At 37.4% G+C, this 228,742-nt stretch overlaps 6 protein-coding genes across 11 annotated transcripts; 4 read left to right on the top strand and 2 right to left on the bottom strand.

The window, feature by feature from the left end:
* Window positions 1-5,636: 5,636 nt before the first annotated feature.
* PYGO1 (pygopus family PHD finger 1) lies at window positions 5,637-31,024 on the top strand. Its single transcript, XM_058541636.1, has 3 exons — window positions 5,637-6,301; window positions 23,210-23,295; window positions 24,617-31,024. Exons 1-3 carry the CDS (start codon window positions 6,253-6,255, stop codon window positions 25,739-25,741), a joined length of 1,260 nt encoding a protein of 419 aa, XP_058397619.1. The 5' UTR covers window positions 5,637-6,252; the 3' UTR covers window positions 25,742-31,024.
* Window positions 31,025-53,639: 22,615 nt separating this feature from the next.
* On the top strand, window positions 53,640-134,440 carry DNAAF4 (dynein axonemal assembly factor 4). 3 transcript variants are annotated; one of them, XM_058541634.1, is made up of 10 exons: window positions 53,645-53,967; window positions 54,399-54,546; window positions 64,759-64,892; window positions 104,898-105,129; window positions 114,770-114,915; window positions 116,509-116,618; window positions 128,591-128,744; window positions 130,838-130,943; window positions 132,745-132,874; window positions 134,108-134,440. In XM_058541634.1, exons 1-9 carry the CDS (start codon window positions 53,845-53,847, stop codon window positions 132,852-132,854), a joined length of 1,263 nt encoding a protein of 420 aa, XP_058397617.1. In that variant the 5' UTR covers window positions 53,645-53,844; the 3' UTR covers window positions 132,855-132,874; window positions 134,108-134,440. The 3 variants fall into 3 exon arrangements, with proteins under 3 accessions (XP_058397618.1, XP_058397617.1, XP_058397616.1); XM_058541633.1 differs by lacking the exon at window positions 134,108-134,440 and having other exon boundaries at window positions 132,745-133,077; XM_058541635.1 differs by lacking the exons at window positions 130,838-130,943; window positions 134,108-134,440 and having other exon boundaries at window positions 53,640-53,967; window positions 132,745-132,828.
* A 5,047-nt stretch (window positions 134,441-139,487) lies between these two features.
* Window positions 139,488-155,015, bottom strand: PIERCE2 (piercer of microtubule wall 2). Its single transcript, XM_058540546.1, has 3 exons — window positions 154,681-155,015; window positions 154,058-154,529; window positions 139,488-139,975 (listed from the first exon to the last, which is right to left on the bottom strand). The coding sequence occupies exons 1-3, from the start codon at window positions 155,013-155,015 to the stop codon at window positions 139,628-139,630; spliced, it is 1,155 nt and encodes a 384-aa protein (XP_058396529.1). The 3' UTR covers window positions 139,488-139,627.
* On the top strand, window positions 154,558-192,873 carry CCPG1 (cell cycle progression 1). 2 transcript variants are annotated; one of them, XM_058541626.1, is made up of 9 exons: window positions 154,558-154,632; window positions 169,962-170,030; window positions 172,240-172,360; window positions 174,277-174,353; window positions 175,190-175,394; window positions 179,790-180,041; window positions 185,715-185,836; window positions 188,174-189,582; window positions 191,902-192,873. In XM_058541626.1, the coding sequence occupies exons 2-9, from the start codon at window positions 169,971-169,973 to the stop codon at window positions 192,089-192,091; spliced, it is 2,436 nt and encodes an 811-aa protein (XP_058397609.1). In that variant the 5' UTR covers window positions 154,558-154,632; window positions 169,962-169,970; the 3' UTR covers window positions 192,092-192,873. The 2 variants fall into 2 exon arrangements, with proteins under 2 accessions (XP_058397609.1, XP_058397610.1); XM_058541627.1 differs by lacking the exon at window positions 154,558-154,632 and adding an exon at window positions 154,941-155,018.
* Window positions 192,670-221,820, bottom strand: PIGB (phosphatidylinositol glycan anchor biosynthesis class B). The gene is made up of 12 exons (XM_058541632.1): window positions 221,606-221,820; window positions 219,587-219,719; window positions 219,046-219,166; window positions 212,271-212,375; window positions 209,971-210,101; window positions 206,622-206,762; window positions 204,955-205,006; window positions 203,654-203,865; window positions 202,711-202,775; window positions 195,779-195,992; window positions 193,355-193,535; window positions 192,670-193,042 (listed from the first exon to the last, which is right to left on the bottom strand). Exons 1-12 carry the CDS (start codon window positions 221,736-221,738, stop codon window positions 192,905-192,907), a joined length of 1,626 nt encoding a protein of 541 aa, XP_058397615.1. The 5' UTR covers window positions 221,739-221,820; the 3' UTR covers window positions 192,670-192,904.
* Window positions 221,793-224,631, top strand: PIGBOS1 (PIGB opposite strand 1). Of its 3 annotated transcripts, none has more exons than XM_058541629.1 (2): window positions 221,793-221,874; window positions 223,621-224,631. In XM_058541629.1, exon 2 carries the CDS (start codon window positions 223,640-223,642, stop codon window positions 223,856-223,858), a length of 219 nt encoding a protein of 72 aa, XP_058397612.1. In that variant the 5' UTR covers window positions 221,793-221,874; window positions 223,621-223,639; the 3' UTR covers window positions 223,859-224,631. The 3 variants fall into 3 exon arrangements, with proteins under 3 accessions (XP_058397612.1, XP_058397614.1, XP_058397611.1); XM_058541631.1 differs by lacking the exon at window positions 221,793-221,874 and adding an exon at window positions 221,932-222,170; XM_058541628.1 differs by lacking the exon at window positions 221,793-221,874 and adding an exon at window positions 221,933-222,188.
* The last annotated feature ends 4,111 nt before the right edge of the window (window positions 224,632-228,742 follow it).

Genomic DNA, 228,742 nt, shown 5'->3' with positions numbered 1-228,742 from the left:
GTTTATTGAGCACCTGATATGTGTCAGAAACAATAAGCAAAAATAAACACAACACTTGCTCTCATGAATTTTAGAGTCTGGAGGTGAAGACGAAATTTTATCAGCTATTCACAGAAATTATATGTCATTTCAAACTGAGAGAAATGATGAAAGAAAGGAACATGAAAAACAGAATCTGAGGTAGACCAGAGGAAGGCTTCCCTGAGGAGATAAATACTTGAATCAATAATGGAAGGTATATTTTGAGCAAACTGGACTAGGAATATGGAGAAGCGCATTCCTGGAAGAGGAGCAAGCCCCACGGCAGGAGAATATTGGAGGAAATTTTTAAAAGGCCAGTGGGCAGAAAGAGCAAGGGGAACGCTACAGGATGAGGTTGGAGAAATCAGTGGAAATCGTATTATACAAGCCTTATAGTCCATGTCAAAAACAAAAATCTAGTCTTAATTATAATAGCAGTGGGAAACCATTGAGGAGGTTTTTGTAAAGTGATGACAGGATGAGATTTGTGTTTTCAAAAGAGCACTCTGCACTCTGGAAAATAGTTTGGCAGTTCATTTCAAACTAAAAATGGATTTACCATATGACCCAGCAATTGCATTCTTGGGCATTTATCCCAGAAAAATGATGACTTATTTTCATGCAGGAACTTTGTACATGAATGTTCATAATGGCTTTATTCATAATAGTTAAGAAGTAGAAACTACCCACATAGTCCTTCCATGGGTGAATGGTTTAACTAACTGTGGTACATCCATACTGTGGAACACTACTAAGTAGTAAAAAGGAGCAAAATATTGACACACACAATAATTGGGATGAAATTCAAGGAAATTATGCTGTGTGAAAAAAAAATCTCAAAAGGATACATACTGCATGATTTCATTTGTGTAACCATCATAAAATAACATAATTATAAAAATGCAGAATAGATTAGCAGCTGCCGCTTATGGGTTGGAGATCAGGGGAGTGGATGGGTGTGGCTATGAAGGGACAACACAAGGGAGCCTTGTGGTTATGGCACAGATGAGTATCTTGATTGTGGTGGTGGTTAGGCAAGGCTACACATGTGATAAAATTGCACAAGGCTATACACACATACACACACACACATTCATGCATGTATAACTGGTAAAACCTGAATAAGCTCTATGGATTGTACTAATGTCAGTTTCTTTGTTTTGATATTTTACTACAGTTGTTCATGATGTTAACTTTGGGAAAGGCTGGGGGAAGAATGCACAGGACTTCTCTGTATGTTTCTTTGCGACCTCTTGTGAATCTGTAATTATTTAAAAAAAAAAAAAAGAGTGTTCTAGCTACAGAGTGGGAAATAGATCGAATAGAGGTTAAGGTGGATGTGGGGGAAACTATTGGGTGATTATTGTATTAGTTCAGAAAAGAGATCAATTATCATGGCTGGACTTGGGTGGTGGCAGTGGGGATAGAGAAGAATGGACACATCTGAGATATATTTAGGAGATAAAATTTATGGCATCTGGTGATGGATGGGATATAAGAGGTTAAAGAGAATGAGTTCAAGAGTATTTTGAAGTAAAACTTGGCCCTCTATTTCATAGCCTAGAAAATATACATTTAGGACAAGACAACAAAAAATTGGAAGGTACCATTTTATGACAGAGCATATTCCAGAACCAAAGATGTTGCTGATAGGAGGTCACTTAGGGAGTTTTGTTAGGCTAAAGTACACACTATCATGTCAGTAATCAATTTGTTGCCTCTCAATCCCAGTTTACACTTCATTGCCTGCTCAGCAAAAATAGAGATGGACCCTTAAAGTATTTTTCCTTTGCCAACTGGCATGATGTTATACTCTGTCAGTAGGGGGTGCTGGAGAGAGACTGCAGGAGGAAGGGGCTTTTCTTCTAGTTCCAGTTGCTCCTTTTGGTCGGCTCCTGCAGCATGTGTGGCTTCTCCAGTGTCCAGCTCCTGCAGTGCTGGCAACTTGTCCAGTGCCAGGATCCTCCAATGCCAGCAGCATCCAGGGGACAGCAGCTTCCTCTGGCACTCCCCTCAAACTGCAAGGCTGTGCACTCTCCATTAAGGTCAGGATCTCAGCCTGGAGAGGGAGGGGCCTCTTCTTTGCGCTCTTTCTCGACTTTAAGAGTAGTAGCTCCTCCTTATATCTGCTTTTCTCATATTCCTTAGCATTCTCTTTACTTGTTACTATCCAATCCCTGCTTATTGCAATCTCCTACTGTAGTTAACAATGCTTTGTATTAAATTTACCGTTTAAATTGTGTGGTTTTTTGTGTCCTGATTGAATCCTGACTCATACAAACCATCCCCCAAAGTTTGCTGTTGTGATTCCCTTAACTTTGAGCTTTTGATAGCCCATATTGGTCAACAAAGGGCTCTTGGATGTGGTTTAACAATGTATAGAGGTTGCTGAACTGACCACAGTTTCAACTATATCATGAAAGGATTCAAACCAATGTGGTGAAAGTTCCAAACACCTAGAAGCAGGTTTGATTTTTATTTCTATTCAACTTAAATCTATAATTTTAAATGTTTGAAAATAGAACTTTTAGCAATATTTTCTCTTTTTTTCTGAAAAAAGTTTACGTGTTAATCTAAACCAACTCATATTAGAGTCTTTATGCTTAAATGCTCCCACAATATAAGCAGGTAAAATATGAGATGTAAAATATTAAAAGCAAAGATTATAAAATATTTCAAAATATAAGAAAACACAGAGGTTAAGTAGATTCCAGGCCGAGGATGTCTGATGATAGAAAGGAGCACTTCTTTCTGCAGCATGTAATAATGTTGATTATTTCTCGTTTTTCTTGATTGCCCTAACACTTCTGTTTTGTGGTGTTTTTTTTTTTCTTCATTCCTTCTTAATTTCCTTTACAGACTCTATCTCTGTCCACCTTTTAAAATGTCAGTGTTTCTCTAGGTTCTATTCGTGGCTCTTAGTTCTCATTGGTCCTGGGTGAGTTTATCCATTCTTAGGTAATGTCTCCTTAATTTGTATCTGCAGTCTAGGCCTGTCCCCTGAGCTCCAAAGTCCTTTATGTGATCCAAGTTCTAGTCTAGGGGTCAGCAGACTACAGCCTGTGGGCCAAATTTAGCACACTGCCTATTTTTAGAAATAAAGTTTTATTAGAACATAGCCACACTCACTTGTTTACATATTGTCTATGGCTGCTTTCCTACTGCAATGGCGAAGTTGAGTAGTTGTGACAGAAAATGTATGGCTCACAAAACCTATAATATTTATCTGGTCCTCCACGGAAAGAGTTTGCTGACTTGCTCTAGCCTAAGCTCTGCCTTCTATTGAGTTTTAGGCATGACTGAGCATGTATTTTTAAATAGTGGGGTAGGCCCACCAACAATAGATTTACCTGCATCTCTCTGTATCAGACTCTGGAACTCATAACCAAGTCCCATGGATAAAGACTATAAGAGCAAGCTGCAGGGATATTTTTGTTAGGAATTCTGTCATACTGGGGACATAAAGAGTATAATGCACAAGGCTCATTGCTGTAGAATCCTCTAGAGAACATTTAAAAACAGATTTCCAGACCTCATTCCCAGAGATTCTGATTCAGTAAATCTGGGGAGGGGCTTGGGAATCTGAAATTTTAGAATGCTCTTCAGGTAATTCTGATATGTAGCAAGTAAGTAGTTAGGATTTGGAAGTCAAATTGATCTAAAAATCCATGGCCAAGTAAGACGGTCTTTTTATTCTTGATGAATCATTAATAAGAGGACAATTCATTTCTCTTGATTTACATATTTCTTAGTCTGTAGCTTTAGGGAATTACAATAGAAAATTCAAATCTTTTAGCAATGATTTTTCAACCACTTCCCTTGCACTAAGGATTATATAATAAAAACTCTACATTTCCATATTGACTGGTGTTTTCAAAGTGCTTTCACATCTTCTCTCAACAACCCTGTGAGGTAGTGTGTAAGATCCAATTTGCTTTATCATACTTAGCATTTGCTTGCACTTTATCACACTTTCTAAAACCCTGTCAATCCAGTCGTCCTGGGGCCACTTTCAGATGTTTATCCATGCATTCATTCAACATAATTTCTTTTTTAACACTTTGCCAGTCATTGCTAGGCACCAGAGGATACTGGATAAAATTTCTGCCTGCATGGAGCTTACATTCTAGCTGCCGGGAGCCTTCTCCTTAGATGTGCCTCCTGTAGGAAAATTTTCCCCAGCCTATCCTAGTCTGAATCTTCTTTTTTTATTATTTATTTTGTGAGGAAGATCAGCCCTGAGCTAACATCCATGCTAATCCTCCTCTTTTTGCTGAGGAAGACCGGCTCTGAGCTAACATCTATTGCCAATCCTCCTCCTTTTTTTCCCCAAAGCCTCAGTAGATAGTTGTATGTCATAGTTGCACATCCTTCTAGTTGCTGTATGTGGGACGCCGCCTCAGCATGGCCAGAGAAGCAGTGCGTCGGTGCACACCCGAGATCCGAACCTGGGCCGCCAGTAGTGGAGCGCCTGTACTTAACTGCTAAGCCGCCGGCCGGCCCATCTGAATCTTCTAATCAGGAATTTCCCCCAAACTTACTAGAGAAGGGGTTAACAGTCGTCCCCTGACCACGCCATATCCTGTCTTTTAAAGCCATTCCACTGCTGTGGTGCTTGTGTGTTAAAACTATACATGGCTTCATGTTCACATCTGTTCTCTGATATCCTATGTGCAGTTAAATGAGATCTATGGGTCTTGTCTCCAGAAGGATAAGACTCCTGTTTGTGGTTACTTCTAAGTCCTCATATGATTAATGAGTGCTTTTCAGTGATTCTGACATTAAAATAAACCCAGTGTCTCACCTGATTGAAGATTAGGGTCTGCACCTACAGATTCTCTTTAGTAGGACAACTGGAAAACCTAACAAACAGAACCATTTCACAGAAGTTAAGCCAAAGAATGTCAGATCTAGAAGAGACCTCAGAGAGGTAGCTGCACTGCCCTTTAAAAGATCCGAAATCTGAGACTCAGAGAGGTTACCTAAATTGCCTCAGGTCACACAGCCCAAGTGATGGACATGGAATCAGTGACCAAATTCAATCTACAAGCACATGGGGGTCCTTCTCCTAAAATTTAACGTCTAAATCTGGTCCAGACAGATTAAATCTGTCTCATCGCTTCTACCCACTCTCCTTTCTTGTATTAATTCCGCATCGCTCTTTCTTGAACAGTCAAGTCGTCCAAACTCGAAGTTGGGGCATTTCACAAACAGGTGTCCAGACCACGGACACGGAGTCGGGGACTCCGGCTCTCCACATGCCAGCCGAGAACTCTCCAGCTCCCGCTTACAAAGTTTTCTCGGGTCATACGTTCTCTTTCAGATGCCTGGCTGCGAGGCCCAGATGCCCGCCGTGGCCTCCGACGAAGTTCGGAGATGCCATTTCCTCGCAGAAGCCCGGCGGGGGCGCGGGGGCCGCAGAGCCGGGCGTCCCCGGGCCTGGCGGGCGGGGGGGGGGGGGCGGCGGGCGCGGGCTGGGCGGGGCGGCCCCTCGGCGCGCTGCCCGCCCGGCTGCGAGGGCCGCGGGCCCGCGAGCCCCGGCGCGGAGCAAGAGGCGCGCGGGCCGTGGGGGCTGGGCCGAGGCGGAGCGCGAGGCGGCGGCGGCGGCGGCGGCGGCGGCGGGAGGCGCGGCGGGACGAGGCAGCGGCCCCCGCCCCCCGAAGTGCGTCCCCGCGCGGGGCTGGGGAGCTCAGGGCGGAGAAGCCGCGGGGCCGCGCCACGTCCCTCGCCCGCCCCAGAGCGGGTTTTGCAGGCGGCTCCAGGCTGGGGGCTTTTGTGTCTGCGACTCGGGAGCGGCGAGAGCGCAGACCTCCTCCTCAGAGGGCGCTGTGAGTGCGCCGCCGGGGCCGGCCGCCCGCCTCCTGCCTCCCCTGTCAGCGGCTCCTGAGGCGGCGGCGGCGGCGAGGAAGAAGGAGTGGGAGGAGGCGGCGGCGGCGGCGCACTCGTCCTCCGCACATGCCGGCCCCAGGCGGGGGGCCGCCCCCAGGCCGCGCTCCCCGCCGCCGCCGCTGAGCCCGGCCGGCCCCCGCACGCGGCCCGGCCGGCCCGAGGCCTCGTCCTCCTCCCAAACTTTGCAAAGTCGGCCCGCGTCCCCGCCGCCCTCGGCCGCGCCTCGGCTCGGAGGCTCGCCTCGCAGCCGCAGCGGCCCCGCGAGGAGGAGGAGCCGCCGCCGCAGCATCAAAGACACTGAATTCCCGCGGCCTGGGGGGGAGTCATGCTTTGCGGTCTGTAATGTCAGCAGAACAGGAGAAGGATCCCATTGCGCTGAAGAGAGTTCGAGGTAACGGCGAAGGGCGCCGGATTGAGGGGATCGGGCGGAGTGGGGTGCGCGGGGGCCGCGTGCCCGGCCGCCGGGAGGCCACGGGGCTCTGTCCGGGCCTAACTCCGCGCAGCCCGCGTCCCGCCTGCGCCCCGGGGCCGAGGCTGCGGTGGGGGGCGCGCGGCCCCGGCGCCCGCTCGCCCCAGACACCGGCGCGGAGCCCTCGCCTCCCCGACTTTGTGTGGGGAGGCACTTGAAGCCGCGCTCAGCATCCCTTCGTTCCCCGCTCCTCTCCCACCTTCCCTCATTCGCAAGACACAGCACAATAGGCAACTCAAAGGGTGAGAAAGAAACCCCCCCTGGCAGAGACCACGAACCATGCCCACCCCCCAAAAAAGTAAGTTGGACTGCACTAGAGTTGACGTTCTTGAGGAAGGTGTGCGGGGCCTTCGCGTCTCTCTCGGCCCCCCTTCCCATCCTACAAAAGGCAACAGACACACAGCTTATTTTCTTTAGGTTAAGAGGAGAAACTGTATAAATTCAAAAGGCATTTTCTCTGTTGGCTTATGGATAAGAATCAAATCACCCACAATCAGTTTTATACGTGATTAGTTTGCTTCTTCGTTGCACGCTAGTTAGGAATTTTCCTGCTGCCTTACTATCTAAGAAAAATAAGAGGGAACCATGTACCAGACAAAAGATAATGCATGTAAATTCACAGGCGCCAAATAACCATCTTGAAATTTGATGGGTATTCGCCAGCTCTTATTTCCAGCTCTTAATAGGGTTAAGGCTGAAAGTCCCAAAGTTTAAGTAATACTGTTTGTTCATTAAGCAAATATTTATTGAACATCTACTGTGTGCTAGGCACTATTCTTGGCACTGGGATACAACAGTGAACAAAGCAAAAGAGAGTCTTCACTCAGGAGTTCAGACTCCTCTAAGGTAAACAAATGATAAACAAACAAAAAAAGGTATAGAATGTCAAATGGTAAGTGCTATGGAGAAAAACAAAGCCGGAAAAGTGGTTGAGAAATATGTATGGGAGTGGGGAGGTAGCTACTATATATGTAAGAGGGCTTACCTGGAAGATGATGTTTGAGGGAAGACCCAAAGGAAGTGATAGAGCAGAGCCATATGGATATGTGTAGGAAGAGCAGTCTCAGCAAAAAGAACAGCAAGTGCAAAGGCCCTGGGTCTGGAATTTCCCTAGTGTGTTCAAGCAACAGCAAAGAAGCTATTGTAACTGGTGTGTGAGCAAAGGGAGAGTGGTATGAGCTGAAGGACAGGGTGATTGTGTATTGGGAGTCTTGTGGGCTGTTTAAAAGACTTTGGCTTTTACTCTGAGATGGGGACTGGATGATCTTGAGCATAAGAGTGACATATTTTTAACAGAGTTTCTCTGGCTGCTGTGTGGAGAATAGACTGTAGAGAACAGGGGCTGAAGCAGAGAGGCTAGTTAGGAGACTATTGCAATAATCCTCTCATTCAAACAGGATAAAGTGCTTTATAAATCAGTAAGTAATAAGATAAATTTCCAATTGACTTAAGTGATGTAGCGATCAAGGATCATAATCATTCATCTATGTTTTTGTTCCACATGACTAGAAATTAAACACATAGAACTGGCTTGTGACACAGTGACAACGTGGTATCCAAAAAAATCCACTCAGGTAGTTAGATAGAGATTGATTTTCTTAGCTATTATGCAAAAACGTGATTTAGAGCAGAACATTGTTTTTAAAGGCTTAATATCAGCACAATCTTTCATTTGGTGAAGGTTTTCTATTTCAACTTTCTTTTCTGTTTGTGGTTATGAGTTACCAAGGCCTTTAAGGAATATCTCTTTCTGAGATACAATTATTCCTCTGATATTTTTGCCATATTATTTTGCCTATTATTATAAATTACTCTGAGGTTGAAGGAAAAGAAAGAGAGCTATCGAGTTTATACCTTTGAACTCAATTATCAGACTGAATAAAATACTCATCCATTTTATTTAAAATTGCATTTGATTATGGGTCCAAAGCACAGATCTATCTTCATCTTGTTCCGACTGCTGCTTTTATGTTTGATGCCTTAGCCAGTGGGAGTTGGTTCAGATGTCAGCTCAAGAATATTCTGAGAGTTAAGTACTAGAATTAAAAAGAAAGCACTTTTTAAAATGAAAAGTCAATATGAGGAGAGGTTTTTATAGTAAGTTGTTTTGTAATAATTAGAACATTAATTTTAAAAACATTTATAGACTATTTTATAATCCATAAAAGATTCCAGAACATATACATGAGCTCTTTTGAAGCACAATTCTGCTGAACTTCACTTCCGTGGAACTTTTTGCTATAATTTATATCATCAGACTGTGTGCAGGATATGGTGTTTGCAGATCATAAACTCTTGAGCAGTGCTTCTCAAACTGTTTCCCATCCACTGATGTATAGGGACAGACTTTTTAATGTTTATGTATTTATTTCATGTGTGTTATAAAAAATATAAGTCATCAAACCTCTTGCTTAGGATAAGACTAAGATGTGTATAGATATGTATATATATATAAGATATTTATATATATAGTTTTAATTTAAAGAAATTATTAAGATAGTATTATAAGTGGAACTCGGATATGGCAAAATTATGACAATATGAATGACTAAGGACGTTACAGTAGTATAATCTGTAGACCAAAAGCATCATAATCCCCTGGGATGCTTATTAAAAATGTAGGTAACTGGACCCAGAGAATCAGGATTTCTGGGAGATTTCTCTGCATCTTTAACAAGATCTCCAGGTGTTTCTTATATACATTAAAGTTTGAGAGCTGCTGCTGCTAGACCTAGATTGCAAAGGTGAGTGGACCAGAGGAAGCTGATTTGTGGTCTTCCAAACTTGTCCTGATATTTCAGTATTAGATTCAGAATTGCTATTTAGTGGCAAAGTATCTTACTCCTATTTCCTACCATTTCTTAACTACCCCCAGACCCTCAGCCCTTGATTATAAGACAGACCCATGAGGATTGGTACAATATCTTGATTATCTTTCTGTTTCTCCTCTAATTGCCTTGCCTACAGTAAATACCAAATGAATGAATGAGTAAATATGTGAAGTAACTCATTCATATCTTTATGCTGCTTTCTGATTGTCCATAGCCCCTCATACTAATTTTACTTGCCCTTTTCCCTTAGAATGTTACTTGTCATCCTTATTTTAACCAACACTCTCATTCTCCAGTATTCTTAGAACTCTTAGGTGTTGATCTGATGACAATATTCATTCATTTATTCAACAAATATTTATTGAACAGTCATAGTGCCAGACATGGGAATACATGGATTAAGAAGACATAACGCCTGTCTGCAAGAAATTTTTAGTCTAGTCCAGGATACTGACAAATAAGTAGTCAGTTACAAACAGCATAGTAAGTGCTATGATTGTCTGCACAAAATAAAGGAACATATAACTATCTTGAAGCGAATCAAGAAAGGCCTCCTGGAGAAGAGTCCTAAGAAGCACTGGGTGTTCCTTTGTGTTAAATGATGTAGAAAGAGCAGCAAGGAGGATGAGGGATGAGAAAAAGGTCTGGGAAGTCAGTGTTGATTTTCAGAGGGCACTTTTGGAAATAAACCATAAATGTGGTTTACTTTGAAGTGTTACTGAAGATTAAGTGGTGAAGATGTGCCTTAGAAGAAGCTCGGTGGTAGACAGAAAGACATAGCCAGTAGCTTGAAAAGATAGAGTCGAGAGAAAGTTTGTATGGATATCTTTTTATTTATTTTTTTATCCCTTGAAAAAAGACTTAAACATATTTGTAGACTTATGGAAGGACCCAATGTAGAGGGAAAGGAGGGAAACTGAAAAGGCAAAAGAAAGAAAGGATAATTCATTAATAAAGCAGTCAATACATGTTTTCTAATATCTACCATGTGCTAGGCACTCACTGTTCCAGAAGCTGGGGGTGAGACAGACAAGACTCCTGTTCTCATAAATCAGGTCTCTGCAGATGAGAAAAGAGGAATAGCGTCAAGGATTCAAATGAAGAGTTAGTCTTGGAGAAAGAAAGAGAGAATGGAGGAAGAAAGACAGAAATTTAGAGATGAAGAGGAAGGAACAGAAGGAATTTAGAGAAGGAAGAAGAAGATGAAATGCTTTTAACCAGAGTTAGAAATGACATTGGAGAGGTAAGAATGTATTTTAGCATGGGATAATAACACAGAAATGTCATAAAAGTGCTAAAAGTAGACTTTTCTGAAAAATATAGATCATCTTGATCAAATGAGTGTATGGAGGATTTGGATTAAGACTGGAGAGGAAGCGGGGCCGGCCCCATGGCTTGGCAGTTGAGTGCGCGCGCTCTGCTGCTGGCGCGGCCTGGGTTCGGATCCCGGGCGCACAGCAATGCACAGCTTGTCAGGCCATGCTGAGGCCGCGTCCCACATACAGCAACTAGAAAGACGTGCAACTATGACGTAAAACTATCTACTGGGGCTTTGGGGAGAAAAAGGGAAGGGAAAAAAAAAAGGAGGAGGATTGGCAATAGATGTTAGCTCAGGGCTGGTCTTCCTCAGCCAAAAAAATAAAAAGATTGGAAAGGAAGCATAATTTATGTAGTCACAGACTCGAGGGGAAGAGCCAGTGAGAGAAAGTCTAAAGAAAAGATTTTTTGGAATTTTTGTTTTGTTTTTTAGTTGGTATATGTAAGGGCTAGGCAGATTATCAGGAAAGTGAGTTTGGTTTTTGACACATTGAATGAATATCCCCCTGGGATGTTCCAGTGTACGCAATGGATATATTGTGGTTTGGAACTGAGGTGAGTGGTCTGATCCAGAAATAGAGATCTGGAAGTTATCAGTAAACAGGTGAATACTAATTGATGCCTTGGGGATAGATGAGCTCACCCAAGAGAGATTGAAAAGTGAGAAGGGAAAAGCAACTTTAGGAACACTAATATTTAGGAGACAAAAGGGAATAAAGGACCCTGAAAAGCAGAATGTGAAGGAGTAGCCAGAGAAGCAGAGGAGAAAAACCATAAGAGAATGGTGTCGCAGACATATAAAAGGAAGAGGGGATTTATGAGGGGGAGATGAATGAATTTTGTTTTTAATGTGTTGAATGAAAGGTATCTATCTGTGAGATGTCCGGTGTGCTCTTTCTCCCATATTCCCTGTCTTGGTGAACCTCGTTTATCCAGTGACCCAAACCCATCCCTAACTCCCAACCAACACAGTCCCAAAGTCCTAGAATATCTGTCTCCTTAATATGATTTAAACCCATCATCTTGACCTTTCCACAGCCACTTATTTAGTTCAGATTTTGCTTATCTCTTTGATTAGTATAATAGCCGTCTCGCTGGTTTCCTGGACTCCCATTTTGTCCCTCTTAATTCATTTTCCACATTGCGGCTGCTGGTGATAAATAACTACCATCTATTGAGTACTTACCAAGCAGTTTGCTAAGTGGTTTAAGTGGATCATCTTGCTTAATCCTCTCAATAACCCTGTGAGTTAGATGTAAATCATTCTAGGTTTACAGTTGAGGAATTGATGCTCAGAGAGGTTAAGTAATATGTAGTTAAGTAACACATTCAAGTTTACCCAGCTAATCATTGGCAAAGCTAGTACTTAAACTCTAGGGCCCAAAGTCTTAGCCACTATGTTCTACTGCCATCGTGCTCCCAAAACACAATTCAGTCATGTTACTCTTTTTTGTAAAATTCTTTAGTGGTTCCCTATTGCCTTTAGGATAAAAATCTAACCTTCTTATATTGGCCCTTTTTAATTTGGCTCAGGCTTACCTTAGTCCTCCATCCTTCATATTCCATGAAATATTCTCCCTTGTCTCCTTTGCTCCAGTTCTGAAATCTTCACATTTCCTCTCTAGGCGTTGTCATGGTCTCTCTTGCCTTTAAATCTCTCTTTGCACATTCTGTTCCTTCTGCTAGGCATGTCCTGTTTTTTCCCACCTTTGGTAAGATACTCATCCTCAAAGCATCAGCTCAGTTGAAACCTCCCAGGGTGTCTTTCCTGACACTCCTCCCTCAGTCAGGATTAGATGAGAGTTCCTACTGTTCCCTCAATATCTTGTGCTTGTCTCTATCATAGTATTTATAACATTAAATTTAAGCATTTCAAAAAAAGAAAGAAAAGAGGCCAGCCTGGTAGCGTAGCAATTAAGTTCACACACTCCACTTCAGCGCAGCCCGGGGTTCGCAGATTCGGATCCCGGGCACGCACCGACGCACCACTTGGCAAGCCATGCTGTGGCGGCATCCCATATAAAGTAGAGGAAGATGGGCACGGATGTTAGCCCAGGGCCAGTCTTCCTCAGCAAAAAGAGGAGGATTGGCAACGGATGTTAGCTCAGGGGTAATCTTCCTCACAAAAAAAAAAAAGAAAAAGAAAAAATTGTTTTTTCTAGATTATGAGATCCTTAGGGGGAGGAATTATTACTTTTCTTTCCATGCTTACAGAAGCTCAACAAATGTTTCTGAAATCTAATTTGATGAATGGTACCAAAGAGGTTTCAGTAACTTCAGGTAATCTAGTCTTCCTTGTTTGTTTTCCTCAGAGGTGTGAGAGAGTTACCTCTTGGGAAGATTATACAATTCTCTCTTCTAACACTCTTGTTCCAGGAAACTCAAGAGGTCTAAGTCATCTTTACCTTCAAGGCTAGCCGTAAAGTATGATCAAGGGTGATTTCAGGTCTCCTTTCCTATTCCCAGTCTCTACAGATGTGCTAATAGCAGTAGTGAGAAACAGTACAGCATTTTGACGCTGGAGCACAACTGCCGGGGATCTTATTCAGGCTCTATTATTTACTAGCTGGGTGGTCCTTGGCAAGTTACTTAATCTCTCTGTGCATCAGTTTCCTCAGCTGCAAAATGAGAATAATGGTAGTACTTATAGAGTTGTTTGAAGGATTCAATGGGTTAGTATATATAAAGCAGTTAGAACAGTGTCTGGTACATTGTAACTTATCTATAAGTGTTTACTTTTAAAATCAGCAATAGAAGGTCTAAAATGTACGTTCTAAAATATAGTAAGTAATGTGATCAACGTTTACTTTTCAGTATATTTAATCTACTAATCAATAAATAAATGACCTACAGCATGCTCTTTCTTGTTTTGATTGGGAGTGGGTATGAAGTGAACAGAAATGAAAGTTATCTCCCTCTAGGGAGAAAACAATGAACAAAAAAAAATTATAAAAGCAGAAACCTCTCAGATTTCACAATTTTGCTGAAAAAGACAAATAAATAGAAGTTATATGATTTTTGTGATTATCTGCAGCTTTATTCTTCATGATTTCTTAAGTTTTTGTTTAAAAATTTGGCTGTTAATAAAATAAGTTTATTATTAGAAGTATTATTGTATAGAGTCAGCTTCACACATGGATACCATCCACCCACCTTCCTAAGCTTTTACCTTTTTGAGCAACCTTAAACCTCATGCTCCTCAGTAATACAAAGATCATTAGTTTGGGGAGAACAGCTGACACAGGAACCACAAAAATTTGAAAGCTTAAATCGCTGATGTTGAGGGCTTTCTGAATTTAATATTTATTACATGTCCAGATTGATCTAGTTTCTGGGCATCACACACTGGGCACTTTCTGCCTTGCATTCTAAAAGGAAATAAAGGCACCTTCATTTCAATCATGTAAGGCCATTACACCAAATGCTTGATGTAATTCATATAATACTATGTTCACATAGTCATAATATTTCCATTCCATGGTAGAGACCAGTATTACAGAAGGATGTGTTTCAGGTGAAGACAAAGCTGTTAGCTAAGATGTTCACATTCATAGTAAACGTTCATAGTAAGCGATAGAGTAAACTGACATTATATCCCAGACTTCTGTGCTATTATGAAAAACTGATATTTGAGTGTCCCCTGAGTGTGTTGACACTGCTAGATATTAGATATCTTGACAAGATGTTAAATACTATAGAAACTGAAGTGAAGTTTAGTCTAAAAGAAAGCAAAATGAGAACTAGTATTTGAGTGCCCACTATGTGCCAAGCATTGTGTTGGCACTGTCTCAGTTCATTCAGGCTGCTATAACAGAATACCATAGACTGGGTGGCTTATAAACAACAGAAATTTCATTTCTCACAATTTTGGAAGCTTAGTCCAAGATCCAGGTGCCAGCAGATTCGGTGTCTGGTGAGGACTCACTTCCTGATTCATAGGTGGCTGTCTTCTCTCTCTGTCCTAACCTGCGGAAGGGGCAAGGGAGCTCTCCCAGGTCTGTTTTGTAAGGGCACTAATCTCATTCACAGGGCTCTGCCTTCATGACCTAATCGCCTACCAAAGGCCCCACCTTGTAATATCATCACATTATGGGTTAGGATTTCAACATACGAATCTTGGGGGAACACAAACCTGGTTTGTGTCATTTAATCAGCATAGAATACATAAATACATACTTATTTAGAATAATGATGAAGCAAGTCTGTTTAAAGGAAAATATTAATTATAAAATATTTTTAAATAATATAGTCATATTACTTATGATACCAGTCATTATCACAAACCAAACCATTATTATAAATGAAATGAGGTTAAAAAATGAAAATTTAAAATACATAAAAGGCACACTGCTATCTAGTGTACAAAATAATGCCCTCACTCCCTTTTAAGGACTTGGGGGCCAAAATAGATTGAGTCTTTAATATGAGGAATAAAGAGGTTATAATTAAACCTAAAAAATAAATAAATAAAAAGCCTAAAATAAATAGTCCACACTTTACAAAAAGTACTTATGATTAGAAAAAATAATTTTATACTTATAAATGGATTTCATATCAAAAAATCTTTAATTTGTGGAATCTTTAGATGGGAAAAAATTGCTTCTTTAATAGAATGGATGCTCCTATAAGACTATAAGGAGAGATATAATTTCAACTTCCAGCTCTGGATAAAGGTTAAAGGGTGAAAAGAGAGGTAAGAGTATTATTTTTCTTAATTGGGATTGACTGGTATAATATAAGGTGATAATATGTAGATAGATAAAATTCCTTTGCTTTCTTGAGATGAGAGAGGCTTCTTGTTCCATTCTTGACATCATCCTTTTTCACTTCTGTTCCCCTCATGGATTCAGTGGGCACTGGGCAGGTAGGAGTGAAGAGATGAGATGAAGAAATTCAAGTATTAACAAACAGAAGGATCAGAGTGGCCAGTGTTACCGTAAGCTTTGGCAGCTCCTCTTTTCTTGGTTCTCTGCCCCACAACTCTCAACTTCTGGCTGAAAGTCATGGTTTCCCTTGCAGAGTTAGCAGCAGTAGGTATGTAGAGTAGATTAGAGAGAAGCTTTGGTACCAAAAGTTATTAGGGTAATCTAAATAACTAGCTCTGTAACCACTACTTTCCCCTTCCCTGGATGCTCACCTTTCACTTAATTTTTAAAGAGTGAGAATCATAGAAATTCTTGGTAGCTTATGTTCTAATTAGCCCTTATGACCATGAATCTGATCTAACATTACTGATTACCTGATGGAGAGGAACCACCAGTATTACACACAGCAGCAGGAAGGACCTAGGTAAGGCCAAAAGTCAGAGCCATTGAAAGTGTTAGTTAACTCTTTAGAGGAACAGTAAGTGGGCAACAGAGACCAGTGGGAACTTGAAGATTTGTTTTACGGAGGGGTTAGACTCTTAAATAAAAATTAATACCATAAAACTCAATTTTAAAATAAGAATTTTAGGTGGTTTTGCTCACAGATTACTTGAAAATAATAAGTTTGTTTAAATGATTCCAAAGGTCAGAGTTTTGCTTAGAGTAAATACAAGTAATTGTTATTAAATTTTTGGAAAGTGAACAGCGATGGTAGAAACTAACTATTAAGAGTACATTTTGTCCATCTTAAATTACATTGCATTTTAATTGTAAAATTACAATTATTCAATAGTCTTATGCTATGAATGGTAATTTATATATTCTAGATTAGAGACTAATTTATTAATAATTGTTTTCATTTTTAAGAATTATCTTTTTCTATTTATACTTTTGTTAAAATGAAACACCCATGACAGGTGTTAGGAAAGACAGGGCTTTAACATTTGGCTCCTTTGTTTATTGATATAACCACTTTATTATTTGATCTCTAAGACCATTGCTAATTCTTTTTCCACGGCAAACTTGTCAGAATTTCTAAGTGTTCAGATTCAAGAACAACACATTTTTCTGTTGTATTTGAGTATATACTATTATAGAAAACTGCATACAAATTGCTAATATGAAATCATTGGTTCATTTCATATAGGCTACTGAATAGTTATAAATTGGTAATAGTTTTAGTCATTCCTGAACCATCAGATTTTGAACAGCTGACCTTGAGGGGTGGAGTGGATCTCACTATCAGTTCTTTACTTACCGTCTACTAAAATGGAATTACCACATCATATTAGAATTAAAAGATAGGGGTTCCTTTAGTTTGAACCAGAAGTTTTCAATTTTACCTTTTGTGGGCCACTGAGGAAGACAGTATATGCATAAGATTTTAGGGAGGCAGACTAGTATCTTAGAAGTAGATAAACCTAGTTTTACCCCAGCAACCAAAGGAAAAATAGATAAATTGGACTTCCTCAAAATTAAAAACTTATTTGTGTCAAAGGACACTGTCAAATTGAAAAGACAACCCACAGAATGGAAGAAAATATTTGCAATCATATATCTGATAAGAGTCTAGTACCCAGAAATCATAAAGAATTCTTACAATTTAACAACAAAAAAAGACAAAAAACCTAACTAAAGAATAGGCAAAGGACTTGAATAGGCATTTCTTCAAAGAAGATATACAAATGGTCAATAAGTACATGAAAAGATGCTCAAAATCATTAGTAATTATGGAAATGCAAATTAAAACCACAAAGAGATACCACTTTATACTCACTAGGATGGCTATATTTTAAAAAAACAAACAGAAAATAAATATTGGGGTGGATGTGAAGAAATTAGAACCTTCAAACTTTGCAGGTGGGAATGTAAAATGATACAGCCAGTATGGAAAACAGTTGGGCAGTTCCTCAAAAAGTTAGACATAGAGTTACCGTATGACCGAGCAGTTCCACTCCCAGGTATATACCCAAGAGAATTGAAAACATATGTTCAAACAAAAACTTGTACATAACTGGTCATAGCAGCATTATTCATGATAGCCAAAAAGTGGAAACAACCCAAATGTTCACCAGCTGATGAATGGATAAACATAATGTGGTATATCCATACAATGGACCATTATTTAGCCATAAAAAGGAAGGAAATACTAATACATAATATAACATGGATGAACCTTGAAAATGTTATGCTAAGTGAAAGAAGCCAGACACAAAAAGCCATATATTATATTCCATTTATATGAAATGTCCAGAATAGGCAAATCCATATAGATAGACAGTAGATTAGCAATTGCCTGGGACCGGGGGTCTGGGGAATGATTACTAACAGGTACAGGGTTTCTTTTTGGGGTAATGATGGTGTTCTGTAATTAAATAGTGGTGATGGTTATACAACCTTGTGAATATGCTCAAAAACCACTGAATTGTACACTTAAAAGCAAAGGAAAACAAAACTTTAGTTTTAGATTTCTGAGCTGCTCTTGACCAGTGGTATGACCCCTTTACAGTCCATTTCTTTTTTGAAAATGAGGATGACTTACCTACCTTATAGGTTCGTTATACAGATTGAGTGAAAAAACATTGATATAGTTAGATATAGACTTCTAAGTTAAGACGGTAGAACAGAACTACTTTACAGAATCTCTTTTTTAATTTCAAGTGAAATGGACCAAAACAGTTTTAAAAGAAACAGCACAAATGTTTGGCAACAGCAACAAACAAGGGAAATGGCACAGCCCAATACCATAAATCTAGAACAGGGTGAAATTCACTCTCCTAGGCTTCTCAGACAACCCCTGCCCCTTGGAAGCTGATAGTTATTTACAAAATTTTGAGAATTCTTACTAATAACCCTAAGTCTGGAGAGAAGCAGATTAAATGAGGATTCTTATCTTCTCACTCTGTTGAGTAAGAAAAAAATGAGTGAAACAGGGAAAGTTTTTTTGTTTTTTTTTTTAAAAGGGCAGACTGTCTCTGACAGAAAAGAAAGCTCTAGAGATACAAATTGAATCAGGGGACACAAGGGAATCCTTTCATGTGAATGGGTTACTGCACCCCCAACTACGTAGATGTGCATATAACAAAACCTGAGAATTAAGAGCCTGGATATTCCAAAGAAACACAACAGGTTAATCTTACTAATATAAGTAAGCATTCTAAAAAGAATATTAGCATATCCAGTCATATAAAAATAGTAACATTCATATAAAAATGAGTAAGTTGGATTTATTTTGGGAATGTCAGGCTGAGTTCAACGTTAAAATAATTTAAAGGAAAAAAATCATATGATTATCTCAGTGGATGTAGCATACTGCCTAAGCCAAGCAAACAATCTTTGATGTGAATACAAGGGAGTCAAAAAGTCACTCGTGTTAAAGCAGAGCAAATAAGAGGTCTTGGCAGAGTTGCAAGATAAAATAAAAGCATGATAACTATGCCAACATACCATAGCAAACTAATGAATTAACAAAAACAAGAAAAAAAACAGCATGCAGAAGATGAAAAACCCATAAACTCCAGGACAGAAGTATCTCACATGTACCTCAAGTGGTACAACTTAATAAAATAAAACAAGAGCTAAAAGACAAGATTATGTTACAACAAAATGAGATAAAAGGTAAATTGCAGAACAAAGGGAACAAATTGAGGACTAAAACAGCATAATTACAGAACAAATAAATAAATTAGAAATAAAGAACAGAATAGAGATGGTTAACAATTAAGTTACATAATAGCAAAGCTTCAGATAATCAGATTAAGTGTAGATGAAAAAGATAGAGTCAAGTCAGAAGACCTAACTAATAGATATGGAGCTAAAAGTCTCTGTAGCATAATGATAATTATTAGTGCCCTTGAAATGGAGCGCTCAATAAATAGAGCAGAAAAAGTATTCAAAGATATGATAAAAGAAAATTTGGGCCAGCCCCATGGCTTAGCGGTTAAGTGCTCGCGCTCTGCTGCTGGCGGCCCAGGTTCAGATCCCGGGTGTGCACCGACGCACTGCTTCTCCAACCATGCTGGGGCCGCGTCCCACGTACAGCAACTAGAAGGCTGTGCAACTATGACATACAACTATCTACTGGGGCTTTGGGGGGAAAAAATAAATAGAGAGAGAGAAAGAAAGAAAAAATTTACCTGAAATAAAGAATTGAATCTAGAGATAAAAAATGCTGCCCTGCTAAAAGGGGGAAAAAGTAGAATAAGATGTGATACTATATTCCCAACTTTCAAAGCAGGGAGTCAGTCAGTGCTATCTAAAATTAAAAAAAGAAAAACTATAATTTCTCCAATGTAATGTTTTTCTTGATGTCTTGTCTTAGCCATAGAGGATTCGTTTCAAAAATTTCTCTCTTTTTGGGGCTGGCCCGGTGGCACAAGCGGTTAAGTGCGCGCTCTGCTGCGGCGGCCTGGGGTTCGCAGGTTTGGATCCCGGGCGTGCACCGACACACCGCTTGGTAAGCCACGCTGTGGTGGCGTCCCATATAAAGTAGAGGAATATGGGCAGGAATGTTAGCTCAGGGCCACTCTTCCTCAAGAAAAAAAAGGGGAGGATTGGCATCGGATGTTAGCTCAGGGCTAGTCCTCCTCACAAAAAAAAAAAAAAAAAATTCTCTCTTTTTTTCCCCAAACATTTCTCTTTTGGTGAAGAAACATTTAGCATATTCTTCAGTTTAACTTATTTCTTTTTCCTTTATTAAATTCTAATAAAGTTATACTTTAATGTTTTTATTTTAAAAATAGTATCATATTTTTGTAGAAGTATTTCTATTGCACTATGTACGTAGAAGGAAAAGTAGGTAGGTAGATAGTAACCTAGATGTCTGGAATGATGTTAACCTAGTAGTAAAGATAGTTTCTGGCTGGTGGGATTTGAGAAATATATCAGTCAGTGTCTGGTCAGGAGACAGAAACCATACCAGTAATTTTTAACAGAAAGAATTTAATATAAAATATTGTTAACAGATATTAAACTGAAGTGGAAAAATAGGATACCAAAGTTTTCACAGAAGTATCAACTGTGGGAAGCAGCTACCATTCCTAAGGCTGTGGGTCAAAGGAGAGAGGTTGGAATTATTAAAATATATAAACTCGCCGGAGGGGCTCTGTGAGTGTCAGATCTCTGAGAAGGGGGTGCTGCTTAGGTTGGTATTAATACCTTTGGGCTTGGAGGATGGGCCCCGTGAGCCTGGGACTCAGACATCTGGTGCTGATATCTCTGAAGAGGGTCCAACAAGGCTGTTTGGGATAATAAGTGAGGTAAAAAAATGATGTTATTTTGTTCTAGATGGCTAACCAGAACAGGCAATACCTTTCCACTTGTTAGAAGTCTTCCTTTGTGTCTCTCAGTAGGACTTTTAAAAAGTTTTTATTCATACTTACCTTGTGCATTTCTTAAATTTCTTAAAAATGCTAGCTATTTTATTTTAGTTTAGTTGTGTACCTGTAAATGAAAACTTTTCTTCTACTTTATCTTTTAACTGGTTGTAGTTTGTATATAAGAAAACTTTTGATGTTTAAGTATTAATTTAACATCCAGAATCCTTATTAAATTTTGTTATAGTTTGTCATAGTTTTTCACCTCCACAGTATTTAAACTTCTCTAAAGGGCTCTTACAGAAATCTGCTTTGCATTTTGTTATGTGGGGGACTGTCTTCAACATACTGATTTCTCTTTATTGCCAAGTACCATTTCCTTTCCTGAACTACTATTGTAAAGATATCATTACTGGTCTCCTTGCTGCTACCCCTGTCCCATCACCAATTTATTCTCAACACAGCTACTAATATAATCTTTTAAAAACGTAAATCATGTCACTTTCCTGCTCGAAACCCTTAAATGATCATCCACTGTTCTTTAAATAAAATCCAAATTCCTTACCATAAATTCCAAGGCTCTATGTTTTAGCCAGCTTGGGCTAGCATAACAAAATGCCATAGACCGGGTTGCTTAAACAACAGAAATTTATTTTCTCACAGTCTGGAGGCTGGGAAGTCCAAGTTTAAGGTGCCAGCCAATTCAGTTCCTGGTGAGGGCTCTCTTCCTGGCTTGCAGATGCCCGCCTTCTTGCCATGTCCTCACATGGCCTTTCCTCTGTGATGCAGGTAGGGAGAGAGTGAGAGCGATTGCTCTCTCTTTCTTTCTCTCTCTTCTTAGAAGGCCTCTAATCCCATCATAAAGACCCCACCATCGGGACCTAACGTAATCCTGATTACCTCCCAAAGACCCCATCTCCAAATATCATCACATTGAGGGTTAGAGCTTCAACATATGAATTTTGGGGGGAACACAAACATTCAGTCCATAACACTCTAAAATGATCTGGTCCCCACCTATCTCCAGCCTCTTCCAAAGGCATTCTCCAGAGTCCCTTAACACTGGCCTCTTTTACGTTTCTTAAACACATCAAGCTCTTTTTTACTTAAGAATCTTTATACATGCTCTTCTCTCTGCCTAGAGGCTCTTCCTTCTCCTCTTCACATGAGAGATTTGTTATCATCCTTTAGGTCTTGGGGTTAAATATCCCTTTCTCGGAATCCACATATATAAGCAGATCTCCTCTAATTCTCTGTCAACTCGTTGGATTTATTTGTTTATTAATCTATTACAAGTGTGTATCTGTATGTTACTACAAATGTGTATCTATAAATGTGTGTGCATAATTTTATTCTTCTATCTACTTTTGTATATGTTTAGAATTCTCCATAATAAAAAGTTTTTTTTTTAATTGAGGTCATAATAGTTTATAACATTGTGAAATTTCAGTTGTACCTTATTATTTGTCAGTCACCATATAAATGTGTCCCTTCACCCCATGTGCCCACCCCTCAACCCCCTTCCCCTCTGGTAACCACTAAACTGTTCTCGTTATCCGTGTGTTAGTTTATCTTCCACATATGAGTGAAATTGTATGGTGTTGATCTTTGTCTGGCTTATTTCGCTTAACGTAATACTCTCCAGGTCCATCCACGTTGTTGTTAATGGGATGATTTTGTCTTTAAAAGGTTTTTTTAGTGGAAAAAAAATTCCATTGATAAACTTTTTTTTTAACCTCTTAGATTCATAGTCACACTTTTGCTTTTGCTTGCTCATACACTGTTAAGAAAATAATACTCACATACATTGTTGTATTTTGATAATACCTTTAAAAATTAAAAGGCACATACCTTTGATGCCACAGTTCCAGTTCTAGGAATGACTTGTACCATTATGTAAAGACATTTATACGTGATTTTCATTGAGGAACAGCAAAGGTTTAGAAACAACCTAAATATCCATCAATTGGGGAGGGGCGCAGTTTAATGAATTATGGTATAATCATACTATGAAATACTACTCAGGTATTAGAGAATGGAGCAGTTCTATATGTAATGACATGGAATGATTTCCAACTAAGAAAACAAGGTGCAAACCACTGTGTATAATATGCATGCCATCATTTGTGTTCTCCTCCAAAAGATATTATACTGGAATTTATCTAGATTATCTTTGGAAAGGTAGACCAGAAACTAGTAACAGTGGTTGCCTCAGGGACAGGGAACCAGATGACTGAAGGTTCGAGGGCGGGATGGAGACTTTCTTTTTCACTGAAAGCATAATAAAAAATACTATGGGAGTAGAGATGAATGACTGTTTCGGTCTGAAATTATGGGGAAGACTTTTTGAAAAACAAAGGTAGTAAGAGCTTAGTATTGCTTTTTATCTAACAAAAATAGAAAACATTAACAGATAATTATAATAGATATTGCTATGAGAGTTGTAAAATGATTTCACTTACAAGTGGAAATATTATCTGAATTTTATTTATTTATTTTTAGGTGGTGATAGTGGACTGGATGGGTTAGGAGCACCAGGTGTACAACTAGGAAGCCCAGATAAGAAAAAACGGAAGACAAATACACAGGTAAATTGACATTTTCTTTGATACCAGTTTTTCTTCACTGATACCATCAGGCCAATGAGGTCAATTTAAATTTGGTCGTGGGTTTTGTTTCGTATCCTCATTCAGAACCTAATAGTGAATTCTGCAATGATCGTGTTTTTTTATTCTGCAACTAATGGCTATGGTTGCACTATAGGCCTAGAATAGGTATTGCAAGGAAGTGTGGGCAGACAAATTAAAATGCTTATTCTTAAATCTAATTTAAAAGGGATAGATACCTGTAGTTCTATTAAAAGATTTCAAAATATATGGACACAAGTTTAACCTGAAGTAACGTTCAGCTGTTATAGTACTTCAGTCGTGTGTGCATTTCATGAAGCAGTCATGGTGGAGGCATCTTTTGTCTATGACCTGTAGTTGTAATAAACAGTTAGAAATACAGGCTTTCATGGTTTTATTCTCTATAAATTTAAGCACTCTTTTTATGATAAAGACTGCAAATAAGTATGATGTGTGTACAGATTACTTTTTTCCATTTTGGCCACCATCTGTTAAACTTGCAGTGGGACTAAAACCAGAAGTTTATTTTTCCAGTCTGAGGCCTAGAGCTTAGTACTTTGGGGATACTTTAATAGCTACTCCCTGAAGTTAAGCTAGGAAAAAAATTTAGATCCTGTTTATTGTTATTTAATTTTATGGCTATTTGGAGGGTATAAAAGGTATTTTTAGTTAGAATTTTAAGTGAAAGATTCTAGAGTTATAGAGACAATCATATTAAATGAAAATTATGGTAATGAGGCTTCTTTTGGAAGTTACCTTTGGAGTTTGAAGTACCAATGGATTTGAACTCAGAAAAGCATACCTTATTTCCTTTCCTAAATGAAAGAAACCTACACATTCTTTTTTTTTTTTTGTGAGGAAGATCAGCCCTGAGCTAACATCTGCCAATCCTCCTCTTTTTGCTGAGGAAGACTGGCTCTGGGCTAACATCCATGCCCATCTTCCTCCACTTTATATGGCACGCCGCCACAGCATGGCTTGACAAGCGGTGCGTCACTGCGTGGGCGGGATCCCAACCGGCGAACCCCGGGCCGCCGCAGCGGAGCGCACACACTCAACCACTTGCGCCACCCGGCCGGCCCCTAAACCTACACATTCTTATCATTAAATATAATTAAATATAAACATGACTTGGAATTGAAAGATCAAGTGAAGAATTAAATTTTTGTAACACTGCAATGAAATTTGACTAAAATTAGGTTCATAAGTGTTAAGATAACAGGACAATTTTAATGACTTCTTTGATCAAAAACATGCATTTTACTCTACATTCTCATTTCAGGGGACTTCTTTTCCTCCATTGTCTGAGTATGCTCCACCACCGAATCCAAACTCTGACCATCTAGTGGCTGCTAATCCATTTGATGACAACTATAATACTATTTCCTATAAACCACTACCTTCATCAAATCCATATCTTGGCCCTGGTTATCCTGGCTTTGGAGGTTATAGCACATTCAGAATGCCACCTCACGTTCCTCCAAGAATGTCTTCCCCATACTGTGGTCCTTACTCGCTCAGGAATCAGCCACACCCATTTCCTCAGAATCCTTTGGGCATGGGTTTTAATCGACCTCATGCTTTTAACTTTGGACCACATGATAATTCAAGTTTTGGAAATCCATCTTATAATAATGCACTAACTCAGAATGTTAACATGCCTAATCAACATTTTAGACAAAATCCTGCTGAAAACTTCAATCAGATTCCTCCACAGAATGCTAGCCAGGTATCTAACCCTGACTTGGCATCTAACTTTGTCCCTGGAAATAATTCAAATTTTACTTCTCCATTAGAATCTAATCATTCTTTTATTCCTCCCCCAAACACTTTTGGTCAAGCAAAAGCACCACCCCAAAAACAAGACTTTAGTCAAGGAGCAACCAAAAACACGAATCAAAATTCCTCTGCTCATCCACCTCACTTAAATATGGAGGACACAGTGAATCAGAGCAATATTGAATTAAAAAATGTTAATCGAAACAATGCAGTAAATCAAGAGAATAGCCGTTCGAGTAGCACTGAAGCTACAAACAACAGCCATGCAAATGGGACACAGAATAAGCCACGACAAGCTAGAGGTGCAGCCGATACGTGCACCACTGAGAAAAGCAATAAATCCTCCCTCCACCCAAGCCGTCATGGCCATTCTTCCTCTGACCCAGTGTATCCTTGTGGAATTTGTACAAATGAAGTGAATGATGATCAGGATGCCATCTTATGTGAAGCCTCTTGTCAGAAGTGGTTTCACCGGATCTGCACTGGAATGACTGAAACAGCTTATGGCCTCCTAACTGCGGAAGCCTCAGCAGTGTGGGGCTGTGACACCTGTATGGCTGACAAAGACGTCCAGCTAATGCGCACTAGAGAAACGTTTGGTCCACCCGCAGTGGGCAGTGATGCTTAATCACAGGCAGTAACAAAAGTGGTTTTTTTTTGTCCTGTGTATTACAGAGGTTCAGTGACACAGGATTTTAATGTTTTACATTATTTTTTTAAGTTCACACACAAGATTATTTACCTTTTAGTTTTTATTAATATTCCACTTCATTACTAGTACAAATTTTGTATCGTCGTTTGCTATCTTAAATGAGAATAATGTATATGAGGTGCTTCAGGAAGTACTATACAAATAAATGTTACTTGTTGTTAATCATAAACATAAAAGCCTCTTGAAGCTTCAAAATAATATGTAGCAAGTGTAGGCAAGTTTTGACTTTTAAAAGAATCATTGAAAAAATGTATATTTCAGTGCTGAACTTTGGCGATATCACGTTAAACATTTAGTTCAAAAGTTTTTTCAAGGATCCATTTAACATGTTTTCAGGAAAAATTTATGTAGCTGTAACATGGAAGGAAGCATACATTTTAGTGGGTGTTTTTAAAAAATAATAGGGTATGACACCAGATTCCTCCTGACTAGGGTCGTTGAAATTAGTGACTTTGATATTTTCAAGTCAGTCTTTCCAGGATATCTGTACAGATATGAGACAGATGTTAGCATATAGTAGATGCTCAGTATTTGTTGATTAATTTGTGGATTGTACCACATGAAATTGCTAATATTAGATCAGTTGAAAATTGACTGCAGTTAGTAGAGTTGACATAAAGTATGTTTCTAGTTGTGCTATTTAAAACTAAAACAAAATCATGCTCTTCAATCTTCAATTTTCTTTGATTGTTGAGTTGTTTTGTATTGTTTTCCAGAGAAATAAATAATATAGTATCCTCAGAAGAATTGTGAATACTTTTTCTAATGTGATTTCAAACTGCGACATATTGCAAATGAGATAGGTAGAAATATCAATTAGTGTTAGCAGGCTCTGCTAGCAAAAGAACTACGCAGTGGTGGTTTGAAAATCTTGTTCTGGGGATCTGAATTCAAAAATGAGCCTCAGGGGAGATCAAAATCCATTTCAAGCAAAGACCAATTAAGCGCCAAGGTGAAAGCTAACTCACAAACAGCAGTTTGAGCCCTTGCAGCAGACAGGAGTTTCTGCTGTGACTGGGAAAAGTGTAAAAATGGACCTGAGAGTATCCTCTTGAGAGATGATAAAGAATGGAGACAGTTGAAGGTGAACTCATTAAGATTCAAAACAGCAGAAACCCATTTTTGGAGCAGATCATAACATGTGACCAAAAAAGCCAGATACTGTATTACAATTGATAGCAATTCATACGATGGTTGGATGTTGGTGAAGCTCCCAAACTTGCGCCATTATCATCATTGCAACCAAAAAAGTTCTGAAGACTGTATGGTGATCTGCAAAAGGGATAATTAATTACTACTATTTAAACCCTGGTGAAACAGCAGCAGCAGCATATTGCCAAGCAATTAAAATTATGCATGAAAAATTTGATTAAAAAACAAAGTCCTTTGATTAATAAACATGAACCCGCACTTTTGCATGACAGCACTTGGCTTCTCATGTCACAAGCCACTAAAGCAAAGTTAATTGAATTGGGCTATTAAATTCGGTCATGTCCATCGTAGTCACCAGACCTTTATCCAATGAACCACCGTCTATCTCATCATTTAGAACTTTCTCTAAGAAACAACATACTCTCCAATTGAGAAGCAGTAATTGGAGGATTTGAACAATTTATGCAGCCTAACAAATGACAAATTTTATAAAAATGAAATATTTAATTATCTATTAGAAGGAAATTATTAATGCTCATGATGCATATTTTGATTGAATAAAACTTATTTTTTTAATAACGTGCTTTAATTTTAACCTACAAAAACAGCAATTTCATATGGTACAAGGTAATATAAGGTTTTTTCCATTTACTGGTGACTAGTTAGAGGTGAGTACAAAATATTTTCGATAGCTGTAACATATGTATCTTTACAATTTTAGGAAATGAAATGATATAAACTCTAAAACTAGGTACTCCCTTGTGTGAAAGCTTGACCAGTTAAAGCAGGGTAAAATGCGGTATTTTGGGCTGACTCTGACATTTGATGTGTTCAGTAGCATACTCGAAGATCCCATTTTGCTTACATTGTAGGTTTTGTTAGAGATACATAATTTTCTAAATGTTTAAGGACCTAGTTATGTTTTTCTTGAAATCCTAATGAGTGCTGATTTTTAAGAAATGATGCACTGCGTATATGCCCAGTCCTAGTATCAGATCATGATTTTTTATGACACTGAATACAGTTAGATACTGAGTTGAACCTTCCAGTGTCTGCAGGAGTTAACTCTTTACACGGTGGTACTTGAGTTGTGCTCATTGCTAAGATTGATTATGCAGTTTCTTAAGCCCTCTATTGCTTACAGTTTCAGTAGTTAGTTGTTTCGTGAAAATGAAATAACCTCTCCCAAGCTAAAGATACTTGATTTGTAATGTGATTCTTACATTTTCCATTTCCAAGTAGTTGTTTTTTAAAACTTACAAACAAGTGAATTTTTATTCAAGTATTTAGGTCTTCAGAGTACCTTACTTAAATAGGAATCTGTAAATATTCAAAAGAAAAACCCATAGTTGATTCTGACTGTGAATCAAAGGCAAAGTATAATCATAGCTGATGAATGTTCTCATGTATTTGAATTAATTTTCTTACTAGTTCCACATTTGTCTCTTCATAACACTAAGTCAGAAGTTGTCTAGATGCTTTTTAGTAGGGAAAGTGATGGGCTATAAGAATGGCCAGATACTAATTTGACCAAAGAAGGATATTATACGAATTGATATCGCTTTCTTAGGACAAGTGATGAGCTGCCCCAAACATTTAAAAATATTCAGTGATGGAAAGAAATGCACACAGGTGGAATAATCTTCCAGTAGCATTGCACCTTTTTGATGTAATCCTTTTCCTTCACTGAAAGTCCTCATCTCACACACACACACACACACACACACAACTGAGCAGGAAATCTTGGAGTTTCTCCTACAGTCTCAAGTTTTGCCAAAGTTCGACCTGTCTAACTGTCTGCAGCTAGGCTCTCTCACCAAGGCTAGATTACTGATAGAAAGTCTTGAAGCATCGATTCCTTTCTCAGAACTTGCTTTGCTCATTTCACTAGAGAATTCCTGCCACTTGCTTCTAGATGCTACTGGAGTCACTAATACTGAAACAGCTTAGCTTGTAAAAGACAAATCAATCACTCTTCAGATAGACTGCTTAGAATTTAGATTGGTGATCAGTGTTTTCCTTTTGTGTGAAATACTTTAGAGTACTGCTATTATAATTCTTGTTATCCAAATTAGAAGATGATGTACATAAAACTGAAAATTTTCTTGTACTTGTGCTTATTCTTCATAGATTAACACAATATAAAGAAATGCAATTTTTTTATGTTTTTTTTTTTAGACTCCCAACTCTGCCTAGTGGTAGGAAAAAAAACTCAATAGTATGGGTCACCATGATGTCTGCTGACTTGAATCATCCAAATAAAATAAGTATCAGGAGTCTTCATCTAATATTCTTTCAAACTTGTTCATCCTGAACAAATTAAGAGTGCTAGTACTTACTGTCCAACATACTGTAGTAATTGTATTTAATAGTAAAAATATATATAAGCAATGGGTTTTTTAAGGGAGCTCTAAAGAGTTTTTGGATTTCTTTTTTGCAGTGTATAGAGGTATTCATATGCATGAACATTTGTGCTATTTTAGTTTTTTTTAATTAAAGTTTATTAAAAGCGTCTAGGCTCCCAAAGTTCATTTGTAAATAGTGGTTTGGAACTCTATATAAGGTTGTTAGATTCTTAGAGAAGTTCATAAAGACTTATTTAAACCATAATGTAGTTAACCAATAGTATCATGCTGAGCGCTCTTTAGCCTGAGTTTTCTTTAGGGAAACAATCAATGTAGGAGGGAGAAAGAAGCAGAGGTCTTTCCTTTTTCCTGACGTGATTCAGGAAGGTTAAGTTCTTTGGTCTGAATGTTTCCCAGTTGCCCTTATGCCATCCTAAACTCTCCAGTGGAATGCTGTATAAGCCGACTTGCCTTTTCTCTTCCTGGATGCTCTGTGCTTCAAAATTTCATCTCTTTCCTCCAGTCAGAATTCCTATTTCTTTATGTGGCTGTGGTTGGCTAGATTTTAAGGGAAAAGTGTTTTCCATCAAGATATGAATGAAGAAAGTGAGATTAAATTTCTCTTTTTAAAAAGATTGTTTATTAGTTCAGAATGAATCTTTATCTAAGATATCAGACTATATGACTACATTTCAGGCACTGTGGGAAGCAGTATTTTTATTGAGTTGGCTGTTACTGTCTTGAGAATACTCAGTTTCCTTTAGATTGTTGGGCCTTTTCAGAGTTTCCCTTCCTCTACTTCTGAACTCATAGGTTTTCTTCTATTCCTAAATTTTAGTAATTTCTCCTTTTTCTCTATTCTGTGTATCCAGTAGAGCAGTATAGAAGTGCTTGGTACAGTTATGGGAGTTTAGAGGCATACCTGGAATTATGAGGTTGGGGATGGCGTTAACATCTCCCAAGACAAGTGGTCTGGGGGAAGTGAAGGGAAGAAAGTAGCTATGTGTAAGCCAGACATTAGTACATCAGAGGCTGCCTGTATTTTATTGAAAACTTTTAATGAAACCCAATGGATAAGCTTCATCTTTGTCATATTTTGTCACAATACATTAACTTGCAACTACATTAAAACTTATTCTAAATACTTGTACTTTTCTTGTTCTGTAGATGATGTAGATGATGTTGCTTGTTAGTTAAAATATCTTTTATAAAAGAAAGTCCTGCTTCTTATCATGATGTATGTGACTTAAATGACTGTTTCATATTAAAACTATTTCTTCCTTATGTACTGTTTACATATACCTCTTTTTGGGATATTAGTTCAGTACTTTTATACAAATCTGAGTGTGTTCCACATTGGTGACATGTATTTTTGCAGTAATTTTTTCTTTTGTTCTTAGAGCATGTCTAAAGTAACACATGCACTAGTGCTGTGGTCTGTGGCAAAATTTCTGTAATTCAAATTGGAAAATAAAATGTTTCCAGACTTTGTCCAACATTTATTCCTATGGCAAAGGAAATTACTATGTAATACTAATTATTTCTTATGCTGGTATGTTTAAGCTACTCTATGAAGTATGTGAAACATCAATATTTATGGATTAGTAGATGGCCTAATGTCTTTGAAAGTGGAGCAAGGGGTAAATTTTGGTGTTAGTAATTCATAACACTCATAAGACAATAAATACTTCTTAAAAATTTTGTCTTCCTCTTGCAGTTATAATTTACTAAGGAATTGTTTTCTTAATTGACAGTGGATATTAGGATTGTTTTAGCCCATACCATTAAAATTATATACTATACTTTGAACTTATTCTATCTTCTGACCAAAAAAGATACCATTAATTCACCATAACCAAAATAAGTAGTAATACTATTCTTCATTTATAAAGAAACTATTTCAATACCATAAAACTCCTCTAATTTACTTAAAATTTGTATCCATCGTTACAAGGACTTGAATGGTGTTTACTTTGTACTATCTGATGAAAAGATTTGTTAATATAATCAAGATTTTAAAGAAAAATGTTTAATCCTGGAAAATTTTTAAGCTTTTTAGAGGAATTTATTTAAGAATACAGTACTATTTTAAAAACATTCTTTTGTCATTAAAATGAGCACCCAAAAGAATTGTAATAGGTAATACTTGGCCAATGCAAATTTGTATATTTGAAACTATATGCTTGAAAGAAAAAAGAAATGCTTGTGAGTGCTTAAACTGCATATCTTGTTAAAATATTCAAATTTTTAGACTTAATCTATCCAAACTATCCTGAATTAATAAGGTTTTACTATATCAGTGATGTATATTACAAGATAAGTGTCTACTTATGTTAATGATATCTCTATACAGCAGCATTTTTGGCATGGTTGTGGTATATTTTGTACATTTGATTGTTGACTATTGATAGGATTGACATAGCAATAAATCTCATTTAGTTCTTAATATTTAAAAAAATGCCAGATACCATACTGTGTCATAATCCCAGTATATTTTACTTGAATGCCCAGTGTTTTCATGGGTTTATTTTTTGTGTTAAAAATTTAGTATTACATGTTAGAGATTTATTTTCTTCTGGTATTTTCACATAGAATCTTTTAGAACTGGGTCTATTTCTATTTAAATCATAGAGGTTTAAAGATGTGTTAGTATTAAGTGATTCATGAATTGCTTTGTGGAAAAATTTAAATAAAAAAAGTATGAAATGACTAGGTTACCCCCAAATTGTTTATTTCCTTTATATGGTTAATGTACATGTTTCAGTTTTCAGAGAAGTAAAACTGGCTTGGTAACTGATTGACTGTAGTAGGTAATGGATAGTTTGACTGTCCAAGAGCTTCCAAGTTTTAAACCAAATAATTCTCAATTCTGAATTACTTTTTAGTAATTGCTATAAATACTGGTAAGCCAGTTCTCCTTTTTGTTTTTAAGATATTTAACTCTTATAATTTCCTCCTTCTGATCCCTTTTCCTTCTTCCTTAAACACCATGCTAGAATTTAAAATTGGGGGAGTTTAACTTACCTTCCACATTTTAGTTTTTTATTCTATAGATAAGCAGTAAGACAGGTAGAGGTTCTACTATCAAAACAGTCCATGTTATTGTTGGCCATTCTTTTCAGGGATCATGCCAGATGTCATTTGTGCATTGTATAAAGAATGTTATCTATCAGTATATAGACTTACCATTAGTAGAAATTATGTATGCAGGCTTTCTTGAACAATATGTATTGTAAGTTTGTTTCCTATAGTGTTATGCTTCAGATTCTTTTAAATAAAGCTAGTTTTTAAAGAGAAAAATAACTGTTTTTTAAGTACTTGACTTACATCGGGACAAGTAGGTGTGACAATCTTGGCTTTGGGTAGGAGATGTCCCAGGAAACATTAAGCAAGGCAATAGCCTACAATTTACCAGGAATTTAATTTTATACTGAGGAGCAAACCAATATTTTTAAACAGGCCTTGCTACATACTTTTTTTCCCTGTGAAGTTTATACATAACACTGAGTCCCGAATTTCCTTGAGGAAATGTGAACATAATGTATCTCTATTTTGATTTTAACAAATTAGGATTTCAGTTCTGTTAATAAAAAATTAATTGAAGAGGAGTTCTACAACCTCAGCAGCTTAATCCCTGAAGCAGAGACACCACTGTAGCAATAATAAAAACAAAGTAGCTTAAATGATAAGATTATGCTTAAAAAAGACCTCTAAAATTTGTCTGAAACAACCATCAGATGCCTTGAGTCTCACATAAAAAAAGGCTGTATAAAATGTGAATGTGTCAGTTGATGCAACTTGGCATTAGAGGTAGTAATAAAAGTGACAACAAGATAAAATTACATCAAGATAAAATTTGAATGCACGAAAGTTCTATTTAAACGTATGGAAGGAAAAAAAGTGTGTATCTTAACCTGCTGTAGGAGAGAGAAAAAGGTACACAGAGACTTCTGATCAAATGACATTATGAGTTGATGCTCTATGGCATCGCCTTCGCCCCAAACATATAGCAATGATAAATATATAATGGGTTCAAAACCAACATAAATATATCCAAGGACAAGAAATACAGAAAGAAAGCATAAACAATGCTGGAGAAGCAGCCTGCCTGGCTCTGGGTTCAGAGCAGAAATTTGCAGTCGGAGGTTCTAATATGGCAGGGTAATGAGGTCTAAAAGTGCTACTACATTTCAGAGCTTATGAGGTCCATTAACACAGTAGTAAAAGGGATGTGTATAGCTGTAGATAATTTTTAAGCCCCAAATATAATGAGCTAAGTATTGATCTCAAGAGGATAAGAAAAGAATAAAAAATCCTAAGGAAAGTACTTGGAAGGAAATAAAGAAAAGAATAGGAAATAAAATAGAAAACAAACACAAGAGAGGAATAATAAAGCCACAAGTAGGTTATTTAAAAGATTGATAAAATTAATGAGCCCCTGGTGAAACTGATTTTTTCAAATGGTAGACAGAAATAACAGGAATGAAAAAGTGGGCGAAAAACAGCACTTCTCTAAGCCAGGTTCTGAGCTGGGATTCCTCCCCACTTCTGCACCACTTGTGAAAGGAGCCTAAAAAGCAAAACCTACTTCCAACCGATACCTGGGGCTCTAGCTGATAGGAAGATGCAGGCCTAAAATGGCAGAAGTACACAATTTTGCAATTTGCTTAATTGGTAACTGGTGTACAGTATCATCAAAGAATTGAAACAGTGAGTTAGCATATAACACTTGGCTGAATTGGGGTCCCTGGGACACAAGTTGGAGGCAACTGAAAACTGCTATAAGTGAAGGTATGAACCCAAAGGAAAGAAATCAAAATGAAACAAAAGGAAAGAAAACCCACTATAAATAAAAATTTCAAAACATGAAAAAACCTGATGATTCAAAAAACAGCCAACAAACACCTTGTGAAATTTCAATCCACTCAAGATGAAAATAACAAAATAGCTTGAAAAAGGCATTAAGATAAGTATGTTTCAGGATCCTGAAAGGTAAGCTAAAGAATAAAATAAAAATTATATGGGCCGGCTCCGTGGCATAGTGGTTAAGTTCACACACTTGCTTCAGTGGCCCAGGATTTGCAGGTTTGGATCCCAGGCTAATCAAGCCATGCTGTGGCGGTGTCCCGCATACAAAATAGAGGAAGATTGGCACAGAAGTTAGCTCAGGGACAATCTTCCTCAAGCCAAAAGAAGAAGATTGGTAACAGATGTTAGATCAGAGCCAATCTTCCTCACCAAAAAAGAAAAAAAATTTATAAAGCCCAGTAAGTAGACATTAATTCATTCATTCAACATTTTTTTTTAAATTTATTGCAGTAACATTGGTTTATAACACCATATAAATTTCAGGTGTACATCATTATATTTCTATTTCTGCGTAGATTACATCATGTTCACCACCCAAATACTAATTACAACCCATCACCACACACATGTGCCGAATTATCCCTTTCGCCCTCCTCCCTCCTACCTTCCCCTCTGGTAACCACCAGTCCAATCTCTGTCTCTATGTGTTTGTTTATTGTTGTTATTATCTACTACTTAATGAAGGAAATCATACGGTATTTGACCTTCTCCCTCTGACTTATTTCACTTTGCATAATACCCTCAATGTCCATCCATGTTGTCACAAATGCCTGGATTTCATCGTTTCTTATGGCTGACTAGTATTCCATTGTGTATATATGCCACATCTTCTTTATCCATTCGTCCCTTGATGGGCACTTAGGTTGCTTCCAAGTCTTGGCTATTGTGAATAACGCTGCAATGAACACAGGGGTGCATGTATCTTTATGCATTGGTGTTTTCAAGTTCTTTGGATAAATACCCAGCAGTGGAATAGCTGGATCATATGGTAGTTCTATGCTTGATTTTTTGAGGAATCGCCATACTGTTTTCCATAGTTGCTGCACCAGTTTGCACTCCCACCAGCAGTGTATGAGAGTTCCCTCCTCTCCACACCCTCTCCAAAATCATTCAACATTTATTGAGTGTTTTTTATGTGTTGGGCACTGTTCTAGATGCTAAGAATATAGCAGTAAATCAAACAGACAAAAATCACTACTTATGAGGTTTTTATTCTAAAGAGACAGAAAGTAAACTGTAAAGTATGTTAGAGAATAAATGTTATCAAAAAATAAAAAAGGAAAGGTAATAGAGAATGCTGGGGCTGGTAAGGCAAGAGGTGCAAAGATGTTCATATTTTTTAATATCTCAATGAAAAGATATTTAAATAATGGCTTGAAGGAATAAGAGAAACGGTCCTGCAGATAACTGGGGAAGAGAATTCCAGACAAAGGTAACAACAGGTATAATGACCCTGTGGCAGGAGCATGCTTGGCACATTTCAGGATTTCAAGGAGGTCAGTGTGTCTGGAATGGAGTGAACAGAGGAAGAGTAAAAGGAGATAAGATTAGAAAATTAGCAGGGAGACAGATTATATAGGACTTTGTAGGTCATATAGAGGTTTTTGGCTTTTGCTCTGAGATAAGAAGTGTTTGGAGGGTTTTCAGGGGAGAAGGATCATTCTGACTGCAGTGTTGAAAATAAATTAGAGATGTAGAGAGTTTAAAGAAGACGACTAGTTAGGAAGCTATTACGGTAATCCACTTGAGAGATGATGTGACTGAACCACAAAGATAGCAGGAGAAGGAGTGAAAAGTGGATCTTGTTTGGTCTTGATTCAAACAAAATAACAGTAAAAACACAACTGAGGAAATATGACTATGAACTGAGATTATGTGACACTAATTATTTTAGTTTTCTTACAACAATGACATTGTGTTTATGTAAGAAAATGCCTATTTTTTAAAAGATGCATACTGAAATACTTATGATTCTTCAATTAGCTTAAAAATATCTGGGGGGTGGTGGGGGAAGAAGCCAAAACAAATCAGTAAGGATACATAAGATTTAAACAACATGATTTTCAAACATGACCTAGCAATGGTATATAGAAGAACATTCAAGTGGTAGTTAAAGCATGCTAGTACCTTGTTTCATTGAGGACATATGTAAATATACAGAATAATTTCAGATTTTGTTAGAAAAAGAATTTAGTGAATTACATATTTAAACAGTCACAACTTTTAAAAAAATTTGTCACAACTAAAAGAATATAAATACAATACAGTTTCTAAACTAGCAGAGGGCAAAGTAGAATATAGAGAACTTTATCAAGCCAATAAAAGACAGGAAAAACAATTACAAAAAATGCAAATAAAACCAAATCTATCGGTAGTTACAATAACTGTAAATGGATTAAATTCACCTGACACTGTCAGATCAAACCAAGAAAATTTTTTTCCCCAAATGCTGCTTACAAGAGATACACATAGAAAGTTCAAAAGCAAAGGGATAGTTTATGTGCAATGATATTTATTAAGAAGTGGAAAAGCCAAATTCTAAATGATTGCGTACTTTAAAAAAAATTTAAGGCCATCTATATAATGGAAAACTATGAAGAATTAAAACTTCATGTTGTATGAAAAATGAAATGGAAAAAATGACCACAATTGTTAAGTTAAAAAAAGTTTACAAAAACAGTAGGTTGTATACAGAATCATCACAGTTAATTTTTTAAATAAATATTTTATATATCTGTATATACCTACCTAGAGATAAATGTCTAGAATGATTGTGTACCAAAATGTTAATTGTAGTTATCCCTGGATAATGAAAGTGTGGGTGACTTTTCTCCTTAGTATTGTCAACAATAAACATGTATTCCCTTGGTCATCAGAAAACATAATTTAAAAAGAAAAAAGTAAAGAGATAGGAAAAGGTATACCAGAAAAACTAATCAAAGATAGCTAATATAACAATGTTAATGTCAGACAAAATAGAATTTAAGGCTAGTATCAAAAAAGCAAGACATATCTGTTGGTAAGAATGTGGAGAAAAGGGAACCATTGTGCACTATTGATGAGAATGTTAATTGGTGCAGCCACTATAGAAAACAGTATAGAATTTCCTCAAAAAAATAAAAATAATTTTAAGAGGGTCAAAATGTAAAAAGAAAAAGAGTAAAATAAAAATAGAACTACTATATAATCCAGCAACTCCGCTTCTGGTTATACAATCATGCATCATTTAGCAACAGGGATATGGTCTAAGAAATGTGTCATTAGGTGATTTTTTCATTGTGCAAACACCATAGAATGTACTTACATAAACCTAGATGGTATAGCCTACTATACATCTAGGCTATATAGTACTAATCTTATGGGACCACCATTAATATATGTAGTCCCTCGCTGACTGAAATGTCATTATGGGGTGCATGACTGTGTAGCCAAAGGAAATGAAATCACTATCTCAAAAAGATATCTGCACCTCCATGTTCACTGTAGCATTATTTACAATAGCTAAGACATGAAAACAACCTAAGTGTCTATCGATGGAAGAATGGATAAAGAAAATGTGAGATATATATCTCTCACATTTTATATATATAAATATAAATATATATGATGGAATATCATTTAGTCATAGCAAAGAAGTAACAGTTCTTTGCAACAACATGGATGGAATTTGAGAGCATTACTCTAAGTGAAATAAGTCAGATAGAGAAAGACAAATGCCATATGATCTCACTTACAAGTGAAATCTAAGAAAACTGAACTCATAGATACAGAGAATAGATTGGGGCTTGCCAGAGGTGGGGGGTGGTAGGTGCGTGAAATGGGTAAAGGTGGTCGAAAGGTACAAACCTCCAGTTAAAAGATAAATAAGTTCTGGGAATGTAATGTATGCCTGGTAACTAAAGTTAACAGTATTATATCATATACTTAAAAGTTGCTAAGAGTGTAGATCTTAAAAGATCTCATCACGAGAAAAAAATGTAACTGTGAAGTGACGGATGTTAAGTAAACTTATTGTGGTGATCATTTCACAATATATACGTATATCAAATCATCACGTTGTACATCTAAAACTAAAATACAATGTTATATGTCAATTATATCTCAATGATACTGAAAAAAAGAAAATATTTCTGGTTACATATTTAAAAAATAATATAAGGATAAACTAACACACGGACAGAGAGAACAGTTTGGTGGTTACCAGGGGGAAGGGAGTTGGGGGGTGGGCACAAGGGGTGAAGGGACACATTTATATGGTGACTGACAAACAATAATATACAACTGGAATCTCACAATGTTATAAACTATTATGATATCAATAAAAAAATAATATAAAGACAAAAAGAATTAATATGAAGGAGAACATTTTAAAATTATAAAAGGAATAAACCTTCAAAATGATAAAATAATCATGAACATGTATGCTTACAACAGAGCCTCAACATACATAAAGCAAAAGACAGAATTACAGAAAGAAAAGAGCAGCAATTGTGTGAGATTTTTAAACAAATTTCTATCAGAAAATGATAGCTCAAATATATATATATATTTGACAATAAACCTGTATCAAGATACATTTAGAAGATTCAACCAAAGGTAGCTAAAACAATAGTTTTATTATTTCACATAAGATGAAGTTTGAAGATAGATGGTTCCAGGGCTGGTTAACTCATCAGCTCAGTGCCAGGAAACTGTGTTGGTTTCTCTATGGTTCTCTTGGTTTTCCTCTCATGGTTGCAAGATGACTACTACTGCTTCATATATCATTTTCTCACAGAACATCATCCAAAAGCAAGCAGGAAAGGAGACTCATGTTGCTCTATTTTTCAATAAAAAATATCTTTCAGAAGCCCCCAGCAGACCTTCCCTTTGAGAAATAGGAATGATTAGTTTAGACCAAACATGATTCATCCTTTGAGACTAGACCCATCTTTTCTGAAAATATTGCTATCTAATTGCAAACAAAATAGAGTTTCTGATAGCAAGAAAAAGGGGAGAATAGTTTTTCGATAAGCAGCCAATAGTATCTGCCACAAAAATTAACAAGCTTGATGTAATAAAGAACCTAGTACCAAATAAATAAGAAATATATATTCTTTTCAAGCACTCAAGGAACATTTGCAAAATTTTACCATGTCCTAAGTCAACATATTTCAAAGAACTTTTATCACATAGACTGTATTGCCTGACCAAAAGATAATGAAAAGAAACTCATATATTTAGAAAATAAAAATAAACTCTTTTTTTTTTTTTTGTGAGGAAGATCAGCCCTGAGCTAACATCCATGCTAATCCTCCTCTTTTTGCTGAGGAAGACTGGCTCTGAGCTAACATCTATTGCCAATCCTCCTCCTTTTTTGTCCCCCAAAGCCCCAGTAGATAGTTGTATGTCATAGTTGCACATCCTTCTAGTTCTGTATGTGGGACGAGGCCTCAGCATGGCCGGAGAAGTGGTGCGTCAGTGCGCACCTGGGATCTGAACCTAGGCCGCCAGTAGCGGAGCACGCGCACTTAACCGGTAAGCCACGGGGCCGGCCCAAAATAAACTCTTAAGTAACTAACTTATTAAAATGAAAATTATGTTTAAACCTAAAGACACCTGAAATACTACATATCAAGGCTGAAGGCATAGGTTTAGGAGACAGAAAGTTGCCAAGAACCTCGCTCACACCCTAACAATAAGAGAAATATGGATAATCTACAAAACTGTAACTTTGCCTAAGATTATCAGAGAGCTGATTTCAAAGGCAATGAAGTAATCTGAAGGGACAGGCCCTTGGAAGGGACAGGTCCTTCCAAGGAGAAATAGAGCCCATGATCTGTTTCCTGTGCTGGTAGACCGTGCTACCAGAGATGTTAAAGGAAGTTCTTGAGGCGGGATTAAACCAGACGGAAACTTGTATCTACACCAAGAATTGAAGAGTGTTGGAAATGGAAAGATGAAGGTAAATATGAAAGACATTCTTTCTTATTTTTAATTGCTTTGACCCACGCATATATAGTTGAATGGCTTTTGAAAAAGTCACCAAGATAATTCAATGGAGAAATGATTCTTTAATAAATGATGCTGAAACAATTGGACAACCATATGCAAAAAAAAAATTGAGCCTGGACTATGCATGGCTCCATATTTTAAAAAAATTAACTCAAAATGGAACTCAAATCTAAAATGGAACTCAAATCTAAATTTAAGACCTAAAACTATTAAACTTCTAGCAGAAAACAGAAACACTTTGCGAATTTAGGTTAGGGAACTATTTCTTAGATAAGACTCAAAAGCACAAATATTTTAAAAGCTGGTAAATTAAGCTTTATCCAAACCATGGAATGTGAGTAAATATTTGAAAAACATGTCTGATAAAGGACTTGTATCCGGATATATAAAACAAACTCACAATTCAATAATAAGAACATAGACAATTTTTAAAAAATTATTAGGACAAAGAGTGAAATGCAAATAAGCACATGAAAAGATGCTCAGCATCATTAGTCACTAGGGAAATGCAAATCAAAACCATAATGAGATACCAATAGGCAACTATTAAATTTGCTAAAATTAAAAAAAAAAACAACCTGCTAATACCAAGTGCTGATGAATATGCAGAGCAACTGAAACTTGCATACATTGTTGGTAGGAATGCAAAATTTGTACGTTTGAAATTGATTTGCCAATTGAACGTTGGCAGTTTCTTATAAAATTGAACACCTACTATACGACTCACCACTTGAGTTTTTGTGTTGTTTACTTTCAACCCCTTGCGAACCTGCTAGGCTGAAGGTGCAAGATTCTTGTGCTTTTGTGCGTCTTCAAGTGAGAAAAGCCTACCTCGGCTTGTATGAATGTGAGATATAATCCCGCCTCTGTAAGGTATTAGTAAATTAAATTATAAGGCTCTTAAAATAAGGGAGCACTATTCTGATTGGTTTGGAGCAATTTTGCCCCTCTCCCTTTGGGGACATTTGAAATGTCTAGAGATGTTTTTCATCGTCACAACTTGGGAGTGCTTCTGGCATCTGGTGGGTGGAGGCCTGGATGCTGCCAAACATCTTACAATAACACCCAGGATGGTCCTGAACAACAAAGAATTATCCGACCTACATGTCAACGGTGCTGAGGCTGAGAAACCTTAGTTTACAGAGATTAAAAAGCACTTACAAAAATCTAATATTCTTAAAATTTCCCCCAAATAAGGAAGCTGAACATCTAATGCTTTAAATGTGGTAACATTTTAAAGAAAAACAAAATTCTTCTCACAGAAGCTGCTAGCTCAGAAGCATTTTTTTAAAAACAAGAAATCAAGTTCATGCAATCAAATCAGACTTATTTCATAATTTAGGTTTAAAAAACAGCTATATCTTCTTTCTGATTGTATCAGTGTGGAGTAAAATACAGTATATGTTTTATTCTTTTTAAAGATTTGAATTTGTTTCTCATGAAGAGAATAATTAATCTGAACTTCCTACATTTCTTATATGCAGTTGATCTGAGAAACTAACATGACTCCTACATATTTAGGATAAAGAACAGTGAAAAATTTTGTTTAACCAAATCGATTTATAATTCTAACAAATTTTTAAATATTGAGTATATTATGTTCTATAGTGTGTCGGTTTAAATAACTTTAAAACCCTGATCTATATTGAATTAATTAATGAATAATCTTTGGATGCTTTGATAATTTCTAAGTAATATAGAACCTATTATTAGTTTCTGTGCATAGCTTACATGTATACACTTTTGGATTTTATTATTATAGGTTATAGAGTGGTTCTATCTTTGGGTCCTGTTAATGAATATGCTTATTTGCCACTTTAAGGCATGAAAGGGATAAGTGTGTAGCTGTAGGAGGTTGTATCATATGTCCTTCTGAGCTGCACTGATCTACTAAAGGCTTGTTGTATATGACAGACAGATCATTTTCAATGGCCTCTTCCCAGTAGTTTCTGTGAAGTGTAAGTAGTTTCCTTGGTTAACTATGGGTGATCGAGACTATCCTAGGTGCAATAGTGGCAAAGAAGTATGAAGACAGTAGTTTTATTCTGAAGTAAAGTATTTGATGCAGAACACTTAGATAGTGAAGGATGAAACATGAATGGATGAGGAAAATTGTGGAAGTTATGCAGAAAGTGAACTTTGCCTTGATTCATAATATATACAGATAATAAGTCTAAAAAGAAGCAATTAAATGTGTTAAAATTTTTGGCAAATTTTGCTCAGGTTGTATGGTTTTATTTAATAAGATAATTTTTTAAAATTTAAGATAAGGTAAACTTGAAAAATTTTATTGCTAGCTATTATATTAATGCAAAACTAGAATTTATTTTTTCTCTTATGTTAAAATGATAAATTGGTCTTGGAGCCTTTAGTCTGTTGTTAATGAAAAGTAGTAAAAGGTTATTCTTTACATTCTGTGTCTGCCCAGATAACTAAAATTTTATATCTCATCAGAAAAGTTTTCCTTACTTTGTGCTGATTTTGTCATGCTCTTGATTACTAAAAAACAAAACAAAAACAAAAGTCCTCATGTCTGAAAAAGCTCAAGTTCCTTACAATTGTGTTACCTTCTATGGTTTTTTGTCATCTCTGTGTAATTTTGACTTATAGATAGCCAAGTTAGAGTCCTTCATTGTTCTCAGACTTCTATGGTCCTTTCTTAATCAAGTAATAAAATCTCCTATGACAACTTTTTTGATTATGCTTTCCAAGATCAAACATATATTTTTAAAAAGCCATTTCCAAAATGTCTTTTAGACCTATACCATCTTTGGATTTTTCTAAGAGGCTCCGGGGAAGTCACAAATACTTATTCTTTTACCTTACAAAAGAAGAAATGGTAAAAATAATTGGGATTGTCTGATATGTTTCATATTTCCTAATTAGCTCAACATTATCATAGGAACTGCGTGGGAAGAGGTGTCAAATCTAAAGAAAATTTTAATCTTTTCTAGGTTAATTTTTAGGTAATACTACTAACATAAACAAGTTTCAGAGATTATGCACTGAACATAAATTGTCAGTGCCCTCACTGTCCGTAGTATGTTCTTTCCCTTGGGGGAAACATTGATCAAATCTTTATTAAATAGCTATGTATTGCATCCTAATAGAGAATTTTGCTTTCCTCCATTCTCGTTTAGCCTCAGCCATTCAGTCTTATCATCAGTAGGTTATTTTTGCTTTTCTCTCGTGCTTGCCTGAAGCCTCTGCTATAAACTGCAGGTTAGAAACTGGGTCTTCAATCAAGAAGGAGAGTCTAAGAGCCTTGCAGAAAAGACTCTACTAGGTACTCTCAACTATTGATATCTCAAGAAACTGAGACAGTGGCAGTAAAAAGTGGATGGATCTGAGAGAGATTTAAGACTTGGAAATTGATTGGATTTGTGGTCTCTATCATAGGTATAGTTGTCAAAGTCAAAAGCACTCCGTTCATGAATACTAAAAGTTTCACTTTTATTCTCACCCAAATAGAAAGCCATTTCATGTCTTCCAGGATGTGGATCAGAAAAATGCTCATGGTGAAGTTCAAGAGAAAAGCATCGGAACTGCTCAAATGTCTAAACAAAGTAGCAAAAATAATGAGCACTTTACACAAAATCATATTTAATCCCCTCAACACCGTACAAATGGATATTATTGCCTTTATTTTTACAGGCGAGGAAACGAAAGCTTAGGGGGTGAGAAACTTTCTCCGGGTCATACAGTTAATAAAAGTAGAGTTGGGATTCTAACCCAATTAGCCTGACTTCAAACACTAGATTGGAAGACCAACTTTTAACACCAAAGAGTTAAAAAAAAAAAAAGCCTGAAAAGATGTTAACATTCCCTAAATTCCTGATCTTAGATCCTGAACCTCTGGCTTTCGAGAACCCCTCTCTGACCCTCTTCTAGCTGCACTTTCTCCAAAGGGCAAGGAAGATGTGGGTCAAGAGGATGTGCCATCTGGACCCATGCTCCCTCTTCTAGACCATGGTTTGGCTGTCCCAAATCTGGAATTCTCTGCCCAATAGCCCCAAGCTGCTTCAAGGAATACCATAAGCCTTTTATCTGGCTAGTCCTCCTGAGAGTGGCCTGTTCTTCTTGTGTGTATATCCCTATGCCCAAGAATAGGCTGTTCCCTCTGCTATGTTCTTGCATGAAACTCCTAGGAGACTGAGATTCTAAATTTGAATTTGGCCTTCCAGGTCATTATGAAGATATATCTAGTCAAGATAAGAAAATAGAGCATATTTTATCAAATATTTTGTTAGCTTTATTTATAACTACTGTGCAATATTTCATATATATATAGGGTAATGGTTTACTATTTCACTAATAATATTAATTGTATTTATTTAGATATTAATGTGGTCATATTTACTGATATTCTTTAATAAATGTTGGAACTTTTTTTTGTGTGTGTGAGGAAGACTAGCCCTGAGCTAACATCCGATGCCAATCCTCCCCTTTTTTTTTTCCTTGAGGAAGATTGGCCCTGGGCTAACATTCGAGCCCGTCTTCCTCTACTTTTTATATGGGACACCACTGTAGTATGGCTTAACAAGTGGTGCAATTGTGAGTGCCCGGGATCCGAACCTGCGACCCCCAGGCCACCGAAGCGGAGCGTGCGCACTTAACCGCTTGCACCACCAGGCCTTTTAACAGTTTAATGTTATGGTAAGAAACATCTGTATTTATCTAAATATAAATTCTAAAATTTTAAACTCAACTCACTTATAAAACGTTTAAAAAATTGCTGACAAAACAAAAAATTTATATTTGTTTATATTCTTCTCCTATTAATCCTCTTTATTAAGCATACAAAATTCTACTTTAATAATAGTTATTCTCCTTAATGGTAAATTAAGATTTTTTTCTTTCTTTTCTTTTTTTTTTTTTTGGTGAGGAAGATTGGCCCTAAGCTAATATCTGTTGCCAATCTTCCCCTTTTTGCCAAGGAAGATTAGCCCTGAGCTAACATCTGTGCCCATCTTCCTCTATTTTGTATTTGGGATGCTGCTGCAGCATGGCTCGACGAGCGTTGCGTAGGTCCTCGTCCAGGATCCGAACCTGCTTACCCCAGGCCGCCAAAGTGGAGCACATGAACTTAACCACTATGCCACTGGGCTGGCCTCTTTTCTTTTTTTTAATACACTTTATTTTTTAGAGCAGTTTTAGGTTCACAGAAAAACTGAGCAGAAAGTGCAGAGATTTCCCATATACTACCTGTCCCCACATATGCATAACCTCTCCCATTATCAACATCTCCCACCGGAATGGTACACTTGTTACAACTGATGAACCTACATTGACACATCATTATCACCCAAAGTCCATAGTTTACTTTAGGTGTCGCACATTCTACGGGTTTGGACAAATGCATACTGACATGTATCCACCATTATAGTATCATACAGAGTAATTTCAATCCCCTAAAAATCCTCTGTGCTCCACCTATTCATCACTTCCTCTCCCCTAACTTCCAGCAACTGCTAATCTTTTTACTGCCTCCATAGTTGTGCCTTTTCAGGATGTCATATAGTCGGAATCATACAGTATGTACCACTTCAGATTGGCTTCTTTCGCTTTGTAATATGCATTTAAGTTTCCTCCATGTCTTTTCATGGCTTGAGAGCTCATTTCTTTTTAGCAATTAATAATATTCCATTGTCTGGATGTACTATAATTTATTTATCCATTCGCCTTACTGAAGTACATCTTGGTTGCATTTAGGTTTTGGCAATTATGAATAAAGCTGTGATAAACATCTGTGTGCTGTTTTTGTGTGGACCTAAGTTTTCAGCTCTTCTGGGCAAATACCAAGGAGCATGATTGCTGGATTGTATGGTAAGAGTATGTTTTGTTTTGTAAGAAACCACTAAACTGTCTTCCAAGTGGCTTTACCATTTTGCACTGCCACGAACAATGAATGAGAGTTCCTGTTGCTCAATATCCTCACAAACATTTTGTGTTGTCAGTGTTCTGGATTTTGGTCATTCTAATACATGTGTAGTGGTATTTAATTATTGTTTTAATTTGTATTTCCCTAATGACATATGATATAGAGCATCTTTTCATATGCTATTTATCATCTGTCTATCATCTTTGGTGAGGTGTCGGTTTTTGGCTCCTCTTGTAATCAAGATGTTTGAGTTTTAAGAGTTCTTATAAATTTTGGATAAAAGTCTTGTATCAGATATGCCTTCTGCAAATATTTTCTCCCAGTCTGTGGCTTGTCTTTTCATGTTCTTGACAGTGTCACTCACAGAGCAAAATTTTTTTTTTTTTTTTTTTTTGTGAGGAGATCAGCCCTGAGCTAACATCCGCCAATCCTCCTCTTTTTTTTTTGCTGAGGAAGACGGCCCTGGGCTAACATCTGTGCCCATCTTCCTCCACTTTATATGGGACGCCGCCACAGCATGGCTTACCAAGCAGTGCGTCGGTGCGCGCCCGGGATCCGAACCAGCGAACCCCGGGCCGCCGCAGCGGAGCGCGCGCACTTAACCGCTTGCGCCACCGGGCCGGCCCCCACAGAGCAAAATTTTTTTGTGTGTGTGAGGAAGATCGGCCCTGAGCTAACATCTGCTAATCCTCCTCTTTTTGCTGAGGAAGACTGGCCCTGGGCTAACATCCATGCCCATCTTCCTCCACTTTATATGGGATGCCTGCAACAGCATGGCCTGACAAGTGGTGCATCGGTGAGTGCCCCGGATCCGAACCGGCGAACCCCAGGCCACCGCAGCGGAGTGCGTGCACTTAACCGCTTGTGCCACTGGGCTGGCCCCCAGAATTTTTTAATTTTAATGAAGTCCAGCTTATCAGTTCTTTCTTTCACGGATAATGCCTTTGGTGTGTATCTAAAAAGTCATCATCAAACCCAAGGTAATCTAGATTTTCTCCTCTGTTATCTACTAAGAGTTTTATAGTTTTGCATTTTACATTTAGGTCTGTGATCCATTTTGAGTTCATTTTTGTGAACAATGTAATAGTTATGTCTAGATTCACTTTTTTGCATGTGTATGTCCAGTTGTCCAGCACCATTGGTTGCAAAGACTGTCTTTTCTCCATTATATTGCCTTTGCTCCTTTGCCCTTGATCTATTTGTCTATTCTTTCACCAATACCACACTGCATTGATTATTGTTCTTCCCAACTTGATCTATAGACTCAATACGATCCCAATCAAAATCCTAGCAAGTTATTTTGTGGATATCGAAAAACTGATTCTACAGTTTATATGGAGAGGGAAAAGACCCAGAATAACCAACACAATATTGAAGTAGAAGAACAAAATTAGAAGACTGACATTACCTGACTTCCACACTTGGCACAAGGCTGGCTAAGGCTCCTTTGAGGTGTCTAGGGATCTGGTATGTCTGGCTTCCTAGAATGAGTTAGGAAGTAGACACCCTGCCTCTAACTTCTGAAAGAGATTGTAGAGAATTGATATAATTTCTTCCTTAAATGTTTGGTAGAATTCACCAGTGAGCCGCATCTGGGCCTGGTGCTTTCTGTTTCAGAAAGTTATTGATTATTGATTCGGTTTCTTTACTAGATATAGGCCTATTCAGATTGTCTATTTCTTATTGTGTGAGTTTTGGCAGATTGTGTCTTTCAGGGAATTTGTCCGTTTCATCTAGGTTATCAAATTTATGGGCATAGAGTTGTTCATAGTATTCTTTTATTATCCTTTTAACATCCATGGGATCTGTAGTGATGTCCCCTCTTTCATTTCTGATATTAGTAATTTTTGTCCTCTCTCTTTTTTTCTTAGTTAGCCTGCCTAGAGGCTTGTCGATTTTATTGATGTTTTCAAAGAACCAGCTTTGTTTTGTTGATTTTCTCTATTGGTTTCCTGTTTTCAATTTCATTGATTTCTGCTCTAATTTTTATTATTTTCCTTTTTTACCTTGCTTACTTTGGATTTAATTTGTTCTTCTTTTTCTAGTTGCCTAAGGTGGAAGCTTAAATGATTGATTTTAGATCTTTCTTCTCTAATATATACGTTCAATGCTGTAAATTTCCCTGTAGTCAGTTAAACTTTGATAAAACCCCAGCAGGTTAGGCTCTGGTTAAAGGGTTTCTCCTGAGGGCAGATCTTGCTAAGAAGAACAGAATGCTGTGGCATATTCCAAAATGGTTCCTTTTCCCCACCTGCTCTTGGGAGCACAAGAGGATTTTTCTCTGCTATTGACTGTGAGAACCCAGTAGAGCTTTAGGAAGCAAAACTCACAAAAATGTGGGGGGTCCCTGATGACTGGGTCTCCCTGGAGTTTTTGTCTCTCAGACTTGCCCATAGTGAGCCTCTAGCAATTGGTCAACTACAGTTCAGGTTTTCCTACCTTGACATTGGTTCCCATGGAGGTTTATGCTCCTATTGGTTGTGATTCTCTGCATTCACCTGTCGACCTCTCCAATTTCGTGGGCAGTGGTTTGCCCTATGACCTCACTTTTCTTACAGATCTAAGAAGAGTTGTTGACTTTTCATTTTGTTCTGCTTTTTACTTGTTAGGAAGGAAAAGTGACTTCCAAGCTCCTTACCTGCCAGATCAGAAACTAGAAGCACTTTGAAAAAAAATTAAATAATGATATTGTGCTAAAACAAGGTTAACAGGAAAAATCAAGATCTACACTCTATAAATGTAAATCTAAGATATTTGAACCAAAAATAAAAGGAAAAAGATAAAGGGTCACTTCATACTCTCTACATGAGCTCTACCTATATAGTCTTGTCTAATTGTAAATCACATTGTCTTTTCCTAAAGCCCAAATTTAAAATAACTAATGCATTTAAAACCTGGTAACTAGATTTTGGTCTTGAAAAGAACTAAGAATTAAAAGAACTAAGGGTTTAAAAACAACTAAGAGGGGCCGGCCCGGTGGCGCAAGCGGTTGGGTGCGCGCGCTCCGCTGCGGCGGCCCGGGGTTCGCTGGTTCGGATCCCGGGTGCGCACCGACGCACTGCTTGGTAAGCCATGCTGTGGCGGCGTCCCATATAAAGTGGAGGAAGACAGGCACAGATGTTAGCCCAGGGCCGTCTTCCTCAGCAAAAAAAGAGGAGGATTGGTGGATGTTAGCTCAGGGCTGATCTCCTCACAAAAAAAAAAAAAAAACAACTAAGAACTCTTGGAGAATGATGGATTCCATTTCCTAGAGATAAAAAAGAAAGAAAAAAAATTCAAAGTGAGTCTCAATCATCCTGTTCCAAGAATAAAGGATTTTTAAAAGGCTTTAAAGAGTTCTGGAGGGCCTGCCCCGGTGGCCTAGTGGTTAAGTTTGGCACGTTCCACTTCAACGGCCTGGTTCGGTTCCTGGGCAAGGACCTACACCACTCGCCAGTGGCCATGCTGTAGTGGCGGCTCACATACAAAAAGAGGAAGATTGGCAACTGACGTTAGCTCAGGGAAAATCTTCCTCAGCAAAAAAAAAAGTTCTGGAAGGGTATTAAAAAATTGTAAATCGGAGCTGGCCCCGTGGCTTAGCGGTTAAGTGTGTGTGCTCTGCTACTGGCGGCCTGGGGTTCGGATCCTGGGCGCGCACTGACGCACTGCTTCTCCGGCCATGCTGAGGCGGCGTCCCACATACAGCAACTAGAAGGGTGTGCAACTATGACATACAACTATCTACTGGGACTTTGGGGAGAAAAAGGGGGAAAAAAAAAGGAGGATTGGCAATAGATGTTAGCTCAGGGCTGATCTTCCTCACACACACACGCACACACACACAAATTTTAAAAAAAATCATAAATCAACGTTTCCCAATGGCCAAACGTGACCATGAAAAATAAACAAAATTGCACTTAGTTAATTTTAGGTTAAGAATAATGGATCAGATTTAATTTTTGTTTCATAATGTACATTTTCACTCCCTAAGAACCTCACACTATGTAAGGAGAAAATAAGGACCCTCCTCTACTCTAGAGCTTGTTTTTAAAGTTTTACTTTAATTTTGTAGTATTTGTTACATACAAAATAATACAGATATTTGTATATGTAAGTTATGAACCATAAGATGAATAAGTATAAACCCATCATCCAAAATTAGACACAGAAAAAAATAACTTGGAAATTCCTTTGATGCTCTCTGATAGCGTGCTTTGATGTAATGGACTGAATCAAACACAAGTGACTTGGGATGTTCTGGGTTATCCTAGAGAACCAGCCAATAAGACCTGGACCTCCTGTCTCCCAGCGGAAGGGGCTACACCTGAACGCAGTTTGCCATGGTACTGATAGTTTCTTTCTTCCAATTAAAACTTTCCATGTGAGTTAAGGTCTTTAGAAACCAGGTAGCTGGCTTTCTCAGACAAGTCTTATAAATAGTTTGCACCTAAACCGAGACTGCCTGGTGCCCCGGTAGTTTCCCTACTGACAAAGGTTCTTTCATGTTTGCCCTAGAAGAAGTTGAGAGCAACAAGGGGATGAAATTCTTCTCCTGTAATGCAAACCCAACACTGCAGATCCAGCATAGTGCTCTGGGCCCAGTGCGATTCTCCTTGGGATGATGGGAGAATGGGGAAATCTGTGTTTTTTCTTGGCTTTGTAAACTTCTCCTTTCCCCAGTAAAACTTATCCCATAACCTAGTGGTTCTCAAACTTTGGTGTGTATCGGAATTAGCTAGTGGGCTTGTTAAAACACAGATTTCTAGGCCCTACTTCCAGAATTTCTGGTTCAGTAGGTCTGGAGTGTGGTCTGGGAATTTGCATTTCTACCACGTCCCAGATGATGCTGATGTTGTGGTCAGGGGGTCACACGCTGAGAATCTCTGTCTTAACTCACGCAGTGTGTCTGTAGAAATCAGCTCTGTCGGCTACCACAAAGGGTCCCACTTGCATGACCTTCACCTAGGAGTTAGCCATTATCCTTTCTTATGTCTTATTTTCCTTTTTAGTTTCAGCACATATGTAGGAATCCTTAACCAATAGATTTAGTTTTCATTGTTTTAAAGTTTTATAAAAATGGCATTATTCCTTAAAGGTCTTAGATGACTTGCTTTTTTTTCACTCATCCATTCAGTGTATAGCTATAATTAATTCACTTTTACTGTTGTATGATATTCCTTTGTGTGAATTCACCTGTTGATAGACATTTGGTTTGTTTTCAGGTTTTTGCTAGGAAGCTGCTATGAACAGCTACTTTTTTACCCCATCATAGAATTACCCTCTCTTTATGAAAGGACCCCATCTAGAGGCAACTCTCCCTCCCTTAGACCTTCCTCCAAATTCTAACACCCTCTTACTGAGACACCCAATGGTGTGTATTCTCCTTTGCTCAATGAGTAATGAACTCAACTTGTTCAACTACAAGTGTCCCTGTGGTCTTTGGTTGAAGGGCACTGACTATATATATATATACACACATACATATATCTTAATATCTTTTATTGTGCCTTTTGGTTGACACCCGTTCTTAATTTTAGTTCAGGTTTTCAATCTTTTACCTTTATGGTTAGTGCTTTTTATGTCATATTTAATAAATCCTTTCTTATTTATCCTATTTCATATTTAATATCCTATCTCATATTTAATAAATCCAAGATCATACATATATATTTTTTGCTTCAAACTTTTATGTCTTCAGTTCATCTGAAATTCATTTCTGTGTGTGACACCATACACATGTACAGATCCAATCTCATTTTTTCCCATATAACCATTTCTATTAGCACCAATGTATTCAATAGTCATTCCTTTCTTTGCTTTTCCCCACTTATGTGCCAGGGCCACCTTTGCCATCAAATTCTGTCTATATCCATGGCTTAGATTAGAGCTTTTTTGTTTTTTAAATATAGATTAAGAAATACAGATTAAGACTTGATTGAATTAGTTTCAAGGCTTGTAAAACGGTTTATATAAGTACACAAATCATGAGACAATGCAAAAAAATTAATGATGTTTTAAATTGGTATCAGTTGATGTAATGATTCAGTAATAAAACCAAGTATTTTTTAAAGATATAATTCATTCAGGCTGCAAAAAGTTTAGTAAGACTATGTAGTCAGGAGAACATTTTCACTGCAGAGGTGTGTATGCACTTAACCAAGTGATTACTAACAGATTTTCCTGAAACTCCAAAACACAAAGTATCCTTTTTATTATCTTCCATACATACATTATATCGCTTGTGTTTTTATGGTAGATCTAGACTTTAAAATTTTATATAAAAGGAATGCATAAACCCTGTCTTTTGAAGACACAGGAGAGTTTGAAACAAAACAGTAATAGAAACAAAGTAGTAATGGAACCAAAGGGGGTTAAATGCCAAAAGCAATTAGGAGGAGAAGGAAAAGTCCAAGATGGCTTCCAGTATGCAAAGTTACAAAACCTTGAGATAGATGATGAACTGCTAACAAAATTGGGTAAGGTAGTGAGCAGTGGCCTATTTGGGGGAAAAGATGATTTTTTTTCCCTCCTGTCTACAGGTCCTATTATTTCCTCAAGGAAGTTTTCAGGAGCTTTGAAATTGGTGTTAATGGCCTCCAAAAGTAAAAAGTTCAAAATCCAAATCCCTAGATGGCAAGTAGTTTGTAGATGCTTAATTTTCGTGTAGACTCATTGTGGTGGTTTATTTATTTATTTATGTATGTATGTATTTATTTATTTATTTATTTTTTGTGAGGAAGATTGGCCCTGAGCTAACATCTGCCAATCCTCCTCTTTTTGCTGAGGAAGACTGGCCCTAGGCTAACATCCCTGCCCATCATCCTCCACTTTACATGGGACACGGCCACAGCATGGCTTGCCAAGCAGTGTGTCAGTGCACGCCTGGGATCCGAACCAGGGAACCCCGGGCCGCCACAGCGGAGCGCCACCGCTTGTGCCACCCCTCCGGCCCCTGGTGGTTTATTTTTTAACATCAAATTCCGGTAAACTGCGTCTACAGAAAGCGGCCCTGGGAAAGAACATCCGAACGGGAGTTAAGAGATCAGGATTTTAATCACAGTTCTGCCACTAATTTATGTGACAATGGGCTTAAGTGTCTGGGTCTCAGATTCCTTAAATATGTAGGATGAGACTACGTGATCTTCACATCTCCTTACAGCGCTAAAGTTCTAAGTCTCCATCAGCAGTTGTAAAACGTATCCGTGTAAATCCACCTGATCCTACAGTTGACTTGCAGCCAAACATTTGTCAGCTGAGTCAAAGCGTCGTTTCTCTCCAATTCTCAAAGCACAGAGCGAACGTTAGGGTTGATAGGATTTGAAGGACTACTACGGTACAGACAGGTTTCCAGGCAAGGATGTCTGCATGACTAGCATATTTCCAAAACAGGAACACCAAAGGGTGCTAACTTTCACAGCCTCTATCAGAACAAAAGGCCAGGGCTTGCAATGGCGCGGGGACGTCGCACCTGCTTCTCACGGGTCACGCTTTTCTACCCGGTAAGCCACGTCCCTTTTTTGCATTCTCACACGTGAAGCTCTTTTCTTGCTTAAGCAGATGTGGGCCAACTTCTTCGGAGATTCGCTCAGACCGCAGGAAAAGGACAAGACCCTCGACAGCGGTCTACCTGTTGCCCAGGGGGCCCAGGCAGTTGCGAGAGGAGCCCGCGGGGCGGTCCCAGGGGCGCCGCAGCCCGGCCTGACCCGGAAGGGCTGACGCGTGGTAACCCCGGCTTCCCTAGCAACCGAGCGGGCGCCGGGCCTCGCCCGCCGCGCCGTGCGCTCCCGCCGACTCCCGGGATGCCCCTGCAGGTTAGCGACTACAGCTGGCAGCAGACGAAGGTTGCGGTCTTTATCTCCGTGCCTCTCCGAGGCGTCTGCGTCAGAGACGCGGACGTGTTCTGCACGGAAAACTATCTGAAGGTAGGAACGCCAGTCGTGCCTGCCGGGTCCCGGGGATGTGCTCCGAAGCGAAGGCGAGCGCGCTGCTCTGGGCACGCGACAGGCGCGTCCTTGCAGATAGGCGTCCTAAGATTGTCTTACTTAAGAAGCAAACAACAACAAAAAACCGAATCCTATACAGGTGACACCTCATCTATAGACAGATATCATCAAATCAGAGAATATTTTTATATAATTATATATAATATAATATAAATTATATAATATATACTATAATAATTATTTTTATAGTCTCAGGTCGTCCTCATATGCCTTGCTAATCTTTCGCGACCTGGAATAAATTTATAGCAGGCATTTAAGAAAATGATTTTTGCCTCTATCACTTATTTCTTAACAGCTTTGCCTTTAATTTGTGTAACTAAATTAACTTCCGTTTCCCCCCTTCTGAATAGGTCAACTGTCCTCCATTTTTATTTGAAGTGTTTCTCTATGCTCCCATAGACGATGAGAGCAGCAAAGCCAAGATTGGGAATGACGCTATTGTTTTCACTTTATATAAAAAAGAAGCGGCCATGTGGGAGACCCTTTCTATGTCAGGTGGTAAGTTCTTTATTAAAAGATGTTCATCTGGTTGTGCTTTTTATATTTTATACCTTTTTAAAAGTTCTCTTTTGAAACAATTATGTTGCTCTTTTAGGAAAAAAAATAGGCACATGAGCATGATCTACATTAGTGCTTCAGCTGCCACTTAACCTAAAGATTGAATTGTTTGAAAGTTAGAGCACATTGATAATAGCTCTTAAGCTGAAGATGTGGGCTTGTATCTTCAGGGGTCCTCTGGACATAGCTTTTATTTATGGCCTAATGCTTATTTTGTATTAGGCATTAACACATCTGTTAATCCTCGACACAACCTATCACTTAGGGGCCCCCCACACACACACCTAAAGGCTACTGAGGCACAGAAGAGTTGAGTAATTGACAAGGTCACACAACTACTAAGTGGCAGGCTGGACCTGGAGCCTTCGCAGTTTGACTCTGGAGTGGTGGTTCTCGACCCTGGCTAGGTGTTTGAATCACCTACAGAACTTTTAAATAATACAGATGTCTGAAAGTCCCTCTAGATCAATCAATCAGTTTCTGGGAGTGGGATCCAAGTATTGGTATTTTTTAAAGAAGCTTTCCAGGGATTATAATGTGCAAAGTTGGGATTTCCTATTCTCTGTACTCTTAATCAGTACTCTGTTCCTCTGCCAAGATTAGCTTTGTGGGTCAGTAATTGTCCTCTGCTGCTATAGTTTTATTTTCTTCCTCCTTGTTCTAGTTGTCAACTTTTCTCGTGCCGTATATCTACTGCCTGAAATTTCTCTTTGGCCTCGAGCATCTTGCCTTGAGTAGGAACTGTTGATAATGGAGATACTGCAGTCATTCTTTATATTAATGCTCTCTTGGTATTTTGCGGTGGAATTTCATGTTTTAATTCCCAGGACCAAGTAGAATTTTTCTTTAAGATCTGTATTCAGCTCAGAAAATACTTGTTAAGGTAGTTACCATAGCCAGGTTACTTTAGTTCTTTAGTGAGTCCCAGATTAACTGAGGAGTTTTTTTTTTTTTTTTTTTTTTTTTTTTAATTGATATTTTAATGGTTTCTAACATTGTGAAATTTTGGGTTGTACATTTTTGTTTGTCCATCACCCCATATATGACTCCCTTCACCCCTTGTGCCCACCCCCCACCCCCACTTCCCGGGTAACCACAGTCCAGTTTTCTCTGTCCAAGTGTTGGTTTATATTCCACATATGAGTGAGATCATACAGTGTTTGTCTTTCTCTTTCTGGCTTATTTCACTTAACATAATACGCTCCAGGCCCATCCATGTTGTTGCAAATGGGACGATTTTGTCTTTTTTTATGGCTGAGTAGTATTCCATTGTATATATATACCACATTTTCTTAATCCAATCGTCAGTCGAGGGACACTTAGGTTGCTTCCACTTCTTGGCTATGGTGAATAATGCTGCAATGAACATAGGGGTGCATAAGCCTCTTTGGATTGTTGATTTCAGGTGCGTTGGATAGATTCCCAGTAGTGGGATGGCTGGATCATAGGGCATCTCTATTTTTAATTCTTTGAGGAATCTCCATACCGTTTTCCATAGAGGCTGCACCAATTTGCATTCCCACCAGCTGTGTATGAGGGTTCCTGTTTCTCCACATCCTCTCCAACATTTGTTGTTTTTTGTCTTGGTGATTATAGCCATTCTAACGGGCGTGAGGTGGTATCTTAGTGTTGTTTTGATTTGCATTTCCCTGATGATTAGTGATGTTGAGCATCTTTTCATGTGCCTATTGGCCATCTGTATATCTTCCTTGGAGAAGTGTCTGTTCATTTCCTCTGCCCATTTTTTGATCGGGTTGTTTGTTTTTTTGTTGTTCAATTGTGTGAGTTCTTTATATATTATGGAGATCAACCCCTTGTCAGATGTATGTTTTGCAAATATTCTCTCCCAGCTGGTTGGTTGTTTGTTCATCTTGATTCTGATTTCATTTGTCTTATAAAAGCTCTTTAGTCTGATAAAGTCCCACTTGTTTATTTTTTCTTTAGTTTCCCTAGTCTGGGTAGGCATGTCGTCCGAAAAGATTCCTTTAAACCCAATGTCAAATAGTGTGTTGCCTATATTTTCTTCTATGAGTTTTATAGTTTCAGGTCTCACCTTCAGGTCTTTGATCCATTTTGAGTTAATTTTTGTGTATGGCGATAGCACATGGTCCACTTTCATTCTTTTGCATGTGGATGTCCAGTTTTCCCAACACCATTTATTGAAGAGACTTTCCTTTCTCCATTGCATGTCCTTAGCACCTTTGTCGAAAATTAGCTGTCCGTATATGTGTGGTTTTATTTCTGGGCTTTCAATTCTGTTCCATTGATCTGTGTGTCTGTTTTTGTACCAGTACCATGCTGTTTTGATTATTATTGCTTTGTAGTATGTTTTGAAGTCAGGAATTGTGATGCCTCCTGCTTTGTTCTTTTTCTTTAGGATTTCTTTAGCTATTCGGGGTCTTTTGTTGCCCCATATAAATTTTAGTATTCTTTTTTCTATTTCTGTGAAGAATGTCATTGGGATTCTGATTGGGATTGCATTGAATCTGTAGATTGCTTTAGGTAATATAGACATTTTAACTATGTTTATTCTTCCAATCCACGTGCATGGGATATCTTTCCATTTCTTTATGTCATCGTAGATTTCCCTCAATAATGTCTTGTAGTTCTCATTGTATAGGTCCTTCACCTCCTTGGTAAGATTTATTCCTAGGTATTTTATTCTTTTTGATGCAATTGTAAATGGTATTATCTTTTTGAGCTCTCTTTCTGTTAGTTCATTATTAGCATATAGAAATGCAACTGATTTTTGTAGATTGATTTTGTACCCTGCAACTTTGCTGTAGTTGTTGATTGTTTCTAACAGTTTTCCAACAGATTCTTTAGGGTTTTCTATATATACAATCATGTCATCTGCAAATAGTGAGAGTTTCACTTCTTCGTTACCTATTTGGATTCCTTTTATTCCTTTTTCTTGCCTAATTGCTCTGGCCAAAACCTCCAGTACTATGTTGAACAGGAGTGGTGAGAGTGGGCAGCCCTGCCTCGTTCCTGTTCTCAGAGGAATGGCTTTCAGTCTTTCCCCGTTGAGTATGATGTTAGCTGTGGGTTTGTCATATATGGCCTTTATTATGTTGAGGTACTTTCCTTCTATTCCCAATTTATTGAGAGTTTTTATCATAAATGGATGTTGTATCTTGTCAAATGCCTTCTCTGCGTCTATTGAGACGATCATGTGGTTTTTATTCTTTGTTTTGTTGATGTGATGTATCACGTTGATTGATTTGCGGATGTTGAACCATCCCTGCGTCTCTGGTATAAATCCCACTTGATCATGGTGTATGATCTTTTTAATATATTGTTGTATTCGGTTTGCCAATATTTTGTTGAGGATTTTTGCATCAATGTTCATCAGCGATATTGGCCTGTAATTTTCTTTCTTTGTATTGTCTTTGTCTGGTTTCGGTATCAGGGTGATGTTGGCCTCATAGAATGATTCAGGAAGTGTTCCATCTTCCTCTATTTTTTGGAATAGTTTGAGGAGGATGGGTATTAAATCTTCTTTGAATGTTTGGTAAAATTCACTGGAGAAGCCATCTGGTCCTGGACTTTTATTTTTTGGGAGGTTTTTGATTACTATTTCAATCTCTTTACTTGTGATTGGTCTATTCAGATTCTCCATTTCTTCTTGGTTCAATTTTGGGAGGTTGTATAAGTCTAAGAATTTATCCATTTCTTCTAGATTGTCCAATTTGTTGGCATATAATTTCTCATAGTATTCTCTTATAATCCTCTGTATTTCCATGGTATCCGTTGTAATTTCTCCTCTTTCATTTCTAATTTTGTTTATTTGAGCCTTTTCTCTTTTTTTCTTAGTTAGCCTGGCTAAGGGTTTGTCTATTTTGTTTATCTTCTCGAAGAACCAACTCTTTGTTTCATTAATCCTTTCTACTGTTTTTTTGGTCTCAATATCATTTATTTCTGCTCTGATTTTTATTATTTCTCTCCTTCTGCTGGCTTTGGGCTTTGTTTGTTCTTCTTTTTCTAGTTCTGTTAGGTGTAATTTAAGGTTGCCTATTAGGGCTTTTTCTTGTTTGTTAAGGTGGGCTTGTATCGCTATGAGTTTCCCTCTCAGGACCGCTTTTGCTGCGTCCCATATGGTTTGATATGGCATGTTATCATTTTCGTTTGTTTCCAGATAGTTTTTGATTTCTCCTTTAATTTCATCAATGATCCATTGGTTGTTCAGTAGCATGTTGTTTAATCTCCACATTTTTGTCACTTTCCCAGTTTTTTTTTCCTGGTTCATTTCCAGTTTCATAGCCTTATGGTCTGAAAAGATGCTTGTTATGATTTCAATCCTCTTAAATTTATTGAGGCTTGCTTTGTTTCCCAACATATGGTCTATCCTAGAGAATGTTCCATGCGCGCTTGAGAAGAATGTGTAGTCAGCTGTTTTTGGGTGGAGTGCTCTGTATATGTCTACTAGGTCCATCTCGTCCAGTTTTTCATTTAAGTCTAATATTTCTTTATTAACTTTTTGTCTGGATGATCTATCCATTGCTGTAAGTGGGGTGTTAAGATCCCCTACTATTATTGTGTTGTTGTTGATTTCTCCTTTTAGGTTTGTTAATAGTTGTTTTATGTACATTGGTGCTCCTATGTTGGGTGCATATATATTTATAAGTGATATGTCTTCTTGATGGAGTGTCCCTTTTATCATTATATATTTCCCTTCTTTGTCTTTCTTAACCTGTTTTATCTTGAAGTCTACTTTGTCTGATATGAGTATGGCAACACCTGCTTTCTTTTGTTTGCCATTAGCTTGGAGTATTGTCTTCCATCCTTTCACTCTGAGCCTGTGCTTGTCTTTAGTGCTAAGATGTGTTTCCTGAAGGCAGCATATTGTTGGGTCTTGCTTTTTAATCCATCCTGCCACTCTGTATCTTTTGATTGGAGAGTTCAATCCATTTACATTTAGGGTAATTATTGAAATATGAGGGTTGAATGTTGCTGTTTTGTCACTTATTTTCTGGTTCTTTTGCATTTCCTTTGTTTCTTGTCCCATTTGTTTTGGACTGCCAATTCAGTTTGGTTGTTCTGTCTTATGATTCTTCTAGTTTTCTCTTTGTTTATCATATGTGGTTTTAATTTGATTATTTGTTTAGTGGTTACCTTGAGGTTTGGGCGAAAAATCTTCTGTATGAGATAGTCCATTATCTGATAGCCTCCTATTTCCTTATACTAAGTCAATTCAGTCACTTTCCTCTTCCCCTTCTAAGTTGCTCTTGTTATACCTTATTCTATCTTGTGTTGTGGCTGTGTGTTTACAGTGATGAGGTTAAATTTATTTTTGGTGAATTTCTTCCTTTGATCTTTGAGTTTAGTATTTAAGTGGTTGCTAACCTATTCCGGTAAAGATCTACTATTTCTCTGATTTTGTCTACCTACTTTTCTCCTTACTCCAAGCTTTGTGTTCCCTTTCTCTTCTTGTTTTCAGGCCTGAGGGCCTTCTTGAGTATTTCTTGTAGTGGCGGTCTCGTGGCCATGAACTCCCTTAGCTTTTGTTTATCTGGGAGAGTTACTATTTCTCCATCATATTTGAAGGATATTTTTGCTGGATAGAGTATTCTTGGCTGAAAGTTTTTGTCTTTTAGTATTTTGAATATATCATTCCAGTCTCTTCTAGCCTGAAAAGTTTCTGTTGAGAAATCCGCTGAGAGCCTGATGGGAGTTCCTTTGTACGTTATTTTTTGTTTTTGTCTAGCTGCCCTTAATATTGTTTCTTTGTCGTTGACCCTGGCTAGCCTTACCACTAGGTGTCGTGGTGAAGGCCTTTGTCTGTTAATATATATAGGAGTCCTGTTGGCTTCGCTTACTGGTATTTCCTGCTCCTTCCCCAGATTTGGGAAATTTTCAGCTATTATTTCCTTGAATAGGCTCTCTGTTCCTCTTTCCCTCTCCTCTCCCTCAGGAATACCTATAATTCTTATGTTACATTTTCTAATAGAGTCCGATATTTCTCGGAGTCTTTCTTCATTTCTTTTTAGTCTTAGTTCTCTCTCTTCTTCCATCTGGAGTATATCTGTATTCCTATCCTCTAAAGTACTAATTCTTTCCTCCATATTGTCAGCTCTGTTCTTTAAAGATTCCAGATTCTCCTTTATCTCCTCCATTGTGTTCTTCATCTCCATCAGCCCTGATAGGTTTTTCTTTATGATTTCAATCTCTTTTGTGAAGAAACTCCTAATCTCATTTAATTGTTTGTCTGTGTTGTCTCGTATTTCGTTGAGTGTTTTTATGATAGCTATTTTGAAATCTCTGTCATTTAGTTTATGGATTTCTGTGTCTTCGGGGTTGATTTCTGGGTGCTTGTCATTTTGTTTCTGGTCTGGTGATTTCATATATTTTTGCATTGTGGTTCCTGTGTTGGTTTTGATTTTCCTCATCCTGGAAGTCTCTGGTTGCACTTTCCACCTGCCGCCACTGTCTGGTGGTAAAGGGCTGTGTAGTCTAAGCCCCCTGCGCTCTGCCCCAGTTTTTCTGCTGCGATCCGCAGTTTTGTTTTGTTTTGTTTTGTTTCTTTTCCCCACTGCGATCCACGGGTCCAGTCCAGTTTATTCAGGTCTGCCTCGGACCGCTAGATCTGGTCGAGCTGCAGACTCCGGGTTGTGGGGAGGGGGGAGCTCTCTCTTTTGCCCTCTGGGTCCCTGACGTGGGAGGCTTCTCGTTTGCCCCTCTTTATCCGCTCTCTGGGTTGCTCAGATGTTGATGGTAGCCCTGTGGCTCCTCTGAGCCCTCTGTGCGGGAGTTTCCCACTGGCTGAGAGCGCCCGAAGAGCTACAGTTTCCCGCCGAGGGCCGCCCCTCCCCCCTCTCTGGGAGCCGCGCGGACCGGATCGCTGATCTGATGGGGAGGGAGCGGAGTTCTCCTTACCTCTCCCCACTTCCTCCGGGGGCCCAGCACGTTCCGCTCTCAGATGTGCGGCAGTGTGGATCCCTCCGCTCCAGCTTTTGACTGTCTGGGATTCCGTTGTTGGTCTGTGGCTGTTACTTTTGTTGTATTTTGTGGGGGAAGAATTCACGGGAAAGCTCACTCCGCCATGATGCTGACGTCACTCTAACTGAGGAGTTTTTAAAAACCAGATTCGTGCTCTCCTACCCTTGCCTTCCTTTGTGATTCATTAAGTCTGAGATGGGGGCCCCGGTCCGGTGGCATGGTGGTTAAGTTCACACACTCAGCTTCGGAGGCCCAGCGTTCGCAGGTTCGGATCCTGGACTTGGACCTACACACCGCTCCTCAAGCCATGCTACGGCGGCATCCCATATACAAATGGAGAAAGATGGGCACAGATGTTAGCTCAGGGCTAATCTTCCTTGGCCAAAAAAAAAAATTCTGAGATGGGGCCTGGGACTATAAAACACACCTAGGGTGTTCTGACTTCTTACCTAGGATTAATTGTAAACTTGCATTTATTTCAACTCTTGTTGATAATCTTAATTTTGAAGTTGGATGGGACCAGAACCATCATCTATTATAATGGCTTATTTAAAAATAAACAGGTTGGAGGTGGGGGACTCCCTAGATGATTCTGATGACTGGCCAGGTTTAAGAATCACTGACTTAAATGTGCGTGTGTGTGTATCTGTCTGCCTCTCTCTCGGTGGCCAACATATTTCCCCAGGAAACATTTTGTCTACCGACTTTTTAGGATATAAGGAAGGGTTATATCAGAAAACCTGTTACTTTCCCCTATTTCTGAGATGAAACACTTTCTTCTACGTCAGATTCCTCAAATTCCCTTCTTGACCTGGTCGGCCGCCTTATTGAGGAGTGGAAAGGGAATTTTCTTTCCTAATCGTGATGTTCCTCTCTGTCTTACACATCTACTTTCACTGCACATCTACTCAGTTTTTGTCTTTCATGGTTGTATGGTCAACTATTCCAAGTTTTGACCATTTAAACCAAGGTTTGGCAAACTTTTTCTGTAAAGGACCAGATAATATTTTAGATTTTGCAGAGCCATATGGTCTCTGTCACAGTCAGCTCTGCTATTGTAGCACAAAAGCAGCTATAGACAATACGTATTTATTGAAACTGAAATTTGAATTTAATCTAATATTTATGTGTCACAAACTATTATTATTCTTTTGATTTTTTCAACTATTTAAAAATGTAAAAATTATTCTTAGCTTGTGTGCTAAAGGAAAACAGGCAGCAGCTTGGGTTTGGCTGTAGTTTGCCAACTTCTGATTTAGACTAATCAAAATGGTCTTAAAACTAACTTGTAGAGCCAGCCCGGATGGCCTGGTGGTTAAAGTTTGGCGCTCTTACTGCTTTGGTGGCCTGGGTTCATTTCCCGGTGGCAGAACCACACCACCCATCTGTCGGTTGCCATGCTGTGGCAGCGGGTCACGTGAAAGAACTGGAAAGACTTACAACTAGGATATACAACCGTGCACTGGGGTTTTGGGGAGTGAAAAAAAAAAAAAAGATTTGAGATTCCTTTAGAAATCAAACTCGGTTTTACATGCAATTCAGTGAAATTATTTGTTTAACAATCTTTTTTCACGTAAAGTATTGTGGAACTCTGGTCTGTACTCCCAGCCTGTCTGCCTCCTTATTCAAAACATATTTGCTCCATTTTTTTCCTGAAGTTCCTTCTTGATACACTTTTCATTTCTTTTAGATGTGGAGCATTTCATTTGGAAAGTTGATGTTCTTGTAATTATTTTTGCCCCTGAAGCTGAAGCTGGTTCCACTCTCTGCCACCCTGTTACTGAATAGGAGAGGGTTGGGGAGAGGCTTCAGACCTAATGCCAGTCCTAATTCCCAGCCAGGATCTTGGATGAGTAAAAATTCCATACTTTTTACTTACCTCTAACTGAAACTTAACTTCTCTTCAGTTATGAATGTAGGCAACAAACAACAGTAGTATCAACAAAAATCACAAATGTGTTCATATCACAGGTGCCTCTATCTTTTATACTTGCTACTTTGAAATTATAGTAATTATTAAACTTATTGCTATAATTTAATGCATTAATAAAGAAGCATGTATTAGTATATCACAAATTAATTTTTTAATAATTTGTACTTTAACTAATTTTCTTTGTAATCCTGTGTATTTTATTTCATACATTTTAAAACATGAAGGAGTCTGTAAGGCTTTACTGTTGTGCCAAGGGGCCTGCTGCACAGGAAAGGTTAAGAACCCCTGCCTGGGGCCTGGTTTGTCCCCTACCCCTCCCTCCACTTTATTCTCCCCCACTTCACCCTCTCCCCACAAGTGTTCTCTCCCCTCCTGTTTTTTTTTTTCCCTCAAAGTCTTGATCTCTTCCCGATCCCTCTTCCCCTAAGATAATTTACCGCCTAATGGATCATAGCATGTAGTTTGTAGAATATTGAGTCACTGAATTTAAAAATAATTGTGAATGGTAGAGTTCTATATATAACATATCGTGTTACTTTATAATTTCTCCTAGGGCTGGCCCTGTACTCTTCATATGTATAAATGACCATTTATGTTTGTGAAGGTGACTCATCATATCAGATGGTGTCAACCCATCTTCTCTTCTAGTACACCCCATAGTGATGATGTATTGTGATCAGGTTTATAAGCAAATAGCCCCGGTTTTTCAGCAGAGAGGGAGAAGGATAAATGTGTTTTCTTTCCCCTGATCTTGTCCCCTCCCTTTCCTCTGTCCGCCTCACTCCACTCTCTCTCCCTCTTGTGTAACTCTCCCTCTTCTCTCCTCCTCCCCCTTCTTATTCCCCCTTGTTCCCCCTCTGTTGTTCCTCCTCTTCCTTCCCTCTCTCTCTCTCTTTTATAATTTTATTTATTTATTTATTTTTCCCCCCAAAGCCCCAGTAGATAGTTGTATGTCATAGTTGCACATCCTTCTAGTTGCTGTATGTGGGATGTGGCCTCAGCATGGCCGGAGAAGCGGTGTGTCGGTGCGTGCCCAGGATCCGAACCCGGGCCGCCAGCAGCGGAGCGCGCGCACTTAACCACTAAGCCACGGGGCCAGCCCTCTCTCTCTCTCTTTTAATGTTAGCTTCTTGGACAGTTTAATACTGAGAAATGTTTTCACTTCTCCATGTGAAGTTAGGTCCAAAAAATCTCATCCTGCATCAGTATGTCAAGCAGTTTTCCCCTAAGTAAAAAAAATTCATCATCATCCTAATTTAGTGATATTCCTTATGTTTTAGTTGACAAAGAGACGATGCAAAGAATAAGGGAGAAATCTATTTTACAAGCACAAGAAAGAGCAAAAGAAGCTACAGAAGCAAAAGCTGCAGCAAGACGGGAGGATCAAAAATATGCACTGAATGTCATGATGAAGGTAAGTTGTGGACTGATAGGAAAGTGCTCTAATTAAAGAGAGAATAGTAAACTGTCTAAGGATAATTAGTTCCAACCACTGTAGTTCCTCACCTTTTTGTTCACACTTTGGTTATAGGGCTTACTTCGTAATATAGGCTCTCTGCTACTTGCATGTGTTCCTGAAAATGTGTATGAAAGTCGAGGGTATAAAGGTTGAACAATAGATTTACTTGTTTCAAGGAGAATGTTCTATTTTCAGGGGAGTAGAAAAATTATAAGGTTCTATGGTATAAGTGTTTCACTTTTTTAATCTTAGAATAATGGACACAATTATTTAAAACAAAAAAAGCATAGATTAAACACTAAATATTGACAAATTAATATCTTTTTAACTGTTGAGGCTTTCAAATCAGAGCTTTAATCAGCAATATATATATATATATATATATATTTTTGTGTGTGTGTGAGGAAGATTAGCCCTGAGCTAGCATCCGTTGCCAATATTCTTCTTTTTCTTGAGGAAGATTGGCCCTGAGCTAACATCTGTGCCCATCTTCCTCTATTTTATATGTGGGACTCCTGTCACAGCATGGCTTGATAAGCGGTGAGTAGGTCCGCGCCTAGGATCCGAACCTGTGAACCCCGGGCTGCTGAAGTGGAGCATGCGAACTTAACCACTATGCTACTGGGCTGGCCCTAATCAGCAATATATTTTTTGAGATGTAATTCACACACCATGTAATTCACCCATTTAAAGCATACAATTCAGTGATTTTTTACGTACATTTAGAATTGTGCAGCCATCACCACAATCAATTTTAGAACATTTTCATCACTCGAAAAGAAAACCCCATACCTGTTACTCCCAACCCCTAGCCCTGGGCAACCACTAATCTACTTTCTCTCTGTTTAGATTTACCTATTCTGACTAATTTTAACAAGTAATTTCTTACCTCACATTCTCATTTTTGACATCTTGAAATAATTAAGGAACCTATAACAAGATTATTTCAAGATTGTCTCTCTGTGGACCCACAACTGTTCTTTTTTATTTGGATCACTAGTGTTGTTTTTATAATCAACAGTTCATAATTCCAAAGATTTCTGTGCTTCTTCTATCACTTCTACTTGACTTTTAAATATAGCCTATGGTTATATAGTTTATCTTTTACTTAATAATTGAACATGTGGTCAGCTGAACAGAGATTCCTGCTTTCAGTATACTTGATGAGTTCCATCTTTTATTGATTGTATTATCACTGCTGTCAGCCTTTTGATTTTATCATTTTCCTGAATTTTAAAAAATAAAAGCAAAATAATGTAAAATTTGTGGCAACCTATAAGTATTAGTAAACTAGTAAAATAGTTAAACAATGGCATATTTACTGCTGTATTGGTAAATATGACAGAACTGAACAATTGGTGGGCAGGCAGTACGACCACACTATACTTTGAAGTTATTGATCTACTGGTATATGAAAGCCTGACTTTGGTATTTGGAAAGGTGGTTTAAGGGCATTAATGTATAAAATTTGAAGCTGCAGATTACATTAAAGTGATAAAACCTATGAAAGTCTATCGCCGGTACTACAAACTATCCATTTTGTCACTTTCCCTCAGTGGTGTTGAGAGTTGGGAGTATATTTTCTTTCATCCTTGTTATAGTCATTGCCAAGTAAGTAGTAGGTGCTCAAAATATTTGAGTGAGTTAATGTGAATACATTGCTCTAGTACCCTGTAACTATAGCAAAATTGTTTTAGTGGGTAGGTGAAGCTATTTTCACTCTGTCCAGTCTTAGGTACCCCACAGAAAAGAACTTTGATGGTCCAATAAGAGCAGATGAAGAGATATGACAACAAAAGGCAACCTGTTATTAGCTTAAACCATAAATTAGCTTAAAACTTAAATTATGTCTACCAAAAAATAATAGTTTTTTAGTAGTAACCTTTTAAAAATAATTAGCAGGGCTAGTGCTAAAACTCACTGTATCACTTCACTATGCTGTATGTATTAGTCTGCTCAGGCTGCCATAAGGAAATAGCACAGACTGGACAGCTTAAACAACTGACATTTATTTTCTCACAGTGCTAGAGTCTAGAAGTCTCAGATCAAGGTCCAGCATGGTTGGTTTCTGATGAGGAGTCTATTCCTGGCTTGCAGATGGCATAGAGAGAGAGAGAGAGAGAGAGAGATGATCCCTGGTGTCTCTTCTTATTAGGACATTAATCCTGTTGTATCAGGGCCCCATCCTTCTGACCTCATTTAACCTTAATTACTTCCTCAGAGGCCCCTTTCCAAATACAGCCACACTAGGGGTTAAGGCTTCAACATATGAATTTTGGGGGGACACAGAAATCCAGTCAATAACAGTGTGTAGTAACCTATCCCAAATTTACTGGCTTAAAACCACAAACATTTATTTCTCAAGAGTCTGTGTATTGGTCAGGCAGTTCTTGTGGTCTGGGGCTGGCTTGATTGTGGCTGGATGTTCTAGGATAGCCTCACTCGTGAGTCTAGAGCCTTGCCTGGGAGATCTGGAGCCTGTCTCCTTGTGGTATTTCATCCTCTAGGAGGCTAGCTCACGCTTCTTTACTTTATAGTCTGGGTTACTGGTAGCTTCTTCAGAGTCAAGGTTCGTGGTAGTCAAGAAAGGGAAAGCCCTAATGCACAAGCACCTTTAAAGCCTCTGCTGTGTTGTATTTGCTAATGTCCCATTAGCCAACGCAAGTCATACAGCCAAGCCCGGATTCAAGGGCTGGAGAAATAGACCGCACCTTTTCTAGGTAAAAGGAATTAAGTCACATTGCAAGGGGGCATGCATACAGTTATGGGAGGAATTTGTGGCCATTTTACAATTTATTTTACTCACTTAGTTTGAATGGAAAAGGTTAGGGTTTAAACAATAAGTAAAATTTGACTCATCCAGCAGGAAAAGTTAGAAGGTAGAGCAGTGATCTGGTGTAGTTAAGGCTCTGGCTCCAGCTCTCTGCAGCGTCCTTAGCACTGCCTTTTCTTTGTGTCTGCTTCATCCTTAGGCTGAAAAGATGATCCAAGTCTGCATATCACAGGGCCCAGTAGAAGACAGGCTATCTTTTCTGTTGGCTCCCTTTTAAACCACATAAAACAATTGCTTTAGATATTGTAGAATGCTATTAAAAATGATAATCAGTTTTACACATGTTAAAATGAATCTTCAAGTCTTTGTTGCTTCAACTTTGCTTTACTGCATCAACTTCTCAGTATCTTTGCTGCTGATCTATCATTCATTCGTTTAATAGACATTTATTGAATACTGGCAAAGGTGCTGACACAGAGCTGAACAAGTCAGTCTTCACTTTCAGTCTACTCATAGTCTAGAGAGGGTGACAGACAAGAAAAAGCAAAGATTACGCCATAGAATGCATGTATGTGTAAGATGTCATGGGAAGATAGAGAACACTGGCAAAAGATTGATATCTCAGCCTGAGATTATGGTCAGGAAATATGAGGCAGTGTTGTTTGTGCTGAATACTGATGAATGAGTCACAGTTACCTGGGGAATAAATGGGAAAATGACATTACGGACAGCTTGGATAAGTGCATGGCAGAATATGGCCCAATGAGGGAACATTTGTTGGTCAGAAATAAAATCTTAATATTTTGAAAAATTTCCTGAAGGTAACAGGGAACTCTCCAGGGGTTTTCAGCAAGAATATCAAAGTAATTGGCTTTGTATTTTGGAAAGCTCATTTTGACTAATGAGTTTGAAAAGATTGCAGGGTGGAGGCAAAGCTTTTGTATTTTTAAGATGGAAGGACTTTGACCGTATTTAGATGTTGAGGAAGGAAGCCAGTAAAGAGGGAAAGGTTGATCATACAACCAAGAGAGGAGATGGATGATGGAGCAGTTTTCTTATGGTGGGATGAAGGTTGGAACAGGTGAAAAAATTAGTCTTAGGTAATAGAGGGATATTTTATCTTTTGACACTAGAGGGCAGGAATATGGAATAACTAAGGATCTGGAAAATTCTTAGGGACACAGATAGTTAAAGTAATCCTTTGTTTTCATGGTGAAGGAGGCAAGGTCATCTACCCAGAGGGAGAGGGAATGAGGTGGAGGGCTAGGGGTTTGAGGTGATTAGTGAAAGCTTGGAATACTGATGCCAGACCAATCTTCTGAACCGTGCTGTTTTCCCCTCTTTATTTTTGACTTCGATTGCTTATTTTTCCTATCTTCTTCACAGTTTTGTTTTGTAGGTTGTCTTCTATTTTGCATTTTTTGTTTGTGTTTTGTTTTGTTTTCTACTTCAGGGGACGCCTTTTTCCCCCTGATCTTTTAACCGAGATAGGTCGGATTTGAAGTGCTTTCTTCTGTCCTTTTCTTAAAGTTGAAACCCGGAAACCTTAAACTGTGAAACAACTTTGCCTGGTCACACAGATGAGTATGGATTGCTTTCTGGAGTCGTCTAGGTTGTACTATAGGGCCTAAAAAGGTCCTTATCAGCGAAATCACTTGCCCTGTTTATTAGAGGCATATATAATGTACAAAAAGACCACGAGGAATGCTTGGCCATTTTTTAATTCTATTTTTTAATAATAATTTTCATGTTCCTGGCATTTTTTCATACTCTCCCCCCTTTTTCTGCATCTTCTTCCCCTTTAATGTATGTCACACTTTCTCAGCGCCCTGTTTTCCACTTTTACATGTTTAACATTTTCTCTGTAAACCCATTCTTAGGGCTCTGTGCTTTTGGAATCTCTCGTTCTAAGTTCGTTGGCCTACTCTTTATATACGAAATCTTCATTCTCATATCTTATTTATTATTATAAACAGTTATTACCATCATAAGACACTCAATTATGCTGTTAGTATACTTGGTCTTTGTGTCACTATTCCTTTTGAATTTTATTTTTCACCTTTTTTGTCTTTAATATTTCTTATGAGAAGTTCTGCAGACCAGATACACTTTTTTGTTTGCTTGTTATTTGTTTTTTTCTTTCTCGTTCAGACTGCTGCCATGATGGCTTTTATTTTGCATATTTTATTTTAAGCTATTTTTTCAAGTTTTATTGAGGTATAATTGACAAATAGAAGTAATATACTTAAAGTGTACAACATGAAGATTTGATATACATATACATTGTGAAAGGGATCCCACAGTCAAGTTAATTAACGTATCTATCACTACATATAGTTAGTTACCCTTTTTTTTTTTTTTTGGTGAGAACACTTAAGATCTACTCTCTTAATAAATTTCCATTATGCAGTACAGTTTTTTCAACTATAGTCACCATGCTATACACTAGTTCCTCAACACTTATCTTCTAGCTGAAAGTTTGTATCCTTTTACCAACCTTTACCCGTTTCCCCCACCCCCTAGTCCCTGGCAGCCACCATTCTACTCTCTGTTTCTATGAATTCAACTCTTTTTTTAAAAATTCCACATATAAATGATGCCACGCAGTGTTTGTCTTTGTCTAGCTTATGTCATTTAGCATACTGCCCTCTAGGTTCATCGATATTATTGCAATTGGCAGGATTTCCTTCTTTTTTAAGGCTGAATAATATTCCTGTGTGTGTGTGTGTGTGTGTGCGCGCGTGTGTGCGCGCGCGCCATATTTTATCAATTCATCCATTGATGGACACTTAGATTGTTTCCATATCTTGGCTATCATGAATAATGCCACAATGAACATGAGAGCACAGATATCTCTTTGAGTTAGTGATTTTGTTTCCTTTGAATATATAACCAGAAGTGGGATTGCTGGGTCATATGGTAATTCTATTTTAAATTTCTTGAAGAACCTCTATACTATTTCCTATAGTGGCTGTGCCAATTTACATTCCTACCAACAGTATACAAAGGGTCCTTTTTTCTCCACATTCTTGCCAGCATTTGTTATCTCTTGTCTTTTTGATAATAGCCATCCTAACAGGTGTGAGAGAATATCTCATTGTGGTTTTTCTTTGCATTTTCCTGATGATTAGTGATGGTGAGCACCTTTTCGTGTATGTGTTGGCCATTTGTATGTCTTCTTTGGAAAAATGTCTAGTCAGATCCTTGCCCATTTTTTAATTGTTATTAATTTTTTTGCTATTGACTTGTATGAGTTCCTTGTATGTTAGATAGTAACCCCTATTGGATATGTGGTTTGCACATATTTTCTCCCTTCCTATAGGTTGCTTTTTCATTTTGTTGATGATTTCCATTGCTGTGCAGCTTTTAATATGTAGTCCCACTTGTTTATTTTTGCTTTTGTTGCCTGATTCAAAAAATCATTGCCAAACCAATGTCAAACAGCTTATCCCCTGTGTTTTCTTCTAGGAGTTTTAGTTTCAGATCTTTTATGTTCAAATGCTTAATCCATTTTAAATTGATTTTTGTGTATGATATAAGGTAGGGGTCCAATTTCATTCTTTTGCGTGTGACTGTCCAGTTTTCCCAACACCATTTATTAAAGAGACTATCCTTTCCCCACTGTATATTCTTAGCACCTGTTGTTGAAAATAGACTGTATATGCGTGGGTTTATTCCTGCACTCTCTGTTCTGTTCTATTGATCTCTGTGTCTGTTTTTATAGCAATACCATACTGTTTTGACAACTATAGCTTTGTAATATAGTTTGAAATCAGTAAGTGTGATACCTCCAGCTTTGCTCTTGCTTAAGATTGCTTTAGCTATTCAGAGTCTTTTTTGGTTCCATACAAATTTTAGGATTGTTTGTTCTATTTCTGTGGAAATGCCACTGAAATTTTTATAGGGATAGCATTGAATCTGCATATTGCTTTGGATACTATAGACATTTTAACATTAATATTTAATGTTATAAAATTAACATTTAATATTAATTCTTCTGATCCATGAACATGGAATATCTTTCCATTTATTTGTGTCTTCATCAATTTCTGTCATTACTGTTTTATAGTTTTCAGTATATAGATCTTTTACCTCCTTGGTTAAACTTATTTCTAAGTATTTTATTCTTTTTGATGCTATTGTAATTTCTTTTTCTGATAGTTCATTGTTAGTGTAGAAACATAACTGATTTTTGTGTATTGTATTTTAAATTGATTTTGTATCCTGCAACTTTACTGAATTCATTTATTAGTTCTAATAGTTTTTTGGTGGACTCTTTAGGGTTTTCTATGTATACTATGTCATCTGCAAACAGAGACAATTTTATATCTTCCTTTCTGATTTGGATGCCTTTTATTTCTTTTTCTTGCCTAATTGCTCTGACTAGGACTTCTAGTACTATGTGGAATAGAAGTGGCAAGAGTGGGCATCCTTGGTCTTTTTCTGATCTTAAAGGAAAAGCCTTCAGCTTTTCACCATTGAGTATGATGTTAGCTGTGGGCTTGTCATATATGGCCTTCATTATGTTGTGGTAGGTGCTGTCTATACCTAATTTTTTGAGAGTTTTTATCATGAAAGGATGTTAAATTCTGTCAAATGCTTTTTCTGCATCTATTGAGATGATCATATCATTATTATTCTTCATTTTGTTAATGTGGTGTATGATGTTGATTGATTTGTGTATATTGAACCATCTAGCATCCCAGGAATAAATCACACTTGATTATGGTGTATGACCCTTTTAATGTACCGTTGAATTTGGTTTGCAAATATTTTTTTGAGAATTTTTGCGTCTATATTCATCAGGGATATTGGCCTGTAGTATTCCTTTCTTGTAGTGTCCTTATCTGCCTTTGGTACCAGCGTAGTGCTGGCCTCATAAGATGAGTTTGGGAATATTCCCTCCTCTTCAATTTTTTGAAAGAGTTTAAGAACAGGTGGTATTAATTCTTCTATAAATGTTTGCCAGAATTCACCAGTAAAACCATCTGGTCCTGGACTTTTCTTTGTTGGGAGGTTTTTGATTACTAATTCAATCTCCTTACTTGTAATTGGTTGGTTTAGATTTTCTGTTTCTTGATGATTCAGTCTTGGTAGGTTGTATATTTATAGGAATTTATCCATTTCTTCTAGGTTGTCCAATTTGTTGGCATGTAATTGTTCATAGTAGTTTCTTATGATACTTAGTATTTCGGTATTATCAGTAGTAATGTCTCCTCTTTCATCCCATAAGTTTTGGTATGTTGTGTTTCCATTTTCATTTGTCTCAAGATATTTTTAAAATTATTTTATCTTATTTTTTTTTGTTGAGGTCACATTGGTTTATAACATTATATAAATTTCAGGTGTACATCCTTTTATTTTGACTGTTCACCACCAAAAGTCTAGTTGCTGTTTATCACCATACACGTGTGCCCTTTTACCTCTTTTGCCCTCCCCCCACCTCCTTCCCCTCTGGTAACCACCAGCCTGTTCTCCATATCTGTGTGTTTGTTTGTTTATCTTTTTCGTATGAGTGAAGTCATACAGTAATTATCTTTCTCCATCTGACTTATTTCACTTAGCGTAATACCCTCGAGGTCCACTCATGTTGTTGCAAATGGCAAGATTTCATCCTTTTTTATGGCTGAGTAGTATTATATTGTGTATATATATATACCATATCTTCTTTATTCATTCATCTGTTGATGGGCACTTAGGTTGCTTCCAAGTCTTGGCTGTTGTGAATAATGCTGCAGTGAACATAGGAGTGCATATGTCTTTCGAATTAGTATTTTTGTGTTATTCGAATGAATACCTAGAAGTGGAATAATTGGATCATATGGTATTTCTATTTTTGATTTTTTGAGGACTCTCCATACTGTTTTACATAGTGGCTGCACCAGTTTACATTCCCATTAGCAGTGTATAAGCGTTCTTTTTCTCCACATCCTCTCCAACACTTGTTATTTCTTGTCTTTTTAATAATAGCCATTCTGACAGGCTTGAGATGATATCTCATTGTAGTTTTGATTGCATTTCCCTAATAATTATTGATGTTGAACATCTTTTCATGTGTCTATTGGCCATCTGTATATCTTCTTTGGAAAAATCTGTTCATATCCTCTGCCCATTTTTTGATCAGGTTGTTTGTTTTTTTGTTGTTGTGTTGTACAAGTTCTTTATATATTTTGAATATTAACCCCTTATTGGAGATATGATTTGCAAATATCTTCTCCTAATTGGTAGGTTGTCTTTTCATTTTGTTGATGGTTTCCTTTGCCATGCAGAAGATTTTTAGTTTGATGTAGTCCCATTTGGTTGTTTTTACTTTTGTTTCCCTTGCCTGAGGAGACATGGTATTCAAAAAGATACGGCTAAGACCAATGTCAAAGAGCATACTGCCTTTGTTTTCTTGTAGAGTTTTATGGTTTCAGGTCTTACATTCAAGTCTTTGATCTATTTTGAATCAATTTTTGTATATAGTGTAAGATAATGGTCTACTTTCATTCTTTTGCATGTGGCTGTCTAGTTTTCTCGTCATCATTTATTGAAGAGACTTTCCTTTCTTCATTCTATTTTCTTGGCTCCTTTGTTGAAACTAAGCTGTCCATAGAGGTGTGGTTTTATTTCTGGGCTCTCAATTCTGCTCTGTTGATCTGTGTGACTGTTTTTCTGCCAGTACCATGCTGTTTTGATTACCGTAGCTTTGTAGTATATTTTGAATTCAGGGAATGTGATACTTCCAGCTTTGTTCATTTTCCTCAGGATTGCTTTGGCTATTTCAGGTCTTTTGTTGTTCCATATAAATTTTAGGATTCTTTGTTCTATTTCCATGAAAAATATCAATAGGATTCTGATTGGGATTGCAGTGAATCTGTAGATTGCTTTAGGTATTGTGGACATTTTAACTATATTAATTCTCCCAATCCATGAACATGAATTATCTTTCCATTTCTATCTTTCCATTTCTTTATGTCTTCTTCAGTTTCTTTCAACAATGTCTTATAGTTTTCAATGTATAGGTCTTTCACCTCCTTGGTTAAATTTATTCTTAGATGTTTTATTCTTTTTGTTGCAATTGTAAATGGGATTGTATTCTTGATTTCTCTTTTTCCGGCTTTGTTGTTACTGTATAGAAACGCAGCTGATTTTTGTGTGTTGATTTTGTACCTTGCATCTTTACTGTATTTGTTACTTCTAAATGTTTTTTGGTGGATTCTTTATGGTTTTCTATATTAGCATCATGTCCTCCACGAATAGTGACAGTTTTACTTCTTCCTTTCTGATTTGGATGCTTTTTATTTCTTTTTCTTGCCTAATTGCTCTGGTTAGGACTTCCAGTACTGTGTTGAATAAGAGGGGTGAGAGTGGGCATCCTTGTCTTGTTCCTTTTCTTAGAGGAATAGCTTTCAGTTTCTCACTGTTGAGTATGATGTTGACTTTGGTTTGCCTAACGTGGTCTTTATTATGTTGAGGTACTTTCTTTCTATACCCATTTTATTTAGAGTTTTTATCATAAATGGAGGTTGAATCTTGCCAAATCACTGAGATGATCCTGTGATTTTTATTCTTCATTTTGTTAATGTGGTGTATCATGTTTATTGATTTGTAGATGTAGAACCATCCTGCACCTGTGGAATAAATCTCACTTGATTGTGGTGTATGATCCTCTTAATGTATTGTTGTATTTGGTTTGCTAATATTTTCTTGAGGATTTTTGCATCTACATTCATCAGCAATATTGGCCTGTAATTTCCCTTTTTTGTGTTGTTCTTGTCTGGTTTTGGTATCAGGGTAATTTTGGCCTCGTAAAATGAGTTAGGAAGCATCCCATCCTCTTCACTTTTTTGGAAGAGTTTGAGGATAGCTATTAAATATTTTTTGATGTTTGGTAGAAATCACCAGAGAAGCCGTCTGGTCCTGGGCTTTTGTATTTTGCGGAGGTTTTTGATTACTGTTTCAATCTTTTTACTTGTGATTGGTCTGTTCAGATTTTCTGTTTCTTCTTGATTCAGTTTTGGGAGGTTGTATGATTCTAAGAATTTATCCATTTCTTCTAGGTTATCCAGTTTGTTGGTGTATATCTTTTCATAGTATTCTCTTATAATCCTTTGTATTTCTGTGGTGTCCATTGTAATTTCTTCTCATCATTTCTGATTTTATTTATTTGAGCCTTCTCTCTTTTTTTCTTGGTTAGTCTAGCTAAAGTTTTGTCAATTTTATCTTTTCAAAGAACCAGCTGTTAGTTTCATTGGTCTTCTCTATGGTCTTTTTAGTCTCTATTTCTTTATTTCTGCTCTTATTTTTATTATTTCCTTGCTTCTGCTGATTTTGGACTTCATTTGTTTTTCTTTTACTAGTTTTTAGGTGTACTGTAAGATTGTTTATTTGAGATTTTTTTCTTTCTTGAGGTAGGCCTGTATTGCCGTAAAGTGCCCTCTTAGTACCGCTTTTGCTGCATCCCATAGGTTTTGGTATGTTGTGTTTTCATTTTCATTTGTCTCCAAGTATTTTTTGATTTCTTCATTGACCCAATAGTTGTTCAGTAGCAAGTTTTTTAGTTTCCACATATTTCTGACTTTTCCAGCTTTCTTCTTGTACTTGATTTCTAGTTTCATAGCATTGTGGTTGGAAAAGATACTTGATATGATTTCAGTCGTTTAAAATGTATTGAGACTTGTTTTGTTTTCCAACATATGGTATATCTTTGGGAGTGTTCTATGTGCACTTGAGAAGAATGTGTATTCTGCTGTTTTTGGATGGAATGTTCTATATCTATTAAGTCCATCTGGTCTGATGTTTCATTTAAGGTCAATTTTTCCCTGTTGACTCTCTGTCGACTTTCTGTCTGGATGCTCTATCCAGTGATATTAGTGGGGTAGTAAAGTCCTGTATTATTATTGTGTTGCTGTCAATTTTTCTCTTTACATCTCTTAATAGTTGCTTTATATACTTTCGTTTTCTTATGTTAGGTGCATATATATTAATAAATGTTATGTTTTCTTGGTGTATTGTCTTCTTTATCATTATGTAATGTCCATCTTTGTCTTTTGTCTTCTTTTTTGGCTTGAAGTCTATTTTGTCTCATATAAGTAGGGCTACACCTGCTTTCTCTTGGTTGCTATTTGCTTAGAGTATCACCTTCCATCCCTTGTCCCTTCGTTCTGAGCCTATGTTTGTTTTTAGAGCTGCCTTGGGTCCTGGAATCAGCATATTGTTGGGTCTTGTTTTTTAATCCATCCAGCCACACTGTGTCTTTTGATTGGTGAATTCAGTCCTTTCACATTTAGGGTGATTATTGATATATGAGGGCTTAATACTGCCATTTTATCTTTTTTTTCTGGTTTTCCCATATTTCTATTGTTTCCTTGTGTTTCTGTCTGCTATTTCAGTTTGGTTTTCTGTGATGTGTTTCTCAGATTCCTCTTTTTTTATGTGTTGTGACTCTGCTCTGATTTTTTGTTTTGTGGTTACCATGAGGTTTGTATACAAGATCTCAAAGAAGAGATTGTCCTTTTTTGGCCGATAGCATCTTATCTCCATGTGCCTGTGCAGGTTCTTTCCTTTTCCTCTTCTCCTTCTATGTTTTTGTTCTCACAAATTATCCCTTTTTGTGTTTTGAGTTTGCTACCAAATTAAAGTGGTTATAGTTATTTTTAATGCTTTCTTTCCCTTTTGCCTTTATGTTATAATTTTTTACTACTGATGTAGAGTTGCAATTTTCTGATTCTGTCTGTTTATCACTTTTCTCAAAGCTTTATTTACCTTTGCCTTTTTGTTTCCGGTAGGAGGGCTTCTTTCAACATTTCTTCTAAGGAAGATCTAGTGGCAGTGAACTCCCTCAGCTTTTGTTTGTCTGGAAAAGCCTTTATTTCTTCATATTTGAAGGATCACTTTCCTGGATAGAGTATTCTTGGCTGACAGTTTTTATCTTTCAATATGTTGAATATATCCTTCCACTCTCTCCTGGCCTGTAGAGTTTCTGCTGAGGAATCTGCTGATAGCCTAGTGGGGGTTCCTTTGTAAGTTATTATTTTCTTCTCTCTGGTTGCCCTTAATATTCTTTCTTTGTCATTGACTTTTGGCAGTTTTAATATAATGTGCCTTGGAAAAGGTCTTTTTGGATTGACATAATTAGGTGTTCTGTTAGCTTCGTGCACTTGTATATCCAGTTCTTTCTCCAGGTTTGGGAAGTTCTCAGCTATGATTTCTTTAAAGGAGCTCTCTGTTGCTTTCTCCCTCTCTTCTCCTTCTGGGATACTCATTATCCTTATGTTGCTTTTTCTAATTGAATGGGATATTTCTTGTAAAATTTCCCCATTTTTAAAAAATCTTAGTTCTCTCTCCTCTTCCACCTGAATCATTTCTAGATTTCTATCTTCAGACTTGCTAATTCTCTTTTCCATATGGTCTGCTGTATTTCCAATGCTTTCTGGTTTATTCTTAGTCTCATTTATTGTGTTCTTCAGCTCTAGAATTTCTGTTTGGTTCTTTTTTAGAGTTCCAATCTCTTTGGTGAAGTACTCCTTCTGTTCATTAATTTTATTCATTGAACTGTCTTTCTAGGTTTTCTTGTAACTCGTTGAGTTTCTTCATGACAGCTGTTTTAAAGTCTCTGTCAGTTAGGTTGCAATCTTCTGTGACTTCAAGTTTGATTTCCTGAGAGTTGTCATTTTCTTTTTGTGATATTGTGTTACTGTAGTTTTTCATGGTACATGATGAGTTGTTTCTCTGCCAGTGCGTTTGTGGTAGCAAGCACCTTTCTTATTTGGGTAAGACTTTGTTTACTTTGATTCTGAGCTGCTTCTCATTGTATTTAAGAGCTGGCACTTTCTACCCTCCATTGCTTGTACCAGAGGTGGCATCAGTGCCCTCGTTGTGCTACTTGTGCCTGTTAGGTTTCTAGGTCCTTGCTGCTTATGATGTCACTGCAGTCATGGATGTCACCACTGGGATTACTGGGCTGGCGAGCACTTCTGCTGCTTTCAGGGATGCCTGGGTCATGGGTTCCCCCACTGTGGTGGGGGGTAGGGGGTGAGTGGGGCAGGAGCCAGGGTCACGGGCTTCTTTGCCACATCTAGGTTTGTTGGGTCTGCAGGAGCTGCTGCTATAGGTGGGAGTGCTGAAGTTGTGGGCACCTCTGCAGCTGGGGGGACTGGGATCGTGGACTCCGCTGTTACCTTGCTCTCCGCAGGCTCTCCTTGAGCTCTCCACAGGCTCAAGTGCTGCTGCTGTGTGCACTGCCTATGCTGCTGCTCCTGGGTTATCGGGAGGTGCTAGTAGGACCACTCCTGGGAGCCCTGGGTTCACAGGTGTCATTGCCGCTGCCAGCTGAGCCGGGATCATAGGTAACACCACCATTGCCATGGGGGAGATATACCTGGGTCAGAAACACCGCCAGGGTTCCTGAAGCTTCTGTTCTCTGGCTCCTCTGCAGTTCCTAGACTGCCGGGGTCCCTGGGTCTTGTATACAGCCCCCACTGCTCGCAGGGCTGGTGTCAGGGATGCCTCCCCCAGAGCCTGGGTCTTGTGCACCAGTGTGGTCCTGAAGCTTCAGGTTGCAGGTGCCACCCACCATCGCTGGGGGCGGGGGGGGGGAACTGAGTCATGAGTGCGGCTGTAGTTCTTGCAGCCTCTGGTCTTGGGCGCCGGTGCAATTCCTGGAACCTCAGGTCATGGCACCACCACCAGGGGAGGGGGAGGGAGCTGGGTCACAGGTATCATTGCTGTTCCTGGAGCCTCTGCTTGCAGGCCTGCAGTAGTTCCTGGCACCTCCAGGACTGTAGGCTGCCTGAATTCCTGAGGCCTCTGTTCATGGGCATAAGCTCAGTTCCTGGGGCCTTTGGTCGCACGCACAGCTGCAGTTGTTAGAACCTCTGGTTCAGGAGCTGCTGCTGCTGCTTCTCTGATTCCACCACCTCCAGGAGTTCTAGGCCACCTACCTTCAGACGTATAGATGTATGTATCTCTCAGACATTCGGGTGTGCAGTGCAGAGAGTCTTTTCTTGGCCTATGGCTGTCCTACTGGTTGTAACTTAGAGGGGAGAGACAAAGGAAACAACTCACGCTACCGTGATACTGATGTCATACTGTCTCAAGATATTTTTTGATTTCTCTTTTCATTTCTTCTCTCACCCATTGGTTGTTCAGGAGCATGTTATTTAATCTCCAAATATTTGTGAATTTTTCAGTTTTCCTCATTATTAGTTTCTAGTTTCGTACCATTGTGGTCAGAAAAGATGCTTGATATGATTTCGGTATTTTTAAATTTTTTAAGACTTGTTTTGTGGCCTAACATATGATCTATCTTGGAATAAATACTCTGTGGACCAGCTTGTTCAGTTTCTTTGTCACTTTGTTTTTTAATTACCTAGCCGTTAAGTATTAGGATGCTGGTTATTTTATTATATGTTTTCCTTATAAGTTTTTATGTTTATATACCTTAAAAGATATTTTCTTATCTAAAGATAATATCCTATACACATAGAAAATGTATTGACATATGAAAGGGCACAGACTTTGGAATAAGTGAACTCTATCATTTTGTGATCCAAAACAATTATTTAAACTTCTCTGACCCTCTTTTTATCTCATCTATAAAAATAGAAGTAAAAATACCAAATTTACAGAAGTATGAGATTTGTGTTTATTTATGTCCAGCTTTATTCCAGGAAGAAAATGAAAGAAAGAAAAGAAAATTGAAGTAGAGTTGTAAAGCTCACATGAAATAGTATATGCAGGAATTTCTAGAATACTACCTGACTTACAGAGGACTTGACATATTTGTAATTTGTTTAAGTGATTTTTGGCTGTTGTATTCTACGTCTCTGTTATCAGTTTATCCTATCTTTTATATGTCCTGCTTTCTGTTATTTTTCTTGTCTCTGAAACAATGTTTCTATAACATTTAGTATTTAATAAAAGTTAATTATCTTCAGCATTTTCTCTCTTTTTAAAGACATAGTTCTTAATTATTTTACTGATCTTTCTTCCTTATGCTATTTTACATAAATTCAGAATTTGATTTCCAGAATCATAGATCCTGATACTGAAACCAGCTGACACAAGAATCATTTCCATTTTTCAATAAATTAGGTATAGATAGAACACACCTCACATTAATTCCTTTCTTTATGTACTTTTTATTGCTTTTGAAACAGCTTCATAAAAAGCTTTTTGTTTGTTTTACTCCTCCATGCATTTTTAAAAATTGTGGTAAAATAAACAGAACACAAAATTTACCATCATAATCATTTTTAAGTGGCATTAAATACATTAACATTGTTGTGCAACCATTACTATCACCCATTTCCAGAACTTTTTCATCTTCCCAAACTGAAACTCTGTATCCACTAAGCAATAACTCCCTATTCTGTATCCATTAAACAATAACTCCCCATTCCAGCAGCCAACATTCTGCTTTCTGTGGCTCTAAATTTTACTACTCTATGTACCTCATATAAGTGGAATCATACAGTATTTGTCTTTTTGTGATTGTGCTTATTTCACTTAACATAATAATGTCCTCAAGGTTCATCCATATTTTAGCATGTGTCAGAATTTTCTTCCTTTTTAAGGCTGAAAAATATACCATTGTATATATGTATACCACATTTTGTTTATTCATTCATGTTAATGGACTTGGGTTGCTTCCACCTTTTGGCTATTGTGAATAATGCTGCTATGAACATGGGTGTACAAATATGTCTTCCAGACCTTGCTTTCAATTCTTTTGGGTATGTATGTACCCAGAAGTGGAATTGCTGAATCATATGGTAATGATAATTCTATTTTTAATTTTTTGAGGAACTGCCGTATTTTTCTCCATAGCAGCTGCACATTTCACCTTCCCACTAAGAGTGTACAAGGGTTCCAGTTTCTCTACATCCTTGCCAACACTTGTTATTTTCTCTTTTTTTGATAGTAGTCATGGTAATGGGTATGAGATGGTAACTCATTGTGGTTTTGATTTGCTCCTCAATTTCATTTTAATTTGAAATGTATCTTTGACACCCACCCCTTCCCCTTCCCTTTAAAAAAATTCTTTGAGGGGCTAGCCCGGTGGTGCAAGCGGTTAAGTGCGTACACTCCGCTGTGGGGGCCCGGGGTTCGCTGGTTCGAATCCCGGTTGCGAACCGATGCACCACGTGTCAAGCCATGCTGTGGCAGCGTCCCATATAAAGTGGAGGAAGATGGGCACGGAGCCTAGCCCAGGTCCAGTCTTCCTCAGCAAAAAAAGAGGAGGATTGGCAGATGTTAGCACAGGGCTGATCTTCCTCACACACAAAAAAAATTCTTTGTGATATTGGTAAGTACAACTTTTATTTTTGCTTGATCTTTTTGTCTCTTCTCTCATCATTTGGCCTATGCTTACTCTTTTTCTTAAATAACAGCTTTATTGAGATATAGTTCATATACCATAAAATTAACTCTTTTATACTGTACAATTCTGTGGTTTTTAGTTTATTCACAGGTTAACCATCATGACCGTAATTCCAAAATATTTTCATCACCTCAGAAAGGAACCCCATACCCATTAACAGTCACTCTCCACTGTTTCCTCCCCTGAGGTCCCTGGAAATCCCTAATCTACTTTCTGTCTCTATGAATTTGCCTATTCTGGACATTTCACATACAGTATATAGCCTTTGGTGTCCGCTTTCACTTAGCATAATGTTTTTAGGGTTTATCCATGTTGTAATATGTGTGAGACCTTCATTCCTTTTTATGGCTGAACAATATTCCATCGTATGGATATATGACAATTTGTTGATCCATTCATTAGTTGATGGAAATTTAGGTTCTTTTCACATTTTGTTTATTGTGAATAGTGCTACTATGAACATTCACTTACACGTATTTGTTTGAATACCTGTTTTCAATTCTTTTGTGTGTAAACCTAGGAGTAAAATTGCTAGGTCATTTATAATTCCATGTTTACCTTTTAGAGGGACCACCAAACAATTTTCCGTAGTGTCTGCACCATTTTACATTGCCTCCAGCAATATACAATAGTTACAATTTCTTTAGATCCTTGCCAACGCTTATTTTCCATTTTGTTGATTATAGCTATCCTCATGGGTGCGAAGTGGTATCTCAATGTGGTGTTGATTTGCATTTTCCTAACACAAGTGATGTTGAGCATCTTTTCATGTCGTCTTGGCCATTTGTGTGTCTTATTTGGAGAAATGTTTATTCAAGTCTTTGCCTATTTTTAAATTGGATTATTTGTCTTTTTGTTGTGGAGTTGTAACAGTTTATATATTCCGGATACTAGACCCTTATCAGATAAATGATTTGCAAATATTTTCTCCTATTTTGAAATTGTTTTTTCACTTTGATAATATTCTTTGACACACAAAAATTTCAAATTTTCATGAAGTCCAATTTGTCTATTTTTTTCTTTTGTTGCTCATGCTTTTGGTGTCACTCATATCTAAAAATCTGTTGCCAAATCCAAGGTCTTGGAGATTTGCCCTATGTGTTATTCGAAGTTTTATGGCTTTACCTCTTAGATTTAGGTTGTTGATCCATTTTTAGTTAATTTTTGTATATGATGTGAGGTGTGGGTTCGTCCTCATTCTTGGCATGTGGATATTCAGTTGTCCCGGCACTGTTTGTTGAAGCGACTATTCTTTCCTCATTGAATGGTCTTGGCAACCTTGTGAAAAATCAGTTAGCTCATAGATGCTTGGGTTTATTTCTAGGCTCTCAATTTTATTCCATTAGTCTCTATGTTTATCCTTCTGCCAGTACCACACTTTCTTATTCATTCATTCATTCATTCATTCGGTGAGGAAGATCAGCCCTGAGGTAACATCCATGCCAATCCTCCTCTTTTGGCTGAGGAAGACTGGCTCTGAGCTAACATCCGTGCCGATCTTCCTCCACTTTATGTGGGACACTGACACAGCATGGCCTGACAAGCTGTGTGTCAGTGCGCGCCCGGGATCCGGGCCCGGGTCGCCAGCAGCGGAGCGCAAGCACTCAACCGCTGCGCCACAGGGCTGGCCACCCACTACCACACTTTCTTGATTATTTGTAGCTTTGTAGTGAGTTTTGAAATCAGGAAGTCTGAGCCCTCCGACTTTGTTCTTTTTCAACATTATTTTGACTATTCTGGATCCCTTACATTTCCATTTGAATTTGAACATTGGCTTTTCCATTTCAGTTAACATTGTAGCATATCTATGTGTTTTCTGACAGTTTGAAAAAGGTTATTTTATAAAATCTTATTTTTATAATTAAAAAAATCAATAGAAAAGGAATGGGTGGTAAGATCACTAATAATTTTTTTCTTTTATTTTTTGTATTTTCTATGTTTTCCCAGTAATAAACATATATTTTTTCTAATAAGAAAACATTTATTTTTGAAAAAAGGGACAGTACTTACCTTCCTCTGGTTATTTTTCAGACTTCTAATTTCTTCTTGCTCTACCAAGAATTTGCTAATTTTCATTTAGGGTAATTATTGAAATATGAGGGTTGAATGTTGCTGTTTTGTCACTTATTTTCTGGTTCTTTTGCATTTCCTTTGTTTCTTGTCCCATTTGTTTTGGACTGCCAATTCAGTTTGGTTGTTCTGTCTTATGATTCTTCTAGTTTTCTCTTTGTTTATCATATGTGGTTTTAATTTGATTATTTGTTTAGTGGTTACCTTGAGGTTTGGGCGAAAAATCTTCTGTATGAGATAGTCCATTATCTGATAGCCTCCTATTTCCTTATACTAAGTCAATTCAGTCACTTTCCTCTTCCCCTTCTAAGTTGCTCTTGTTATACCTTATTCTATCTTGTGTTGTGGCTGTGTGTTTACAGTGATGAGGTTAAATTTATTTTTGGTGAATTTCTTCCTTTGATCTTTGAGTTTAGTATTTAAGTGGTTGCTAACCTATTCCGGTAAAGATCTACTATTTCTCTGATTTTGTCTACCTACTTTTCTCCTTACTCCAAGCTTTGTGTTCCCTTTCTCTTCTTGTTTTCAGGCCTGAGGGCCTTCTTGAGTATTTCTTGTAGTGGCGGTCTCGTGGCCATGAACTCCCTTAGCTTTTGTTTATCTGGGAGAGTTACTATTTCTCCATCATATTTGAAGGATATTTTTGCTGGATAGAGTATTCTTGGCTGAAAGTTTTTGTCTTTTAGTATTTTGAATATATCATTCCAGTCTCTTCTAGCCTGAAAAGTTTCTGTTGAGAAATCCGCTGAGAGCCTGATGGGAGTTCCTTTGTACGTTATTTTTTGTTTTTGTCTAGCTGCCCTTAATATGGTTTCTTTGTCGTTGACCCTGGCTAGCCTTACCACTAGGTGTCGTGGTGAAGGCCTTTGTCTGTTAATATATATAGGAGTCCTGTTGGCTTCGCTTACTGGTATTTCCTGCTCCTTCCCCAGATTTGGGAAATTTTCAGCTATTATTTCCTTGAATAGGCTCTCTGTTCCTCTTTCCCTCTCCTCTCCCTCAGGAATACCTATAATTCTTATGTTACATTTTCTAATAGAGTCCGATATTTCTCGGAGTCTTTCTTCATTTCTTTTTAGTCTTAGTTCTCTCTCTTCTTCCATCTGGAGTATATCTGTATTCCTATCCTCTAAAGTACTAATTCTTTCCTCCATATTGTCAGCTCTGTTCTTTAAAGATTCCAGATTCTCCTTTATCTCCTCCATTGTGTTCTTCATCTCCATCAGCCCTGATAGGTTTTTCTTTATGATTTCAATCTCTTTTGTGAAGAAACTCCTAATCTCATTTAATTGTTTGTCTGTGTTGTCTCGTATTTCGTTGAGTGTTTTTATGATAGCTATTTTGAAATCTCTGTCATTTAGTTTATGGATTTCTGTGTCTTCGGGGTTGATTTCTGGGTGCTTGTCATTTTGTTTCTGGTCTGGTGATTTCATATATTTTTGCATTGTGGTTCCTGTGTTGGTTTTGATTTTCCTCATCCTGGAAGTCTCTGGTTGCACTTTCCACCTGCCGCCACTGTCTGGTGGTAAAGGGCTGTGTAGTCTAAGCCCCCTGCGCTCTGCCCCAGTTTTTCTGCTGCGATCCGCAGTTTTGTTTTGTTTTGTTTTGTTTCTTTTCCCCACTGCGATCCACGGGTCCAGTCCAGTTTATTCAGGTCTGCCTCGGACCGCTAGATCTGGTCGAGCTGCAGACTCCAGGTTGTGGGGAGGGGGGAGCTCTCTCTTTTGCCCTCTGGGTCCCTGACGTGGGAGGCTTCTCGTTTGCCCCTCTTTATCCGCTCTCTGGGTTGCTCAGATGTTGACGGTAGCCCTGTGGCTCCTCTGAGCCCTCTGTGCGGGAGTTTCCCACTGGCTGAGAGCGCCCGAAGAGCTACAGTTTCCCGCCGAGGGCCGCCCCTCCCCCCTCTCTGGGAGCCGCGTGGACCGGATCGCTGATCTGATGGGGAGGGAGCGGAGTTCTCCTTACCTCTCCCCACTTCCTCCGGGAGCCCAGCACGTTCCGCTCTCAGATGTGTGGCAGTGTGGATCCCTCCGCTCCAGCTTTTCACTGTCTGGGATTCCGTTGTTGGTTTGTGGCTGTTACTTTTGTTGTATTTTGTGGGGGAAGAATTCACGGGAAAGCTCACTCCGCCATGATGCTGACGTCACTCCTCAAGAATTTGCTAATTTTCTATGTAAATCTACCAAATTTCAAAGCATATAAGAAATTAACTTTACCCTTTTAACATGGTTCATCAGAAAAGGCAGTATCTTTGATGCTGTCTTTCTTATAAAGGCATACCTTGGGGATATCACGGGTTTGGTTCCAGACTACGGCAATAAAGTGAACATTGCAATAAAGCAAGTCACATGAATCTTTTGGTTTCCCAGTGCATATAAAAGTTATGTTTACATTATACTATAGTCTAAGTGTACAATAGCATTATGTCTAAAAAAACAATGTACATATTTTAATTAAAAAATACTTTATTGCTAAAAAATGCTAACCATCATCTGAGCCTTCAGCGAGTCCTAATCTTTTTGCTGGTGGAGGGTCTTGTAAAAAAAAAAATGCAGTATCTGCGAAGTGTGATAAAGTGAAATGTGATAAAACAAGGTATGCCTGCACTTACATTTTGTTGTCTACCGACCAACTTCATTTTTGTGTGAGTATATCCCAGATTGACAACATATGTGTAGAAATAAACTTTCAACAATCATACATATGCCCACTTTTTGTTTACTTCAAGTTTTTTCATCTTTTCCAGAGGTGTGGTTAAAATCCTTTTTTATATCCTACGTCCTCTTGTCTTACAGGGCTCCAGAGGTAGGGTCTATGGAGGATTTCTCAGAGCTCTTACAACTTGAGCACAGGACAGTCTTCTCTTTCACCTTTCCCCGGGTCCTTGAATCTAGACCCTAATGAGTTTCTTGGGAAGTTACTGAAGGTTTGTAAGAAAATAATTTTAGGGTAATACTGTTTTTTTTTAAAACACTCTGTATATGGAAGTAGGTGGCCCACTCTTTGTGGAGTTGAGTTTGAGTACCAGTTGAGTAAGTGGCAAAAAATAAGATTACAGAAAAGAGGTGGATGGTATAGGGTCACACATTCATAATATAGATTGGGGTGTTTATTAGCCTTGGAAAGAACAGAGTGTAGGAGAAGAAATACTTCTGTTTCAGAGGGAACTTGAAAGGACTTAAATCATTGATGGTTCCTGTTTTCTCGACAGCAAGGTCTTCTGAGATGGAAGTAGCAGAGTGCAATTAGGCATCTCCAAAAAGGAAATTGTTTACAGAAGTGTGTTATCAGAGATGAATAAGATTATTACTGAGCAGCAAAGATAATGTGAAGAGTAGGGTACAAAGTATGATATTAGCTCAGTTCTGTTAGTCCAAATCTGGTTTAAAAAAACAATATTTTTTCTTCTGTTCCTCCGTTCTGTCAGTTTTGTTCCTTGAATTTGAAGGCTAGTCGAATAGTAGCTTTTTAACATAGCATAACGTTAAATATGTCAGTACTGTCTCTCTCTGTGTATTAAACGTGGGTACTGGCTTAAGAAAGATTTCTTCATCAGTCAGCTGAAGCTGAATCTTTAAAAGGTACCAAGCAGGGCTGGCCCCGTGGCTTAGTGGTTAAGTGCTCGCGCTCTGCTGCTGGCGGCCCGGGTTCGGATCCTGGGCGCGCACCGACGCGCGGCTTCTCCGGCCATGCTGAGGCCGCGTCCAACATGCGGCAACTAGAAGGCTGTGCAACTATGGCATACAACTATCTACTGGGGCTTTGGGGGAAAAAAATAAATAAATAAAAATTAAAAAAAAAATTTAAAAGATACCAAGCAAATCATGACAGGGTTGTGAAATCATATATTATTAAAAAAAGAATCTTCTACTGTGTAATAAGTTTTGTTCAAGGAGAGTGGAGTATAAGCCCTGACAGTTGGCTTTTGTTTTTGTAGTGTGAGTGCTTGACTTAAATGGATGTCTCTGCAATCAAAGCTTAAAGGAGGCATCCCCTTCAAGGAAGGCTATCTGGAATAAACACATTTCCAGCCACAGGAATAGATAAAGAGCCAAGACTTGCACCTCCACCCCCCACCATGAGGCTCCTTTGTTTTAGAAATCCTGGTTGATTTAGATAACTGGCCATTTGGGCCACTTTTTTTTTTCTTTCTTTTTCTCTCTTCTCGAGCTTTAAATTTCCACTCTTAGGTTTTAAATTCACCAATAAAGAGTAAGGCCCACAGAACCCTAGACCCCACCCTCTGACCCCAATAAAAGCAGAACTCCAGGCCAGTGCACTCGCTTGCTCTCTCTCTCTCTCTCTCTTTCTACCTGTGACCTCACTGTGTGGCCCTAGCTGTGCCTTGTATGCTCCACTGCCTGTAAGTAATATACTCTCTTTTTTCTTCGGAGTTTCCTAATGTTTATTGCTGAAGGGCTTCTTGCAATCATAAGAACCAAAAGGGTGGATCTAGTAGTAGCATTGGTTTGGAAAGGATAGATGTCTGTGGGAAGCTCGTCCGGGCCCAGGTGAGTGCCCCCAGGCATTTCTAGCTGAGAGCGTTACTATCCATAGGCTGAGACGGGCATAAAACAGAGAGAGCTAACTAGTGTGATAAGAGTTTGCTCTCATTCTTGTCTACACATGTAGTTTCCAAGTCACTTACAAATTCTTATGCTTTATATAGTAAGTCCAGATATCAATTTAATTAAGTAAACTGAAAGGCAGAATAGCCTATGTCCAAATTTGCTGGGAAGTTGAATAAGTTCCTCTCAATTATTCATGAATGTGATTTTTTTTTTTTAATTTGTGGGTTGATTAGCCATTGGCTCTCCTTATAGCTCTCATTGCTGTCTTTGGGTTACTTTTCACCTGTTTGAAAATCTGCCAAAGGGAAAAGAAAAGTATCTTAGTCTGCTTGGGCTGCCATAACAAAAAACTACAGAGTACATGGCTTAAACAACAGAAGTTTATTTTCTCACAGTTCTAGAGGCTGGCAAGTCCAAGATCTAGGTGCGGGCCAGTTCAGTTTCCAGTGAGGACTTTCTTCCTGGCTTGCAGATGGCTGCCTTCTTGCTGTGTCCTTGCATGGTGGACAGAGAGAGAGAGGGCAAGCTCTCTGGTGTCAGTTCTTATAAGAACACCAATTCTTTTGTATCAGGGCCCCACCCTTATGACCTCATTTAAGCTTAATTACTTCCTTGTAGGCCTTATCTCCAAATATTGTCACATTGAGGGTTAAGGCTTCAGCAGATGAATTTTGGGGATATGATTCATTTCACAGCAAGAAAAGAAGGGAATTTAAATGAAAATCAGGTTTTGTTTTGTTTTGTTTTGTTTTCCATGGCAGTTAATCAAGCTGGATTTAAAATCCTGGACTTTCCAGCTCATTCCATTTATACCACATCAAGATGCCTCCTTCAAAGACTAGAAAAATAATTGTATAGTGAAGTACCGTGGGTAATGCTACTCTCTCTTTACCTCTTTGTTCTCTAATTAAGGCTTGATCACTGGCCTTCAAGAAAATAATGTCTTTTATTCAATTGTGCCTAATAAATTTCTGTTTAAATAAATATTTCAGCTACATCGTGGGTTATACAGGCTTTCCTGAACTAGTCTGAAAATCTATTCACCATTTAAATTTCTTTTCCCTATGATAAGTCCACCAAATTCCTTAGGAAACTGACTTATAAATATACATTTAGAATAATATTCAATTACGTATTAAGGATTTCCAATGTTAATGTGTAAATATTGCCAGATTGTTACATAAAGTATTAAAACTTCTCCGTTACATTTATATCTATTCATTTTTGTTATACTTTTTTTTTAATAAATTTTTTTTCACCAATTTTTCCCATATCCCCACCCAGTACCTCTGGCAACCACAATCTGTTCTCTGTATCTATAAGCTTAAGGTTTTTTAATTAAAAAACATTTTTTTTAATTCCACATATAAGAAAGATCATATAATATTTGTCTTTCTCTGTCTATTTCACTTACCATAGTGCTCTCAAGGTCCATCCATTTTGCAAATGGCAAGATTTCATTCTTTTTTATAGCTGAATAATATTCCATTTTATATGTATACCACAATTCCTTTATCCATTCATCCATTGATGGACACTTAGGTTGTTTCCATGTCCTGGATATTGTAAATAATGCTGCAGTGAACATGTGGGGACATATATCTTTTCAAATTACTGTTTTCGTTTTCTTTAGATAACTACCCAGAAGTGGAATTGCTGAATCATATGATAGTTCTATTTTAATTTTTTGAGGAACCTCCATGCTATTTTCCATAGTGGCTGCATCAGTATACATTCCCACCAACAGCGCACAAAGTTCCCTTTTCTCCACATCCTTGCCAACATTTGTTATTTGTAGTCTTTTTGATAGTAGCCATTCTAACAAGTGTGAGGTGATATCTCATTGTGGTTTTGCTTTGTATTTCCTTGATGGTTAGTTATGTTGAGCACCTTTTCATGTATGTGTTGGCCATTTGTATGACTTCTTTGGAAAAATGTCTATTCAGATCTGCCCATTTTTTAATCAGATTTTTTTTTTGATATTGAGTTTTATGAGTTCTTTATGTATTTTGAATATTAGCCCCTTATCAGATATATGATTTGCAAATATTTTTTTCCATTAAATAGGTTGCCTTTTCATTTTGTAGGTGGTTTCTTTTGCTGTGCAAAAACTTTTTAGTTTGATATAGTCGCACTTATTTTTCCTTTTGTTGCTTTTGCTTTTGGTGTCAGACTCAAAAAATCAACAGCAAGACCTATGTCAAGGAGCTTACTTCCTATGTTTTGTTCTAGGAGTTTTATGGTTTCAGGTCTTACGTTCAACTCTTGAATCTATTTTGAGTTAATTTTTGTGCATGGTGTAGAATAGTGGTCCAGTTTCATTCTTTTGAATGTGGCTATCCAATATTTCCAATACCATTTATTGAAGACTGTCCTTTCCCCATTGTATATGCTTGGCTTCTTTGTCATAAGTTAATTGACCATATATGCATGGGTTTAATTCTGGGCTCTCTATTCTGTTCCATTGATCTATGTGTCTGTTTTTATGCCAGTTCCATAGTGTTTTAATTACTATAGCTTTGTAATATAGTTTGAAATTAGGGAGCATGATGCCTCCAGCTTTGTTCTTCTTTCTCAAGATTGCTTTGGCTATTCAGGGTCTTTTATGGTTCCATACAAATTTTAGGATTTTTTTGTCCTATTTCTGTGAAAAATGCCATTGGAATTTTGATAGAAATTGCATTGAATCCGAATATTGCTTTGGGTAGTATGGACATTTTAACAGTATTAATTCTTCTAATCCATGAGCACAAAATATCTTTTCATTTATTTGTGTCTTCTTCAGTTTCTTTTATTAATGTCTTATGGGTTCAAATATAGATCTTTCACTTCCTTGGTTAAATTTATTCCTAGGTATTTTATTCTTTTTGATGCAATTGTAAATGAGATTGTTTTCTTAACTTCTCTTTCTGATAATTCATTATTAGTGTATAAAAATGCAACAGAATTTTGTGTGTTGATTTCCTATCCTGCAACTTTACTGAATTCATTGATTAGTTCTAACAGTTTTTTTATGGAGTCTTTAGGGTTTTCTATATATAATATCATGTCATCTGCAAATAGTGACAGTTTTACTTCTTCCTTTCCAATTTGGGTGCCTTTTATTTATTTTTCTTGCCTAATTGCTCTGGCTAGGCTCCAATACTATTTTGGATAAAAGTGGCAAGACTGAGCATCCTTGTTTTGTTCCTGATCTTAGAGGAAAAGCTTTCAGCTTTTCACTGTTGAGTATGATAGCTGTGGGCTTGTCCTATATAGCCTTTATTATGTTGAGTTACATTCCCCCTATATCCATTTTATTGAGTGTTTTTATCATGAAAGGATTTTGAATTTTTTCAAATGCTTTTGCTGCACCTACTGAGATGATCATATGATTTTTATCCTTCATTTTGTTAATGTGGTTTATCACACTGACTGATTTGCAGATGTTGAACCATCTTTGCACCCCTGGAATAAATCCCACTTGATCATGGTGTATGATCCTTTTAATGTTGAATTTGGTTTGCTAATATTTTTTTAAGGATTTTTACCTCTATGTTCATCAGGGATATTGGCCTGTAATTTTCTTTTTTTTTTTTTTTTTTGTGAGGAGATCAGCCCTGAGCTAACATCCGCCAATCCTCCTCTTTTTTTTTTTTTTTTTTTGCTGAGGAAGACGGCCCTGGGCTAACATCGGTGCCCATCTTCCTCCACTTTATATGGGACGCCGCCACAGCATGGCTTACCAAGCAGTGCGTCGGTGCGCGCCCGGGATCCGAACCAGCGAACCCCGGGCCGCCGCAGCGGAGCGCGCGCACTTAACCGCTCGCGCCACCGGGCCGGCCCCTAATTTTCTTTTTTTGTAGCATTTTTTGTCTGGTTTTGTATCAGGGTAATGCTGGTCTCGTAAGATGAATTTGGAAGAGTTCTCTCCTCATCTACTTGTGGGAAGAGTTTGAGAAGGATTGATATTAATTCTTCTTTGAATGTTTAACAGAATTCACCAGTGAAGCTGTCTGGTCCGTACTTTTGTTTTTTCGGATTCAGTCTTGGTAGGTTGTATGTTTCTAGGAAGTTATCCATTTCTTCTAAGTTTTCCAGCTTCTTAGCGTACGGTTATTCATAGTAATCTCTTATGATCCTTTGTATTTCTGTGATAGCGGTTGTAACATCTCCTCTTTCATTTCTGATTTTATTTATTAAGGACGTGTATTTGAGAGATGAGCCCACAAAACATCTGGCTTTGAAAATCACCGGAACTCATGTCCTGAGACCCACAAGACTTTAGTCATCTGTGAAGCTGCTCTTAAAGGGCTTATGCACTCAGACTCACTCGCCCCAAGGGCCCAGCTTATAGGCAGCCAATTGTGCCCAGACTTAAAGTAAACAAGGCTCACCTGCTTATATTCAAGAGTTGGCCTGAGGGGCAGGCATCTAATGTAACACACTATCTAGAAATCTGCTGGAACACCCTCTGGGTATGGAGACTGCCATCTGGCAAGTGCCATCTTCACAGTCTCCCTTTGCCATGCTCCAGAGCACCAGTGTCTCCTGGATAGGAGCTTTTGCACACATCTGGTGCCCTGATTTCTGTGGCTGCTGCCTAGGGGATGCCTCTTGATCACCTGGCTTTGGAGGCCAGGGGGGGCTTGTGTTCCTGGTCCCATGAGACTGTAGTAATCAGCACCACCCAGAAAGGAGCTTATACCCCTGTCTGATGCCCTGATTTTTCCAACTGCTACCAGGGGACACCTCTACATCGCCTGGTTCTGGTGGCCAGTGGGACTTATGCTCATGAGTCCCACAGGACTATAACAAATGGAGAAATAGTTTTTAAGCAGCTACCACCCCCAGAACACAACAAGAAGCAATAGGCCAGGAGCTTGGTCTTTCTGTGAAGATGTATTAAGCTGATCATCATGACTGTGGACTGAGGGTCAGGCTTCTGATTAGGTACACATCTTGAGACTGGCTGTAATCCTTTCCAGAGACCTTGGAGGGCAGGTGCTGTCTTTGCATTCACCCTCTGCGGTGCTCCAGAGCGCCAGTGTCTCCTGGAGGGGAGCTTTACATGTGTCTGGTACCTTGTTTTTTGTATCTGGATCCCTGGTTTTTGTGTTTGCCACCCAGAGTGCTCCCCTTGATTGCTTGGCCCTGGTGGCCAGGGAGACTTTCATTCCTGGGTCCCACAGGACTGTGGCAATTGGAGAGACAGTTCTTGGCTGGCTACCATCCCCAGGGCACTGCATAGACAGTGGACTGGGGCACACTTCCCAGTCTTTATGTGAGGGAGGCCTCTTTTCTTGTCCTAGAGCTTCAACCTGGGGGGCAGACTTCAGGTTTGGCACAAAATTAGTGGCCTGTGGAGCTGTTCTCAAGGAACATAGCCTGTGGACACCATCTTGGCACTCCCCCTCTGCCCTGCTCCAGCTTGCCTGTATCACCCAGAAAAGAGCTTATATACTTGGCTGGAGCCCCAGTTTCTGTGACTGCCACTCAGAGGATGCCTCCAGATCTCCTGTCTTTGGTGGCCAGTGGGCCTTACACTTGTGGTCCCACAGGACTGTATATATTTGCATACTTTAGAAGTGATGCCTGAAGTTCTGGTTTCCAGGCAGCCTGAATCAAGGTGCTGAGATCCTCCCCTTTGGGACACTGACAGGTCTTGGCACATCCTCAACTACTGGAAGCTATTAAAAAATATAATAGGCTGCTTGGACAAGCACAGAAGTTTGAGAGACAACCAGGAGCTGAGGCAGAGTTGAATGACAAGGTTCATCTCTTACACAAGACCACTCCTTGAAGACTAGGAGAGGTGGTTGTTTCATCTACTGTATAGAAACTAACACAGAGAGTGAAGTAAAATGAAGAAACAAAAGAATATGTTCCAAATGAAAGAAGAAAATAAAAAAAGCTTAATGAAACCAAGGTAAGTAATTTACCTGATAAAGAGTTAAAAGTAATGGTAATAAAGATGCTTATCGAACTGAGTAGAAAAATGAATGAACACAATGAGAACATCAACAAAGAGATGGAAAATATAAGAAAGTACCAAATGTAAGTCACAGAGCTGAAGAATACAATAACTGAACTAAAAAATACACTAGAAGGATTCAACAGCAGGCTGGATGAAGCAGAAGAAAGAATCATTCAACTCAAAGAAAAGGCAGTGGAACTCAACCAATCAGAGCAGCAAAAGGAAAAAAAAAATGAAAAAAAGTAAAGAAAGCTTAAGGGACTTATGGGACAACATCCAACAGATGTATCATTTGCATCATAGGGCTCCCAGAAGGAGAAGAGAGAGAGAAAGTGGCATAAATCTTATTTGAAGAAATGATGCCTGAAAACTTCCCTAACTTGGAGAAGGAAGCAGACATCCAGATCCAGGAAGCCCAGAGAGTTCCAAATAAGAGGAACCCAAAGAGACCCACACCAAGACACATTATAATTAAAATGTCAAAAGTTAAAAACATGGAGAGACTGTTAAAAGCAGCAAGAGAAAAACAATGTGTTATGTACAAAAGAATCTCCATAAGACTAGTAGCAGATTTTTCAGCAGAAACTTTGCAGGCCAGAGGGAGGTGTGATATATTCAAAGTGCTGAAAGAAAAAAAACTTCCAACTGGGAATACTCTAGCTGGCAAACTTATCACTCAGAAATGAAGGAGAGATAAAGAATTTTCCAGATAAGCAAAAGCTAAAGATCACCACTAAACTGGCCTTACAAGAACTGTTAAAGGGACTTCTTAAAGCTGAAAAGAAAGGGCACTAGTTAGTAACAAGAACACATATGAAAGAATAAATCTCACTGGAAAGGTAAATATATAGTAAAGATGTAGTAGATTATTCGCTTAAAAAGCTAGTATGAAGGTTAAGAGACAAAAGTAGGGGCCAGCCCCATGGTGCAAGCGGTTAAGTGTGCACGCTCCGCTGCAGCGGCCTGGGGTTCACCGGTTCGGATCCTAGGTGCGCACCGATGCACTGCTTGGCAAGCAGCACAGCAGTGCTGTGGTGGCTTGTGGAGGAAGATGGGCACGGATGTTAGCCCAGGGCCAGTCTTCCTCAGCAAAAAAACAGGAGGATTGGCAGATGTTAGCACAGGGCTGATCTCCTCACACACACACAAAAAAAGACAAAAAAGTAGTAAAACTAACTATGATTACGATAATTAGTTAAGGGATACACAAGATAAAAAGATGTAAAATGTGACATCAAAAACATAAAATGTAGGGGGGGTAGTAATAACGTTGCGCTTTACAATGGGATCAAACTTTAGTTGTCAACTTAAAATAGACTGTTATAGATAGAAATTATTATATGTAATCCTTATAGTAACCACAAAGCAAAAACCTATAGTAAATAGATAAAAAATAAAAAGAAAGGAATATAAGCATACCACTAAAGAAAGTCATCAAACCACAAAGGAAGAGAGCAAAAGAAAAAAGGAGCAGAGAGGAATTACAAAAACATCTAGAAAACAATTAACAAAATGGCAAAATAAGCACATACCTATCAATAATTACTTTAAATGAAATAGACTAAATTCTCCAATCAAAAGACATAAAGTGCTGAATGGATAAAAAAATAAGACCCATCTATATGCTGCCTGTAAGAGACTCACTTTAGATGTAAGGATGTACACAGACTGAAAAGTAAAGATAGAAAGAAAAAGATATTCCATGCAAATGGAAATCATTAGGAAATTGGAGTAGCTATACTTATATCAGACAAAGTAGACTTGAAGTCAAAGACTGGAATAAGAGTCAAAGAAGGACGTTACATAATGATAAAGGGGTCAATCTAACAAGAAGATATAACATTTGTAAATATTTATGCACCCAGCATAAGAGTGCCTGAATATATAAAGCAAATATTAACAGACTTAAAGGGAGAAATGGAAAGCAATACAGTGATTGTAGGGGACTTTTAATATACCACTTACATCAATGGATAGATCTTCCAGGCAGAAAATCAATAAGGAAACATCGACCTTAAACAACACATTAGACCAGATGGACTTAGATATTTACAGAACATTTCATCCAAAAGCAACAGAATACACTTTCTTCTCAAGTGCGCATGGAGCATTTTCCAAAATCAGTTTTGTTAAATTTTCACTTTGGCTATAACAGATACCTATATCATTCTAAACACTAGATTCTTATTTCTTATACACAAACCACTAAATAAATTTCAGAAGTTAATAGCTTTCCAAGAGAAATTTTAAAACACTATGTTAAACTTTAGACTGAATTAATACTTTAATTTTCTTAGTTTAAGAGAACTCATTGTTAGAATGATATATATAGCTCCATGTGGAAGATAAAACTTTAAGATACTCTTACCTGGCATTTTTGCATGTTGTCTACTTTTTCCATTAAAGCCCTTAACATATTAACAGTTATTTAAAATTCCATGCCTGATAATTCTTACATTTGTGTGTATCTGAGTCTGGCTCTGATAATTGCTTTGTCTCTTTACAGTGTGTTTTTTCTTGCCTTTTGGCATGCCTTGCAATTTTTTGTTGACAGCTAGGCACGTTGTATCAGATAATAGAAACTGAGGTTATCAAGCCTTTAGCGTGTAGATTTATTTTAATCTAGCTGGGATTTGGGCCATGTTTAATTTAGTTGTAGCTACGGGTACCAGAGACTTCAAATTCCTCTAGTGTCCCTTTTTTTTTTTAACTCCTTTTTTGATTTGGGGCTTCTCTATCTACTTGTCCTTAGAGGCAGTCTTTGTCATACAACTCTTTCTTCTGTAATCCACTGTCATTATCCTGGAAGCCTGTTGGTGTGGTAGTAAATTGTAAGGGAGAGGAAGCATTCTGTAATCGTTCAGTTATATCTCAGTGTTTTTATAGGTCTGTATCTCGGGGCTGTGATCTTCACAAGTGTTCTTCTAGTGATACAGCTTTTCTCCCGTGCCTCCTACTCCCTTCCCTGGCTGCAGTGTTCCTGGTCTCTTTTCTTTTCTTTTTTTTAAACATTTTTTTTTTTAATTTATTTTTTTGTGAGGAAGATCAGCCCTGAGCTAACATCCATGCTAATCCTCCTCTTTTTGCTGAGGAAGACCGGCTCTGAGCTAACATCTATTGCCAATCCTCCTCCTTTTTTTCCCCAAAGCCCCAGTAGATAGCTGTATGTCGTAGCTGCACATCCTTCTAGTTGCTGTATGTGGGACGCGGCCTCAGCATGGCCAGAGAAGCGGTGCGTTGGTGCGCGCCCGGGATCCGAACCCGGGCCCCAGTAGCTGAGCGCACGCACTCAACCGCTAAGCCACGGGTCCGGCCCCCGGTCTATTTTCTTAAAGCCCTGACTATTTACTATGTTTTTTTCTCCCCTTAGATGGAAGAGAAAGGCTGGAGAGGACTGGAGTAGGAGGAATTCCCTTTCCCCAGCTGACATAAAGGACTTGAGCTCTGGCAAGGTCCCTTCCCCTGGAGAGTAGATCTTTGTTATGGAGAATGCTCTAGGCATTTCTGTATTTCACGATGATTATTCTTCCCCTCCCTCTTCCAGAGACACAGGGTTATCTTATTCAGATCTTCTTCATGATAACCTGGTGGGGTTTCTGGAGGTAAAGCCCACAAAAATATGGGGGACTCCCCAAGACTGTGGTCCCCAGGAGTTTTTTGATCTCATGCTAGTCCACACTCAACCTCCAGCATTTTGTCAAAATTACCATTTATGGGGTTGGCCTAGTGGTTATATATATATATATATATATATATATATATATATAAAGTAAAATTATATTATAATTTTACTTTAAAAAATACTGCTTTTTAAAAAGATCTTAAGTTTTTAAGGAAATTAAGAGAAGAAAAGCAATAAAAGTATGTATTGTCTTTTAAATTTATTTTTTTAATTGTGGTAAAACACACATAGCATAAAATTTACAATTTTAACCATTTCTAAGTGTACGGTTTAGTGGCCTTAAGTACATTCTCGTTGTTGTGCAATCATCACCATCATCTATCTCTAGAACTTTTTTATTCTTGTTTTGTGAGGAAGATCAGCCCTGTGCTAACATCTGCCAATCCTCCTCTTTCTTTTTTTGCTGAGCAAGACTGGCCCTAGGCTAAGATCCATGCCCATCTTCCTCCACTTTATATGGGACGCTGCCACAGCATGGCTTGTCAAGCGGTGCGTCGGTGTGCTCCCAGGATCCGAACTGGCGAACCCTGGGCCGCCGCAGTGGAGTGCGCGCACTTAACCGCTTGTGCCACCGGGCTGGCCCCTACCTCTAGAACTTTTTTCATCTTCCCAAACTGACTCTGTACCCATTAAACAATAATTCCCCATTCCCCCTTTCCCTTAGCCCCTGGCAACCACCATTTTATTTTCTGTTTCTATCAGTTTGACTTCTCTAGGTGTCTAGAGAAGTGGAATCATACCATATTTGTCCTTTTGTGCCTAGCTTATTTCACTCAGTATAATGTCTTCAAGATTCATCCATGTTTTAGTACGTGTTAGAATTTTCTTCCTTTTTAAGGCTGAATAATCTGTTGTTATGTATATACCACATTTTGTTTATCCATTTGTATCGTCTTTTATACTTACCTACACATTTCCCATTTCCCATACTCTTTATTCCCCCTTATAGATCTGACTTAATGTCTGGTGCCAATTCCTTCCAGCCTGAAGAACTTCCTTTAGTATATCTTGTAGGGCAGGTCTGCTAGCAACAGATTCTCTCAGTTTTCATTTATCTTGGAGTGTGTTTATTTCATCTTCATTTATGAAAAATGGTTTTAAGGGCAGGCCCCATGGCATAGCGGTTAAGTGCACGCACTCCGCTTTGGTGGCCCTGGGTTCACAGGGTCGGATCCCGGGCTCACAATGACGCACCACTTGGCAAGCCATGCTGTGGCGGTGTCCCATGTAAAGTGGAGGAAGATGGGCATAGATGTTAGCCCAGGGCCAATCTTCCTTGGCAAAAAGAGGAGGATTGGCGTCGGTTGTTAGCTTAGGGCTGATCTTCCTCACACACACAAAAAGGAAAAATGGTTTTGCTGGATATAGAATTGGTGGCTTATAGTTTTTTTCTGTCAGTGCTTTGAACATGTCATTGCACTGCCTTCTGTCCTCCATTGTTTCTAATGAGGAATCAGCTTTTAAGTGTATTGTTGTTCCGCTGTACGTGATGAGTGCTTTTTTTCTTGCTGCTTTCAAGATTTTCCTCTTTGTGTTTAGCTTTTGTATTAACTTAGCAGTTTGACTAAGTTGTATCTAGGTGTATCTCTTTGTGTTTATTTTATTTTATTTTTTTAATTTTATTTATTTATTTTTTTCCCCCAAGGCCCCAGTAGATAGTTGTACGTCATAGATGCACATCCTTCTAGTTGCTGTACGTGGGATGTGGCCTCAGCATGGCCAGAGAAGCAGTGCGTTGGTGCATGCCCGGGATCCGAACCCGGGTCGCCAGCAGCAGAGCGTATGTACTTAACTGCTAAGCCACAGGGCCGGCCCCTCTGTGTTTATTTTACTTTGGGTTGAACTTCTTTGAGTATAGATTGTTTTCATCAAATTTGAGAAGATTTTACCGGTTATTTTTTGAAATATTTTTGGTTGAAAACTAGACATTTTAGTTAATAGATTATAGCAATTCTGGATTCTGTTTTATTTGTTTGTTTGTTTATTGAGGGTTGTTTATTTTCTAGTAACTTGCCTGGACTTTAATTGTCTAGTCTAGTCTCTCTTGTGGTATATAGCAGCTGACAGCTCTGCTGTTTTTAAATCTTATTGTTTAGACTGGCTTCCTTAAAGATCTTCCCTGTATCTGCATAACATAATTGTTAGCTATTGATTTGGGGAGAGGAGGTAAATACCTTGAGCCTGAAAGGCTTCCACCCTTTGCTGATTGGTCTGTGTGTGGGTTTGAGAACACATTCAAAGTTGGAGCTAGTTGTCAAGCCTCCCTTGGCTTCATTTTGTGCCATGCTTCCTCAGGTCTCCCCCAGAAATGCATGGCTTTCTGTTTAGCCAGGGTTGTATGGTGAGCTTATCACAGACTTTCTATGGCTTTGTCATTTATATGATCTTTCTGTTAATTTTCTGACTAGTTGGGCACTTACCCTAACCAGGACCTCAACCTCAGACCTCAACTGCAGATTTTCTCTCTTCATTCCCAACCAAGTTTACCACTTTTATCCACTGAAGCCACAAGTTTTTGCTGCCCTACCCTGAAATGAATCCACTTTTTTTTGCCAGCAAAGCTGCTGGGTTCTTTTTGCTAGCTTCATGTTGGTAAAAATGCCAGTGTTGTCATTCTAGCTGGAAGTGGGTGGTTGGGAGTAACCTCAGGCAGAAGGGCAGAGCCTCCCACTGTTCTGTAACTTGAGCAGTTTTTCTGGAATAAACAGTTCTCAATTTGCAGGCTGCCTTTGGTTAATTTCCACTGCCCTGAAACAGTTATTTTTGATAAATTTGTCTAGTTTTATATTTGGTATTTGTGGATGACAATTGCCAACCTCTTCATGCCTCCATAAAACCTGCACATTTTCTTTTGTAGATGAATTTTACGTTTACTTATCAAGCTCCCTAAGAAGTTCTCTTGGTATTTTGATTAGATTTACATTGACTTTATAAATTAATTTGCAGAATATTGACATATTTACAATATTGAGATTTTCTTCTAGAAAGATGACATTTATCTCCATTTATTCAGACTTACTTTATATCTCAGCAAAATTATTTAGCGTACGTATAGGACTTGCTCATATTTTGTAAAACTTACTCTTAGCATTTAAAAAATTTTTATGGCAATTACTAATGAAATGATATTTTCCATTGTATTTCCTAATCATTTATTGCCAGTTCATAGGAAAGTTTTTTTATGAGTTTATATAAGTTGATCTTATATGTGACTGCCTTGCTGAACTTACTTTTTCATTCTTTTTTTTTTTAAGTGCAAACGCCAATTCTTTTTTTTTTTTTTTTTGTGAGGAAGATCAGCCCTGGGCTAACATCCGTGCTAATCCTCCTCTTTTTTTGGTGAGGAAGACTGGCTCTGAGCTAACATCTATTGCCAATCCTCGTCCTTTTTCTTTTCTTTCTTTTTTTCTTCCCCCAAAGCCCAAGTAGATAGTTGTATGTCATAGTTGCACATCCTTCTAGTTGCTGTATGTGGGATGCGACCCCAGCATGGCTGGAGAAGCAGTGTGTCGGTGCGCACCTGGGATCTGAACCCTGGGCCGCCAGTATCGGAGCGTGCACTTAACCGCTAAGCCATAGGGCCGGCCCCCTACTTTTTCATTCTAATAGTTTGTCAGTTTATTATTTTGGTTCTTTTGGGTAGTCTACCATATTATTTGCAAATAATAACAGTTTTATCTCCTTATAATCTATGTTTATTTTTATTTTTAACATTTAAAATTTCTTTATTTTTAAAATTCAATTTTATAGGTTATGCCCTCTAGGAAAATAGTAAAACAGTAGGCATACTCGCCTTAGTGACTTTGCTAGAAATATTTCTGATGCTTCACCTTGAAGTATGATATTGAATAGGTCCTTTTATCAAGCTAAAATTTTTCTTTTATTCCTAGTACCAACTGGTATTTTGGCGCGTACTGAGATTATATTGTTTTTCTCTTTTGGTTTCCTAATATCATAAATAAGAAACACTCTATTTGATCAAGATGTATTATAATTTTAATATTTTCCTTGCTTTAGTTTGCTAATTAATTTTATTTATGATTTTTGCATGTAATTCGTAAGTGAGATTGGCTTATAAAGAACAATAACTTTTGATAAACTAGACATTCATTCCAGATTAAAGGAAATATAGATTTCCTCTTCCTCAGGAATTTGGTTCAGGAGCTGCTCTGTATTCTCTTATTACTTACATTGCGTGTGTGTTAAACTAATATCCCCTACCACATGGCATCCGTTTTTGAGCAGTACAGAGCAGTTAAAATCCAGTTCCTTCATGTGTGATGAATATTTTTGTAACCTCTGAGTTATTCTGTTGCTACACAGCACCTCCTTTAAGTAGTATGTTCCCCATGTTACTTTTTTTGTTTGTTTTTAATAAAAGCCTTTCAAAGATTGTTTAACATTTGTCTGTCTCTATTTCTCTTTGCTATATGTAGTCTCTTTTCAGTATTACCGTCTTCATGTTTTTCTCTTCGTTGTAGTTCCTTCTGTCATCTGCTCTGTGAAGCCTTTCTTAGTCCTTCCTCTTCCTCATTACTCTGAAGTGTTAGACTATTTTTGTGTCTCTAATATAGCTTATTATAAATTAAAATATATATATATATATATATATATAGTTCTCTTAACTACATCTTGGCTATAATATCAGAACTTTCCTGTTACTTTTGGTTATAAGAACAGTCTCATTTTTGGTAATTAAGACTTAGTCTTATGCATTTTTAAAACTTGTCAAAATTCACTCCACTTGCAGGGATTATGAGGGGTGAGGGTGTTCTGACCCTTCATGTACTTTTCCCTTCTTCCATGTGTTGGGGCAGAGAGGAAGGAGAGGAAAAAAGGAAAACATATTATTAAACTGGGTGACGTTGTCATCTTCTCCTTTTAGGTTGTGGCTGCCTCTGCTAACGCTGAGTGTTCATCATGCCCTGTTGTCAGGCATTTAAATGGTGGTTCATTGCCATGTGCAGATTCTTCCTGTGCCAACATGTTGGCGGCTCACTGGCAGCTCTCTGAACTTAGAACACATAGTAATTAGCGTCTTTTGTGCCTAGTTTAGGCCTTAGGTGCAATTCTGGGACTACGGAAACCTGCTGCTCAATAATCTGTGAAATTTATTTTAAAGTCAGTGTTTCACAGTTCAAAAGGAAGATAAACAGTCTTCCAGAAGAGGGTATTAAGTCATGCAGATGTTATAGAGCATGTCTGCAGTGCACAGTTTTCATACCTATAATGTTAATTCTATATCCTAAAATAATTTAGCCTCTAGGAAACTTTGTCCCAGCTTGTCCTTCTAGAGCTGTGCCAGATGTACTATTTAAATGTAAATTAATTTAAATTTACATTACTGAAACAAATAAAAATAAAAATTCAGTTCCTCAGTCACACTAGCCACATTTTAAGTGCTTAATTAGTCACATGTGGCTAGTGGCTACCGTATTGGATACCACAGGACTTGACCATCATCAAAAAAAGTTCATTTAGACACTCCTTCTCTAGAGGATAGAGATGAGAAATTTTTGTTACCATAGGAAAGTCAGATACGTAGAGTCAATCTTATATACCTAGTTACTCTGTTGCACAGGGTTTTTTTTCTTGCCCATATGAGGGAAGTTTGTGAAAGGGAGAAAAGTTGGCACACTCCTGAGCAATATACTGCTTTCAAATTCATCTGACATTTAGCTTTTCATGTGGAAATTTCAAATAACTGTTATTGCAGACATAGTTGGCAGCAGGATTCAAAGGTCAAATGTTTCCACCCACCAGAGACAAACTCCCTAGTTCATTCTTCCTGTTTCCTGTCTTACTGTTCCCTCATTCCTCAGGTGAAGGTTGGCACAACTTCAGTCCTAGGGCAAGGTAAGACTGGCATAAGTAGAACGAAATGTTTGTATATATGTGTTTTTGTGTGTGTGTATAGATTTTGGGAGAAGTGACTTAGAATAATAAATTCTTCTTCTTATTATTTTTTTTACCAAGCTCTTAGATATCTAATTGAATGCCTGCCCACATTTTAAGTATGAGTAAACTGAGGCTAGAGAAAGTGATTGCCCAAGATTGTATCAATAGTTAATGGTAGGGCCGGCCTGGTTAAGCGTGTGAGCTCCACTGGAGCGGCCCGGGGTTCGCTGGTTCGGATCCTGGGCACGCACCGACGCACTGCTTGGCAAGCCATGCTGTGGTGGCATCCCATATAAAGTGGAGCAAGATGGGCACGCATGTTAGCCCAGGGCCAGTCTTCCTCAGCAAAAAAAGAGGAGGATTGGCAGATGTTAGCTCAGGGCCGATCTTCCTCACACACACACAAAAAAAGTTAATGGTAAATCTGGAACTAAAACCTGTGTTCCATGACACCCAAATCGTTGGACATTCTGCTAAATCATTTACCATTCCCATTTTAATTCTTTTATTCACTAGTAACTATTGCTGCAGATACAGTGACAAGAGTTTAGAGGCAAAAGTAATTAATTATTATAATGAATTTCTTATTTTAAAAATGTTGCTTTATACATGTTTTAAAAGATTTGGTAATTGTAATTTTTACAGATTGAAGAAGAAGAGAGGAAAAAAATAGAAGATATGAAAGAAAATGAACGGATAAAAGCAACTAAAGAATTGGAAGCCTGGAAAGAACATCAGAGAAAAGCTGAAGAACAAAAAAGAATTCAGAGAGAAGAGAAATTACATCAGCAAGAAAAACAAATTGAAGAAGAGAGAAAAAAATTAAAACATAAAAGTCTTACTAGAAATTCAGCTCCTAGAAATCTTGCTACAAAAGGTACAATGATTGCTTTAATATTTTCTGGCAAAGTGAGTCCTGTTGGTGAAGTACATATGCCATTATTTGTGTGTGTGTGTGAAGTGTGTATCTGTTTACAATATTAGGTCATTATTTTGGTATATCGAGAATAAGTACTACAATACAAAGACTAAGGTGAAAGACTTATTTCTTCTTCTAGGAAGTAGTGAAGTTTTCATAATAAAATGAACAAGGATTCAGTGTTGTTTTGCTTGTGTGCTTCCTTTTGAAATTTATGTAGGTGTCATTAAATATGTGTTTAACTCAGGTCCAAAAAGACTTGGAGTGGACTGGCTGTGCCAGGAGCATTCATTTATTTCTTTAGAGATAAACAACTAGGAATTTCATTAAAAGACTTTCTCCTCATATCACTCAGGAAAATGACTACTACTAAGCAAACTTAGTCTTAAGCAAAGAAAGGCTCTTCTGGACTTTGATCCTGATGTGTTCTAAAATGGTAAAAGAATATATTTCTTTATTGAAAGCTGAGTTTGGTTTTATCTGATTTTAGAATATTAAACTTTGTTTTGGGTATATTTAGTATAGTTAGTAAATGGAACATTTTGTAGTAAAATCACTTATGTAATAATAATAATTAACAGTTATTGGGCGATCAGTACATGCCAGGTGATTTTATTGGTTCTATCACTCAATCCTTCAAACAACAGTTTGGGATAAGTGCTGCTAGTCTTATTTTAGAGGAAATACATGTTCAGAAATGATAAACAACTACCCAGTAAGTAAATCTGTGGGATTTGAACCCAGATCTGTCTGCATCTGAAACCTGTGTTCTTTCCACTAGGCTATGTGTCTTTACTTCTTTAATAATGAGGTCTGGCATGTTGAAAAGTCATTTAGAGTGAATATTAATAAGCAGTAATCATTATTTATATATTTTATTGTGGTTTAATATTGACATGCGGGGCCAGCCTGTTTGGCGTAGTGGTTAAGTGCACGTGCTCCGCTTTGGCGGCCCTGGGTTCGCAGAGTCGGATCCCGGGCTCGCACTGACTCACCACTTCGCAAGCCATGCTCTGGCGGTGTCCCATATAAAGTAGAGGAAGATGGGCATGGATGTTAGCCCAGGGCCAATCTTCCTCAGCAAAAAAAAGAGGAGGATTGGTGGATGTTAGCTCAGGGCTGATCTTCCTCACACACACACACAATAATAATAATAATAAAATAAAATCCTTAAAAAAAAAATCTAGTACCCTTTAAAAAAAAATTGACATGCAAGTTAACTACCATACTACCTCCTCCTTTAATGACATTTCAGTAAAATATTTATACCAGCTAGGGTATGTGAAAATATTTCCTTCCAGATTTCAAATACTACAAAACAAATTGGATGTTTTCAAATACTATTGGAACCCAAACACACTTTTGTAGATAAGAAGTATCCTGAAGATGTTAAAACAAAAATAATTCATCCATGGATATAAGGGAAATTAAACCTGGTGGTGGGAAAAAATGTGTAAATTAGGTTTTTTGGATTTTTACTTCAGAAGTCCTTTTTTTCTTATTTCATTAGTGTCATTACAGATGCCTTATAAGTTTGGTTCCTTTCTTTCATTTCATCTATCCATTTAGTGTTTACTCAGCGTCTGCTCTGTACTAGGAGTTATGGAATATACAAATATGACTTAAGATGTGGCCAGGGCCTTCAAGAAACTTAAAGTGTTGTAGATGCAAATATCTTCAGTTAGCTGAGATTTGTAAATAACTGCTTTAAAAAATTCACAATTGTTTTGTGGGTCAATAAAGTTAGACCTCTTGAAGAGGAAAACTTGGCTGCTCCTACAAAATCATTTATTCTAATACTACTATTTTAATGTCACTATTAACTGAAAATGCTCATTTGATAACCTTTTTAACAATAGAAAGAATGTTGTATTATTTGCCCCAGAAACATTCTTTAGACAAGCCACTTTTATATACAGAATACAAATGGTGTGGCAGGATGTGCAGATTGCGTACTCATTATATATTCTCCTCTTCTTTTTTACTGGCAGAATCATGAATTCAGGGTTGGGGGACAGAAGTGTGTCCAGCTAAAAAACTTGGAAATTTGAGTATTGATTGGATATTTGAAGAAATTGAGGAATAATTACATTTTTTTCTCTAGATGTGATAATGGTATTGTAGTTAGGTTTAAAAATTCCTCATCTTGTAGAGATGCCTACTGAAATATTTATGGATGAAAAATTATGGTGTCTGAGATTTGGTTCACAATAATATAGAATGTGAAAGTGGATAGAGGTAAAAGATGAAATGGTATTGGCCATGAGTTGATAGTTGAAGTCAGGTTGTGAATGCATGATGGTTAATTATTCTATTCTTTCTACTTTTGTATATGTTTGAAATTTTTTATTATGAAATGATAAAAAATAAGGTAAGGATCAAAGCCTATTGAATCATTTTTACAAACAAAGTAATTTTAAATTACAAAAAAAAGAAAACAAAACTTACTGAGACTCTCTTATAACTAGATGTAGCCAAGTGACACAGTTTGGGCTGATGAAATGCAAGAAGAAATCTGCTAAGGTTTCATAGAAAAGTATTACTTTTCTGAGATGTGTCCCCATTCTTTTCTGCTTGCGTCTCCTTTCCTTTTCCTACCTGAGATAAAGATCTATGCCAGGAAGTGCATTAGCTATCTTGAGATCATGAAGAGGTAAGTCATACGCTAAGAATGATAGGACAGGGAAGAAGAAGGAGCTTGGGACAGTAATTACATTGGAAAGCTGATAAATACATGCTGGACTACCTTCCTTCAAGCTTGTTAAGTGAGAAAAATAAACCCGTGTTTGGTTAAACCACTGTAGTCATGTTTTCTGTTTATGCAGTCTAGAGAATTTGTAACTGATAGAAATGGGTAATGGAATGCAAGGTTGGTATAGCATTTGAAAATCATGCAATGTAATTAACCATATTAACAGAATAAAGGAAAAAACATGATGATTTCAATATTGCAGAAAGGTATTTGACACAATCCAACACCCATTTATGATAAAAATTTCTCAGCAAATTAGGAATAGAAAGAAATGTTCCCAATCTTGTAGAAGGACCTTCTACAAAAAAATCTATAGCAAACATCATATTTGCTGGTGAATTAATGAATACTTTGCCCCTTAGGTCCAAGAGCAAGGCTCTCATGTCCACTTTCACTACTTCTATTCAACATTATACTGGAGGTCCTAACTGTTGCATTAAGACAAGAAGAAGAAATAAAAGGCATAAAGATTAGATAGGAAGAAGTTAAAATCTCTATTTGTAGATGACATTATTTTCTATGTAGAAATTCCTAAGGAATCTATAGAATAACTATTAGAGCTAATAAGTGGATTTAGCAAAGTCTCAGGATAAAAGCTTGCAAATGTCATTTATAATTTTCTTTACCAACAGCAAACAATTGGAAAGTTAAATTTTAATCCGTTTATAATAGGACTAAAACAAATATTTAGGAATAAATTTAACAAAAGAAGTGCAAGATCTCATCACTGAAAACTATAGAACAATTACTGAGAGATACTTAAAAAGGCCTAAATGGAGAGATTATAACATGTTCATGAATTGGAAAACTCAGTGTTGTTAAGATGTCAGTTCTTCTTAAATTGATCTGTAGATTCAATGCAATTCCAATAGAAATCGCTGTGAGCTTTTTGTAGAAATTGACGTACTCATTCTAAAATTTATAAGAGAATGCAAATAACCTAGAAAAGCCAAAGAAATTTTTAAAAATAAGACAAAGATGCAGGACTTATACTACCTTATACTACCTGATTTGAAGACTTAGCATCAAGCTACAGTAATCAAGACAGGGTGGAATTGGCGAAAGGATGAACGTATAGTTCAAAAGAACAGAGTACAGACACTAGAAACAGATCCACACATGTATGGTCCAATGATTTTCGTCAAGGATAACAATGCAATTCGATGAGGAAAGGAAAGTCTGGAACAATTGGATATCTTTGTGGAAACGAATGTTGATTTTTGCCTCACTGTGTACATATTACATACAGTTGTCCCTGGGTATCTGCAGGGTATTGGTTCCAGGACCCCCTGTGGATACCAAAATCTGTGGATGCGTAAGTCCCTTATATAAAATGGCACAGTATTTGCATGTAACCTACACAATCCTCCCGTATACTGTAAATCATCTCTAGATTACTTATAATACCAATACAATGCAAATGCTATGTAAATAGTTGTTGTATTGTTTAGGGAATAATGACAAGAAAAAAAAAGTCTGTACATGTTCAGTACAGTTGCAGTCATCATAGGCCTTTTGATCTGTGGTTCGTTGAAATCTGCTGATGCTGGACCTGCCCATATGAATGGCTGGCTATACCTAAGAAGACAAACAACCCAGTAAACAATTAGACAAAAGATTTGAATGGACTTTTCACAAAAGAAGACATATGACTGGCCAATATGCACATGAAATGATGTTCAATGTCATTAGTCTGAGAGGAAATGCAAATTAAAACTACAGTGAGATACAGTACACAGTACCCATACACTAAAATGGCTAATATTAAAAATTAAAGAGTCCATCAACACAAAGTGTTGTTGAGAATGTGCTGCAACTGGAACTCTCGTATAGTGATGGTAGGAATGTAAAATGATACGTATAGTGATGGTAGGAATGTAAAATGATACGTATAGTGATGGTAGGAATGTAAAATGATACAACCACTGTGGAAGAGTGTTTGGCAGTCTCCTTAAAAGTTCAGTACACACCTATCATATAATTCAGCCATTCTAGTTTTAGGTATTTACACAAGAGAAACATGTCCACCTTAAAACTTGTATTCAAATATTTATAGCAGCTTTATTCCCAATAGTGAATAACTGGAAACAGTGCCCATCAACAGGTGAATGGATAAGCAAATTCTCATATATTCCTAAAATGGAATATTACTCTGCAATAAAAAGGAGAGAACTACTGATCACACAACATGAATGAGTCACAAAATGACATGCTGAATGAAAAAAGCCAGACGCCAAAACAGTCCACAATGCATGAAATTCTAGAAAATATTAACTAGTTTATAAGGCCTAGGAGCACATCAGTGGTTGCCTGGAACCAGGGGGAAAGGGAAGGGATGAACTTCAAGGGGCTATAGGGGATCTTAGAAGTGATGGAAATTTTCTGTCTTGACTGATTTCATGGGTGGTTCATCTGTCGGAACTCATTGAATTAATACACTTTAAAATTAATACACTTTAAAATGTTTTCTTAATTACGGCCTTTTCTTTCTACTGATTTGAAAGGTACGCATTCTCTTTTTGTTCTTTGAATGATCAATATTAAATTTTTTGTAACTATTTTGATATATAGATATAATTCCAATGATTATATTTTTAACATGCATACTAAACAAAGTTTAAAGTTAATCTCTACCATACTTGTAAATATTACAAGTAAATTACAAGGAAATTTAATACAGGAACTCCAGTCATACTCACTTTCAATGGTATTATCTAAACATTTTATTCCACTTTTTTTGGAGGAGTCAATTGACTTCACCTTATTTTTAAACCCCCTAAATTTAGTCATTGTTAGTATGGGTTTTTTCCCGCTATATAGTTATTAGTATTTCAGTTGACCCATATTTACTGATTTTTTTATTTATCTTTATTTCTTCTTGCTTCTTGCCTCTTGTGTGTCTTTCTGGGTCCAATTGCCTTCCCTTTAAGTAAATTCTTTAGTAGTTCTTTAATGAAGATCTGTGAGTGTTACATTCAGTTATTTTTATTTCACGCTTGTTATTGAAGGATGGTTTAGCTGGTTGTATAATTCAAGGTTGACAGTTATTTCCATCAGTAATTTGAAGATATATTTCTGTTGCCTTCTACCCTCTGATATTGCTGCTGAGAATTATACTCTTCTAACTATTGATCCTTTATAAGGTAATCTATCCTTTGTCTCTGGTAGCTTTAATATTCTTCACTTTTGTGTACTTTGATTTTATTAGTTTAAGTGCAGTTTTATATTTATTTGTCTTGTAATATCTGAACTTGGAGTATATGTTCAATCAAAGAACTTATGTTTTCCATCAGTTCTGGGAAGTTCTAAGCTTTTGTCTTCAAATATTACCTTCCTCTATTCTCTTTATCTTTCTTGGCTGCATCCTGTATGATATCCTCAGATTTGCAAATTCTAGTTTGCAAATTTTTTTCAACTATGCTTAATGTGTTGTTAAACTTGTCCTAGAGGTTTTAAATTTCAGTGACAATATTTTTCATTTTGGAAGTGCTATTTGTTTTTTTCCACACCCGTTTGTTGTTTTGTCATTAGCTTCTTAGTTTTTCATGGTGAATTTTAGCCTGTCTTTGCTCTTTAAGGAAGCATGTTTAAAATTATTATAGTTGCTTTCAAATTGTTCTGTTTCAAATTCTTAGGAGACCAGTCCTCCTGTTTCTTGTGTCTGCTGACTGTTCTTCCTACTGGATTGTGTCCTCATGTGACTTGTACTTTTTGTTTGTGTGCTCATCTTCAGCAAGGATTTTTGTATGTGTACATATGAGGAAATCTCATGCGTTCTGGTTTATAGAAGTAAGAATTGCTCCCAAGGGATACTTGAATTTTTGGTTTCTCACAAGAGACATTTTTCTCTTCCCATCCAGAGCCCCAGAAAGAGACAGGCTTCACTTTCCTGGACTATTGGACAGAGGTTTTATAAATGTCCTTTTCACTGAGAGTGCAGCCCTTCTAAGGTTCTAGTTGGATTTCCAACTCCCCACCTTTGTACCTCTATCAGCATTAAATTTCCAGCCTTTGGCCCTTATATATAGCCTCTAGCCTATATATATATATTTCAGATTCAGATGTTTGTCAGCCTTTGGGATTACCCTGGCTGTAAGTCGCTGATAAGGCTTTTTCTTTGCTTACTTTAGAACTAAATTACATACTTGAATCTTTTGTTTATTATATTTTTATCAAGCATTTTATGTGTTCATGGCATTTTATCTGTTTGTAAAGTTATTTGTTACAGTTTGTAAAAACTTTAACCTATGCCGCTAGAAGCAGAAAGCTAATTTCTTTTTATGTTTTATTTGTCTTAATTTACTATAAGAGTTTGAAAACTAGATATCCTATTTTTAATGTAACTATTGGTCACTTTAATGTTTTTTCATAAGCATTTTAAAATGTTTATTTACTTTTCTTTAGCAAAATAACTTTTTTATTTTTCATTATAGAAAAGTCATGCTTATTCCCTCCATGTTCTGTATCCTAATAATCATTAGTATAATAATTTGAAGTTATATACTTTATTTTTACTATTTATTCTATTTTCCTTCTCTTGTACTAACATTTAAAAATCTTATTCACGACATTTTTTTTGTTTTTGTTTTTGTTTTTGGTTTTTTTTTTTTTTTTTTTTTTGTGAGGAAGATCAGCCCTGAGCTAACATCTGCCAATCCTCCTCTTTTTTTGCTGAGGAAGACTGGCCCTGGGCTAACATCCATACCCATCTTCCTCTACTTTATATGGGACGCTGCCACAGCATGGCTTGACAAGCGGTGCATCGGTGCGTGCCAGGGATCCGAACCGGCGAACCCTGGGCTGCCACAGTGGAGCGCATGCACTTAACCGCTTGTGCCACCGGGCCAGCCCCTCACGACATTTTTTAGTATGTTCTTTACTGTTTTAGAAAACCCATCCTTTTTCATTTTTACCCTCAACTTTCCCACTCCTGCATTCTTAATTTTATTTTTCCATATTCTGTAACATTTTTTTGAGTAATTTATTCAGCCAAGATGGCTAGGTGGTGTATTTACTTAGTTCTTACATATCTAGGAATGTCTTTTGCCTTCACAAGTGAGCAACAGTTTATGTGGATATAAAATTCTTGGGACGTTATATTAGGTGGGTTCAAGCTGTTATAATAAAGAGATCCAAAGTTATAGATCAAATAAGATGGAAATTTAGTTCTCTGTAATTAACACTTGTTATATAACAGTCATCAATCTAGGCCTAATAGATGACTTTGTTCCACAAGGCCATCCAGGCTAGTGGGGCCACCTCTGTCATCACGTCATTTGGCTTCTATCTTTGGATCTAAGGTGGATGCTACAGTTGGTATTTTTAGCCAGTTGGAAGGGGAAAAGAGGAAGTCTGCAGCAAGTAGATTTATCTGTAAGATGATGATCTGTATGTTGTATATATCACTTTTATTCACTTTCTGGTATCTCAGCTTTGGCACATAACCACACCTAATCTTAAGGGAGGCTAGGTTATGTAGATTTTAGGCTGGTACAGTTATATGCCTAGTTTAGACCTCAAATTCTATTACTAAAAAAAAGAGGGGAGAATGGATAGAATAGCAATCTCAACCACAAGGATCTGTAGAAAATTTTTACTCAAATTTTTGTTAGTATTGCTTTCTTGTTTGTTTAAGGCCTTGTTCTTTCCTCTCTGCCCCCATCCTCCCTCCCTTTGAAATGTCAATTCAGGCAATTTTCAAATTTTTTAAATTGAAAGTTTTTTTCTTATCTTAATTATATGTGTTCATTTTATTATTTTTATTTATTTATTTTTTATAATTTTATTTATTTTTTTCCCCCAAAGCCCCAGTAGATAGTTGTACGTCATAGTTGCACATCCTTCTAGTTGCTGTATGTGGGACACGGCCTCAGCATGGCCAGAGAAGCGGTGTGTCGGTGGGCGCCCAGGATCTGAACCCGGGCCGCCAGCAGCGGAGCGCGTGCACTTAACCGCCAAGCCACAGGGCCGGCCCTGTGTTCATTTTATATCAAGGATGTTAACTCTGTCATATTTGTGGAAAATCTTTTTTTATACCAATTTTAAATTTTTTTTTTTTTTTTTATTTCCCCCAAAGCCCCAGTAGATAGTTGTATGTCATAGTTGCACAGCCTTCTAGTTGCTATATGTGGGACACGGCCTCAGCATGGCCAGAGAAGTGGTGCGTCGGTGCACGCCCGGGATCCGAACCCAGGCCGCCAGCAGCGGAGCGTACGCACTTAACCACTAAGCCGCGGGGCCGGCCCTATACCAATTTTAATATTTACCTTTTAAATCTGTGTATCGTATTTTTGGTATCTTTCTTTCCATTTATTCATATAGTTTATATTCTAACACCTAGATTAGTTTCTCCTCTTATATTGGCTTAACAATGATGGCATCTAACTGCCTTTATAAAAATGTATAGCTATTCATTATTACTCTTTGCCTGTTCTCATTAGCTCTCTCCGATGGCTGAAAAACTTTTATACCATCACAAAAAGTTATCGCTATAGGAGCTTAACGAAATAGAGGTGATGTTGGCAGTGATGGCTTTGCCCAGGTACCCTCCTCTAGAGTTGACGTAGGGTTGCCTAGAGTACCCTTCCCTAGAGTGAATGTAAATTAGACCCTGTGTGATTTAACAAAGAGAATCCCAGAAAAGTAGCTGGGGTCATTGTTTAAAGAACAAATAATTAGCTGCCATACTTTCAATGATGGATTTTACATTCCTTCTTGCAGAAAGTATCTTTGGTTTATTTGTATAGGATTTTAGAAGTAGCTTTGATGTGTAATTGCTTTAAAAATCGTTCTGATTATTAACTAGAAAATGAGACATAAATAACTTACTTGCTAATGTTTTTAAAGGGAGAAGTTCGGAAAATATATTTTTTGACAAGTTAAAGGAAGACAGTATTCCTGCTCCTCGCTCTGTTGGCAGTATTAAAGTCAACTTCACCCCTCGAGTATTCCCAACTGCTCTCCGGGAATCACAAGTAGCAGAAGAAGAAGAGGTAGGTGTACTTGCTGTTAGATACAATGACCACAAAGGAAAATACTTCATTTTTTATTTCATCTATTGAAACTAGTACTGGGTCTGAATTTCTTAAGTATTCGTTAGAGATATTACTAGAGATATTGCTAGATATTACTCCATGGATATATTTTAGTATTTCCTTATGAGAAAAATATATTTTGCAGGATTTTTTTTTGGTTCCAGAATGCTGAGAGAGCACTGATTTAATATACAGTATTGTTGCTTATTCCTGGAAATAAACTGTTGCACTTGCCATTTATTTTATCAAATACATCATTTTCTGTAATAGATTTGTAAAATTTGGATCAGTATGTGTTGTGGTAAGAAGAGATTTGGAAATTTATTATTAATATATTATTATAATTAATTATTATTAATATCAAGTGTTTCTAATGTGACATTTTGGAATTAATATCTTTCATTCATTTATAAATTCCTGAACTCTGGAATTTCAAATATTGTATCTTTAGTTATATAAGCACTAAGAATTGCATTTTTTTACTGTAAGGTATGAACTGATACCACTCTCAATTGAAAAGTTGTGGAAATAATTGAAGATCCTTAAGACATAAGGACATTTATAAATATTAACTTTTTTCTTATTATTAAACAATATATTATATCTTTCTTTTCTTTGTTTTTTTTCCTGAGGAAATTCGCCCTGAGCTAACATCTGTTGCCAATCTTCCTTTTTTTGCCGAGGAAGATTTGCCCTGAACTAACAATAACTGTTGCCAATCTTCCTCTTTTTGTATGTGAGCCGCCACCACAACGTGGCCACCGACAGACGAGTGGTGTAGGTCCGAGCCTGGAACCAAACCCAGGCTGCCAAATTGGAGCACACTGAACTTAACCACTAGGCCATGGGGGCTGGCCCTATTATTTCTATATTTTATTATTTGTAAAAGTATTTTTGTAATTATAAAATTATAATTATTTAAAAATCATTTATATGTTTTTCAATATATAAAAATAAAAATATATTATAAACAAGATAATTAAAATAATACTGACATGAACTCCCAGAAATTTGGATGAAATTTGGACTGGAAATTTTTATACATTTGATCTTAACCAGCTAGTAAAGTTTAAAAAAAACAGTGTAAAAATGTATAAAAACTGTAAGTTTAAAATCACCATCATCAAATAGTGTATTAGTCTGCTTGGGCTGCTATAACAAAATACCATAGACTGGGTGGCTTAAACAATAGACATTTATTTCTCATTGTTCTGGAGGCTGGGAAGTCCAAGATCAGCGTGCTGGGGTGGAGGGGACGTGGAGGGAAGAGCGTGTGCTCTGGTCTCTTCCTCTTCCTCTAAGGACACTAATCCTATCATCGGGGCACCACCCTCATGACCTCATCTAAACCTAATTACCTCTCAAAGGCCCCACCTCCAAATACCATCACATTATCGCATAGGGCTTCAACATATGAATTTTGGTGGACACAAACATTCGGTCCAGAACAAATAGTATTTCCATCTTACATGGGAAGATGGAAAATCTAAAAGTAACTGTTAATCAAAGTAAGACCTTTGTGTCCTTCAGTAGACTTCATTCTCATTTCAGTGGCTACGAAAACAGGCAGAGGCACGAAGAGCAATGAATACCGATATCCCTGAACTTTCTGATTTAAAAGAAGAAGAAAAGAACCCAGAATGGTTGAAGGACAAAGGAAAGTAAGTTGTTTGAACTCTGGCCCTGAGATTTATAGTAAGTTTATGTAGACATTAGCACTTATCACATTTGGTAGATATCTTGACATACGTGTTTGTATGTATGGTTGTTGGGGAAAGATAATGCAAGTAAGCAAATTAGGTAGGTAGGGCTCTGTATTAAAAAAGTCAGATCTTATAACAATTAAATAAGGCTCTTTTTTAAATTTGTTTTTGTATTTAAGTGTCATAGAAGTGAAAAAATCACATCTTTTGAATTGCTTATTAAAATCCATTTTTAAATCACTTACATTTAACATGAGTCCTTCCTAATACCTCCCTTAAAAACATGTTTCTTAAAAACTAGAGCTTCTTCGATTATTCATATCCATTTTAAAAGATTACCAAATTATTTTATAAGTTATAATTTTATATTTAGGCAATCTTTTTATTTATTTATATATGAATTCTGGTACATTCCGAATGGCAATTTGAGTTATTTTGAGGCAATTGTAGGTATTTATTATATCTCATATATATACTTTTGTATTATTTTCCTATTGCTGCCATAACAAACTACCACAGACTTAGTGGCTTAAAACAATACGTATTTATTATCTTACAGTTCTGGAGGTCAGAAGTCCAAAATGGGTTTCACTGGGCTGGGATCAAGGTATCAGTTGCAATCCTTCTAGAGGCTATAGGAGAGAATCTATTTCCTTGCATTTTCCAGCTTGGAGGCTGCCTACATCCTGGATTTATTGCTCCCAGCCAGCAATTATATCACTCTGACCTCTGCTTCCATAGTCACATCTCCTTCTCTGACTCTCCTGCCTCCGTCTTTGTTTTATAAGGATCCTTGTGATTACATTAGTCCCACTTGCATAATCCAGAATAACATCCTACCTCCAGATCCTTAATTTAGTCACATCTACAAAGTCCTTTCTGCCATGTTAACATATTCACAGGTTATGGGGATTAAGACATCTTTTGGGGGGAAGCATTGTCTGTCTACCACAATGTCTCTATTTTTCTTTCTCATCTTCACTCTGTTCTTTCTTGGTTGTTTCTCCTGTATGTTACAATAACAGAGATTGGTTTGTGGAGTTGAGCTGGAGTTGGCAGTTTTTCTGAAGGTCAGAAGCCTGGGGCCGACAGGTTGGTTCCTCTTACGCCAAACAGTAAAAGCCAACGTGATCCGTCCTCCTGTTTCTCCCCTTCACTCCCTCCTAGCCCCCCTCTCCATTTATTGAACCATTAAATAAACATCTATTGATTGCTTGCGGTTTGCCAGACTGTAGGCTAGGCTCTGAGCTACGGAGATGGTGGAAGAGAGAGACATACACAAATACTTATAACATTGCATGGGAAGTACAATACATAGACAAGAATGAGGTAAAATGAGAGTAGAGAAGAGGGGCACCTAACATTAAAGGGAGGAAGGTAGGCTCAGGAAAATCTTCCTAGACCAGTGTAGCACCTGAGCTCCTCTTAATGATAAGCAGGAGTTTCAAGAGGAACGGAGAGAAAGGCATTCATTTCAGGCAGAAGAGGCAGTATGAGCAAAAGCTCAGAGACAAGAAATACTGTGATGTCTAGGTCAGGAACTATGGGTAGTTTATTTTTTGCTAAAACATAAGATTTGAAGCTGGGAGTAATGACACATGAACCTAGAAAAGTAGGCAGGGGCCACATGAACGTGGTTAAGATTCTTAGATTTTATTCTGTACAGTGAGGGAAAAAATGTGTTGCCAAAACCAAGGCAAAGGTCCTGAACTGTGGCACTGTTGTAGGGGTGGAGGGGAGGGCAATTTGAGAAATATTTAGGAGGTAAAACAGGTAAAAAACTTCGACGGATTGTTAGGGAGTTAGAGAGGAGTAGTAGTTGTGGATGACTTCTGAGTTTCTAGTTTGAATGATTGATCTCATAATGCCACCAACTGAATTAGAGAATACTAAAAGAGGGGCCAGTTAGGAGGGAACGCAGGTAAGTTCAGTTTTGAATATGTTGAGTTTGAGATGTCTCTGGGTCAGTCTGGATGACAGGGTCTAGCAAGTTTGAAACTCAGGGGGGAAGCCAGCACTGTAGATATAGATTTGGAGGTTATCAGCTTTTGTATAGTAGAGTAATTCATAGGAGTAGGTGAGATATCCAAAAAGAGTGTGTAGATCAGGAGAGTAGTGACCTGAGGATAAAACTCTGTCACCTACCAACATTTGAAGGTCTGGGAAAAGAAAGGAGTACACAGAAGTACTCCTGGAAGCCAGTGGAATAGAAACTTTAAGGAAAGAGTTTTAGTTTAGTTTTGTTTTTCTTCTTCTTCTTTTTTTTTTTTTTTTGCTGAGGAAGATTTGCCCTGAGCTAACATCTGTGTCAATCTTCCTCTATTTTGTATGTGGGTTGCCGCTACAGCGATGGCCGCTGATAAGTGGTGTAGGTCTGCACCCAGGAACCGAACCGGTCCACCGAAGCAGAGCATGCTGAACTTAACCACTAGGCCACGGGGCCGGCCCTGTTTTGTTCTTCTTTAATAATAGAAAAGGTTTGAATAGATTTGGAGACGAGACAGAAGAGATGGTTGAAGTGTCTCTGAGGAGAGTGGAAAAAATTGGATCAAGGCCAAGGGTGGATGGATTATCTTGATTTCTTGTTTTTCCTCTTGTTAAAAGTTGCATTCATTTTTTATTTTTATAATAAAAATATTTCTTTGAAAAAAACTTATACAGTGCATATTAAGTGAAAGTCCCCCTTAGTTTTCAGGCAGTGTACTGGCCTCCTGCCTGCCCTGCCCCCAACTGTATCTTCTCTAAATCCTTTCTTTAATTGCATTTGCTTGTCTTTAAGCTGCCATTGTCATGATCACAGTTAATATGTTCATAGCTTGTGACACTTTACAAGGGCTTTCACCTATACTATCTCATTAAATCCTCACAACTGTAGTTGGGTAGGACCCACTGCTTTTGTACTCATTTAACAAATATTTATTGAGAAACTAGCTTTACACAATATAGCTCATTTAATTCCTGTAACAATCTGACTAGTTAGATATTATTATGTTTATCCCCATTTCACAAATGTGGAAATAGGGCTAGAGAGCTTAAGAAACTTGGCTAAGGTGGTAGTTAATAAGTAGAACTAGGATTCAATCCTTTGTCGATGTGATTTCGAAGCTTGTGTTCCAAACACCGCTGTACCCCTCTCACAGATGAATAAATTCCTCCTCCTGTCCTTTTGTTCCAATTGATTAGCCTTAGTGAAGGCAGCCTAAGTGGTGTGGCTGCGAATTGTTCCTCCTTGCAGCCTGAGAGTGTAAAGTGTACATGGCTGAATGGACTGGTCTGTTGGAATGGTTACTTTGCTCTAGAAAATGTTGACAGGTTGACTTGAAATAGATAGAGATACTTTATTTCCCGAGATTGGAGGAAAGAAAGTGAAGACAGGTGTGAATCTAGATAAGTTTCTAACAAGGAAAATTGCTTAGTGGGTACTGTTGAGGGCTCTGCTAGGTTAGAGAACATGAATTCTTAGAGATGCCAGTCAGTACAGCTGTGTGATTTGTCTCCTATAGTGTTTAGTCTTTTGGATTTAAGAGTAGATCATTGAGCCAGGGTTGGAGTTTTGACTGACAGTACAGCAAAAGACTAGTAGTGGAAGGCACCAGACTGCTCGTGGAAAAATAGCTCAGATATTTAGCTATGAAGTCTAGGCTGGCTTAGAAAGGAAGAGATGCCGGGAGGGGCCCAGTGGACTAAGAGAAAATGGAGCAATTTAGAAATTAGAGGGCACTGTAAGGTTGAAGATGGAGTATAAAGGGAAAGTTAGCAGAGTAGTGGCTGCCAGTGGTCAGTGGCTGGGATTCCAGAGTTTGATATTTCTCAGGTAGTGCAGTTCAGGTGATGGCAGAGTCCAAGGTGTGTCCCTGGGAGTGGGTAGCAAAAGTAGACTTGAGGACAAGATAATTTGAATTAAGGAGTTCCAGGTATTTCAAGGCTAAATTGATAAATGGGTCATACATAAACCTTAGAATCTTCTGGAATTATGGCAGAAGTGGGGATGGAGACAGATGCTGGGAGCCAGGTTTCACAACCCTCAACGAATAAAAGAAGAGTGATTTTTAAAAAGCCAGTAGATGACAGTGACTAGAAGACTATAGGATAAAGATGTCAGGAGTCCCAAATGATGATGACGTTTACATAAAGAAAGAATTACAGCTTGGAACTAGCAGAAGAGGGTCTGAAGAATGCCAATTCCTGTGGTCCTAGCCCCCTTTGTGGGGGTACGGGGCCTAAGTAGAGGGAGTGGTAGAGGTAACAGTAGCACTGCCCTCAGGGAAGAGCTTTAGAAAGCATTTTGTGGAAAATTTGAGAGTACAGGAAAGGATTGGGATGGGAGGTGGAGGCAGTTATGGCAGAACCAGGAGTAAGCAAGTACAAAGGAGTAGAGAGGGGTGAGAGCAGGAAAGGCCAGCAAATTGGGACTTTAACATGAGGACAAGGGAGAAGCATGCTTTTTGATCAGTGCCCAAAGATAACAGGGTTGATGGACATGGTTGGAAAGTCCTGTGGCACAAGGTGTTAGGGTGCTGGGACTGGCTAAAGGTCCTAGGCAGTGTTTGGTCTGGTCTTATTTCTGATATGCCAGTGACATGATTAGGATTTAAGAGCGTGGAAAGGGCATTGAGCTAGGGTTGAAATTTTGACTGACAAGTACAGTGGAAGACTAGTGTACTATATATATGAGTGTGTATGTGTGTCTGTACACATATAATTGACACATTCCTATATATTCATTGCTGGCAAAAGCAATGAATTGGCAGCGACCTAGTGCAAAAGTGTACTTTGTGGCAGTCAGGCGTGACGGGTAGATTGTAATTACTTTAATCTCTGTAGTTTTTGTACCATTTTACCTTACTGCCTCCAATTAGGTAGAAAAAGAAAGAGAAGCAAAATAAGAGGAGAGGAAGACAGTTAAAAATGAGGAGAGATGGAAGAACACTTAGTAACTAATGACACTCAGAGAAACAGAGCAATGCACAGTTAATCACAGTGCCAAGTACAAACAGATAAAAGGAAAGATAAGACTTGTTAAGAGAAATGTGTCCTCTCTAGCAATGCAGGGCGGTACAAAAGATACAAACAGACTTAAGAGAACTGATTCAGAAGCAAGGTGTTGAATTTAAGTCAAAGGGTGAAATACTTTCATCTCCAGAGGCTTTGTTTCCCAGTAGCCTGCAATATTTACACAGGCAGAAACAGTCCCACTGTCCTTGTTGTGCTTAAACCTAGGGGACACTTGTTTCACAGAAGGGTAGAGGTGGGCAAGCCTTTCAAAAGAGCAGTAACTTGAGAAAACTAGGGGATTATGTCTATTCAAAAAGAGGCTCTTAGAAAAAGCCACAGAATGTTTTCATTTTTCTTTACCAACCTCCTACTGCTGTGTCTTAGTTTTAAATGCCAAATCTGTCTTTCAGGAAAATACTTAAGCTTAGTTCATTTTATTTGCTCATGAAGGCATTTCACCTTTTCCAATTAACATTGTATCAGCTAACTTTTTACTGAGAACATCTCACATAAAACAGAGACGAGGGGCTCTAATTTAGATATATGCAGGGTATGTTATTTACCAGCCATACATGACTCAGAATATGTAAATAACTTGAATAGCTACCCTTCCAGACACGTGTAATCATCTAAGATGGACCATTGTCCTGCCCCACTGACGTTACTCTGTGCTTGATTTTTAGCATAAGTTTTTTTTGGACCTTGTCTTAATCCCAGACTTAAAAATCCCTTCTTCCCCACACTAGGACCACTTGAATTCCATCTACATACCTCACTCTCTACAGCAAATTCTAATGTTAGATAGGAGGGAATTAAGGATATATAATTCTACCATCTTGCACCCAGCATCATATCACTGTTGTTACATAAAATCACCTACCCTAGTACTAGTGTCTGAATTTTCTTTTTATTCTCTTGCCTAAGTGCCAGATTTTGTAGCCTGCCTAATGCCCCAGTCCTTTTAAGATTGAGGCTCTGCTTTGCTTTTGCTTTTTCTCTTGCCACCCAAGTTATTTCTGCTTCTGAACCCCAGCTTTGTATGTAGGAGCCTGCTATTTGCTTACAGACTAACCTAGTACCAACTTGTGCCAATCTGAATTTCTGTATGCTTGTTGTTTCTGAGTTTTCTGTAGCTGGATTCTGCCTGTCTGATTGTTCTTTTACTTCACGTTGAACTTTTTGATGCTGATTGTTGTCCACCTGTTACCATCTTCTCCCAACATAGCATATAGTTCTACTTGCCAAATTGAATTTCTTTCTAATACTTTGGTTTGGGTCCGTGCCCTGGCAGGAACTATGAAGAGTTAGCCAACCACAGTTTCATAGATGCTGGCAAAAGACAGGAGACTCACGGGTCAGAGATGAAGGACTTGATTATTCAAGGCACAGCAAGCAGCATGAGTTTTCATGTGGGTTCCCTTTGCCCTTCAAGTCCCATGGGGCCAATGCAGAGGCGGGTCCAGGTGGATACTATACACACAGTAGGTTTGTACCACAGCTGAGAAGGCCAGGTTTAAGGAACACAGTTTTTTATAGAAGGATTGTAAGCAAACCCGTGCAACCTTTGCCTTGCAAGGAGATATTGTCTTTATTATACTGAGCAGCAAACAGATCTGCTCTTTGCCCCAGAGGGAGACACTGTCTCTATCTTCCAAAGTTGTGTGCTATGCAAAAATCTTTGAAAAGATAGTCCTACAAAAGCTATCGGTACATCTGACATAAGACACACAGGAACATAAGAGACCCATGGAGAATTGTCTCCCAACAGCCCCTTGTACCTGCCTACTTTCAGAACAGATCTGCCAAATCTGCCTTGCTCTGCTGCACTTTTTAGAATTCTGTTTGTTTATGAAGGTAAGACAGTTTTCTTATGCTGCTTCCTTTTGCCTGACTTAAAGAAGTTTAGATCCTTATTCTAAGATGACTTCTTTAATGTAATTATAATTTTGTTCAGTTGCTTGTTTGTATGCATTTTATAGCCCATAATATTCTGTTGCAGTACAGCACCTATTATGGCCTAACTTGTAATTTTATTTAGTGTGCAATATCCTTTTCCTTCTTCCGTCCTGTGTACTAAATAGTACTGGTTGATGTGCCTTTACCAAGGCACACTGATATTCAGCTTTAGAAGCTCTCGAGATACCCAAGAATGTTTTCTACCTACACAAGATGCTGAAAGAAACAAGGACTTTCCAAGTCCTTTGAGGGGCAGGTGGCTGTTACAGTTCCTATTGCCCACAAAACGGAACTGTTCTGTCTTCTGTTGGAATATGTGTTGCTCTCTGCCCCCATTGCTGTTTCTAAGCCCCACTGCTTCTGATTTCTCACAACTCTTTTTTGTCCCTTTCTTTACTTCTTTCCACGTTGCTTCTTTCTTATCACTCCTGCCTCTTCTTGCTTCTCCCACACTCAACTCTTGTACAGAATGTTTGGCCCTTTTGGCCATTGCCAGTCAGAATGTTTGTTTCTTTATAAAGGCAAACCAATCAGTTATCATAAAAATGACAGGAGTGTTTGCGATTGTCCCTGTCTCTTTTGTTCTCACTGTACATTTGGTACAAAAGCACTCAACATGTGTTGAATGAGTGAGTGCTTTTGTATAATTCTTTTCACTGGCATTGCCTTATTTGGAGCATCAGGGTTGACTTAATGGCTGTTAGCTGGTCTGTTTAAATTTGGTGTTCAAAGGCTACTGCCCTTTAGACAGAGGTTTAATATTTTTCCCTTTCCTTTTGAAATTCAGCTATTTCTGAGTTCAGAACCATAATGAAAGTCATAAAGCAAATTTTTGGGTGTTTGTCGTGGTATTGAACTTTAAAGAATGTAATGTTCATTTGGATTTATATTTTAATATATATAAATATCATTAAAAATGTAATACTTCATATTTCTTGCTGTTATGCCTCCTACAGTGGTTCTTTTAATACTGCTCATTGTAAGCTCTTCTTCCCTTAGAATCTGGGAGTATTTTTCTGATAAAACTATTACATTATAAAACTGTAAAGTTATATTATAAGATGAAAAATGGGGGCCGGCCCAGTGGCGCAAGCGGTTAACCCCAGTGCACATGCTCTGCTGCGGCGGCCCAGGGTTCACCGGTTCGGATCCCGGGCGTGCACCGACACACTGCTTGTTGAGCCATGCTGTGGCGGCATCCCATATAAAGTAGAGGAAGATGGGCACAGATGTTAGCTCAGGGCCAGTCTTCCTCAGAAAAAAGAGGAGGATTGGCATCAGATGTTAGCTCAGGGCTGATCTTCCTCACCAAAAAAAAAAAAAAGATGAAAAATGGATTTTTTCTTCAAATGTATATATTAATATAAGGTTTGTACAGACATATAGACAAATAGAATAGATAGCCCAGAAATAATCCTCATATATATGGTCAAATGATTTTCAACAAAGTTGCTAAGACTATTCAATGGAGAAAAGACATTCAACAAATGGTTTTAGAAAAACTGGATAGCCACACGCAAAAGAATGAAATTGGACACTTACCTAACTTACCATATACCAAAATTAACTCAAAATGGATCAAAGGCCTAAACATAAGAGCTAAAACTATAAAAGTCTTCGAAGAAAACATAGGGTGCTGCGTGACATTGGATTTGGCAATATTTCTTGGATATGACATCAAAAGCACAGGCAGCAAAAGAAAAAATAGGTAATTGGAATGCATCAAAACTAAAAACTTTTGTGCATCAAGGACACTATCAACAGAGTGAAAAGACAACCCATGGAATAGAGAAAATATTTGCAAATCATATGTCTGATAAAGGGTTAATACCCAGAATGTATATAAAGAACTTCTACAACTCAACAGCAAAAAAACAACTCAATTTAAAAGTGGGCAAAGGGGGGCTGGCCCGGTGGTACAGCGGTTAAGTGCGCACGCTCCACTTCAGTGGCCTGGGGTTCGCAGGTTCAGATCCCGGGTGCACACCTACACACTGCTTGTCAGGCCATGCTGTGACGGCATCCCATATAAAGTAGAGGAAGATGGGCACGGATGTTAGCCCAGGGCCAGTCTTCTTCAGCAAAAAGGGGAGGATTGGCATTCGATGTTAGCTCAGGGCTGATCTTCCTCACAAAAAAATAAAAAACGGGCAAAGCACTTAAGTAGACATTTCTTCAAAGAAGATATACAAATGGCCAATAAGCACATGAAAAGGTGCTGAACATACTAATCATTCAGAAAATGCAAATCAAAACCATGAGATACTACTTCACACACGTGAGGATGGCTATCAAAAAACAGAAAATAACACTTGTTGGTGAGGATGTGGAGAAATTAGAACTGTTGAACACTGTTGGTGGGAATGTAAAATGGTGCACAGTAGGAAAACACTATGGAGGCTTCTCAAAAAATTAAAAATAGAACTACCATGTGATCCAGGACTTCCACTTCTAGATATATATACAAAAGAATTGAAAGCAGGGACACAAACAGAGGTACACCTATGATCATAGTAGTGTTATTCATGATAGCCAAAAAGTAGAAGCAACCAGGTGTCCATTGACGGATAAATGGATAAACAAAGTGTGGTATATCCATACAATAAAATATTCAGCCTTAAAAAGTAAGACAATCTTGTCACATGCTACAACATGGATGAACCTTGAAGACAGTATGCAAAGTGTTATAAGCCAGTTATAAAAGGACAAATACTGTATGATTTGTTATATGAGGTACCTAGAGTAGTCAAATTCAGAGAGACAGAAAGTAGAATGGTGGTTGTCAAAGGTAGGGGGGAATGGGAAGTTATTGTTTAATGGGTACAGAGTTTCAGTTTGGGAAGCTGTAAAAGTTCTGGAGATGGATGGTGGTGATGGTTGCACAACAATGTGAATGTACTTAGTGCCACTAAACTGTACACTTAAAAATAGTTAAAATGGTAAGTTTTATGTTATGTATATTTTGCCACAATTAAAAAAAAAGATTTGTAGTAGATACTATAGGTTATCTAGCCAACATTTATTGTCTCCCTTTATCCTTATTGGCTCAGTCCCTATTTTGTTTAGGTGTATAAACCTTGCCCATGTGACTTAGGATGGGGAACCTATCCCAAGTCCAGGGATAAATTCTGATTGACGTCAACAAATCTGGGTTGTTTGCATTACATTGCTGGTGTTTTTTGTTTGTTTCTTTGCTTTAGATATATGTACAAAAATGTTTATTATACTGTTGTTTATAAAAGCAAAGTGTTGGGAAACAAAAACCCTAAATGTCCATTAGGAGGAAGAGACTGGTTTCAGAAATCCTGACACAAATGAGAGAATGCTCTGTAAAAAAATTGCTGCGAAAGTAGTATATCTCTATATTTATTAACATGGAAAGATGGTCATATTGTTGAATTTTAAAAAATATTCCAAAACAGCGATATATAGTACTGAGGAGTAAAAGTGGATAGAGAGAGAGAGAGAGAGAAGGAGGGAGATTGAGGGAGAGAGAGAGAGAGACTGGTAGGCTTTTTAAGACAAAAAAGTTTTTTAAGAGTAGGTGCTTTTGGTCAATGAGGTAGGAAAGGACGTGAAGTGGGAGGTTTCTGGGAAAAATTTTCTTGCTCTTAAAGAGCATGTACCAGAAGATGCTATCCCATTTTCTTCTAATGAATATTGTGCCTGAATGTGGCACCTTGAACCATGCAGCCATCTCACACCCATGAGGAAAATCTGCCCTAGGATGAGGTAGCTGCTGAGTACAGTAGAATGAAGAAACGGAAGAAACCTGAGGCCTTGATAACATGCGTGAACTGATTGTGTTGGGCATGGTATATTGGAGCCTTTCCCTCTGGACTTCTTTAATGTGAGATGATTTATTTCTGTACTTGTTTAAGCCAGTTTGAGTTGGGGATCTATTACTTGTGGTCAGAAACATCCTAGCTGATAGGAGGCATTCCAGAAATGTAAACTGTTCCCACCTAATTAGCTTTTCTGCTAGTTATTTTAAACTTGAGTCAGGCTTAGGTTAGATGTCACAGTGGTGTCATTTTACCTTTTACTCATGGTTTACTGGCTGCTTTCATGGGTCTACTTTTGATGTCATTGTGTTTAATAGTCTAGATCTGTAAAGTATGCAGCACAATCAACTGGACATGACTGCAGTGTTATTTATATGGTACTTTTATATTTGGCAAAGTGTTTTCTATTATGTTTATCATTTTTTGAAATTCTGGGAATTATACATAAAAAAAGAAACTTTACATTTTAAATAAATCCTTTAAGTATGTACATCTCTTTATTTGAAGAGAATTTTGGAAGATTTGAACTGCAAGAGTGTATCTATTAGGATGCTTTTCTTTGCAAGTAACCAAAAAACTCAATTTAAACTGGCTTTATGTTCAAAGGAATTTATTGGCTTATATAACTAAAAAGCTAAATGGGTGCTGCATTTCAGGTAAAGCTTGATCCGTCAGCTTAACTCTATCACCAGGGGCTCAGTTTCCTTCTGCCTTTTTATTCTTTTCATAATTCCATTGTATCAGCTTTATTCTAATGCTAGCTCCTCCCATGGTGTTAAAAATGGTCAGCAACAATTTGGGCTGTGTGCTTTCATCATTTGTATCCAGCAAGGGGAGTTTCCCCAATTTTTCATCCTGCAACTTTGGAAATAGTCACAGGCTTCATTTTGAATAGACAACTTTAGGTTATAAGCCCATCCCTAAGTCAATCATTGTAGCAAGGAGGATGGAAATATGCCTCCTGACTTGAACTACTGATGGCAACCCTTGGAGGAGGGGGTGAGGTCAGTCCCATTCAGATTACATGCTGATGTATGTGGAGGGGAGGTGGAGTCTAGTGCAGCCTACGATGTCCGTTGTACAGGGAATAGAAAAGGAGGTAAGCCATCCCCTCTGCCAAATACCATTAGGTATTTTTTCTGTGTTTCTGTTTCAATGTTATATTGTTTTCCTTTTCTGTTTTTGTCTCATTAGCAAATTATTTGCAACAGAAAACTATTTGGCAGCTATTAATGCATACAACTTAGCCATCAGACTAAATAATAAGATTCCAGTATTGTATTTGAATCGGGCTGCTTGCCACCTAAAACTAAAAAACTTGCACAAAGCCATCGAAGATTCTTCTAAGGTATGTATATCTATTTATTTATATATGTTGCTTTAAAATTGTTATCCTCCTATTTATTGGTTTAAATGATACCCTTTTGTCTGTTAAATTTAAATAATTGAGATGCAAGGATTTTAAGAATCATCTTGCTTATTACATCTTTTTACTGAAAAAAAGATTTTTTTGAATGGACAAGGAACTGGTGTTTCTTGAGACTTCAAGTTAGATTAGAAATCCCCTATCAATTGCTACTGTAGTGTATCAGTTGAAGTTCATAAGGAAATTAGTAAATGGTTGTCAGTTTGTACTCGCTCTTTTACTTATTCAAGTTTTGCAGACTTAATGCAAGGTAGAAGAAGAACACTTGGTACCACTATCACTTGCACAGTTAAAGGATGTCGCCATAATCATTTTCCCATTTTTAGAATGTTACTGCACAAAATTGGGGTTTTCTTTCCCAGTGCACATAAAAAGCCAATTAATTATGGCATCAGCCTTTGGGAAAGACATCAGCTTTATTCTGCAGGATTGATCTGCAGGGAGACAGGGGGTGTGTGCCCTCAGATCTGTCTCTCTGATTCAGGATTTGGGGCAAAATTTAAGAGGTTAGGGAGAACAGGCTGGCACATGGAAATGCTGGCAGGACAGGTTTTGATTGGTGGGCTTCAAGCATTTATGGTAAGGTTCTAAATATTTATGGTGAGGTTTTAAACTTGTATAGTAAGGTGAGGAAGGAATTTTAACACCAGATCTTCCTGAATGACAGACCTTCACTTTTGAAAAGAGTTTGACTTTTAAGTTCTAATGTCATGGTCCATTGGTTCTTTGGGGAGGAGAAGCTTTGGTTCCAAGGTCATTTCAGGTCAAGATTTCTTCTTCTGCGTATGCCCTGGCTACATGACTTGGCAAATTTTCTGAAAGGCAATTCTTATCACTCTGTTGATAAGATATGGCAGTTGAACTGGTCCTGGAGGGCCTGCAGTTACGAGAGTAACTTAGTATATGCTAATTTCCATTACTAATATTGTGTCATTGTCTTAAACTTCTAGTTTTTTCTCTTGTTTCCATATCAGAGTAACTTGATTTAAGGGAAAATCACATGCAAAATCTCTTAAGTGGCTCCTTGAGATTGAGGATATGGAGGAAACAACCAGTCCTCATACTTTGATCTCATTAAGCTACTGAAGATCTGACAATATTTTTATGATCCACTTTTCTTTTTACTAGCACAATTTCGTGTACAAATATTTGTTGAATGAATGAATGAACTGAATTAACCAATTTGAGTATAAAAGGCCACAAATGCTATTTAATCATTCCTGCTAGTAAAGGTAAAGCTATGTAGGTTTCAAATGACAAACCAAATCATAACTTTGAGGGAGAGGGTATGAATCTCATATAGGAACAATTGAACAATTCTTTAAATAGTTCAATATAAGTATATGTATTTGATAAATTGCTGTACCAGCTAAGCCAAAAATTTAGGTGGGTGAGGGCTTGAGGCTTATTTTAATTAATTAATTTTTTTGCTGAGGAAGGTTGGCCCTGAGCTAACATCTGTGCCCATCTTCCTCCACCCTGTATATGGGATGCCACCACAGCATGGCTTGATGAGTGGTGCATAAGTCCAAGCCTGGGATCCGAACCTGTGAACCCCGAGCTGTCGAAGCAGAGTGTGAAAACTTACCCACTATTGCCACTGGGCTGGCCCCATTGAGGCTTATTTTTTTTTTTTTTTGTGAGGAAGATCAGCCCTGAGCTAACATCCATGCCAATCCTCCTCTTTTTTAGCTGAGGAAGACGGGCTCTGAGCTAACATCTATTGCCAATCCTCCTCCTTTTTTTTCCCCAAAGCCCCAGTAGATAGTTGTACATCATAGTTGCACATCCTTCTAGTTGCTGTATGTGGGACACGGCCTCAGCATGGCCGGAGAAGCGGTGCGTCAGTGCGTGCCCAGGATCTGAACCCCGGGCTGCCAGTAGCGGAGCACGCGCACTTTACCGCTAAGCCACAGGGCTGGCCTGAGGCTTATTTTGAAGTTAATATTTTTACCGTGTTTTTGCTCGAGTTTAAATTAGGAGGTTATGTCTTTCTCTTCTTATTTTTTTGTAAGGCACTAGAATTATTAACACCACCTGTTGCAGACAATGCTAATGCAAGAATGAAGGCACATGTACGACGTGGAACAGCATTCTGTCAACTAGAATTGTATATAGAAGGTAAGAAATTGATAGAAATGTTTTAAGTTCCAAGTTATACTTTGAAAAAACTGTCATTGGGATTATTTAAGATCATGACTTTTTAGGACTCCATTATTTTATATTTATAGGATTTAATTTATTCTTTGCAACTTACCTGACAAAAAATGATTTTGACATGTTTTAAAAATTCATTGTTAATTCATTGTTGTAGAAGGGAGTTAAAACAAGATGTGAACAAAACTAAGAAAGTGCTGTAGTATCAGACAACTTTTCTATGGAACGATGTATGATGAAGGATATAAATGAGTCACTGAAGATATAATGGAAATTTTAAAATGAGCTTTTTTGGTCGTACACACACACATACACACAAGCTCAGAAATAACTGTCTACCACAATGTATGATTATTACTTATATTTGTGAGACTGTACTAAGGTTTGTAATTCAGCCCCATGTGTATAGAAGCCATAGCATTTATTTAGTTTTTATTGTTTTTCATTTTTAATGTATTTAGGGACTATTCGCAGTTACTCATGTTGTCCCAAAGGGCAAAATTTTGTAGTAGCCAGAGTTATATCTTCAGTGCTCCTCTTCTCATACCTTCCTACCCAGATGCCCATTCAGCTCCCTTCATTCAGTGCCTAAAGGCCTACTCCTTTATGATGCCTTGCAAAGGAGTGGGCTCTAGCCTATGAAGTTTTATTATTTCTGACTTTGTTTTTAAACTTGTTCCTGCAACTTTCAGATTTTTCTAACCAAAGCATCCAAATTAGGTTTATATGCCCCATCCTTTTCTTAGTATCTTATCCAGTTTCATGAGGATAAAAATTAGCCAGACAGGAATGAAACATTTTAAAGTATTCTTTAGAAATTATAGTATCATAGACTTTTTTGGACCCTTCATGTTAAAGATGAGAAAATCGAGACTTGGAGAAGTTAAGTGATTTGCCTGAAGTGGCAAATCAGTAGCACTCAGAACTCAAGTTTCCTGGGGCCGGCCGGGTGGTGCAAGCGGTTAAGTGCGTGCGCTCTGCTGCGGAGGCCCGGGGTTCGCTGGTTTGGATCCTGGGTGCGCACTGATGCACCACTTGTCAAGCCATGCTGTGGCGGTGTCCCATATAAAGTGGAAGAAGATGGGCATGGATGTTAGCCCAGGGCCAGTCTTCCTCAGCAAAAAAAGAGGAGGATTGGCAGATGTTAGCACAGGGCTTATCTCCTCACACACACACACAAAAAAACTCAAGTTTCCTTACTCCCAAAGAAGTTCTTCCCACTGCTTTTTTTTTTGGGTAAAGATTTAGATTCAGTTATATATTTTTAACAACTAGTCCACAATGCTTTCCTTTTTAACCAGTTTTCCTCAAAGGAATTCTGTAGACATGATAACTGTAGAAAAAGCACAAACTGTAGTCTATGAATTATATAAAATTAGTTTTTAAAATCTAGAATTTCTAAATAAGATGCCATTTATTTTTCATTGAGGTGATAAAAATGTCCTTTTGATATATGAGTTTTGAGTCTGTTCATGCTATAATGAGTTTAAGCTGTTGGCTTATTTGTACTTGAATCTAAAATAACTGCTTCTTACTAAATCTTGAATGAAATCATTATAATTATTCCCAAAATTACTGAAAAATTTCTGCAATCTCTTAGAGATACCACCATGTGTATGAAGATGGGCATTTGACTTAAAACCTACTACTTGTCCTGAACCATGGTCTTAGTGGTTTTTTTATTATTTTTAAAAAATATTGTCTAGATAACACAAGTATTTATAAAATATTTATTTTATTGATCATCATTGCTATATAAATATAGGCCTACAGGATTATGAAGCTGCACTTAAGATTGATCCATCCAACAAAATTGTACAAAATGATGCTGAGAAGATTCGGAATATAATTCAAGGAACAGAATTAAAATCCTAATGACTACTAGAAGCAACTAGGTATTGTACTAGGTGTTGTTTTAAGTTTTTCAAAAATAACTGGAGACATTCAGAATCTGTACATATTATGGCTGATTGTGCAGAATCACTTTCTCTTCAGTCCTCTAGTTCTGTAGAGGGCAAAATATAAATCTGTAGAAAATGAAGTGTTTGACTTGAATGGTTTCTGAATAAGTAAATCAAAATAAGAATAATCTATTTAATTCTTCTTCATATCGACACATAATTTAATTATATATTTTTTGTTACTGAATTCAGGTTGCCCTTATAACTAACAAAATATTTGTTGTTGTGATGATTATGAGGACACTTACTAATTCATTTTTAACAAGGTAGAAGTTTAAAGTAAAAGATAGTGTTTATAAAGTATTTTTATTTGTATTAAATATACTATTTAATTGTCTAAATGGTTGACCTTGACCTTGGTAAAATCAATACTGATGTTTTCACTTACTTCCCAAATGCACAGAACCTTTTTTTTTTTACTTTAATACTTCTCCACCACCTGTTGTTTGAGATTAGCTTGGTTCACCCTAGTAAAACAACTGTTTGGAAAACCGTATCTTTAACTTTAGTTATAGGCAGTGTTCCCCCAAAAATCGATCGTATTTCATAACATTATCTGGTGAAGATAAGTTTTCTAGTGAGATTGTTTTCTAGTACCTTCAAGTACACTAGGAAAAAAAAAAAGACAGCAAATGGTGAAATGTTCACTTCGAATATTATGATACTGGCATCGGATCGCACCACCATTTGTGTTGTATCACTGTGATGATGCAAGCATTAAGCAAAAACACTACAGCTTCTCTTGTGTATATAATAGTTGTCACAATTCTCTGATTATATTTAGAGGATTTTTAGGAAAACAAAACAAAATTGTTAGGAGTAAGTCTTTACAGTATTTGGTCATCTGATGTCAATTCAAATGGATCATAAAACAGTCTTGTGTTTTGTGTTTGTTTTAACGCAATACTTTTTTTAAGGTGTAAGAGTATCCTAGTTCAGCAGCCTTGAAAGTTTTACCTCCATAAAGCAACTTCTGATAACTTGTATAGCAGTCCTGTCCAGTTATCAGAGCTTTTGATGAGACAGGATTGCTATTTCTTGTAATCAACCCTGGTTTGTTTGGTTTTATTTTTAAAAATAAATGTAACCAAAATAAAGATCGGTCTTCTATGTGTCAAATACCAATTTGACATTCAAAATATATTAACCAACATAGTCTTTCCTCAGGCTCTTCTACTTACCATCCCAATCAGAAAACAAGACTGGGCCCAACAGCTGCCCTAAGGGCAAAAGATATATCCTGGAAGGAGGTAGAAGAAGAGAAAGGCTTAAGTCGTTATTATTAATGTTTTTGACCCTATCCTCTAAATAAAGTCTTGGTTTAAATGCAACAGACACTCATTTATATCCATGAAATACTTGACCTCTTTTGAGCAATCGCCTATGGTTTGCTAGGAACTTCTGTCTTAGATTGAAGTGGTGATAGAGTGAAAATATTGATACAGACATTCCCATTTCCTTCCCCTATAATAGTGTTGTCATTAAAGCGTATGAATAAAAGAAAAGAAAAAATTGTTATGGTAGTCCTTTGATTTTTTTTTCATAATGGCAATTATTTGATTGAAATTAATTTCAAGATACCAAGTGAATAATAAACTAAATGTAGCCATTACAGAAATGTGAACTGGAGAGATCTTTATTCCCCCACTACTGTGTGATTCCATACATAAATACACAGTCTATAAGTTTATTAAAGAAAATTTTTTGACAGATTTGGTTATGAACAAATATCAAAGCTATATCAAAATATTGCATGCAAAGAAAAGATCATTAGTTAGCCCATTTTTCCAGTTTCATTTGAAGCTGAGAGCCCATGCTGTATTTCCAGTAATGATGAGTCAAGAAACAGAAGTAAAATTTCAAATATTCTGATAATTGTGCTGTCATGCAAAATAACCAATACCTGTTCTATAGATGAGAGAGAAGGTGAGTTTTACTTGAGCCAGGGTGAGGATTATAACCCAGGAAGGCAGTTCCCACAAAGGAAGACAGCATTCTGGAGAAGCATGGTTTTCAGTAGTCTTATATCTTTTTAGAACAAAGAACATATATTAAACACACCCAGGATACATATTCATCAAAGTTTCAGAGGTATTCAGTTGCAAATTAGCAGGTCTACATGGCCCTGATGTTGGGAAAGGGACTAATACCAGCATTACCAATAGAGCTTACTGATAGGGCATTACCGATAGGGCGTAGGAGGGGAAGTATGCATTCTTATCTGAGAGAGTGCATTCTTTAATGGTTAAAGCAGATGTACAATGTATGTTTCATAGGCCATAGGCAGGCTTCTTTAGTTCAAGCCGAATCATTTTTGAACTGGAAGTTACCGTATATACCTCAGTATGTGAAAATCTCTGTCAGTGTAAAGATAGGAAAGTTTGCCCAAAGTGTGTGAGTTTTTTAATGCAATGTGCTTTAAATCTTTTCTAGAAGAATTGATTGTTCAAACTGTTATCTGAAATGCAGTCTTCTTTTTTGGAAAAATTTCAGAGTATATTTATTTTTTTACATTTTAGGGTGGCATATTCCAAAAATATACTGCTTTATTTAGTGTATTTCACAAAGTAGTGAATTTAATACTTTACAGTCCATGCTCTAATGCTTCTTTTAGGTGGTTCTTACGTATCCTAGTTCTAAATATACTATAAGTTGGTGAATAATTCTGTGTTTGGCCTATCCATGCCTTTGATTTTATGCACTTTAGCTTTTTTAGTCCATATTAAAGAAACATTATTCTGTTTTCATCAGCTACATTTTCTGTGTAGAACTTATTATGGTAGGTTGGCGGTTCTCAAAATGTGATCCCATCAAAATACAAATATACTATATTATAATCCTATCATAAAAAAGTAACCTTTGTCCCTACATCTAGACTTCCAACTATTGCCCCATTTCTTTGTTCAGTGTATAGCAAAACTACTAAAAAGTAGTTTTTACTTCTTTCATTCTTTCTTAAACCTATTCCAGTAAAGTTTTCCTCTCTGTGACCTCACTGAAACACTTCTTGCTGAGCTCCCCAATGACTTCCGCATTGTGTAATCAAACCCTCAGTTCTCAGTCCATGTGTTATCTCCCAAGATAATTTCAGCTGGGTCATTCCCTCTTCTTAAAACAGGTTCTTTGCTTGGCTTCTGGGTATCACAGTCTTCCTAATTTCTTCCTGCTTCACCATAGCATCAGTTATTCTTGGTCTCATTTGTTTATTTCTCATCATTCCCCTCACTTCTAGATCTTGGAGTTCCCTAGAGCTTCGTCCTTGGGTCTCTTTTCTACCTACACTTTATAGTGTTAAAAAAGAAATAACAGGCCCAAAATGGAGTCATTGGTCCCCACAACAGCCAACCAAGACTCAGTTGCAGTTTCACAATTCCTCCCAGAAATGTGACTTTTAAACAGTCAATCTGAAATTTCCTGATTAGCATTAGTGAGGTAATCTGCATGATAAAACCCCTGCTGTTCCCTTCCCCCCAAAAGAAGATGCCCTGGCCTGAAACAATTCTTTCTTTTCTTTTGCTGATAACTTCTTTGCTGCACCTTCCTTCTGCCTATAAAAACTGTCCATTTTGTACAACTACTCAGAGTATCTCTACTTGTTAGATGGGATGCTGATTCATGAATTGCTTTATAACGCCAGTTAGATCTTTAAATTTACTTGGTTGAATTTTTTTTTTTTCAGTGGCAGACCAATTATATCCCTTCTTTATTTGACATTAGCCTAAGTTCAGGCTTTAACCTCTAAGTTGGTTTTTTTTTTTGTGAGGAAGATCAGCCCTGAGCTAACATCCATGCCAATCCTCCTCTTTTTCCTGAGGAAGACTGGCCCTGGGCTAACATCTGTGCCCGTCTTCCTCCACTTTATGTGGGACGCCGCCACAGCATGGCCTGACAAGCGGTGCGTCGGTGCGCACCCGGGATCCGAACCCGGGCTGCCAGCAGCGGAGCGCATGCACTTACCCGCTACGCCAGGGGGCCAGACCGTTTTGGTTGAATTTTTGTTCTTTAACAGTAGTCTTATCTGGTCTTATGATTATAAATGATATCGTTGTGTGGATGTTATTTCAATTGATTATATTCAACTTTGGCTTCTCCCATGAACTCCAGATTTGATATTCAGTTGCCTCACAACAGCTTGACTTTCCCCAGATTATTCCCTTCACTTCCTTCAGGGGTGTGGTCAAACATCAACTTATCAGAGCCCTTCCCTACCTAAATAACTCCTTGCCCAAGCCTCCCTCTCCCCCCAACCCTATTTTATTTTTTTCCCATAACCACCATCACCCGGGGGCTGGCCTGGTGGCGTAGCGGTTAAGTTCACGTGCTCCGCTTCAGCGGCCCGGGGTTCGCAGGTTCAGATCCCAGGCACACATGGACACACCGCTTGTCAAGCCATGCTGTGGCAGCGTCCCAAATAAAGTAGAGGAGGATGGGCATGGATGTTAGCCCAGGGCCAGTCTTCCACAGCAAAAAAAAAAAGAGGAGGATTGGCATTGGATGTTAGCTCAGGGCTAATCTTCCTCACACGAAAAAAACAAACCACCATCACTTGGCGTGTTTTATACATATAGACATATAATATAAATATTTACTTTATAGTATTAAGTCTGTAGAATATGGACTTTAATAGGCACTGAATGACTACATAATGGCATTCCAGACAATATGCTTGATTCTGAGATATTCATCCTATCTAAGAATTTTAGCAACAACAACAAAACAAAAAAGAGCTTAACTACCTGCCATAGTAAGGAACTTTAGGTTAATATCTAGATCCTACAAATTAAAAAGTTGACTTCACTTGCCACAAAGTGAGCAGCTATAGTGTAGGGGGAAAATGGTTTGCATAGTTTATGCAGAGAAAAGTCTGGTAAACTCAAATTCTGTTGCATTATTTACCTGAAAATCTTGTGCAGTGCCTTGACTTTTGATGTTTTAGAGGAAGTGAACAAAAGTAATTTTTCTTCTTGCTTGTGCCATTACCAAATAGCAAATTTTGGAGTATTTGGAAAAATTTCATGAGACTGTAGAGTTTGAGCTATTTTCTCACATTAAGCCATTTTGTGACTAGAAGACCCAACTTTTCTGATCCCCTAGTGACTCACAAGATTATTCTTTCTAATTAATGTTAATATCTTGAACATGAAACCAATCGGGAAAGATAAGAACAGTGATTTTTTTTTTCAGTAAGATACTCAGACCCAATTGGATGGGTGGTTTCAACAGATGGCAGCTGAAATAAATTTCTATATACAGTGGAATTACAGACTTTGAAGAATTGTATAGCTCATCATCCACCACTGCTCACATTCTATGTTAAAGATATATCAAGTTAATTGCATTTATAAAAATATGCCACATTCTCTCACATCTTTGCACTTTTTTTTTTTTTTGGTGAGGAACATCAGCCCCGTGCTAACATCTGCCAATCCCTCTTTTTTGCTGAGGAAGACTGGCCCTGGGCTAACATCTGTGCCCATCGTCCTCCACTTTATATGGGATGCCGCCACAGTGTGGCTTGCCAAGCAGTGTGTCAGTGCGTGCCCGGGATCCGAACCTGCGAACCCCGGGCCGCCGCAGTGGAGTGTGCGCTCTTAACTGCTTGCGCCACTGGGCCGGCCCCACATCTTTGCACTTTTAAACTTATCATTTCTTTTTTTGTTTGTTTGTTTGTTTGTTTGTGAGGAAGACCAGCCCTGAGCTAACATCTATTGCCAATCCTCCTCTTTTTTTTTTTTTTCCCTTTTTCTCCCCAAAGCCCCAGTAGATAGTTGTATGTCATAGTTGCACATCCTTCTAGTTGCTGTATGTGGGACGCGGCCTTAGCATGGCTGGAGAAGTGGTGCATCGGTGCGCACCCGGGATCCGAACCTGCGAACCCCAGGCCGCCAGCAGCAGAGCGTGCACTTAATCGCTAAGACACGGGCCTGGCCCCAACCTTATCATTTCTTCTCCCTGGACTGAGCTTTCCTTTGATTTGGCTTTACCTTCTCTAGGATATGTCGTCTCCTGATCTCCTTGGTTTCAATTTGAGCGATTCTGTCTCTGTGTCTGAAAGACTTTTTGCGTACTTTACATTACGTGAATTATCACTTGTTATTAATTTGCTAATTTCATTCCCCCAAAATATTGTTCATTGAAACAATGAAAGACACTGTCTTTTATTTCTGTGTTCCATTCGCACAGTGTAGTCCCTGCCATAATTAGGTGTTCAATAACTATTTGCTAAATGAATGAATGAATAACAACTCCTCTCTCCCACCAGCCTAGCACTGGGAACTAACATTCCCCCAGGTTCTAAGCCACTAGTTGAAATACAGAAACGTGGGAAATTACTGGTCAGAATCTTCCTTAATTCATTTTTTTTCCTTAGATCTCCTGTGTTCCTTTGTCTGATAAATCTACTCAGTAGACAACTGAGACCCTGAAAGCCTTTTGAACCTTTGGGAGTACATGTACTATAGAAAGATAAAATGTACTAACATGCTTTCTAGCTTTTATTTTGCTATTTTGAACACATTTTTATTTAAGTCACTGTCATTCAGTCATTAGTTGAAATGCTTTATTTCTTAAAGGTATTTTTTAAAATTAATTCAAGTCTTTTTATATTCCAAATCAGGTATTCTAGCCTTAGATTTAAAACTCATTTTTCCCAAGTATATTTTCTCTTAAATATAAAAAGGAATACATTCATAGAGTGTGCTGAAAATTAGGAAAATCAAGGGTTCTGGTTCTGTCAGGTGCAGTATTTAGAGTGTTATTTTGATATAATCCAGTAGCTCTGATATGGCTTGAAAATACTTGCTCCTTTGGAGTATAATTGCAAGGAAAAAACTGTGCCATTGGTAAAAATTCACCATAATTACTTGAATTGGTTTTATACATAATCATCTTAGGTTTTGATAGTGACGTAGCCGTATGGAGTGTCTTTGGGTCCAACATACATGAAAATACAGGATTGCCGGGGTTCACACAAGGAGGCAGTTGTTCAGGTTTCATTTCTGTGTCTGAATTTGAAGCTGAATTACTTTTCTTATCCTAAAATATAAACACATAAAATCATTCTCAATTATAAAGTTCTGAAAAAAAATAATTATTTAAACTAAGCCCCAACCCTATCTTACACTACTCACAAAAATTAACTCGAAATGGATTAAAGACGTAAATATAAGACCTGAAACCATAAAACTCCTAGAAGAAAACATAGGGAAAAAGCTCCTTGACTTTGGTCTTGGTAATGATTTTTTTGGATATGACATCAAAAATATAAGCAACGAAAGCAAAAATCAACAAGTGTGACTATATCAAATTAAAAAGCTTCTGCACAGCATAAGAAACAGGATGAAGAGGCAACCTATGGAATGGGAGAAAATATTTGCAAACCATACATCAGATAAGATGTTAATATCAAAAATATCTGAATGGGGCCAGCCCAGTGGCACAAGCAGTTAAGTGCGTGTGCTCCGCTGTGGCGGCCCGGGGTCTGCCGGTTTGCATCCCAGGCACGCACTGACACACCGCTTGTCAAGCCATGCTGTGGCGGCGTCCCATATAAAGTAGAGGAAGATGGGCACGGATGTTAGCCCAGGGCCAGTCTTCCTCAGCAAAAAAAGAGGAGGATTGGCATCAGATGTTAGCTCAGGGCTGCTCGTCCTCACAAAAAAAAAAAAAAAAGAAAAAAAAATCTGAAGAACTCATACAACTCAATAGCAAAAAAACCCCAAAAAACAAAAGACAATCCAATTAATTAATGGGCAGAAGATCTGAATAGACATTTTCCCAAAGAAGACATACAAATGGCCAACAGGTACATGAAAAGGTGTTCAGCAACACTAACCATCAGGGAAATGCAAATCTTTAAATCACAGTGAGATATCACCTCACACCTGTAGAATGGTTATTATCAAAAAGTCAAGAGATAAGTGTTGGGGAGGCTGTGGAGAAAAGGGAATCTTAAGGACTGTTTGGGAATGTAAATTGGTACAGTATGGAAGTTCCTCAAAAAGTTAAAAATAGCACTACCATATGATGCAGCAATCCCACTTCTGGCTATATATCCAAAGGAAATAAAATCACTATCTTGAAGAGATGTCTGCACTGCTATGTTCATTGCAGCATTATTCACAATAGCTAAGATATGGAAACAACCTAAGTGTTCATCAGTGGATGAATGGATAAAGATGTGGTATATATATACCACATATATATATACACACAATGGAATATATTCAGCCATAAAAAAGAAGGAAATCCTGCCATTTGTGACAACATGGATGGACCCTGAGGGCCATACTAAGTGAAATAAGTCAGACAGAGAAAGACAAATACTGTATGATCTCATATATACGTGGAATCTAAAAAAAAAAAGCCAAACTCAGAGAGTAGAATGGTGGTTGCCAGGACCTGGGGGTTGGGGGAAATGGAGAGATGTTGGTCAAAGGGTACAAATTTCCGATTATAAGAAGAATAAGTTTTGGGGATCTGTTGTACAGCATGGTGACGATAGTTAACAATATGGTATACTTGAAAGTTGCTAAAGGAGTAGATCTTAAATGTTCTCACCACATACACAAAAATTGTCATTATGTGAGGTAATGTATGTGTTAACTAACCTTTTTGTGGTAATCATTTCACAATATATACTTACATCAAATCACGTTGTACACCTTAGATTTACATAATGTTATATGTCAATTATTTCTCAATAAACAATAAAGCTGGAAAAACAAAACAAAAAATATAGCCCCATCCAGCACCCTTTTTCAGGAATCCTATTCTCTTGAGATAAATGACATATATCTGTACAGAGCAAACTTGTCAAAAGTATGTATAAGATAGCTTTTTTTGTGTGTATGTGAGGAGGACTACCCCTGAGCTAACATCTGATGCCGATCCGCCCCTTTTTTTTTCCTTGAGGAAGATTGGCCCTGAGCTAACATCTTCCTCTACTTTATATGGGATGCTGCCACAGCATGACTTAACAAGCAGTGCATTGGTGCATGCCCGGGATATGAACCTGCGAACCCCGGGCCGCCAAAGCGGAGTGCGCGCACTTAACCGCTTGAGCCAGCAGGCCAGCCCCTAAGATAGCTTTTTTTTTTTTTTTTTAATTTTTTGTTTATTGCAGTAACATTGGTTTATAACATTGTATAAATTTCAGGTGTACATCATTATACTTCTATTTCTGCATAGATTACATCATGTTCACCACCCAAATACTAATTACAACCCATCACCACACACGTACTGAATTATCCCTTTCGCCCTCCTCCCTCCCCCCTCCCCCCTTCCCCTCTGGTAACCACCAATCCAATCTCTGTCCCTATGTGTTTGTTTATTGTTGTTATTATCTACTACTTAATGAAGGAAATCATATGGTATTTGACTTTCTCCCTCTGACTTATTTCACTTTGCATAATACCCTCAATGTCCATCCATGTCACAAATGGCTGGATTTCATCGTTTCTTATGGCTGAGTAGTATTCCATTGTGTATATATATCACATCTTCTTTATCCATTCGTCCCTTGATGGGCACTTAGGTTGCTTCCAAGTCTTGGCTATTGTGAATAATGCTGCAATGAACACAGGGGTGCATGTATCTTTACGCATTGATGTTTTCAAGTTCTTTGGATAAATACCCAGCAGTGGAATAGCTGGATCATATGGTAGTTCTATCCTTGATTTTTTGAGGAATCTCCATACTGTTTTCCATAGTGGCTGCACCAGTTTGCACTCCCACCAGCAGTGTATGAGAGTTCCCTTCTCTCCACATCCTCTCCAACACATGTTGTTTCCTGTCTTGTTAATTATAGCCATTCTGACGGGCGTCAGGTGATATCTCATTGCAGTTTTGATTTGCATTTCCCTGATAGTGATTTTGAACATCTTTTCATGTGTCTGTTGGCCATCTGTTATGTCTTCTTTGGAGAAATGTCTGTTCAGGTCTTTTGCCCATTTTTTAATTGGGTTGTTAGTTTTTTGTTGTTGAGATGCATGAGTTCTTTATATATTTTGGAGATTAAGCCCTTATCAGATGTATGGTTTGCAAATATCTTCTCCCAATTGTTAGGTTGTCTTTTCGTTTTGTTGATGGTTTCCTTTGCTGTGCAGAAGCTTTTTAGTTTGATGTAGTCCCATTTGTTTATTTTTTCTATTGTTTCTCTTGCCCGGTCAGACATGGTGCTTGAAAATATGTTGCTAAGACTGATGTCGAAGAGCATACTGCCTATGTTTTCTTCTAGAAGTTTCATAGTTTCAGGTCTTACATTCAAGTCTTTAATCCATTTGGAGTTACTTTTTGTGTATGGTGTAAGGTAAGGGTCTACTTTCATTTTCTTGCATGTGGCTGTCCAGTTTTCCCAACACCATTTGTTGAAGAGACTTTCTTTTCTCCATTGTATGTTCTTGGCTCCTTTGTCAAAGATTAGCTGTCCATAGATGTGTGGGTTTATTTCTGGGCTTTCGATTCTGTTCCATTGATCTGTGTGTCTGTTTTTGTGCCAGTACCATGCTGTTTTGGTTACTATAGCTTTGTAGTATATTTTGAAATCAGGGAGTGTGATACCTCCAGCTTTATTCTTTTTTCTCAGGATTCCTTTAGCTATTCGGGGTCTTTTGTTGTTCCATATAAATTTTAGGATTCTTTGTTCTATTTCTGTGAAAAATGTTGTTGGAACTTTGATAGGGATTGCATTGAATCTATAGATTGCTTTAGGAAGTATGGACATCTTAACTATGTTAATTCTTCCAATCCAAGAGCTCGGAATATCTTTCCATTTCTTTGTGCCTTCTTCAATTTCTTTCAGCAATGTTTTATAGTTTTCGGTGTACAGATCTTTCACCTCTTTGGTTAAGTTTATTCCTAGGTATTTTATTCTTTTTGTTGCAATTGTAAATGGGATGGTATTCTTAATTTCTCTTTCTGCTACTTCGTTGTTAGTGTATAGAAATGCAACTGATTTTTGTATGTTGATTTTGTATCCTGCAACTTTACCATATTCGTTTATTACTTCTAAAAGTTTTCTGGTGGATTCTTTAGGGTTTTCTATATATAAAATCATGTCATCTGCAAATAGTGACAGTTTCACTTCTTCCTTTCCAATTTGGATCCCTTTTATTTCTTTCTCTTGCCTGATTGCTCTGGCTAGGACTTCCAGTACTATGTTAAATAGGAGTGGTGACAGTGGGCATCCTTGTCTGGTTCCTGTTCTTAGAGGGATGGCTTTCAGTTTTTCACCATTGAGGATGATATTAGCTGTGGGTTTGTCATTATGGCCTTTATTATGTTGAGGTACTTTCCTTCTATACCCATTTTTTTCAGAGTTTTTATCATAAATGGATGCTGTATCTTGTCAAATGCTTTCTCTGCATCTATTGAGATGATCATGTGATTTTTATTCTTCATTTTATTAATGTGCTGTATCACGTTGATTGATTTGCCAATGTTGAACCATCCCTGCATACCTGGAATAAATCCCACTTGATCATGGTGTATAATATTTTTAACGTATTGTTGTATGCGATTTGCTAGTATTTTGTTGAGGATTTTTGCATCGATGTTCATCAGTGATATTGGCCTGTAATTTTCTTTTTTTGTGTTGTCCTTGTCTGGTTTTGGTATCAGGGTAATGTTGGCTTCGTAGAATGAGTTAGGGAACTTCCCCCCCTCCTCAATTTTTTGGAAGAGTTTGAGAAGGACAGGTATTAAGTCTTCTTTGAATGTTTGGTATAATTCACCAGGGAAGCCCTTAAGATAGCTTTTTAAAATCATATACTAGAACTATGAGAATTTATAAAAACATTTGTAAGTCATAGAGAAAATCTGCAATAAGTCATAGCAGAGGAAGTACAGCTGAATTTTAGAGTGACAAGGAAACAAGATAAACATTCAGGGATCTTAGCCTTGTGAGGGAAAGCCTTTAAGCAAATAATTACACAACTAACTGAACAATTACAATTGTGGTAAGTGCTATGAAGAAGAAAATACAAGATATTTATGAAGACGTATGGGGGGTTCTGACCTAGTGTTGGGGTTAAGGAAGGCCATTCTGGTGAAGTGTCATTGAATCTAAGACTGGAAGACATGAAAGGAAAAGATAGAATTGGGAACAAAGAAAAAGTCAGTGTGGCCAAAGTCAACTTAGAGCGAAAATAGCTTGAGATGAGAATAGAGGGGCAGGGGCCAGATCCTGCAGGGTCTTGTTGACTATGTGAAAAATTTGGATCTTTATAGTAAAAGCAATGGAAAGCTATTCAAGGGTGTTAAGGAGAAGCATGTCGTGATGTAACATAATTTTTAGTAAGATTACTTTGGCCGCTGTCAGGGCCTTGAATGGATGTGGAGAGGAGCTACAGTAGTCCATGTGACAGATGATGATGATGTTTAGTAGGCTGATGGTACAGAGAAACAAGTAAACAAATTTGAAACATATTTTGGAAGTAGAATTCACAGGACCTGGTGATTGATTGGATGTGAGTGGTGAGAAAAAGGGACAGATCAAGGAAGACCCCGTGTTTCTGGACAAACATATGGGTAGATGGTGGTGCCATCTACTACATTTTAACATGTAAATTAAATTTATATATATATATATACATATAATAAATTTAATAAATATTTAAAATATAAATAATTTAGCTACTTGGGGAGAGAGGGAGCAAGATATTAAAAAGAATGAATACAAAAGTGCATTTGGCTTTCTAGCACATGCATATAACGTGCTTTGTCCTTAGTAAAGTCAAGTCTATAAAGAACATCAAGCTTCAATAATGAAGATGAAAGAATTCAAATGGATCAGACTATGTAGACCTTATTTATCAATCATTCCACTCATTCAACAAATACTGAGTACCTACTGTGTGCCAGGCATTGTTAGATACTGAGAATTTAGTCATGAACAATATAAAGTTCCTAGAGCTTACACTTTATTATATAGAAGATAAAAACATAGGAAACCAGCTCAGTAATTTGGGGAAATTGGCTAGTTATTTTAAAAAATGTAGGTCATCACCTTCAAATATTATGAAAATAAATTTCAGATGATAAATACTGATAAAATAACATTTTAGAAAAACTAGAAACTAGGAGGAAAGTCTTTTGACCCTCGAGAAAGGAAGACATTATAAATTTAAAAGTGACAAAAGAAATGATAAAGGAAAGGATTGATGCATTTAACTGTCTAATCTATACATGAAAATACAGTTAGCCAAAATTAAAAGGTAAACCACAGACTCGGAACTACCTAGAAAGAATGACAAAGGATTAATATATTTACCTAATAAAGTCTTTTTTATTCCTACATAAAAAACAAGCAAAATACTGCAACTCTGATAAAGCAAAGATTATGAACATACTATTCTCAAAGATAAAATATATCTAGGTAGGAAACATACAGTATTTTAAAAAATGTAAATGCAAACCACAGGGAGTGTTTTTTTTTTTTAAGTTTGATAGCCAATTTTGGCAGTGAAACAGCACTTTGCATTGATAATTACCAGGTAAATTAATATAACCCCATTTTAGAAAATTAACAAAATGCATTAAAAACTAAAAAATGTTCATGATTTTGAATCCTCAAATTTTAGTTTTGAAATCTATCCTAAGTAAATTAGGGCTGGCCCACTGGCATAATGGTTTGTGTGCTCTGCTTTGGCAGCCCGGAGTTCGCTGGTTTGGATCCTGGGCGCAGTCCTATGCACAGCTCATCAAGCCATGCTGAGTTGGCATCTCACATAGAGCAACTAGAAGGATGTACGACTATGACATGGGGGTTTGGGGAGAAAAAAGGAAAAAAGGAGGAAGATTGGCAACAGATGTTAGCTCAGGGCCAATCTTCCTCAAAAAAAAAAATTAATTGCAGAAAAAATTTAATGTACAGCATTACTTACAGAAGAACTGAAAGGTCTACTGATGAGATGGACGTTAATTTTAATTATATTGTTTATGCCAAAAATACTAATAAAGTACTTGAAAATAGTTTCTTAAATAGTTGTGTTTTCCCTCAACCTTACATTGGTGAAGATAAATATTAACCCAGTTTTGGTTTAATTATCTCAGAATAATTACAACCTGATGGGGGTCCCTAAAGTTCTGTTACTATGAATAGAATTTTTGTGTAATAACTTCACCTGGAGATTGTATTATATCACCTAATTTTTTCTGAAAGACTTGCAATGATTAATTCCTTATAAGCTGGTCCATGCAAAATAACCAGTAACCATTCTATAGACAAGAGAGATAAGGTGAGTTTTACTTGAGTCAAACTGAGGATTATAACCCAGGAAGGACTTTTCCATAAAGGAAGAAAGCATTCAGGAGAAGCATGGTTTTCAGTACCATCTTAAATCTTTTTAGCACAAAGAACATACATTAAACATGCCCAAGATACATATTCATCAAAGTTTCAAAGAGGTATTCAGTTGCAATTTAGCAGGTCAACATGACCGTGATGTCATGAAAAGGAAAGGGACTAATACAGGTGTTACCAATAGGGCATAGGAGGGGAAGTATGCATTCTTATCTTAAGAGAGTGAATTCTTTAATGTTAAAGCAGATGTACAGGGGCCGGCCCTGTGGCATAGCAGTTAAGTGAGCACGCTCTGCTGCTGGCGGCCCGGGTTCAGATCCTGGGCGAGCACTGACGCACCGATTGTCAGGCCATGCTGTGGCGGCATCCCACATAAAGTGGAGGAAAATGGGCACAGATGTTAGCTCAGTGCCGGTCTTCCTCAGGAAAAAGATGAGGATTGGCATAGATGTTAGCTCAGGGCTGATCTTACTCACAAAAAAATAAGTAAATAAATAAAGCAGATGTATAATGTATGTTTCATAGGCCAATGTCAGGCTTCTTTAGTTCAAGCCAAGTCAGTTTTGAACCTGAATAGTTACCCCATATACTTCAATATGTGAAAATCTCTTGTCAAACTCAATTTCAGGGGCCGGCCCCGTGGCTTAGCAGTTGGATGCGCACGCTCCGCTACTGGCGGCCCGGGGTTCGGATCTTGGGCGTGCACCGACGCACCGCTTCTCCGGCCATGCTGAGGCTGCGTCCCACATACAGCAACTAGAAGGCTGTGCAACTATGACATACAACTATCTACTGGGGCTTTGGGGAAAAAAAAAGGAGGAGGATTGGCAATAAATGTTAGCTCAGAGCCGGTCTTCCTCAGCAAAAAGAGGAGGATTAGCATGGATGTTAGCTCAGGGCTGATCTTCCTCACAAAAAAAAAAAAAAAAAAAAAAAAAAACCTCAATTTCATTTGTGTTTCTAGTTGGGAAAATCATAAATATAAATATAAATAAGAACCTTTATACATATAAACTATTTCCTTATATCTACTCGTATTTTAAATGTACTTGTGGCTGGTTATAATCTTGAAAAATAAAAAGGTGCTATGAGTTGAAATGAACCTTAGCTAAAATGTTTTCCCCATAAAAACATTCCTAAAGTCTAGTTTTTTATTTAAAAGTACTGTTAAACCATATTCAATCAACTCTTTGGTCAACAATTAATGTTCTACTTGAACAATGCTTTTAATAAACTTTTTGAAAATTTTTTAAAGAAGTATTTTTCTGTGAATAAGGGCTTTAAAAATATGATACAAGTATAGTGAAAAGAGCTTGGAGTTAGGAGATCCAGGTTCTGGTCCTAGACTTGCTGAGAATGTGAACTTGGGTAAGTCAGATTCTCTGTGCCCCAGTTGTCTGTCTGTAAAACAAGGGAACCAGATCTCGTCTACTCACTCCACTTATTCCATAGAATTTATAAAGTTTCCAAACTTACATAGTATAATTGTATAGTACATAAAATGAGGTAGTATTGATACGAACCTCTTAATCTCAAATTTGTCTGCCTGATGTGCAGTACGCCAATCACTGACACATCGGTGCTTGGAGATGGAGAAAGGTTTATTCAAATTGGCCAAAAGGAGAAGGTAGGAGGATAGGTTCTCTCAAATCTGCGTTCACAAGAGAAGGAAGCAGGGGGTTTTATAGCGCTAAGGGCTTGGCAGGAGGAGTTTCAGAGAAACAAAGGGGTAATCCATGTTTCTTTCACTCCAGATAAACCCTTGTGCAATCTAAGTTCTGGGCGTCAGCAGCAGCTGAGGCTGGTTATCTGCTGATTTTAACTTCCTTGAAGGCATTCTTTTTCTTATGTAAAATAAGCTCGTAAATCCTTGTGATCCTTGAGTCCTCTCTCAAGTTAAACAAGAAAACAGCAAATTAACAAGATTAACTTCTTTTCATCTATGTCTGTGTTGGGAACAAGGTCAAAAGTTAATCTTGGGGCTGGCCCAGTGGCGCGGTGGTTAAGTGCGCGTGCTCTGTTTTGGCAGCCTGGGGTTTGTAGGTTCGGATCCTGGGCATGCACTGATGCACTGCTTGTCAAGCCATGCTGTGGTGGCATCCCATATAAAGTAGAGGAAGATGGGCACGGATGTTAGCTCAGGGCCAATCTTCCTCAGCAAAAAGAGGAGGACTGGCATTAGATGTTAGCTCAGGGTCAATCTTCCTCACCAAAAAAAAAAAAAGTTAATCTGATTGAATATTTACAGTAACCCTCAGGTACCTAGCTTCAGTATCATACTGTATATTCTATGTTCTCATGTTTTGCCTTAGTTTAATGACAATCATAAGGTAAAAAAACTTTTGGAGGGCTTCTTTAAATGGTTTTGAGAAATCTTTTGGATCACTTGGTGGCTTTTTGAAAATCCAATCCAAGAATACTTGTTTTGCTGCTGTTTTTCCACAAGAGGAAAAAGACTTTCTTATTGTAAATGTCCCTATTGCAAACACAGGTGTTAGAGATGAAATCGCTGGTCTTTTTTTTTTTTTCCTGCTGCTCTCCAAGTAACTATCCATTTCTTCAAAAACTGACATTGTTATTTACAAAGGCTTTAAGTGTTTAGTTCTTGTTCTCTTGTCTTCATATCTTGAGCTGAGAGCCTTTAATCTTTTGCCTCAGAAGAATCTCATTGGTCAGTTCTTGGGAATAAGACCATTATTTTATGAATATCAGTCTTGTTAGAAACTCCAGCTATTAACTGACCCTAGTACCTTTAAGGCCCACTTCTTTCCTTTGATCTTGCTAAGCAGTAACAAAATCTTTAGTACTTCACTACCTACTAATAATACTGAGAGCTTATCTGAAACTAGACGTCCTTTCTCCACAGTACTGTTGTTCTCTAGTGCAGCATTTCTCATACTTTTATGTGCATATGAAATACCCAGGAATCCAGTTAAAGTGTAGATTTCTGACTTAGGTCTGGGGTGAAGCCAAGATTCTGCATTTCTAACAAAGTCCCAGGTGATGCTCATGCTGCTGATTCCTGGATGAGACTGAGTACTAGGCTACCCACTTGTTATGAAAGAAGTGGCTAAGCTGTGGTCAGGAGCTAAAGAGGCCTTTGGGAGACAGGAGTGTGGCTTTGGGAGGCTAAGCATTGTGGAAATATGAGAGAAGGAGGGCCATAGGGCCAGGTAATAATGACACCTGCATGCATTATATAAGAACATGTCAAGCAGACTAATTGGGAAATTTGTTTGTATTTGTATACCTCCTACTGTAAGAGTTATAAAAAGCACATAGGTGTCATTAGTTCTGGGCTCTTTTTACACTGCCACAGCATGGCTTGATAAGTGGTGCGCTGGTCCGCACCCGCGATTCGAACCTGTGAACCCCAGGCCGCCAAAGCAGAGTGTGCAAACTTAACCACTATTCCACCAGGCCAGTCCCAGTTCTGGGTTCTGATGTTGGCAGTGATAATAGCTGTGACTTTGATGAAATTATTTTACAAGGATTCAAGTGCCTTGTTCTATAAATATAAAACAAAGGAGGTGGATTAGATGGTTTTGTTTCCTAATCTGAGGACTCGGATATCAGGGCTCTCCAAATGTAGCAATAGGAAACTGATTTTCAGTTATTTGAAAAGCATAAAAGAAAATGTATATTAACTTGTGATAAGGCCCTTAATAAATGCACTCTGCGATGTCCATGTATGCCTAAAATTTTGGTAGTTAAAAAATAACCCACCAAATTTGGCAACTTCTGGAATACTTAAGATCTAAGTCCTTCCAGATCATAAATTGTATCATAGAGGTTGGCAGGGTACTGTAACTCTGACTTTTTCATGGTGAATCAAATAGAAGATTGTTTATATGCATTAAAGTTTTCTTCTTTCAAGACTCTACAGCAGATTCTTGTGATTCATGGGGCTGAGACCCTTTAAGAATGCTAAATCCGGGGTTGGCCCGGTGGTGTAGTGGTTAAGTTAGCGTGCTCTGTTTTGGCGGCCCAGGGTTCATGGGTTCAGATCCCTGGCACAGACCTACACATTGCTCATCAAGCTATGCTGTGGTGGCATCCTGCATACAAAGTAGAGGAAAACTGGCATACATGTTAGCTCCGGGACAATCTACCTCAAGCAAAAAGAGGAAGATTGGCAACAGATGTTAGCTCAATCTTCCTCACACACACAAATTATTAAAAAAAAAAAAAAAGAATTCTAAATCCTTAAAACTAGCAAGCATATAACCTCAGTTTCTCCAACTCTAAAATGGAGATAAGAATGTTTATCTGAGTTGTTGTGTCAGGTTTAAGTTAGGACAAAGCCTTTTTGAGTTTCAAATTTGGGTCAGATTAGTTAGGTTCCTCTTTAGCATAATCCACCTCACTCTGAATTCTGGGGTTATTCTACTTAACATCTCAGCAAAGTTAAGTTTCCCACTGTCAAGAACCTATTTTTTTTTGCTGAGGAAGATTGGCCCTGAGCTAACATCTGTGCCCATCCTTCTCTATGTTGTATATGGGATGCTGCCACAGCATGACTTGATGAGCAGTGTGTAGGTTCGTGCCCAGGATTCGAACCTGTGAACCCCTGGCTGCTGAAGCGGAGTGCGAGAACTTAACCACTACGCTACTAGGCCGGCCCCTTAAGAACCTATTTGAGTTCAAATTTGCAAATGAGAAGTATTTAGTCCTCTTTCTTTTTGCCTTGTTCAGATTTGAATGATTACCAATAGTGTTGGAGGAGTAGCGCAAGGCAGGAACTATGACCTAGGTTCCAATCCTTTAACATAATTTCATCTTTGTTTGTATATCATTTGTAAAATTTGTAAAAAAAAAAAAAAAAAATCTGCCATAGTTTCTGTGGTTGTGGAGATAAAATGAAAGAAAATCTGATGTAAACAATAAATTGCTATATAAATGGAATCAATTTTTACCATTTTCTTTTTTGCAGGTTTACCTCAGTGCATATGTATGATCTCTCAGAATTCAGTTCTGAAATTTACAGGTTAATAACACTTTACATTAGTATACTACAGTTTACTAATACTCATTTAATACTCATAATCTTGTAGGAAGCTGGCAAAGATGGAAGTAGAACTCATCAGATTTTGCTATTTATTCTTTTTGACACTGCCTATTAATTTGTTTTAAATATCAAGAGCACAGACATTGGATAATAGTAAGTCACCAGAATCCTATGGTATCCCAATGGGTCAGCTTTTCTCAAAACGTCTAGGTTTCCTCAGCACAGGGAAGGCTTCTTAGGTGGAAAGTGGCTGCCCTGTGACTTGTGGGGAAAAGTACCAACCCTAATTTACTATATGGACACCCAGTCAAGTGAGCAGGGCAATCTCACTCACAGAGAACTCTCATCAAATCACCCTCTACAACTGGCCCTAAAATTCTGATCAGCTTTGGCTCAAAATGTAATACAGAAAACCAAATCTAGTCAAAATAGAAGACAAATTAGCTGGTAAATTTTGTTAGCATAATTTGTACCACACAATCTGGAAAAGTTAGTGTCTACCTAAATCTTTTAGACCTCCAGGATAATTCACAAACGTTTATAGACTTAGAAACAAAATACCCATTGCTTTTACTTTATGTCATGGGCCCTCACTGCCGCTTTCTTATTTGGGTTTCACCCTCTTCAAATCTGATATTCTTAAAATGTGGAGTTCAAACTGGATACAATTCAAAACAAAACAAAACAGCCTAATACAAAGACTAATAAAAGGATTATTTTAAATTTTCCGCCAGGTTACACATGGGTTAAGCAACTGTTATTTACTTAAGGATAAAAAGGTTAATTAAAATTGTAAATGATTCTTTTAGAATTAAGTCTTAAAATTACTCTGTGAAGGGCCGGCCCCGTGGCTTAGCGCCCGCTGCGCTGCTGGTGGCCCCGGGTTCGGATCCCCGGCGCGCACCGACGCACCGCTTCTCCAGCCATGCTGAGGCCACGTCCCACATGCAGCAACTAGAAGGATGTGCAGCTATGACATACAACTATCTACTGGGGCTTTGGGGAGAAAAAATAAATAAATAAATAAAATTAAAAAAAAAAAATTAGTCTGTGAAAGTGCCTTGAAAGGCATAAAAATCTACGAATAGATGGTGTTAGCTTTCTTACTAATTTAATTTTCAGGCTCTCCTAGAATTAGAGAAATCCAAGCTACTTTGACTTTTCAAAATTCTGCGTTATAAACACACATATTTTTAAAAAGATAAATAAGCCATTGAAATAATAAAAATGCCCATTACGGAAGCTGTCACTATCAAATTAAAAATCGTTTTTTCTTTTTTGGTGTTGTGTCACAGTTGATCTTAACTATAGTAACACCAAAAGCAAAAACAACCTGAAAGTCTAATTTTGAGGCACCCTTTTGTTTCTGCTCAGGCCCACCATCGTCCTTGTTAATGTCTGTCTTTTTTTTTGCCACAATTAGAGGACAGAGAATTAAACCTTAACTTTTACTGTTTCCACCAAGTGAGTGTAAGTGCACCATAACTTTTTTTTTCCCTCATATCCTTTTTTGAACAAGGCACAATGTAAAAAAAATCTAAAATTAACAGGGCACGTTTTTCTTGTTCAAAGCCATCACGGGACAGTTTGCAATGGGGTACAAGTTGCATACCATCCCAATCATCTTTATACCTTCGGAGGCAATTCTGGCTTAATACAATGCATATTTACATATGTGTAGCCTAGCGGTTGCCTAGAAAGAGGTTTTTTTTGGGGGGGGGGGTAGGTGGGAGTGCGGGTTGGCCCAAACTTATAGCAAAGAGTACCAACAGTCAAAAACATGCAGCCCTCTGCCCAAACCCACCCAGTCGTACTCGCTCGTTGTCGATATCTTCTTTATTTTTTCCCCAAACGCAGCCTTTTCTGTAGCGGATGGCAAGAACGCCAGCGAGCGCCCAGGAGACGCGGCCTTTTTACTACACCCAATTAAAGCAGCAAAAAGAAGCTGACCCGCGGGCTGGATCAGTATGTATAAACCAATCCGCCTAATCCAGGGAGTAGTCCTCCAGGGTGAACCGCGAATCCTTTCGAGTGGTTGTAGCAGCCCGTCTCCGTAGCAACCGGCCGCCGCACCTCTCCAGCGCCGGAGCCCGGATGTTGTGGGGATCGAGGCCGCCAGGCCGGGCTTCCCGCAGCCTGCCCACGGCGGGCTGCGCTCCTCTTCGGGAGTCGTAGTTCTTCTCTCCGCCGCCGCCGGCCCTGAGGCGCGGGCCGGACTACGAGTTCCGGCATGCGCTGCGGCACCCCGCCGGCCGCCGCCTCCTGGCTGCGGACGCCTGCGAGCAGGTTGTTTTTATGAGGCGTCACTGCGCTTGGAGCTGTGACCGCCGCCACCGTGACAGCCGGCGCAGTCGGGCGGAGGTGGCGCTGCCCCTTCAGGTACGGCCCCGGACGCGTCTGGATCCCCAGAGAGGAGTCGGGGCCGACTGTCGGGGCCCTGGCCGGTACCCGCGGCTTAGCCGCCTGGCGGAGGCAGCCGCTGAGTCTCCTCTAAGGCGGGGGCTGCTCGGACGGTGGCTTGACCCCTGGCGCCTGGCATTTGCGGCCGCGCGGGTGGCCTCTTCGGAACGCGAGTCTGCAGCTCCGGCGGCTCGAGCCGGCCCCTGAGGCGTCCGGTCGGGTGATTCGGCTGCCTCCGACCCACGCGTACAGACCGAGCGGTGCTCCAGGGGTGCGGGGTTCTGACGGCCGGGGGGACGGACCCTCCTTCCTTCACTGGGCTGGCTTGGGGCGCTTCTCCGTTCTGATTGCTGAGAATCCATATGGTAAGATGTTATGTGCGTCACTCTGCCGGGTTTTCAGCCGGCCCATCTTTTTTGGTGACGTTGGAGCCCTGTGATGCCAGGAATAGAAAGATTAAATATTCAATAATGAAGCTGCGATTTCTGCTCGCACGCCAGGCTAACAATGATGAAATCCTTCTCCTTCCTCCCCTCTACTGGGCCCTTTAGCGTCGGTCTTCCTAATCGATAAGTCCTCCGTAGCAGCTGTCCTCACAGTGCCTTGTACGCGTTACATGTTTCTTTTTGTTTAATGAATCCAACTCTTTGCCACTGGGAGCGCCAATTTTAACGAACTCGGCCAATTGAGGTACTTGGTTGAGTGGGTGAAATTTGCACTGCTTCACTCCAGCTTTGTTAAAAAACGGAGTGGAACTTTCTTTCAGCTCGAAGAGGTAACTACTTCAGTACTGCGAATTTGAAGAGATTGCCTCCTCCAGTAAGGTCGCATCCACTGGATAGAACTTGAAATGTCACTCTCAGCGCATCATGTCTTTGGCTTAAAGTTTGACTCTTTTTAGGCCCCGCATTCCTCAGGGGGATATTTTTCAAACTTTGGACGCTAGTGTGAATGGTTTACTATTCTTTCCTCGGCTCTGATCGTAAAGGGGAAGGGACGGAGAAATTGAGGGTATTATTGTAATACGTAATGTTTAACGCTTTACCCTAAGAATGGGATTCTAATGAAAGAAGCTACTAAAAATCATTCTCAAATAATATTTAAGGATGTAGGAAATACTAATTTTTAAATGAAAACAGGTTAGAAAATGGTGTAATTCTTGTTTTGTATACTAAACTATAAAAGTAGAAGCGATTATGTATCTATTAGAAATAAGACTCAAAGGACAGTCATAAAAGTATGGGGTGGTATAAGTACAAATGGTTTTTTCATTATATTTGCTGGTATTTTCCAAATTTTCTGCAGAAGAAATTTAATTTAAAAAAAGGATACAGGTGCAGCAATTCCAGTTATATAGACTCTTTAAACTTTAAAAAGCAAATAAGCAACAACAACAAAAAACATAGGCAAGAACCCCTCATACTGCAACCATAGACTATATGAATAACAAATATAAATATAATTATTTGTCGAGGAAGGACAAGAAATGCATGAGTTGGACTGGAAAGGAAAAAAAACCCCCAGATATGACAATAATTCTTAGCATTTATACATCTCATCTTATTTTGATCTGTTGTCACTTTATACAGTAAAATCAAAGACAGTTAAGGCAGTGTAATCTTGATTATTTCTGTAACTCCACCAAGTCACAAAAGATGGGCATATTAATTTTAAAAGATCTGGATATAGCAGAATTTTTTATTAATTGTAAGCATTCGCCAGTGGAAATAAAGAAGTTAAGCAATTATTATAAAATGAGGCATTTTAAGCTTTTTTTCATTGAGTCATTTTGAGTACTGTGTTTGTATGTCTGATATTTTGGACTGTGTTTATCTTTATTTTCTATTATGGATATGTTGGATATGAATGGGTAAGTAGCATATTATTTAGCCCACATTTTATTTTCTCTGGCAAAGAAAGAGCCACGTAGTTCTTTGATAGGAATATTCTGTGTATTTTTGCAACTATCAATCTTGGAAAATTGAGGTTTACTTCAACTCCAAGTGTCCATTAACCTTTAATAAAATATCCATTCTGAAGCTTTTTTTGTTTTTCAAGCTGTAGTACTCATACTTTGTTTTCTTAGGTTGTCTTCTTTGGAGCTTTGCTTCTCTCCTCAAATTTCAATTTCTTTTCAATGTTTTCTACCTTTTACTTTTGTATATTTTGTGTACTGTGTTGGCTCAATATCTGATTGGATATTTGGATCCATTTAGGAGGACATAAGGAACATTGATAATTGATTAACATGTCTGATTTACTAACTGGGTTCCACAGTATTATTGTCTAGGTTGTGTAATTGTATTCTTATGTAAGTTAAATAAAGATTTTTAAAAATTAGGTATGAACTGCTAAGATTGTAGAATTAGTTTCTGACATGTAAAGAATATGGACACAGCGTCAGGGCCTCTTAAGCCCAGGGTATATTAAAACAGAAAATGCAGACTCATCTAACAATGCAGAACTACTAGAGGCTGAATTGTTTTTGTGCTTGTGTGTGGTTAAGTTGAGGAAGTTACTATATTGTAAGTGATAACTTACATTTTCAAGAATTTTCTTCCTGGCATTTCTGTGGTTTTGACTAAATTAAAACAGTTAAAATATATGGGTCAGTTTCAAAGGTCATGTCCAAAGTATTGCACCAGATAAACTAGAAAAAAACTCTCAATTTGAGTTCTAAGATGAAATTTAGCCCTAATGTGAGGAGGATTGCAACTAACTGGTAAATATAGGGATTTTTTTTTTTTTTTTTGAAAGGGTTTTGAATGTGTGGAAATCTGTTTAAGGGTCTTTGGGGTTTTCTGAAGGAAGTATTAGGAAATGAGTAAGGTGAGTTAAAGATTTTCCTCTGTCATCACAGGAAGTCAGAAATCTAATTTTTCTGTAGTATTTGTCCATAAATCACTATCCTGAAACCTTACTTCTGGTTTATATTGCCAGCATGATGAAATGTAAAAAGAGCATTGGATTGGGAGTCAGGATGTTTAATGATGTTGAGCAAGTAATTTAACTTCTCAATCTCTATTGTTGCTGTTTGTACGTTGTAGTAAAGTAATAGCCAGTTGCCTTACTTCATGGGATATTTATGAAGATCAAATCAGATATGAAAATTATATCACTTTTTAAGTAGCAGAGTGACCTACCCATGCAAAGCATTATTGGCCTGCATAAGTAACATTTACATAAAGCATATTACATATTTTGAAGTGTGATGACAATATCATATATACTTTTGGACTGGGAAGTTTGATGGAAAAAAGTCAAATGGGATCCTCATTTGACTTTTTGGTAGAACTTTTTGACTTCTAGGTTGAAAAAAACCTAGCCCCTCTGCTGACTGTGACTTTATACTCTGCTGCATTAAAAGTCCTGAAACGGCAGTGTGATTTTATGGTTGGGCTTTTAATTTTGGTTTTGATTTGTTTTAATCACACATTTAAAGTATAAGGAAGATGAGCAGTCTAACTTAACACTAGGAAGTGGATGTTGTTTTTAATGTTCTAAAATGGTACTTTAAGTTGATTTCATGAACAGTGTGCTGACATTGAATATGAAATCCCAAGTCCTCAGAGAGATGTGTTGCATGTGTAAGCATTGGTCTTTCAGGGCAAGAAATAGCTTAGAGCTTAGACGCCTCCTTCTGGGGAAGTCAACTCTGCCTATTACAACATCTGACCCTTGAGATTAACCTCGTTAGGTTGACATGTAGAACATTCAAGTAGAAAAGTCATTTAGAAACTTGTAAATCAATTCTGAGGACTTTATGAGAGTAAATATAAGTGAAAGTAAAAGGCAAAGAAATATATAATGTATCATGGATTGGTAATGACTGCTTATGTGATTAGTTTATAACTCAAATAACATCTTTACTAACATTTTTTCTGATATTACTACTAAAAATTAACAATGGATGTATATTTAATTATCCTGTACTTTAAGAAATGGAAAACTGAATAAAAATGTATGAAATCCCTTTGTTTTCCTTCTTTCCAGCTTTTTTACCAAAATGAAAAGTAGAAGATAGTTGTAAAAAAATTAGCGTGGATTATCCTTTTGTGAAAAGTATGTTTAAAATAAAAAATATAGATATATGATGAATATAGATTTTTTAACAAGTAAAAACAAATTTTTTTTTTTAAATTTTGAGAATAGAAGAAAGCATCAAGCCAGAACCCAGTAGTTTTACTTTTTTATTTATCCAAAAAAGGGAAAAAGGGGCCACCAGGGGCTTACAGTGTGCAAATGAGGGCAGTATGGAGCCTAGTCAAGGTCATATATTTGTTGGCTCTTGCAGGCTTTTCCAAAATTAAGATATAACAATCTTGGAAAGTCAGAATTTTTCTCAGAATGAAATACCTGGTGAAAGGAATATTTCCATTCTAATGGGAATCTTAATTTCCCTCCAGCGTTTTGCATTCATATTGTTTACTCTGTTTATTTCAAACTTTTTATCAAAGGAGTGGCTTCTTTTAGATTGAGGCAAAAAGGGATGTTTTTATCTTCACATATGACAGTAGTTGCTTTTGTTTCCCAATTTGAAGGATGTTACCTCATAGAAGGAAACTTGTGAAAAATTGTGTATTGACTCACTTCTTGCAGAATTTATTTTCTAGATCAAAAAGTTAATCTGCTGTAATTTACTACTCCTGTTTGAGATTTTTTTCTAGATACTTATCTTTAGTGATAGATTTCAGAGTTTTAAGTGAAATTCTACTCCGTTAGAACTAGGCGAGCCTGCTTACAGTAGATAGGTTATCTTTGTACCCACTTACATGATGAATATAATCAAGAGGCAGGACAGCTGTAGGACCCACTCTTGATGCCACAGTTGCTGCACCATGGACTCATCAAAGCCTTGGGTTATGCTGTCTTTTCTCTAGGGCCAGTTTTCTAAATAGACTTCTGATACCTCAAATAGTAAACATTTTAACGGGACTCCCTTACGTCCTGTAACTTGTCTTGAAACTGGTCATCCAGAAGATGATTGGATTTGTATCAGTCATTCACTATACTTAAAATTGGGTTTGTCTTTTTATTTTAAAAAATATTTATTTTTTTCTGCTAATTATAAAGATAAATGCTCGTTGAAAATTTAGGTGACACATGTAATTTTAGTATTTTTAGATGGGAAAGACTCTAAAATTTTAATATATTGCATATAGATTAATATAAGTAGGGTTTTATTATACATATTCTGACATCCTTTTTTCACTTAATATGTAATTAATATCTTTCCATGTCAAGGCATGTTGTTACTTTATTTTTTATTTATTTTTTTATACAAAGAACTTTTTTTTTTTTTTTGTGAGGAAGATCAGCCCTGAGCTAACATCCATGCTAATCCTCCTCTTTTTGCTGAGGAAGACCGGCTCTGAGCTAACATCTACTGCCAATCCTCCTCCTTTTTTTTTTCCCCAAAGCCGCAGTAGATAGTTGTACATAGTTGCACATCCTTCTAGTTGCTGTATGTGGGACGCAGCCTCAGCATGGCCGGAGAAGCGGTGCTTCGGTGCGCGCCTGGGATCCGAACCCCGGTCGCCAGTAGCAGAGCGCGCGCACTTAACCGCTAAGCCATGGGGCCTGTCCTACTTTATTTTTTTAATGGCTGCATTAATTATAGATATTATAAATTTTAATTTCAATAAATTCACGCTTGGTAGACATTTTACTTTCTAATTTTATATTATAAAAATTGTTCCATCAACCATTTTTAAACGTGTGTATATTTTCATACTCATCTGAGTATTTCTGTCAGATAAATTCCTAGAAATGAAATAGGTAGAAAATGAAATGGAATTGGTAGGTCACAGAGTATCGGTCTGTAAAATTTTATGACCAAGTTACTCAAAAGATAATAATAATATCATTTCCACTGTTTACAGTACCTATTTTCCTATATCTTTTCTACCTATGTTTCTAACCTACTAACCTGTTATACTTTGTGAATCGGTTGGGCATTAAAATAATCTTGTTTCTCTTTGTGTATCTTTGGTAGTAAGGGTGAGCATTTTTTTCTTATTTATAAGCCATTTTTATGTCTTCTATAAATTGCTTACTCATGTTACTTGCTAAATTTTCTATTCAATTTTTAACCGTTTTCTTGATGATTTATTGGTGTACTTTAAGTGTTTTGAAAACTCTTGTCATATATGTCACAGGTATTTTCCCAGTATATCATTCATATTTATTTATAGTGACTTTTAGCAAACAAGTTTATGATTTTTATATAATATCTTTTCCTGACGATTTCTGGGTTTTGTGTAAAGCATAGAAAAAGATCATCTTTACCCCAACATTGTAAAACTATTTTCCATTTTCTCTGAGTTCTTTTGTGGTTTCATTTTGTACATCTAAATCTTTGAGCCATGTTTTTACCAGGTAGTCTTAAAGTTTTGTGAAGCCTTATGTTAATAATGCTGATCTTTCACAAGGCAAACGAGATGACAGCAGTCTGCAAGTCTTCTGTAACATCACATTTACGAAGTTTAATGGAGGCTGTGATTCTGGAGTGATGCAACTTGGCAAAAAACTGCTTTTTTTTTCCCTTTGGGAGGCAGGAGAGGGAGAAGGATGAAATTTGCTTTCTTTTTTAATTCAAAAGCATTTTATGTGAAAGTAGCTCTTACCTTTCTGCATCTCTTTCATCCTCTAGCTTTCACACCAACCACAGGAAGCTTTTGTGCTGTTTTGAGCATCTAAAATGGTAGCCAGCACTTAGTTCCATATTCAGAATTGCCTGTCAAATCTTTTGTCCCTTGATGCTGTTTGGAAAGCAACTTAGTTTGGTCTTTGCTTGGTGAAAATATGTTGCAGGATTTATCTGCTGTAACAGTTTAAAAGCCCTACAAAAACTTATTCTTTTTCAAATAAAGGGTTTACCTGACCATTCTAGCCAATAAGCCTTGGAATCAACTTCCCTGGGGTAGTATTTTTGTTTCCAACAGCACAAAGGCCTGGTGGGTACTAGGCACTCCTAAGCTAGGCTTATTTGTTGCTAGAGTTTGGGGATTGAAATAAGGTCAACATTGTAGATGGAAAAATAAGTATAAATGGACCCTTTGCTTAATATCAGACTATTTTGAAAAGAGAAAGCAACGCAGTGGAAGATTCTTCCTTCCCACAATGCACAGGGTTGAAGACCCCAAAATTCCCAAAAGAGACACATTACTCATGATTTAGCTCCAGAAGTATTTATGTCAAAATACTTTTTAAAATGTGAATTTGTGCCAAATTACCATAAAGCATAGTGACAATAACAGTCTTAGATGCTTAGACAGTAAAAGTCTTAGATGACTTTTTTCCTGCATCACTAGTTTTCATTTTGATAAAAACCCATCAACAACCTAAACTTCCATTAATAGGGAAATGAACTATGATAAATATAGTTTTATGATGTAGTCATTAAAGTTATTTTTGAATAATTTTTGAAACGTTATAAAATTTGTTAAACACCTAAGTGGAAAAAGTAAGGTAGAAACTTGTTGACCGCAATGCTTATATAAAATGTATGGATGGATATATCCCAGGTGCATTTAAATCAAATTTGCAGCGAATTTAAACTGTACTCCTGCTATTGAGGAAGACTTTCTTTGCCCATGCTTTCTGTTGCCTTTGTACACGCTCTTTGTTTTGCCTGAAATGCCCTCACCACTCATCTGCAAGTTTTACTTCTATTTGTACTCACCTTGTATGTTGCCTGCCTAATCCTCGAAATCTATTTTGAGCCCTAAAGGATAATAATTAAAATAAAAGGGTTTACAACAGTGCTATATATAGTCGGTGCTCAAAAAATATTTGTTGAATGAATGAATGAATTTATCTTATTGCCAGAAGGGTGGAAGCAACTTATAGAGTTAGATAAAACGCAGCAAGGTAACAAAAGTAGGAGAGGATAATGAGACAAAGGCAACATACAGGTGGGAATTATAAAATGGAACCAAGAATGAAGATAGTACTCTACACAAAATATATGCTGTGACGTCCTATATTCTTATTAAGGCTAGCTATTAAGAGAGAAAACTCTTAAGTTACCTAAGCCAACTACTCAGGATAAGCTCAGTTATTCTGACACTAAAATCAGAAAGAAAGAAATTTCTACTGATGGTCCTTCTAAAGAAGATGCTTCAAGATGTGGTGAACTGTGTGTTTACTCACAGTTTCAAGCTACAAGGTAATGAGTCCAGTAGCGCTCTTTTTTGGTGGCTTGTTAATGTAGATCAGTGGCATCACAACAAAGCAAAGTGTAGGTTGGTGTAAGGTTAAGGCATGGCACTTTTGTGGGGCTGTCTGCTACACAACTGAAGAGAGTAAAATGCCTTTGGAGAGGGGCCAGCCCCATGGCATAGCGGTTAAGCGCGGGCTCCGCTGCTGGCAGCCCGGGTTTGGATCCTGGGCGTGCACCGACACACCGCTTGTCAGGCTATGCTGTGGCGGCGTCCCATATAAAGTAGGGGAAGATAGGCACAGATGTTAGCCCAGGGCCAGCCTTCCTCAGCAAAAAGAGGAGGATTGGCATGGATGTTAGCTCAGGGCTGATCTTCCTCCCAAAAAAAAAAAAAAATTTGCCTTTGGAGAGATCTGAAATAGACTTCACTGTCTTTAATAGTATATTGAGATCATCTTCAATATTACGTCAGGAAGCGTGGTCTCCTAATAGACACAAAACAGTATCACTGGGGCTGGCCTGATGGTGTAGTGGTTAAGTTTGGTGCGCTCCGCTTTGGCGGCCAGGGTTCGTGGGTTCAGATCCCAGGTGCGGACCTACACCACGTGTTAGCCATGCTGTGGTGGCGACCCACATACAAAAGAGAGGAGGATTGGCACGGCTGTTAGCTCAGGGTGAATCTTCCTCAGCAAAAAACACAAAAAAAGCAAAAAACAAACAGTATCACTATCTCTGACTGCTGAAAGTAAGATGAAGTGATGCAGAGGCCAGCTCCAGCTGGAGACTTTAATCTTTTTGCTTAATAGATTCTGTTAGGCTTTGGTAAGAGGTCCTTTTAGAGCTGAGGCGTAGAGTAATGGGTCAAACCACTGGAGTAATGTGGCATTAGGCATCATCAAATTTTCCTTCCTTGCTAAGGGAGATTTTTTAATAGGAAGCTAGCTGTGGGTAAAATTGTTAGATAATGGTAGCTTTCTTAAGCTTTTCTACTTTGACTGCTTCATGATGGTGGTTAGTGATTGTATTGGCCCTAAATCCCTTTTGAAAATAGGCAGGATTTAAAAATATTTGTAATTATGGTAAGTTTAACAGAGGCAAGTTTAGAGGTGGGGCTAGATCTGAAATTAGACCTGGAGCTCATTACTATTTCTGATCCTTTAGTTTCTGATCTGAGTTAATGCTTGCATGTCCTTTACTGTAGATAAGATAGAATGATAGATTAGAGATGAGAGAGTAATAAGTATATATTGTATGACTTATTTCTGACTAGTAGAGACCAATTAAAATTTTTATGCTATGATAAAGACATTAAAATTGGAGCTCTGTATCAAAGCTATGAACTTAATACTAATTAGTAAAGTAACTCAAGGAAAAAAGTAATATAAGCTACCATTAAGCAAGTTATGCTAAGAAATACAAAAGTTATGCTAAGAAGTAAGAAGTAAATGCTGTAGATTCAGGGAAATGAGAGATCAGTGTATCAGAAATAGTGATCTAGGAAAACTTCATGGAAGAGGGCTGAGCCTTAAATATAGAAATCAGAAGAAAGGAAGGAGGAAAGCATTCCAGGATGTGTGACTTAAGTAAGTGAAGACATAGAGGTAGGGCTGTGCATTCTGTGTTCAAAAGATGGAAAGTAAGTAGATTACTTTGACCAGGTGAGATAGTTCAGGAGGAGAGCTAGTAGATGGCAAGGTAGGTTAGAGCCAGATAGTGGAAGCTTTTGGATGTCATCCTAAGAAGTTTGGCTCTATTGTACAGAATACTTATTCTCAAGATCCGGGGGAAACTTTTGAATGGGAAGAAAAAAAAGTCCTAATATTTGGAATAAGTATTGTATATAACATGCAATCAATTTCATCTTTGCCTGTATGTAAGCGTTTGGCGTGGTTGTGTGTGTTTAGGGAGGGACCAAGGGAAGAGTCGAAAAATGGCACTATAGCAAGTGATGAGTACCATAGTAATTAAAAGAGCATTGTTTGGTGCAGGAATATAGATCAGGGGAAAAGAGTAGAGACTACAGAAACTGATCCATAAATGTATGGTACTTTATATGGCAAAAACTGGCATTTTAAATCATAGAAAAAGTATGGAATATTCAATAATCAAGATAATTTCTACCTCACACCAAAAGGGAAAAAATCCAGATGCATAGATTAAACAGCCAAATATAAAAGCCAAAACTCTGAAAAAGAAATAGTAGAAAATATAAGAGAATAATATAATCTTGGGAGTGGGGAAAGACTTTCTAAAGCAAGATATAAATTATAGATACTATAAAGGATACCCTATTCTCCATCCTCTATATTTGATTGCATAAAATTTTAAAACATATCTATGATAGAAGATATTAAAAAAAAAAGCATGCTGGAAGAAAATATTTGCGATGGATATGACAATGAATTCATTCATGACCCAATTTAGAAAGAACTTCTGCAAATCAATAAAGACAGCCTAATAGGAAAGTGAACATGTGAACATTAGATAATTTATTAGAAAAAGAAATAAGGATAGCCAATAAACATAGGAAAAGATGTGCAACCCCACTAAGTCATCTGGGAAATGCAGATTAAAATAAGATGTTTTTTTTTTGCTTATGAGATGATCAGAAATTAAAGGCGGTGGTTATTCTGTTGGTAAGGTTGTAGAGAAATACGTATCCTCATATGTTGCTGGGAGGCCTTCCCTAACAACCTTATCTAAAATTCTAATCCCCACCCCCCACTCCCTGCGTTCAGTTTTTCCCCTGCTTTCTTTTTCCCCACAGTACTTGCCATCAACTGGCTTACTACATATTCTGCTTGTTTGTATCACTATCACTTACTAGAATATAAACTCTCTTCAGGTTAGGGTCTCCCCCACCCCCATGCCATATTCCCGGTACTTGGACCAGTTCATGGCAAGTACTAGGTGGTCAATAAGTATATACTGAATAAATGAATGAATGAGTGAATGTAATGTTTGTGTTCCAGATCAAGATAAATATTTGTCTTTTAAAATACTTCTGTAGGGTCTAAAAGTCTAAAAGTAGAGTATAAAGGACATTTTTAAAGTTTTCATTAGTTGGGATTTTGGATCCTCTTCTGTTTCTCAAATGAAGTGTGATTTAAAGCAGGCATTTTCATATCCTTTTGGGGAGATGAAAGCTCCACAGCCTTTAAAAAGCATTAAAGAAATAGGTTCTTGAAAGCTATCTAGACTGCTTCTTTCATCTTGGATCACATTTACAGTACAGCAGCACTTTTGGAACCTTTGCTGACAGCCCATTGGTTGGCTTAAATTGGAATTATAGACGTGTGGGAGAATAATGCCCCCATTCTTCTCCATCATTTCAAATTCTCAAAGATATGATGATAGAAACCTTACCTTTTCCATAGTAAAATGTAGCTACTCAGGAATGATGAGGGGCACCATCGTAACAGGTAACATTCACTGCAGTTGTACTTATGAGGTAAAATTAATATTGCTGCTGTGTTACTAATTTTGACAACTGCCACCTAAAGTGTTTTAAAATTAAATCTTTAGCCAATAACTCTCCCCTAAATTCAGTCTCCAGCTGCCTACTTGATGTTTCCACTTGGATGTGGTAATAACTGTTTCAAATTTAACATGCCCCAAACCAGTTTACCAATTTTCCTTTCATAATCTGCTGCTTTTGAAGTCTTCCTGTCTCAATGGCCATTCCATTCTTGTATTTGCTTAGGCCACTGGTCAACCTTCATACCCTGTATTCAATACATCAGGAAGTCCTGTTGGCTGTACCTTCAAAATATATGTATAAATTGTCCACTTCTCACTGTCTTCATTGCTGCCACCCTGGTCCAAACCACCATTGCACTCACCTGGATTATTGTAGTAGCTTTGCAAATGGTCCTCCTGCTTCTGCCTTTGCTGCCTCACAGTGCTGTCTCAATAAAGCAGCCAGGGTGATCTTTCTATTCCTATCCTCAAAATTCTTCTGTGACTTTTAGTTTTACTCAGAGTAAAAAGATGAAGTCTTAGGCTCTGTAAGGCCTTGCATGATCTGTCTCCCACCCCATTCTCTCTCTGTCCTCATCTCTTCTACTTTCCTGCTACACGAAGGCCTCTTTGCTGTTTCTCGGAGATGCAGGCTTGATTCCAGCTTTGTACCTGCTGTTTCTTTGGTGTGAAATCCTCTTTCCTCACTTAACTGCATAATGATTCCCTCACCCATTCAAATATTTGCTCAGATATACCTTCTCAATGAAGCTTTCCTTGACCATTCTTTTTAAAATTAAGCCCCTCCAACCCAGCATTTTCTATTCTCGTTTCCCATGTTTTCTCCATAATAGGAAATATACCATCAAATATACTGTATGTTCTGCCTGTTTGAAAATATCAGATCTGTGGAATGCAAAATATCAGAGCCTGCATTTAAACAGACTGGAAAAGAGCATGGAGAACATGTGTTCTACTTATGATATGTTGTATTATGTTACTTTATGTGATCAGCAGAACTTGACAGGAAAAGGACTATAGCTAGAACTCTATCACAAAATGAATTTTATTATAGAAGTATGATGTTATAGAACTAGTACATGATAAACATTAATTTATTTTCTCACACTGGTAATATATGTTCATTATAGAAAAATCATAATATACTGATGAATACAAGCAGGAAGATAAAAATCATCTATACCCCTTTAAAGTTTTAATGGATTTATTTTAGTTTGATTCTTTGCATCCCACAGATCTAGGGCCCTTTAGTTGCTTCCTCATCTTAATATATGCCCTTTTAAAGATTCATATCTGATCTTCTTTTAACACTCCACTTGAAGCCAGGTACCCGAGGGTTACTGTAAATATTCAATAAGATTACCTTTTAATCTTGTTCCCAACACATAGATTAAAAGACGTTAATCTTATCAATTTACTGTTTTCTTGTTTAACCTGAGGGGTGACTCAAGGGCCACAAGGATTTATAAGCTTGTTTTACAGAAGAAAAAGAATGCCTTCAAGGAAGTTACGATCACCAGATAACCAGCCCCCAGCTGCATTGACCACCCCCCCAATTTAGATTGCCCAAGGGCTTATCTGGAGTGAAAGAAATATGGATTACCCCTTTGTTTCTCTGAAACTCCTCCTGCCAAGCCCCTTAGCCCTATAAAACCCCCTGCATTCTTCTCTTATGAAGGCAGATTTGAGAGAACCTATCCTCCCACCTTCTCATTTTGGCCAATTGGGGTAAACCTTTCTCCGTTTCCAAGCACTGGTGTCTCAGTGATTGGCACGAATTTGAGATTAAGAGGTTTGGTATGGCACTCATGCTAGCATAATTGCCTTTTGAAGAACTTTCATATTCTTTAATTTTTTTCTGCCTTTGTTTTTGCTCCATAATGCTTTTCCTGTTCTCTCCTGGGAAATCCTTCCACTGTCATCATAGCTTCCTTTTTTTTTTTAATGAGGAACCAGAACTTTATTTTTTGTGGTATCTTTCAATTTTTGAATTTTGGCAACTAATTCAGTTAAAAAACATGCTGTTTAGCATGTCTAAAAACCATTGCAACTTCGTTTATAAAGCCTTTTTTGACCATTCTCCTTTCCTTCTGCAGAGTTAATTGCTCAGTTGTGTTGTCCCATATGTCAACCCATATTTTTCAAATTGTTATAAAACAATTTGAATACAATAGTAACATATCACAAAGTTTTTTTTTAAATTTGTAAAAGCTGATTCAATGAGAAATTGGGATTTATATAGTCAGTTTAATAAGAAATGCTAAAATAAAATTGCTAAGGTATAAAATTGGTTAATATCCTATAGGGTATTCAGACTGTAGCCTTTGGGATCATCTGGACAGAAGAAATTTATTTCACTGTAATAGTTTTTTACAAGTTTACCTTTAAATTTATAGAGTTATGTCAAATTACTGTGTTGTACACCTGAAACTAATATAATATTGTATGTTAACTATACTTCAATTAAAAAATTAATTAATTTAAAAAATAGAGGTGTAAATCTCCTGGGCCCTAATCAGTTTTAAATAGAAAATCAAACAATCAGGTGACCTCAGGTGAACTTATTAGAAAATGCTCTAGCATGACATTAAAAGTCACACAATCACTTTTGTCTTATTTTAGATTTTGAATAATTTGTCTGAAACATGCTAATTTTTGTACTGTTAGTGACCAACCACCTCTTTATATCTTCTCTTTTTAAAATATTAATTTACCGGAGTTTCTAGAATCACTAATGGAAGATTCAGATCTATGTTTTTTTGCCCTGCTGTCATTTGAGCACTGGTTCCATGTTAAATTATCTGCAGTAGAGTTCTGTTAGAACACCAGCCATCAACTTGGATCTAATGTGTTCTCAGTATATGTGCAATAATAGAAGCATTTGTAAAACTTAAATGTATAGAACAAAGTCAGTAAGATACAATTCACTTTAATGAGCTTGGTTTTGAAGTTTAAATAGGAGTTTCAAATAGAAAGGGAGAACAAACCAGGTAGAGTGACCAATGTATACTGGTTTAGGGCTTGACTCTAGGTTATTGACAATGACCACAAGTTTCTAACCAGTCTCTGGTCTTTTTCTTCCCCTGTTTTAATCCAACTGAAGTATTACTGACTTGATTATTTTCGTAAAAGCTGTTTGATTATGTTCCTTCCCTGCTTGAAAATTTAAATCATTTCACGTTGCCAATAGAATAGACTTCATTTTGCTTGGACTCAGAGCTCTTCTATTCCCCACCACTTGGTTTCTTCAGCCATTCTTTTCACACCTTACCATTCATTGAAAACATAGGCTTTTACTCTTCTGTCTGTTCCCCCATTTGCTATTCTCTCAGTGCTTGACTTCTTCAGACTTTGAATTGGGTTCTCCTTTCTCTTCAGTTCTGCCTGGCCGAATTCTACATTTTCGTTTAAACACAGCTTTATTCATTCCAACAGTATGACTCTCTAGACTGTTCTAGCTCAGGAGGATCTCCTTGTCTTAAAATTTGGTTGTATTTGTTCATACAGGTATGCAAGCATATCCTATATGGTAAATCTGTGGGTAGGTTGTCTCAGTTTTACCTGGAATGCAGTAAGCCACTTTTCATCCTTGGGTCGCATATAGCACTTCCAATAGAATTATTAAAAGTGTGCCTGACATGTTAATATGTTTTTGTATTTTTAGACCTGAAAAATGTCTGAAAATTCCAGTGACAGTGATTCATCTTGCGGTTGGACTGTCATCAATCATGAGGTATGCTATTTAATACTTTTTATAAGGCAATTTGTAATATTACAGTGTTAGCAGTGATGTAAACTGGGTTCTTGAAGGCCAGTATTTTTCTACATTTAAGCATAAGGTTCCATTGTCTATAGCTTGGACGTTTTCCCAGCCATATTAAACTTCACTGCTGAAAACTCTTAATGAGCCAGCGTCTTCTACATTATTGTACATTGCTTTCCTCAGCTTTTGAGACGTTAGGCAAATATTTATTGAGTTTATTATTGGTCAGACCCTGTGCTTTACCTACATTTTCATAAAATTTTAAACAACTCTTTGTGATAGAGATTGTTTTCATTCTCCTTTCATAGTTGAGAAGACTAAAGCTTAGAGAGGTTAAGTAATTTGGCCAAGATTAAGTAAGTAGAAAATATCAGAGCCCGCGTTTAAACAGACTGGAAAGGAGCATGGAGAACATGTGTTCTACTTATGATATGTTGTATTATGTTACTTTATGTGATCAGCAGAACTTGACAGGAAAAGGACTATGGCTAGAACTCTATCACAAAATGAATTTTATTATAGAAATATGATGTTATGGAACTAGTACATGATAAACATTAATTTATTTTCTCACACTGGTAATATATGTTCATTATGGAAAATTATAATAAACTGATGAATACAAGCAGAAAGATAAAAATCATGTATACCTCTTTAAAGTTTTAATGGATTTATTTATAGTTTTCCTGTTTGTTTTTAGGATGTCTGTGTCTCACTTGTTTTTCTTCGTTAATAAAAATTTTAAATAGTATTTTTTACAATTGCTTTGATAATTTAAGATTTAGGCAGTTGGTTAGTCATGTCTTCTAGAAAACAACTTTAACAAGAAAATGATTGCTTTTTTCTGCAAGAAAGTTTCAGAATTTAATAGCAGCTGTACCAATTAAGATTGATGTGGTTTCTTTTTTCAGTGAATGACTTTTCTATTTTTAACCTGTTCTCTACGAAGCTTAAATCAACTCCCATAGCAACAACTTCTCCTTCAAGGATAATTAACAGTATAGGAGCAGGGCAGCTGTGGGAATCTTACTTGTGAGTCTTCAGTGTGAAGCAAGACTGCAAACCTCTCTGTCACTTAGCCAAGTGTGTCATTAGGGTATTCTCTATTAGAGGAATCTTGTCACAGAGTAGGTCATATTTGTACTTTCATCCCTTTTCCCTCCAAATCTAGTTTTAATCGAGTTCCACTCTTTCTTGCTTATGTCTCTTACATGTATTTCCTTTTCCTTTTCCGTTGTCACCATTCTGATTTAGGCCGGAACTGGTCTCCCCTGCAACCCCCAATCCACCCTGACCTTGCCTCTGTTTCTACTATGCTCAGCCCCAGAGTCTTACCTTCAGAATTCTCTTTAGGACTCAACTCAAAACCCACTCCTTTAATAAATTCTCTTAGTTTTTGCTGTTTTGAGTTATGTATATCAGGAGAACTCAGACCTTTCAATTTCATGGATTAGTAAGCTATAGGAAAAATTGAAGGAGGGGCATGGAGAGAGGCAGAGTCAATTTAGTGGTTAACTTTATTTTGCTAATTAAGATGAGAAAAAAAAACTCTTAAGATCCACTATTTTATTAAAGAAAAGACAGTGTGACATCAAAGTAGGAAGGACAACCTTGGAAGAATAAAGAAGTGTAAAATTTTGAAATTTATAAGGAAAGTTTACTCTGGTAATCTAATAGGTTCATTTTATTTCTTGCCATTAAATTTTTTTAGTTATACATTCCCATAATAAGTAGTTATTTCCATGTGGCTGTTTCTCTGAATAGGCTGTAAATTTGAATTTTGGATTTGAATTTTTTATATCTCACAACACCTAGCAAAGTCCCTTGCCTAGAGTAGTTCCATATATTTTTAGTAGAAGAAAATTTATAGAAATAGCTAAGTTAAGAAACTTATCTTTTGGAATTCAAATTTATTGTTTAGGCTTATAAAATAGAGTAGTTACAGCATTTGACTTTTGGACTGACTTCTCTTAGAATCCGAACCTGTAACTCCATTCTGTTGTTTCCCTGCCGTAGGCCTTTATGGACTAAATTGAACAAAAGGTAGTTGGATTAGAAACTGTTCCCTTTGTAGTATAGCAGCATCTGGGACTTTTAATAATGGAAGCAGCTACGTGTAGTCAAATCACGCTTTGAGCAGCTGATAAGATTAATAACTGATTATTACTTTTTCCCCTAGGGGTCTGATATAGAGATGGTGAATGCTGAACATGGTACAGCCAGTGACAGCTGCGAGCTCACCCTAGAACGTTCATCTTCAGAGCAAGAGGAGCTACAAGTATTGCAGTTCGAACAGGGAGGTAAGATGTTAAAAAAGTCTGATTTTTATTTATTTTTTTTTTTAAAAAAGATGTGTGAGCGACATTATGAACTTGCCTGCTTTCTAGGTGGGCAGCCTTTCTGCCTAATCTAAATGATCAGGTCACTGAAGGAGTAGAGTTTTAGAGTGGATTAGGTGGGCAGGCCTGCGGAACTCAGTGGCACCAACCTACCCAGGGGTTTATTTGCAGCTGTAGTATATAGTTCGGCCTCCATGTAACTCCTTGATTATACAAGTCTAACCAGTAACTAAATATGATAAATCTTGATTAAGACTAGTGGTGTACAAAATTATTTATTCATCACAAGGGATTTACTAAACTCTTCTCCATTTATCATGCTTCAGAGTACTTTGGTTAGAGGTGGTAAATGGTTTTTAACTACCATGTTGCATTGATGTTACATATACTTCCTGTGGGATTTAATGCCCATGTTAATTATATAGAGAAGTAAGACACCCAGAAAATTACTACATATGCTTATCTTCATATTTAAATTACTTTTTCTTTTGCTGAGGAAGATTTGCCCTGAGCTAACATCTGCTGCCAATCCTTCTCTTTTTTTTTTTGGTATGCTGCGACCACTACATGGCCACTGACAGACAGGTGGTATAGGTCTGCACCCAGGTACCGAATGAACCCAGGCCACTGAAGCAGAGCTCGCCAAACTTAACCACTGGGCCGCCAGGGCTGGCCCTAAATTACTTGTTAAACTTAAAAATAATTGCATTGCAATGTAAACAGAACATTTCCCCATCAGGAGAATAAAGCAGATGTGTCAAGGCCAGAAATATAATAGATTATACCTGTTAATCTTGTTTTCAGCCTATGTGTGTGATTACTATTCTCATTTGAACCGTGATTCTCATCTTGCATGCGTCAGAGATCTCTTTGTGAATCTGAAAGCTTTGGATGGTCTCTCAAAAAAAATGCATATATTCACATATGTAAAATAATTGCCATACTTCCTTGGGAGTCCTTGGACCCAAGTCTACTTTTATTGAGGAATCTTACCTCTAAATTAGTATTCTGTTAGGGGCTATATAACACACACAAACTGTGGCTTTTATTTTATTGTTTTTCTTTTCCTGTTATTTTGGAGGGGTTACGTTATGTGAGAAATACACATTCATCATAAAGAAAAAGCAAAAAAAAATTTAAAACCGCCTATAATTCTTTTTATCCAGAGATAATTGCTATTAACAGTTGGTATATATTCTTTGCTATGCATAAATTTATATGTTTATTATATATTGTTTTAATACTTTTAACTTCTATTAACATTTTATAGCCTTTTCATTAAAAATATAATATTATAAACTGTTTTGTTTGTATGTTTGTTTCTTTGAGGAATTTCTTATAAAATATATCTGCTGTAGTGACATTATCTTGTTTTTCTGTGTTCTTTTGAGTACTTGTTTTTTATATTCTATTTTTTATTGTAAAGAATTTATAATTTACAGCCATAGTTTTGATTCTTGTGTTACCAGGCATTGACAGTTATAAGGAATTTTGAAAAAACTAAGAATTCAGGCAATGTGCCATCAGATGTCTGAGAATCAATTTTCCATATTAATAAATTTTTTAAACACCTTAGATTAAGTACATACCTTGGTATTATAAAGTAGAGATTATGTTTACTTAGAGATTGTATTTTTTAGAAGATTTTAAATGAGTTCGGTTCAGTATCTAAAATTATCCCCGGACAGTTTCAAATAATTACATTTGAAATACAGAGATCTTTTTAGCAACAGTAGAGTGACTGTCACAGTTGTAAGTGGCATGTCATTAGATCCACTGTAAAAAATTAGGAATAGATTTTATGTACCCAGATTATAATATATGTAGAGTACAAAAGTTGGTTAAGTGTAATTGAATTGGTCTTTGCTTTATATCAGAGAGCAGCCAAAATAGCACTGTGTTAATGGGAGAAACTGCTTATCCACCTTTGGAGGAAATGAAGTCAGCACTTGAGGTAACCTTGTGTTTTACTCTGTGGGTATATGATAAACAGTATTTCTTAGAGAATACTAATTAAAGCTTCCATTTCTAGTTGTGCATTCTGTTACTATTTGAATTATAGACAACTTTTATTGAAAATTTTTAGATTCTACAGATTGGTCAGTTTTAAGGTTAAAGTTTGGTTCTATTTTAATTCTTAATTAAGTGAGATGTCTTTTAATTTAGAAAAGTAATTTCTTGGTAATGTGTTAAAGACCTGTTGATTTAACCTAATATTTTCTTTGGAAATAGATTGCATTCTTGAATTATATTGAGAAATTAACCTATTATCATATCTAAAATGAAGGTTAATTTTTAAATTTGAAAACAAACTAAATCTTGTCCTTTGGCATTTTACTTCTAGATAAAACTAGATAGCTAGATAAACTTTACATGGCCTAGTTGTTGAAGTTTATTACATGCATAACCAGAAAAATTTGATTAGTGTTTTATGGACTTCCTGACTATAGAGTTACACTCAAAAACCTGTGGAATGGTGAGAAATGAATCCTCTCCTCTCTGTGATCATTGGGTTGTAAAGGTGGGTATCTTAGCTTCTGCAGCCCATGAGGAGTAGGCAGCAGTTTGATGTAATTTTGAGAGAGAGAGTCACCAGTGGGTTTGATGGTGCTTTCAGACTAAAAGATGAGCCTACTATTGAGTAATCCTTTCCTATTGGGCAGGACTCATCTTTTATTTTAAGGCCAAATTATTGTAATACTTAAGTACCATTATACATTTTGAACTGTGTAGAAAATAAAAAGCTTATAAATAATTATTGAATTTGTCTCTAAAATTATGATTCCTCAGGGAGAGGAAGAAAAGTTACCGGAAGACAATGTCTATTTTGGAACTGTCAGTGATGATTCTGATATTGTTACCCTTGAGCCACCTAAGTTAGAAGAAATTGGAACTCAAGAAGAAGCTATAATTGTTAAAGAAGCACAGAGTCCAGAAGATTTTAACATGGGCTCTTCTTCTAGCAGCCAGTATACATTCTGTCATCCAGAAACTGGTAAGAACTACATAAAGAATACACTGATAATGAGACTTAAGGACTCCTATGACCACATTTTAAATAATGGCTTGGTTTTTTGGTTTCTAACCCTAAATTTCAAGTTTTAAATGTATTTGGGTGAAACTCAAGAAAATTGTTTGTAAAATCTACTGTTTTATCTAGTGTTTTCCTAGACTCAGGGCCTAGAGCACAGTAGTCCATTGCTATAACAGTAGATACCCTCTTTTATCATTAAGTAAAAGATGAAAAAAAATAGCTTCAAGGAGATTTGTTAAGGTCTCAAACACCCCACAATGCATTTGACATGTTTTATTTATTTTTTTGTGTATGAGGAAGATCAGCCCTGAACTAACATCCGTGCCAATCCTCCTCTTTTTTTTTTTGCTGAGGAAGACTAGTCCTGGGCTAACATCCATGCCCATCTTCCTCCACTTTATATGGGATGCCGCCACAGTATGGCCTGACAAGCAGTGCATCAGTGTGTGCCTGGGATCTGAACCCGGGCCTCCAGTGGCGGAGCTCGTGCACTTAACCGCTACGCCATGGGGCCGGCCCTGCGTTTGACATGTTTTAGATCTTTTAAGAGTGAGAGATAGAGCCGTTAGATCTAAAAGCAGGGGAATGTTAAGATTTTTGCTTACAGCGGTACATATTTTATAATGAGGTTAAAGAAACTTCTTATTGAGGTCTTCCAATTATTAGTCATTTAACAAACATTTATTGAATGCTGCCATTTGCCAAACAGGGTTCAAGGAACTGGCAGTACAGCAGCATCCCAAAGCCCCTGACCTTTGGATCTGTCATTTTTGATTGAGTTATGAAAATGTGCCTATTGTAAGTCACATTCTTAAGGCAGTTAATGCCTATTGTTCAGACAGAATCATGTGGAGGTTAAAATGTGAGTTACTTTCTACATTCTTTGGCTCAGTTTTAGGGATGTATATAACATCTTTCACAATGATATAAATATTTAGACAAAGTTACTGGAAAATATAAGAAACAAACCTGTAATTAACCCACAATTATAATTTAAGGGTGAATTATGGGAGAGACACCTTGGAACTCTGCTAGTGATTACAAGAATTTCCTAATTTGATGCAAAAACAGGAACACACAGTATTTATTTCACATCGTTTTTTTAGATTTTGCTGTTCTTTAATATTTACATTTGCCAGAACAGATGATGGAATTTTTGTTATTCCAATTTAAGCTAATAAAATGTCAAGTAGTGATTTTTAGCTGTCTCATTTAATGATTAGTTATTTTCAATTTGTCTATCAGTAGATTGCCTATAAACAAGAGCTTGAAAACACTTGATTCAAATATTTAAATACTCATCTGACATTCTTAGTGGTCAGAGGAAAATTCAGCCTTGGCCAGAGTAGTATACAAAGTACATTTATTTATGAGAGATAATGTAATTGATTTTAGAATCCTTTTTGGTCATCAAATTTTATTTTATTTATTTAAATTCAGGATTCGTGCTGTATTCAAGTAGTCTTTTTTTTTTTCTTTCTTCTTTTTTTTTTTTTCAAAGATTTTATTTATTTATTTTTTCCCCCCAAAGCCCTAGTAGATAGTTGTATGTCATAGCTGCACATCCTTCTAGTTGCTGTATGTGGGACGCGGCCATGAGGCCGGAGAAGCGGTGCTCGCCCGGGATCCGAACCCGGGCCGCCAGCAGCGGAGCGCACGCACTTAACTGCTAAGCCACAGGGCCGGCCCAATCTTCTTCTTTTTTTAAAGACTATAGATGCTGGTTTAATTTGAGAATATTTGTGAGCCAGAAAAGATAGTCAAATTGAAGTGTGAAGTATTGTAGAAGGGTCCAAGCTGACATTTAAGAAATTGATGCTACACAATGGTGATTTATTTCAGGAACTTGGACACTTCAAAGAACATTTCTAGTTTTTATTTTCTTTCTGAACTTGGAATTCTTGGGAATTCCAAGATTCAGTTAAAAGGAATATTTTATTAGGTTTATTTTTTATCCATTGCTATCCTTCCCAAAGGAATTAATTGTTTCAATAAAGAAAATGTTAAAAAATAAAAAAATGACGTTTTGGATTATGTTGAAAATGCTGTATATGTAAATCAATTGCCAGGAGTTTTTGGTCTCTTTCCCTTACCACATATTTTTCTTCTTTGGTTAATTTCCTGCTACCCATTGCTTAGTTATTTTGTTTTTTCCCTTTCCCTTTCTTCTCCATCTCTATGGGATTTCAACTTCAATGTTTTCTTCTTCTAGATTAGATTCTTGTGGTGGTAATATTTTTTGTCGATTTAAGAACATTCTCCACTCCCTCCATATGACCCTCTCCTCCCCCAAGAAAGCAAAGTTGGTAGTTGTAGAAAAGTTTGTATTGTATATGTGTTTTTAAAAAGGCTTGATTGTTAGATTTTGATGGAGCACGAATAACAGTGTTAAGTGATAATTAAAATAAATATTTCACTTCTCTTTTTCCTTTTTATTCTTTATAATAAAGCTTTATACATCTTTTTTCCTGTTTATTCACAAAAGAAAGGTGGTGGGAGAAGCTGTGGAAGATTCCTGAATGCATAAGGGGATGGGATGATCAGCTGAAACACCATGTTCCTAGCCAACTCGCTTTCCAAGGTGGTGTGACTAAATCTGATCAGCTTTTCTAGAGCTGAGTGTGCCTAGTCACATTTACTGTTTACTTAGTGCTTTAAAGATATCTATTGTCATCTGTGATACTCTAAACAGGTGTTCAAAATTGATCTTGTAATAAAGCTGGCTAAGCTTATTGCATGCCTTTGCCTTGCTTGCATCTTGGACTGTGGGCCAAATTAAGCTTTAAAAGAAGTTTAAAAGTCAAAGTATTTCAGCTCTCATATGTATGGGTTAAAAAAGATGGAAGCATTAGATAAGGCTGTGAATTTATTAATATGGGTCAGGCTGGTTTGTTTACTTAGAATATATAATGAAAGCAATATGTTAACATAGAGTTGAAAATTTATTTAAGGAATTTTGACAAATGGCGTGTTTTTACATTTACCCATCTTAATACTGTCAGAAAGTCTGACTTAAATACTCCAGCCATGATCATGAATGCCTTTGTATTATGTAATGCTTTGTTTAAGTCTTCCTTTCTTTCTCTTTGTCCAAGAAATGTAACCTCACAGCTGAGGCAACGGCATCTTGGAAAAACTAGTGATCAAGAATAACCCGATAAACACGATGGGCATAAGGGTCATGACCAAAAGATCTTTCAGTGGCATCTGTATCACTAAATATTAGGAATATTCATTCATTCAGTAGTGCCTTCTGTCTTTGTGTTTGTTGTAAGTGTGAAAGTTAACCGAATCCTCCGTGATCCATCTTGGAAAAGTATTGCCTAACCTAAGTCACCAGCTTTCCTGTGGCATGGATATCCTGTCTTATGAAGAACTGTTTTGCTTTTTTGAAGCATGAATGTTTGTTGTTTTGGAGCACTTTGTATCAAGTTGAAGTTCACAGTTTATCCTTACTTTTAGAGCTTTTCTTCTAACTGGCCTGTGGAAATTATTGTTGAATCATCTAATCTTGTCAAAATATAGTTTATTGATACATGGAACAGTGTTAAGAAATTATACATTTGAAAAAGCTGAGGGTGATTTTTCTAATGGATATGTTTCCAGTACTTGAGATTTCTTGTGGAATTTTTTTTCAATTTGTTGTTCATTATTATTCTTTTCATAAAGGAGCAGCACCAGGCTAGTCCTTAATATCGGAGATAGCTGTTGTGTCACTTCCTCATGCTGACATATTTACTAGAGGGTAAAATTAATAACCTTCTAGTAAGAGTGGCAGTCGAAGGGAAGGGCTCATCTGACTTCTGGAAACCTGTGTTAAGCTATAGAGCTTTGAACCTTGATTGTGGGCTCATAGGATGGAAATGAAACTAGGGACCATATACATCCAAGGACACCTTTGGTAGTTATTGTCCTTTTAAGTCACAGGAACTGCTTGCATACTTGTGTTCCTTAAACAGTTGAGCTTAAATTCCCTCTATTTGAAATTAAATGAAGAGATAGAGGTTTATTTTCCTTCCAGAAATCGTATTTGTTTATGGCTCTAATAGCAATGAAATTAGTAGGCTAAGAGAATGATTGGTCTAATGGTGTAAACTACAAGGGAGGTTTAAAAAAAAACAGATCATCAAAGGCACAGAGTATGATTAACAGATTCTGTGTATCACAGTTGAAATCTTTTATGTTTTGGCTTTATGTTGATAAACTTGGAAAAATTGAGTTTTTGTGTTTTTTTGTTTTTTGGCTGTCTTATGTAAAAAGGCATGTAGGGATGGCATTGATTATTCTAAATCACATTTACTGGGAAAGCTTTTCTAAAATTTTTAATATTTATCTACATTTTTCTTTTTAAAATAGTATTTTCGTCTCAGCCTAGCGATGATGAATCAAGTAGTGATGAAACCAGTCATCACCCTGGTCCTGCCTTTAGACGACGCCGTGCTAGGAAGAAGACTGTTTCTAGTTCAGAATCTGAAGAACGGCTACTTGCTGAACAAGAAGCTGAACCCTCTAAGGAGTTGTGTAAACGCCAATTCAGTAGTGGTCTCAATAAGTGTGTTATACTTGCTTTGGTGATTGCAATCAGCATGGGATTTGGACATTTCTATGGTAAGTATTTGAAAATTTGTTATGCATAAACTGATGGCTTAGTGTAGGGGCACGTACTAAGAGTTAGAAATTCTGGGATCTGTTTTTAGTGTCATCATTGAATACATGACCTTGGAAAACTCTCAACCTATTTGAACCTCAGTTTTCTCATTTGGAAAATGGAGATAGTGTTGCCTATCTCACAAAGCTGTTTTCACTTAAATTAGCCATTATTTAAGAAATGTAAGGATTATTAGCATATATGTTTTTTTAAAGAAAAAGATTGGAAGATTAAAAATATGAAATACAAAGGACATCATTTTACTTTAGATTCACAATTAAACTAGTTTTAACTGTGACTTTTTTAGGATTCAGTCCCAGTTGAAATAGTTACGTTTGAAATGTTACAATAATTGGTGCTCATTATTTCTACCTTCAGGTTTCATGCAAGAATTATATTTTGTGACATTCATTGCTGCTTCCATGATTCACATGAATTGAGAATTCATTAGTTTTATAGTTTAGCATTATACATTGCTCATTATTATCCTTGTTAGTGTTTATGTACATTGATTATCATCTTAATGCAAAGCCTTTAAAAGTCTCTTGGGTGAAAAGAGGAAGGAACTCCATGTGGTGTTGTCGTTTGGGAGCCTAACCATTGAATCTTATTTAACGTGTGTATTTGTACAAAGATGAGAGTATTTGAGAACTGAATATTCACACTCTTTGCTTTATTAGAATTAAAAAAAAAACACTTTAAACAAAATGTCAACTTCACAAATTCCAGTTTGCCTTATATTGACTACTTTTAGGTTTTTTGCCTACATAATCCACAGTTTACCTTTCTGAATATTCCCAGTTTGCTAGTTCCTTCCAACAGTGTGTTCTTTATGCAAAGATTGAAGAATTAGGTATACCCTATGTTGACTTATGGAAAAGATAGTATTCAGCAAAGTGTAATGTTAGAATAAACTTAATTAAGACAATCAATACTTATTTAAAGTCAGAATCAGTAAAATGTGTTTCTTGTATTTAACTTCATGTTAATAAAAATAAGTATTTAGAGTCCTGGTGGATGCCTGCTTGAATTTAATACTGAGAGACTATAATTTGTATCCTCTCTTGAAGTTTGTTGTAATGAAATTTGACTTGAAATATATATTTAACTTTGTTTATTATCTAGCTGGAGCAAATGTATGAATGTGTTTTTTGAGCATGGTTTTTTTCCCCACAGGTAAACATGGAGGTAACAAAGGAGAAGGTCTTATTTCAATCTTTTTTTCTTACTAAAAAAAAAGAATTGGACAGTGATTTAATGTTAATCCAAATTGTATTAAAACCCCACCAACTGCATGACCTTTAAGTATTTTGTAGAAAGATGAATTTAGAGAGGAGTGCTTTCAAAATTGAGAAATTATGGCCCTGTTATTTAGGATTTTGGTTACTTGGAAAATTTACTTTAACAATTCTATTTAATAAAACATTTTTTCTGTACTTTTTCAAATTAGCTTTTCAGAATATGGAAAGCCTGGGTAATGTAATATAAAATAGGTCTATATTAGTAATGAGATTGACTCAGTGAACATAGAAAAACTTAGCTGAATGACTGTTAGCTTTCGAAGGTCACTATTTAAAGGACATCACATTTTTCCTTAATTCTGGCACTTATCTCAGCACTTTAAGAGCTCTTTTGAGTTGATTTTAGAGCCAGTTTGAATTTCCCATGCACCGTGAAGTCAGTCATTGCACTCCATAATTAGTCATTTACTTTGAAAAATCATTTAACAAAAACACACTCAGAATGTTCAACCTTGTGTCAAATCTATCCTGGAAGGAGGAGAAAACTAGCAGGACTAAGGATAGTAAAAGAATGTACTTACAGGTGTTTGGCACTGCTTCAGGTTCTGAAAGTGCTTACAAAAGTTTTTAAAAAAAATTTCATGTCTGAAGCACCTATCTTCTTATTCTTTCTTTACTTGTAGACTATCCATATTTTGAATCATCAGTGGAGTTCAATTGATTCATTTTCCTCATGGAGTTGCTTTAAGTATTGATAGACTGCCCTGCTCTTTAGCGGACAGTATAACAGAATATAACTAGGTGCTATGTAGCACAGACAAGAATTACAGCTCAAGGGTACACTTACTGAGTCATTCCAGAGGTGGTAGTATTTGTGTTGGGTCTGGTCTTATTATGCTTATGCTAGGCAAAGGAAAGTGGAACATTCCAGCAATGAAGAACCTGATAACCTGAAAGTAAGCTTGCTGGGTTTGGGAGCAGGGAAAAGACTGGCTGGACTTTAGCAGAATAGATATTTAGAAATAATGGAATAGACGGTTGGAATATGTGGGGTGTTGTTATATTGTAAAACATCTGGGAATCTGGGTAGAGTTTGATGTATAACATGACCTAAGAGCAGTAATTTTAGAGGAAAAGTACAGGAACGTAAATGGTATGGGAAAAATTAGAACAGTCAGCTAGGAGATTTTGTAATCCAGATATTCAGTGATCAGGGCCTTGACAATTATAGTGATGGTGGGGATGGAGAAAAAGCTGGTGAAATAAGGGACACTGAAGTAATAATGGAAAAGAGAACTTTGATCCTGGAGACTTGAGATATTGGTTGTTTATTTTTTACATTCTAAGAAGTGTGCTAGCTCTGTTACTTTTGGAGTTGAAAGTGTTACTGGGGAAGAGTTTTGCTAGATGATAAAGTAAATAGATGGTGAGCACAGTTTGATTTGTTTTCACCCAACTTTAGTCTAGAATAGTTTAGGGCAGGTGTTGAAGTTTGATTTTTTTCATGAAGACACTCCAAAAATTGTGCCCAACAGACAGCTGGATGCATTGGCTGGAAGCTCTGGTGGGATTGGGACTCTGTAGAAGAGAAGTCTTATAGCAGTGATAGCAAACACTGACAGGGTTAATGTGATTAAGATAGGCAGATTTGTAGACATGTCTGGAAGGCCAAAGGTTGTACCTTGGGCAGTAACACTTTATAGTTAGGCAGCTGAAGATATAGGAAAGAAACCCCAATAGTTAGTGAGATTGATAAAGGCCGCATTAAGACAGTCATCAAATGTATGCTATGTAATAGCACTGTGAATTCAGATCTCACCACATAGTTTTAAGTTACTTTCCAGTGGGCAAAGGATTTCACCCTATTGGTAGTTTGAAAAGAAAGTTAGAGGTTTTCTGTTACTCTGGAAACTACAGATGAATTTATTTCAATATTTTTAAAAATCTGAGATTCTTTTGAATGATATTGAAACAGATTTGCTATGCTTTTTTTTTTTGTGGTTTTCTTTTTTTTTTATTGTGAAATTTTTGTTGTACATTATTGTTTATCAGTCACCGTATAAGTGCATCCCTCCACCCTTGTGCCCACCCCCCACCCCCCTAGCCCCTGGTAACCACCAAACAGTTCTATCTGTCCATGTGTTGGTTTATCTTCCACATATAAGTGAAATCATGCACTGTTTGTCTTTCTCTTTCTGGCTTATTTCACTTAACATAATACCCTCCAGGTCCATCTATGTTCTTGCAAATGGGACGATTTTGTCTTTTTTTATGGCTGAGTAGTATTCTGTGGTATATATATACCACATCTTCTTTATCCAGTCATCAGTCGAGGGACACTTGGGTTTCTTCCATGTCTTGGCTATAGTGAATAATGCTGCGATGAACATAGGAGTGCATAAGCCTCTTTGGATTGTTGATTTCAGGTTCGTTGGGTAGATACCCAGTAGTGGGATAGCTGGATCATAAGGTATTTCTATTTTTAATTTTTTGAGGAATCTCCATACTGTTTTCCATAGAGGTCGCACCAGTTTGCATTCCCACCAGCAGTGGATTAGGGTTCCCATTTCTCCACAGCCTCTCCAGCATTTGTTGCTTTTTGTCTTGGTGATTATAGCCATTCTAGCAGGTGTAAGGTGATATCTTAGTGTGGTTTTGGTGTGCATTTCCCTGATGACTAGTGATGTTGAGCATCTTTCCATGTGCCTATTGGCCATCTGTATATCTTCTTTGGAGAAATGTCTGTTCATTTCCTCTGTCCATTTTTTGATCGGGTTGTTTGTTTTTTTGTTATTCAGTTGTGTGAGTTCTTTATATATTATGGAGATTAATCCCTTGTCAGATATATGGTTTGCAAATACTTTTTCCCAGCTGGTGGGTTCCCTGTCCATTTTGATCCTGGTTTCATTTGCCTTGTAGAAGCTCTTTAATCTGATGAAGTCCTACTTGTTTATTTTTTCTTTTGTTTCCCTTGTCTGAGTAGACATGGAATTCAAAAAGATCCCTTTATGGCTGATGGCAAGTAGTGTACTACCTATATTTTCCTCCAGGAGTTTTATAGTTTCGGGTCCAGGTCTTAGATCCATTTTGAGTTAATTTTTGTGTATGGTGAAAGAAGATGTCTACTTTCATTCTTTTGCACGTGGCTGTCCAGTTATCCCAGTGCCGTTTATTGAAGAGACTTTCCTTTCTCCACTGTATGTCCTTAGCTCCTTTGTCAAAGATTAGCTGCCCATGGATATGAGGTTTTACTTTGGGACTTTCAATTCTGTTTGCTATGCTTTTATAAATCAAAAATTTAAAGAGGAATCCTAACAGAATATCATAGCTGTTAACTGGTAACAGTTGTCTGTAATTTGGCAAAAGTTTTCTCTTTAGTGTTTTTCAAAATGTATAGAAGAAATTAAAAATCAGTTCTTTTAGCAGTAAGGGAAGAAATCATAAATTATCATTATTACATCCTTTCATTACAAAATTCTGTGATATCTTTACATAATGGTATGCTACTCAGTAGATGTAATATGAAGGTTGCCAAATGCATTTTGCATATTTTTTATTTAGTGTTGTTTGTTTTCTTTCATGCATGAAGCATGTAGCAGCATGTGAACAGCATGTCTTGGCAAATTAATATTTTGATATTTAGGGTGAAAATGTAGAGCATCCTAGTTGGTTTAAGATTCCTTTATCAAACTTCTAGGATAAGGATGGTGGTACTTCAGTACAGACCTAAACAATGCAGAATTCTTAAAAGATTTGGCTTTGAGAATGGTGGGTAATCACAGTTAGCCAACTGTTTTCCTTGCTGTACTCTTTGGCCTTGTGTTATATCATTTAGGCAATATATAGTGAGGGAAAAAAAAGACATTTTTGTTTTTCCTTATTGACTTATGACATGTGAATAGATTCCATGGTTAGTTTCTTTCTCTTTCGAAAGGGGGGAATGCAACACTTTATGTACCTCAAAGAGCCCTCAAAAACAACAACCTTGAGTGCCTTCACGATAGTAAGATTAAAAACATTATATAAATTGTTTTCTTTGTTAGGATAATATGGGCTGGGTTGTTTTAATCAAAAGGCTAGTGGACTGCTTAAATGTCCCTGGGTGTATGCTAAATAAAAAAAATATATATTAACCTACTTGGCCTGATTTATATTACAATTAACAGCCATCCACCATTTGATGAATGACACCATGAGATTTTACTTATTCATTCTTTGTTTATATAATCATAATTTTTATAGAACTGTGAAATGCTGATACTCTGAAGAAAATGATCCTATGTGGATTAAGTAGTTAAATATATGCAGATTAAATATTTTGTTATATGTTTTAAAAATTTTGGTAATCATAACCTTTATGTTATATCCCTAATAAAAAATTTTCATTTTTAGGCACAATACAGATTCAGAAGCGTCAACAGTTAGTCAGAAAGATACATGAAGATGAATTGAATGATATGAAGGATTATCTTTCCCAATGTCAACAGGAACAAGGGTCTTTTATAGATTATAAGGTGTGTACTGCTAATAAATTTTATAAAAAATAATTGGTAGCAAATAATTATTGTGCTATTCAGATACAAGTACAGTGAAGATTAGTAAATAATAATATTGGTAATTGTTGATTGAGTACTTACCATGTCCTAGTCACATTGTGAGTACCTGACATACAGTGTTTCTCTTATTTCTCACCACAGCCCTGTGAATTAAGCAAGTATTAATTTCATTTTATAGATGGGAAAGAGGTTCAAAAAAGTTAAGTACTTTTCCTAAGGCTAACAACTGGCAGAGCTGAATTTAATTCCACTTACCTTACTTCAAAGATATTATTCCTAATCACTGTAATATAGTTAACATTATCATTATTATTATTATTATTATTTTTTATTTTTGGTGAAGAAGATTCACCCTGTGTTAGTATCTGTCACCAATCTTCCTTTTTGCTTGAGGAAGATTCACTCTGAGCTAACATCTGTTGCCAATCTTCCTCTATTTTGTATGTGAGCCGCCACCACAGCATGGTTGCTGACAAGTGGTGTAGGTCTACGCTCAGGAACTGAACCCTGGCTGCCAAAGCGAAGCGTGCCAAACTTAACCACTAGGCCACCAGGGCTGGCCCTAGTTAACATTATTTTTAATTGATATTCTATATATAAAACATTATTATTAACGTTATTTTTACAGAGCTGAGCAAAACGTTTTCATTCGGTAAGAGAGAAAGAGAAGGAGAGTTTGTAATCTCTTTTAGGTCTTCCCTTGATAAGGGAAATCATCAGCCAGCCTTTTTTCTCTGGCTTCTTGTTAGTTTTGATGAAAGAGAGAGCATGTTATACTTTCCTGCCTAAAACACATCTGGCTCCAACAGGACTGTGCTGTCAGTTCTTTCCAGTTACCTAACACCTTTGTGGGTTTATGAGGACCAGCAAAATAGTTGGTCTCCTATCTAGTTCTTCTCTAGGAAGGGATTATAGGTAAACTCAGGGTAGAAAAGTAAACTCTTTTTTCCTTCCATTTCCCCGAATTTCCTTTACACTTAATATATGTATGTATCCCTTATAGGATTATGATTATATTTCTTTGGAAGACAGAATCTCACTTGACATCTGAATTATATCTTTCAGGGAGGAAGTACTGAAGTGAATTGTAAATAGTGTAGTTTTCCCTATCTTGATCAGATGATGTTATAAAAAGAGGAGCTATTTTCTTCTTCACCACTATGGTTTCTAGTTCCATAGGATGATGTTGGCTCTTAGGATACTTGCCCTGCATAGATCTTTACTGAGTCATTTTGATTTGTTCTCTGAAAATTAATGATAATCTTATCTTCTAATAAGATTAATATCTGTGGTAAATTGAGCAAAAAATTTAAGTATTTTGCAGATTTATACATAAGATATTTTAACTGACTGGATAGTGCTATAACCATTAACCTGTTTAAGCATATTGTTTAGTTTCTTGCTGTTTTGGTTAAAGTTTTTTTATTAATACGTGTGTTGAAAGAAAAACTAGATCGTTCAAGGCTACCTTGAACTGCAGCAAAATTCTGTAAGCCTGATTGAACATGATTTCTCTCTATCAAGGGTGCTCACTTCAGAGCTACCTTGCTAATCTGGTCATGGTCTCTTTAGAAGATTATTTGATATTGGAGAAATTAGTTATAAATGTTACCAAGATTTAGTCTGTCCTCTAAAATGTGGGAGAATTTGTATGACTTACCTGAACTTACTTAGAGATGTTAATTTGCGTAGGACTAAGATCTTTCTCATAGGACTAAGATGATTGAAATTTTTTTGCTTCAAAGAGTGCAGTGAATATAAACAATTTTTTGAAGCCTGAAGTCATCTCTAGCTGTAATTTTACTTTTTATAAAAGATTATCTCCCTCACCTGAGGATCAGAGAAGCCTTTAGTTCTGCCTAAATTCTCTCTAGGAGCCTTCTCAGGAGATTGGAGTCTTGTAGTCAAAAGATAGGCCTATCTCCTTTTCTCCTGACTTGTCAGTGGGCCTAGAAACAGGTAAGAATTTCATATGATTATGGGAAACACTAATCAGAAGTACCCCATCTCTATTTTTAAAATCTTGTTAGGGATAAACCAAGCTCTAGCTAATTTTTTCCTGTCTTTAAATTCTTCCAGCATGCTATGGTCTTACTTTGATATAGCTCTCTACCATGCATTTTCTTGCATATGAACCTTGTATTTCCTAATTTTTATGTATTTAAAATACTACATAAGGATAGTCTCTGCAGAAATAGACTAAAAATTTATGGAGTATTTGTCATATCTTAAAGATTTAAATTTAGCTTTTAAAGGATTTTACGTGTTTCTTTCTTCTTTTTCAAAAAAATTTAGTCATTGAAGGAAAACCTTGCGAGGTGTTGGACCCTTACTGAAGCAGAGAAGATGACTTTTGAAACTCAGAAAAAGAACCTTGATACAGAAAATCAGTATTTAAGAATATCTCTGGAGAAGGAAGAAAAAGCCTTATCTTCATTGCAGGAAGAGTTAAGGAAACTAAGAGAACAGATTAGGATATTGGAAGATAAAGGGACAAGTACTGAATTAGTTACAGAAAATCAGAAACTTAAGCAGCATTTGGAAGAAGAAAAGCTGAAAACACATAGCTTCCTTAATCAAAGGGAGACTCTTTTGGCAGAAGCAAAGATGCTAAGGAGGGAACTGGAGAGAGAACGACTAATAACCATGGCTTTAAGGGTGGAACTCCAGCAGTTAAGTTCTAGTCAGTCATATGGCAACCCAGACTCTCCTGATGTATTGACTGAAAAAAAAGAAATAGAAATCTTACGGGAAAGACTCACTGAGCTGGAGCGGAAGCTAAACTTTGAACAGCAGCGTTCTGATTTGTGGGAAAGACTGTATATTGAGGCAAAAGATCAAAATGGAAAACAAGAGACTGATGGAAAAAAGAAAGGGAGCAGAGGAAACCACAGGGCTAAAAATAAGTCAAAGGAAACATTTTTGGGCTCAGTTAAGGAAACATTTGATGCCATGAAGAATTCTACCAAGGAGTTTGTAAGGCATCATAAAGAAAAAATTAAACAGGCTAAAGAAGCTGTCAAAGAAAATCTGAAAAAATTCTCAGATTCAGTTAAATCCACTTTCAGGCATTTCAAAGATACCACCAAGAATATCTTTGATGAAAAGGGCAATAAAAGATTTGGTGCTACAAAAGAAGCAGCAGCTAAAAAACCAACAGTTTTCAGTGAATATTTACATCCACAGTATAAGGCACGTACACAAAACCAGAGGAGTAGAGGCCCTACTATGCAAAGAGAAGGAAGGAAAGAAAAGCCAGTTCACTTTGAAGAATTTGGAAAAAATACAAATTCACAGAAATGCAGTGCTGAGCATGACTGTAGTGAAAATTATAATTCTTTCAGAAAGGCTTGTTCTGGTGTATTTGAATGTGCTCAACAGGAATCCATTAACCTTTTTAATATTAAACTGTTGAATCCTGTAAGGATAGATGAATTTAGACAGTTAATTGAAAGGTATTTATTAGAAAAACTGGATAGTTTTCATCATTGGAAAGAACTCGATCAATTCATCAATAAGTTTTTCCTAAATGGTGTCTTTATACATGATCAGAAGCTCTTCACTGACTTTGTTAATGATGTTAAAGATTATCTTAAAGACATGAAGGAATATCAAGTAGATAATGATGGAGTATTTGAGAAGTTGGATGGATATATATATAGACACTTCTTTGGTCACACTTTTCCCCCTCCATATGGACCCAGGTCGGTTTACATAGCACCATGTTATTATAATAGTTTTTAACATTTCTAGATTAGATAGCATTTTTATCATTTGATAAATTTCTTGGAATGTTACTATTTGTAAAAGTCCTTTTTGTTAAAAAAAAGTACTATTTGTAAAAGTACTTTATTGCCAGAGAATTTATAATAAATTGAAAGATATGATTTTTCATAGCTACTACAAATTGAAAATTTCATATAATCAGTTTGACTTGAGCAAATGGTTTAATTTCTACCTTAAAAATCAGTTAAGAATTTATAAATCCTGTTTTGTTTCTTTTCATTATAGTTTATATGAAAAGATAATCACCTTAAGTGAAATTATTTTCCTTTAATCTTTTATTCATTTACTCACTTTGGACAGCTAGGAGTGAACAATACAGATTTCACTCTGAAATCAGAAGAGCTCATATATAACAATTCAGATGTCCTACTTATTTTCATTTGTCTATTCCATTTACCAACTAATTATGATATTTAATACACTTATTACAGAATTCATTGTTGATAAAGGTAGAGGCATGATCAAAGAGGCAAACTTAGCAAGCCACAAGTTCTGTGTGTGCTTCATACATAACTTCTAAAAATAACTTTGTATCCATTGCTTATTAGCTTTATGTTCTGTAACATGAAACTCACCTAATCTTCAAATACTAGCTTTATTTTTTACCTTTGAGATGGTTATATATATATATATATATCTTTATGAATAAATGTAATGTGTCTATAAAATAATGAGACTGATTTTGGTGTCTTTAGTCATTAAACAAAGACCTAGTGCCTATAATGAGCAAAGCACTGTGAGGCTGCCCTGAGGAAATAAATGAAAAATTCTTACTGACAAGGAGCTCAAAAGCTTTTGGAGAATTAGGTAAATATAAGAAATAAAATGGAGGTATGGAGCCATATTGTATATGGTGGCCTCAGTCTGGAGATGTTTGGTAAGGCTTCATGAGTGAGGTGGCCGTTGAACTGAACTTCTTTTTCAAACTGGCTTTTGAAGGAGATATGAGAATTTGCCAAGCAGATAGAGTAGGACATTCCACTCAAAGGGAATTTCATTTGCTCAGATTTGGAGATGTGAAGACATGCCACTTGAAGGAGGCAAAGTAGTCCTAGGGTATGAATAGAAGAAAAGAGTTCAGATCATGAAGGACCTCATTTTTTGCTAAAGGACTTGCTTTATTGCATTTTGGATCACTGGCAGCAGCCTGCAGGATTGGTTGGCAAGGGTGAAGCCAGAAGCTAGAAGGTGGTCTTTGAAACAATGTAGACATGAGCTGATAAGTCCCTAAACTAGGACAACAGTAGGTGTGGAAAGGAGGAGACAGATTTGAACAATATATAGTAAATAAAATTGGTGGTATTTCTTGTGAAAGAGAAGTAGAAAGTAACTAGGACTTCCAGATTTCTGGGTTGGGTTGCTATTTGGATAATGATTATCACTAAGATAAGGAATACCGGGTTTGGGGTAAGGGAAATTGGACATGAGAATTGTACTTGGAGGTACCTATTGACATCCAAGTGGGGAGAATTAATTGGCCATTAGTTATATGACTGTCTCTCTAGCCCAGACTGTGTTTGTGTATGCATAGATAGTCTAGGCTGGAGGTATTTATCAGACTTGGGGAACACCAACATCTAAGGGGTGGTAGAGAAAGAAGGCTGAGAATAAGAGTGGCATCATGAAAATGCAAAGATCACCTCAAGTAAAAGGAATATTTATGTAAGTGTGTCAAATGCTGTAAAAAAAATGGACTGGATTTCTTGGCTGGGGAATGTGTGGCCATGGATGGTATTGTGGACTGTTTCAGTGAAGTAGTGACAGAAGACTGATCATAGAGATTGAGGAGAGCAGTAAGTGTAGACATTGTTTATGAACTTTCGTAGTAGGAGAGAAAAAAAGAGACTTTGTTTGTAAGAGATGTATAGAGATGTATACATATTCCTGCTGAGGGATGAAGCCAATGGGGAGGGACTGATTTTTACAGGAAAGGAGGACAAGTAATGGAAACACATCTCATTATTTTATTGTCACATTTCTATTCTTTATCTTTTGCGTGTTTCCCCTTTTTGCCAGTACAGTTATGTTTGTGTATTTTTTCTTTCTATAGTCTATAGGATAAAAGTGTAATACTCACTGAATCTTTCTGATATGGTTATACTAGGATTTTACTTCAGATTAATTTAACATCCTTTTTCAGAGTATTCAGATAATTAATGGAGAAAAACATTAAAATTGTTTCTTGTTTAAATAAATTTAACTCTAACATAGATGAAAAATGTGTTTACTGCTTTCAGTCGACCAGATAAAAAGCAACGTATGGTAAATATTGAAAACTCCAGGCATCGAAAACAAGAGCAGAAGCACCCTCAGCCACAACCTTATAAAAGGGAAGGTAAATGGCATAAATGTGGTCGCAATAATGGAAGACACATGGCAAATCTTGAAATAGAATTGGGGCAATTACCTTTTGATCCTAAATATTGATCATCATGATTAAGTTAAATTAGAAAACTGTAACAGAAAACATGGATGCTTTCTACAATGTTTGGTGTTGAAACTAAGATGAAATTATCAAGATAACAATGTCTTTTCATCATTTCTAACTATCAGTTTGATGACTTTATATTATTACTCAGAAGCATCAAGCAAAAGCTTACTAACCTGCATTTTCCTGTAGCTTAGCTTTGCTGAATTTTTTTGGCACTGGAAATGTTCAACTGTAGTTTTATTAAGGAAGCCAGGCATGCAACACATTTTGTGCATGAAATGAGACTTCCTTTCAGTGTATGAGCTTAAAGCAAGCTCAAATCATACACGACAAAGTGTAATTAACACTGATATTGTGTTGAATTTGCAGTAGAGCTTGAAAAAAGTACACTATGATGGAATTTCATCTTTAACATTTTATAACCTTACACTTGCTTCTTGTCTTTTTGTGAGTTCAAGAGCCCGTTGACTTGTGAAGAATTTGCTGCCTTCTTAAGAGCTTGCTGACTTGTTCTCTTGTGAAATTTCTTGCACATCTGAATATTGTGGAAGAAACAATAAAACTACACCATGAGGAAAACTAAAGGTCTTTATTTAAAATCTGGCATTGTATTAATACACAATTTTATACTTTGTGATATTTTTCATACATTTCCTCAGCAGCGATATTTGGTAAAGCAGTTCATAGTGGTTTTTTGCTAGTTCCATGAATCTTACCCAAGTGTTTACTAGCGTATTTAAGCAGCATCTGAATATTTCTACCCAGCAATATCTATTTCTCTGGAAAAGATCTAAACACAGTTCAGAATTTCATCTTCTGTTGAGTTTCCCTTTTAACTTCCGTTCATAGACGTATATGTGACTTCCAGTACGACCCTCTGGCAATTGAGTGTGGAAGAAAACAGCAGTTCTCTCATAGTTGCTTGAAATTAGGAAAGCACTTATTTCCTAGAAGTAAATAAATGTTTAAGTAAATAAAGGCTACAATCTGCTGAGTACTGTTTCAAGAATTTTAGAATGTCTCATTCTGATTTGCGTCTCTACAACTTTTTTCTTAATAAAACAATTAACTCATGGTAAGTAACATATATACCTTGATAGTTATAGAACGGGGGCTGATTTTGACTAGGGAAAAGACCAATTACAAAATAAGAGGGTTGAAAGGGACCATAAAAAAGTTATGTTGTCTGTTTACCTGGGTGTTTGCTAAACTTGAAGTGAAATAAAAATACTGAGTTTTCCCTTTTCATGTTTCCTTACCTCCTCCAAAACGCTGAAGATGATCAAGTGAGTAGGCAATGTTGAATCATTGTGAAACTCTTTATACAACCAGTTTAAGGGATTTAGATAAAATATATCTGCTTCATCAAGATATTGACTTTTTCCAGTCAGGTCTGGAGGACATTGGAGAAATCTCATTGGAAGTGGGTAATGGACATGGCTATGAAGAGAAAGTTACCATTATAGATACAAGAAGTAAAAAAAATTATGAAAGTTTTCAAATTACTCTTAAAATACTTAAGTGTTCACTTAAAATGTAAAATCTGAATCTTAACTGCATTCCAATTACAGTGAGGAAGCAAGCCTTTAATGCAGTTTTCTCAAAGATGGAGAAGATGCTTCTCACATCATGTACCTGTGCAGCAGCAGCATAACCTACAAGTCCCAACAAAAGCATGAAACTCCATTTCAAGATGGGATAGTAGGTCAGCAGCTTGGGGGACGCAATATTCTCTAACGTTAGTATGCTGTACCAGAAATGTAATAGGCCTTTGGGACCAGGTAGGTTACTTGTTAATAGGAGAGTAATTCCCCATAGGCTTATTTGGCAAGAAAATAAGTCATGAAACTAGAAAACTAGTCATCAACCAGAAAGGATTCTTTCTCTCTTTCCTTTCTTCTCTGAAAGGGGATGGATCACATCCTTAAATGAGTTTCTCCTGTGTTTGTTTTTTTCGTTCTTTTATTTTTATATAAGATTTAGTAATAGCAACATATGTTCACTGATTAACACCCAAATAAGTAATGGGTTTACTGTAACAGAAAGACTAGAGTGTATGTGAAAGAGAGGGATTGATGAATTATGACAACTTGAATCAGTTACTTGGGCCATGCAAAAAGCCATATTTATAACTTTGCATCAGCAAAAATAAAAATAAATATGCGATAGAGGTTTATCTCTGAAATGCATACAAAGTAAATTTACACAAGACCTAATACTACATGACTTTTATAATTTTGGAGATGAAGGTCTTCAAGAGGAAAGCAGAAAGAGCTGATAAAAAGCTAACAGCCTTATATTCCAAAGTAGGCATCAGATGTTTTTTGCTCCCTTGTGCACTCTGAAAAAATATAAGATGAGAACTTGGTAAACTATGGAAAGCATCTTAGTACCTCTAGAATTCCTGTTCTCTGCAGTGTTGTGAGCATGGAGGGACAGTGAATGTCCTTCTCTCAGCTCTAGTCTTTTTTATAAAGTAGAAGAAGCTCAAGTTGAAGAGATACTTGGGGTCTTACATTTAACCTGTGGCTGTTGCTAGGCAATCCCAATTTTCTAAATTATGTATTAATGATTGGCATTAATGATTCAGTTAAGTAGAGTATTCCAAAAGTATTAAGTTACCTTAAAATAATATCAAATTTGATATTAAGTTGGAAAATTAACTTCAGATTGTTTAAAGCCAGATTAAGTTAAATAAGTGCAGAATTTTTAAAGGAAAGCTGTTTGCTTTTTGCCTTCGTACTGTTATTGGGCAATTGGTAACTTATCCAACTTCCTGAAATACACACACAGGGCCAAATGGATGTCTTTTTAAATGCCCTGCATAGTTAAGGCAGTTTCAGTGTTACATTTCCCAGGAACACTTAATTCAAGCAGTAGGATATCATCTAATTGAATTCCCTAATTTTTACAGGCGAGACAACTGATATCCAAAGAGATTGAAAGGACTGGTTTAGGACCAGGGCAACAATCCAGTAGTAAATCTAGACTAGAGTCCAGTGTTTTGAGATTAATTTAAAATTGTATAAATATAAGATGTATCACAAAGATTTGTAGTAAGATCAGTGATAACTGAATTTCTTTACTAAGAATACCATCAAATAACCTATAAAATATTTTATGCTACATTTAAATCAGATCATTTAAATGTAAGTTGTTTAAATTTTTGAAAAAGTTTATTTAAAAGTGGTGTATTGGGCCAGCCCTGTGGTTTAGCGGTTAAGTGCGCGCGCTCCACTACTGTTGGCCCAGGTTCGGATCCTGGGTGCACACCGACGCATTGCTTCTCTGGCCATGCTGAGGTGGCGTCCCACATACAGCAACTAGAAGGACGTGCGACTATGCCATGCAACTACGTACTGGGGCTTTGGGGGAAAAAAGGAGGAGGATTGGCAATAGATGTTAGCTCAGAGCCGGTCTTCCTCAGCAAAAAAAGAGGAGGATTGGCATGGATGTTAGCTCAGGGCTTCCTCACAGAAAAAAAAAGAAAAAAAAAAGTGGTATATGATTTTCATTGACATGGTTCAAGTGGTTTTTAAAATTCATCAGTGAATAAATATGAATAGGAGTTTCAAATTTCTTATAATCATTTGATCAATTTAAATCCAGGAATCTGAAAGGAATTTTAAGGTAGTCAGTTTCATTTTCTTAATAACAGCATACAGTGGAGCAACTTTTATTACCTATAATAAGGAGTGGAGTGGCAAGGCATCATTACAAATACTGAAGCTGAAGATTTATTAGGATTGTTGTAACCGAGTTCTTGAATATGAGTCATGACATCAAGAGTACCTCGCTGATGAACTAAACCAGTATAGAGGGCAAGGAGCATATTTGATAAAAACAGGAAACTCAGAGCTGGTTTCTTCCACGTTTTCAGGTGGTTTAGTGAGTACCCTATATGAAGATAGACACATTGAATCATAATACTGGCAATCTTGTTTTCTTATAGCTAAGCAAGTGTTAACTGAAAATACACTTGTTATGGATGTAGCACAAGCTGTAATGCTGTTAGGGACAAACAAGAAATAAGCAATAGGTCATCTTTATAATTTTTCTGACCATTCACTATCATTGTCTATTGTCATCCAGGTCTTGACCTTTATATAGAAAAAGGAATTGAGGTATAATGGAAAGATGATGGCTAGGGAGTCCAACAGACCCAGATTTGAATTCTGGCTCTGGCACACGTTGCTCTACTTTGCTGAGCATCTAGTTTCTCCATCTGCAAATGGGATAACAGTATCTTTTTCAACTATTAGGAAAAAATGTATGTCTGGTGCCTATCCTGGTGCATAGTAGTTGCTAAATAAATAGAACTTTTATTCCATTTACTTTTTTCTTTCATCTCTAGCAATGGATTGTGTACATACAAGTCTCAGTAATTCTGGAGGAAGTATAACAGAGTGTCCTTTTAGAAAAATAAACCACTGGGCTCCTGGGAGATTTTCAATGGTCAGTATGTGTGATGGCATGGACCTCTTTTTCTGGAAGAAGAGGACCTATATCATTTTTTTTTCTCTTTCACTATAGTGTTGGTCAATTTGGAGATGCTGAAAAATTTTTCTTTTTTAATTTGTAGAAGTAATTCTTGTATGTGGCAAAAAACAAAAAACCAAGTAGAACAGAAGGGTAAATGAAAAGTGAAAGTCCCTGTTCCCTCCCATAGTCCTACTCCACAGGAATAGCCACTGATAATGAGCACATTAGGATAAAAGAAGAAGTTGATTAGTAAACTTCCTTGACATTTTGTTCACACTCCATATGTATTGGTTCCACAGAACTAGATAATAGTTCTTTTGGAATTTGGGTATCCAGGATCCAATCTGAAATTGGATGGATCCTGAAACTGGATGGAGCCTGCCTGAAATTTTAGCACTAATTCCCACTAGGGTCAAGGCACTGTTTTCCATAACCATTACCTAATTGACTGCTATCAGCTGTCTTAGCTCTGCTCAATTACTAAAAATAATTGAACATGAATAAAATTAATCTTGAACTGTTCCCATTTAACTACACTGACATAAAGTTGGCCTAGGAAGGACTGTTTCAAAAGTAAAATAGGAATAAATCAAGACTTATAACTCACTTGAATTACATCTAGTACTTGACACCAACCAAAGACACTCATTCTCTCGACTTAGCATGGTTAGAAATTAAAAAGCTGTATGCATTAACATTCAGTTTTGGAAATACTGAAGATACCTTTCTTTGTATACTTAAATGTTTCTTAATTAGCTATGCCGCCCTTACAACTTTTCCTTAATCTGTATTAATTGCTTTGAAGAGTATAAAATGGACTGAAAATAATAATTTCATCTATTTTAAGACATCTGATACCTGCCACTTGATAGCTGAAATCAAATTTGGGCAAGTAATCTTAGATGCTCAATTTTGTTCCTCTGAATATTTTAGATAACATTACCTATAGTTCATTCCATTCAGTAGTTGGAATATCACATATCCATCTCACCTAGTACTCCTTGAAACTGCTGATTAACCAGAGAACATTCTGAAAAGTGGTGTGATAAAAAAGTAGGTAGATCAAGAAAATTAAGCCTACGTTTAAAACAAATCTCAATTTATAAAATGTTTGAAACTGTAAAATGAGGAACCTACTAAAGAGCATGAGAACTGAAATTAGCTTTATTAGAACTGAAATGGGATTCTAAAAGTTCTGCCATCTGTAATAATTCCAGTCACAGATATGACAGACTAGCAAATACAACTCAGAAGTGAAGTGCTTCCTTGGGTAGACAGGCAAAAACTGAAACTACCTACTGGGCTCAGATTACAAAAAGCTACATTAAAGCCTACCCTGCCAAGGCCTTAGGAGATGACTTGCTCTCAGGAATATTCAAATAAGTATAATATGGGCATCTGTAAAGTGGTTCACTCATTAACAAAATTTGTTTATTCAGTAAACGTTCATTGAAAGTTTTATCAGAAACTATGGCATTTAGGGATACAATGGTATGGGTGACTGATAAAAAACTGGAATACATGGTGGTGAATGTTATAAAAATGGCATTCTGAGTAGAACGTTGGAAGAAAACGTGCTTGTATTCCCAGCTTCTTCAGTGCTGAGGGGGCTCTTTCAAGTTAGATAATGCTTACGTTACTTTGTGGTAGTTTTCACCTTCTAAAGCTAGCTCATTTTAGGATGGATTCTTTCAGTGAGAACCGAATCGCCATATTATTTGGAAAAATAATATAAAGAAAATGCTGGGAAAAGAAGGAACAGTCTTGAATGTGAAGACTGAGGGTTTTCATATCATCTGACATTGAAAAGTTTCCCAAGGGGATTTCAGAAACTGGAGTTGCTAAAGGGAGAATTGGAAATACATGACAGCTGCAGGGTTAGACTGAGTCACAAGAGAAGCCTAGAATCCATGGGTTGCTTACAGGGAAGCAGTATGGTTTCTTCAATATTTAAAAGAGGTAATTAATAAGATCCTAGTAGCTGCCATCCCTAAGTCTACTTAACTGTACATATAATGTGGAGATGCAGTTCTCACTGAAAGGATCCACCCTAAAATGAGCTAGCTTCAGAAAGGGATAGTTACCCCATGTAATGTAAGCATTACCTAACTTGAAATATGAGATGCCCCTCCCAATTACAGAAGATTCTGGGAACACAAGTTTTCTATCTGTCCTATAAACCACTTACCGAACTCTTTCAGCCTCTCGTGTAATTTCCACGAGAACAAAGACTCAGTATGAACCCCGGTGACTACTTGTCAGAATAGAGGCCCCTTCATTTCACACAGTAGCTCTTAGTAACTCAATGCTAAATAACATTCCAGAATATTTAATTTGCTCCTGTTATTTGGGCCTACAAAAAGATACTTAAAGGAGGGTATATAGAAAATTTCTGCAAGAATTTATAAGAAAGTGATAATTATCTCTGGGAAGTGGGGCCAGATGATTACATGATGACACTATTGTGGTTTTTTTTTTTTTTGTCCATGAGTAATTTTTATAATAAAAAATACACTGGGTTCTTATCAACTCACTCTCATCAGACTACTGTTAAAAAAAGTCTTTTTAAATCCATTATGTCCCAGTTGACTACTCCAAGATAACATCTAAAAACCTGAGTATATAAGAAGGCCCTTCATGAGTTGGTTCCTTCTTTAGTTGGCCATATCTCCTAATCATCATGTTATTTATCTTGCTATGCCCAATCACTTTTTAAGTTTTGTATATTTAGTGTTATAATCTGTATTCTTCAGCAATGTCTGATGAGTTCCTTCTTACCAAGGTAAGATTCATTGTAATGGAGAGGGTGGGAAAGTTGGGGGCTGTACATGACTGATCCCATCAAACACTGAGGTGTAGCAAGGATGTGTCTTAGTTTTGGCAAGAATTATTAGAAAACCCAAGAAAAAAGTCTCTACCAAGTTCTACCAACTAGAGATACTTCTAAGTTAGCCTTTTCATTTTTAAATACTCCTTGGGAAAGCTGTTACTTATGTCAACTTAAATTCAGTATTTATATGAGAAAAACAAAGGGTGGTTTAATTCTGGAATGGGAGGTACAGGAGAATGGGCCTGGGGGAGTGAGACTTTAAAACTATTAAGAACCAAAAGAGAGCACTGGGCACAGATGGAGGTATCAGGAAGAATTTTATGTTGCTACTTTGCTGAGGAAATAAAGCTATATTTTCATCTTTCATAGTCTGAAGTCAGTAGGTAGTGCCAAAAACAAAGATCTTTAAGGGACATTATTAGCATTTTATTTTTATAGAGAGATAAATATCAAAACCACCTAAAAGAGTATAAGTGCTTGTGTCTAGGGAGGGGAAATTGGAGGGAAGGCAGGGGAACCATTGTTTTTTAAAACAAACTCCATATAGAATGACTTTTGAAACAATGTGCTTGTGCAATTTTGATAAAAAAAGACTAGCATAGGGAAAAACAAAGCGGCCTAATCAGAGACAAGCAAGTCTACATTAGCCACTGTGGTAAAAACAGATTAAGTAGACACCCAACCCAGAGTTAGTAGCAGGTGCTGGAAACATTATCAGCACAAATGACAGAGGTTCAATCTAAGAATTCCAGTGTTACTAGACCAATGGCACCTTTCTTTTATAGATAAAGAAACTGAGGCACAAGGTTATACAGTTCACTAAGGATCAGAGCCAGTTACAGAAGGTATGTTTTCTAGAGTAAGTCCTATTTTGGATAGGACTGAGGGAAATTCAAATTAGGCAAAAGAAGTTATTGTAGATTGAAAAAATGGCCGCAGTTATTCCTCTTGTGTCCAATCCCTACACGAACCTCAAGTTTCTCTCGCATCTCTTGAGTCCGGCCTGGCTTTGTGACTTGCTTTGACCAAAAGAATGTGGTGGAAGTAACTGTGCCAATTCCATGCTTGAGCCTCAGAGGGCCATGGACACTTCTGCTCCCTCTCTTGGAACTCTGACTACACCAAGTGAACAAACCCCAGCTAGCCTGCTGGAGAATGAGAGCACACAAGAGCTGAAGTACCTTGGTCTATAGCCAGTTGAACCCTAAACACATGAGAGTCCAGTCTAGGTCAATTGAGCTGTCTACCTCATCTGCAGCTGGTCATATTTGCGTAAGTGACTCAGTGGAGACGACAAGAACTGCCCAGTTGAACTAGACTTGTAAATAATAATAAATGGAGTTTTAAGCCCCCGAGTTTTATAGTGGCTTGTTATACAGCAATTGCTGATAGAGTTGTCATGTTTATATACAATCAGGTTAAAATAGGTCACACAAGAATAGAATAAAACTGAGATTTGAGGTACAATATAACTCAAGATTTCAGGTAGTTAGAAAAGACTCAAACTAGGCCATTTAAAAGATCAAGAACACCAAAGAGAACTGTTGTCTTATGTCATTCCTGAATATCCATTCTGCCTAGGTGAGCTCATTACTTAGTTGGTCCTATTGTTGGAATCTGTTGGCATTAAAGAGTTCTGACTCATGGTGGAAGTATAAGTCTCCTGGGAGTCAGAATCCTTTGGCTCACTCAAGAACCTTAGGTATATGTGCCTGGAGGAGGAGATCACGTCCTGTGAGAAGATCAGGGGTTTCACTAGGTCTCTGTCCTTTAGAGATCCCTCTGAGTGGACACCAGATGGAAGACAGGCTGATTCTTGTCCATTAGAAGAGGATCTCTTCATCCCTCACCAGCATTCTATCTATCTCAGTCTTGGGGAAGGGAAGCAAGGGGTTACCAGGATCCTGGCACTTAAAAGATTCAATCTTTTGGAGTGGGAATGAGGACTCAGTCTTTCTCTAGAACCACACACACACACACACACACACACGAGGACTCAGTCTTTCCCTGGAACACCACACACACACACACACACGAGGACTCAGTCTTTCTCTATTACACCACACACACACACACAAGGACTCGGTCTTTCTCTAGAACACCACACACACACACACACACACACACACACGCACGCACGCGTATGTGCCCTCCAGTAGCCTGCCAGAAACCAAACATGGCAAACCGGATTTCATTATAACTCTAACTCAAGTGCTTGTAAAAAAGAACATTTTAAAATCGGAATACTCATTCATGAACAGATTTCCTTTGGTAAATGGGCTCACTATACTTAAGACTTGTCAAATAGCTGTTAGATGCCTATATTTTTATATGTGCCTGCATTTGTATATGAAGTAATACTATTAAGTAATGACACAAATTAACTTTGGTTTCAATACTTCAGATATATCAAATATATAGATGTGTATGTTTGTATTTAAACTGAAGAGAGTACATACATCTGAGATATGTAGGAGATGATGGATACTTGGTCAAAGAAGGCTGCTTAACTCAATGGGTTGTTTGGAGTTTTTTTTTTTTTTTTTTAAAGTAAAAAGTTTGATATCATTAAGTCCCTAGTTTTTCCCAGCCTCCAGTCCCAGTTGATTACTCATTTCTTTCTTCCCCAATCCAATGATTTTTTAGTGATTAATATTTGAAGGAAGCCAGCAGTTATTTGTTCTGAATCAAACTTGAAGTTAATAAAGTTTCAATTCATAAGTTTTCCAAACCAACTAATGTAAAAATTAATATTTCCAGAGCTGAGTAATAAGACTTTTTAAAAGTCACATGTAAAAAAATTATTGCAAAGGTGGAAAAATGGAGAAAAGGCCAAAAATAAAATCAGAGGTGTGAATCACTTTAAAAATTTTATATGCATTCAAGTGAGTTTTAAAGGGGTAGATGTGTATAAAGCATTAAAAATTAGTTTCAACAGCTATAAATATATTTGTCATTTGTGGAATGAAGAACTTCATAGTTTAACCATAAACTTAAAATAGCTATTCTAAAACAGACATATTCCATTACTTTTTAATAAAAGATTTCTAACAGCCAGAAATACCACCACCAAAAGGTGCTTTGGATATTAGATCCTTATGTTTTTATCTCACTTTACAGGACACAGGAAAAAGGATCTTTAGGCTGCAAAAAGGGAATACTGCAGTAATATAATTTGTAATTAAGAAGCAATTCTTATTTAGCCCAGGTGAAAATAAATAATATTTTAGAGTTTAATGAGCATTTGTCTTTTAACTATTTCTATATAAATAATTTTTTTCTATATTAAACAAAAATACTTACCACAGAACACCATACAAAATGGTAAAACTGGATAGATAAACCTGAATTCTTTGTGGCTCAACATGCTATAATAAAAAAAATATTAAAAGGAAATATTATTTTCTCATATTACATGATAGTTTGAGAAATTAATGTGTATAAAATGAACTATAATTAACATCTGTTTTTCTAAGTACTGAGACTGAATTTCATGCTTCAGGAATCACTTTCATTATTTTTAGTTATAAGGTGATGATGATGTGTTAAAAGTAATCCTAACATTTAATGTCAATGTGAAATTCTAAAGTACAATTACATTCTAAAAAAGAAATTTCTATTACCAATACAAGTAAGTCATATTACTCAAATTTGGAATAAAGATACATACATTTTCATTTAAAAATATTTCTTCTCTATTCCTTCAATACTTAAAATTTTGGTAGTTTCTGTTTTTTAAAAGTAAATAAAATTTGTTCAACTTTTTAAAAACTGAATATATTCCTTAAGCAAACTATACGTATCAGAAGTATTCATTCTATCTGAGCACTAGCATAATTACAACCTTTTCTGTCTGCTAAATAATCCCCACTAATAAATCATAAGAATTAATGCATCTCCAAAAGATAAGCAGTTTACTTTTTGTGTGTGTGTGAGAGCAAGATCAGCCCTGAGCTAACATCCGCTGCTGATCCTCCTCTTTTTGCTGAGGAAGATGGGCCCTGGGCTAACATCCGTGCCCATCTTCCTCTGTTTTATATGGGACACTGCCACAGCGTGGCTTGACAAAGCGGTGCGTTGGTCCACACCCGGGATCCGAACCTGTGAACCCCAGGCCGCCAAAGCGGAGTGTGCAAACTTAACCACTAGGCCAGCCCCTAAGCAGTTTACTTTTAAAAGAATTTAGTTAATCTAATTTCTTGGTAACATTAAAAAAAATTAACTACTTGAACAAATAAAATCTTACCTATAAACTAACAGTGTCCACAGCACAGTCACCAAAAATATCCGGTACCTCTTTGGGGCTAGAAAGCAGCCATGAATAAAGAAGGGTAAGTGAGTACCCAAGACAACTGGAAATCCTTGACTGAAGTACCAGTGCCATGGATGAGAACCATAAAATGTTCCCAAATTCTGTAGCACGTTAAATTTCAAAAAATTATATTGAACCAGAGTCCACTGACATAATTGAAGGAAAGAGAAATAGAAATGCGTTAGTTCCAAGTATGAGTGTTTGGCATTAGGGAATCTGGCAGAATTGTGACATTAAATCAGAAATGATGTCTAAAAACCAGACAATAGTTTAATAATTTTGATTAATGACCATATGAAATCATTCTTTATTAATTTTTTATGTTCTAAGTATTAGTGTGTTCTTTGTTAATTTGTAAAACATTAGGTTTTTGAGACTCAACAAAAAATGAACAAATGTTCATACATATTTTGACAAGGAAAGTTTAACATACAATTAGAGATAAAGAGAATCCTTAAAAATAATAGTTACGAAAGTGTGCGTGTGGTACCTATATTAAAAATTTTACTCTAGTACCTTATGATATCACACATTACCTTTTAAGATAAAGCTTTGAAACATTACAATTTGAATTATAGCACAAAGAAGATAATAATAACAGCAGCAGCAACAGCAGTTAACATTGAGTGCTCACTTGTGCTTGTAAGCATTTTATATGCATTATCTCATTTAATCCTCCAACCTTATGTGACAGGTACTACAATTATTTCCAGATAAGGAAACTGGCAAGAAAGGTACAAAACTTATCCAAGGTCACACAGCTATTAATGAGGACACTGCACTTTAGACTGTGGCAGTCTGATTCCAGAGCCCATATGTGACTTAAAAACAGGGAACTTAGAAACCAAAGGCCATCACCAACAGTCATGAGATTAAAATGTCAAACCAAATGCTTGAAGAATAGAGTATGCTGGTTAATTTGAATTCTGAATGATTAACTTGAGGTCAACTAAAATCATTTAAAAATTTAACCTTTATTTTTACAAACCTGACAAAAATGGTTTAAAATGGACTCTGTTGAACCTCCACTAGGAAATCACAGTTCTGTTACATAGAAAGCACAGCAAATTGAACCAAAGGCATATGCTGGTAGTTTTTTTTTAATGTATCCCATATCACTTTTAAAAAATGATATGCCTGTGTTCCCAAATATTCATCGATTAAAAAGTCAGGTTAAGTTTTTAGTGTAATGGTTAGATTAAAAACAGCTGTTAGCTTAATGTCTTTTTACTTACTTGACCAAAAAAAATACGATCAATTATCAGAGACAAACTCAAAGTCACAAATCTGAAAAACAAAATAAAATAGAAGAGTGATTAACATTCTGAGCTTACTGGAAATCCAATATTGGCATATAGCTTTGCAAGTGCCTTGCATCAAAAGCCACTTTAAAAATGCTTTACAATTTCACCAATTGAATATGAATTTACACATTTTGAAAGATCTTTCATTGACAGAAGCTATATTTAAGCAACCTTCTTAAAATTAACAAACACTATATTATCTATTGCTGCAAACAAATTACCTGAAAATGTGGCAACTTAAAACTACGAACATTTATCATCTCATAGTTTCTGTGAGTCAGGAATCCAGGCACAGCTTAGTTGATCAGGCTCTAGGTCTCTAATGAATTGTCAAGATGTTGGCTGGGACTATAGTTTCATCTAAAGGCTCTCATTATTTGTTCCTATAGCACTTATTGTCACTTGATAAATATATATTAGTCATGTGTTTTTAGCTGTCTGTCTCCTCCTACTAGAATGTAAACTTCATGAAGGCAATGACTTTGTTTTGTTAAATTACTGTATCTCTAGCATCTGGAACAGCACCTGACAGAGTAAATAAATATTTGCTGAATTAATGTAATAAATTCAAAATAATGTTAATAAATCTGAGAAATGAAAACTGTGGCAACTTAGCCACCAGATGATTTTCTCCTTTTTAATGGATTCCAAAAAATACTTGTACGGAGTGAATACTAGTATATTAAAAAGATCACTGTTCTAAGAGTCAGAATGCATTCATCCCTTCAGTAAGTAACTATTTTGGATACTCTACTAGATACGTGGGATAAATCTGATCCCAGGAGCTCAAACTGTAGTTAGAAGACCTGCGTTTCAATCCCAGTTCCATCACAGCAACCAACCCAATTACTCTGGCTAACTCATTTTTAATTTCACCAAGCCCTCTGTTTCCTCAACTACAAAATAAAAACACCTACATTGCCTAGATCCAAGAATTATGAAAATCATAAGGAAATATATAAATACACATTATAAATTATAAAGCCCTATACAAATATAAAAGAATCAAGTATCTCTAAAATGTATTTGAGAAATATTTAGGAAATAAAGTATAGGAAAGTTCCAAGAAAAACTGCAAAGATCCTCATTTAAGCAAGTTAAAATACAGTTATTCAAAATCATAAATATAAAATATAAATTTGGGGGGCTGGCCCCATGGCGTAGTGGTTAAATTCAGTGTGCTCTGCTTAGTGGCCCAGGTTTGCGGGTTTGGATCCTGGGCACGGACCTATATATGTCACTCATCAGCCATGCTGTGGCAGCAACCCACATATAAAAAATAGAGGAAGATTGGCACAGATGTTAGCTCAGGCCTAATCTTCCTCAAGCAAAAGAAAAAAAGAGGAAGACTGGCAATGGTTGCTAGCTCAACCGCTAGCTCAGGGTGAATCTTCCTCAGCAAAAAAAAAAAAAAAAAAAAAAAGTATATATATATATATATAAAAAAATATATATATATAAATTTGGAAATATTCTGTTTCCTTGGTCTGACAATTCTCACTGACATTAGAAGGTATAATTGACTAAAGGATATAAAATCTTGTTCAGAATCTGTAATTTATAGGTTATTAAAATTAATGCATTGTAGTCATACTTACCCTACAGGTAAAAACTGATATAGAATAAGATCAAGCTTTCTCTGTTCTTGCCAGAAATGTCTGAAGAGCAAAGGTATCCATGGAATGACAGCTGTGGGACGAATTATGAAGGCAAGTGCCACCAGGGATGAGTACTTGACACTATAAGCAAGGAAAATGTGTTGTTAAGACAACTAGGAAATGAGTTTAGAAGTTATCCACTATGTACACTGTGATATAACATTTTTTAAAAAAGAGAGCATTTTCCTTTTGGTATAAATAACCATGTGAACTTGGGCAAGTTACTCATACCTTCTGGCTCTTAATTTTTTTCATCCATAAAAAGAGGTAATATCTAAGGTCTTCTCCAGTTCTTAATATCCTAATTCTAGTATTTTCAAATAGTTATTCTATGTCTTCATGTTGGTCTTGTTTGCTGAAAGGTACACTTTTAACATTACAACTCTGCCAATTGCTTTCCTGATGAAAAAATGATCAAGTCTCTCCTAAGGAGATAAAAGAAAGCCACACAAAACCATTCTCTAAGAACAAAAGCCAAGCACGTTTAAAGAAACAGGATTATTTAGGCAATGATGGGCTTCTGGGTACATATAATTTTCTTTCGAAAGTAAGCTGCTAATTTTATCCAAGTGAAAGATGTATATGTACAAATGATAAAAAGCCTACTATACAAACCTATATGATCATGGATAGAAATGCGAATTTTTACTATTAGGACTTCTCTCAATAAATGGCTGAAGGAGATTATCTGATAATTTAATCATGAGGACTATAGACAGTAAAGTATCACATGGAAATATACCTAACCCTGCTAAAAACTGAAAGCAAGCAAAATAAAACAACTTTATGGTACCATTATATACCTATTAACTAATAAGTAACTATAAAGAAATTCCTAATGTTGGTGAGGATGTAATAGCAGGGATTTCAAATTCAAAGTCTTACAGAGACCAAATAAGTAATAAAAATGAGTTATGTAGGCCATGTGGGGGCTCTGATATTGTCATGAAGGAATCCTGGTCCAAAATGTTGCTAGCTGACCATTCTTTCAAGAGAAACCAGAAATCCAGATTTTATGTAAGATCTCCCAATTTAAAAACCTTGCCAAGTAGTTTACTTTTTAAAAAAACACTGTGCAGGTGAAGTAAAACATATTTGTGGCTTGGTCTGACTTGCAGACAGCCTAAATGCAACTTATGCTATAGTGAAATACGTAGAGGACGCCCAAATGTATATTTCTAGTCCTAACCTTACTCCAAATTTTCAGACTTGGATTTCTTACTTCTTTCTGAATATTTCTCCATAGATCTCTTACTGGCACTCAGAATCAAAGTGTCTCTTTTCCTCAAACCTGCTCAGTGTCTAGTATTTAAGTTAATAGTATCACTCAGTTTCTCGGTCTTAAAAATTTTGGAGACCTCTTAAATAGCACATCTCATCCCACACATCCACTGTTTCCTTCCCCTTCCCACTTCCATCATTTTACATCAAGTCCTGTCACTTGTCTGGAATCTTTTTGTAGTTGTGTCACTTGTCTGGAATCTTTTCATAGTTGTTGTCATCTTCTTTTTGTATTGCCCAGAAATATTCCTTTACTTAACAACAACATCACTGTCATCATCAATACTTACTGAGCACTTACTTTGTAATAGGCCCTGTGCTATACACTTTCCATAGATTCTCATTTAATTCTTATGACAGCTGTTTTCTTATTCTCATTTTACAGAAATCAGTGCTTAGATGTTCTCATACTATCCTTAAAGAAATCTTTCATTTATAATATTTGCATTTTTAAAGGAGTTTGCAAAGTGTTATTTATTGTCAGGGCAGGACCTGTACTTGTCATGCTTATCCAGGAAAGAATGCTTATATAGCAATCCTTTGTCCCCGTGATCCTCCCTTCCTGCCTGAATCAGGGGAGGGCATCTGAGCCCAGGCACCCAATCTAAGGCTGGCCAGTGTTAAAGCTATGTCCAAATAGGGACAATGACATTTAACAGACCTAATCAGATTCTCTCAAATTGAGTATGAGATACAGAGGAAGTTGGGCAATCGGTAGCAGGAATAGAAGTGAACAGAGACTAGCTAAGCCTCAAAATGATGGACCACTACAACAGGGATTCACAGACTGGACTGTAAAGGCGCAACAAAACAGCTCGTGCCTCAAAACTGCCTGGGATTCTGTGTAGCCTTCCAATTCGTTTGTATGGCTGAGATATTCTACAGTTTCTTCCAGGCCTGGCCATAAGGCTAAGATACGTATTTTCCTTATTTTCATTTTTTATAAAGTCCTCATCAATAGGTAACTTAAGTGAATGCTTATTCTTGCGGTCAAGAGTCTAATGCAGAAATGATCTTATTTGATTTGATCCTCCTAACAATTGTTTTATATAGGAAGAATGGATACTAGCTTCTTCACTAGACTCCCAAATTTTCTGGTTTTCTCTCTTTCAGTATGTCCTAAATACTGCTACTACAAGAGAATTCTTTCTAAATCATATTTAATTATGTCATGCTTCTCAAACGCCTCCAATGGTTCCCTACTCCCTATAGAATAAAGTCCAAATTCTGGAGAAGGCCCAAGTCCCATTCCAGCCTTATCCCTTATTCTTCTCTTCTCCCATGCATCACACCACACACAAGCTCTCTAGACAACCTGCCCAGAATACAATGAAGCCCTTCTACAGCTCTGTGCCTTTGCTCATGTTGTTTCCTTTGCTTGGTATTTGCTTCTCCAGTTTATATAAGCCCAAATCAGGTCCATATATTTTCTGTTTGTCCTTCCTGATCCATTCTCCTCTACTCTTTACCTGCTCTGTGTGCAGGGAGGCTGCCCTGTATGGACTATATCAATGGGCTATTTTGCTTTCTGGCTTCTGCTTGGCTTTGACTAACTGGAGAACAGGAGAGTTCAATCCGGGTATTTTATGCCCCTTCCCCTGCTATAGCTAAAGGCTGGTTGTGCCCATCCCCTGTTGGGGCTCTCTCTTACAGTTACAGCTCTGTATGGATTCCAGTAACAGTTTCTTCTCCTTGCTTCTTGTGGCCAAGGGGTAACAGAAACTTGTTGCTGTGAGTAGCCCTGGGGTACTATGGTATCCCCTTATTGGCTTTGCTAGATATTGTCTACACCTTTGTAAACGGTCCTTTTATTAAACTCTCCTTAATTACCCAGTTGGAGTATATCTGTTTCCTGATACAACAAATATATCAACTGAAAATCTGTGGTTTTAATAACCTTTATGAACATTAGGGGGTCTACTGAACATTACAATACGTTGATATTTAAGAGTTTTCAAAGGAGGGCTTTAGAGTTTTGTACATAATTATTAACAGTAATATATCTCACCTGTTCATAGACTTTGACCCTTCCAAAGGATAGTAGAAAAGAGCAATTATAGTGAGAACAGTTTCCATGGTGTTTGTAAGAGTTCTGGTACAGCAATACCACGTGAACCAAGAGCATAACTGGCAAAAAAACTAAGAACAAATCATGAGCAAACATATATGGAAATGGAAAAGCTTAGTATTATCTTCTTCTATGGAAAATAGAAGACAAGTCTAAATACTGCAAAAATCATATCAAAAGGTAAATGATGTTAAAAGTAGGCATGCTCAAACATTGTTTTTAAGAAGTTATATCAAACACAGGTCTATGATAACATCAGATCTATATTTGTTAAATTTAAGAAGTTCATACTTTCAGGTACATTTTTATGGCATTGCATTTGATTTAAATCTCACTTCCCACTAATAAAAAACATAAAACACAGATTCTTTGATGGTAGAGTTTATAAAGGATTGAAATTCATAACTAGATTCTCCCAATCAGTATTCCTCAAATTGTCTTATAGTACCAACAAGTAGTTTAACTGTTTTTTATTCAACTTGGTTTGGAATGTTGCCCTATTTCTTAATGAAAAACTAAGACAACACAGGAGAGAAAAAAATGTGACTATCAGGAGACATCATTAAGTTTTAACGTGGAAATTGACTAATACAGTCGCGATGTTTTGGTTAATGACAGACCGCATATAGGAAGATGGTCCCAGAAGATTAGTACCATATGGCCTAGGTGTGTAGTAGCCTATATACCATCTAGGTTTGTGTAAGTACACTCTATGACGTTCACATAACGACAAAATCGCCTAACGCATTTCTCAGAATGTATCCGCCTTGTTAAGTGACTGTAAACCAGTTTTTGGAAGAACATGGAAAAGAAGCATCATTAAGTCTATAAAACAAATGTCTTAAAAGAAACTTGTTAGTTGATGCAAGGGTGTTAAACATGTACTAGCTTCTTATCTCTTCAAATACAGTCTTTAAAAAATGTTCCCAGGGGCCGGCCCGGTGGCGCAAGCGGTTAAGTGCGCGCGCTCCGCTGCGGCGGCCCGGGGTTCGCTGGTTCGGATCCCGGGCGCGCACCGAAGTACTGCTTGGTAAGCCATGCTGTGGCGGCGTCCCATATAAAGTGGAGGAAGATGGGCACCGATGTTAGCCCAGGGCCGTCTTCCTCAGCAAAAAAAGGGGGAGGATTGGCGGATGTTAGCTCAGGGCTGATCGCCTCACAAAAAAAAAAAAAAAAAAAAAAAAAAAAAAATGTTCCCAGTTTTTGTGGAGTTAAAGGTTTTTCCTAAACTAGAAAAACCTAGTGCTGCTACTTTGGAAGAAGGATTTCAAAGGCATAATGTCTTTGCCATTTTAGTTTGAGCCATCAGCAGTATTTATAAGCACAAAATAAGGAGAAGGACTTTATCCTTGAATCAATTAGCAAGAACTCAATCGATAAACCAATCTGTCTCTTTAATGCAAATCAACACACTACCTGTAGAAATATGTCCTGTTAATAATTAATATATTGTTAATATTTATTAATAAATATTAATAAGTTATATTCCAGAAATGTGCTGGTAAATTGGTTATGTGGAATTTGGAACATATTTTCCAATAGAAACAATATAAAAAAGGTAATAATATTTTAGGCTGGCTCATATAAGCTTATTTAATTTAGGAAAGAGCCCAAGTGAAGTAACAATAGTACTACAGAATCCAATTTCTTCAGGATTTGGCTTAAACGGGAAAATCCATTCAAGATTTGCATGGGAGATCAGGAATCTATATCCCCACTGTGAAATAAGCCAAATGACAAAAGACAGTCTTCTACACCACATTCTCTCCCTGACAGAGTCCAGCTCCTTCAAACATTCTAGCCAGAGGTGAAAGAGTGCTTCAGGGAAAAGATATTTCTCAGGTTGAGTCTCAGGTAGCTAGAGGAATAGTGAACAAGGGGTGTAAATAGCTGAGGGGATTTGTGAGGTAGGCAATAATTTAGAACTATTCCTACTGAATTTTATGGAAAGTGAGGCAGGGACTCTGACAGTTTTGAGGAGTGAACGGCTTCCAAACGCTGTCTCTAGGGTTCAGCTTCTCACAGGGTTTGAGGGTATCAGTGGCTTCTAGTGCCCAGGCCTCAATCAGGAGAGAGAAGGCATGCACCACTTGCATTTTGCTGTTCTTAGTTATGGAAGTACCTATAAAGCTGTATGAATTATTTTCTGAAACTGTTCTGGGAATAGATATTGTTCCATGTGCTTATGCCCACAGGAATGAAGCAGCTGGCATATAGTTTCCAAAGTGTTTACGACTTACCACCCATCTTGCCACTTGATGACTTTCTAGTTGCTTCATTAATGAGTAAAGCCTCATGTCTGCTACGGCAGACATAAGTGCTTGGACAAGTCGAGGAATCCAAATCTTCATAATAAAAAAAAAAAAAGATTTTAAAAACGTCTATTGGTTCACACTGAATTATCATAAGAAATCAACAAGCTGATCCACAGCCATTCTTAGTAAAAAAATAGACATAATGTATTATTATTCTGCAAAAATACCTGTTTTTCTACAAAAATTATGTAATTTTTCATGGAACTACCCAAGGTAGTTTTTACTATTCTCATTCTCTCTCTCTGTAAATAGCCAGCGAATCATTTCATTGTGTTAAGGCAAATTAAAACCACATATGATAAACAAAGAGAAAACTAGAAGAATCATAAGACAGAACAACCAAACTGAATTGGCAGTCCAAAACAAATGGGACAAGAAACAAAGGAAATGCAAAAGAACCAGAAAATAAGTGACAAAACAGCAACACTCAACCCTCATATTTCAATAATTACCCTAAATGTAAATGGATTGAACTCTCCAATCAAAAGATACAGAGTGGCAGGATGGATTAAAAAGCAAGACCCAACAATATGCTGCCTTCAGGAAACACATCTTAGCACTAAAGACAAGCACAGGCTCAGAGTGAAAGGATGGAAGACAATACTCCAAGCTAATGGCAAACAAAAGAAAGCAGGTGTTGCCATACTCATATCAGACAAAGTAGACTTCAAGATAAAACAGGTTAAGAAAGACAAAGAAGGGAAATATATAATGATAAAAGGGACACTCCATCAAGAAGACATATCACTTATAAATATATATGCACCCAACATAGGAGCACCAATGTACATAAAACAACTATTAACAAACCTAAAAGGAGAAATCAACAACAACACAATAATAGTAGGGGATCTTAACACCCCACTTACAGCAATGGATAGATCATCCAGACAAAAAGTTAATAAAGAAATATTAGACTTAAATGAAAAACTGGACGAGATGGACCTAGTAGACATATACAGAGCACTCCACCCAAAAACAGCTGGCTACACATTCTTCTCAAGCGCGCATGGAACATTCTCTAGGATAGACCATATGTTGGGAAACAAAGCAAGCCTCAATAAATTTAAGAAGATTGAAATCATAACAAGCATCTTTTCAGACCATAAGGCTATGAAACTGGAAATGAACCAGGAAAAAAAAACTGGGAAAGTGACAAAAATGTGGAGATTAAACAACATGCTACTGAACAACCAATGGATCATTGATGAAATTAAAGGAGAAATCAAAAACTATCTGGAAACAAACGAAAATGATAACATGCCATATCAAACCATATGGGACGCAGCAAAAGCGGTCCTGAGAGGGAAACTCATAGCGATACAAGCCCACCTTAACAAACAAGAAAAAGCCCTAATAGGCAACCTTAAATTACACCTAACAGAACTAGAAAAAGAAGAACAAACAAAGCCCAAAGCCAGCAGAAGGAGAGAAATAATAAAAATCAGAGCAGAAATAAATGATATTGAGACCAAAAAAACAGTAGAAAGGATTAATGAAACAAAGAGTTGGTTCTTCGAGAAGATAAACAAAATAGACAAACCCTTAGCCAGGCTAACTAAGAAAAAAAGAGAAAAGGCTCAAGTAAATAAAATTAGAAATGAAAGAGGAGAAATTACAACGGATACCATGGAAATACAGAGGATTATAAGAGAATACTATGAGAAATTATATGCCAACAAATTGGACAATCTAGAAGAAATGGATAAATTCTTAGACTTATACAACCTCCCAAAATTGAACCAAGAAGAAATGGAGAATCTGAATAGACCAATCACAAGTAAAGAGATTGAAATAGTAATCAAAAACCTCCCAAAAAATAAAAGTCCAGGACCAGATGGCTTCTCCAGTGAATTTTACCAAACATTCAAAGAAGATTTGATACCCATCCTCCTCAAACTATTCCAAAAAATAGAGGAAGATGGAACACTTCCTGAATCATTCTATGAGGCCAACATCACCCTGATACCAAAACCAGACAAAGACAATACAAAGAAAGAAAATTACAGGCCAATATCGCTGATGAACATTGATGCAAAAATCCTCAACAAAATATTGGCAAACCGAATACAACAATATATTAAAAAGATCATACACCATGATCAAGTGGGATTTATACCAGAGACGCAGGGATGGTTCAACATCCGCAAATCAATCAACGTGATACATCACGTCAACAAAACAAAGAATAAAAACCACATGATCGTCTCAATAGACGCAGAGAAGGCATTTGACAAGATACAACATCCATTTATGATAAAAACTCTCAATAAAATGGGAATAGAAGGAAAGTACCTCAACATAATAAAGGCCATATATGACAAACCCACAGCTAACATCATACTCAACGGGGAAAGACTGAAAGCCATTCCTCTGAGAACAGGAACGAGGCAGGGCTGCCCACTCTCACCACTCCTGTTCAACATAGTACTGGAGGTTTTGGCCAGAGCAATTAGGCAAGAAAAAGGAATAAAAGGAATCCAAATAGGTAACGAAGAAGTGAAACTCTCACTATTTGCAGATGACATGATTGTATATATAGAAAACCCTAAAGAATCTGTTGGAAAACTGTTAGAAACAATCAACAACTACAGCAAAGTTGCAGGGTACAAAATCAATCTACAAAAATCAGTTGCATTTCTATATGCTAATAATGAACTAACAGAAAGAGAGCTCAAAAAGATAATACCATTTACAATTGCATCAAAAAGAATAAAATACCTAGGAATAAATCTTACCAAGGAGGTGAAGGACCTATACAATGAGAACTACAAGACATTATTGAGGGAAATCTACGATGACATAAAGAAATGGAAAGATATCCCATGCACGTGGATTGGAAGAATAAACATAGTTAAAATGTCTATATTACCTAAAGCAATCTACAGATTCAATGCAATCCCAATCAGAATCCCAATGACATTCTTCACAGAAATAGAAAAAAGAATACTAAAATTTATATGGGGCAACAAAAGACCCCGAATAGCTAAAGAAATCCTAAAGAAAAAGAACAAAGCTGGAGGCATCACAATTCCTGACTTCAAAACATACTACAAAGCAATAGTAATCAAAACAGCATGGTACTGGTACAAAAACAGACACACAGATCAATGGAACAGAATTGAAAGCCCAGAAATAAAACCACACATATATGGACAGCTAATTTTCGACAAAGGTGCTAAGGACATGCAATGGAGAAAGGAAAGTCTCTTCAATAAATGGTGTTGGGAAAACTGGACATCCACATGCAAAAGAATGAAAGTGGACCATGTGCTATCGCCATTCACAAAAATTAACTCAAAATGGATCAAAGACCTGAAGGTGAGACCTGAAACTATAAAACTCATAGAAGAAAATATAGGCAACACACTATTTGACATTGGGTTTAAAGGAATCTTTTTGGATGACATGCCTACCCAGACTAGGGAAACTAAAGAAAAAATAAACAAGTGGGACTTTATCAGACTAAAGAGCTTTTATAAGACAAATGAAACCAGAATCAAGATGAACAAACAACCAACCAGCTGGGAGAGAATATTTGCAAAACATACATCTGACAAGGGGTTGATCTCCATAATATATAAAGAACTCACACAATTGAACAACAAAAAAACAAACAACCCGATCAAAAAATGGGCAGAGGAAATGAACAGACACTTCTCCAAGGAAGATATACAGATGGCCAATAGGCACATGAAAAGATGCTCAACATCACTAATCATCAGGGAAATGCAAATCAAAACAACACTAAGATACCACCTCACGCCCGTTAGAATGGCTATAATCACCAAGACAAAAAACAACAAATGTTGGAGAGGATGTGGAGAAACAGGAACCCTCATACACAGCTGGTGGGAATGCAAATTGGTGCAGCCTCTATGGAAAACGGTATGGAGATTCCTCAAAGAATTAAAAATAGAGATGCCCTATGATCCAGCCATCCCACTACTGGGAATCTATCCAACACACCTGAAATCAACAATCCAAAGAGGCTTATGCACCCCTATGTTCATTGCAGCATTATTCACCATAGCCAAGAAGTGGAAGCAACCTAAGTGTCCCTCAACTGACGACTGGATTAAGAAAATGTGGTATATATATACAATGGAATACTACTCAGCCATAAAAAAAGACAAAATCGTCCCATTTGCAACAACATGGATGGGCCTGGAGCGTATTATGTTAAGTGAAATAAGCCAGAAAGAGAAAGACAAACACTGTATGATCTCACTCATATGTGGAATATAAACCAACACATGGACAGAGAAAACTGGACTGTGGTTACCCGGGAAGTGGGGGTGGGGGGTGGGCACAAGGGGTGAAGGGAGTCATATATGGGGTGATGGACAAACAAAAATGTACAACCCAAAATTTCACAATGTTAGAAACCATTAAAATATCAATAAAAAAAAAAAAAAGATTTTAAAAACGTCTATTGGTTCACACTGAATTATCATAAGAAATCAACAAGCTGATCCACAGCCATTCTTAGTAAAAAAATAGACATAATGTATTATTATTCTGCAAAAATACCTGTTTTTCTACAAAAATTATGTAATTTTTCATGGAACTACCCAAGGTAGTTTTTACTATTCTCATTCTCTCTCTCTGTAAATAGCCAGCGAATCATTTCATTGTGTTAAGGCTCTATTTTAGAAGCACATTTAGTTATTTTCATTAGCATAACAACAGGTATTTTATTTATTTATTTTTCCTTAAAAGTTTATAAAAAATCTATTTCATTTATTCCTAGGTAATTTATAGTTTTATGCTATTTTAAATGGTATGTGTGTATACAATTGCATTAACTGCTGGTTGCTGGTATACAGCAATACGATTTGTGTATATTGATTTTTTAATTGAGATAACACTGGTTTATAATTCAGGTGTACATCATTATATTTCAGTTTCTGTGTTGACTATATCATGTTCACCACCCCAAGACTAATTACCATCTGTCACTGTACACATGTGCCCTATTACCCTTTTGTCCTCCCTCCCCCCTCTCCTCTGATGGCCACCAATCTAATCTCTGTATATATGTGTTTGTTTGTTGTTGTTATCTTCCACTTATGAGTGAAATCATACAGTATTTGACTTTCTCCATCTGACTTATTTTGCTTAGTGTAATACTCTCAAGGTCCATCCATGTTGTTGCAAATGGCAAGATTTCATCTTTTTTATGGCTGAGTAGTATTCCATTGTGTATATATACCACATCTTCTTTATCCCTTCATCCACTGATGGGCACTTAGGTTGTTTCCAAGTCTTAGCTAACAATAGGTATTTTTAAATGAAACATTTACAGTACTGTGTGCTAGGTATCCTTTATATATATCAGCTTATTCAGTCTTCCTAACAATCCTATGAGATAGGTACTGTTTTATTATGGATATCCTGCATAATTTAGAAGCTAGTAGGTAGCCCTGAGAGGAGAAAAGTGTACACAGCTCCCAACTTCTACCTGTGTCAATGGGAGAAATTCTGCTGCTGCTCTAAATTCTCCTTCCCTATGATCTTCCCAAGTGAAGCATCAGTTTCTCAACAGTGAGGGAATCAAATATCATTGCAAAGGAAAGAGTACAATCCTGCCTTAAAAAAACCACTCTGGAACCTCAATGTCTTTCCAGACTTCAAAAAAACTCCCCAGAATTTGGACTGCCTTTTGAATTCTGAGCCATTTCAGGGCCACTTCCCTAACAGAAAATGGGGAAGGCCCAAACATCTTTTTTTTTTTTTTTGTGAGGAAGATCACTGACCTAACATCCATGCTAATCCTCCTCCTTTTGCTGAGGAAGACCGGCTCTGAGCTAACATCTATTGCCAATCCTCCTCCTTATTTTTCCCCCCAAAGCCCCAGTAGATAGTTGTATGTCATAGTTGCACATCCTTCTAGTTGCTGTATGTGGGACGTGGCCACAGCATGGCCAGACAAGCGGTGCGTTGGTGCGCGCCCGGGATCCGAACCCGGGCCGCCAGTAGCGGAGCGCGCGCACTTAACCGCTAAGCCATGGGGCCGGCCCAGGCCCAAACTTCTAAGTCCAATTTGATGATAGCTTAAAAGATCTTAAGAGTGAAGTTACAGAAACTTTTGCACCATTAGTTCTTCCTCTGTACCCTCTCCTGACAACTGACCCCAGAAATTCATGATCTAGGAATTACAACCATAATTATTGATGCCTAATTACTACATAGCACAGTGATTGTGCATGTTATTAAATTTTTTGTCAAGTTAATTTTTTCTAAGTTTTGATTTTAACACTAAATCCTGATTGGGTTTATATATGTGTATTTAGTTTTCATAAGCTCATCTAACATGGTCTTCTGTTCACAAGTTAAAAAAACAAGATACAACACTGCTCTCAAGTGACTGTTTCATGAAGGAAGTATACTTCTCAAGTCCAAATAATTAATATAAAATGTAGTCATTCTGAAAATCTGCATTCTTTACAGGATTGCTCACAGCAGAACACTTTCATGCTTAGTCTTGTGTTTCAGCACATATTGAAGAGTGACACATCACAGTATGTCTTTAGAACCATGGGCTTCCCAGATATGGTCAGAGTTTAGCAACAGTAGCCTTTTAAAACCAAACTTCATGATATCAATAATGTCATTTAGTTAATATATGTTAGCCTTTAAGAAACGATGGAATAAACTTACTTTTAACAACATTTTGATTACTTTTATTTAAACTTACCAGCAACTGAACACTATCTTTCCCCAGAAGATGTAAAATCTTATAAATGCTTGCAAAGATTAAGGGGTAAGTGTAACCCCTCAATCTTTCTGTCCATTCCCAGGTCAAATAACCATAATTAGTAATATTAAGGACTAATGTTAAATAGCATTGAAACAAAACCTATTTTCATTTCCATGTATAAAACTATTTTTTGACAAAGAAGCTTAAAAACACATCATTTTATACCTGATATTTGAATTAAAAATGCAAATCGCCCAACTAAACCCTAAACTTCTTCAAGGCAGGAATGTGTTTTTTACCTCATCTATATCCTCCACAGTACTGAGCACTGTGGGAATATATGCTAGTTAAAGGTTAAGTCAAATACGTTAACATCAAAGAAAGATATAGAAGAAGTATTAGCATGAAATAATAAAGTACTCTAAGTTAAAATTATTTGGAGAAAATATGGAAAATTGATTTAAAATATGTAATAGTAACTGACACAATTCCTAAGATGAATACCCTAGTCTGAGAAAGAAACTACAAAGGATATTTGAAAACCATGTGATGTGCAACTTCAAGAGACTGCCAATATTCATCTGGAACGAAACTTGTCTGGACTAAAAAGCAGTTACATATTCGTAATGCTATGGTAAACAAGACCAGATAAATGCTTTCACCAAGAAGATCTGAAAAACAAAACAAAACAGGTAATTGTGGCACAAAAGTTAGGCAAGTTTCACTTGCAGAACTAAAATCTGCTGTTCTGGGCGGCCCCTTGCTCCGCCTCTGTTAAGGCACAGGAGTGAACTCGGGCCCCTCCACACTACTCTCAGAGCAGAGCTGGGCCAAAAGTTATACAAAGGCCAGAGCCTCATCACTGGGTGATTACCACTCCTTTCATTTAACCAATCTTTCTTGCAACTTATTGTATAAAGAGAATATTAAGATAAATATCGAAAAAGAGATTGGGTTAACTAAGGCCTTAGGCTAATTAGGTTATCCTATATGTGTATCTAATGAAAGAAACCAGCTAACAAATCACTAACTTAGGAAGCAACTCTTTGTATACGTGCCAAACAGTGGCATAAAAAATGGTCGTCTGTATGTTTTTAAATAGACCTTACTGATGCTCACTATATTGCCAAGCACTAAGTTCATTCCTTTACATGCCTTATCTCATTTAATTCTCAAAAACAATGCTAAGGGGTAGGTATTATTAGTCCATTTTTACATATGAGGAAACTGAGGCTCAGAAGTTAAATTCCCTTGCCCAAAGTCAGAAAGGTTGTAAGTGACCAAAAAGGATTCCAAACCAGGTCTGTCTGCTGACTCCAAAGCCCTGCTCTTAACCACAAATGGACAGCCTGTAGACTGAATACAGTGTGTTTTTTTAAAATTTGAATTTAGTTGCCAACATTTAAAAATCAGATTTTATATTAAAATCTGCATTGCAGCATTTCAAAACTAAGATCTGGCAACACAGAGCTCAACTGGCAATAACTGGCTGGTACTGAAATACAGGGTGCTTTACTTATTTAGCCTTGCCTGTCTGGCCTCCTGAGTATTTGAGTTTGCAACCTGCCCCTGATCCACTGTGAGTCTTTGCTATCATTTCTGGGTTCCTGCCACTCTCCTTCCTTATTCTCCAAGAACACATGTTCAACGTTTCTCAATTGGTACATTCAATACCACGTACCTACCCCATCTAAACTTTCATCTTCCAAAAACACATAAAGAAACCTCCCAACTGAACTATATCTCCTGCCAGAAAACCTTGCTCTTCTTTTCTTTTTCCCCCTTTACTCGGAGGGCTTAGGCAGAAGAAACAGTACTCAGAAGTGGCCCTTGAACAACTGATCTTTAATATCTAAAAGTTCAACTGTACATCTGTGACAAGTATGGTAATTTACCGTCGTTACTGTTCTGGACCTGATGGGATCCAACTTCTAACAAAGAGTAGGTTAGGCAAAGGAAGAGAGAGAGCTCGGGCCCAGCTGCCTCTCCCTTCCTCACTTTTCATTTAGCAAAATGATTCTTCTCTTTCCTGTTCTCAGGTTTCCAGAAGGAGAAGCAGGCATTCTTTTTATACCGCTTACACCGTGCTTGGCACATAAAAGGCGCGCAATAAAAATTTATTGAATGAACGAGGAGTCCATTTTTACTTAAATACCCCCCCGACAGATCAAAATCCCACTTGCTGGGGTGATTTTTCTCCTGTCAACATCACATCGGGACCAAAGAGAACGCAGAGGGGACAGTGGGAAGAAGAAATGCGGCAGGAGTCAGACCTGGTCCCACTCCAGGAGCCAGCCCCTCTGTAGCTGCGAAACCTTGGGTAACTCCGGGCTTGGGTGCCCCTCTCTAAAATGGGGATGGCCACATCATGCCTACTGGCTTCTCACGGCCGCGGGGAGGACAGCATCAAGTAATGCGGAATACAGAGTGGGCCAGCGGCAGGGATGGAGAATCCTGTCTCGAGCGCACTGCGATTTCTTGGCAGCCCTGCCCAGCAGATGGAGCCCTCCCTCAGAGCCCGCGGCTTCCGCCACGCTTCCCCCACCTCCGCACTCACCTCCGCGGCGCCCAGGGCTCTTCCGGGGGCTGTGGTACAAAGAGGACTTTCTCTTTCGCAGCTTCATCTTTTCGTGGGAGCGGTTCTGGAGACCGCGGAAAAAGAGTCTGCCGTCGCTGCCCTCTCGCTCCATTCTGCATCTGCTTCGAGGTCCCCTGAGGGTCCCCGGCCATCACCTTCTCCCGCAGACAGAGGCTGAAATCGCGCGCGTTACTCTTCCGCTCACTAAGTTTGGCCTCTGCGAGCAGCCGTCGCTCGCAGGCGCGAAGGTAGCCGGGAAAGGGCAACTTGGTCGTGCCAACCACCGAAGGTCTTTTCTGCGCCCAAGAGCTGCCGGTTGGCCGGCACTGTAACGCCTTGACGCGGGCTCGCCTGCGCTTTTATCCTTCGGCATCTACCCCTCTCGGGATTGCTGCCCGTCTCGGGCTTCGTGGTCTCTGCGCCCGGGGTCCACGTGCTCTGCGGGAGGGAGCGGATCTCACCTCTGCGGGGGCAAGCGGGAGGCGGGGGCAGCGACGCGGGCGAGAGCTGAACGGTCGGAGGTGTTTGAGTGGTAGTGGTAACGGTAATGACAGTTAGAAACGTGAGTGTTTGTGCAGCGTTTCGCTGTTTGCGTGGTCTCACAGTAACTATTTGTTGCACGAACTAGGCAGCGTAGGGATGATTTAGTTGTTGTACCGATGTGGAAAATGAGGCCCAAAAAGGTTAAATAACTTGCTGAGGGTCACTTAGCGAGCTAGTGGCAGAAGGGGAACCTTCCCATTTCCGCGTGGTTTGTCTGTTTTCCAAAGAGCTGACTTGCAAATGGCTCCTTTTTTTTTTTTTTTACGCTTAGCACCCGTTGAACCAAAGCATGCGTGGTGACGTTGTCATTTATCTAGTTAACCGTCGAGTCTAGGAGAAAATAAGCCTTTCTTTACCAGATTAAATTACATTTTAGCGATATTGGAGGCAAGGTAGTTTCTAGTACCACTGCTGCTCCTAATGACTTTTGTGATCTCAAGGGCTGGTCTAGGAGACCATGAAGCGTTGTTGCAGTAAAGAAAATCTGTAGATCCTTCACAGTGCGTTCCTCCTTCATACACAGCTACCTAGTGTTTCTCCAGAGACTAAGATGTTGGCATGTGGTATAACTTTCCAAGAAGCACTAGTCTTACTTAACTCCTCAGTTGTTGAAAGTAAAACCAGCCACATCTCCCTTATATTTCTGTCAAAAATGGATGACAAATGATTTGTATTTGATGTCTGCTTGTACCTACTAAAAGCATCAAAGGGAACTCATAAAATCTTTTAGCCTGTTTAAAAAAATTGTTTTTGTCATACATATTGCCAAAAAGCATGAAATAGTACAGAAGGGTTAATAATGAAAAGTAACAATTCTCCTTCTACTTCCAGATCGGATTGGCAATCACTTTCAGCTTTGTTTGGCTGTTTCTTTAAGTAGTTAGTTTTATGGTATGCTTTTAAAGGCATAAAGAGTATGCCCTTCCCCTGCCCCACTTTTGCCATTTTTTTTTTGTGAGGAAGACTGGCCCTGAGCTAACATCTGCCAATCCTCCTATTTTTGCTGAGGAAGACTGGCCCTGGGCTAACATCCGTGCCCATCTTCCTCCACTTTATATGGGACGCCGCTACAGCACGGCTTGCCAAGCGGTGCATTACTGCGCGCCCGGGATGCGAACCGGCGAACCCTGGGCCACCACAGCGGAGCGCGCCCACTTAACTGCTTGTGCCACTGGGCTGGCCCCACTTTTGCCATTTTTTAAGTTATCTATTTACAACCATTGAGAATATTCTGTAATAGAAGAGGATTTAGCTTTGTCTTACACCATCCCCTAACCCTCAGTTTGCATACTCCCTAAATATTTATATTCCTATTTTAGTTAAATTAATAAGTGGTATTTACATATTATGACAAAAATACTTTTCACTCCTGAGGAAAGTAGTGATGTGAAATCTTAAAAGAGAATATTGTGCTAAGTTATTGCTTTGTTTCCCATTTTCTCTGTACACAGATCTGAAGAGATTTCCTGGATGTGGGGTGTAATTTTTCAAAGCCACCTTTGCACTGTGCAGTTTGTTGAAAAAATGTTTGGGAGATTGACTCTTCCACAACTGCTTTTTGCTAGCATCCTTGGAATTGCTGGAGGAATATATATTTATCAACCAATATTTGAACAGTATTCCAGAGATCGGAAGGAACTAAAAGAAAAGTTGAAATTGGCACAAGAATCAGAAGAGAAGAAAAGTTAGTACTACATGGAGTTGAACTGTAATTGCTCAAAGTTCCATTGAAATTATACATTCACTATAAATAATCTAGTAAAAACTTTGGAAATATATTTTAAACATAAATAAATCATAGGTGATGATTTTAAATGATTTTTAAAACTAGCACTCTTCAATTTTAATGTTTACTTTTATTTGCCATTTTATATCTTTTCGCCGGGACAGATTGGTAATTTTTTTTAAGCAAAAACGAATGTCTTCAGGAATATTTTGTTTCCTGGTCGAGGTTTATTTTTCTGGGAATGCAGCATATACAGTGTCATGGGGTGACAGTCTAGACTGTATTTATAAAATAGCTGGGAAGAGTGTTTACAGTAGTGTTTGTGGATGAAGTGAACTAAGTGAACCACCTCAGACAGAATGCCCCTCAATTAGCTTACACTTAGTCTGATTTAATATACTTTAGCAGTCTTTCAGCCCCAGCTCTATCTTATCCCAGGCATTGTGGAGGCGTAAATGGAGAATTGGGGTGGCTCAGATCAAATTGAGGTTTTAGAGAAGATAGTGTATATAGGGTGGCAAATATGACATCTATTTAACCCATTAAGTAGATTTGCATTAATAATGGTGGTAAGGGAGGGGTTAATTTGTTATGAAGCTGTTACTCATATAGTGAAAGGGTTTTTTGCAATTGCTAAGAACCCATACTACTTTTTACCCTAACAATCTTAAGCTTGTATTTTCAATGACAGCTTTACGTGTAATCACATATGTATAAAGTGCTTTATTTAAATCAACTCATTTTTATTATTGAGTTTTTTTCTTGAAAAGTAAATTCATTATAGCTTAATCTAAGCTGTCTATGTTGAATGGAGACCAGCATGGGTAGCTTAAAAAAAAAGTGAATAAAAAGTTATAAAAGTAGTCCACGTTCATTAAAAATTTCAAACAATAAAGAAAAGAACAAAGTGAAAATTATTGATGTATACCTTGGTTTAATCAGCACCTTTAACAGTTTATTGTGAGCTTTTGAGACTGTTTTTCTTCTCTGCACATAAAAATATATATAAAAATTTTAATTCATGAACCAAATATCTACTATGTGACAGGCTTGGCTTTGCTTGACTACAGGTAGACTGAGGTTCTATTCTATGTGTCTTCTCATTGTGGGACCCAGCCTCACGGAGCAGCCTCTATCTGGGTTATGACAGAGTATAGGATTGAGAGAGAGACTGAGAGGAAACATGGAAGTGTAAGCTTCTGCTCAATTGTGGCAAATGTCATGTCTTCTCATTTTCTTTTGGTTTAGAGCATGTCATGATCAAGCCCAAAGTTAAGGGCAGAAACAGACTCTTCCCACAGAGTGTAGTCAAGTCACATGACGATGGGCAGGAATACAGAATCCTGTTATAGCCAACCAGTGATAATCCTAACATCAAGGCAAATTGAACTGCTTTTGATCCTCTTTTTGAGAAGGATGCGTTGGTTGGGAGTCACATGCCAAGTGCCAGAGGATGAGTTAGTTGATTTTTCTTTTTTCCAGTAAAGATACTGCAGCCATTCAAATCAAAGATACCACTTCACATATACGAGGATGACTACAGTAAAAAAGACAGAAAATAATGAGTAGTCGGCAAGGATATGGAGAAATTAAAACCCTCATACACTGCTGGTGGGAATGTACAACAGTGCAGCTGCTGTGGAACAGTGTGGCAGTTGCTCAAAAAGTTAAACATAGTGTCACCATATGGCCCAGCAATTCTACTTCTAGGCATATATATATCCAAGAGAAGTGAAAACATATATCCACACAAATATTTGTACATGAATGTTCATAGCATCGTTATAATAGCCGTAAGGTGGAAATAACCCAGATGTCTACCGTCTGATGAATGGATAAACAAGTTGTGGTATGTCCACATGGTGGAATATTACTCAGCTGTAACAAGGATTGAAATAGATACATGCTATAGCATGAATAAACTTTGAAAACGTAAAGAAGTGGGCACAAGAGACCACATATTGTGTGATTTCATTTATATGACATGTCCAGAATAGGCAAAGCACAGAGACAAAGTAGATTAGTGGCTTCTGGGAACTAATGGAAAGCAGGGAGAGGGAGTGACTGCCAATGGATATAGAGTTTCTTTTTAGAGTGATGAAAATGTGATCAATGACAACTTTGTGAATATATTAAAAACCACTGAAGCATACACTTTAAAAGGGTGAACTTTATTGTGTGAGAATTATATCTCAAAGGTATCAAAAAAAAAAAAAAAGATACTGTATCCAGAATAGCAGCTGCAGTTGAGGTAGTCTGTTGTTTTCTGCCACATCCATTTAGGGTTTTTTTTGTGTGTGGTAAAATATACATAACATAAAATTTACCATTTATGAGTGTACAATTCAGCGCCATTAAGTACATTCACATTGTTGTGTAACCATCATCACTATCCATCTCCAGAGCTTTTTCCTCTAGTTTTTGCAGGGTCCAGAGAGGTGGATTGAATGGGGATGTAGAGATGCCCTACCCCTGTATCCTTGAAATCTTTGAAGGTGGCATTAATGTCTACAATTCTTTGCATGAATTGCCTCTAATTTACTATCTTAGCTGAGAAAAGCAGATTCAGGGGCTTTCAGTTGGTCCTTTCTACAATGAGGATTTGATATGGACTGAATGTGTCCCCTGCCTCCAATTCATGTGTTGAAGCCCTAATCCCCAATGTGAGGGTATTTGGAGGTGGGGCCTTTGGGAGATAATTAGGTCACAAGAGTGGAGTCTATGAATGGCATCAGTGCCCTTATAAGAAAAGATATAAAAGAGATAATCTCTGTGTTTGCCATGTGAGAAGGTGGCTGCCTGCAAACCAGGAAGAGGGTCTTCTCATCAGACACCAAATCTGCCAGCTCCTTGGTCTTAGACACGGCAGTCTTTAGAACTGTGAGAAATGAATATCTGTCATTTAAGACATCCATTTGATGGTATTCTGTTATAGCAGCCTGAGCAGACAGACAGGGCTCTTCTTATAAGGTCAATGTGAGGTCTCTCTGCCAGTTACTAATATATTTATCTCACTCATGGACTTGGGATGGGGGTGGGGGAACGATGGAGTGGGCTCTGTAAGACAAATTTGGGCCAGACTGCATTTATCCTTTCACCTCCATGAGCCTCTACCCTAAATGAAGGACCATGGGGACATTAAGCTTCCTGTACCAGTGTCAGCTCAGATCATGTATCCAGCAGTCATCGAAGTCTGAGTAGACCTCTTTCCCCAATGCACATTTATCCTGGTTAATGGCCTTGGGTTTCTTCAAAGGAGCAGAGGAATGTTTATTGTATATTCTTGTGGCATTAAAAAGTTTTTTCTTAGGTAAATACAGCTTCTTCAATCATTGGCTCTAAGTCTATAAAATGACTTAAATCAGGAAACTGATGAGAGACCATGATTTCCATTGTGGGGAGACTGACAGCCTTCTGTTCCTCAGTTCTTGATTTCCTGTTAAGAAAAATATACAAGTCAAGAAACCCCTCTCCTCTCCCAAAAATAAAAAAAAATACCCCATCTATCTTTCCCTTCAGAGCACCGTGATCTATTAGCCATCTCCACAGATCCCTGTGGGTCAAGACACTGGCTGCACTCCAGCCTTGCTTCCCATTACAGTAGTTATGGCCTGCCATCTTGCCTTGCCATTTGGGAATTGTTCTATTTCTAGTTGATAGTAGGGAGCCCTGTTGGAGCAGCATCTTCTACGTCAGTCTCAGCCCATAAAGGACAACCACCGTTAGGCTTTTTAGAGATGCTCGTGGCATCATCAGTGCGTGTGTCCTCACCAGTGTCTCAGTGAAAGGAGTATCAGCAGGGCCTTCCCAGGTAACATAATCAGGTGGTCGTTTCTGCAGTCTCATCACAAATCCTTTCAATCCCCAAGGTCAGGAGGGCAGGATAGGGGGAGTAAAAGAGTTAAAGAAGGAAAGCCAAGACAATGATAGATTTTCAAGTGGGCCGCTAGACTTGATCCTATGGGATTTTCTGAAGAGACTTGTACAAAGCTTTTTTTTTTTTTTTTTAACTTATTTTGAAATAATTTTAGACTTAAAGAAAAGGTGCAAAAATAGTACAAAGAATTTTCAGATACCAGATTCCACAAATACTAACATTTTACTACGTTTGCTTTAATCTCTCTCTCTCCATATATATGTATTTATGTATGTATATACACACACATTATTGTTTCTCTAAACCCTTTGAGAATAAGTTGTGCACATGATGCCCTTTCACCCCTAAATATTTCTGTGCAATTCCTAAAAACAAGGATATTCTCTTTCATAATTATGGTATAATGATCAACATCAGGAAGTTGAGATTGATACAATATTATTATCTAATCTCAGATTTTATCTAAATTCTACCAAGTCTCATTACTTTCCTTTAGAGCAAAAAACAAATTCTTTTTCTGGTCCGGGAACTAATCAGGATCATGTTTGAATTTAGTTGTTACGTCTCTTTGGTTTCATTTATTCTGGTTCCTCAGTCATTGGCTTTCACGACCTTGACATTTTTAAATACTTATCTGTTTTGTAAAATGTCCCTTAATTTGGGTTTGTTTAATGCTTCCTTATGATTAGACAGATACATTTTTGGTAGGAATACCGCCGAAATGATGTGTCAGTATGATTCACAGATTCCTATTTTATTCCATGGATTCATTCTTGGAGTAAACAATCCATTACTATCACCAGGGCTGGCTGCATGATTTGTGGGGCCTAGTGCAAAATGAAAAGGCAAGGCCCTGGGTGGGGATGAGGAAGTCAGTCTTCTTGTGGGCTCACTGCTCCAACCCATGGCGAATGGGCAATTCCCAAGGGATTGCAAACTCCATGCTGGGGCATTCTTGATTCCTGGGTGG

This window comes from Diceros bicornis, chromosome 5 (genome assembly GCF_020826845.1).
Source record: "Diceros bicornis minor isolate mBicDic1 chromosome 5, mDicBic1.mat.cur, whole genome shotgun sequence".
Taxonomy (NCBI): domain Eukaryota; kingdom Metazoa; phylum Chordata; class Mammalia; order Perissodactyla; family Rhinocerotidae; genus Diceros; species Diceros bicornis.
The sequence above is the reverse complement of the archived record's forward strand: the minus strand, read 5'-3'. Positions and strand labels throughout refer to the sequence as shown.

Bases quoted from the DNA above. Each gene is read 5' to 3' on its own strand.
- PYGO1 (XM_058541636.1), top strand. From the start codon at position 6,253: ATGTCAGCAGAACAGGAGAAGGATCCCATTGCGCTGAAGAGAGTTCGA. The intron at 6,302-23,209 runs GTAACGGCGAAG...ATTTATTTTTAG, and splicing joins TGCGCTGAAGAGAGTTCGAG to GTGGTGATAGTGGACTGGAT. The intron at 23,296-24,616 runs GTAAATTGACAT...TTCTCATTTCAG, and splicing joins AACGGAAGACAAATACACAG to GGGACTTCTTTTCCTCCATT.
- DNAAF4 (XM_058541634.1), top strand. From the start codon at position 53,845: ATGCCCCTGCAGGTTAGCGACTACAGCTGGCAGCAGACGAAGGTTGCG. The intron at 64,893-104,897 runs GTAAGTTGTGGA...TAATTTTTACAG, and splicing joins CACTGAATGTCATGATGAAG to ATTGAAGAAGAAGAGAGGAA. The intron at 130,944-132,744 runs GTAAGAAATTGA...ATATAAATATAG, and splicing joins ACTAGAATTGTATATAGAAG to GCCTACAGGATTATGAAGCT.
- PIERCE2 (XM_058540546.1), bottom strand. From the start codon at position 155,015: ATGGATTCTCAGCAATCAGAACGGAGAAGCGCCCCAAGCCAGCCCAGT. The intron at 154,530-154,680 runs GTCGGCCCCGAC...ACCTGCTCGCAG, and splicing joins TACCGGCCAGGGCCCCGACA to GCGTCCGCAGCCAGGAGGCG. The intron at 139,976-154,057 runs GTGGGTTTGGGC...TTTATATTTTAG, and splicing joins CAACGAGCGAGTACGACTGG to GATAAGAAAAGTAATTCAGC.
- CCPG1 (XM_058541626.1), top strand. From the start codon at position 169,971: ATGTCTGAAAATTCCAGTGACAGTGATTCATCTTGCGGTTGGACTGTC. The intron at 170,031-172,239 runs GTATGCTATTTA...TTTTTCCCCTAG, and splicing joins GGACTGTCATCAATCATGAG to GGGTCTGATATAGAGATGGT. The intron at 174,354-175,189 runs GTAACCTTGTGT...ATGATTCCTCAG, and splicing joins AAATGAAGTCAGCACTTGAG to GGAGAGGAAGAAAAGTTACC.
- PIGB (XM_058541632.1), bottom strand. From the start codon at position 221,738: ATGGAGCGAGAGGGCAGCGACGGCAGACTCTTTTTCCGCGGTCTCCAG. The intron at 210,102-212,270 runs GTAAGTCGTAAA...ATTTGTTCTTAG, and splicing joins ATCAAGTGGCAAGATGGGTG to TTTTTTTGCCAGTTATGCTC. The intron at 202,776-203,653 runs GTAAGATTTTAT...TTTTTATTATAG, and splicing joins TGGACACTGTTAGTTTATAG to CATGTTGAGCCACAAAGAAT.
- PIGBOS1 (XM_058541629.1), top strand. From the start codon at position 223,640: ATGTGGGGTGTAATTTTTCAAAGCCACCTTTGCACTGTGCAGTTTGTT.